The sequence below is a fragment of the Erinaceus europaeus genome, chromosome 16 (genome assembly GCF_950295315.1).
Source record: "Erinaceus europaeus chromosome 16, mEriEur2.1, whole genome shotgun sequence".
NCBI lineage: Eukaryota > Metazoa > Chordata > Mammalia > Eulipotyphla > Erinaceidae > Erinaceus > Erinaceus europaeus.
In genome coordinates, this window is record NC_080177.1 from 80,022,325 (window position 1) to 80,262,340 (window position 240,016).

At 45.6% G+C, this 240,016-nt stretch overlaps 3 protein-coding genes and 3 long non-coding RNA genes across 15 annotated transcripts; 4 read left to right on the forward strand and 2 right to left on the reverse strand.

Moving 5' to 3' along the window:
• The first annotated feature begins 1,450 nt into the window (after positions 1–1,450).
• SYNJ2BP (synaptojanin 2 binding protein) lies at positions 1,451–14,959 on the forward strand. Its single transcript, XM_007535251.3, has 3 exons — positions 1,451–1,600; positions 6,920–7,015; positions 10,130–14,959. Exons 1-3 carry the CDS (start codon positions 1,451–1,453, stop codon positions 10,268–10,270), a joined length of 387 nt encoding a protein of 128 aa, XP_007535313.1. The 3' UTR covers positions 10,271–14,959.
• Positions 14,960–20,624: 5,665 nt separating this feature from the next.
• LOC103124538 (cytochrome c oxidase assembly protein COX16 homolog, mitochondrial) lies at positions 20,625–34,618 on the forward strand. Of its 2 annotated transcripts, XM_060175561.1 has the most exons (4): positions 20,630–21,007; positions 23,927–23,998; positions 25,874–25,936; positions 34,267–34,618. In XM_060175561.1, exons 1-4 carry the CDS (start codon positions 20,939–20,941, stop codon positions 34,381–34,383), a joined length of 321 nt encoding a protein of 106 aa, XP_060031544.1. In that variant the 5' UTR covers positions 20,630–20,938; the 3' UTR covers positions 34,384–34,618. The 2 variants fall into 2 exon arrangements, with proteins under 2 accessions (XP_060031545.1, XP_060031544.1); XM_060175562.1 differs by lacking the exon at positions 23,927–23,998 and having other exon boundaries at positions 20,625–21,007.
• A 65-nt stretch (positions 34,619–34,683) lies between these two features.
• Positions 34,684–224,026, reverse strand: LOC132533504 (uncharacterized). Its single transcript, XR_009545396.1, has 2 exons — positions 223,792–224,026; positions 34,684–34,888 (listed from the first exon to the last, which is right to left on the reverse strand). It is a non-coding gene; the product is annotated as an uncharacterized LOC132533504 (long non-coding RNA).
• LOC132533374 (uncharacterized) lies at positions 39,117–42,952 on the forward strand. The gene is made up of 3 exons (XR_009545244.1): positions 39,117–39,199; positions 39,768–39,913; positions 41,917–42,952. It is a non-coding gene; the product is annotated as an uncharacterized LOC132533374 (long non-coding RNA).
• Positions 53,308–215,881, forward strand: SLC8A3 (solute carrier family 8 member A3). 9 transcript variants are annotated; one of them, XM_060175552.1, is made up of 8 exons: positions 53,308–53,458; positions 78,791–80,637; positions 196,697–196,800; positions 201,968–201,985; positions 207,218–207,342; positions 207,873–207,972; positions 209,958–210,233; positions 213,733–214,237. In XM_060175552.1, the coding sequence occupies exons 2-8, from the start codon at positions 78,854–78,856 to the stop codon at positions 214,107–214,109; spliced, it is 2,784 nt and encodes a 927-aa protein (XP_060031535.1). In that variant the 5' UTR covers positions 53,308–53,458; positions 78,791–78,853; the 3' UTR covers positions 214,110–214,237. The 9 variants fall into 9 exon arrangements, with proteins under 9 accessions (XP_060031535.1, XP_060031538.1, XP_060031531.1 ...); XM_060175555.1 differs by lacking the exons at positions 53,308–53,458; positions 196,697–196,800 and adding exons at positions 53,698–54,270; positions 194,164–194,270; XM_060175548.1 differs by lacking the exon at positions 53,308–53,458 and adding an exon at positions 53,698–54,270 and having other exon boundaries at positions 209,961–210,233.
• LOC132533502 (uncharacterized) lies at positions 174,478–177,580 on the reverse strand. The gene is made up of 2 exons (XR_009545393.1): positions 177,431–177,580; positions 174,478–174,868 (listed from the first exon to the last, which is right to left on the reverse strand). It is a non-coding gene; the product is annotated as an uncharacterized LOC132533502 (long non-coding RNA).
• Positions 224,027–240,016: the final 15,990 nt, after the last annotated feature.

The window sequence follows — 240,016 nt, forward strand, 5'->3', positions numbered from 1 at the left end:
GACAGGGGGAGAGAAAGACACCTGCAGACCTGCTTCACCACCTGTGAAGTGACTCCCCTGCAGGTGGGGCGGAGTCGGGTGCTCGAACCAGGACCCTTACATCGGTCCTGCGCTTTGCGCTACCTGCGCTTAACCCGCTGTGCTCTAGCCCGACTCCCGAGAATCGGTTTTGTACAGCAAATAGTACTTGGTAATCGTTGTACCAAACTGTACGATTGTACTAAAATAAACAAGGCAAGGACTGCAGAGAGCTCGTTGGGGAGGTTATGTGTCCTGTGCACATGGCCCAGGCTCTGGCCTTGGCAGCACGCTGGAGTTGCTGTGGCACTGGGTGGAGTTCCAGTCCTATGAATGGCTCCATTCTTCTTTCTTCCCGTCTATTGGTCTGTCTGTCTGAGTGAAAAAGCAGTGTGGGAACAATGAAATCAAACATGCACAGTGCCATGCCGTGCAGAATGAAAGAAAGAAGGGAAAAGAAAGAAAGGAAGAAAGGCAAAGATTGCGTTTTGTTATTTTGTCCCGTCATTTACATCATTCACCTGTCTAGCCCCAGGTTTCCTGCTAACACCCATAGTACTGCCGTCACCACTCAAAATAGAAAATTAAATTCCCTAGACCACTTCTTACAAAATGCCACTAAACATAAAACTCTCCTAAAAGTTGGGAGAAGAGGCCAATAGAGTAGAAGAAGGTTCGATCAGGAATCTCCCCTCCACTAAGTCAGGAGCAGTATTTTAAACTTGCAGCTTTAAAATAGACCTTCCCTGAGCACAGCTAACCTTATTATACTCATAGCAGGAAATCAAGAGTTGGATTCTTGGGAGTCGGGCGGTAGCGCAGCGGGTTAAGCGCACATGGCGTGAAGCCCAAGGACAGGCGTAAGGATCCCAGTTCGAGCCCCGGCTCCCCACCTGCAGGGGAGTCGCTTCACAGGCGGTGAAGCAGGTCTGCAGGTGTCTGTCTTTCTCTCCCCTCTTCTCTTTATTTCTCTCTGTCGTATTCAACAACAATAACAACAGCAACAATAAAAACAAGGGCAACAAAAGGGAAAATAAATACATATAAAATAAATAAATAAATAAATACCATTAAAAATTTTTTTAAAAAAATTGGGTTCTTGTAATGCCACCAACAAACAAGGTTAAAACCGGATGTGAGCAAGAGTGTGTTGTATAAACACCGGCATCTTCCCGTCGCTGAGTTGAGTTTAGGTCTTTCCCTTTCCTTGCAGCTGGCCGTGTTGATGGCTGTGTTTGTGTCTTTGTGCTGCCTGATTCCAATGTGCAAATGGGGGCCCTGCTGGTAACACTGTCACTGGCCTTGTGCACAGGACACCAGCCACACGCCACTCTGACGGGGGGCCAGTCTCCCCTCCCCACTTGAGCAAGGCCTTCCTCTTCCCTAGGTGCCTTTGTTCCTCGCTCGCTCCCGTTTGCTTCACCACTCCTTCATGGTTTTCTCAGGGCTGGGCTTCAACATCGTCGGCGGGACAGACCAGCAGTATGTCTGCAACGACAGCGGCATCTACGTCAGTCGCATCAAAGAGAACGGGGCTGCGGCCTTGGATGGGCGGCTCCAGGAGGGTGACAAGATCCTCTCGGTGAGCGAGCGAGCGCCGGCTTCGGCCTCCTTCTCTGTCCCTTGCTCCCTGGGCCCTCGTTCCTGTCCCTGGGCCCTTCCCTGGGAAGCTTCCTGCCCGCCTCCTCAAAGGGGAAATAACCTGCTTGTAGACTGGGAGGGGGTCTTCTTCAGTTTCCCTCCCCAACCCCGTCACCGTGAAAGATATTCCCTGACTTGACCAATCCGACAAATTAAGTCCAAAATGTGGAGTTGCCCAGGTCAGAAAAACCTGAAACAAGGGAAAGTAAAGCACTGATGAGAAAAAAGGGTGTTAACATTCAAAGGTCGCTGTGTCACTTAAGTCCTTCCTTTCGGCTGATGAACTCTAGTGTGTGTCTTCCTTTGCTCTAAGACACAGTGAAGGGAGATAGGAATTAAGTGCCTGTGTTTAGACTCGGTCCTTTTCCACTGTTGTCTGGCTCGAGAAACCACAGTGCAATCTGACTTGAAAAGTCTGGCAGGAGACTACATGGTAATCATACAGTGTATCATTTTCTGGAAGTTCTTCAAGGGAAGGAAGGGACCCCCCCCCCTTTTTTTCTTTTCAAGTCTCTAATATCCTAGCACCAAAAAAAAAAAAAAAAAAGCCATAATATTGCTCAGCATCACACGCACGCACAGCACAGCATGAAATACGTTTGCCTGGAACTCGAGGATGTTATGTTGAGATGCACCCCACCTTCTGTTCACGACACCCCTAGTATCCCAGTATTTGAAGGTTATTTTATTAGCCACCAGGGTTATTGCTAGGGCTTGGTGGCTTACAAGAACTCCACTGTTCCAGGTAGCCTTTGGTTTTCTTTTCTGATAGAGAAATGGCGGGGGGGGGGGGCGGTCGGTTGTGCAGTGTGTTAAGCGCACATGGCGTGAAGCGCAAGGACCGGCATAAGGATCCCCGATGGTGCCCCCAGCTCCCCACCTGCAGGGGGTCACTTCACAAGGGGATAAAGCAGGTCTGCAGGGGTCTGTCTTTCCTTCTCTCTGCCTTCCCCTCCTCTCTCCATTTCTCTCTGTCCTGGCCAACAGCAGCAATGGCAACAGTAACAATAATATCAACAAGGGCAACAATAAGAGCAATAAAATAGGAGGAAAATGGCCTCCAGGAGCAGTGGATTCAAGCCCCAGCAATAACCCTGGAGGCAAAAAAAAGAGGTGGGGAGAACTAGAGAAGGGACAGAGAAGAGAGAGCTGCCGCACTGCCGCACTGCTTGTGAAGTTTCCCTCTTTCTCTGTCCCCCTCTTGAATCCAGGTCATCACACATAGTAGCAAGTGTGTTCTGCCAGTTTCGCCAGCACCAGTCCCTTCTGCAGAGAGTAAGCACACTGACAGATCAGGAAGTCCAGGCAAACCCAGAGCAGTTGATTGATCCAGGATGCAAACATATTGTTGTGGATGGCAGTATCCTGTTTTGGTTCTTCTATTTTTGTCTCTGTCCGTTCATTAATGTTCTAGACCTTATTTAATCAACTATGAGGTAGGGCTAGGGAGAAAACACAAAGGTTATTATGCAAAAAGATTGTAATGCCTAAGGCACCGGAGGTATCAGGTTCAACCCCCAGAGCTGAGCTGTACTCTGGTTAAAAAAAAAAAAAAATCTCTCAGGTAGATATTGAGAAGGCTAACAGATTTCTCTCCCCCCCCCCCCCATCTCTCTAACATCTTACTTATTTTATCAATGAGAGGGATAGGAGGATAGAGAGAAAGAACCAGGCATCACTCTGGTACATGTGCTACCAGGAATCAAACTCAGGAACTCATGCTTGAGAGTCCAAAGCTTTATCCTCCTCCCAGACCACTAGCAGGTTATTCTTTATGTTTCCCAAAAGAAAAATTATTCTAGAAACATGAAACCAACTTGAGTGGTACATTAGAGGAAATCTGAGAATAGGTGGTTAAAATAACGGTATATCGCATGTAGTTAGAAATTAGTTGTTTATTATTACTATTTATTCATTCATTTATTCATTGTACTATATATTCTTTCACCAGAACACTGCTCAGCTCTGGCTTATTATGGGGCAGGGGATAATAATCTTCTGCATAAGCACTCTGCTTATTTCCTCTGCTGAAGTTTAATATTTTGGCATTTTATACATTCTCTCCATAACACCAAGGCTTCATGGATGGGGAGGGTCTTGGTAAGTGTCGTGGGTAAGAAGAGAGCCATATATATTATTGAAGTTTCCATCACAGGTAGGATGTTGTTGGGAAATGAAAATGCCTAGTTTTTGAACACTGTATTCCAAGAAATATGCTGAAAACTATAAACTTATTTAGTGTTACAATAACCCTCTGAGGTGGGAACGTTTGCCTTATCTCTCTTTCAGCTGAGGGTGCTGGGACTTGTTGAAGTCAAGCAGCTTGCTTTAGGAAGCTAGTCAGTGGCAGAGGACTTAAACTTTGGTCTGAACTGGGAGCCTCTGTTCTTTCCTTTACTTCATTTTGTATCCTCTGTTATATAGAGAGGGAGACAGAGACAAGAGACGAGGAGAGAGAGAGACAAGGGAGAGAGACACTGTGGTACAGCTCCATCATCTGTGGGCTTTCCCTCCGTGCCGTTCTTGTCACTCCTGTGTGGTGCAGGGCTCATGCATGGGAAGGGCGCTCCATGGGAGGAGGTGGCCGCTGGCCCCGGCCCTCCTGCTGCTCACCTGCAGATGGTGCTGTAGTCGGTAAAGAGGAGCTAGGACTAGCCACCATCAACAGAAAGCAACTGCTTTTCAAATGAATTATAGATTTTCTGTAGAGTTTTTTTTTTTTTTAATATTTATTTTATTTATTTATTCCCTTTTGTTGCCCTTGTTGTTTTATTGTTGTAGTTATTATTGTTGTTGTCATTGTTGGATAGGACAGAGAGAAATGGAGAGAGGAGGGGAAGACAGAGGGGGAGAGAAAGACAGACACCTGCAGACCTGCTTCACCGCCTGTGAAGCGACTCCCCTGCAGGTGGGGAGCCGGGGTTCGAACCGGGATCCTTATGCCGGTCCCTGCGCTTTGCGCCACCTGCGCTTAACCCACTGCGCTTTCTGTAGAGTTTTATGTGAAAACTGAGATTAGTCTCTCCATAAAAGGGTAGGATTAGAGGGAAGAAAAGGGCATGAACCTTCATGTGAGAGAGCTCGTGAGACTCACGGTTATGTGAGACACCTTCCTTCTGCCCCTCCCCACCTCCCCCCTTGCTTCCAGATGCATCTGTTAAGGGGGGAGCGAAGACCAGGGCATCCCTCTGGCATACGCAAGACTGGGGGTTGAGCTCAGGACCTAGAACGCCAGAAACCTTTCATAATGGCCTGGATACTCAGAAAAGAAACAATTGGAAAGCCACCTCTCAAGTCTTTAAAAGGAGGTATGATAGAAGATGTCAGTGAAGAAGAAAATCAAATACGTTTAAAACTCAGCTCATCTGACTTTTAAATGTATATCAGTGTTGGTCTGCTTCTAAATTCTGCTTCTGAGACCCCTTCTGTTGCACTGCTTGAGGCTGGGGTCTATTTACATCGTCACTGTTCTCACTGGTTTAGTCCCCACTGGTTCTCGGGCTAGTTGCCTTCTCCCCACCCCCATCCTACCTACTTCCTCTTCCGGACACTTCCGCCTCAGGAGATATGAAAGACAGGGCTTTCTAATGAAGAAAGATTAGATTAGAAGAGACTAGATTGTTGAACTGCATCCCCGCTCATCAATAAAAATTGAACTGCATCCCAGCTCAGCCATGAGTCCCTGGTCGTCTGCCTCCTGTCCGTGAAGCTAGGCCGGCATAGCAGAGAGGAATTTAGTTCTTCAAATTCTAAGAAATATAATGAAGATTGATGTAAGAAAGCATTGCATGCATAGATGGCACGTTACAGAGAATGGTCTAAGTTTATGTTCTGGCCAGCTATGGAAAAGGACAGGAAAGAAGAGAGGGTATGGGCTGCCAGACTTATTCCAGTGCAGTTTCCTCTCCATCTTAAACATCTAGATTCATTGTGTTGTAGATGTCTCCCCCCACCCCCACCCCCCTCTCTCTCTCTCTCTTTCAAGGTTTTTCCCCCTTCAGTCCCCCTGGGGTTATCACGGGACTCAGTGCTTGTTTGGTGAATCTACCAATTTCATCGGTCATTTGGTTTTGGATAGACATAGAAATTGAGAGTGAATGGAGTGAAAGAAAGACACCTCCAGCACTGCTTCTCTGCTAGTGAAGCTTCCTCTCCCCCCCAAAAAAGTGGGGGTTTGGGGCTTGAACCCAGCTCTCTGCACGTTGTAATGAGTACACTCTGCTAGACACTTCGTTGCCTGGCTTGGTTTGCTGTGAATTTGCAGATAGTATCTATGTAATCAAGGGGAATTGTTCATGATAGAATAAGACTAGTATAATGGATTAATCAGTTTGTACCACATCAAAATAAAATGTGAGTTACAGAGATACATATTTAGAATTAAACTGGTAGTGCTAGGGATTAAGAACATAAAAGACATAGTTATAATGTGAAAAGCATAGGTAGGATGTAAGGAAACAGAGTCACGTGCACACACACACTCACTGTCACTCATCATAGTTTACAAAATTATAAGATTCTAGGAGTATATTTTATTTTATTTTGCCTCCAGGGTTATCGCTGGGGCTCGGTGCCTACACTATAAATCCACTGCGCCTGGAGGCTGTGTTTCCCATTTTATTGTCCTTGTTGTTGCCCTTGCTGTTGTTGCTATTGTTATTGGATAGGACAGAGAGAAACTGAGAGAGGAGTGGAAGACGGGGGTGGGGGGGTGTGGGGAGAGAAAGACAGACACCTGCAGACCTGCTTCACCGCCTGTGAATCGACCTCCCTGCAGGTGGGGAGCTGGGGGCTGGAACTGGGATCCCTGTGCCGATTGCTACGCTTTGTGCCAGGTGTGCTTAACCCGCTGCACTACTGCCCAGCCCCCTCTAGGCCGTTCTCCTGAATCAACCCCAGAGGACCATCTAGGAGTATATTTTATATTCACTCGTGTGTAGTTCACCACACGCACCAACAAATGCACCCCCCCACACACACACACACACACACCTCCCATCTGATGATCAACATAGTGAGAGACAACTTGGGGAGAAAAAAAAAAAAGGCAAAAACTTAGGTCCTTTTCAAGTGGCTCGTGGAAGCTGAGCCATAAGAAAATGTGACTGGAGTCAGTTCAGCCCTGAGTACCCGCCCATTTCTTCTTGCCGTTGAAACTGGCTCTGTGGGGATTTGTTGTTTAGATGTTGTGTCACATGAAAGACCCCTGACCTGTGAGAGTTTGCATTCTGCCTCTGCTTGTCCCTGCCGTTCCTGACAGGTGAACGGGCAAGACCTCAAGAACCTGCTGCACCAGGATGCCGTCGAGCTCTTCCGCAATGCAGGCTATGCCGTGTCCCTGCGGGTGCAGCACAGGGTAGGTGTCCTGTACAGCTCGCAGCCCGGCTCCAGGCTCCGTGCCGTTCTCCTGAATCAGCCCCGAGGGCCGTCTGCAGTAGCCTGTTTGACTTGTGCCTCTTACTCTCCCACCCTTGTGAGGAGCATGTCTAGCGGCAGGGACCTCCTGAGGCCCTTGCTTGTCATGAAAGAAAGTTCCTAACAGTATGCTAATTGTCCAGCTGCTAGCATCAAGGTAATGTACCTTCCAGGTAAAGCTTGACAGCCAATCTAGTATTGTTATTTCTCAACTTTATTTATTTATTTATTTTATTTGATAGAGCAGAGAGAAATTAAATTGAGGAGGGGGGAGGGAGAGAGACAGGGAAACACCTGCAGCCCTGCTTCACCACTTGTGAAGCTTTTCCCCTGCAGGTAGGAACGGGAGCTTAAACCTGCGTCCTTGTGCATGGTAACACATGCACTTGAACGTCAAACTAATATTAATAGGAGAAGTAAAGAGCCAGGATAGGCTTTATTTTATCTTCTCTACTCATTTTTCCTTTTTTTTTTTTTTTAAGAAAACCTATTGCGGGGCTGGGCAGTAACGCAGCAGGTAAAGCCGCACATGGCGCAAAGCACAAGGACTGGCGTAGATTTCCGGTTCGAGCCCCCGGCTCCCCACCTGCAGGGTGTCTGTCTTTCTCTCCCCGTTTCTGTCTTCCCCTCCTCTCTGTATTTCTTTCTGTCCTATCCAACAACGACAGCAACAACAACAATAGCAGCAACAAAGAACAACAAGGGCAACAAAAGGGCAAAAATGGCCTCCAGGAGCGGTGGATTCATGGTGCAGGCACCGAGCCCAGTGAGAGCCCTGGAGGCAAAAAAAAAAAAAATCTATAGCCACTGGGGTTATCACTGGGACTTGGGTCCTGCATCACAAATCCACAGCTCACAGGAGTGATTTTTTTTTCTTCTTCTTACTCTTCCCTTTTTGTTTTGTTTGGTTTGTTTGTATTCTGATAGAGGCAGAGAGCAATTGAGAGCAATGGGGGAGACAGACAGGGAGAGAGCACTGCTTCACCACTTGTGAAGCTCCCCCCTCCCCTGAAGGTGGGGGCTGGGGAGTCGAACCCCGGTCCTTGTACATGGTGATCCGTGCTCTGCTGGGTGTGGCAGAGCCCAGCTTTGCTTTTTGGTAGGTAAGTAGCATATGTCTACTTTGAACTTTCTTATTCATCAAACACTCCTATTTACATGAAAATAAAATGTTTTGAACAGCAAAAGAAAATATAAGTAGAATGAAAAAGCAACCTATTGAATAGAAGATCATTGTACATTGTATTTCTGCTAAGGGGTAATGCCCAGTTTATGGGCTGAGGAAGTGGTTCATCTGGAACCCAGTGGCTGAAAGAAGAGTTAACTTAGAAAGTCAAACAAATGTTGATTAATGAACCTAAAAGCTGGAATAGTGCAGATGAAGATTTGGGGGGGTCTCCATTTTGTAGATAGTAGGCCTGAATATGGGCCCCAGATCAGATCAAATCGATGGGGTTTACAGTCAACAATATTTACATACCTTTCCCATATTTGGGAGCTACTCTCTTCCCTGATGCAGCTTTCTGGTCCTTTTTCCAGCCATGATATCATCTCCCTAGACAATAACTTGGATCCACCTGCATATCAGATGTCAGGCTCAGGAATTTTTTAAAAAATCTAGTATAGTCACAGGCCCTTTGAAATATAACTAAAATAGGTTTCATTTTTATCTGTGTCTGACATTACATGACAGACAGCTAAAGGCTTTATATCATGCAATGACTGAGTGGATGTCTCTGGGGAATTGGGAAGTGTCTCTAAATAATGGTGTCGCATCTGTGTTCACATGACTCAGATGTGCTCAGGTTGCACTCTGGTGATTGGTAATCTTTCTTTTACTTATTTATTTTAAATTTTTTATTATCTATATTTACTGGACAGAGACATTCAGAAATCAAGAGGGAAGGGAGAGAGATTGAGAGACACCTGTAGCCCTGCTTCACCACTCGTGAAGCCTTCCCCATGCAGGTGGGGACTGGGTTTTCGAACCTGGGTCCCTGTGCACTATATCCTGTGCACTTAACCAGGTGCACCACTGCCCAGCCCCGTATTTTATTTTTTTGCCTCCAGGGTTATTGCTGGGGCTCGGTGCCTGCACTACAAATCCACTGCTCCTGGAGGCCATTTTTTCCCTTTTGTTGCCCTTGTTTAACGTTGTTGTGGTTATTGATGTCGTTGTTGTTGGATAGGACAGAGAGAAATGGAGAGAGGAGGGGAAGACAGAAAGGGGGAGAGAAAGATAGGCACCTGCAGACCTGCTTCACCACCTGTGAAGTGACCCCCCTCCCCTGCAGGTGGGGAGCCGGGGACTTGAACTGGATCCTTATGCCGGTCCTTGCACTTTGCGCCACATGGGTTAAGTGCTCCACCGCCTGGCCCCGATAATCTAAGTATATATTTCTAGCAGATCTTGCAGATGACTTGCGTGCATCAGGCCCTAGGTTTAATCCCTTACACTGAATGTGACACATCAGAGTGGTGTTCTGGCCACTTTCTCACACGTGTGAAATAAATCCATCTATGTGTATGACAGCCAGGGAGCCGGTTCAGCGGGTAGTGTTGCACTCTCAAGCAGGAGGTACAGAGTTTGATCCCCGGCATCCCCTGTGTCAGCGTGAGACTTTGCTACTCTGCCCCAACCACCACCCTACCCCACCACGAATAATTACTATAGTTTGTTTCTTTTTTAAGTCTTGAAATTCTGCCCCTGCCAATAATTGTTCCTTATATTTTAGAGAGACTTTATTTCATATCTTTATTTTCCCAATGGAACTTGTTTGAAGCAGCGTAAAAACCAAAGAGAAATGATCTGACTTGCCCTTAGGGTTCCAGTTAGGTCAGGTCAGGCTGAGTGCCTTCACATTAAAATTGTGTCTAAAGGATCCTAGACAGATGTCAGCAAATACGGCCCAACAGAGAGTTTTCCAGGCAGAGTCTGGAGCTTAGAGCTTTGAAGAGTGCAGACTAGAGACCCAGGTAGTGTCAGTCAGCCGAGACGTTTTTGTTGTAATAAACATACAAGTGGCTAGAGTTAACATTTTGTTTTTCCTTCTAGTTACAGGTGCAGAATGGGCCAATAGGACATCGAGGGGAAGGAGAGCCAGCTGGTCTCCCCCTAGCTGTGGTGCTGGTGCCAGCGTTTGCCTTCACAATGGCAGTGGCCTGGGCCTTCATGAAATACCGGCAGCAGCTCTAAAAACCTTGCTTCTTCCCGTGCTCCTGATGAAGAAACATCTCTCTCTTTCTCTCACCCTCCTACCCTGCCAGTCTTCCTACATATCTCCTTTCTCTCTCTGCAAATCCCCACACATGATTTAAAGAGACTGCTACCCAACCAGAACCTTGCTGTTCAAAATTTCCACAGCTTAATGTTCATGAGAGAACAGAGGGCAGTGTCTGAAGAAACAATCAGGAGTCCTGTACTGTCCCTAGGATACCAATGAAAGTCAGCTACAATCCAAAGAAGGAAAGATCAGCCTTTTTCTTACTGTCTTTCTTAACCTGCATTCCTCCAAGGCCAGCTGTGTGGTAGAGAAGTGGCAGGAGAGGAAGAAACGAGGTTTCCTGGTAATGATCTTCCTAGGGGAGTTTTTATGACCTTCCCTTAATTTCAAGCTACATATTTCGGTGCCTATATCAAACAAAGGAGAGTGAGGAAAGTATTTCATTTTTTTTTTTTTTTAAAGCAAGTTGTGTGTGTGTGTATGTACACGGTATACAGTGATGCTTGTGGAGGTGGTTAGCTACTCTGGTTTTTAGCTTTCTGATATAAATATTCAAATATTTCTGATATTTGAATTTGGTGGGAGTGAGAGACTGAGGATTAAGTGAGAATGCCCAATCTGAGTCATTAAAAAGAAAGGGAAAGTGAAGCTTAATAATTAAAAACCTGAGAATACTATTTCTTCTCATAGCAGCAATAGGAAGTAAAACAGGAGATGAAGTCCCACACTCTAGCTTTGCACACATCAATCTGTTGCAAAAGTTGTGGGATACAAAGGTAAATCTTTCCAAGCCCTGGACTACCCTAGTGGCACGTTTAAGTACCTCACAGTCTTTTAGGAGGGTGAGTTGAGATGATGGTGATCAGAACTGTGATGGTGGTGTCAAGCCAACCCAGCAGCAAACTCAAAAAGGGAAAACGACTTCCAAGGTGGCACCTACACTTGGACTATGGACCTGAGACCTTTTGGTTTCTGGTTGCAGGCGAAATCTGAGAGACGGGTGTTTCAGAGCTGCACGGGCATGAAATCAGGTCTACTCCTGCGCCTCCTGGTTTAGATGAAGGCCTTTGAGTACTGACTAATGCTAATATCAGCCGGGGTGAGGAAGAAACTAGTTTTCCTTGCTTGAGGCAACAGGTGGCAGTTTCATGGGGAATCCTTGAGAAAGATGATAAAGATGCGTGGATTTAGGGACTAGTCAGGATATTAATGAGATACCCTAGGAGACTTGTGGAAAACTGGTTTTAAACCACTAAAGAGAGCAGAGCCAACACTAACTTTCTGACTCTTTAACAGTATTTCTGTCCTCTCGATGAGCTGGCCAGGTTGTAGATGGATAAAATTGAGGGTATGAAGACTTTTCTCTCAGGCAGCCGGTGGCATCCAATCTTTACTACAGATCTAGTGATTATTTTACAGATGTTGATTGGATACCAGCCTTGTTAAGACACATTTTCAAAGAAGTAGAATAAATAGTCTTGGTGTAGTGGTACAAGAACTTTGGTGCACAGGCCCACTGTGTTTCTACAGTCTCACGGTGCTGTGAATCAATGTTAAATCAGTCTCAGGCTTTTATTAAATAAGCAGGAAGCTAATCACAACATTAAAAAAATTAATAAGTGTGACCTCCATCTTAAAGGTTTTTTTTTTTTTTTGAGTTGGAAGGGGGTGGCTCTCAGTTGGGAGTAACACTTAACACACATAAAAAAACAATTGCCAGGTAATGTAAGTTACTGTCAAGTTCATGTCGTAGAAAGCAAAACAGTCACGGAGAATCAGGACACTTTGGAGAAAGTTCTGGGGAAGGAGGGTACAAGTTACGGATCCTTGAGAAACTCGCCTGCATGAGTAAAGAGAGTTCACATGTGGATGAGAAATTTAAAAGCAAACCATCAGGTTAAGTGACCGTTGAGAGCAACAGTAAGAGCAGTGGTCCTTTTCAGAACATGACACCTAAATTGGCTGTGCTGACAACCAGCACAAATTTTTGAGGCCCTAGAAAAACCGAAGCTGTCCCACACCGACGTGGAGCCAGAACGGGGAGGCAAGACTTGTGGGAAATAAATAAATAAAAAAAAATTCAGCCTTTGTGAATCAGCTGTTGGCACGGAGACAAGCTCACTTTAAACAAAGTTGATGTGACATGTGCCTTAGATGTAGACCAGGTAGCCCCTCTGCGACAGTAGCACTCACAGGTTCCACAGGAAAACGGGCGACAGTCAGGTTCAGCAGTCAAGCAGCCCCGTAGCGGAGGGAGCGCCCTGAGTGCCCTGTCTGGAGACACATCCAGCACCTACGATGGGCCGCTTCCCTGCCAGGAGTCACTTGGGTCTGGACACTCACTGCAGTGGCCAGCAGGAAAGAAAACTGTTTTAATGTTGCATTTAGTTACTATATTTCATTATAGAAATGAAAAGGATATGCAGTCCATCATCGGCATGTTTTTCTCTGATTGATAATAGAGATTCTGATGTGCTTTAGTTATTATTTAGGCTTTCTCTGGCATTCTCTTGTATTTAGAGATCAGAGTTGTAGGCATCTGTGCTGTTCAGTCAGTCTTGTTGCTAACCAGAGCACTGTACTCCGCTTTGGCTTATGGTGAGACCAGGGATTGAACGTGGAACCTCTTGTACCTCAGGCATAACGGTCTGTTGTGGTGTTGAGGTTGCTATTACCCTGGCCCCAGTCAAAGTCTTATTTCTGGTTCTCTGTAAAACAAGATGATAAGGGCGGTACTGGGATTCAGTATGGGTCATTAAAAATTCATGCTGTTTGCATAGATTCTAATGTTCATATCACTTTATAGATTTTTCCTTAAATTCCTGTCACTGAAACTAAGTTCTAAAAAAGCTTTTCAAGACCATCTACTTAGCACTTCTCTGTATGCGTCATTCTGTGTTAGACTTACACTTGTAATAAGGCATTGCTGGCTTAATCCTCTGTTCCTGCCAACTTTTAACCTGTGTTACTGATTTCACTTAATCACATCATCTAGTTACGTGTCATGGAAAAAGGAAATGAACACTCATTTCTGTGCCAAATCCTGTCCTATACCCTGATTGGCGCACTATTTCTTAGTGTCTCACACCTCTGACATCTTTTTAAGTATTGTCACCAGAGGAAAGATGATTCATTTTCCTAAGGTTGTATAAGCAGCCATAGAATCAGGGTTGACACTGAAGACTATAGGTGTCATTGGCGATGAGAATTCCTCATTGGCCCTAATAATAGTAATATGTTTCTGGGCAAAAACATCAGTGTTACTTGAGAACTTATTAGAAAACAACAGATTCTTGGGCTATACCCCAGAACTATGGAATTAAAAATTGAGTAATATATACCCGATAGTCTTTGTTTGAATAATCCCTTCAAGTTGTTACTTCACACTGGCATTTCAGAGTCACTGCTGTGTGCTAAGTGTCGCCTTCTTTTTCTCAGGTTAGAATCTCTGCTTATAAAATATCTTGTGCCTAGTCCATACCAGTTACAAAGAATTTCCGGGGTGGGCTCATGACAGTAGTAAAATAAAGTTTACCATGTGATTCCAGTTTGCAGTATCAATAAAAAGCCCTTTGACATTTGAAGCTAGACACTATTCACATGACTAAAGTTGTATGCTGGCCTTGGCTGCAGTCAGAGGTGAGAATTTCATGTGGGCCTAGTTTCTGGAGCCCTGCTCTCCTCAGGCTGCCTGAGGTATTGGTGTGGACTAAGACGGAGAACATCCCTTAGCTTCTGATTAGCTAAAAATTGACCCACCTTCAGCAAAACTGTGTTGGTGAGTATCTGAATTTGTGCATCTATCAGAACTAAACCCAGAGCATTGGCATGAAGAGGGAACCAGAACGATTCTAAGGTAAATCTGCTTCAGAGATGAGAACAACCGAGTAACTCATCAGACTTAGTCTGCTGCAGAGATGCCCTTTCTGTCTCCCTTCAAGCCCCCCCTCCCCCCCATGGTGATTTGACACATGTATGATTTCATTGCTCCCAGGCCAACTATGTGCTAAGTGCTGAACGTAAAGATAAAGTCGTTGAAAGTTAAAGTAACTCATCTGAGTTTGGGGGAATATCTTGGTTACGCTGATGCTATATTCTTTCCCAACAGTTCAAAGTGGAAGGTTGAGTTGGCAAGCCTTCTCTAAGAGTTTAGGATTGGTGGCTCTCCTAGAATAAGCCCCTTTTGCTGATTCTCTAAATTGTAAATCCTTTTGAGATTGGGACTCAGCCAAAGAGTATTTGTGATCAAAAGAGTTCTGTTCTTGGAACTAGATTACTAACTGCCAAAGACTCTTGCCTGATGCTAACATGTATGTAAAAACCACAGCAGACTTGATCTGCTACCCTGGTGCATTTGCTCATCTGTAATAACCTGTTTGTAAGAATTGCTGCAGAGGGAGTCAAGTTGTAGCAAATGCTGGACCCAATTTCTACATCTCTTCTTACTGTTCTTTTTTGCTTGGGGAAAGGGAGAAGGGGAGAACATCTTAAGTATGTTTTCATAAGAGTCACTCGTTAACTTATGGAGTCATTTGCAAAAGAGCTCTGTATACATTGTAATCATTCCATTTATTGATCACTCATCAGAAAGTGGGGTGATCCCTTTTCCTAATTTGCAAGTGGAGTCACAATTAAATCTCATCTGAATCCTGTACCAACAATGCTGATTTGAATATGGGTTTCTTATTGTTGGATGTGTGCATTTTACCTGTAGGCTATGTTATAAGACTTTTCCAGTTGACTGAGGTGATGGTGCCCCAGGCGGCGTGACAGGCTTACATACCTGAGGCTCCACAGGTTCAGAGCTGAGCAGTATCTCCGCTTCTCTGTCCGTCTCTCTCTCTCTCTCTCTCTCTCTCTCTCTTTCACACACACACACACACATATTAACCACAGCACTGCTCAGCTCTGGTTTATGGTGGTGTGGGGAATTGAACCTGGGGCTTTGGAGCTTCAATCCTGAGTCTGTTTCGATAACCATTATGTTATCTCCTCCACCCCAAAAGAATCTTTTTTTTTCCCAAAGACTTTTCCTTATAAACCTTGTTTTGTGTTTTCCCTTCTTTTATATTTACTTTGCATTGCATGCCTAAATAGAACAGCAGTCAGATCCTCTAATCAAATAGATGCACTCTAGCAACTGGAAGACACAAAGTCCTAGCGATTATCACTGTGGGTTAAACTTACTAGAGTCCGTCAAAGCATGATAGTCTTTCTGGAGCTTTGTTTTGTGGTAGCAGATGCAACAAAAGTGATGCCAAGCACTGCAGAAATCAGCTGAGCAGTGCTCTGTCCCCCCATAAAAATTTTAATGTTTAAAGAATTTTTCTTAATTTTTTTCTTATTATCGTATTGGATAGAGAGCCAGAAACTGAAAGGAAGGGAAGATAGGGAAGGAGACAGAGACACCTGCAACACTGCTTCACCACTCAGCAAAATTTTCCCCCTGCAGGTGGTGACGGGGGTGGGGTGGGTTGGGGGCTTGAACCCTGGTCCTTGCACACTGTTAACAAGTGCACTCAACCAGGTGCATCACCACCCAACCCCATAAATAAATATTTTTGAAAAGAATTTTAAAAAGAATGATGCCGGGGAGTCGGGCGGTAGCACAGCAGGTTAAGCGCACGTGGCGCAAAGCACAAGGACCGGCATAAAGATCCTGGTTCGAGCCCCCGGCTCCCCACCTGCAGGGGATTCGCTTCACAGGCAGTGAAGCAGGTCTGCAGGGGTCTGTCTTTCTCTCCCCGTCTTCCCCTCCTCTCTCCATTTCTCTCTGTTCTAACAACAACATCAATAACAACTACAATAACAATGAAAAACAAAAAGGGGAAAATATATGAAAGAATGATGCCAAGCTCATCACTTGCATTCAAGGAAAACGGAATTGTTGCATGTGTCCACATATATATGTCCTTAAATGGTTTTTATGTTTCTTTTCTCTGCTGGGCCTCCGGCACTTCAGACCAGCTCTTTCAGATTGAGAGAGGAAGGGGCACTACAGCGCTGAAGCTCTTTCCCCAGTGCTAGGGGAGCGGAGCCTCAAACCTGCCTTACGCTGGCCAAGCAGCCCTTGCCCCCAGGGGACTTTGAGTGACTTGAGATTCTCACTTCTCCACTGTTCTGTGGAGATTGTAGAATAAGTAGCTCCCTATTTTTCCTCTCAGTTTTTTAGAGTAGCACATCAGAGAAGAGTGGAAAAGGAAGAAGTCTATAATTGAGACAGCTGTTGACCTCATTTATTTGTCTTAGTCTCATGATTTCTTACTCTAAGACTTTTTTTGTTTTTTAGTTCTAAGCTCTCAAATTTGTTAATTTAAACCTCACAACAGCCTTGTTAGGAACTGCTGTTAACAGGTGAGAAAAACAAGGCATAGATTGTTATTTGGCTAAATGTACACTTTCTTAGGGCCAGAGCTGGGTGCTAGCTAGGGTGTGTGTACATAATCAAGACACTCACACACTGGCTCCCCCCTTTGCATCAATCGATTCTCAACAAATCTGCTGCTATTTTTTTACCAGTTCTCTTCATGTTTTCATCTGGTTCTTCTTGGAGCCCTGTTCCCTCCCTCCACCTCACCGCCACCATCAGCGTTATCACTGGGTCTTGGTATTTGCACTATTTTCTCATTCCCAGTGACCCCCCCCCCCTTTTTTTTTTATCGAAAGAGATAGAGCACTGCTTCACTATTTGTAAAGCCTGGTCCTCACCCTTGGCAGTGTGCACTCTACTGGGTGAGCTACCTCCGAGCCCCAATCTTTGTTTTTCATAAGTTTTTAAAACTTAACTATAGAGTATATTAAACATAGGGAAATCAGAATTTCATATGACCGGGGCTCGAACCTAGGTCCCTGAGCATTGTAACGTGTGTTTAACCAGATGTGCCACCACCCAGCCCCAACAGTTTTTTTTTTTTTTGTCTTTGATTTCTTAGTTTACTTATTTTACTATTTATGAGAGGAGACTATCTGTCTGTCGTGTAGCTTTTTTTTAAAAATTTTTTTATTTAAGAAAGGATTAATTAACAAAACCATAGGGTAGGTGGGGTACAATTCCCACCACCCAATCTCCATATCCCACCCCCTCCCCTGATAGCTTTCCCATTCTCTATCTCTCTGGGAGCATGGACCCAGGGTCATTGAGGGTTGCAGAAGGTAGAAGGTCTGGCTTCTGTAATTGCTTCCCCGCTGAACATGGGCGTTGACTGGTCGGTCCATACTCCCAGTCTGCCTCTCTCCCTAGTAGGGTGGGTCTCTGGGGAAGCTGAGTTCCAGGACACATTGGTGGGGTCTTCATCCAGGGAAGCCTGGCCAGCATCCTGATGGCATCTGGAACCTGGTGGCTGAAAAGAGAGTTAACATACAAAGCCAAACAAATTGTTGAGCAATCATGGACCCAAAGGTTGGAATAGTGGAGAGGAAGTGTTAGGGAGGTACTCACTGCAAACTCTAGTGTACTTCTGCTTTCAGGTGTATATTTTGTAGTAGTTTATGGATATGTGTGAACATAAGCTCTCTCTCACAGAAACTGGTGTATATCTAGGTTTTGGGACTTTGTTAGAAAGTGAATCACCTGAGATGAAATTAGAGAATACTATGAAAGGAAAGGTCTCACCCGAGTAATGAAGCCGAAGGGTTGTCATTCCACACGTGAAGTCTCTGGACACAGTGTGAAGTGAAGCATGTTGAGGTGGCCATCGTTGCGTTGGTTAGGTTGTGATCGGCGGATGCAGTATTATTTGATATGGATTGGGAGAGGCATATGGGAAAGTGGGCCCTATCCAAGGGTTCCAGGACTGGGGGAAGTAGAGGCTCTATAGTGGAGATGTGAGGTTCCTGCTGTCTTAGGGTTCAAAAAGACAATCGATAGTTAATGTTATCATCACATTATTTGGTAATTGGGTGAACTTTGAAAAGTCCTTTTGTTAGGGTTTGCTGTACAGTACCCAGTATATACTCTTGTATATAGCTGTGCTATTGGATGCTTCTAATCTACTTGGTCTAGGCTTTTGAGAGAGTCCGCATATCAAATACACAGCCTATATATTAAAAAGATTCAGTTTGTGTTTTGAAAAACTTTGAGACATACAATTATAGCTTAGATAACTGCACTGTGGATGGTCAATTTGAGAGTAACAAGATGATTTGCTTTTGTGTTTGATTTTTATATTTCACAGTGGTGGTTCACACATATGGGTGTGGCTGAAGTGACCTAAATGTACGTCAGTAGTTTCTACCACTTAGGTGTTAGTCAGGTGGGAAGATATGAGATTAAGCTAAGAACGTTTAGTGGCAACAGAGATAAATGGAAAGATGGGGAGCCAGGTGGTGGCACACCTGGTGGAGCACACATGTTACAGTGCCCAAGGACCTGAGTTCAAGTCCCCGGTTCCCACTTGCAGGGGGGAAGCTTTGTGAGTGGTGACACAGGTCTGCAGGTTATCTCTTTGTCTCTCTCCATCTCCCTTCCTGATCTCACTTTCTGGCTGTCTCTATCCAATAAATAAAGATAATAAAAAAAAGAAAGATGTCCAGGATTGTCACCTCCACTCTCGACTACTCTATCAAGTAGTATTTTGGTAGAGGAAGCTTTCCATATATATGATGGCAAATATACAGGTGAGTAAAGTGTTCTAAGCTGTCAAAGGTTTTAAGCACACATTCATTCATGTTCCCCTTCTTCTATCATGTTATTTTTAAAAATTTCTTTATGGAGGATTAATATTTTACATTGAACAGTAAATACAGTAGTTTGTACATGCATAACACCTCTCATTTTTCCACATAACAATACAACCCCCACTCTACTATCATGTTCTTTACAGCATACACCATGCTTTCACTAACATTCCTACTAAGTCATAAAAGTGGGTGCTGGACGATTGTCGAATGACTGGAAAAGTTTCAGACTGAAGTCTCAGCACCATAATAGTAAGGCTGTATCTGTATGTTGATCACCACTGAACCTAACCTTCCATGGCGACATCTCTGATTCCACCCCTCCTTTTTTTCTTTCTGATGGAGAGAAAGGGGCAAAGAGCAAGGGAAAGAAAGCACAGCAGCCTTCCCCTAAGAATAACCTGGATCCACCTGAATATCAGACGTCAGGCTCAGGGGAAAAGAAAAAACAAAAACTAGTTGGCTCCTCACCTGCAGGGAAGTCACTTAACCGGCGGTGAAGCAGGTCTGCAGGTATCTCTCTCTTCCTATCTCCCTCCTTCTCTCTCAATTTCTCTCTGTCTATCCAATAACAACAACAACAAAAAACTAGTATAGTCATGGACCCTTTGGAATATAACTAAAATAGGTCTACTAGCTATCTTGAAAATGGAGACCCTAAATTTTCATCTGCAATATTCCAGCCTTTAGGTTCATGATTAGTCAACAATTTGTTTGGCTTTATATATTAACTCTCTTCTTCAGCCATCAGGTTCTAGATGCTAACATGATGCCGGGATGCATTGGATCTTCTCGTGGTGCATCCCGTGAGTACCCATTCATTGGGGAAACTGACGATCCTTCCTAGCCGACTGAATCCACATGGATCCCAGTCACTTTCAAAGCCAGCAACAAGCAGCTCCTGACAGCTTTCAACCTGACGCTGTTGACTGGCTACGGAAGAAGGGCAAACGCTAGAAGAAGAAGAACATGATGCCAACCAGATTTCTCTGGGCAGATGACCCCACCAATGTGTGCTGGAGCCCCGCCAGACTAGGGAGAGAGACAGGCTGGGAGTATGGATCCACCTGCCAACGCCCATGTTCAGCGGGGAAGCAGTGACAGAAGCCAGACCTTCCACCTTCTGCATCCCACTGTGACCCTGGGTCCATACTCCCAGAGGGACAGAGAATAGGAAAGCTATCAGGGGAGGGGATGGGATATGGAGCTCTGGTGGTGGGAATTGTGTGGAGTCGTACCCCTCTTATCCTATGGTTTTTGTCAGTGTTTCCTTTTTATAAGTAAAAATTTAAAAAAATACAAAAAAAAAGAAGCACAGCACCCAAGCCTCCCGCCCCCACCTGTAGGGGGGACGCGTCACAGGGCTGCAGGTGTCTCCCTATCTCCCCTCTCAATTTCTCTGTCCCTATTCAATAATAAATGGAAAGATTAAAAATGCAAAAATAAGTCATGAATAAAAAGCACAGCACGCAGCTTACTGCAATGTGGAGCCGGACCGAGCACAAGGCGGAGTCCGGACACATCTATTAAGCTGTCAAGAGTATCCGCAAAGTAGCCCTAGAAGCTAGCGGATGAGTCCCAAAGTGCGTCTCCCCCAGTCCCATAGCTGATTTTTATCGAGTGTTCATTTGTCTAAAAGGCTGGCGGTCCGGGCAGTGGGAGGTTCCCGTCTCCATAACATTGAATGAAGACTCAACAGCTCAGTCATTCCCGATGACACGCCAGCACGCCGGAACTAAAATGCCGACGGTCAAGTTTCCCGGGCGGACTCGACACTCAGTTAACGACGGATCGATCGACTGCTTTGGCCTGGCGGAAACCTAGCGGGAAGGAACCGCCCCCGGAGTCAGGGGCGAAGCGGTGAGTCGAGCACGGCTTCCTGCGAGCGGGAGCTGGGGCCGCGGGGACTCGGGAAGTCGCCGGCCTGTGCAGCTGGGTGACCCAGCGGGTGGAAGGGGCTAATTATGCTTCCCCATGCCGTGAAGCGCGCCTTGCACAAGAACAAGACGCTCCGTTACGGAGTGCCCATGCTGGTGAGTTCCGCGAAGAAGTGGGGCCGGGCTTCTGGAAGGGGTGGGGCTTCGGGAAGGGGCGGGGCCTCTGATCGGGGGCGGGGTCTCGGCTGCGGGCCGCTGGGGGCGTGGTCTCAGCTCGGGGGCGGGGCCTCCTTGGAAGCTGCGGAGCCACGTGGGGACCCGCCACCTGTGTGGCGGGCGACTCGGGCCTCTCCGCTGTGGGCGCGGGGTGAGGACACCCAGACGCCGGGACTCCCCTGGTAGAGGCCAGGTTGTCACGAGTTAAATGACGTCTTGTGCAGAGTGCGATGCCTGCCGCAGTAGAGCAGCCTTCAGAAGCTCGTCTCTGTGTAGTTTTTTTTTTTTAACTTATAAAGTTTATTAGTGATTGAATAATGATGAACAGATTTTAAGGTCACAGGGGTATAAGTCCATACAGTTCCCACCACCAGAGTTCCGTGTCGCCATTCCCTCCCCTGGAAGCTGCAGTAGTTCTCCTAAGGTCACAGATACGGGTTGACTATTATTTCTCTCTGTATATATTTTGCCCCCATGGTCCTCTTCATTTCTAAGTCACACCGACACCTGTTACTACTTCCGAGTGTCCTTCATTTTTTCCTCTTCTCTCTCCGGGTCCTGATGGAGTTGGAATTCAGAGCCCTCTGGTCATCTTCCCCCTGTCATTTCTCCCCCTCTGGGAACATGGACCAAAATTCTTTATGGGGAGCAGAAGGTGGGAGCTCTGGCTTCTGTCATTGCTTCTTCGCTGAACATGGACATTGGCAGGTGGATCCTCACCCCCAGCCTGTTTCTGTCTTTCCCTAGTGGGGCAGGGCTCTGGGGAGGGGAGGTCGTCAGCCCAGGGAAGTCAGGCTGGAATCCTAGTTTTTTTTTTTTTATATTTTTTAATTTTATTTATTTATTCCCTTTTGTTGCCCTTGTTGTTTTATTGTTGTAGTTATTATTGTTGTTGTCGTTGTTGGATAGGACAGAGAGAAATGGAGAGAGGAGGGGAAGACAGAGAGAGGGAGAGAAAGACAGACACCTGCAGACCTGCTTCACCGCCTGTGAAGCGACTCCCCTGCAGGTGGGGAGCCGGGGTTCAAACCGGGATCCTTATGCCGGTCCTTGTGCTTTGCGCCACCTGCGCTTAACCCGCTGCGCTACAGCCCGACTCCCTGGAATCCTAGTTTTAAGGAGTTGAAAGTAATAGTCTCTTGAAGACTCATTCATTCATCCTGAAGATACTGGTTGAGGTTGACAATTAGAGCAAACATTTGGAACCCAGAAAAACTTCCTTTTTGTATGCTGTTTGACCTTAGCAAGTTAATTTACTTAAGCAAGACTTGCTAAAGCAATTTAAATAAAGCATATGAACAAATCCACCCTTTTCTCTTTCTTCCTTCCTGCCCCTCAGTTTTAGATGAGGTAGAATGGGAGAGAGACCATGGGGTCGAAACTTCAGATGCAGTGGGGGTCAGACTTGGGTGGGACACATGACAAAGCAGTATACTATCCAAGTGAGCTATTTGGCCAGCCCTCTCACTTTCTTAAAAAAATTTTTTTTTATTATCTTTATTTATTGATTGGATAGAGACAGAGAGGGAAGGGAGGGATAGAGAGGCTGAGAGACAGAGGGACTCCTGCAGCCCTGCTTCACCACTTGTGAAGCTTTCCCTTTGCAGGTGGGGGCCTGCGGGCTCCAACCCGGGTCCTTGAGCATTGTAACCTGTGCGCTCAGCCAGGTGCGCCACCACCCGCCCTCACTTTCTTTTAAATACAGAATGTTTGGTATGTTACGGGTGCAAGCGAAGTGACCAACTTTTGCATTTAAGAGTACTAAAGAAAAGTAGTATTTTTTTGAAACTCATCATTGTTGGTTCTGAATGTTTAAAGTCTTTGTAAACTCTGTTTTACTATCTCCTTCAAAACTGTCCTTTAGATTGCAATATCTCCAAACAGAAATTAATTCAAAACCATTGTGATTATGATCACTAGCTTGAAATTACCAGATTTTTTTTTTTTTTCAGAATCATCAAAACCGCTATCTTTGGTTTACAATACTATGTTGTTGTTTTTTTTAATTGATTATTATTATTTTTTCCAGAGCACTGTTCAGCTCTGGCTTATGGTGGTGCAAGGGATTGAACCTGGGATTTTGGAGCCTCAGGCATAAGAATCTGTTTGCACTATACTGTCTACCCACTGCCCAACTACCATGTTTTGTTTTTACCATGGGTTTTAGAAGTACGATTTCACACCTTTCCAAAATGTTAAACACACCACACCTTGCTAATGTTCTGCCACTGGAATGAACGGGACTCCGTCCAGTCTACGGCCTGCTCCTGACACCCCAGCTGAGTATACATATCCTGCCACTTTGTCTTCCAGTTCTCTATAAGTGCACATTTAAGTTAATTCGGATTAATGCCTTGTTCTCTGGATATATGCCTGGGCGTACTGTTGCTGGGCTATAGTGTTTCCCATTTTATACTGGTGAGAACTCTGTATCAGTACCGCACCAGTCTGCATTCCTACTACCCCCAGTGTAGCAGAGTTCCTTTTGCTCCCCACCTCCAGCTTTCCCTGCACACAGTTGTGTTGATCGTCTCGGCCACTCCCCCCAGCGTGAGTTGCCTGCTCCTAGTGCCGTACTTTCCTTATAACTAGTGATGCTGGACATTCCATTTGTCTTCTTTGGAGAAGTGTCTGTCCATTTCTTTTGCCGCTGCCCCCCCCCCCCCTTTTGGAGAGGATTTGCTTGGGGTTTTTTTGGGTATCAACCACTTGTTGGACTTGTGATATCTTACCTCAGGTGCTGTGGTACCTTTTACTTGTCAGTGTGGGTTTTCTCTGTGTAGAGCTTTGGAAGGCATGTATCGATGAACTGAATTCTGTCTTCTATTTTGTTTCCTTTTTTTTTTTTTTCCATTTCAGTTGCTGATTGTTGGAGGTTCTTTTGGCCTCCGTGAGTTTTCACAAATCCGTTACGACGCTGTGAGGATTAAAGTAAGAACTGTAATTGGGGCTTGGTGTATGTCTATCTGTGTATGTTCTGGTTTAGAAGACAAGTGTGCTTAGTATACTGGACAATCCAGCTTTGTTTTAGTTTTCAAGGTTGATATATATAATCTCTTGAGCTCATTCAGTGTATTGACAGTTATGAATGTTTATAATAGATGTAATATGCATGAACATATATGATCGGCTATAAGTGATTGTACTGTTTCAAGGACATTTGTTTCACACGTGTTTTATGTGTGTTCCGTGCCTGACACACACATTACCCCCCCCCCCCCAACAACCAGTGTTATCAACAAAATCTGAGTGGTGGTTTGGTTACTATTTATTTTGCAAGTTCATTTACTATGTTAAGTGGCTATGCAGAGAGACTTTCATGCCTGAGGCTCTCAAGCCCCAAATTCAACCCTCCTCAGGGCTCAGGGGGAAAGAAAGGCAGAGGACAACTACTTGATGGTTTTACTCATTGTGGAATATAACCAACTAAAACAGGCCCCCAAAAGCACATCTCTTTAGTGGGTGTCTCAACTGTTAGTGAGACATCTTTTGCCTTAAGACAGGCTGATTAACTCAGCCTAGAAACTTCTACCCTACTCTTAACATTAGGGGGTAGAGAGATGTCCTTATTACCAGAAATAAGAGATTATGGACCAGGAAACCTACGTGAACATATCGTTATTTTGTTGTTATCTTTACAGATTTGTTGTTTCTTTATCTAGAGGCTATATAAACTGACTGTGTTGGTCATTTCACAAGTTCTTTATTAGATCTTAGTGCATATGTAATAAAATTTGTTTTTCCTTTTTTAAAATTTTTTTCTTATTATTTATTTTCCCTTTTGTTGTCCTTGTTTTCTTTTCTATTCTTTCTTCTTCTTCCTCTTCTTCTTCTTCTCCTCCTCCTTCTCCCCCTCCCCCTCCACTCCCCTCCCCCTCCTCCGCATCCTCCCCCTCCTTCTCCTCCTTCTCCTTTTTTTTTTTTTTTTTTTTTAAGATTTAATTATTTATGATAAAGACAGGAGGAGAGAGAGAGAACCAGACATCACTCTGGCACATGTGCTGCTGGGGATAGAACTCAGGACCTCATGCTTGAGAGTCCAAAGCTTTACCACTGTGCCACCTCCCGGACCACCAAAATGTATCTTTTCTTGTAACAATTTAATGAATTATTTCATCAGTCAGAAGCATTTATGATTTGTCATTGCCACCAGAGATTTCTCTGGGGGCTCCCTGCCTATGACAGATCTGCCGCTCCCAGTGGCCTTTTTAAATTCTTCTTTTTTGGGGGCCGGGAGGTGGTGCACTGGGTTAAGCACACATAGTACAAAGCCCAAGACCCTGAGTGAGGGTCCGGGTTCAAGCCTCTGGCTCCCTACCCGCAGGGGGAGCCACTTCACAGATGGTGAAGCAGGTCTGCAGGGGTCTTTCTCCTTCTCTATCTCCCTTCTTCTCTCAGTTTCTCTCTGTCCTATCCAATAAAATAATAATAACAACAATAAAAGCAGGGAATAAAAAAGGCCTCCAGGAGCAGTGACTGTAGTGCAGGCACCAAGCCTCCTTGATAACCCTGGAGCCTAAATAAATAAATAAATTCTTTTTCTTTCTTTCATTTGATAGAGAGGGAAAGAAATGGAGATCAAATTTTCTCCTCCCCCTCTCTTCCATTTTTCTTTTTCTTGTTGCTAATCTCTGGTCTGTAGTGGTACAGGGAATGGAACCTGGGGCCCTGTAGCCTCAGGCATGAAAGTCTTTTTGCATAACCATTATGCAAAAAACGGCAGCTCCCCTGGCCCTTAGATAACTTTGAAATGAAAATTGAATTTAACAGTCTTAAATAATGGATGATGCCTTTTTATTTCTATAGATGGATCCAGAATTAGAGAAGAAACTGAAGATGAGCAAAGTGACACTGGAATCAGAGTATGAGGTACAATATGTTCATGGAACTCTTATAAGAACCTTCTCAGTCAGTAACTAGGCCTGTTTCCCTTAAGGTAAAGTGAAGTGATTACCAGTGTAGGAAAAACTTTTTTTTTTCTTCCTGTTTGTATATTTTGCCTTGTCCTATTTACCTGGTTAAAAACACATATACCTTGGGGAGTTGGATGGTAGCGCAGCAGGTTAAGTGCAGGTGGCGCAAAGCACAAGGACCAGCGTAAGGATCCCGGTTCGAGCCCCGGCTCCCCACCTGCAGGGGAGTCGCTTCACAGGCGGTGAAGCAGGTCTGCAGGTGTCTGTCTTTCTCTCCCCCTCTCTGTCTTCCCCTCTCCATTTCTCTCTGTCCTATCCAACTACAACGACATCAATAATAACTACAACAATAAAACAAAGACAACAAAAGGGAATAAATAAGTACATATAAAAAATTTTAAAACACAGATACCTGACTGATAACTGTGGAGTCACTTTGTTACTGGGGACCCCATGTCCCCAAATGAAAAGAATCTATTAATTAGTAGAGGATTATCAATTAGCATAGAGTCTACTAGTAGAGGACCACTGGCCGATGAACTGGAAATGGAATTGGAGTGCCTTAAACTAGACATAGGAGGCTCAGTCAGTGAAAGAGTGGCCATGGCAGCTTCTGCCTCTGCTCCAGCCCCCGCCCGTCCTGTGTCTCCAGGATTTAGTGGCCCATTGTCCAGGGCGGACTGCAGACTTCCCCTGTTGCCTAGTAAAAGCCTTGGATTCTTTTCATTTCTTTGTTTTTAGTATTGGGAATTTGGGGAAATGTCATTTTTCTATACCTCGTGACATTTTATTTTTTTAATTTGCTAGAGAGAGACTAAAATGGAAGTGGAGCTAGGGAGAGAGAAATAGACATCTACTTCACCACTAGTGAAGCTTCACCCCTGCAGGTGGAGACGGGGGCTTAAACCGGGTCCTTGTTAAGCGCACTGCAGCATGTGCTTAACTGACTGAGTCACCACCTGGCCCCTCTGGTGGCGTAGTCTTATGCTTTTGGGTTTCTTTTTTAATGTTTGTATACATGTCCACAATTTTCTTTTCTTTCTTTTTTTTTTTTTAATTTCTTTATTGGGAAATTAATGTTTTACATTCAACAGTAAATACAATGGTTTGTACATGCATAACATTCCCCAGTTTCCCATTTAACAATACAACCCCCACTATGTCCTCTGTCATCCTTCTTGGACCTTTTTTCTCCCCAGCCACCCACCCCCACCCCAGAGTCTTTTACTTTGGTGTGATACGCCAATTCCAGTTCAGGTTCTACTTGTTTTTTTTTTATCTTGTTTTTCAACTTCTGCCTGAGAGTGAGATCATCCCATAGTCATCCTTCTGTTTCTGATTTATTTTACTTAACATGAATTTTTCAAAGTCCATCCAAGATGGGCTGAAAACGGTGAAGTCACCATTTTTTATAGCTGAGTAGTATTCCATTGTGTATCTAGACCACAACTTGGTCAGCCACTCATCTGTTGTTGGACACCTGGGTTGCTTCCAGGTTTTGGCTATTACAAATTGTGCTGCTAAGAACATATGTGTACACAGATCTTTTTGGATGGATGTGTTGGGTTACTTAGGATCTATCCCCAGGAGAGGAATTGCAGGGTCATAGGGTAGGTCCATTTCTAGCCTTCTGAGAGTTCTCCAGACTGTTCTCCACAGAGGTTGGACCAATTTACATTCCCACCAGCAGTGCAGGAGGGTTCCTTTGACCTCACAACCTCTCCAGCATTTGCTGCTGTTACCTTTTCTGATGTATGACATTCTCACAGGAGTGAAGTGGTATCTCATTGTTGTCTTTATTTGCATTTCTCTGACAATCAGAGACTTGGAGCATTTTTTCATGTGTTTCTCGGCCTTTTGGATCTCTTCTGTGGTGAATATTCTGTCCATGTTTTACCCCCATTTTTGGATGGGGTTATTTGTTGTCTTGTTGTTGAGTTTGGCAAGCTCTTTATATATGTTGGTTATTAAACTCTTGTCTGATATATGGCATGTAAAGATCTTCTCCCATTCTGTGAGGGGTCTCTTGGTTTGGGTAGTGGTTTCTTTTGCTGTGAAGAAGCTTTTTAATTTGATGTTGTCCCATAGGTTTATACTTACCTTAGTCTTCTTTGTAATTGGATTCGTTTCATTGACGATGTCTTTAAAATGTATGCGGAAAAGAGTTCTGCCAATATTTTCCTCTAAGTATCTGATACTTTCTGGTCTAACATCCAAGTCCTTGATCCGCTTGGAATTTACTTTTGTATTTGGTGAAGTACAGTGGTTCAGTTTCATTCTTCTGCATGTTTCAACCCATTGTTTCCGACACCATTTGTTGAAGAGGCTCTGCTTTCCCCATTTAATAGTCTGAGCCCCTTTGTCAAAGATTAGATATCCATAGGTGTGGGGGCTCACTTCTGGGCTCTCAATTCTATTCCACTGGTCAGTGTGTCTATTCATGTTCCAGTACCAAGCAGTTTTGATGACAATGGCCCTATAATACAATTTGAGATCTGGGAGTGTGATCCCTCTAGTTCTGTTCTTTTTTCTCAATATTGTTTTGGCAATTCTGGGTCTTTTCTGGTTCCAGATAAACATTTGTAGCATTTGTTCTGTTCTCCTAAAAAAAAATGTGCTTGGGATCTTGATATGGGGATGGCATTAAATTTGTAGATGGCTCTGGGTAGTATATTCATCTTGATGATGTTAATTCTTCCAATCCATTAATATGGAATATCTTTCCACTTCTTTGTGTCTTTTTTCAATTTTCAGTATACAAGTCTTTCACTTCTTTCGTTAGGTTTATTCTTAGATATTTTATTGTTTTTGTTGCTATAGTAAAAGGAATTGATTTCTGGATTTCAATTTCTTCTAGCTTAGTGTTTGCATAGAGGAATGCCACTGACTTTTGAATGTTAATTTTTTAGCCTGACACCTTACTGTATTGCCTGATGATTTCCAAAAGGTTCTTGCTGGATTCCTTAGGTTTTTCTGTGTATACTATCATGTCATTTGCAAATAGGGAGAGTTTGACTTCTTCTCTTCCATTCGGAATCCCTTTAATTTCTTGCTCCTACCTGATTGCTATGGCAAGAACTTCCAACACTATGTTGAATAGTAATGGTGATAGTGGGCAGCCCTGTCTAGTACCTGATCTGAGGGGAAATGCTTCCAGTTTTTCACCATTGAGTATGATGTTGGCCGTAGGTTTGCTATATATATAGACTCCACTATCTTGAGGAATTTTCCATCTATTCCCATTTTTTGTAGTGTTTTGATCATAAAGGGATGTTGTATTTTGTCAAAGGCTTTCTCTGCATCTATTGATATGACCATGTGGTTTTTGGTCTTGCTTTTGTTGATGTGGTGGATCACATTGATTGATTGATTTATATTAAACCAACCTTGCATGCCTGGGATAACCCCACTTGGTCATGAGGAACAATCTTTTTAATATACTGCTGTATCCAGTTGACTAGAATTTTGTTCAGTATTTTAGTATCTATGTTCATCAGAGATATTGTTCTGTAGTTTTCTTTTTTGGTTGTGTCCCTGTCTGCTTTTGGTATCAGGGTGATGTTGGCTTCATAGAAGCTGGCAGGGAGTACTCCAGTGTCTTCAATCTTCTGGAAGACTTTTAAAAGTAGAGGTATTAGTTCTTCTTTGAAGGTTTTGTAGAATTCATTTGTAAAACCATCTGGTCCAGGACTTTTATTTTTGGGAAGATTTTTGATAACTGTTTCAATTTCATTAGTTGTGATGGGCCTGTTCATGTTATCCACTTCCTCTTTACTTAGTTTTGGAAGTTGGTAGGTGTGTAGGAAATCGTCCATTTCTTCCAGGTTCTCTAGCTTGGTGGCATGTAGTTGTTCATAGAAGCCTCGCATGATATGTTGAATTTCTGCGGTGTCTGTTGTGATATCTCGTCTTTCATTTATGATCCAATTTATTTGGGTCTTCTCCCTTTTTTCTTTTGTGAGTCTGGCTAAAGGCTTGTCGATTTTCTTCATTCTTTCGAAGAACCAACATTTACTTTCGTTGATCTTTTGTATGGTTTTCTTTTTCTCAATGTTATTTATTTCTGCCCTAACTTTAGTGATTTCTGTACTTCTGGTTGCTTTAGGGTTCCTTTGTTCTTCTTCTTCTAGGTCTTTAAGATGTGCAATCAGGCTACTTATTTGTGCTATTTCTTGGTCCTAATGTGTGCTTGTATAGCTATGAACTTCCCTCTTAGTACTGCCTTAGCTGTGTCCCAAATATTTTGATAGCTTGTGTCTTCATTTTCATTGAAGTCTCGAAACATTTTTATTTCCTCTTTGACCCAGAAGTTGTTAAGAAGTGTACTGTTGAGCTTCCACATTTTAGGACTATTACTAGTCTTCCACATCTTAGGACTATTACTAGAAGTGTACTGTTGAGCTTCCACATTTTAGGACTATTACTATTACTAGTCTTCCACATTTTAGGACTATTACTAGTCTTCTTTTAAGACTATTACTAGTCTTCTGTTGATTGTTAAGTGTTAGTTTAATTCCACTGTGGTCTGAGAAGATGCTTGGGATGATTTCAATGCTCTTGAATTGGCTGATGCTGTCTCTGTGGCCTAACATATGGTCTGTCCTTGAGAATGACCCATGTCGATATGAGTAAAATGTATATTCCAGTTTCTTGGGATGAATGACTCTGAAAATGTCCAATAGTTCTAGTTTATCTATCTATTCATTTAGCTCCCTTATGTCTTTATTGATTTTCTGCCTGGAAGATCTGTCAAGTTGAGAGAGTGGGGTGTTGAAGTCCCCTACTATGATTGTGTTACTGTTAATATATTGCTGTAGCTCTTTCAGTAGAAGTTTGATGTATTTAGATGGCTTCTCATTGGGTGCATAGATGTTAATAATTGTTAAGTCCTCTTGATTGACTGATCCTCTGAGCATTAAGTAGTGTCCATTCCTATCTTTTTTAATCTTACCTATTTTAAAGTCTGTCGTGTCAGATATGAGAATAGCTGTTCCTGCCCTTTTTTGTGGGCCATTGGCTTGTATGATAGTTTTCCATCCTTTCACTTTAAGTCTGTGTTTGTCTTGTTGAGTTAGGTGGGTTTCCTGTAGACAGCAGATTGTTGGGTTGTATTTTCTGATCCATCTTCCTACTCTGTGTTTTAATGGTGAATTCAGGCCATTGACATTGATTGATATCAAAGGTTGAAGATATTTTAACGCCATTCTTGTAGAGTTTTAGAGTCTTCTGATATATGATCTATTTATGGTGGTCTTACTGTTTATAGAAGACCTTTCAGAAGTTCTATCAGGGCAGGCTTGGTGATAGTTTATTTCTTGAACTGTTGCTTGTCTGAGAAGGTTTTGATGCCTCCATCTAGTCTGAATGACAGTCTAGCAGGACACATTAGTCCTGGTTGAAAGCCTTTCTCATTGAGCACTCGATAGATATCTTGCCATTCTCTTCTGGCCTGTAGTGTTTGTGTGGAGAAGTCTGTGCTGCTAATCTTATGGGTTTTCCTCTGTAGGTGAATCTTTGTTTTCCTCTTATAGACTTCAGGATCCTTTCTTTATCCTTATTCCTTTCCATTCTAAGTATGATGTGTCTTGGTGTCTTTAAGTCTGGGTTAATTCTGTTTGGGACCCTCTGGGCTTCTTGAATCTTTATGTCTTTGATATTGTCTAGACTAGAGACGTTTTCAGCTATTATGGCCTGAAAAATGCTTTCTTCCTCTCCCTCTCTTACTTCCTCTGGTAAGCCAATAATGCATATATTGTTTCTTTTGAAGTCATCCCATAGGACTCTGTTGTTGTTTTCAGCATCTTTTAATCTCTTTTTGAGATCTCTTACTTCATTTTTAGTTGTCTCTAATTCGTTCTCTATCTTGCTAATTCTGTCTTTAGCCTCATTGATTCTATTCTCTCTGCCCTCTACTGTTTTCTGGAGTTCATCTATTTTGTTACCCTTTTCTATACTGTTTTAGCTTGTTCAGCTAGTTGTGTTCTTAGCTCAGCTATTTCAGCTTTCAGCTCTCTAATAACCTTGAGATAATTAGTGTTTTCTTCTAGAGTCTCATTTGTTGTTCCTGTATTTCTTATTACAATTCTTTGAAACTCTTTACTCACTCCTGTGATTATTTCCTTAGCTAGTGTTTGGATGTTGAACTCGTTATTTTGTTCTTCACCCTTTGGGGGGCTTTTAGCTGGACTCTTGTCCTGGTTTGTTTCTCCATTATTTCTTCTTGTAGGCTTAACCATTTTATATATTATGTTATGAGTTTCCTCTCTCAGTACTTTTCAAATTACTAATCACTATTGCCTGGATTGACTTGTGTCTAAGTAAGGTAATTAAAGGGTTCACAGTGGTGGAAGTTAACAGTTGTTTCAATAGTATTTTAATCCCTGAGTTGGAGCTCAGTGGCTTAAAAGCCTCTTTTTCTTTTTCTTCCCTGTAGGCTATGGGAGCCTGAGGGCTTTTAAACTAAAAGTAAGCTTCTTAGCTTAATCACTGACTCCTGATCAAGAGATAAAGCAGGGTGTGGCAGAGATACTCCAGTGGTTATGCAAAGAGACTTTCACAGCCCCACTGCTATGTCACCAAGGTATAGGTCTTCTCCTGAGTTTCCTGGCTAGATCTCTGTCCACTGGTGTCCCTCCCTGCCGCTACTCCAGACTCTGAGGGCAGTAGCAATGGAGACCCGGAGTGCACTTGGTGAGTCTCTGGGGAGTCCTCTCCTCCCCTCAGCTGTTCCCTTGTTGGTGGAACAGACTGGAGGTGGTGTCTCCACTGACAAACTGCCGGACTGTTACCAGCCACTTAATCTCTCCCTAGACTCCTCTCTGTCACCAGCCACACATGTTTGCACTCACCAGTTACCTGGTGGGTTCCTGTAGTCGTTCCAGTCCTGTCTTGTTTCGGTCCCAGGTGGTCTCCTTTCCACAATTTTATTTTCTGATATTTATTTATTTATTTTTCACCACTCTTGGCCACCAAAGGTTTGTATCCACATCCTCATAGATAACCACTATAGTTCTCCCACAGTCTTGAAAATAGGTTGACATTTTTTTTCAAGTTTGTATGTTCAGTTTTCTGTATTCCGCATATGAGTGAAGCCATTCAGTAGTTGTCCTTCCCCTCCTCACTTGCTTCACTGAGGGTCATCTTCTCCAGCCCCATCCACTTTATCCCAAAGGACACAATATCATTTTTAAATTTTTATTTATCAAAAGGAAACTGACAAAACCATAGGATAAGAGGGGTACAACTCCACACAGTTCTCACCACCAGAACTCCGTACCCCATCCTCTCCCCTGATAGCTTTCCTCATTTCTTAATTTTTATTGCTGAGTAATACTCTGTTGAATATATGTTCCATAACTTTTATCCAGTCATCTGTCAAAAGGCATTTTGGTTGTCTCCAGGTTTTTGCTATTGTGAATGACGTATTTTAATTCTTTCGGATCTGAAGCAAAGATAACACGCTAGTAGTGGTCTATGGCAATTTGAAAATAAAGTAAAAGTGAATATACATTACATAGACTAGAAATGAGTAAATTCCAGATGGACTAAGAATTTAAAACTGGGGGGCCCAGCAGTAGCACACTGTTTTAAGTGCAAGGATCCCGGTTCAAATCCCCCAGCTCCCCACATGTGGGTTGGCAGTTAGTGAAGCAGGTCTACAGGTATCCCTCTGTCTCTCTCCCTCTGTATCTCCCCTTCTCTCTCAAATTCTCCATATAATATATATATATATATATATCCAATAAAAAAATAAAATGGAAAAAATGGCTTCCAGGATCAGTGGATTCATAGTGCATAGTGCTGGTACTGAGCCCCAGCAACAACTCTGGAGGCAAAAAAAAAAAAAAAAAGAATTAAAACTGAAAATACTAATTAAAATAATAGAGGAAAAATAATATACCCTTTTTCCATCTTAATAGTTTTATTTGTTTGGAGGGATAAGTAAGCAAGGGAAATTCTGATCTGATCTGCACCCAGTTATTACGCTTGATACGTAGTTGGCTAAGACTATGGTGGCACAGTAGCAGAGCATGTGGCATGCATGCCTCTGGCCCTGCGTTCCGTCCGTAGAGCCATACAAAGTGGCAGAGCAATGTTGTGGTTTCTCTCTCTTTCTCCCAATTAAAAACAGACAGACAAACAAAGAAATCTTGTCTGTCTCTATCAGTAAAACTGAGGGTATATGGGATTCCTTGCACTCACTTATTCGCATATTTCGTGGTGCCCTACTGAGAAACGCAGGACACCTGCACTAAAATCCGTACTTCGGTTTCTGTGACTGTCTAGAAAATAAAGGACTCTGCTTTTGATGACTGGAAGAATATTCGAGGACCCAGGCCTTGGGAAGATTCTGACTTCGTTCAGGGGAAGAATCCAGAAGCCCAGAAGACTACGAAACCATGACTGTGCTGATGCATTTTTAAAAAACCTCAAAACTGTTAATCTGGAATTCCCTTACAACTTCCTATCCACTAGGAGGATAATTCCAGACCTGCAGAAGAAGACTGTGTGTGAGTAGTCGGATGGTGGTAGTCCTGGTGAAGCAGATTTTCATATTTGTCAGCTCTTACGTCTGCAGATGAATCTAACAGTGCTTCCAGTGTGTATCTGTACATTCAATAAAAGTGTGACTACTACAGTGTGTCATTACCTTCTCTCCCAACTATCTAGCCCCTTCTTTTTTCCACCTTCTCTTTTGCTTTCTTTTATCTTTTTGAAAGATTCATTTACTAATGAGCTAGAGAGAGAACCAGAGTATCTCTCTGGCACATGTGATGCCAGGGATTGAATTTGGGACCTTATACTTAAGAGTCCAACACTTTGGGAGTCAGGCAGTAACGCAGTGGGTTAAGCGCAGGTGGCGCAAAGACCAGTGTAAAGATCCTGGTTCGAGCCCCCGGCTCCCCACCTGCAGGGGAGTTGCTTCACAACTCTTTCTTTCTCTCCCCCTCTCTGTCTTCCCCTCTTCTCTCCATTTCTCTCTGTTCTATCCAACAACAACGACATTAATAATAACTACAACAATAAAACAAGGGCAACAAAAGGGAATAAATATATTTTTTAATAATTTTATTTATTTATTAATGAGAAAGATAGGAGAAGAAAGAGAAAGAACCAGATATCACTCTGGTACATGTGCTGCTGGGGACTGAACTCGGGACCTCATGCTTGAGAACCCAGTGCTTTATCTACTGCGCTACCTCCCGGACCACAGAATAAATAAAAAATTTTTAAAAATCTAAAAAAAAAAAAAAAAAAAAAAAGAGTCCAACACTTTACCATTTGTGCTTCCTACCCTATTTTTCACCAGCTGTGAGGGCAACATTATATATCTATCTGATTTCTAATGAGAATAGTAGGTCTGGATTCATATTCTTACAATATCAAGCATAGATTGATAGTGTAAAATAATGTTGATTTTCTTTCTGATAAAAATATTGGCTTTACCTACTTGTGTTTCTTGATTGTTTCTTCTCTCTGACCCCTTACCCTGTTATATTGCTTCTGTGCTGCCAATGCCAATATGCCATGTTGTGCTGCCAGTGCCAATATGCCATGTTGTGCTGCTTCTGACGGAGATGTCAACCTCCCAACCTCTAAGCTGCCACCAAGTTGCAGATGCCGTGATGCCATCCTGACTTCCCTGGGCTGACAACCTCACCAGCATGTCCTGGAATCTCACCTGCCCAGAGCCCCGCCCCACTAGGAAAAGAGAAACAGGCTGGGGGTGTGGATCCACCTGCCAATGTCCGTGTCCAGCAGGGAAGCCGTTACAGAAGCCGGACCTCCCACCTTCCGCACCCCATAAAGATCTTTGGTCCACACTCCCAGAGAGATGAAGAATAGGGAAGCTTCCAATGGAGGGGATGGACTATGGAACTCTGGTGGTGGGAACTGGATGGAATTGTACCCTCGTTATCTTACAATCTTGTAAGTCAATATTAAGTCACTAATAAAACAATTAAAAAAAAGAATCTTGGTTTTATGTATAATCCCTTAGAAGGTATAGTATACTAGTTAATCAAGAAAATATCGCCTGGTGATTATATTAAAGTATGTTAAGAAAATTACGTTATTCTATCTTAAAAATTGTGAAGTATGCTATTATATGCAGGTAAAATAAACTTAGTCAGGTAATCAACAGATGTCTACAGTTAAACTATGCTTTAGGGTTTGGGGAAACAGCATAATGGTTATACAGAAAGATTTTCATGTCTGAGGCTTTAAGGTCCCAGGCTCAGTTCCCACTACCACCTTAAGCCAGAGCTAATCAGTGCTCTGGTCTTAATCTCTCTCTCTCATTCAAATACATCTTTTTAAAACAATTATTTAATAACAATTTTTTATATTTATTTTCCTTTTTGTTTTTGTAGTTATTGTTATGTCGTTGTTGGATAGGACAGAGAGAAATGGAGAGAGGAGGGGAAGACAGAGAGGGGGAGAGCAAGATAGACACCTGCAGACCTGCTTCATCGCCTGTGAAGCAACTCCCCTATAGGTGGGGAACTGGGGGCTCGAACCGAGATCCTTACACCAGTCCTTGCCCTTCGCACCACGTGCACTTAACCCACTGTGCTAACACCTGACTCCCTAATAACAAAAATTTAAAATAAAATATACTTTGTTCCTTAGCATATCTTGAATGCCTATTGACTGTAGGATTTGGTTTTTTTTTTTTTTTTTTTTGGTTTGAGTACCTTTTTTTAAAAATTTTTATTTATAAAAAGGAAACACTGACAAAACCATAGGATAAGGGGTAACTCCACACAATTCCCACCACCAGTTTTTAAGTGGGAGTTTGCTACGATCTGAGCACGAATTAAGGCAAGTTCACTGTTCTAAACTGTTTCTTTTCACCCCTGTCACAGGCAGTCTTGTTCACCACCTTCTGATATCTTCATGCTGAGTTCTAACTGCTTTAAATATTGATTGAATGGGGGTCAGGCGGGAGCGCAGTGGGTTAAGTGCATGTGGCGCAAAGCTCAAGGACCCGTAAGGATCCTGGTTCAGCCCCCGGCTCCCCAACTGCAGGGGAGTCTCTTCACAAGTGATGAAGCAGGTCTGCAGGTGTCTGTCTTTCTCTCCCCCTCTCTGTCTTCCCCTCCTCTCTCCATTTCTCTCTGTCCTATCCAACAACAACATCAATAACAAGTGATGAAGCAGGTCTGCAGGTGTCTGTCTTTCTCTCCCCCCTCTGTCTTCCCCTCCTCCCTCCATTTCTCTCTATCCTATCCAACAACAATAACAATAATAATAACCACAACAACCCTAAAACATCAAGGGCAACAAAATGGAAAAAAAAAAATAGCCTCTAGGAGTAGTGGATTTGTGGTGCAGGTACCAAGGATCTCTGGAGGCAAAAAAACCCCCTTATTTTCTGAGCGTGATGTCTAAAAGGGAATTTTACACATGTTGTTCAGCTCTTTCATTAATAGCGATTATGTGTGGGAAGATCTATCTTTTCAACAAACAGAACATTTAGGAGGAAAACAAACACCCAGACTGAAAGGTCTGAATTAGAATCTTGGCACTACTAGTTTGTAAGCTTATAAACTTTGATGTTCCATACAAGTTGTATGGCTCAGTTGAGTCATTGAGTCTTATTTACCTCATTTGTGAATTAGCGTTTTGTGTTTCTACCAACTAAGCAGAAAAGACAGGTGTTGGAGGAGTCATTGTGACTGGCCGGTAGAGGAAAAGCAGTCTGCTTGTAGGCCATAGGCATTCTGTCCTAAATCGCTGTTTCAAATAGTTCAGTTAATTTTATTTTTAATTTTTATTTATAAAAGGAAGCACTGACAAAAACCATAGTATAAGAGGGGTACAATTCCACACAATTCCCACCACCAGAACTCCGTACCCCATCCTCTCCCTTAATAGCTTTCCCACTCTCTATCCCTCTGGGAGTATGGACCCAGGGTCATTGTGGGATGCAGAAGGTGGAAGGTCTGGCTTCTGTAATTGCTTCCCCGCTGAACATGGTGTTGACAGGTGGACCCATCCTCCCAGCCTGTCTCTCTCTTTCCCTAGTGGGGCAGGGCTCTGGGGAAGCGGAGCTCCAGGGCACATGGGTGGGGTTGTCTGTCCAGGGAAGTCGGGTTGGCATCATGGTAGCATCTGGAACCTGGTGGCTGAAAGAAAACTGAGTTAACATCTAAAGCCAAACAAATTGTTGACTAATCATGAACCTAAAGGCTGGAGTTGTCACTAGGGCTGGATACGAGTACTAGGAATCCACTGCTCCTAATGGATATTTTTCTCTCTCTCCGTTTTATTTGACAAGATTAAGAGAAATTGAGAAAGGAGGGATAAAGAGAGACACCTGCAGACCTGCTTCACCACTGGTAAAGTGTCCCCCTGCAGGTGAGGAGCAGCGAGGTACTCAGACCCGGGTCCTTGCACATGGTAACGTGCTCTTAGCCAAGTGTGCCACCGCCCGGTCCCCAATAATTCGGTTTTTTGAAATTAAAAGTATCTTATTTATTAGTTATAGAGAAAAGAGATAGAATCCGAGCTTCACAATGGCACATGTGATGCTGTGGGTAGGATCTGGGAACTAATTATGTCCACTGCTCTAGCAGCAATGCCAAATATGGGTTGACTTTCCTGAAAGTGTTTGCTTTCTGCCTTTTCACCCTTAAGCTATGTTTAACATACTGGAAGCACCACCAATTGATAGGAGGGAAATGGGAGGGCGGGAATGTTCCTGACATGGGATTTTCAATTTCCTTTAGATTGGGAGAGTGAAGAATAGAGAGGAAAGCGGAGGGGAGAGGGGAGGGGAGAGGGGAGGGGAGGGGAGGGGAGGGGAGGGGAGGGGAGGGGAGAGGAGAGGAGGAGGGGAAGGGAGGGGAGAGGATAGGAGGAGGGGAGGACAGTTGAAAGTCTAATCTTTGTCATTCTCAGCAATTATTTTGACGTGGCAAGTTTTGAAGTTACTATCTGCCACCACCAGGTGGCAGACTAGGCCCACACACTCCTGAGCTTGGCCCTCCATCTTTTGTGCAGCTGTGGTACAGGTAGGGCCACGTGTCCACAGGCGTCCCAGCATGCGGACTCCCTGGGATACTATGTGGCTAGGCGGTTACAGACTGGATGGACTGCCCGACTGACTGCATCCTGTTTCCTCTGAGCTGCCTTCGTCAAGGAATAGCTAATGTCCTTAGCCCTGCGTTGCGACAAAAACACAGCCAGAAAGAGAAGACTAATGAAGACGCAAGTGAGGAAAATGTCCACATTTGGTCCTTTGAGGAGCTGCCAGCCCCTTGTGTCTGAGATGGACTTTACTTTTCTGCTATTTTCTCCTGCCTTTGTGTTAATTTTGTAATCAGCTCTCTTATCTCTGTTCACAGAAACAGCTAAGTGACTTGGTTAAGGCTTTTTTAAAAAAAATCATTTATTGATTCATGAGAAATGATAGGAGAGAACCAGATGTCACTCTGGTACATGTGCTGCCGGGGACTGAACTCAGGACCTCATGCTTGAGAATCAAATGCTTTATCCACTACGCCACCTCCCGGATCACTTTCGTCTTTTTTCCTTCCTCCAGGGTTATTGCTGGGGCTCGGTGCCTGCACTATGAATCCTGCTCCTGGAGGCCATTTCCCCCATTTTGCTGCCCTTGTTGTTGCCATTGCTGTTGTTGTTGTTGTTGGATAGGACAGAGAGAAGTGGAGAGAGGAGGGGAAGACAGAGGGGGAGAGAAAGACAGACACCTGCAGACCTGCTTCACCATTGACTCCCCTGCAGGTGGGGAGCCGGGGGCTCGAACCGGGATCCTTGTGCAGGTCCTTGTGCTTCGTGCCATGTGTGCTTAACCCGCTGCGCTACCGCCTGGGCTTCTGATTAAGTCTTTTGAACTAAGTCACGATTCCTGGAGTCCTCCCTCCTTTCTGCAAGTAAGACGTCAACAACCACCCGCAGACAGGAGCTGGTGAGTCTACTGTCTTGCCTCTGTCTAGTTTGCAAACATGACCTTTCACGCCTACATGTACCTTCGAGTGGTCAGCCACTGTGAATTGCTGCTGGAACAGATAAGAGTCTCCACCCATTACGCATGCCTTAGAGCCATCAGAAGAATGGGTTTGGGGGAACTACTTCACGATGCGATTCTGCCTTTCCAGAAGCCATTTTAGAGAAAAGCCTGGTGCTTTGGTTGTGTAGTAGTGAGCATAGCTCCCTTCCAAAAGGCTTGAATGTAGAATCACCAGCATAAATATTACTATTTATAAATTTATTTATTGGATAGAGGCAGCCAGAAATTGAGAGGGAAGGGGGTGATAGAGAGGGAGAGAGACAGAGAGACACCTACAACACTTCTTTACCACTCAAAAAAATTTCCCTCTGCAGGTAGGGACCAGGCGCTCAAACCCGGGTTCTTGAGCATTGTAACATATGCACTCAACCAGGTGCATCACTGCCTAGCCCCATGACAAATGGAGTTTGCAGCTTTAAAATAAGTTTTATTCCTGGTGCATGGCTATGTGTTAGAAGTGCTATAAAATGTTAGTCAAGACCTAGAGCTTGGGGGGTATTGGTTTCTCTGTCAGTTTGACTGTACGGCCAAATCCAGTCAAGGTTCTAAACCCCAATTGCTGTCTGTCAGAACCAAACCATTTTTTTAAAACCATTTTTCTGTCTGATTGTTAAAAATATTTAATTAGAATTTATTTATCATTTTTAATATTTTTTAATGAGAGAGAGCCAGAGAGAATGAGAGTAGGGATGGGGTATGAGTGGGGAGAGAAATACCAGAGCCCTGCTCAGCTCTGGTCATGGTGTGCTGGGGACTGAACCTGGCAGCTCAGAGCCTCAGGCAGGAAGGTCTTCTCACAACCACCATGCTGTCTCCTCAGCCCCATCTGTTTTTGAGAGAGACTATAACTTTGCTCAGATCTGGCATGGGGCAGGGCTGGGAGTCGAACCCTACCCCCACCTCTCCATTACCCTCCCCCTCACCTCAGCATGAAAGTCCGTCTCCAATTCAGAGGTGTCTTCTAGGCCCCAGAACCAAATCTTTTTAATTTTTTAGTGATTTACCAAATTACAAAGATAACAAGGGTTACCTCTTGTTATCTCTTGTTATGTTTGTAACAATCCCACTCTGTTCCCACCGCCAGAGTTCTGTGTCCCCATTCCCTCCACTGGAAACTGCAGTGGGTCTCCCGAGGTCACAGATAGCGGGTTGACTATTATTTCTGTAACTGCCTTTCTGTCTATCTATATCCATTTCCCCCATTTCCCCCCCTATGCTCCTACCTTCTCTTCCTTTCTAAGTCGCACCTACACCTATTACTACTTTCAAATATCCTTCCTTTTTTCCTCTTCTCTCTCAGGGTCCTGATGGACTTGGAGTTCATAGCCCTCTGGTCATCTTCCTCGAACATGTCTCCTTCTCTGGGAGTATGGATCATAATTCTTTTTTGGGTGCAGAAAGTGGGAGTTCTGGCTTCTGTAATGGCTTCTCTGCTGAACATGAGCGTTGGCAGGTGGATCCACACCCCTAGCTGGTTTCTATCTTTCCCTAGTGGGGCAGGGCTCTGGAGAGGGGAGGTTCTGGGACACATGGGTGAGGTTGTCTGCCCATGGAGTTCAGGATGGCATCATAGTCAGGACCAAATTTTTGACTGCAATTTCTTGGCAGGTGTGAGAGCATGTTTCAGTGGAGTGAATGCATTTGCCTGGGGGGGGGGGTGGCTATCAAGAGAGGACTGAGAATTTGGAGGGTGGAAGGAGGCTGGGAAGGAGCCTAATGGAGACCTGATCTGGGAGGGGACTTGAACTGCTGAGATTTGAGAGGCCGCCTGCAGGGGGCTCTTCAGCATGGTGGTCTAGCAGGTCAGCAGCAAGTTCAGTGGTGTTTGTGTGTGTGATGAGAGACTTGTGGACTAAAGAAGAATCCAGCCTCACTGTTGATCTAAGACGTCTTTCTTCCAGAAAACTGCTGGGCCAGTGAGTGTCGACACCTGGTGGTAGCAAAATAATTAGGCCAGTCCAGTAGTTTTGCTGTGAAGATCCCATGTACAGAGACCAGCTCCTTTTTGTCATGTTGTGAGTTGCTGGAAGAAAGAAGCAGAGAAAAGCGACATAGTCTGGCCTTCGCTTATGCAGGAGCACACTACGCCTCAGGATAAAAGAAATTGTGTGTGTGTGTGTGTGTGTGTGTGTGTGTCCTCCAAATCTACTTTGGACGTGGGTCCCTGCTGTCTCTGACTGCCAGTGGGAGCTATTCCTCTCTCTCTCTCTCTCTCTCCCTCCCTCCCTCCCTCCAGGATTAACGCTGGGGTTTGGTGCCTGCACTACAAATCCACTGCCATTTTATTGGACAGGACAGAGTGAAATCGAGAGAGGAAGGGAAGACAGAGAGAGGGGGAGAAAGACAGACACCTGCAGACCTGCTTCACCGCTTGTGAAGCGATGCCCCCCCCTGCAGGTGGGGAGCTAGAGGCTCAAACCCAGGTCCTTGTGTGGGTCTTTGCACTTAGTATTGTAGGTGCTTAACTGGGTGCACCACTGCCTGGTCCAAGCTGCTCAGCTCTCAACCAGCTATTTGTAGGGAGATACTTCCTTTCATATTCAGTAGTTTTTGGGAGAGGAATTCTTGTGCTCTGCTTGGCACAGCACTTAACTTCCCCGTAGTCTATTCTCTCTGGACGCAGATGTACTTAAGGTCTAGGGTCGCTGGGTAGAGGCGCCGTCAAGACCAAACTGATTGCCGTTGTCACTTAGGTTTCGTGCTGACTCTGCTTCCCTCATCATTTATAGGGCACCTACTTTTCCTCCCAGTGTCTTGGCCAGCCTGGCTCTATACCCGAGCCCGAACTATAAATTGCAGTAAAACTGTTCCACATAGCTCCTCACTTCACACATCAAGCCAAGAATGTGATTAGGCCAGTGCTATGCCTTCCACATCAATTCAATGACAAAGGAGGTCTTTCTTTCTTTCTTTCTTTCTTTCTTTCTTTCTTTCTTTCTTTCTTTCTTTCTTTCTCTCCTTTGTTAGCTCCAGCTTTTTTTATTTATTAGTGATCTAATAATGGTTAATAAGATTGTAAGATAACAGGGGTGCAATCCCGTACAGTTCCTACCACCAGAGTTCCGTGTCCCCTCCATTGGAAGCTTCCCTATTCTTTATCCCTCTGGGAGTATGAACCAAAATTTGTTTGGGGTTCAGAAGGTGGAAGGTCTGGCTTCTGTAGTTGCTTCTTCTCTGGACATGGGTGTTGGCAGGCTGATGTGTACCCTCAGCCTGTTTCTGTCTTTCCCTAGTGGGGCAGGACTCTGGGGAGGTGAGGTTCCTTATTTTATTTTATTTATCTTCATAGACTTGAAACTGGAGTTCACGTAGAAATGTTTCCAGATACTAGCTCTTTTCCACTTTGTTTTCTTGGAGGCCCAGAATGAGAGTGCGTTCTCTAGAGAGAAGACAAGGAACCTCGGCAGAAAAGATTGCTGAAGAGGAGAGGAGATGGCTGAAGAGGAGAGGTGATTGCTGAAGAGGAGAGGAGGTGGCTGAAGAGGAGAGGAGGTGGCTGAAGAGGAGAGGTGGGGAACAGCTGAAAGCTTCTTGCCTAGATTCCATCTCTTTGAGATGATTTCACTTCAGATTATCCCTGCAAGTTCTCTTTCTGCCCACTGCCACCATGTGGTAGAAATAACGAGGCCTTTAAAAGGCAGACTGACATCTATGGCAGACAGCAGGAGACCCTATGAGACAGAGGATGGACAAAAAGCCTTAATGTGTAACCAAGGCAACAGGACCCAACAGGCTCATCTGGGGTTGACTTAACAAGAGGAAGGTGGATAGAGTCAGAGCGCTAGGTAAAATAGAGTGTTTAGTTACAAAATGCAGGCATTCCACTTTGTAGTCGTTCATTTGCCCTCAGAGGGATGAAAATCAAAGAATTAAACATTGAGGCAATTGGACTGGGAGACAGCTCGCTCAGTAGAGTGGACATTTATCACGAGGAGAATCCCAGGTTTGAACTTCTGATACCACATGGGAGCCCCATGCATCATCGGTGGGGCAGTGCTATAGTGCTATGTCCTCTCTCTGTCTCTGTCTCTGAGGTTAACAGGAAAAATAAATTCCCTAGGTGAGGTGCAATTGTACATGTGCAAAGCCTGGGTGGACAAAAAGAGCAATTAGGAAAGGCAGGGCAGGGGAGAGAAGGGGAGCAGGTGAGAGGAATTGGGCAGGGCAGGGGAGAGAAGGGAGGAGGTGAGAGGAACTGGGCAGGGCAGGGGAGAGAAGGGAGGAGGTGAGAGGAACTGGGCAGGGCAGGGGAGAGAAGGGAGGAGGTGAGAGGAATTGGGAAGGGCAGGGGAGAGAAGGGAGGAGGTGAGAGGAATTGGGAAGGGCAGGGGAGAGAAGGGAGGAGGTGAGAGGAAGAGACAGGAAGAAGCAAGCCAGTATGATCCTTTCTTTGAAGATATGACAAAAGCTGATTAAAAGACTAGATCCCAATGGTTCTCTATGATTTCTATGGATTTCTAGAGGAATTCTTGATCTTTTGGACCTGATTGGCCCCACAATTCTATTTTCACAGAAAGCATCAGTTTATAAGCCATTTCTATAACCTGGTCACCAGCAAACCTAAATTAGAATTCTCTTTATATATGTCGTCTTATTGTATTCCTTTAAAATCCTTATTTTTATTTATTTATTTATTTATTTATTTATTTATTTATTTTTGCCTCCAGGATTATTGCTGGGTTCGGTGCCTGCACTATGAATCCACCACTCCTGGAGGCCATTTTTTCCCCTTTGTTGCCCTTGTTGTTTATTGTTGTTGTGGTTATTATTATTGTTTGTATTGCTGTCATTGTTATTGGATAGGACAGAGAGCAATCAAGAGAGGAGGGAAGACAGAGAGAGGGAGAGAAAGACAGACACCTGCAGACCTGCTTCAACGCTTGTGAAGCGACTCCCCTGCAGGTGGGGAGCTGGGGACTCGAACTGGGATCCTTACGCCGGTCCCTGCGCTTCTCACCATGTGCGCTTAACCCACTGCGCTATTGCCTGACTCCATAAAATTATTTTTTTATTATCTTTATTTATTTATTGGATAGAGATAGCCAGAAATCAAAGGGGAAGAGGGTGATAGGGAGAGAGACAGAGAGACACCTGCAGCCCTGCTTCACCAAGCTTTCCCCCTGCGGGACAGGGGCTCAAATCTGGGTCCTTGCATATTGTAACATGTGCACTCAGCCAGGTGCACCACCATCTGGCCCCCATTTAAAAATTCTTTATTTTAATTAAAAAAATTTTTTTTGCTTCCAGGGTTATTGCTGGGGGTTCAGTGCCTGCACTACGAATCCATTGCTCCTGGAGGCTATTTTTTCACTTTTGTCGCCCTTGTCGTTTTATCATTGTTGTGGTTATTATTATTGTTGTTGTTACTGATGTGGTTGTTGTTGGATAGGACAGAGAGAAATGGAGAGAGGAGGGGAAGACAGAGAGGGGGAGAGAAAGACAGACACCTGGAGACCTGCTTCACCTCCTGTGAAGCGACTCCCCTGCAGGTGGGGAGCCGGGGGGATCCTTACTCTGGTCCTTGTGCTTTGTGCCACCTGCGCTTAACCCGCTGTGCCACCACCAGCCCCCCACCCCCAAATTATTTATTTTAATGAGGGACATACCGAGAGGAAGATACGGGGGCAGGGGGAAGATGAGAGCACTGCTCAGCTCTGGTTTATGGTGGTACTGGGGATTAAACCTGGGGCCTCAGAGCCTCAGGCATGAAAGTCTTTTACAGAACCATTATGTTATCTTGCCAGCCACATATTCTTTTTTTTTTTTTAACTGAGGATATATTGTTTTATAAGACTGTTGTTACAGGGGTGCATCCCCCCCCCCCTTCTTTTGTTCCAGAGCACTGCTCAGCTCTGGTTTATGGTGGAGTTGGGACTGAACCTGGGAACTTTGGTGCCTTAGAGATGAAAGACTTTTTGCATAACCATTAGGCTATCTCTCCAGCCCTTAAGGGATACAATTTCACATTTTCCCAAAATATGTTCACTACACTTCAGCCAACACCAAAGTGCCTTCTCTCTTCATCATAGGTCATTGGGTTCCCTATCATCTAATAATTTCTCTCTCTCTCTCTCTCTCTCTCTCTCTCTCCCTCTCCTTAGTGTCCTCTGATCTACAGACGTGGGCCAAGGGTTTATCAGTGTTTCATCCTGTATCTTTTTCCTCGCTATCTTTCTTTCTTCTTTTTTTTTTTTAATTACTTTTATGTATTTTGTCAGAGTACTGCTCAGCTCTGGCTTTTAGTGATGATAGGATTTTCACTCATAAGTGGAATACAGAGAACTGAAACATGTGAGCTTGAAAGAAGAAATAAATGCAATCAATGCATAACTATGACTTTGGAAGAACTATAGTGGTTACTGTTGGTGGGGCAGGGGTGGTTTTGCACAGAAATTTGGTGGTGGGAGTGGTAATGAATTATACCCCTATGATCTTATAATGTGTGAATCACTGTTAAATCATTCATGCTTTATTTAGACAGGCCAGAGACCCCCTCTGGCAAATGCAGTTCCAGGTATTGGATCCAGCACCTCATCTTATAAGCTCAGTGCTGTGTACCACATCATTCCCTGGCTACTCTCTGATTCTTTTGATTCTGGTTTGTCAACAGTTGTTATTGTGATGGGTGCTGAATTTAATTTTTAATGTTTGATTTATTTTATTTTAGAGAGAGAGAGACCAGAGCACTGCTCAGCTCTGGCAGATGGTGGTGCTGAGGATTGAATCTGGGACCTCAGTGCCTCGAGCATGAAAATCTTTTGCAAAGCCATTATGCTGTCTCCCCAGCCCAGATTATTGGATTTATCGAGATAACTATCCCATATTTCTCTATTGAAATGTACATGTGCTGAATTACATATGCTATTTTTCTTTAATTTTTTAAAAAGATTTATTTATCAATGAAAGAGATGAGGGAGGTACAGGGAGGGAGGGAACAAACTAGAGCATTGCTCTGGTCCACGCAATACCAGGGATCAAACTTGAGAGTCCAAAGTTTCTTACACTGACCCACCTCCTGGGCCACCATAAAGTAATTTTTTAATTTATTTATTTCCAAAATAAAATATATCAAAAAGACCATAGGATAAGAAGGTTACAATTCCCACGACCAGAACTCCGTATCCCATCCCCTCCCCTGATAGCTTTCCTATTCTCTATCCCTCTGGGAGCATGGACCCAGGGTCATTGTGGGATGCAGAAGGTGGAAGGTCTGGCTTCTGTAACTGCTTCCCCGCTGAACATGGGTGTTGGCAGGTTGATCCATACCCCCAACCTGTTTCTGTCTCTTCCTAGTGGTAAGCACTATAATAATATATAATAAAGTAATTTTCATTTTTAGTATTTATTTATTTATTTTCCCTTTTGTTGCCCTTGCTTTTTATTGTTGTTGTAGTTATTATTGTTGTTGTTATTGATGTCATCGTTATTAGGTAGGACAGAGAGAAATGGAGGGAGGAGGGAAAGAGAGAAGGGGAGAGAAAGACAGACACCTGCAGACCTGCTTCACTGCCTGTGAAGTGACTCCCCTGCAGGTGGGGAGCCGGGGGCTCGAACCGGTCCTTGCTTCATGCCACGTGTGCTTACCCTGCTGTGCTACCGCCCGACTCCCATAAAGTAATTTTCTGATGTAGTCTATTCTCTGTTCTTGGTGCAAATCCAGCTTAGTTAATGTGGCAGACATTGCTGGTGTCCCAGCCAGGTCCCTCTGAGGCTTTTGACCAGTTTCTTGTGTTCCTCCTCTAGCTGTTTGCTACCAGCTCACACCTGCAGCATTTCAGGAGACTGACTTAGCCCTGCTCTGTTGAAATCACCTCACAATAAGCACTTATGCCTCGCAGTAATCGGAGATCTATATGAGATGCCGAGTGAGGTCCGTAGGAAGCGCCAGTGAGACAGCTGCAGCCATTGGTTACTACCTGGCTGAGTTAGTGAACTCGTGACTGGTGGAGTCACTATGGCAGAGAAGACTGTGCACAGGCACAAAGACATGGTGGCCCTCACTGGCACAGGTGCTGTCACCCTACCTGCCACCAACAGAGACTAACACTGAGCTTTTGACCGTGCATGCATCTCCAAGGAGACCCACTGGCCCCTTAGTGGCATTTGATTACATGAGACCTTTTCATCCTGGGAACGGAAACAGTTTATTTTGACTAAGAGTGACATGTCTTCTAAACAGAGACTTTTACCTTTCTTCCCTGCACTGGGTAGTCAGCACCGTGACTCAGGGCTGACAGGGTATTTGATTCATTAGGATTGCTCATGTAGCATCACTTTAGACTAAGGGACTCTTATTTATTTATTTTTTTTATTGCTGGGGCTCAGTGCCTGCACCATGAATCCACTGCTTCTGGAGGCCATTTTTCCCCCCCTTTTGTTGCCCTGTTGTTGTAGCCTTGTTGTGGTTATTATTGTTATTGTTGATGTCATTTGTTGTTGGATAGGACAGAGAGAAACGGAGAGAGGAGGGGAAGACAGAGAGAGGGAGAGAAAGACGGACACCTGCAGACCTGCTTCACCACCAGTGAAGCGACTCCCCTGCAGGTGGGGAGCCGGGGACTCAAACCGGGATCCTTATGCCGGTCCTTGCGCTTGGCACCATGTACGCTTACCCCACTGTGCTACCGTCCGACCCCCAGGCACTCATTTTTTTTTAAATATTACTAGTGATTTAATAATGATGAACAAGATTGTAAAATAAAAGGAGTACAATCCCATACAATTCCCACCAAGAGTTCCGTGTCCCATCCCCTCCATTGGAAGCTTCCCTATTGTTTATCTCTGGGATCATGCATCAAAATTCTTTCTGGGCTGCAGAAGGTGGGAGTTCTGGCTTTTTTCATTGCTTCTCCTCTGGACATGGGTGTTGGCAGGTGGATCCACACCCCCAGCCTATTTCTGTCTTTCTCTAGTGGGGCAGGGATCTGGGGAGGGGAGGTTCTGGGTCACATTGGTGAGGTCGTCTGCCCAGGGAAGTCAGTCTGCAGTTTGGTGGCTGAAAGGCAGTAAGATATAAAGCAGGACAAATTGTTCAATAAACAGGAACCCAAAGGTAAGAATATTGCAGATGAAACTAGGGGTCTTCAGGTGGGAAGAAGCTAGGAAGTCTATTTTAGGTCTGTTCCAAGGCGAGGGACTCAACTTATGAAAAAAGAAATTGGCAGTTGGCACATGCCTGTGTGTGAGCCATTGGTCTGATTGTAAACCTTCATCATCACTGCCAGCCAAATAGAGCTACAGAGTGAATTCTAAGAGCAGCTGAAGCGGCAGTTTGGAGATGATCTGCAAATACAGAGCATTAACTTTCAGGATGTCTATACTTATATATTAAAGCAGAGGTTGGTAAACTATGATTCACAGATCAATTACAGCTCATTACCATTTTGCAAAAAAAAATGTTATTGGAACACAACTATACCAGTGATCTACATATTGTCAATGACTTCTATCATGCTCCATCAATGGAGCTGTCAGAGACTGTGTGTTCACACAGTCTAAAGCAAAAAGTTTGACTTTAATCAGTGATTATTGTAAGGTTCTTTGTTATTGCTAGGAACCAAGGAGCAAGAAGAAATATAGTCCTATTTAGCAACCCCCATGGCAAAATTTAGATTAAAGTTTCTAAAACTTTAGGCTCTATTTTTTTCTTTCTTTTTCTTTAATCTTTCTCTTTTTTTTTTTAAATTTATTTATAAAATGGAAGCACTGACAAGACCAGAGGATAAGAAGGGTACAAATTGTCTCCCATCCCCTCCCCTGACAGCTTTCCTTTTCTTTAACTCCTTGGGAGCATGGACCCAGAGTCACCATGGGATACAGAAGGTGGGAGGTCTGGCTTCTGTAGTTGCTTCTCCACTGAACATGGGCGTTGACAGGTGGATCCGTCCTCCCAGCCTGTCTCTCTCTTTCCCTAGTGGGGCGGGGCTCTGGGGAGGCGGGGCTCCAGGACACACATTGGTGGGGCTCTTTAAGAACTATTAATCCTACCTTCTGGAAAGAGGATACTTATGCGGCTTGACACATTAAGAGTTCTACTAAACCTCTGGCTGCCCTCAGTCATTTTAGACCATTTCACCATGGGACCATCAAGAAATGGAGCTGCTGGGCCTGAAGGAGTAACTGACACTGATCCTCATGCTGAAGTTAGCCTGCTGCTGAGTGCTGGCTGAGGCTTGAGAAGAAAACAGAATGGGTGGCAGCGACAATGATCAGTATCAGTTCGGACTTCAGGACCAATTGAATCATGAAAGTCAGAGTTTTGTCCTATCTTTTTTTTTAAATATATTTATTTATTCCCTTTTGTTGCCCTTGTTTTATTGTTGTAGTTATTATTGTTGTTGTCGTTGTTGGATAGGACAGAGAGAAATGGAGAGAAGAGGGGAAGACAGAGAGGGGGAGAGAAAGACAGACACCTGCAGACCTGCTTTACCGCCTGTGAAGCGACTCCCCTGCAGGTGGGGAGCCGGGGGGCTTGAACCGGGATCCTTAATTGGGTCCTCGAGTTTTGTGCCACGTGTGCTTAACCGCTGCGCTACCACCCAGATTCCTGTCCTATCAGTCTTCTTAGAAAGAAAAGTTACAAAAGAATGTCACGGGCCTTAATGCACAAAGCAGGTGAATGTGAGTGCTACGGGGTGGAGCAGAGCAGACATGCAGACTGCTGGTTCAGATCACAGGGCCACTTTCCACTGTGCTTTGTGTCCGTTCTCCACCAGCAGTCACCTGTGATGCTGCTGATAGTTCTCGCCTGCCGCATTTTCAGGAGCCTCACCTGGCAGATTGGAACTGTAGTTTATCCTGGTTTTTTTTTTTTTTCTCCCTAATGTCTAAAGTTGAAATTCTTATTTTATTAATTTGGGGGTTTTGGGGTGCTTACTTAGGACTTTATAGCTCCACCGCCTGTGAAGCGACTCCCCTGCAGGTGGGGAGCCGGGGGCTCGAACCGGGATTCTTATGCCGGTCCTTGCGCTTGGCACCACCTGCGCTTAACCCGCTGCGCTACCGCCCGACCCCCTAATTATGACATTTTTTATGGCCATTTATAATGGGGTCAAGTCCCCAAAAACTCTCTAATGGTTGTGTCAGAGGACACCTTACCTTTGTTATCATATATGCACTTTATGTTTTGGAGTCTTGTACCCAGATCTTTAACTCACTTAGAATGCGTTTTGTTTTATATTTGAAGTTAGAGAGTAATCTCGTTTCATTCTTTTGCATGTAACCAGTTTTTTTTAAAACATCATTTGTTGGTAAGATTAATTTTTTTCTTTTTAAAAAATATTTTATTTATATATTAATGAGAAAGATAGGAGGAGAGAGAGAAAGAACCAGACATCACTCTAGCACATATACTGCCGGGGTTGAACTCAGGACCTCATGCTTGAGAGTCCAGTGCTTTATCCACTGCACCATCTCCTGGACCACACAAGATTAATTTTTTCCATCCTATTTCCAGTATACAGTATTGGATCCTTTGCCATAGAGTAAATATAAATAAATGTGTGGGCATATTTCTGGGCTTTCAGTTTTGTTTCATTGACTCATGTGTCCATATTTATTCTGACACCATGCACCTTAATTATTGTCACTGTGAGTAATATGACGCTTCTTTTCCCCTCAGGATTACTTTTCACTGATTGCATAGGTCACAATTTAGTTTTGTATTCTGCTCGTTAATATTTTTCCTAATTGGAGAAAAGTTGATTTAAAGGTATGTAGTCTCTGGGGTATGGTTTCATATCTTCCTCCATTATGTGTCACGTATTAATAAAGTGCACCTCTCTCCACCACAGCTTATTGGACTCCCATGATATGCACATCTCCTGGGGTCCCTGGTTCCCCCTGATGATCTTCTCTAGAAAAGCCTTTGGTCCAGAGGGATTAAGTGGGCATAGGCATTCAAGAGCATCTGAGTTTGTGATGGTTCTTTCCTGGTATCTTCAATGGGTGCTATGTCAGCAGATCAAGTGGTGAGTACCACACTGAAGCTGAGTCTTGGACGTGCTCCTTACTGAATCCTGTTGCCTTATATGTGTGAACCTCCCTGGGTCTTGAGTTCAGTTGAAGTTAGAACCAAGAAAGACGTGGACTCTCTAAGGTATCAATAACTTCTAAAGTTGTGGGACTTCAAAATGTGTCATTCAGTAGGATTAACCTTATTCTTGTTCTGTAGAGATTTAGGGTACTGATTTATCTACGACCAACAGATGACTGGTGAGTGCTGAAATTGTTACTGCTTTTAGGGAGGGTGATTTTGAAAGACATTAAATTCCTTTAGAGATGTGAATTCAGATTTAGTGGGGTAGTCACCACTTGATCTGCTGGCATAGCAATTCATGGGGGGGGGGGGGAACTCCAGGAATGCCACTTATCATGGTGGCTATTAGCAAAATTCCAGTTAGCTCCACTTTTTCCCAGTCATTGGTTAGGCTGCTTGTGGCCTTGGGATGGCTATTTAACTTCTCCTTAATGTCCTCAACAGGAAAATGAGTTAGTAATTGTATCCATCTCAGAGTTGTATGAGGATGCCATGAAATGATAAACTGAAATCCATCAGCAAGGTGCCTGACCTGAGGAGGTGGATATCAGCTATTGGTCCCTCAGACTCTGCTTTAGGCAACATTGGTGTGACTACAGAAACGTCTTCCCATCCTTATATCGTGTCCCACAATCTGCACTAACATCTCTGCTAACGGTCTTACCATGTTCATACCACCGTGCCATGTTCACTGTAGACCCAGTGAATGTTACCCGTGGACTAGGGACATACAACTCCATTCTTAGGCTGCTCACTCCTCCGGCCTCCAGGACCAAGCCTGACTGATATAGCAGGAATTACAGGCATCAGGTTTAAGACTACTGTATATACTCTTCGCCTGAGTTAAGTCCCAAGCCCGAGTTGTGTTGCTCCATCAAAGGACCATCTCTCTTCCAGGCTCCAGGCTCTGAATAAGCAGTAATTTGGAAGGCTGTCCCCTCTTATTTTTAGCCTAAAAAAACCCCCAAACCAACATACCAGCACTCCTCCAAGCATCTCTTACAAGTTGTTGTTTGATTTGCATCGAGAAAATGAGAGGTTGAGTTCTGGACCACGAGAAGAAACAACAAAGCCATGGTGGTGGAGTGGGGTGGGGGGTGGGAAAGGGTTTTAATTTTCTCTCTCCTGCCAAACACCACACCCCTCAACTCCTCCCCTAGGCCTGGGTGGACCCTGCCTGGGTAATAGTCCTCTGCTATTTTTAAAACCCACAGATGTGTTTGGTGGAGACTTGGTTTGGGAATTGTAGGCGGCACCTCCAGAGGACAAGGGGGGAAAGCCAGTGCCGCCTGCCCGCCCTCCCCGCCTGCTGCCCGGGGCTCGCGACTCGGCAGAATCCAGGTCAGGACGCGCGTCTTGGAGCAGCCACTGGCCAGAGGCGCCGAGCGCCAGGCTCTAGCCACTGGGTGGGTAGCCAGGGGGTAGGGGTTCACACCTGGGGGGGGGTCTCTGGAGGTGAGGGAGGTGCAGGCACCCTTTCCGCGCTGCAGGTCTAGAGGCGATCTGAAAACGAGCTCCCCCCGTCCCCGGGCGCGCCTGGAGGAATCTATGCGGCTAGTCGCTGGGTGCACCCCACGCCTCCCAGCTGATAGGGTGACGCTCGGGCTGCAGGCTTGCAGATTGGCTTTTGGATTTGGCTCTCCGCTGCTGCAGCCGAATGGGCCGGGCGCTCGGCTCGCTCGCCAGGCAGCGGCTGTGCGCGTCCCCGGGCGCGGCGAGGCCGAGTCTGCTCCCGCGGCGGCGGCGGCGGCGGCGTGCGGGGCGGGAAGCCCGGGAAAGCCCTGGCCGCGCGCCTGCAAGCCCGGGCCCCTCGGAGCCGCCCGCGCGCCCTCCCGCCCCCAGCGCCGGGATCCCCCACCCTCCCGCGCCCGGGACACCCGGCCTCCCCGGTAGCCACCCGACCTCGCGCCCAGGCTTGAGGTTCTCCGGGGCTGGGCGGGTGGGGGGTTCCCCGCTTCTCAAGTCGGCGCCGAGCCGCCCCCCCCCCACCCCCGGGCCTGGCCCCAGCCCTCGAGGTCGGGGGGCTGCAGGCTGCGAGCCCGAGTCCCTGCAGGCGGCCGGCCGACTGACATGCCCGGGACGCGGCTGCGGCCAGGCGGCTGCCCGCGGGGGCGATGAGCCAGTGCGGCCCGTGAGGTGCTGGGCGGCGGGGGTCTGGCGCACCTCGCTCCCCTTCCCCCCAACTTGTCCGCTCGGCCTGGGAGACCGAGAGGAAGCGGTGAGTAGCGGCGGGAGCCTCCTGCCCTTCCCCCCCTCAGCGGGCCACAGAGAAGGAGGGGGGTGGGGGGAGGATTGGGGTTGTCCCCAAGAGGGCTCCTGCTTGCAACCAACAGTGCTAATTAAGTTATTTCTCAAGATCATCTACATGCAGTGCTTTCCTGTGGGCTGGATGCCAGAGGAAGTGTGTGTGTGTGTGTGTGTGCGCGCGCGCGCGTGCTGGGTGTATGTGTGTGTGCTGGGTGTATGTGTGGGGGGTGCCCCTCAAAGTGTATGCAGAATCTGCGGTGGGGCGTGAGGCTGCTGGAGGGTTTCTGCAGGGTATGGGGAGGGGGGTCGGGCAGTGCCGCAGGGGAGGGGGCGCGCAGAGAGGGGATCCTGGGCATGTGTGTGTCTGGTCCCGGGTTTGCTGGGCTGGTGGCGGCAGTGCGCCGAGGAGACCGGCTGTGCTGACATGCGTGCGTGTGTGCGCCCAGGCTCTGGGGGGCCAGGAGTTGTGCGCCCAGGCTCTGGGGGGCGGCGGGGCAGGCCGTGTGCGCCTAGACTCTGGGGGGGCCAGGAGGCGTGCGCCCAGGTTCTGGGGGACCAGGAGTTGTGCGGTCAGGCTATGGGGGGCAGGCCGTGTGCGCCCAAGCTCTGGGGGGCTGGGAGCCGTGTGCCCAGGTTGGGGGGGGGGACAGGCCGTGTGCGCCCAGGCTCTGGGGGGGCCGGGAGGCGTGTGCCCAGGTTGGGGGGGCAGGCCGTGTGCGCCCAGGCTCTGGGGGGCCGGGAGGCGTGTGCCCAGGTTGGGGGGGGGCAGGCCGTGTGCGCCCAGGCTCTGGGGGACCAGGAGGCGTGCACCCAGGTTCGGGGCGGGGGGCAGGCCGTGTGCGCCCAGGCTCTGGGGGGCCGGGAGGCGTGCACCCAGGTTCTTGGGGGTCAGGCGTTGTGCGCCCAGGCTCTGGGGGAGTCAGGAGGTGTGCGCCCAGGTTGGGGGGGGCAGGCCGTGTGCGCCCAGGCTCTGGGGGACCAAGAGGCATGCACCCAGGTTCTTGGGGGTCAGGCGTTGTGCGCCCAGGCTCTGGGGGAGTCAGGAGGTGTGCGCCCAGGCTCCGGGGGCCAGGCCGGGAGTGCGTTACTCACCCTGCGCGCACCCCCACCTCTGGCCTCCAGGGTCGCGGGTGTGGGAACTGCGGCCCCAGAGCCCCCCCCCCCCCCACCGCCTCCAAGGGCGCGGGGAAAACTAGGCTCCCTCTTGTCTTAGCTTCTCCAGGGGGCGGGCATGGTCTGGTCTGGCCCTAGGTGCAGAGAAGTATGTAACTTACCCCCTCCCTTCTCAGCACCCGGGCGTGTGTACACACACATGCACGCACACATGCACGCACACGCGCGCACACACACACACACACACACACACACACACACACACACACACACACACACACACACACACACACCACCTTCCTCCTTCAGACCTGCCTGGGGGATTTGAGCTGCTGGGGGAGAGGAAAGAAGAGATTTTTTGTTGTTGTTGTTCTGGCGGAGGAGAGCAGTGGTTTTTATTCGTTATGTTTTATTTTTAACCGTGGAAGGGAGGGATGGGTTTACACCGAACAAACGCTAAATGCAGTGTCATAAATTGTTGAGGGAGACCTCTTGTTGGTCTGCTCTCTCTCTTTTTCTGCCTCCCTCCCTTCCTCTGTTCTCACTCCCTCCCCTCTCTGTCCTGGTGGTTGTTTCTTGGGGAAAGGGATTAAAACGGGGGTGGGGGAGATATATTCGACCAACCGCAGCCTGGGGCAAGGCGCTGAGTTGCTGGGTGGTCTAGAAGCCCTCAGACCCAGGCGTGGTGGGCAGTGGCGGGCACAGCCAGCTGTCCTCCGGTGCTTCCTCTGCAGGGAACCCTCTGGCCTGTGGCGACCTGGAGGCTTGCTGGGGCGGGCATGTGTGGTTAATCTGCCACAGCTGTTGTGCTCCAGCCACTTGAGCCCAGCGCTTGTTTACCTCGATTTTCAAATATAGCTGCGGTGCTCTGTTCTTCCTGAAATAGAGGCACCCGTTCACTGTCTGCCGCCTCGTATTTTTGCCAGTCCCCCCGGGTTCTCGAACTGGAACCCGAGAGAGGCATTTGCTCCGTGATGCCTTGCAGTTCTCTCCAGGAGGACGTTTGTGGCTTCCCCCTAACCCGCATGGCAGTCCTGCAAGCAAGTCCAGTGCACAGTCACCTTTTTCTTTGAATGTATGGAATGATACCCATAGCGGTTTCAGAGAAGTAGATGGAGCAGGACTGAACTTGGTCGAAGTGCCTCCTTCACTTGAGAACCATGGGAAGACATCGTTCATGCAGTTCCCTTTCCTCCTCCCTCCCTTGCTTCCTTCAGTTTCCCCTGTGGACAATGAATTATTGTTCTTTTGACACCTATGCATTCCAACCCCTTCCTTGTCTGGTGCACCCATATTCCCCCTTGACCTGTTAGTTCATTGATTACTTCTCCACGTCAGGGGAGCCTTCCACACCTTCCTGGCTACAACAGGCCCCCTTCTTTTATAATTTTTTAAATTTTATTTATATTTATTGATTGATTGATTGATTGATAGAAATCACCAGAAATCGAGAAGGGGAGCTAGAGAGGGAGAGAGACAGAGAGACATATCCAGCCCTGCTTCACCACTTATAAAGCTTTTCCTCTGCAGGTGGGGGACTGAGGGGCTCGAACCTGGGTCCTTGTGCACTGTAACATGTGCGTTCAACCAGGTGTGTCACCACCCGGCCCCCAGCCCCCTTCTTTTATACACCCATAGCCTGAACCTGTTTTTGAATCAATTTAAAGATGTCCATTCATGTATGTGGTGGAGTAATCCCAGTCACACCCCCTAGACACTAAGCTGCAGCCAGGAGGAAGGATGGTCGCTATTCCTTCACACATCCCAGGACGCTGCACTGTGTCCTGCCAAGTCAGGGCTCAGTGAAGTGCTGGCTGAATGAGTAGACCAGGAGAAGTAAGACGCTCTTCTTATCTCTATTTTGACATCTCATGTTCTGCCTCCCTTCTACGGACCTATCCCCTAGCCTTGTAGTCAGAGAAAGGAGACTAGGGTTATTAGACTGATATTGTAAAAAACAAAACAAAATAGGGGCTGGGTGGTGGCACACCTGGTTGAGTGCACATGTTACAGTGCACAAGGCCCTGGGTTTGAGCCCCTGGTCCCCACCTGCAGGGGGAAAGCTTCACAAGTGATGAAGCAGGGCTGCAGGTGTCTCTCTGTCTCTCTCCCTCTCTATCCCTCTCTTCCTCTCAATTTCTGGATGTCTCTATCAAATAAATGAAGATATTAAAAAATTGAAAACAAAGAAATCTTAAAACAACAACAACAACAGCAACAACAATAACAACACACACAGAGAACAGCATTTTTTTCCCATGTGGCCTTGTTTGGACTGGGGTCGTGGAGCTGAAGGAATGCCCTGCCCTGTCTGTGCAGGCAGTGTGCAGTTTCTGCATGCAGTCACCAACATGGCCCCTAAGCGGTTATTTTAGGTAGTATTGTTCTCTGCCTGCAGGGTTCCACTGGCACACACAGTCTGGACTGGGGGGGGGGGGGATGTGATACACATTTTCACTCCTCTCTCTCTCTCAAGATTTTTTTCATTGGTTAATGAGAAAGATAGGAAAAGAGAGACAAAGAACCAGATATCACTGTGCACATGTGCTACCAGGGATTGAACCTGGGGCCTCATGCTCAAGAGTCCAGTGCTTTGTCCATTGCGCCACCTCCCGGACCACTTGCCCTCTCTCTTTCAGCTACCTAATTGTAAGAAGAGAGGATACCTCCTCTTCCACTCAAGCTTTGCCTCCTCTTTCAAATATTTGCTGAGGCACAGGAATACATTGGACTCCAAAAAGAAAATCGTCCCCATTTATTCATTTAGTTACTTCTTTAATGATTATTCAACAACAGTTACTTGGCCAGACACTTACTAGGTACAGAAGCAAATGGAATTGTCCAGTCCCTTTCCTCATAACTGTGCTTTCTTTCCAGCAGCTATGACCAACTGGCAAATAGGCAATTACCACGTAAAATGCTTCCTTTCAGTGGAGGGTTAAGTCCCAGGAGTAAGGGAGCACTGTTCCACAGAGACATGAGGAGGGCTTCCAGGGACAGCTAATTTCAGCAAGAGAGGGTGAGGAGAAACTGGCTGGTGAGCAGAAAGGACTATTAATATAGGAGTCAGTATGCAACAACCAAGTGAAAAGGAGTTATTTCAGATGACTGGAGACAGAGGGTCGGAAGGGAAGGGACACTTCAGGAAAATGAGTTTGGAGAAGTGATAGTGGCCACACCATGAAGGAATTATACTTCTTACTAAATTTTTCCATTGAACTTTGAGTGGGGTCTTAATGAGAGCTTATTTATTTATTTATTTATTTACATATTATTAGTGATTTAATAGTGATTGACAAGATTATGGGATAAGAGGGGTACAATTCCATACAATTCAATTTCCACCACCAGAGTTCCATATCCCTCCCCCACTAGAAGTTTCCTTTTTTTTTTTCTTCTTCCAGGGTTATCTCTGGGGCTTGGTGCCTAAACTATGAATCCACTACTCCTGTGGCCATTTTTTTTTCCTTTTGTTTTTGGATAGGACACAGAAAGGAGGTGGGTAGAGACGGAGAGAGAAAGACACCTACAGTCTTACATCACTGCTTATGAAGGGACCCCCCCCCCCCGCCATTGGGGAGCTGGAGGCTTGAACCTAGATCCTTACACAGACCATTATGCTTCCTACTATGTGCACTTAACTCAGTGCACCACCCGCCCAGCCCTGGAAGCTTTTCTATCCCTCTGGGAGTGTGGATCAAAGATTTTTATGGGGTGCAGAAAGTGGGAGGTCTGGCTTCTGTAACTGCTTCTCTGTTGGACATGGGCGTTGGCAGGTGGATCCACACCCCAGCCTCTTTCTATACTCAGGTGCGTGGTTGAAATAACACTTTAGGTAGGATACTGGAAGGTAGGAAAGGACAGGGAGTTAGCTAAGAGGTTGTTGTAGAAGTCAGAGTCCTTTTTTTTTTTTGTTTTGTTTTAACATAAAACCAGAGCTCTCTGTCTAGGTGTGAATTTTGCTGTTTTCTTTAATGAAATTGGGTTTTTTGAATGAGCCCTAGACTCAACACTAGACATGGTACCTTAGAGGACAGGAAAACCAGTCCCAGCAAGATTAGGACATACTTCCTAGTCCACTAAACTGCAGAGCAAGGCAAACCCCCAAATGTGTGAGGTCTCTGGGTGCTGGGGGAGGTCCCAACAAGGAGTTTGGATTCCTAGAGACTATATATGGAACAAGGCATCTAGTTAGCAAGGACTGTATTTGTATGCATATGTCTTCATAATCTGGCTAATTCCAGAACCAAGAGCATGTGGACATGGAGTCACATGCATGTACAAAACAGCTCTCTTTCTATCATTTGGAACGGCCCAAGTAGAACGGCCGCCTTGATATTTGCAATGACCAATGGTGTTTCCCTGGTTGAATGCAGGAACACTGGGTCAAGTAGGGGACGGATCTGGCGATGGGATTGGACACTGCAATCCTGAACTGGTTTCCATGTGGTAGTTTTCGAACGCTGTGAAGGGAGATATGTTCATTCTACGGAGGGAAGTCAAGCAGTGTGATCTTGGATTTCCAAAGGTTGTTCCTCATGCTTCCCTGTCACTCGTCTCAGAGTAGAAAAAGCCCTTCCCTTCCTGCCCAGTGCCCGGGAGCCACTACCACCCTCCCTTCATAAACTTGCTGTGGGTGGCTTCTGCCTCCATTACTATCCAGCCCTCTCCCTTCAGTTGTACAGATAGTTGAGAAATCCCATCCTAAAAAAACAAAATAAAAAACTAGCAGTTGTCCAGTTCATTGCCACCACCTTCACTGCTTTCAACAAACTCTTGATAATCCTCCTTTTCCTCACTACTAGGGTATCCAATTAGGTTATTTCCCCCACTTTTTTTTAAACCACCTTTCATTTCAGTATCACCTACCAAATATACCTTATTGCACTAAACATAACAGTTTATCCTGACATGTCTCTGCTCCTTCTTTTCCTTCTCTGTCTTCTCTCTAGACACTTCTGCCTGATAGCTCCTCCTCCCCCCTACTTCTCTTCCTCTCCAGCCCTTTCAAATTAGATTGTCTGGCCTTTCATGGAATTTCCCCCATTGGGTTTCTTTCTTCTTCTTTTTAAAAATATCTTACTTATGTGGTCTGGGAGGTGGCACGGTGGATAAAGCTTTGGACTCTCAAGCATGAGATCCCGAGTTCAATCCCTGGCAGCACATGTACCAGAGTGATATCTGGTTCTTTCTCCCTCTCCTATCATTGCTCATGAATAAATAAATAAAATCTTTTAAAAAATCTTATTTATTAGATAGAGACAGAGAGAAATTTAGAGGAGGAGATAGGGAGAGAGACAGAGAGAGATACCTGCAGCCCTGCTTCACCACTTGTGAAGCTTTCCCTCTGCAGGTGGGGGGCAGGGGCTTGAACCTGGGTCCTTGCGCACTGTAACGTGAGCGCTTAACCCCCCCCCCCATTGGGTTTCTACCACATTAAACTCTCCAGGTTCCACAGGTCTAGGTTGTCCGTCTTCCACTTGCTCTCCCAGCTTTCCTCTGGCCTGCTTGCCTTGGTTGTCTTCCTCAGTGGTCAGTGCTACTCCTCTGGTGGGCAGCTCTGAGTCTGTGACTAACTCTCCAAGTCCACTGCCTTCTCTCCAGTCCCTCCATGTCCCAGCAGCTCCTCAGACGGAGTCTTTGTTAAACGTACACGGACATCATTTTTCCCCTTAGTGATGCTTTGATTTCCCACTTTTCAAGTTTCTTTCTTTTTTCTTTTTTCTTTTTTTTTTTGCCTCCTGGGTTATTGCTGGGGCTCGGTGCCTGCACTATGAATCCACTGCTCCTGGAGGCCATTTTTTTTCCCATTTTGTTGCCATTGTTGTTGTGCTTGTTGTAGTTGTTATTGTTGTCATCGCTGTTGTTGTTGTTGGATAGGACAGAGAGAAATGGAGAGAGGAGGGGAAGACAGAGAGGGGGAGAGAAAGACACCTGCAGACCTGCTTCACTGCTTGTGAAGTGACCTCCTGCAGATGGGGAGCCGGGGGCTCGAACTGGGATCCTTATGACAGGCCCTTGCGCTTTGCGCCACGTGCGCTTAACCCGCTGCGCTACTGCCCGACTCCCTCAAGTTTCAATTATTCTGACTCAGAGTCCTCCCAGCCTTATTTTTGACTTCTCTTCCTTGTTCCCCAAGTATTGCTAATGTCTGTTAAGTCCCTTTCCCTTTTTTCTTTTAAAAGATCTTTTTAATATTTATTAATTTATTCCCTTTTGTTGCCCTTGTTGTTTTATTGTTGTAGTTACTATTAATGTCGGTGTTGTTGGCTAGGACAGAGAGAAATGGGGAGAGGAGGGGAAGACAGAGAGGGAGAGAGAAAGACAGACACCTGCAGACCGCTTCACTGTCTGTGAAGCGACTCCCCTGCAGGTGGGGAGCTGGGGGCTCGAACCAGGATCTTTACACCGGTCCTTGCGCTTTAACCTGCTGTGCTACCACCCAACTCCCCCTTCCCCTTTTTTCTTTATCTACTACCATAACTACAGACTTGATAATGTCTTACCTAATGATCATGAGAATACTAATCCCCGTAATTATATTTTATTGGACATATATTACATATGTTATGTCATAATTATTTTATTTATTTTATTTTTATATTTATAAAAAGGAAGCATTGGCAAAACCATAGGTTAAGAGGGGTATAACTCCACACAGTTCCCACCACCAGAACTCCATATCCCACCCCCTCCCCTGATGCTTTCCTGTTCTTTATCCCTCTGGGAGCATGGACCCAGGGTCATTGTGGGATGCAGAAGGTGGAAGGTCTGGCTTCTGTAATTGCTTCCCCAGTGAACATGGGTGCTGACAGGTCGATCCATACTCCCAGCCTGCCTCTCTCTTTCCCTAGTAGGGTGGGGCTCTGGGGAAGCGGAGCTCCAGGACACATTGGTGGGGTTGTCTGTCCAGGGAAGTCTGGTCGGCATCATGCTAGCATCTGGAACCTAGTGGCTGAAAATAGAGTTAACATACAAAGCCAAACAAATTGTTGAACAATCATGAACCTAAAGGCTGGAATAGTGCAGATGAAGAGTTGGGGGGTCCTCCATTTTGTAGATAGCTAATAGGTATATTTTAGTTATATTCCAATGGGCCTGTGGCTATACCAGTTTTTTTTTTTTCCTTGCGCATGACATCTGATATGCAGGTGGATCCAAGTTATTGTCTGGGGAGATGATGTCATGGCTATAAAAGGAACAGAAAGCTGGATCAGGGAGAAAGTAGCTCCCTAATATGGGAAAGGGGTATAAATATTATTGACTGTAGACCCCATCGATTTGATTTGGTCTGAGGCCCATATTCAGCTTAGGAGCCTCTGCATCCCTATAGATCTGAGCTCACATTCTGTGGTCATGAGTAGGAACATTCCAAGATGCCCCAATATCAGGACCCATCTTCCCCAGGTGTAGTATATAGAGTGTGTTGTCCAGCCTCCCTTCGGAGGATGGAACATTCTCTACCATTGTTGATCCTATTTGAGGGCAAGGTCCTATGGGGGCCCACAGAGGGGTCTATTTTGTTGTTCCTGATAGAGATGACCAGTAACAATAGAGACAGGGATTTATTTGAGGTCTAGGCCCATCATGTCTGTTTGAGAATCTCAGGACTCCCTGAATAGGGCCCCAGCTGATGGGGTGGCTTGATAGTGACTAAAGAGTCATTGTTGAAGTATGCTAGTCTCTTGTCCTTATTCAGCTTTTGCAGTCCTTGCTTTGCTAAGGTTACTTTGGAGTGAGTGAGAGAACTGTTATAGGAAAGTAGGTGAGGAGGGTATCTAAGTCTAATTAGACACTATTTCATTAGGAACTTTATACTGACTCACTGCAGACTATTGTGTACATTTGCATTCAGGTATTTATTTTGCCCTAATTTATGGATACATGTGAACATATGCTTTATCTTACGGGACCTGGTCTATATCTAGGTTTTGGGACTTTGTTAGGAAGTGAACCACCTGGAATAGAATTAGAGAATCCTATGAAAGGAAAGGTCTCACCTGAGTAATGAGGGTGAAGGGTTGACATTCCATGCCTGACGTCTCTGAATACAGTCTGAAGTGAAGCATGCTGAGGTGGTACTTGTTGCGTTGATTAGGTTGGGAAGGCAGATGCAATATCATTTGGTATGAATTGAGAGAAGTGTGCAGGAAAATGAGCCCCATCGTAAAGGTTCCAGGACAGGGGAATACAGGCTCTATAGAGGAAGTGGGAGGTTCCTGCTGTCTTAGGGTTAAGAAGACAATAGATAGTTATTGCTATAATCGTATTATTTGGCAGTTGGGTTAACTTTGAAAAATCCCTTTGTTAGGATTTGCTGTATGATACCCAACATCACCATAATTTATGTCCTTTGACATTATCTGTATATAGCTGTGCCACCGGTTGCTTCTGTTCTCCCTGGTCTAGGCTTTTAAGAGAGTCAACATATCAAAGACTCAGCCTATATATTAAAAAGATTCAGTTTGTGCTTTAAAAAGATTGAGACATACAATTGATTTTTCCCCTCTCATATTAATTAAACAATGATTTATATGACTACAAATTAATAGGAGTGTACATAAAACCATTCCCACCACCAAAAGACTATGTCCTATCTCATCCCCCCCCCCCCGCCACCCCAGGAAGCTGCATAATTATTTTATTGATGTTATTATTATAGCATCAAGAGTAGTAGACGTCTTTGGGCAGAATGCATCCTGTTTGTTTCCATTTGCTCAGTATATCTATGCAGCAAACACACACACACCATTCAGAAATACTAAACAGATAGTGACTCCTAACCTCTACATACTTTGATTTTAATATTTCTGAGTATAAATATAAATAAAAAAACTCAGATAAATATCTCAGCATAATTTAGTAACAGCCTGTGACACACAGAGGAAAAGCGTTAAGTTAACCAAGCTGCACTATTGTCACGAAAAGGGAAAATATATAGAAACCCACCTTGCTGACAATGGATGAGTAGCACCCACTTCCCTTCCTTTCTCTCTCTCTCTTTTTTCCTTTTTTTGTTCTTTCTTTCACCCTTTTGCTTGTTCTTTCTTTTTTTTTTTTGTCACCATGGCACTGCTGAACTCTGGCTTGTAATGGTACTGGGGATTGAGCCTGGGACTTTGGAGCCTCAGACATGAGAGTCTGTTTGCATAACCATCATGCTATCTCCCCTGCCCAGCATCATTTTTCTATGAAGATGAGGGGATTTTGAGTCTTTTCCATTTTCTTAGTAAAAGTGTGAACCAGGCTTAGGAATAAAAGTATGACCCAGACAGCAGGCTTAGGAGAGAAAGAGGGAGAGCATTTATTGGGCAGGAAATTGATGTGGACACTCCTGGCAAGGTTTGCAACTAAGCTAGAATCCAGTAGGATGAGATGCTTGTCCAGGGCACAGAAAAAATTTTTGCTCTCTACCTTTGAGTCAGCTCTTGATACACGAAGTTCTTCTCTTGATCCAGAGGAAACCCCTAATATTTGGGGTCCCTGAGGTACTTTTTTAATAGTTGGGCTATGTTCTTTGCTCTTCCAGAACTTTCACCCTAACTGCAGGATTTTTCTTTAAAGTAAATATCTAGGTTTCATTCCCAGAAAGTCCAGGATTTAAAAAAAATTATTAGTGACCTAATAATGATTAATAAGATTGTAAGATAACAGGGGGTATAATTCCGTACAATTCCCACTACCAGAGTTCAATATCCCATCCCCTCCATTGGAAACTTCCCTATTCTTTATCCCTCTAGGAGTATGAACCAAAGATCTTTATGGGGAGCAGAAGGTAGGTGGGAGTTCTGGCTTCTGTAATTGCTTCTCTGCTGGACATGGGCGTTGGCAGGTCGATCTACACCCCCAGCCTGTTCCTTTCTTTCTTAGTGGGGTAGGGCTCTGGAGGGGTGTGATTTTAGGACACTTACTGAGGTCATCTGCCCAGGGAAGTCAGGATGGCATCATAGTAGCATCTGCAACTTAGTGGCTAAAAGGTGGTAAGATATAAAGCAGGTCAAATTGTTTAATAAACAGGAACCCAAAGGTAGGAATAGAGCAGATGAAACTAGTGGTCTTCATGTGGGAAGAAGCTAGGAAGTCTACTTAAAGTATGTTCCAGAGGGCCTCTGACTCTAGTCATTTTTGACTGAGCCTGACAAAAAGTCCAAGATGCAGTGTGTGTTTTAGAACTCCACAGTTATTCTAGTGTACAGTTCTCTCTAGCGTGTGATCATTCATCTCATCTGTCAATCAAGGGGAGTGACTGAAACGCAGATCCAGATCCAGCAGTGGAAGCACAACTAAGGTGGACACAGCTCTAGTCTTCTGTCACCTTTCTCTCCCCCTGCAGGTTATTGCTGGGGCTCAGTGCCGGCACTATGAATCCGCTGCTCCTGGTGACCACTTTTTCCATTTTATTGGACAAGACAGAGATAAACTGAGAGGGGAGGGGAACATAGAGGGGGAGAGAGAAAGACACCCGCAGACCTGCTTCACGTTTGTGATGCAGCCCCCCTGCAGGTGGGAAGCCGGGGCTTGAACTGGGATCCTTGCTTGATCCCTGTGCTTAGTACTATGTGCACCCAACCCAGTGCATCACTGCCTGACCCCCAGTCTTCTGGCTTTTTAAACCACACTCATTTGCTTTTGATTTCCCCAACATATCGAGAATATTCAGAGGACAAAAGTCTCTGGCTTCTTCTATCGTCCAGTAAACACTAAATATATTTGAATGATAGGATTGTAGAGGATATCAGAAATCAGGTCAGTTCCTCAGCTCTACCAGTAGAATTTCAGTGACTGTGACCAACCAGTGTTTAAGTAAACAAATACATCTTTTTTATATTGAGCTGAAACCCCCTGGAGAATTTCCACTGGCGTGTAGGAAATGGCTGTGCAACAACACAGCTCAGCATGACGGGTGTTTCACTCTGCCCCATTGTTGGAGGACCACTTAGGTTACAGAGGAAGAAGGCATTGTCAGGGCTGGCTTCCCAGGGCAGGCAGAGATCTCTGGGAGTCTGCCTTCTTGGATTTACAGACTCTAGATTCCTTTACTTTTCCATCACTCCTTCTATTCTCTGGGGGTTAAAAAGAAGATTTGGGCATTTGCTATACCACAGTTTATAGCCAGTTGTGCCACTGACTCTGCTAGTGAAACTTGGTTGAATTGTGAACCTTTGTACCAAAGTTTCTTTTATCTAAAACAGACAACAACACCTGTCTCATGTGGTCCTGGGTGTTAAATTGCAACTATGAAAGTACCTTATGCATTAATGGCCATAGAGTAGGTACTCAGTGAGTGGATATGACTTTTAAAAAGTCACTGGGTTATTAAAAAGGAAATAAAGACAAGTGTGAGAAGAATAAGACTTCTCATGCCTTGGATAGTAGAGGGGATTTCTTTCTTTTTTCTTTAGTGATTTAATAATGATTAATAGGATTGTAAGATCACAGGGGTATACTTCTAAACAGTTCCCACCACCAGAGTTCTGTGTCCCATCCCCTTCATTGGAAGTTTCCCTATTCTTTATTCCTCTGGCAGTATGGACCAAAATTCTTCCTGGGGTGCAGAAGGTGGGAGTTCTGGCTTCTGTAATTGCTTCTTTGCTGGACATGGATGTTGGCCGGTGGATCCATCCTCCCAGCCTGTTTCTGTCTTTCCCTAGTGGGGCAGAGCTCTGGGAAGGGGAGGTTCCAGGACACACTGGTGAGGTCGTCTGCCCAGGGAAGTCAGGATGACATCATCGTAGCATCTGCAACTTGGTGGCTGAAAGGCGGTAAGATATAAAGCAGAACAAATTGTTTAATATACAGGAACCAAATGGTAGGGACAGAGCAGATGAAACTAGGGGTCTTCGTGTGGGAAGAAGCTAGGAAGTCTATTTTAGGTATGTTCCAAGGGGCCCATGACTTTACTGATTTTTGCCTGAGCCTGATAGCTGACATGCAGGTGGTCTAAAAATATTGTCTGGGAAGTTGGTGTCAGACTTGAGAATAGGGCTAGAAAGCTGGACTAGGGAAGAGAGTAGCTCCCAAACATGAGGAAAGTATATAAATGCCACTAATTGTTAATCCCATCAGTCTGACCTCGAGCCCATATCTATTCATGTTTAGCACAGGAGCCTGTGTGACCTCTGAGTCCCTACTGGTGGGAGCTTGCAGGTAGATGGGCTTTTTCTTCTTGTGTGGTTATGCCTGGGAGAAAGTCGACAAGACTGCATATTACGGTTTGGATATCATTACGGATTGGAGGGACTTCAGGAAAGACACATTTTGACAACTGCAAGGATCAGAGTAGCAAGAACAATAAAATACTGTGTCATGTACTACTGCAAATTTCATGATATTGTAAAACCATGCTGCATTGCAGCCACTGCCCACATGGTTTGAGGCAGCTGTGCAGTGATCAGCCTGAGAGCTTAGAGCAGGATGACAGAAAGACATTTCCCATGGCAACGTTATAGTCAGTCATTTCCCATAATTACTTGCTTGTCAGTATCTCTCCCCTAGAGATAAACCACAGGGTCAGGACTGTGGTATAGCTCATGGATGTATTCATGATCACAGTGTAGGTCTTAGCTCAACTTGCAATTCAAAGATAAGTTGTTTAGAAACTGAATTTGAGGGGCTGGGCAGTGTCATACCAGGTTAAGCGCACATAGCATGAAACACAAGGACCTGAGCCAAAAATCCCGGTTTGAGCCCCCAGCTCCCCACCTACAGGGGGGTTGCTTCACAAGTGGTGAAGCAGGTCTTCAAAAATCTGTCTTTCTCTCTCCCTCTTTATCTTCCCCCTCTCCTCTCAGTTTCTCTCTGTCCTATCAAAAAATTGAAAAAAAAAAAAAAAAAAAAGGCCACAGGAGCAGTGAATTTGTAGTGCAGGCACTGAGCCCCAGTGATAACCCTGGAGGCAAAAAAAAAAAAAAAAAAAAAAAAGAAAAAAGAAAGAAAGAAAAGAAACTGAATCTGATCCAAGGTAGCTTCCATTGACTTCTTTTTTTCTTGTACCTTTCCCAACACAGTCTCTTAACTTCTCGTACTCTGAGGTGTCCTTAGGAATCTACGTTTCACACCTTACACTCTTACAGCTTGGGGTGAACATAAGTGAAATATATCCCTTCACTTCTTTACCACTTTAGAGACAAACCTGACTGCACTCAGAGTATTTTGACTCATAGGAATTATAGAGATCACCTCATAGGAGCCACTGAAGTCTAACCCCAAATGAATTTTCTTCCTTTCTTTCTTCCTTTTTCTTTCTTTCTTTCTTTCTTTCTTTCTTTCTTTCTTTCTTTCTTTCTTTCCTTCTTTCTTTCTTTCTTTCTTTCTTTCCTTCCTTTCTTCCTTCTTTCTTTCAAGTGATTTAATATTGATTTACAAAATTAAAAGATGACAGGGGTATATAACTCCATGTCTTCCCACCACCAGAGTTCTCTGTCCCCATTCCCTCCATTGGAAGCTACAGCAGTCTCCCCAAGGTCACAGGTATGGGTTAACTATTATTTCTACAACTGTCTATATTTGTATAGATTTGCCCATTTTTGTAAAGGTTCTTATTCTCTTTCTTCCTAAGTCACACATACACCTATTACTATATCTAAACGGCTCTCTGGTGGAGTTGGAGTTCAGAGCCCTCTGGTCATCTTCCCCCTATCACTTCTCCCCTACAGGGAATATGGATCAAAGTTCTTTTTGAGGTACAGAAGGTGAGAGTTCTGTCTTCTATAATTGCTTCTCCCCTGGACATGTGTGTTGGCAGGTCAGTCCATATCCCCAGCCTGTTTCTGTCTGTCCCTAGTGGGGCAGGGCTCTGGGGAGGTGAAGTTCCAGGACACATTGGTGAGGTCATGCCCAGAGAAGTCAGGATGCAATCATGATAGTGTCTGCAACTTGGTGTCTGAAATGCAGTAAGATATAAAGCAGGCGGCACACCTGGTTGCGCGGACATGTTTCAGTGAACAAGGACCCAGATTTGAGCCCCCGGTCCCCACCTGCAGTGGGAAAGCTTCACAGGTGGTGAAGCAGGGCTGCAGGTGTCTCTCTGTTTCTCTTTCTCTCTATCATCTCCTTCTCTCTCAATTTCTGACTCTCTATCCGACAGATAAATAAAGATAAAATTTAAAAAGAGATATAAGACAGGATAAAATGATGAAAATGAACAGAAACCAAAAAGTAGGAACAGGGGCTGGGTGGCAGTGCACCTGGTTGAGCATACATGTTATAGTGTTCAAGGACCCGGGTTTGAGTCCCTGGCCCCCTCCTGCAGGGGGAAAGCTTTTCAAGTGGTGAAGCAGTGCTGCAGGTAAGTGTCCCTTTGTCTCGCTGTCTATCTCCCTCTCCCCTCTCGATTTCTGGCTTTCTCTATCCAATAAATACATAGAGATAAAAAAAACCTTTAAAAAACGTAGGAACAGAACAGATGAAAATAGGGATCTTAGGGTGGAAAGAAGCTAGGAAGTCCATTTTAGGCATGTTCCTTTGGGCCCATGGCTATTGTAGTTTTTTTCTTGAGTTTGATAGCTAACATGGAGTTGGGTGAAAATATTGTCTGAGAAGATGGTGTCAGAGTAGAGAAAAGGGCTAGAAAATTAGATAGGCAGAGAGTAGCTCTCATTCTTGAAAAAAGGTCTATGGATAAAATTAACTGCTTACCACCAGACCCAGGGCCCATATCTATTCATATTCAGCACAGGGGCCCCTGTAACCTGAGTCCCTGTCAGTCTGAGCTCACAGTCCTTGGTCACAGCCCGGAACAGTCTAGGCTGCACTCATTTCAGGACCTGCACTCATTTCAGTCTTCCTCAACTGGCAGAGTAGGCTGACCAGCCTCCCTTCAGAGTGTGGGGCAGTTCTGACCACTGCTGCTTTACCCACATGAATTTTTTTCGATGGGGAGCTGAGTCCCAGAGAAGTTTCCTGACTTCCAAGTCTCGCAGCTTGTTGAGGCACAGCTGGCTTGAAAGTTCTGGTCTCTTGCTTTCATGTTTGAGGCTCTGTGACTGCTCCAGGCTGCCCGGAAGTCTGTAGAGCTTTAAGCTTCTGGTAAGGTCTCCATAACCAGAAAGACATAACCTGCTGAGTGTTTTGCTGACACCTACCAGGGGGAGGTAAGAAATTGCACCTCTGTGTCAACAACTGTATGTTAGCCATTAAGCCCCCAATAAAATGAAAAAATAAAAAACTAACCCTGGGAGTTGGGCGGTAGCACAGTGGGTTAAGTGCACATGGCGCCAAGTGCAAGGACCGGCTTAAGGACCCTGCTTCAAGCCCCCGGCTCCCCACCTGCAGGGGAGTCACTTCACAGGCGGTGAAGCAGGTCTGCAGGTGTCTGTCTTCCTCTCCCCCTCTCTGTCTTCCCCTCCTCTCTCCATTTCTCTCTGTCCTATCCAACAAAGCAACAACAGTAATAACTATAACAATAAAACAAGAGCAACAAAAGGGAATAAATAAATAAATAAATAAATAAATAAATAAAAACTAACCCTACCTTTCCTAGGGTCCTTATTCAAAGGTGTCCCCTACCCCATGGACTACACCAAGTGTGGTGGTTAACATCATGCAGTCTGGAACCAGACTACCAGAATTCAAGTGCTTACTTTCCTGCTTCCTAACTATGATCTTGGACAAGTAGCTTAGCTTTTCTGAGGAAGATAATAGGACCCCTTTCATTATGAAGACTCAGGGGTGTCGGGTGGTGGTGTACCTGTTTAGGTGCACATAGTACGAAGCACAAGGGCCCGTGCAAGAATCTGGGTTCAAGCCCTGGTATCCCCACCGGGGGGAGGGGGGCTGCTTCACAAGTGGCAAAGCAGGTCATCTGGTGTCTTATCTTTCTCCGTCTCTCTCTTCCCCTCCTCTCTTGATTTCTCTCTGTCCTATCCAATAAAAATGGAAAAAATGGCCACCAGGAGCAATGGATTCGTAATGCTGACACCCAGTCCCAGCAGCAACCCTGGAGGAAAAAAAAAAGAAAGACTCAAAGAGATAATAATACATGATAGACAGATTATTCTGTTCCTCCCCTAGCTCCCCTCCCCAAGTTTCAGTTGTGACGGTGAAGCAATTAAATTCATATCTTTCTTACACTGGAAGAGCAGAGAATTCAGACCCTGCATATTGGGGGGAGTTTTTGCCACGGAGGGGACTCTGCAGCAGTGCCCATTCCCTGTAGGCAGAAGGTGCAGTGCTCTTGGGTTTGGGTGGTAGGTCAGACCTAGTGCAGACTGGCTGCACCTAAAACCTTAATGTAAATTGGCCCTGACACACATGCAGGGCCCAGATTTAGAAGCAAAGCAGGATGACTCTACTGGGCTGGTGATAGGCCCGGAGCAGTGTTCCCATTGGAGAAAGTGGAGGGCGTAGCAGGAGGGAAATTTGCTCAGTCTGGCCTGGTGGCACTGTTTTATTAATGATCTGGAAGAGCAGTGGAACAGTGACTTTAATTAAATTTGCCAGTGATATTAAAAGATGTCAGGAGCCACTGCTGAGGACACAGACAATTCACAGATGGCCTCAGGGGCATTAGGAGAATAATCCAGGAGAGGGAGGCAGAGCTGTGGGTTAAGCATCGGTTTGGCCAAGGGAGAGGAATGTTACTTGGGGTGGGGTGGGGGGGCTGAGGTTCATTGTAGAATGTGCCCTCACAGGGCCATCCGCCCCCCACCCCACACTCATTCACTCACTTTACAACCCCTTATGTGTTCTGTTGAGAACTTTTTCTGCACCCTTTCTGTCCCTCTTACAGCCAACCTAAACCCGTTAGCCAAATTGGTTTTTCTGAAATACAGATCAGACCGTGTCATTCTCCTTTTTTCAAATGCACTCATGGACTTTTCTTTGCCCTCAGGATCAAACCGCCACCTTCTCAGGTAGGAATGTAGAGCCTGCCGTGAATTACGTCCTCCCTATGGATCTGAACTCCTTTGGTGTACGTACACTCCTGCTTCTCACTGGTTTCCTGTAACCCCAGCCCTACGCACCCAGCAGACCTTCTCCTGTCTCTCTGTATTTATGTAGGCTGTTCTCTGGGATTCCCCACTCTCCCACAGCCCATTCAGACTTGAAGGCTCATTTCAAGGCTCACTTCTTTTAGAACACCTCTCTGAATTCTCCAAGATGCAGCCATGCCTGCCTCACATTTCCTCAACAGTCTACCCAAACCTTCACTTATTATAGTAAAAATGTCTATCTGTGTGCAAAAGAGAGGGGGAGAGGGGAGGAGGGGGAGGGAGAGAGAGAGAGAGAGAGAGAAAACAACTGTCGGTCTCTGTTAGATTGCAACTTTGGAGAAAACCTTGCTTTTCTTTTCTTTCTTTTTTTTTTAATTTTAAACTTTACCTACCAACATCTAGTGTCAGACCTGGCAAATCATAGGTTTTATTTTTTTTGTTTTTTGCCTCCAGGGTTATTGCTGGGGCTTGGTGCCTGCACCACGAATCCAGTGCTCCTGGAGGCTATTTTTTTCCCCTTTTGTTGCCCTTGTTGTTTTATCGTTATTGTGGTTATTATTATTGTTGTTATTGATGTTTTTGTTGTTAGATAGGACAGAGAGGAGGGGAGACAGAGAGGGGGAGAGAAAGACAGACACCACTTGTGAAGCGACCCCCTTGCAGGTGGGGAGCCAGGGTCTCGAACCGGAATCCTTAATGCCATTCCTTGCATTTTGCGCCATATGCGCTTAACCCACTGTACTACCTACCGCCTGACCCCAAATCACAGGTTTTTTCCCCCAACATTAGTCAAAACTAAACGGATGAGAAGAATATCTGGGTGGTGACTGTGTTAGGCAGCCAGGAGTTCCTTCAGTAAGTCTGGGGACTAGAGATTTTACCAACTGCCTAGTTTCCCCTTGTAGGGTGTGTGGGGGCAGGCCTGGTGTGTCTGGGTTCACAGAGGACTGGAGGCTGACTGCAAGTCGTGGAGTCTAGACAGCAAAGTGGGGGGTTCAGCAACATGGATAAACTATAAACTTCCTATCTGTGTGAGTTCCCGCTCTGTGACTTTTTTGGAGATACATACATCTCCACGTTTTAATTGTGATTAATAATGGGTTGTAATATTTTAAGATGACAGTGTATATCTCCACACCACACCCACCACCAAAGCTCTGTGTCCTCACCCTCCCCTCTCCCAAAGATAATCACCAGAGTTCTCCGAAGTCTTAGAAACAGTCACTTGTTTCTGTCTCCCACCCCCACTCCCCTCTCTCAGTGTTTTGCAAGTTCACACATCAGTTCTCTAGATTCCACACATGAGTGAAACCATCTAGGAGTTTTCTTTCTTCTATTCATTTTGCTAAGCATAATCATCTCCATTCCATCCATTTTGTCCAAAAGGACACAATGGCATCTTTTTGATTGCAGAGTAGTATTCCATCACTTCTTTAGCCAGTCATCTGTTGATGGGCATTTAGGCAGCTTCCACTCTTTGACTAGTGTGAATAATGCAACTACGAACATAGAGGTGCATATGTCTATTTAAATTAGTGTTTGAGTGCCCACTGGATAATTTTGGGTTTATATTTTGAGTAAATGACTTAGCTAAGACTCCATTTCCTAAAATTAAAAATAGTATGATGCCATATGTAGATTAAACAAGGAAGTACGGAGTATTGTGCACACAATAAGCACTTGTAAGTGTGAATACTATTACTATTATCTTCATTACTCAAGGTGGCTTGGAGTGTCCTCCAAGCTGAGCTACATCTTTGAATATACCTTAGAGATAAAGAGCCTTCTGGAAACACAGAAGACCATTTGTGTCTCTAAGGAACTGAGGCAGAACCCCCCCCCCCCCCCAGGAGGTTGGAATTTGTCTCATTTGGTGCCTGATGCTGAGGCAATGGCACAAAAAAAGACACTAATAACCATCAGACAGAATTTCCTGGTGGGACTGGCATAACCAGGAATCCACATGCCATCCTGCCTGCAGTTCTAAAAACCTATTTAGTAGCCTTGTTTTCTTTCATTCTTCCCTTCCATCTGTCTGTTTTCTTAGGGGACACCAGTCTTTCTAAACTGACCTTTGATTCTGACCACGTGACCACATATCTACTTTAATCTCCCCATGGTTACTGTTACCTGCAAGTTCAAGGAGAAGGAAGAACAGGATTCTCTTTGATTTCTTGGTAGGTGAGAGGAAAGAGAAAGGATAACTGGACGGTCCCAGTGTCCCTGCCTTTGACTGTAACAGGCCAGCCCCTTCCTAGCCAGCAGACACCCTACTCCCTTGGGGTTGACTGGCCCAACACAGCTGCCTCTTCCTGTCACCGTGTTGGCTCTTGATTAGAGAGCTGCTCCAGCTGTGCTCATTTTCTGTCTCCTCTTGCTGGGAGCTTATCGGAATCTACAACATGTCAGGATTTCCGGAGGTCAAGGCACAAAGCCAAGATCCTTTACCATATTTCCCCAGGGTGGGTGAGTGCCAACCCTGAGAATGGGGTTTCTGGATACATCACAGATTGTGATGACCGTTTCAGCTTTTGCATATGGATGTTAAACACTGTCAGTTGTCTTACTCTGCCAGCGTCATCCAGAAGCATGGCCTTCTCTCCTCCAAGTGAGGTCAAAGCCCCAAGAACCTGCAGCAGTGGCCCCTGGAACCTGACTAACAGAGAATGTGGGTCTCAGCACTTGGCTGCCGTCCCGGAAATCTGAAACCAAGTTCACGCAGAGTCCTTTGGGAGAAATGTCTTCGTGGATATAGTGAGCACCAAAGTCTACTGTGTACTGAAGGGCGTTTCTCCCAAAGTAAAAAATCTTGAGAATTTAAAGAGGTCTTACATAGCCTCTAAAATCTCATTAGGATTTGTCTATGAGATCTGTATTTTTCCCCCCTAAGGTACTTGGCTATAATTCAGAACATAAAATGACTTTAAAAAAAATGCTGAGAATAGTGTATTAGCCAGATCAGGCTGCCATACAAAACACTGTAGGGTGTCTAAAACAAGGGAAATCTGTTTTTTCACAGTTTTGGGAGCTGCCCTAGGCAAGGTCAAGATGCCACCAGCCAACCTGGCTTCTGGTGAGAATTCTCTTCCTGGCCTATAGAGGCTTCACTTTTCTTGATTTGTCCTTGCTGGGAGAGAGAGATGGCTGTTTCTTCCTCTCTCTTAATATTTTGTTTACTTATTTATTGTCTACAGATACCAAGAAATTGAGAGAGATGGGGAAGATGGAAAAGGGAGAGAGAAAGGGAGACACCTGCAGACCTGCTTCACTTCTTTTTTTTTTTGCCTCCAGGGTTATTGCTGGGGTTTGGTGCCTGCACCATGAATCTACTGCTCCCGGAGGTCATTTTCCCCCTTTTGTTGACCTTGTTTATTGTTGTTGTTGTTATTGTTTATTATCATTGTTGGATAGGACAGAGAGAAATCAAGAGAAGAGGGGAAGACAGAGAGGGAGAGAAAGACAGACACCTGCAGACCTGCTTTACCACCCGTGAAGTGACCCCCCTGCAGGTGGGATCCTAACGCTGGTCCTTGAGCTTTGTACCCTGTGCACTTAACCCGTTGTGCTACTTACTGCTCGGCCCTCTCTTTTTCTCTTATTAGACCCTCCCAGTCATGTTGGACTAGACCCCCTTAACACTAAGTCACCTCAACGCATTGAGGTCTAGGGCTCTGATATATGAATTTAGGGAGTGAGTGTAATTCAGCCCATAGCATTGAGAAGGCTTTCTCAGCAGCTCATCTGCTTACTACAAAGACACATTTGCTTAATACTTACTGACCACAGGAGAGTGTGTCATTCACAGTTTCGTGAACAAGTTAGACATTGATGAAAAAAATCTTATCAACAAGCATGATCTCAAGATTGTATAAATGCCATGAAAGAAAAGTAAGGAGTGTGATGAAAGGATGTAACAAAGGAATCAGATGGTTTTTAGGAGGAAGGGAACATTTTCTTGAGGAAGAGACCCTTAAGCTGAGGTCTGAAAGAGTAGTATGAATGGGGGTACAAAGAAGAAATACTCATTTCAGACCTGAAAGCCATCATGTGCAAAGGCCCTGTGGTGGGAAGTCACTTAGTGTCCTGTGGGACCCGAAGTGACGGTGGTTGTTGCTGAAATGTGCTGAGAGGGAGTGGGAAGGGATGAAGGGTGAAGCAAGATGCAGCTCTTCTGAGGCTTCTCGGGTCACAGCAAGGACTCTGGCCTTTATCTTAAGAGTACAGGCAGACTGTTAAAGGACTCCAAGGTGTACTGCACCCAAGTCAAGGACTCTGGGGTAGGGAGAGGGGGAGTGTTCAGGTCTTGGAACATGATGAAGAGGAGGATCTAGGTGGGGGATTAGAGTGTTTTGCAGAAAAAACTGAGAAATGTTACACATGTACCAACTACTGTAATTTGCTGTCAGCTATAAGCCATGAATCCCCCCAATAAAGGGGAAAAAAGGAACCCTGAAAAATAAGAAAGGAACGCAAGTAGGGACGTGATAACACAATTTTTTTTTAAAGATGTACACGTTTTCCCTACCTCTCTCTGGCCCCCTTCTCCCTACCTTTCTGTAGTGCATCACTGTGGCGCATGCAATGCTGGGGATTGAACTTAGAACCCAACCCGATGATTGTAGTCCACTGCTCTAGCCACTGTGCAGCCTCCTAGATCACATTTTTGAAAACATTGTGGAGGTTTTATGAGGAAAGTGGAATAGGGAACGACACCCATTGCAATGATGAGTTCATCTAGGGGCTTACTGTGGTGAACTCCGTCAGGTGAGGAGAAATGATGAGTTGGGCTGTGTTGGTGGTGGGGGTGGGGGTGGAGGTGTAGGGCTCAGTGCCAGATTGGATGTGATGGGAGAGGAAGATTTGTGGACTGATGCCTGTTAGCTCATGTGAGGATGGAGGTGCTGTTTTCTGAGAGGGGACCCAGTCGAGAAGAAATAACAAGTGGAGAGGACAATGACTTTGAACCTTTAAGGTGTCACACAGTCGTCTGTCACTTAAAGTATCCACCTGGTTGCATAGAAATGGGAAAAGGGGCGTGTTGCTTTTTTTTTTTTTTTTCCCCTTTCTAGCTATTGCATGTGTGCCTGCAGTCTCGTTCTCTCTGAGTGAGGTGATGGATGGAAAGATGAATCCACAGTTTCCGGTGAATTTCTCCCCAGTCTTTTGAATGTGTGTCCAGCATGCAGAGGATTGAGGCCAGCAACTGAGACTGCATTTCATTCCAAAGTCTTGCCTGTATTAAGAACAAAAACAAAAACCTGAACTGGGTTTGGTGTATTGCACCAAAGCAAAGGATTCTAGGCAGACTGGGCAAGAGAGGCTGGGGTGGGGGGCGGTGGGACTTTGGGGCCCTAATGATGGTGGGGAAGGACCTAGGCTGGGGATGAGAGTGTTCTGCAGACACCCATCATGGGGAGATGAGAAATCGTACCCAGGTGTTAATAGCTGTGCTGTAAACCATTACCCCACCCCCCTAACAATAAAATGATAAGAGGAAAAAAAAAACTTGTCTGAAAGCCATTTCCAAGTCTCTTTATTTACTTATTTATTTTGCCAGAGAACTGCTCAGCTTTGGCTTATTGCAGTGGTGTGGGTGGTTGAACCTGGGGCTTTGGAGTCTCGGACATGAGAGTCCTTTTGCAGTTCCCCTACCCTCAGGTCTTATTAATGGTGATCTCTACTGCAGAGTCTGTGCTTGGACTTTGAGTGGGCAACTGATCTTCACCATCTTGTAACTGGACACTCAAACTGTTTCCTAATCGTGTTTGTTTTGCTGGATGGAGGGGGAAGGGCTACACTGGCCCAGGTCTCTAGCATAACTTAACAGGGCTTCCGCTTGCTACACTACAGGTTGGCAACAACTGCAACACTTTCCACTTCAGAAATCTCCGAATGACCTCTTGTCTTCCAAAGTGTTGTATTCGGGGAAGGAGCTTTTTCTAAATGGTTGGTCTCCAGTGGACACACTTTGGGGGGGGGGGGGAGGGAATAGTCCATGATGCCAGCTGGACTCAGTTTTGCAAAAGTTTTGCTCTGCAAGATGCTGGAGAATCAGAGCAGTGTGGGAAGACTGAAAACTCTAGAAATAGCCTGAGTGATGATGAAGACTCAAATCAGACTCGGTCTGTTGGCAGCTGCCTTTGAGAACTCTTTCCGGTGTCAGTGAGGTCAGGAGACAGGAGTAGAAGGGTGTCACTTACCTTTCCATTACTGATCCCCGCTATTTTAAACCATCCTTCAGCCAAGGCTCGACCAGATGGTCCTGAGGACAGAGCGGCGACTTGTGCCTCCCGTTGACATCGATTTTTTTCCAAGTGAGAGACCGCCCCATATGTTAGTGCAATATGTCGCCCGAGGTGAAGCATCAGTTTGTAATTTGTGGGACCTGCGGTTCGCTGTCCCCCTTAACCTCACACCTTTTCCTGCCTCTCTGGTCTTTTCTAGGTCTCTGGCCTGTCAGAAGTACCATTGGTGCTGCAGTGGAAGCCGGCGGCAAAAATCTTGTGTATGGCGTGGTTAAGGCTGCAGCCCCTCGCATCTGCCTTCCTCCATTTTGGGCTGATTACTTTTGTTCTCTTCCTGAATGGCCTTCGGGCAGAGGCTGGCGGTTCAGGGGATGTCCCCAGCGCAGGACAGAACAATGAGTCCTGTTCAGGGTCCTCAGACTGCAGGGAGGGTGTCATCCTACCCATCTGGTACCCTGAGAACCCTTCCCTTGGGGACAAGATTGCCAGGGTCATTGTTTATTTTGTGGCCCTAATATACATGTTCCTTGGGGTGTCCATCATTGCTGACCGCTTCATGGCATCTATCGAAGTCATCACGTCTCAAGAGAGAGAGGTGACTATCAAAAAACCCAATGGAGAGACCAGCACAACCACGATCCGGGTCTGGAACGAGACTGTGTCCAACCTGACCCTCATGGCCCTGGGGTCCTCTGCACCCGAGATCCTCCTCTCGCTAATCGAAGTGTGTGGTCACGGGTTCATTGCTGGCGACCTGGGACCCTCCACTATCGTCGGCAGTGCAGCTTTCAACATGTTCATCATCATTGGCATCTGTGTCTACGTGATCCCCGACGGAGAGACTCGCAAGATCAAGCACCTGCGGGTCTTCTTTGTCACGGCCGCTTGGAGCATCTTTGCCTACATCTGGCTCTATATGATCCTGGCGGTATTCTCCCCGGGTGTGGTCCAGGTCTGGGAAGGCCTCCTCACTCTCTTTTTCTTCCCAGTGTGTGTCCTTCTCGCTTGGGTGGCAGACAGGCGACTTCTCTTCTATAAATACGTGCACAAAAAGTACCGCACAGACAAACACCGCGGGATTATCATAGAGACAGAGGGGGACCACCCCAAGGGCATTGAGATGGATGGGAAAATGATGAATTCCCACTTCCTCGATGGCCACCTGGTGCCTCTGGAAGGGAAGGAAGTGGATGAGTCACGCAGGGAGATGATCAGGATTCTCAAGGAGCTGAAGCAGAAACACCCGGAGAAGGATTTGGACCAACTGGTGGAGATGGCCAACTACTACGCTCTTTCCCATCAGCAGAAGAGCCGTGCCTTCTACAGAATCCAAGCCACTCGTATGATGACCGGCGCGGGCAACATCCTCAAGAAACATGCCGCAGAACAGGCCAAGAAGACCTCCAGCATGAGTGAGGTGCACATGGAAGAGCCTGAGGACTTTGTCTCCAAGATCTTCTTTGACCCGTGTTCTTACCAGTGCCTGGAGAACTGTGGGGCTGTCCTTCTGACGGTGGTGAGGAAAGGAGGGGACACTTCCAAGACCATGTACGTGGACTACAAAACCGAGGACGGTTCTGCCAACGCGGGGGCCGACTACGAGTTCACCGAGGGCACTGTGGTTCTGAAACCGGGAGAGACGCAGAAAGAGTTCTCTGTGGGCATCATTGACGATGACATATTTGAGGAAGATGAGCATTTTTTTGTGAGGCTGAGTAATGCCCGCATAGAAGAGGAACAGCCCGAGGAGGGGGTACTCCCGACAGTGCTCAACAGTCTTCCCCCGCCTCGGGCTGTCCTGGCCTCTCCTTGTGTGGCCACAGTCACCATCTTGGATGACGACCATGCGGGCATCTTCACTTTTGAATGCGACACCATTCATGTCAGTGAAAGTATCGGTGTCGTGGAGGTCAAGGTTCTGCGGACATCAGGTGCCCGGGGTACAGTCATCGTCCCCTTTAGGACAGTAGAAGGGACAGCCAAGGGTGGTGGTGAGGACTTTGAAGACACGTACGGGGAGCTGGAATTCAAGAATGACGAGACCGTGTAAGTAACCTTTTCGTATTCTGTCCTCCCCGCCCTGCTCCCAGCCCAGGCCAATGTCTGCCAGCCCTTTGTACAACTCTTTGAAGCGTTTCCTTGTCTTGTGTTAATGCCCCGCTTTGGCTCCATCACAGGTTCTCGGGATCAGTTGACAATACTGACAGGTTTTATTTCCAAACCTTCCTTCAGGTTTCTCACTTTAAATTGTTTCTGGAAAAAAAAAAAGTCTGTGAGTGGTGGGGCATCTTGTCCACTGAAACTGGGGACATCTTGTCCACTGAAACTCACACTGGTGCCTGCAGGTGGTGTGATGGAATTCTTGATACCAGATTTTGGGAGACATTGTATGGGGGCAGGGCAGCTTTTGGCTAAGCAAGAACTAGGAGACTGCTCATGAATCTTATCTCCTTCTCTCCTCACGCCAACAGCTTCTATGAGTTTCAGAACCAGTCCCTACCATCCTGAAGTAGTGACAGTTCAGTCAGGACACCCTTAACTCAGTACGTGGTGTTAACTGTCCTTCCCGCTTCTCCAGTACCACAGAGCAGTTGTGTTGTATAACTAGATTATTTTAGGTCCCTCTCCTTCAATTTGTAAGACAGTTTTATGATGCACAACTTGCCCAGCCTAGGTGAGATGAGTCAGTAAGGCATGGGAACCGGAGGTATCTTGGAGAACCACTGCTCCCAGGGGAGTGGTCACTTGTCTACAATTGAAACTCTCAGACCTGACCAACCAAGGAAAGGGAGATCTAAGAAATGACGGGAGAAAATATATTTGTGTGATCATGTCATAGTATGAAACATAGTCTGGAATTCCCCTGAGATACTTTCTAGGTCACTGCCCCATTGAGTTCTCTGGACACTAGGTCTTACACTTGGATAGTCTCTCTCTCTCTCTCTCTCTCTCTCTTTTTCCCCTGAGAGGTGACTTTGAGGAAGAAAGCAGAATGGTTGTTGCCAGGATTTACAGTTAGGAGAGGGAAGACTTTCAAGAGTGGCTAAAAGGATGGGGATAAAAAAGAGGAATTTTTGGGCTGAGTGGGGGGTGTACCCAGTTGAGTGCACATATTACCTGGGTTCAAGCCTCCGGCCCCCACCCACAGGGGAGGAAGCTTCACAAGCGGTAAAGTAGTGTTGCAGGTGTCTGCTTTTCTCTCTTCCTCTCCCTTTCTATCTCTTTCTCTTTCTATTTCTCCCTCCTTTCTCAATTTCTCTTTGTCCTATTAAGTACAAAGATAAAATAAAGAAAAAAGGGAAAAAATGGCTACCAGAAGTAGAGAATTTATCGTGCAGGCATTGAGCCCCAGTAATAACCTTGATGATAAAATTTTTAAAAATAAATTGAAAAGAACACAGGGACTCTTGTTCCAGAATTCCTATGTACGCCCATAAGTAATAAGAAGTAGTAGGAGAAGGCGTGAGAGCATTGGCTGGGGGTAGAGGTGTCAGAAGTAAGAAGTAGTAGGAGAAGACGTGAGAGCATTGGCTGGGGGTAGAGGTGTCAGACTGCTCCAAGAAGCTGGCTAGCAACATTTTCTTTTCTTCCTTTTTTAAAAAAAATTTTCTTTATTGGGGGATTAATGGTTTATAGTTGACAGTAAAATTCAATAATTTGTATTTTATATATAATAATGATAATGCATAACATTTCCCAGTTTTCCACATAACAGTACAACCCCACTGGGTCCTCCTCTGCCATCCTATCCAGGACCTGAATCCTCCCCACCCAGCCACCCCAGAGTCTGTGACTTTGGTGCAATACACCAACTCCAGTCCAAGTTCTGCTTAGTGTTTTCCCTTCTGATCGTATTTTTCAACTTCTGTCTGTGAGTGACATCATCCCATCTTCCTCCTTCTGTTTCTGACTTATCTCACTTCACATGATTCCTTCAAGCTCCATCCAAGGTGGGGTAAAGAACGTGAAATAACCATTTTTAATAGCTGAGTAGTATTCCACTAGGCTAACATTTTCAACAGGAAACAAAAGCATAACTTTCTAGAAGAGGGAAGGAAGGAGCCTATGGAGCAGAGCCTCACAGAGCAGAGGGAGCTGCGTCAGAGATGCTCTTTTTCCTACTGAATGTTGAGTGATCCAGGGGACCCAGCTCTTGTCCTTCCTCGGCTCCCACTGACTTGGGCAAGTCGTTTTATCTCAGCTCTATAAATAGTCAAACTATTTCATCCGTAAAATGGGGATAACAACATTTCGCCTGCCCGGAGGTGCCGTGCAATCCTTCTGAAGTCCCTGTCAGCTCTCGGATGCCCCGGACCATAGATGGAGCTGCACAGTGTCGGCCATGCTCGCACTAGCTGTAGACAGGGAAGGTAGAGAATATTATCTCCTCAAGTGGAATAGTCATGGCCAAGTTTATTTATTATCCCTTATCTAGTAGCTCTCTGGGAGGGATAATAAGTTGTTAGCATAAGTAAGAACCTACCCCTTTCAGAGAATACGATCCATTTACATGGGCCCAGGGGAGACTTTGCATGCATACAAATTAAGGGCCTTGCTGCCACATAAGATGCTATTGCTGATCATTAAGTGACATCAAGATATTGGCCATAGTTTATTATTTTTTTTAGTTAGTGATTTAAAAAAATTATAAGATAGCAGGAGTATAATTCCACACCATTCCCACCACCTGAGTTCTGTATCCCCATTCCCTCAATTAGAAACAGTAGTGGTTCTCCCAAGGTCACAGATATGGGTTGGCTTTTCTTTCTTTCTTTCTTTCTTTCTTTCTTTCTTTCTTTCTTTCTTTCTTCCTTCCTTCCTTCCTTCCTTCCTTCCTTCCTTCCTTCCTTTCTTTCTTTCTTTCTTTCTTTCTTTCTTTTTTTGCCTCCAGGGTTATCGTTGAGGCTCGGTGAATCCACTGCTCCTGGAGGCCATCTTACCATTGTTGTGGTTATTATTTTCATTGTCATTGATGCTGTTGTTGTTGGATAAGACAGAGAGAAATGGAGAGAGTAGGGGAAGACAGAGAGGGGGAGAGCAAGATAGACACCTGCAGACCAGCTTCACTGCCTGCAAAGTGACGCCCCTGCAGGTGGGGAGCCGGGGTCTCGAACCGGGATCCTTACGCCGTCCCCGAGCCCTGCGCCATGTGTGCTCAAGCCACTGCGCCACCGCCCGACCCCCCGACTATTACTTCTATAATTATATCTATCTACCTATCATCTACCTACCTACCTACCTACCTACCTACCTACCTACCTACCTACCTACCTATCTATTTTGCCTATTTTTCTAGGCTCCTGCGTTCTCATCCTTTCTAAGTCACACCTATACCTATTACTACTTTCAAATGTCCTTTCTTTTATCCTCTTCTCTCCCAGGGTCCTGATGGAATTAGGGTTCAGAGCCCTCTGGTCATCTTCCCCTAACATTTCTCCCCCTCTGGGAGTATGGACCAAAATTCTTTTTGGGGTGCAGAAGGTGGGAGTTCTGGATTTTGTAGTTGGAAGTTTGATCCACATCCCCAACCTGTTTCTATCTTTTCCCAGTTGGAGCAGGAATCTGGAGGAGTGAGGTTCTGGGACACATTGGTGAGATCCTCTGCCCAGGGAAGTCAGGATGGAATCATACTAGCATCTGCAGCTTGGGGGCTGAAAGGCAGTAAGATATAAAGCAGGACAAAATGTTTAATAAACAGAAAGCAAAAAGTAGACTAGAGCAGATGAGAATAGGAATCTTAGGGTGGAAAGAAGCTCGGAAGTCTATTTTAGATATGTTCCTAGGGGCCTGTGACTTTAGTAACTTTTGCTTGAGCTTGACAGCCAACATGGAGGTGGACTAAAAGTATTATCTGGGAGGACGGCGTCAGAATTGAGTATGGAGCTGGGTTAAGGCAGGTAGTAAGTAGCTCCCAAACTTGAAGAAAATGAGCCTAATGAATTACTACTTTTTGGTGCTATTGGTTCTAAGTGTATATTAACTTTTTCACAAATGTGGGATTTTGGTCCAGGTGTTGTAGGAGTTGGTTAACAGATCTATTTCCCCTGTTTACTCCCTTGAATTATCTTTTTCTTTTTAAAAATTCTGTAACTTTCTTTTTAAATTAATTAATTAATTAATTAATTCCCTTTTTGTTGCCCTGTTGTTTTTTTGTTATAGTTATTATTATTGTCTATCTTCATTGTTGGATAGGACAGAGAGAAATGAGAGAGGAGGGGAAGACAGAGAGGGGGAGAGAAAGACAGACACCTGCAGACCTGCTTCACCGCCTGTGAAGCGACTCCCCTGCAGGTGGGGAGCCGGGGCCTAGAACCGGGATCCTTACACCGGTCCTTGTGCTTTGTGCCATGTGCGCTTAACCCGCTGCGCTACCGCCCAACTCCCCTATCTTTTTTTTTTTTTTTACTACACCATAGATATGATTCTTTTATCTTCTTTATTAAATATAATGGGCCCTAAACCTGCTAACATAGCCTCACATCTCAATCCTACCCTTGTTCTTTAAAGTATAGTCTTACATCTGGAAGCTGTATGATATGGTAGAAAAAACATGAATTCTCGGCACTCTGGATTAGGATTCTAGTTTGACTATTTACTTTACCATTAAATTTGGGAGACCACTATTGACTTTCAGATTATTTCCTAAAATGGAGATAATAATGTCTTGTGCTGGACCGATGCAAAATATTGTCTGTATTGCCCCTTCTTAGTTCATACAGTGTGCTCAGAAAATGAGCTCATTAGTTGTAGTAAAAGCAAAGGGATGATGTTCTTCAGATGATCCCACTGAAGTGATCAGTGACTTGGATGTCTGTATGGATTCTCATCAGTGAACATGCTAACACTTTGGTTACTGTGAAGATTCTTCTTTTTAAAAAATTCTGCTTAGACAGATTTAAATTTTAAAAGTCTGTCATTTATTTTTTATAATTTGCTTAGTCTTAATAATACCATTCAGATAGTCCACACAGTGAAAAAATATCATAAAAGTATATGTATATATATATACTTTAAAATATATATATATATATTTAACATGGAGAAGATTTTATTAGCGATTTATTAATGGTTTACAAGATTATAAGAGAAGTTATAGCCCCATACCAAAATTCTGTGACATCACCATGATAACCACCATAGTTTTCACACAGTCTTTTTATTTTTTTTTTAATATTTTTCCTTTATTGGGGGGATTAATGGTTTACAGAAGATAGAAAAACATGGTAGTTGGTACATGTGTAACATTTCTCAGCTTTCCACATAACCCCCTACCTAGGTTCTCTCATGTCATTCATTATGTTTCAGGGCCTGAACAACCCCCCCCCCCCCTCTGGCTCAGCGTCCTTTACTTTGGTGCAATACACCGGCAGTTTTTTAATTTTAATGAGGAGAGAGAGAGACCCTGAGACCAAAGCACTACTCAGCTCTGGCATGTGACGGTACTGGGGATCGAGTCTGGGACCTCAGAGCTCCATGAAGCTTCTTAACCTACACTCATAACATATTAGAGTCAGAAAGGTCCTTAGAATGGCTCTTTGCAGTAGCATTTTATTTTATCAGTGATTTAATATTGATTTACAAAATGAGTGGGGGTAGATGGTAATGGTTATGCAAAGGCACTCTCATGCCTGAGGCTCCAATGTCTGCTTCAATCCCCCACATCACCATAAGCAAGAGAACAGTGCTATGGTAAAAAAAAAAAAAAAAAAGAAGAAGAAGAAGGAGAAGGAGAAGGAGAAGGAGAAGGAGAAGGAGAAGAAGAAGAAAAAAGAAAATTATGAGATATGAGGGGTATAATTCCACACCGTTCCCCCACCAGAGCTCTTTGTCCCCATTCCCTTAATTGGAAACTGCAGTAGTTCTCCCAAGGTCAAAGATATGGACTGATTATTATTTCAATAGCTATCTATATTTATACATATATTTGCTCTTTTTTTTTTTAACGGTCCTATGTCTCATTCTTTCTTAGTCACAGCTGCACCTATTGCTACTTCTGAGTATCCTTCCTTTTTCTCTCTTCTCTCTCTAAGTCTTGATGGAAATGGAGTTCAGAAAGTTTAACATGCTTACAAATCCCCCCAAGAGCTTGTTAAAAATACAGATTTTGATTCAAGAAGTTTAGAACAGAGTATGTATTTAAGACACTCCTGAAGTTGCCTATTTCAACTTAAGAGTTTAAGGAGTCTGACGTTCTTAATCCAAACCCACAAAACTCACACAGGAAAATAGTTTTTCAAATGATTTGCTTAATTGAATCGTAACTGTTTGCTTTCTATCTCCAGCTTTCCACTCCAACATAGCTGGAACCCAGCTCTTACCCCGAGAGCTTGCTAATTGCAATACCAATCTGGGAACTAAAACGGCTTTCAGTTTCAGTTGCACCTTCACAGAAATTGAAACCCTTGGGGAATTTAGAAGTAGTGAGGAGCCTGGAACAATTCTGCTTTCAAATTTTTCTCTTTGTGTGGCTTCATTTACCTATGAAGCCTGGGAGTGTTGGCAGTTTTGTCCTCATCACACTCTTCTACCTTTAATTAGGTTGGAGCCAGGCCTGCGCCCTGGCATTAATGTTAGTTCTGTGCTTTCATTTTGATTTGGCATTTCACTTCTTAGCACCATGGTGGAATGGAAAAGCATTAGCCGCCTGACACATAGGAATGACTTCATCGCTGATCTGCTCTTTGACCTTGAACAAATCGCTTCTCCTGTCTGTCTCCCAGAAATCTTGTTAGAATGATAAGAATGATATCTGCTTTGTGTGTGAAAAGTGACAAAGACGACATGTGACTATGAAGGGAGCCCACCTTTCAAACAGGTAGAGCTTGTAGAAGGTGCTTAGTCATTCAACATACACTGAGGATGTGTTTCATGCTAAATATATGATTGCGTATTAAGGAAAAGTAAATAGAACAAGTTGGCATTTTCAGTTCTCAAGTATCTCATTGTCTCACATTCTTAACCTCCAGGGTTATTGCTGGGCTCAGTGCTGGCACTACAAATCCACTGCTCCTGGAAGCTATTTTTTCCATTTTTTTTAATTGGATAGGACAGACAGAAATTGAGAGAGGTGGAAGAGATGGGGGGAGAGAGACACCTGCAGACCTGCTTCACTGCTTAAGAAGTGATTCCCCCCCCCCCCCTCCTGCACTGCTGGTGGGAATGTCAATTGGTCCAACCTCTGTGGAGAGCAGTCTGGAAAACTCTCAGAAGGCTAGAAATGGACCTACCCTATGACCCTGCAATTCCTCTCCTGGGGATATATCCTAAGGAACCCAACATATCGATCCAAAAAGATCTGTGTACACATATGTTCTTAGCAGCACAATTTGTAATAGCCAAAACCTGGAAGCAACCCAGGTGTCCAACAACAGATGAATGGCTGAGCAAGTTGTGGTCTATATACACAATGGAATACTACTCAGCTGTGAAAAATGGTGATTTCACCGTTTTCAGCCGATCTTTGATGGTCCTTGAAAAATTCATGCTGAGTGAAATAGGTCAGAAACAGAAGGATGAATATGGGATGATCTCACTCTCAGGCAGAAGTTGAAAAACAAGATCAGAAGAGAAAACACAAGTAGAACCTGAACTTTAATTGGTGTATTGCACCAAAGTAAAAGACTCTGGGGTGGGTGGGTAGGGAGAATACAGATCCAAGAAGGATGACAGAGGACCTAGTGGGGGTTGTATTGTTATATGGGAAACTGGGGAATGTTATGCATGTACAAACTATTGTATTTACTGTTGAATGTAAAACATTAATTCCCCAGTAAAAAAAAAATAAAAGTGATCCCTCTGCAGGTGGGGAGCCGGGGGCTTGAACCAGGATCGTTGTGTGGGTTCTTACTTCATACTATGTGCATTTAATTCAGTGCACTACTGCCTGGCCCCCAAGGATCTCATTCTTCAATGAAGAGGATATCGATATACGGACAAATCAAAACAAATGGGAGAAGTGGTATGGTTGAAGTAAGCTCAATGAAAGAGGGATGAAAAAATATCCTTATGTGTATATATATCCACTACTAAAGTTTCATGTATTATTATTATTATTTTAATATGAGAGAGATACATATAGGAAGACAGAGGAAATGCCCTGCTCATCTCTGGCTGATGGTGGTACTGGGGATTGAACCTGGGACCTCAGAGCCTCAGGCATGAAAGTCTTTTGCACAACCATTATCTTCCCAGCTCAACCACTCAAATTTTTAAATTAACCTTATTAAGGATGTAGTAGTGAAACAGACAAGGCTCAAGGGGGTGGGGGTGGGTGGAAACACAATTAATTTTCACTCATTTTACAGAAAACTCTTGGGGTTTGATAATCTTCAAGATCTTGACATCTTCAAGATCTAGAAAAAAAACCCACCTTTTAAACTATCCACTTAGCATCTCCCAAGAGTTCTGGTCTTTTTTTTTTTTTTTTTAAAGATTTTAATTATTAATTAAAGAGAAAGATAAGAGGAGAGAGAGAAGGAACTGGACATCACTCTGGTACATGTGCTGCCGGGGATTGAATTAAGGACCTCATGCTTGAGAGTCTAGCGCTTTACCCACTGTGCCATCTCCTGGACCACGAGAGTTATGGTCTTTAATTTTTTTTTTTCCTTGTGTATAGGCAGAGAAAGGAAGAAAGAGAGTGAAAGTGACACAGCACTGAAACTTCTCTCAGTACAGCGAGGGCTGGGTTTGAACATGGGTCGCACGGCAGAACAGCACACTGGCATTCTGAGCTCACAGTCCATGGTCACAGCTAGACTCACTTATTTCAGGACCTGTCTTCCTTGAGTGGCAGCGTAGGCTGACGTGTCCTCCCTTCAGAGAGTCCCTCTCTCCCTCTTAGTCTCTCCCTCCCCTCTCAATTTCTGTCTCTATCCAAAATAAATTTAAAAAATATATATATTTTTTAAAAAGGTTGATAGGCTACTGATTTAATGTCTCCTCCTCTTGGTTTGGATTTTTCCATTTTGTTAACTTTGGAAAGAATATGGAAGTTCTCTGGTGAAAGATGTTCTGGTAGCTCAAACCTAGGAGTATTAGCTTTCTGATGTTCTAGCGAAGGATAATAATAGATTATGGACTATTTTAAATCTTCGTTCACCTTGAAACTATTCAGGAAGGAAAACAGAGTCCATGAAAGGTGGGAGAAGAGGTTGATCTCAGTGACCTCCTACTGAGAAAAGGTGATGCCTATAGTTGGGGTATCTTTTAGGCAGTGCTTACTCCAGGAAATCATGAAAAAGTTTCAAAATGACATGGGCCATTCTCTTCCTGGTATGCTTTCTCTTAGGTTTCAACTTCCAGGATCTAAAATCAGAAATGATAGAAACCAGGAGTGTGGCGGTAGCGCAGCAGGTTAAGCGCAGGCGGCGCAAAGCAAAGCGCAAGGACCGGCATAAGGATCCTGGTTCGAGTCCCTGGCTCCCCACCTGCAGGGGAGTCGCTTCACAGGCGGTGAAGCAGGTCTGCAGGTGTCTGTCTTTCTCTCCCCCTCTCTGTCTTCCCCTCCTCTCTCCATTTCTCTCTGTCCTATCCAACAACAGTGACATCAAGAACAACAATAACACAGCAAGGGTAACAAAAGGGAATAAATAAAAAAAGAAGAAGAAATGATAGAAACCTGCATTGTTGTAATGTGCGCATACTCTGATTAGACAACATTACAGTAAGCTGCTCCCTTCCTCTGTTGTTTGTTGTTTTTTTTAAATTTTTTTCTTTTTATTTATTTATTTTCCCTTTTGTTGCCCTTATTTTTTTTTATTGTTGTTGTAGTTATTATTGTTGTAGTTATTGATGTCGTCTTTGTTAGATAGGACAGAGAGAAATGGAGAGAGGAGGGGAAGACAGAGAGGGGGAGAGAAACACAGACACCTGCAGACCTGCTTCACCGCCTGTGAAGCGACTCCCCTGCAGGTGGGGCCCTGTTTTATTTTTGTTTTTTTTGTTTTGTTGTTGTTGTTGTTGTTGGCTCAACTAGGTGTTAGGTTAAGCTTTCCTGGCTACCAAGGGGGATTACTTGGCTTGAGAATGCTCTTTCCGTGTTTGAGAAAGTCATAAGCAACAAGTTCAGTGAGGATGGAGCTAGGATGGAGTTAGTGCTAGTCCTCCTCTAGCTGCCATCCCCTCTCCCTTTCTCCTTTTGTCCTGGCTACTTGCCTTCTGGTAACAAGCTCCCACAGCAGTTTTGTCATAAGGACTGCTGGCTTCATGGGACTCACAGTGGAGTTATATGCTAGGTTGCGCTGTCCTGAAGAAGAAGGTCTATATTAGAGCCCGTTGTTGAGTGGGGTTGCCTAGTAGGGTGGTGGGACATTTCACGTGGAACCGTTCAATTGCAGTTCTCTCCCTTCTGGGTCCCAAAGGGTGGTTTAAGGTTTTTAGCATAATCTTACGTCACTGTGTCCAGAAAAGCCTTCTGTCTTGATAACTTCCTTTTCATTTTTCTTTTGTGTATGTAAATATAAGTTGGGTGTAAGTAGATATATGCTAGATAAAATAGCATTACATAACACATACACATTATTTTCTGTATAAGATTTTAACTGAGCCCTGCCCCACTAGGGAAAGATAGAAACAGGATGGCTGTTGGATCCACCTACCAATGCCCATGTCCAGCAGAGAAGCAATTACAGAAGCCAGAACTTCCACCTTCTGCTCTCCATAAAGAATGCTGGTCCAAACTCCCAGGGGGATAAAGACTAGGGAAGCTTCCAGTGGAGAGGATGGGGCATGGAACTGTGGTGGTGGAATTGTACCTTTGTTATCTTACAATCTTGTTAATCATTATTAAATCATAAATTAAAAAATTAAGTAATAATAATAAAAAGAATTTAATTTCACTTTAAAGAAAGTATTTTATATACTATATGTAAACCCACAGACATGACAAGCATAAAAACAGACGTAAAGACATATATAGATATGATTATCATCATATCGATATTAAACATGAAGAGACTATATTTTTAAATCTCTTTTTTTCTTTATTGGGGGGTTAATGGTTTACAGTCAACAGTCAGATACAGTAGTTGGTATATGTGTAACATTCCACATAACACTCTAACCCCTGTTTACCTTAAGAATGATGTATTCCAACTCCAGCAGCCATTAAGCTCCCCAGACTTCAACTATAAACATTTCCTGGAAGTCTGTCCTTCCTGGGGAACCTGTTTTAGGCTCTGAGGGGAGCAGTGCCCCGGGCAGCACTGGGTTAGGCCTTCACCAGCCTGCGCTGGTTGTAGGAGAGCACCCAGTAGGCAGGCACACGCCTGCTTTTCTCACATAGGCCTGTCGCCACATGAGGAAACCCAGTGATGATGGGGACAGTGGGACAAGGAGATATTGGGGATCCCTCCAAGAAGGGTACCAGACTGGTCTGGGAAGAAAGGCACACTGTGAGAGGCTAGGAAATCTATTTTAGGTATACTCTGAGGGGCTCTGACTTTACTGATTTTTGCCTGGGCTTGACAGCTAACATGCAGGTGGGCTACAAGTTTTGTCTGGGGAGGTAGTAGTGTCAGAGTCAGGAGTAGGACTAGAAAACTGGATCAGGGCAGAGAGTAGCTCCCGAGTATGGGAAAAGTATATAAATACCATTAACTGTAACCCCCATCGATCTGACCTAGGACCCATGTTTATTCATAGTCAGCACAGGAGCCTGTGTAACCTCTGCATCCTTGTTGGTCTGAGCTCACACTCCACTGCTAACACCCATGTCCAGCGGAGAAGCAATTACAGAAGCCAGAACTCCCACCTGCACCCCATAGAGATTTTGGTCCATACTCCCAGAGGGATAAAGAATAGGGAACCTTCCAATGGAGGGGTGGGAACTCTGGTGGTGGGAATGGTGTGGAATTGCACCCTTCTTATCCCACAAACTTGTCTGTCACTATTAAATCAGTAATAAAAAGAAAAAAAAAAGAGAAAGGTACACTGTGATTGGAGATGATACATGATACAACTTGTTTGGCTTACAGTGTCCTAGTTTCCTCGTTGACTGACAAGAATGATAAAAAGAGATAGTTGGGGAGAGCCAGGCAATTAATAGGAAGGACCCTTCCTTGTCAATTTACCTGACACACTGGGGGCTCCATCTTTGACTGTGACTCTTTCAAGTCTATGAAGGAGGCCCCTAGGAGGTCCAAAGTGATGTTTAGCTTTTTGAAGGTGTTGCTGTCTTGTTATTTAAAAGAGAAATTAAGTTGTGCTTGCAGAGCCTAATCAGAAGTCCTGGCAGAGAGCCAGTAGCATATTATATTTAACTGCAGAGAGGGAATCCCTTGATCTGCAAGCAGAGCGAAGTTCTCTTCTTTTTAAATTTACTTATTTATTTTCCCTTTTGTTGCCCTTGTTGTTTTTTATTGTTGTTGTAGTCATTATTGTTGTAGTTATTATTGATGTCATCGTTGTTGGATAGGACAGAGAGAAATGGAGAGAGGAGAGGAAGACAGAGAGGGGGAGAGAAAGACAGACACCTGCAGACCTGCTTCACCGCCTGTGAAGTGACTCCCCTGCAGGTGGGGAGCCGGGTGCTCGAAATGGAATCGTTACGGATAAAAAAGGAGGTCCTGGGGAGTCAGGCGGTCTCGCAGCGCAGCGGGTTAAGTGCATGTGGCGCAAAGCGCAAGGACCGGCCTAAGGATCCCGGTTGGAGCCCCCGGCTCCCCACCTGCAGGGGAGTCGCTTCACAGGCGGTGAAGCAGGTCTGCAGGTGTCTAACTTTCTCTTCCCTTCCTCTCTCCATTTCTTTCTGTCCTATCTAATAACGACAACATCAATAACAACAACAACAATAAAAAACAAGGGCAAAAAAGGGAAAATAAATATATTTTTTTCAAAAAGGAGGTCCTTGCTCTTTGTGCCACATGCGCTTAACCCCCTGTGCTACTGCCCAAATCCCACGAAGCTCTCTTCTTTTTTAAAAACTTTTTTATATTTATTTATTTATTTTCCCTTTTGTTGCCCTTGTTTTTTTATTGTTGTAGCAATTGTTGTTGTTATTAATGTCATCATTGTTGCATAGGACAGAGAGAAATGGAGAGAGGAGGGGAAGACAGGGGGGGAGAGAAAGACAGACACCTGCAGACCTGCTTCACCGCCTGTGAAGCGACTCCCCTGCCTGTGAAGCGACTCCCCTGCAGGAATTTTAAACTTTATTCAGGAAAATTGAGAACACCCACATGTTGGAGTACACGTAAGCCAAGAGAGAAATGAGATAGACAGACAGAGAGACAAAGAGAGCCATATCACAGCTGTAGCTTTTTTTTTTTATATTTTAAAATTTTTTTATTTAAGAAAGGATTAGTGAACAAAAGCATAAGGTAGGAGGGGTACAACTCCACACAATTCCCACCACCCAATCCCCATAACCCACCCCCTCCCATGGTAGCTTTCCCATTCTCTAGCCCTCTGGGAGCATGGACCCAGGGTCGTTGAGAGTTGCAGAAGGTAGAAGGTCTGGCTTCTGTAATTGCTTCCCCGCTGAACATGGACGTTGACTGGTCGGTCCATACTCCCAGTCTGCCTCTCTCTTTCCCTAGTGGGGTGGGTCTCTGGGGAAGCTGAGCTCCAGGACACATTGGTGGGGTCTTCAATCCAGGGAAGCCTAGCCAGCATCCTGGTGGCATCTGGAACCTGGTGATTGAAAAGAGAGTTAACATATGAAGCCAAACAATTTGTTGAGCAATCATGGATCCCAAGCTTGGAATAGTGGAGAGGAAGTGTTAGGGAGGTACTCACTGCAAACTCTAGTGTAATCCTGCTTTCAGGTATATATTTTGCAGTAGTTTATGGATACGTGTGCACATAAGCTCTCTCTCACAGAAACTGGTGTATATCTAGGTTTTGGGACTTTGTTAGAAAGTGAACTACCTGAGATGAAATTAGAGTGTACTATTAAAGGAAAGGTCTCACCCGAGTAATGAAGCTGAAGGGTTGTCATTCCACACGTGAAGTCTCTGGATACAGTCTGAGGTGAAGCATGTTGAGATGGCAATCGTTGCTTTGGTTAGGTTGTGATCGGCGGATGCAATATTATTTGGTATGGATTGGGAGATGCATACGGGAAAGTGGGCCCTATCCAAGGGTGCCAGGACTGGGGGAAGTAGGGGCTCTATAGTGAAGATGTGAGGTTCCTGCTGTCTTAGGGTTCAAAAAGACAATCAATAGTTAATATTATTATCACATTATTTGTTAATTGGGTTAACTTTGAAAAGTCCCTTTGTTATGGTTTGCTGTACAGTACCCAGTATCTTGTATATAGCTGTGCTATTGGAAGCTTCTAATCTACTTGGTCTAGGCTTTTGAGAGAGTCCGCATATCAAATACGTAGCCTATATATTAAAAAGATTCAGTTTGTCTTTTGAGAAACTTTGAGACATACAATTGATTTCCCCGTCTCATATTAATTAACTACTGATTTATATGTCTACATTTTGCTAGGAGTGTACTTAAACACCATTCCCACCACCAAAGGACTGTGACCCATCCCTCCCGCCCACTCCCACCCCCCCACTGGCCCAGGAAGCTACATGTCTACCCCTCACCACTGGGTTTTTACTTTGGTGCCCTACCACAGCTGTAGCTTATAAACATCCAAGCCCCACCTTCTCCTCCTTTCTGTCTCTTTTTTTTTTTTTAATTTTTACGTTATCTTTACTTATTTATTGGATAGAGACAGCTAGAAGTCGATAGGGAAGGGGGTGATAGGGAGACAGAGAGACACCTGCAGTCCTGCTTCACTATTTGTGAAGCTTTCTCCCTGCAGGTGGGGACCAGGTGCTAGAACCTGTGTCTTTGAGAGCACTGTTATGTGTACACTTAACCAGGTACACCACTGCCTGCCCCCTCCCCACTCCCATTTCCTGTTCAACAATTTCCTTCCCCTGACACACAGGTGTGCCTGGGGAACATGTGTTCTGCTGTGGTGCAGCAGTGTTTGTGTCCCCGCAAGTACTTCCTGTCATCTCTGACCTCAGCACTAGGACCCAGAGGTAGGCTTGTACAATAGGTCCTCTTTCAGTGGTGGCTGTCCAGAGTCATCTCAGAAAGGGATTTCTGAGGTTGTATCTGGGCTTGGATATACTGGATATGAGACTTGAAAACCCACATGTCTGCTAATCTTAGACCTGGAACTGGAGATAAAAAAGAACGTCGTGGGATAAATTAACTGGAAGTCATTTCACTGACTTATCTTTGCCTGCAGGAACCACTACCTTCCCAATATTGGAACAAACTTAATGGAAAAAAAAAAAACCTCCCTGAATCATTCACTTTTTGAATCTTGGGATATACAGAACCTTCTTCTATTTCTACAGTAACCTAAGTTCATAAGTGATAGATGATTTTCTTTTTCTCCAAGAACCAGAACCCCTGCGAACCTAATGGGTTTCGTAAATTAGACCAGTGATTCCCAACTAGTTCCACATTATTTTGTTTGATATTTTTTTCCCAGAGACCAGTTTGCTTGCTTCACACCGTAGCACCCACATTTTATATTACCAATTCAAAATTAGATTTCCACTTACATAAAATATAGCACTCTGCACAATTATAATGAGTTTATATAATCCTAGCCAAAGCAGGAAAAAAATGACATTTTAATTAACCCCTGAAAACTACTGAATATATGCTTTCAGTTTGGGGACTCAGTTGAATGAATGTAGTCAAAAGCTAACTTTCAAAGAAACTAACTGATATAAAACATCTGGAAAATACTACGCTCTGGGAGTTGGGTTGTAGCGCAGCGGGTTAAGCAGCGCACGTGGAGCAAAGCGCAAGGACTGGTATAAGGATCCAGGTTCGAGCCCCCAGATCGGCTCCCCACCTGCAGGGGAGTCTCTTCACAGGCGGTGAAGCAGGTCTGCAGGTGTCTCTCTTTCTCTCCTCCTCTTGTCTTCCCCTCCTCTCTCCATATCTCTCTGTCCTATCCAACAACAATGACATCAATAACAATAACAATAAAAACAATGGCAACAAAAGGGAATAAATAAAAAAAAATTAAGCCCTAATTGTTTAACATTGTTTTGATGAGAGATCAAAATATTCTAGAGAATTTTTCAGAATATAAGACACAGGAATAGTTACCTGGTATTAGTTCAGACCACAGAGAAAGAATATTGTTGTTGTTATTGTTTTTATTACATAATAAAATGTCTAATGTTTGTGTGAAAGCATAAAAATTCACTTTTGAAAGCATGAGGAATGTGTCATACTCACAAAAGGTAACAGGCCATGCTTTCTTCAGATTAGGGAACAGAGTCTAAGAAATATTAAATCATTTATTGTAGAACACAGAAGTCTCAGGGGTAAGTCTGATTCTAAAGCACGTATTATTTCTACTATGTTATGTGATTTAGAATCCAAACAAGGTATTGAAGCTGAAAGCAGTAGGCTTTCTTCTTTGAAAGATTATTTATTTAGTTTTTTAAATGAGAGAGCTACAGTGAGAAAGATACACAGAGAGGATCAGGGTACTGCTCAGCTCTGTTTGATGGTGGTGCTAGGAACTGAACCTGGGACCTCAGAGCCTCAGGTATGAAAGTCTTTTGCAGAACCATATGCTGTTCCTCCGGCTCAGTAGGCTTTCTTCTCATATGGAAGAAGCCAAGATCATACTTTGTCTTTTCCTTAAGAGCAGTGAGTTAACTTCACTTCCTTTTAATTCATGTGTAACTGGGACAAGGGCATTTGGGAAGGGTTGAATAAACTCCTTAATGACTAACTAGTTCAGAGACCTGGATTTATCACTCTTGACTGCTGGCTCAGGTCCACCCATACCTAAGTTGGCGCACAGAGGATTCCTGTTTGTGTCACTTCACCATTAGGAACTATCAACAGGCGATGCTCTGGCCTGCTGTCTGGGGAACAGGACCAGGCTCTGGTCCAGGTAGCCTCCTTTGATACTCTATTCATGGTGTCTGAGGACATTGAAGACCTTGGGTTAGAGAGCAGTGGCTGTAACAGAGCAGGCAGATCTTGGCGGCAATTTGTGGAGAACCTGGAGGCACTGGAGAGTTGTTGGAAGCTTGGTGGCAATGAAGAGTGTGTGTGACAGTTTCTGAGGGAAAGGGGACTTCCAAGACCTGGGCCATCCAAGGACATTTCCTCTTACTTCTGTTAGAATTTGCTCTGTAGTCATGAAAACTGACTTCCACACTCCCCTCCTCTAATCAGTTCAAAAGGGCTGATTAAAAAGAAATGGCCAATTGGCTTTTTTAAAAGAAAAATATTTTCTTTATTAATAACAGGGATAGGAGGAGAGAGAGAAAGAACCAGACATCACTCTGGTGATCCAGGGATCAAACTCAGTACCTCATGCTTGAGAGTCCAACACTTTATCTACTGTGCCACTACCAGAGCACTCCAGATGGCTTTTGCCTTTGACACACACACATAAATACATAGCAGTTGGTCTCAGAACAGGCCTTTGTTGTTAAAATTTCGGATGTTCTTGCCGGCCGGGTTGGCTTGCTTCACGGTGGTGAACAGAGAGGCGGAGACAACGGCTGGGCAGGGAAGCTGTATTTCTTTATTCAGGAACAACGATTCATAAACTAAGACAAACTAATCACCAAACAGAACTCTGCTGTCTCTTTGCGGCGGCACAAGCACTCTCTTACTCTCGAACTCAGGAACTCTCCAACTCTCGTACTCGGGAACCCTCTGAAACTCTGGCACACTGGAACTCTCTCTTACTCTGTAACCCAGAAACTCTCGAACTCAGGAACCCAGGAACTCTGTCACTGGGGAACTCAGGAACTCTCGGACTCCGGAACCCTCTCCCAGGGTCCCTTGGGGCGGGGCCAAGCAGGCCCGTGAAATTAACAGGACTCATCCAATTCTCTTGGAGGGGGAGGGCTAGAACAAGCCAATGTAAAGCATACGACAATTCCCCCTTTTCTTTTTAACTAAATGACTATAGTATCAAGGGTGTGGGGTGAACAGAAACATATATAACCAAAACCAGCATGTTGCCAAGGGAAGGCCTGAGGGGGCCATATCTGAAAAAAAAAACATTTCTTGCCTCTGGGGGGCTACTTGCCTCGACGGGCATTTGCATGGGGGCGGGGAACGGCCTAGGGTCCCACAGGCAGCTGGCTGCAACTTACTTACTATGAAACAAAACTTGTTATTAGCATATCTACTGCACGATCTAACATTTCTAATAGAGAAGGAATTTGAGACTTTTACATATCAACAACGTCTTTTAACCTTTTGTTACACCCATTCAAGATGGAGACACACCCTAGGTGTGGGCCGGAGAGGAAACCTCAGGCATGAGAATAATTAGCATAGCCATTGTGCGATCTACCATTTCTAATAGAGAAGGTAGTGTTTTACATATCAACAAGTCTATTTAACCTTTTGTTTAGACCAACTTAGTTGAAATATATTGATTGTTAACTAATTTTTACCTCAGACTTTAAATGTAAGTTAATTTTTATCTTTATGAGAATTACGTTGAAAACCTTTTTCATTTATCTTTGACTAGTAAGAATTTAGCCTTAAAGCTACTGTTTACCAAACTTTAAACATACACATAAACATAGTCATTAATACACGAGGAGAGAAACCTTTGTTACGAAGACATGTCATTTTAAACACGAATTTAAGTCTGTACTGTCTTAGTTGTTGGGGGGGGGGGGTTCACCATCCGGAGGTGGCTTCCTGTGCAGCTCCATTCCCGAGCAGCTCCACTTCTAGGAATTGCAGGTTGCGATCTCTGCACAAGTCTGCGTACTCCAGCTTGTCTGCCTTCAGACCGGACCGGCGGCTGGAGATCTCGTGTGCCCAGTTTTGGCAGGGAGCCCGGGGGTCCGGGAGGCCCGGGATGGTTCCAGAATTCATAGAAAGAGGGCAGGCAGGCCATCTTTGTAGAAGGCGTGAGCCTAGGTGCCCAGGGGTGGTGGCCATGATAGAACGCTGCGGCCCTGCCCCATGGCCCTGCCATGTCTGCTGCCCTGTTCGCAGTGGCCGAGCAGTGTGGAGGGATCACGCGTCCAGTGCCCTGCGCCACGCGGTGGAGAGCCGGCTCCTGTGGGCTGGCCTCAGGCTCTTGCATGCTGGCCTCGGGCTCCAGCATGTTGGCCTCAGGCTCCAGCATGTTGGCATCGGGCTCCAGCATGTTGGCATCGGGCTCTAGCGTGCTGGCATCGGGCTCTTGCATGGTGGCGTAGGCCTCCTGCGGGCTGCGGGGCTGCGGGGCTGCGGGCGCAGTGCGCGGGGTTGTCTGGGCGCAGCCGGCTGGCTGGCTGTTTGACCAGGTGGAAACAGCAGCTCCGCGCCTTGCCTCCCGCCCGCTGGCTCTTCCCGCTGGCTGTTCTGAGTTCGCCCGAGCGAGTGGAAACCACAGAGTGGTCCAGAGATAAATGTTCCAGAAACAGCAAAACAGTCTCGTGAAGAAAGAGCAGAGGCCTTTGGAGATCTCTTCACAAGCAGAAGAGAAGGCCATCGTGCATAGGTAGCCAAATTGTCTTTACTTATCTGAGAGATGCGCAGGTCAGGTCCACGTGGGCGCCATTTGTTGTTAAAATTTCAGATGCTCTTGCCGGCCGGGTTGGCTTGCTTCACGGTGAAACCATCCCGGGCCTCCCGGAACCCCGGGCTCCCTGCCAAAACTGGGCACACGAGATCTCCAGCCGCCGGTCCGGTCTGAAGGCAGACAAGCTGGAGTACGCAGAGATTCGTGCAGAGATCGCAACCTGCAATTCCTAGAAGTGGAGCTACACGGGAAGCCACCTCCGGATGGTGAACCCCCAGCCAACAACTAAGACAGTACAGATTTAAATTCGTGTTTAAAATGACATGTCTTCGTAACAAAGGTTTCTCTCCTTGTGTATTAATGACCATGTTTATGTGTATGTTTAAAGTTTGGTAAACAGTAGCTTTAAGGCTAAATTCTTACTAGTCAAAGTTAAATGAAAAAGGTTTTCAATGTAATTCTCATAAAGATAAAATTAACTTACATTTAAAGTCTAAGGTAAAAATTAGTTAACAATCAATATATTTTAACTAAGTTGGTCTAAACAAAAGGTTAAATAGACTTGTTGATATGTAAAACACTACCTTCTCTATTAGAAATGGTAGATCGCACAATGGCTATGCTAATTATTCTCATGCCTGAGGTTTCCTCTCCGGCCCACACCTAGGGTGTGTCTCCATCTTGAATGGGTGTAACAAAAGGTTAAAAGACGTTGTTGATATGTAAAAGTCTCAAATTCCTTCTCTATTAGAAACGTTGGATCGTGCAGTAGATATGCTAATAACAAGTTTTGTTTCATAGTAAGTAAGTTGCAGCCAGCTGCCTGTGGGACTCTAGGCCGTCCCCGCCCCCATGCTAATGCCTGTCGAGGCAAGTAGCCCCCCAGAGGCAGATATGGCCCCCTCAGGCCTTCCCTTGGCAACATGCTGGTTTTGGTTATATATGTTTCTGTTCACCCCACACCCTTGATACTATAGTCATTTAGTTAAAAAGAAAAGGGGGAATTGTCGTATGCTTTACATTGGCTTGTTCTAGCCCTCCCCCTCCAAGAGAATTGGATGAGTCCTGTTAATTTCGCGGGCCTGCTTGGCCCCGCCCCAAGGGACCCTGGGAGAGGGTTCCGGAGTCCGAGAGTTCCTGAGTTCCCCAGTGACAGAGTCCTGAGTTCCGGAGTTCGAGAGTGCGAGAGTGCGAGAGTGCGAGAGTTTGAGAGTTCGAGAGTAAGAGAGAGGGTTCCTGAGTTCGAGAGTGCCAGAGTTCCTGAGTTCGAGAGTTTCAGGGTTACAGAGTAAGAGAGAGTGCCAGAGAGACAGAGTTCCTGAGTTCGAGAGAAAAGAGAGTTCCTGAGTTCGAGAGTTTCAGGGTTACAGAGTAAGAGAGAGTGCCAGAGAGACAGAGTTCCTGGGTTCCTGAGTTCCAGAGAAAAAGAGAGAGTGCTTGCGCCGCCGCAAAGAGACAGCAGAGTTCTGTTTGGTGATTAGTTTGTGTTAGTTTATGAATCGTTGTTCCTGAATAAAGAAATACAGCTGCCCTGCCCAGCCGTTGTCTCCGCGTCTCTGTTACCCACCCGTGAAGCCAGCCCGCCCGGCAAGAGCCTACGAATTTTAACAACAGGCCATATCCTAGACAAAAGCAGCACCTGACTCACTCTGCCGGGCTAGCGTGGGGGTGCCTCTTCCCAGGCGTGTATTCTCTTGGTTGGAGAGAACTTGACCAGAGCCAGCCTGGGCTGCTACTCACTCAGCGACACGAGGGAGATGACTCAGGAACCAAGCACATGGTGGCAGCGAGGCAATCAATGTCTCTTTACTGATCAGAGAGCCATGGCTTTTAAAGGGCAGAACCAGAAGTGGCAAGTCAGAAACGGAAATGGCTAGGAAAGGGGCGGAGAAAGGCAAAAGGGGCTGGGAAGGTAGAAACTTCCTTAGCAACTGTTGCGAGTGTTTTAACTGGTGGGATTAATATTACCCTGAAGGCAGGGAGGGTCTTGAGGGTAGAAAGAAGATAGATCAAAGGGATGGAATGGGTGGGGATCTTTCAGGCAAAACAATGATTATGTAGGTAGGCCATAGTATCAGGAATGCAGGGTGCTTTGTGAGCCCTCACAATTTCCCAACATCTCCCCTTTTTATCTAATGGCCATAGAATCAGGAATGTGGGGTGCTATGTGAGGCAGGGAGTCTGATAAGATGAGGCAAACTTTTGGGGTTATTCCTGTCCCTCCTTGCTCAACCTCTTGGTAGAGAGAGAGACTGACAGGATAGATGCATTCCTCCGGTCAAGCCCTGCCAGGCTCTAACATCCTCGCAATTTCCCAACATCACCTCTGTTTCTAGTAAAGTGTCTCACACAACAGAGAGACACAGTAAATGTCTACTGAATGAATGAGTGAATGTATGAGAAAAAAGAGTGAATTCTTAGCATGTCCTCTAACTCAGCACCCTCTTCCTGTGACAGCAAGTCTAGGTCATCATGAGCTAGAGCACAGCTCTCAGGGATGTTGAGGACTAGGGAGGATCCATCACCCCCTCCCCATGCCATTTTCTTCTTTTCGTTTAGTTTCAGTGAGATACCAGGGTCCTCTGGGTTTGGGCATCCTCGAGCCCCTCCCTTGCCTGACCCTTTGCCTGGCTCTAGTTCCTGAGATCTGTTTCTGGGCTGCTCAGCCACCTCTGAGTATGGACTGTCTTTGATGCTCAGGAGACATTCTGTAATTCAATTAGGGGTTCCTTCCAGGGAGCATGTAATTATGTCCTATCTGGGACTTGTAATGACAGCCCCCTGCTCGGCTGCCCAGAACCTTCTGCTGGGAGGGAACTAATCTACTTAGCCCAGATTGGATGCAGTTATGTACAGCACTTCTCTGAAGACCTCAGAAACGAGTCCTTCTAATAGAAAGGGCCACCTTGGGGGAGCCTGAGGGTTTACTTCAACTTGCTCTGCTTTTTGCCATTAGTACTTCTCTGCTCAGGATTTCTTGGCTGTGTGGGAAAAAGAGTTCCTTTATCTCCTGTGGGCAGGTCCCTTAGGAACTTCACAGCTCTTCTTGGCCTTATAAGGGAGATGACAAGCAATAGAAGGCATTTTCCTGTTTTTTTGTTATGTTAGTTTGAGGGATGAGGGTGTGAGATTGATTGAGTTTATAGGGATTTTACATGGAGAATTCAAATGTTATACTTTGGGGGGAGGGGGCACGGGGTGGGGGGTAGGTGATTATTCTGTGTTGAGCTCTGTGAGAAGTTGCCCTAGTTTTCTGAGTGTCTTTCTTTGCTTTCTGTGGGAATTTTTTAAAATAATTTTTTATCTATTTATTTTCTCTTTTGTTGCCCTTGTTTTTTTTTTATTGTTGTTGTGGTTATTATTGTTGTTGCTATTGATGTTGTCGTTGTTAGACAGGACAGAGAGAAATGGAGAGAGGAGGGGAAGGCAGCGGGGGAGAGAAAGACAGACACCTGCAGACCTGCTTCACCGCCTGTGAAGTGACTCCCCTGCAGGTGGGGAGCTGGGGGCTCGAACCTGGATCCTAATGCCGGTCCTTGTGCTTCCATGTGTTAACCCACTGAGCTAATGCCCGACTTCCAAAAAAAAAAATTTTTTTTTTGAATAGAGATGAAAAGGCAGAAATGAAAGAGAGAGAGAACACAGCACTGAAGTTTTCTTTTCTTCCTTCCTTTCATTCTTTCTTTCTGTCATTCTTCCTTTCTTTCTTTTCTTTTTTTTCCTCCAGGGTTATTGCTGGAGCTAGGTGCCATCACTACGAATCCACTGCCCCTGGAGGCCATCCCCCCCCCCCATTTTACTGGCTAGGACAGAGAGAAGGTGAAAGAGGAGGGGAGATAGAGAGGGAGAGAGAAAGAGAGACACCTGCAGACCTACTTCACCACTTGTGAAGCATTTCCCCCTGCAGGTGGGGAGTCGGGGGCTCGAACCTGGACCCTACTGCGGGTCCTTTTGCTGCATACCTTGTGGGCTTAACCTGGGCACCAATGCCCGGCCCCCACTGAAATTTCCTTTAATGTGCTTGGGACCAGACACAAGCCTGGGTCCCATGTATGGCAAAGCAGCACACCGTCCGAGTGGCTGTCTCACCAGCCCTCTGGTTTTAGAGGCAGGGGCAGTACTTCAGTCTAAAAGGCTGCTCATGGCGACTTCCCCTTTTTCCTCACACCCCTGCCTGTGTCAGGTTTACTTGAATTTGCTTCTTAAGGAACCCAGATCCTTTCCAGTGCCCCAAGTGCTGTTGGTGAGCCACTGGGTTGAGTGATGTCTCCACTCCCAGATTCCTGTTTACCCAGAACCTCAGAACATGACCTCACTTGGAAACAGTCTTTGCAGATGCCATCGATTATGGTGACATTAGGCTCTCATCTGTTGGGTCCTAGATCCTGAAAGTCTATGATCCTGAGATCCTAGATCCTAAGTTCCCAAGTCACGTGATCACAGAGATGATTCAGGTGATAACATTCTGGGATACCAAAGATGTCCAGCAAGCACCAGATGTTGGGGGTGGGGGAAATGGAATTAATTCTGTCTCAGAACCTCTGAGGTGGCAGACAAAATCAGCCCAGCTGACTGACTTTGACTTTGGACTTCGAACCCCTAGACCTGTGAGAGAATAAGTCTTTCATCTCAAGTTATTAAGTTGGTAAAAGTTTGTAGACACATAAAAGGGTAATAGGACAGGAGAATTAAGTGCACAGATCAGACATCAGACAAACTAACCTGGAATCCCAGCTCAGTAACTTATCAGTGATGTAACTGATCTAGGGAGAGGTACCTCTTCACTTTACTCATCTATGTGATATGGATAACAGTATGCCTGCCTCACTGGGTTGTTGCCAGAAGTGAATACAAGTGTGCAGTCTTTCTTTCACACAGTATGTACTACATTATATATTGGACATAGTGCTTATGGATTCAATAGGTAGCTAATTAATGGAACCTTGGCCCTTGGCCATGTCACTACACGTCTGACCTGTGTGGGCCTTTTGCTCAGGTTCTTCCATCAATAATTATATATATATATATATACCCTCCCTAAGCTCAAGGTGAGCTCTTAGGAAGAGACTGTTAATCTAAAGATAGAAAGTAAAAAGTAAAAAGAGTCTGGTCTAGAAGAAGGTGCAGGGAAATAGCGTTATCTGGGTTTCTTTTGAGGCTGTCAGGGAACATGACAGGCTGCTCTCCAAGGAGGCAGCAGCCTCAGGCTGGGGGTGGAAGGTGACCTTGGAGTGGCTTCCTCTGCATCCTGCTATGTGCTGTATTGGACTTGCTTTGGAGATGAAGGGAAAGAAAGAAGGGATGTTGAGAGGGGAGAATAAAAGGAGAGGGAGGGAGGAAGGAAGCAGGGATGGAAGGAGGCTACACAAAGTCTTGGTTATTGGGAGAAGATAATTGCAAGTGAAATCACTTGTCAGTGGGACTTCAGGGCTGGAATGACGACAATTACAGTACAGGCTCCCGAGGGTTCTCTAGAATATTTCTGAGCAGCATGTAGGCCATATCGAGGCCCCTCTCACTCAGCCTGCCTCCTGGGCCTCGTGGTATACCATTTACCCCACAGCCCCCTGTGTCTCAGAAAGCTTAAAGGAAACAATTACTGTGCCACTGTGGAGTCCCGTCTCAGGGTTGCTGTGATGAAAACCACAAGCATGTCCATCCTGAATTCCTTCAGAGAGAGAATCCTACTCTTGATGTCTAAATGATCAGGAGCAAGGGAAATAAAGAGTCCCAAGTGCTACCTGACATGCTTCCCCACAAGAGGAAATTCAGTGACTAAAGGGTTAAATAGTTCTCAGCCTGTTTTTTTTTTTTTTTTTTTTAACACATTTGGAGATGACTCACTCTTGCTTTCATCTTGCACAAAGGAGGCAGTTTGCTGTCACCTAAGGGTTGTCAATCACAATATTGTCATTTATTTAGTATGTACCATGTGCTAGGTATACTATATCAGGTATGTGACTTACGTTATTAAGGGTTCTTACACCAATCTTTTTTTCTTTTAATATTTTTTTAAATGTCCTTATTTATTTATTTATTATTGGATAGAGACAGAGAAATTAAGATGGGAAGGGGAGATAGAGAGGAAGAAAGACACAGACACCTGCAGCTCTGCTTCACCACTCCTGAAGCTTTTGCCTTGCAGATGGAGACCTGGGGCTTATAGATGACCTGAAGTAAATTGTCTAGTCTCTCTAAGATTCAGTCTCCTTAACTGGGAAAGAGACAATAACATCAGCCATGCAGGGAGTTGGGCGGTAGTGCAGTGGGTTAAGCACATGTGGCGGCTCAAAGTGCAAGGACTGTTGTAAGGATCCGGGTTCGAGTCCCCGGCTCCCCACATGTGGGGGAGTCGCTTCACAAGCAGTGAAGCAGGTCTGCAGGTGTCTATCTTTCTCTCCTCCTCTCTGTCTTTCTCTCCTCTCTCCATTTCTCTCTGTCCTATCCAGCAATGACGACGATGACATCAATAACAATGGCAATAATAACTACAAGAAAAAACAAGGGCAACAAAAGGGAATAAATAAAAAAATATATTTTTTAAAAAATCAGCCATACAGAGTTATTACAAAGACTAAGTGAGGTAGAACATGTTGAGAAGAATAACAGAGAAGGCACAACGGTACAGCTGCTTCCTACCTACCTTTTTCTTGCTCGCCTGTCCTGCATTCTCTGTGATTGGAAATAAGATAGGAAACCACTCCAGACAGTCAAAAGTTTTGCCAAAAAGCATAGTTGAGGGGGCAGCAGCCCACCCTGTTAAACACACATAGTACTAAACACAAGGACCCACACTAGGATCTGGGTTTGAACCCCCGGCTCCCCACACGCAGGAGGGACACTTCACAAGTAGTGAAGCAGGTTTGCAGCTCTCTCTCTCTCTCTCTCTCTATTTCCCCACCTTCTCTCTCAATTTCTGTCTGCCCTATCCAATAAGATGGGAAAAAATGGCTTCTAGGAGTAGTGGATTCATGGTGTTGACACCAAGCCCCAGCGATAACCCTGGAGGCAAAAAAAAAAAAAGTTGAATCTCATTATTTGTAGTAGTTGTGTTCCAGAAAGTTGCTGCAAACACTGACTGAATTCGTGAATACTGAAGCATTGCTTGTGAGGGAGATACAGACAGGTTCCTGGGAGCCTCTGGGTCACATTTTCACCCACTGATCAATACATAACCTTGTTTAATGTGTGTCGATCTTTCAGTTGCCTTATTATGTACCAGTGACTCGCTGACAGTTCACTCACTGGCTAGAGCAGCACTGCTTGTGCTTGGACAGAGCCTGTCTGACACTTGTGTTCTCTCCACTAGGCACAGTGTGGCCTTCTTGTCCTGAAAAATCCCAGGCAGCACTTTCAGAACGTTACTTGGGGGATATTTGAAACAGCAGAACCATCCAGAAAACAACACAAAATGTGTGGGAAATGTGGCACTACACAGGCCAGCGGAAGAACACCTGTGTGGGATCAGAGAGGCAGCAAGGTGGCAGCAAGCATCGGTTGTGAGACCTCACTCGGAAGCCCGCAGCTGGGGGCCCAAGTCACGTTCATATGAATTTGGATCACGTGACTATAATACAAGTTGTGTATGTAGATGACGGGCAGCTGATTCTTTCCTCAAATATTCTCCTGCTACTTTCTCGACTAAAGAGCTAGAGAAGAATCAGAACCGAGGGTCCTAGTCCCTCCCTCCTCCCCTTGTTCTTGATGGACCTCTTTGGAGAACATTCATCTCCAAAATACACTTCATAATCTCTTAAGGCCTCATTCAGAGAGAAAAACTAACTCACTATATTTATATATTTTTTAAAGTCTGCCTGTCCCTTGCTCCTAAGAGGTGAAATGTGCAGGAAAAACCTTTTGAAGACAGGAGCCCAGTCCTTCAGCCTTGGTGCAGACTTGTGTTTCTTCTAGATATAGTCTGGCTTGAAGTGCTTGGACTTGGAATTGTGGACATCATCTGCTTCCTGATGCTTAGAACAGGAGAAAGCCACAAGGCCCATTCTGCTTTCACAAAGGCAAAAATGGAATGACGGCCAAATGACCAGAGCTGGGTGTGGGTGGGCTAAGTAGAGAGCCTTTTCTCTCTCTCTCCAACACAATTTAATTATTTTATTTTTTTATCATCGGTTACTCTTTTATTTATTTTTCTTTTTGTTGCCCTTTTTGTTTCTTGTTGTTGTCATTGATGTTGTCATTGTTGGGTAAGATAGAGAGAAATGGAGAGAGGAGGGGAAGACAGAGAGGGGGAGAGAAAGATAGACACCTTCAGACCTGCTTCGTGGCCTGTGAAGCGATTCCTCTGAAGGTGGGGAGCCGGGGGCTCGAACCAGGATCCTTGTGCTTGCCACCATGTTTTTTTTTTTTTTTTTTTTATCATTTTAATGGGGGGGTGGGGGGGAGTTAGTGGTTTACAGTATAGTAGTTGACACATAGGTACAATTTCTCATCTCCCCATGATAGGTGTCTGGAAAACACACCCCCCACACCCCAACTTGGGCCCTTTCTGCCATCCTGCACCAGGATCCCAGAGCCCACCCTCCCAGCTTCCTCCCTGCCTTCCTTCCCCAGAGTATTTTGCTTCGATGCAATACACCAAACACAGTGCAAGTCTTGCTTTGTATCTCCCCTTTCTGTTCTTGTTTCTCAAGTTTTGTCTATTAACTCGTCCAGTGTTCATTCTTCTCTTTTTGGCTGTCTCACCTGATTCCTTCAGGCATTCTTTACTTCTAGCACTCCTTGTGGAATGGGTGAAGATCTTTACATGCCATACATCAGACAAAAGGCTAATAACCAAAATATGTAAACAGTTCACCAAACTCAGCAATAAAAAAGCAAATGACCCCATACCCAGTAATGGAGAGAGGATATGGACAGAATATTCACCGAAGAGGAGAGCCAACTGGCCAACAGACAGACAAACAGACATCTCTTCTGCCTCTCTTCTGCCTTTGGTGAAGGTGGCAAGCAGCCCTGGATACCAGTCACTCTGAGCGAACACTGTGCTGTTGCAGGGAACGCCTTACGCCGAATCCTTAATTCCAGCAGCGCTTTGACTTTGCCTCATGCCTTCCTTCCTTGCATCTGCTTTGTCTCTCTTTGCCACCACCTGTCTTTGGGCCTCCTTATTAATAACATCTGAATCCTTCCCTTCTTCCCAGCCTGCTAATGGCTGCAATTAAACCTCAGTTACACCAGTTGGACATGCTCTGCGAGGGGGTTGCAGCAGCTGGGAGGCCAAAAATGTAGCCAAGGCTTTGCCCAAAATGGGACTGGGGACTTTAGCTAAGTCCTGAAATTTGATGGGGGGGGGGGGGGGGGTTTGGAGAGAGGGGCAAGTGAGTTCATCTGCTGCTTTTGTCCTTCCTCTACTTTTATTGCGCTGAAGGAAAACAGAAAACAATGATCTGTTTGGTAGGGTAGCTATCTTTGGGTACCATCTGTGGGGAACCCTTCTGTATAATCTGTCAGCAAAACAGAGCAGAACCTTGTGTTTTGTAGCTGGTACAGCACCGCAGCATCTCCCTGGAGGCAGAAGGCAGGGGTATCTGTTTCCTTCATTAAAAAAAAAAAAAAGATAGCAGAGCTGATTCCATATTTAGAAATCACACTTAGGTGTAATGTGGGTATGCAGGCACCAGGCAAAACCAGCCGGCTCTCCTGTCTTTTCTCTGTGTGACTTAATTAAATTTAACAGCAGAGATATATGAAGTCCAGAGTGATTTGAACTGAAGGTTTAGGGTCTTTGCATAGGACTGATCTATACAGGATTTGGAAGTGGTTGAGGGCTCTTTCTACAAGCGAGAAAAAAAGCGAGAGAGACAGAGAGGATTTAATCTGGAAATGTCTCTGCTTCATCAAACCACATCTCATAACAAAAATTATGCTTTCTGGGGGTGGGACAGAGAGATAGCTCACTGAATCAGTTGTGTGGCTTACCCTGCAGGTAGGTGGATGAATCTCTCTCCCTCTCCTTCTCCCTCTCCCTCTCCCTCTCCCTCCCCCTCCCCCTCCCCCTCCCCTCCCCCTCTCCCCCTCCCCCTCCCTCTTCCTCTTCTTCTCAGGATAAAAAAGGACTTGAGAGCAGTGAAATGGAGAATATATGAGGCCACAGCTCTGCAAAATAAGTCAGTAAACAAAGAAAAAGAGAGAAGCAAAGAATATATATGCATATCAGTCTTTCCTTATATTTATTTACTTATTCTTACCGGAGCACTGCTCAGCTCTGGCTTGGTGTGTGGGGAATTGAACCTGGGACTTTGGAGCCTGGGGCATAAAAGTCTTTACGCATAACTGCTAGGCTACTCCTCCACCCAGGTTTCTTTCATACCCAGTCAGAACATGTGGTTAGTGAATATCTATTAGGTTCATCCAGGGCTAAAAGGGTGTAACAAATGTCTTTTTAAAAATTTTTTGTATAATTTTATTTTATTTTTTTAACCAGAGCTCTGCTCAGCTCTGGTTTATGGTGGTGTGGGAAGGGGAGTAGGGGATTGAACCTGGAACTTTGGAGCCTCAGGCATGAGAGACTCTTTGCATAACCATTAAGCTATCTACCCCCACCCTAAAGTATTTGTGTGTGAAGAAAAAAGTTTTTTGTTTTTTTCCAGAGCACTGCTCAGCTCTGATTTATCCTGGTGGTGGTGGTGGTGGTGGTGGTGGTGGTGGTGTGTGTGTGTGTGTGGGGGGGTTTGACCCTGAAACTTTGGAGCCTCAGGTATGAGAGTCTGTTTGCATAACCATTATGCTATCTACCTCTACCCCAAATGTCTTAATTTCACAAAGCTCCACCAGGTTCCTAGCAGGGGCCAGCACTTTGCCTGAAGCTCTCACAGCAGGGCCTGCCAGAGAATATCAGACCCCATGGGGCTTGCTCATTGTCAGGAGACGTCAGAGGAGTAGACCTGCACCATCTCCCAACCCAGAGGCAGTTCCTAAACCCACTGTGTTTATAGTCTTGTTGGGAAGGTAAACTCATGCCCCAGAACATTAGAAAAGACAGCCATTGAAAAGGGTAACAAGGGAGTCGGGCTGTAGTACAGTGGGCTAAGCGCAGGTGGCGCAAAGCACAAAGACTGGCATAAGGATCCCGGTTCGAGCCCCGGCTCCCCACCTGCAGGGGAGTCGCTTCACAGGCGGTGAAGCAGGTCTGCAGGTGTCTGTCTTTCTCTCCTCTCTGTCTTCCCTTCCCTCTCTCCATTTCTCTCTGTCCTATCCAACAATAAAACAACAAGGGCAACAGAAGGGAATAAAAAAAAAAGGATAACAGAAGAATACAAGTGAGAATTGAATTGTACAGACTGTAAGGACCTAAAAGAAAAAAAAATATCAGTGAAAGAGCTTCTTACAAGTTGGGGGCAATCCAAAAGACTTCCTTCTGAAAGTATATTCCTAGCCAACTCTTGAAGGGTGGAATTACTTTTTTTTCTTCTTCTTCTTCCTATAAAAAGCCTTTGTGCCACACAGAGGTTGAGTGGAAGGAGAGAGGCGGTGGCAACGGAACAAGAACGATTTCCCTCAAGATTTATCTGATAGCAGAATCCAGCTCTTGCATCCTGAACGTGTTCTTTCACCGAGTGTCCCCGGAATCCGCCCTCTGTGCCAAGTGCTCCGTCCCATGGCGGGAATATGGGGGTGATTCAGACATAGCCCCACTCCCTGTGCAGCTCACAGTTCCAGCTGGGGAGACAGACTTATAAACAGATGGTGACACTACAATAAGATAAGTACCTGAACTGGAATTGGCGTATTGCACCAAAGTAAAAGACTCTGGGTGGGGAGAATACGGGTCCAAGAAGGATGACAGAGGACTTGGTGGGGGTTGTATTGTTATGTGGGAAACTGGGAAATGTTATGCATGTACAAACTATTGTTTTACATTCAAATGTAAAACATTAATAAATTTTTTTTTAATTAAAAAAAAGATAAGTACCTGAAGATTCAAGGAGTGTGGTGTCATGGGAACTCACTGTGGAACAGAAAGGGGGCTAATTCACAGAGGCTAGGAAAGCTACTGAGTGCCGTCCATAAGCGAGGGGGACGACACACCTCATAGCCATGTGACAGCCACGTGAGGCTTCAGAGCCCAGTCTGAAGGGGCCAGAGTGGCCGGCAGGGGTGGGTTGCAGAGAGAGTTGCAGAATGCTAATGCACCAGCAACAAAAGCCACAAGTCAGGTAAGATCAAGTCTGGGTTTTAGAGTCTCAACATTCTCCTCGGTGTGAGTTTAGTCCTTCCTGTGAGTGAGAGGTTCTGAGCCTGGCTCTTCTGTTGTTAAAATTCGGCGGCTCCAGCTGTCGGGGCTAGCTTCACGGGAGGGTAACAGAGACGACCAGAGACATATGGCTGGGCAGGGAAGCTGTATTTCTTTATTCAGGAACAACGATTCATAAACTAAACCAAACTAATCACCAAACAGAACTCTGCTGCCTCTTTCCCCATGGCGGCGGCGCCAGCACTCTCTCTTACCCTCCAACTCTGGAACTCTTGAACTCTGGAACTCTGGCCCTCTCTCGGGGTTCCTAGGGGCGTGGCCAAGCGGCCCGCGAAACTAACTGGACTGATCCAATTCTCTTGGCGGGGGAGAACTAGAACAACCCAATGTAAAGCATACAACACTCTTCAGTATTCTACTGAGTTGAAACAAGTGTACAACAATTTTATAATGTCTCTGCCCTATCTCCAGAGAGTGATCTCACTGGGCTGAAGTGTGACCTGGGCATCAGTATAGTTTCAGAGGTAATGAATAACTAGCACCCGACTGCTGTACTAGAGAGAGGACCTGTCTGCACTTCATACGTGCTCAGCCCCTGCACATAGGTTTTTTTTGTTTGTTTTTTCCTTTTTTTTATTGATTTAATTATGATTGACAAGAGGGCTACGATTCCACACAATTCCCTCTATCAGAGTTCCACATCCCACCTCCTCCTTTTGGAAGCTTTCCTGTTCTTTATCCCTCTGGGAGCATGGACCTAGGATGTTGATGGGGTGCAGAAGGTGGGAGGTCTGGCTACTGTAACTGCTTTTCTGCTGGACATGGGCATTGGCAGATGGATCCATACTCTCAGCCTGTTTCTATCTTTCCCTGGTGGGGGAGGGCTCTGGGGAGGTGGGGCTCCAGGACACATTTGTGGGGTTGTCTGCCCAGGGAAGTCAGGTTGGTGTTGTGGTAGCATCTGAAACTTGTTGGCTGAAAATGCATTAGCATACAAAGCAGAACAAATTGTTTAATCATCAGGAATGGCTTTGCTTTGCCTTTGTCCTTTCAGTTCCTTCTTGCTGGTTTGTAGGTGAGTTCTAACATTTACCCGTGTTTTCTCTTTGTCCCCTCTCCTATAGTTTATCTCCTATAGGCCTGAAAATCCTGTTCCCACTTAGAATTCCCAGGATTTGAATCTTTTTTTTTTTTTTTTTTAAGAATCTGACTGGCTGCTGCCTTCAGGCCACCATCTTGACTACACCCCCTCTTTTTTAATTAGTGATTTAATAATGATCAACAAGATTGTGGGATAAGAGGGGTACAATTCCCACCACTAGAGTTCTGCATCCCATTCTCTGCATTGGAAGGTTCATTATTCTTTACCCCTCTAGGAGTATGGACCACAATTCTTTATGGGGAGCAGAAGGTGGGAGGTCTGACTTCTGTAACTGCTTCTCTACTGGACATGGGCGTTGGCAAGTGGATCCATACCCCCAGCCTGTTTCTATCTTTCTCTAGTGGGCAGGGGCCTGGGGAGGTGGGGTTCCAGTATACCATGGTGAGGGAAGTCAGGTTGGTGTCATGGCAGCATCTGCAGCTTGGTGGTTGAAAAGCACTAAGATATAATATAGCAGATGAGGTTGGGGTCTTCATGTTAGAAGAAGCTAGGAAGTCTATTTCGGGTATATTCCAAGGGGCCTATGACTTTACTAATTTCTTGTCTAAGTCCAACAACTAACATGCAGGCACATAGGTTTTCCAACAGCAGATGGAGAAAGACTCTGAAATCAACTATGCCTAGATTTAAGACTTCATGCCATCACTTAATTACTGTACTGTCTACCCTTTACAAACATGTAGCTTATAAAATGGAGGTCAATGATAGTCCCTCCTCATAGGATTACTGTGATATCACATGGAGTAATCCCAGCTCATAAACAAACCCTGGTAGTCCCTTGGGCCAGATCCTCCAAGCACATTGTTTCAGATACAGAGAGAACAACCTACACGTCTAAGAAATTGTATGCCATCTTGTCAAAATCTGTTAAAACTCTTCAGAAGTAAAGCCCTGCCTAGCACAGTTCTCACCTGGGGGCCATGTGAGTTTCAGAACCTTACAGGACTGTCAGCCCACAGACAGGAACAGCTTAGAGTTTCATGTTACTCAGACCTCTGCTCAGTGGTAGAATAAAGACATGAATTTAGCTCCTAAACCAAAATTTGGTTGCTGTAGCAAAGGCAGTGCATTAAGTTTGTATCCACTGAGAAAACATTCTGGAAATTTGTTTTCTTTCTTTCTTTTTTTTTTTTTTTTAACAGGGAAAGGTTCTAGATTATATATAACCCAAGTAACTGTGCAGGACAGTTTGCTTTCTAGGAAAATAGTCAAGTGAGAGAAAGAACAAAAGAAACCCTCACCAAAATACTACCATTTAGTTAACTGCTTTGTTCTACACAAACTCATGAGATGGTTTGTGGAATTTACCTCCTATTCCAGGGAGGCCTTTGGCCAAAGGAAGGATCTTTCAGGCAGGCAAATGATCACCTCCACCCACCTCAGCCACTCACTCCTCTCCTCCTCTGACAGGAACCTAAGTGATTACAGTCAAGTTTGTGTCTGAGGGTTTCTAGCACATTTTCTGAATTTTGCAAAACTGAATATAGCTTCTCACAAGAAAACTGAGGACTGACTGTCTAGGAGAGATTGCAAACCTACCTGCCCACAGCAGCAATGAGAGTCAGTTAAAATGTCACCTTACAGTTAGTCCTACTTCTCCTGTGGTTTTGGAGTCTGCCCAGCAGGGGTGACTTACTTTTCTCATTTCTTTCTTTCTTTCTTTCTTTCTTTCTTTCTTTCTTTCTTTCTTTCTTTCTTTTTAATTTCTTTTTTAGGGGATTAATGTTTTACATTCAACATAACAATACAAACCCACTAGGTTCTCTGTCATCCTTTCGGACCTGTACTCTCTTCCCCCCACCCCCACTCCCACCCCAGAGTCTTTTACTTTGGTGCAATACACCAATTCTAGTTCAGGTTCTACTTGTGTTTTATTTATTTTTTAAATTTCTTTATTGGGGGATTAATGTTTTACATTTGACAGTAAACACAATAGTTTGTACATGCATAACATTTTTCAGTTTTCCACATAACAATACAACCCCCACTAGGTCCTCTGTCATCCTTTTTGGACCTGTATTCTCCCCCCACCCACCCACCCAGAGTCTTTTACTTGGGTGCAATACGCCAATTCCAGTTCAGGTTCTACTTGTGTTTTCTCTTCAGATCTTGTTTTTCAACTTCTGCCTGAAAATGAGGTCATCCCATATTCATCCTTCTGTTTCTGACTTATTTCACTTAACATGATTTCTTTAAGCTCCATCCAAGATGGGCTGAAAACGGTGAAATCACCATTTTTAATAGCTGAGTAGTATTCCATTGTGTATATAGATCACAACTTGCTCAGCCACTCATCTGTTGTTGGACACCTGGGTTGCTTCTAGCTTTTAGCTATTACAGATTGTGCTGCTAAGAACATATGTGTACACAAATCTTTTTCAATGGGTATGTTGTGTTCCTTACGATATATCTCCAGGAGAGAAATTGCAGGATCATAGGGTAGGTCCATTTCTAGCCTTCTGAGAGTTCTCCAGACTGTTCTCCACAGAGGTTGGACCAATTTACATTCCCACCAGCAGTGCAGGAGGGTTCCTTTCACCTCACAACCTCTCCAGCATTTGCTGCTGTTACCTTTTCTGATGTATGACATTCTCACAGGAGTGAAGTGATATCTCATTGTTGTCTTGATTTGCATTTCTCTGACAATTATAGACTTGGAGCATTTTTTTCATGTATTTCTCAGCCTTTTGGATCTCTTCTGTGGTAAATATTCTGTTTATGTCCTCTCCCCATTTCTGGATGGGGTTATTTGTTGTCTTGTTGTTGAGTTTGGCAAGCTCTTTATATATGTTGGTTATTAAACTCTTGTCTGATGTATGGCATGTAAAGATCTTCTCCCATTCTGTGAGGGGTCTTTTTGTTTTGGTGGTAGTTTCTTTTGCTATGCGGAAGCTTTATAATTTGATGTAGCCCCATAGGTTTATACTTGTCTTAGTCTCCTTTGTAATTGGATTCGTTTCACTGAAGATGTCTTTAAAATTTATGGGGAAAAGAGTTCTGCCAATATTTTCCTCTAAGTATCTGATAGTTTGTGGTCTAACATCCAAGTCCTTGATCCACTTGGAATTTACTTTTGTGTTTGGTGAAATACAGTGATTCAGTTTCATTCTTCTGCATTTTTCAACCCATTGTTTCCAACACCATTTGTTGAAGAGACTCTGCTGTCCCCATGTAATAGTCTGGGCCCCTTTGTCAAAGATGAGATGTCCATACGTGTGGGGGCTTTTCTTTTCTCTCTTCCTTTCTTTCTTCTTTCCTTTCTTCCTTCCTTCCTTCCTTCTTTTCTTTCTCCCTTTCTTTCTTTCTTTGCCTCTAGGGTTATTGCTGGGGCTCAGTGCCTGCACTATGAATCCACTGCTCCAGGAGGCCATTTTTTCCACTTTTTTTTATTGGACAGGACAGAGAGAAATTGAGAGAGGAGGGGGAAGACAGAGAGAGGGAGAGAAATCCAGACATCTGCAGACCTGTTTCACTGCTTGTGAAACGACACCCCCCCCACAGGTGGGGAACTGGGGACTCAAACTGGAATCCTGTGTGCATCCTTATGCTTCATACTATGTGTGCTTAACCCAGTGTGCTATCGCCTGGCACCCTCTCATTTCTCTCCAGACTTATTCCAGGCAGCACCAGCCATTAAGTGCTGGAATGGGCTCTAGGGAGCTGGGTTCTGTGCAGGACTCTTGTCATTGGTGAGAAGGAGACCACTGAAGCCCACTGGGATGGATGTACCTACCCCAGGCATAGCAGCTGGATGGACACCTTTGTCAGAGTGACGAATAGACTACAAGGTGAAAGAGAAGTTGCATTGTGAGTTCAGTCAGGCAGAAAGAGTATCAGTCTGAAAAATGTACTGAGTACCTGGGAGTGTAAGAGGCAGGTATCAGGGATGGCTCTCCAGGATTCCAGTAATTTAAAAATCATAGCATTTAAACTTGCAGTAGTAGACATTAATTGATTGATGATTAATTGAAAGTAGGGGGGTATTTCCTTTGGGTTTCATCCAAAGCCACACTAGTCTTCACATGGGGGAGAGGTTGCTCTGTTAAATGCCAAGGACTAGAAGGGGAACTCATGAACTTTTTTTTCTTTTTAATTTATTCTTTATAATTATTTTTATTTTATTAGATAAATACAGTCAGAAATCAAGAGGGTAGGGGGAGAGAGAGAGGGAGAGAGACAGAGAGACACCTGCAGCCCTGCTTCACCACTCACAAAGCTTTTCCCTACGGATGGGGACCAGGGGCTCGAATCTGGGTCCATGTGCATTGTGACATATGTGCTCTACCAGATGTGCCACCACCTGTCTCCTGATTTATTTATTTATTTATTTATTCATTCATTCATTCATTTTTTTTTTTTTTTTTTTGAGAGAGAGAGGAAAGGAGGGAGAGAGATAGTGAAAGAAACCACAAGCATCAAAGCTGCCTTCAGTTTGGTGGAGGCCAGGATCAAATCTGGGTCATACAGGGGACCCATGACCTTTCTTGTTTTACTAATGAGGTTTACGGAACAAATACCACTCTTTCTCTCTCCCTGTCTGTGTACCTGAAGGAAAAATCATCAGCCCAGCAGTGGTGAAATTGTGCAGAATCCAAATGTCAATGAATAAGACAAATGACAAAATAAGCCTATGGGTTGAATGCAGGATGAAGAAAAAAGTACATGGGGGTAATGGCAAGATTTTTTACTTCAATTGTAACGGGGTGATAGGACCATTTACCTTGTTTGAAAAAACTTGGAGAAAACCGGGCTTGGGGCTGGAAGTGGTTTAGAATGGGCATCAAGAAATACTCCCTGAGGGATAAAGAGTAGGACAGCTTCCAATGGAGGGGATGACACATGGAACCCTGGTGGTAGCAACTGTGTGGAATTGGACCCCTCTTATCTACAATCCTGTTCATCATTGCTAAGTCAATAATACTGTTGTGTGTTTAACCCAGTGTGCAACCTCCCAGCATTAAGTCAGTAATAATAATAAAAAGAAATGGGGAAAATGTTGGTATGAAAATGAGAAGGACCCACCTACTTTCATTTTTTAAACCATTTATTTATTTACTTATTACTATACAGACACAGAGAGTTGAGAGGGGAGGGGGAAATAGAGAGGGAAAGAGACAGAGAGACACCTGTAGCCCTGCTTCATCACTTGTGAAGCTTTCCCTCTGCAGGTGGGGACTAGGGGCTTGAACCCAGGTCCTTGTGCACTGTAATGTGTGTGCTTAACCAGGTGCGCCAACTCCTGCCCCCACATACTTCCAATCCACCACTGTCATGCTTGTATTCAAAACCTAGTGAGTAAAAAGGCATTCTTTTATCTTGCAGACATCTCTAGCAGAACAGAGCACTTTCTTTAAAAAACAATCTTTTTATTTATTTACTACTGGATAGAGACAGACATAAATTGAGAGGGGAGGGGGAGAGAGAGAGAGAGGGAGAGAGACAGAGAGAAACCTGCAGCCCTGCTTCATGAGTGTGTGGGAACCAGGGTCTTGAACCCCGGTCCTTGCACACTGTAATGTTTGTGCTTAACCAGATGTGCTACCACCTGGCCCCCAGATCACTTTCTCCAAAGCGGCAAACAAGGCAAGCAGGTATCAGTTCACACTGCCCTGGGTACAGTACTGCTATCCCTCAGTGTGTTGGGGCATTAACCCAGGCTTCCTTGTTGTTAAAATTCGGAGGCTCCAGCTGGCCGGGCTAGCTTCACGGGCGGGTAACAGAGACGACCAGAGACATACGGCTGGGCAGGGAAGCTGTATTTTTTTATTCAGGAACAACGATTCATAAACTAAACCAAACTAATCACCAAACAGAACTCTGTTGTCTCTTTGCGGCGGTGCAAGCACTCTCGAACTCTGCAACTCTCCAACTCTCGAACTCTGGAACTCTGCAACTTTGGAACTCTCACGGGGTTCCTTGGGGCGGGGCCAAGCGGCCCATGAAACTAACTGGACTGATCCAATTCTCTTGGCGGGGGAGAACTAGAACAACTAAATGTAAAGCATACAACACTTCCTGTAGCTTTTTCTGGGTGACAGGGAAGGAAGGGGCAGCTGTAGGGTCTGTCATATTTGGATAGACCACCTCAGAGCCTGAATCACTTGTCTAGCTTGTTGAGTGGAGGTTATGCTGTCTGGGTTGGGAGCCCAAGAGAGTTTTAACATCTCCTATATCCTATTTATTGTTTGGTTTCTCTTTTGCTTCAAGGCCTAATTTTTATTTTAATTTCATATTTTAATTAGTTAATTAATTAATTAATTTTTCGCCTCCAGGGTTATCACTGGGGCACGGGTGCCTGCACTATGAATTCACTGATCCTGGAGGCTATTTTTCCCCTTTTGTTGCCCTTGCTTTTTATCATTATTGTTGTTATTATTGTTATTATTGTGTTGTTGTTGTTGGATAGGACAGAGAGAAATGGAGAGAGGTGGAGAAGACAGAGAGGGGGAGAGAAAGATAGACACCTGCAGACCTGCTTCACCGCCTGTGAGGTGACCCCTCCTGCAGGTGGGGAGCTGGGGGGACTCAAACCAGGATCCTTGTGCCCGTCTTTGTGCTTCATGCCATGTGTGTTTAACCTGCTGTGCTACTGCCTGACCCCCCAGTCTAATTTTTTAAAAACTTGCACACGTGTCAGTAGTGATTCCATTAAAGGCAACAAGCCAAACTTGCCTTTGTTTAGTTGCTGTGTTAGTCGGAGGATGCTCCTCTCTTTTCTTCTCAGTAGTCATGTTTGCTTTGGGAACTCGGAGCAGGAGAGTGTTGCTGGAGGAAGGAACGATTCTCGATTCTCAACCTCCGAATTCCTTGACTTTCATTGAGTGTCAAACCTAGTTAGAATCAGAAAACAGTGTTCAGCGATAAGCCGAGAGGCTGAGGGTATTGCCAGGGACAAGCAGAAGAGAGAGGTAGATTGCTGGCTGGCCCCGCAATAGGGATTTGAAGATCTCATTGTGTGTCACTTGGTGACTGTCCAGATAGCCAAGGTTGGGCTGTGACTGTTTGAGCTTCTGCATCCAACTCAGTGTCTTGTCTCGTCTCCCTTGGGGTTGACGCACAACTTAGATCTGCTCAGAGGTTGGCTGTTCAGCAGCAAAACAAAGAGCTGAAGTGACCTGGTTTTAGATGTCCCTCTCTGAACACCACAATGGTAGAACCACTGCTTCAAAAGGCTGCCCTGACATGCAACTGAGAGTGGGACAGAGGGCGTCCTGTTTATTGCACGTTGAATCCTCAGGCTCTGCTAGCTTGCCCACACTGCCGGTCCACAGCGGCATCCTTATGGCTGGAAGCTGGAACACCTCAGCCCTACCCTCAGCTTGGCAGCGGATTTCCTCTGTGTGTATGTGCTCATTGATTCTGGTTCTTCCACAGCTGTTTCCTTTCTTGCCTCCCCCAGCACCAAATACTAGTATCCTCACTATAAAGTCATGCAGTACAAGAGGGTCCCCCCCCCCTCAAATAACAGTGAAACCTGCAGTATTTCCTGAATATGCTAAGTCCTCTGAGCAGGAGCTCAGTAAACAGAGGAGGACAAGGGGGAATTTTCTAAAAGACAGAATGGAGGTGATAGTGAGGTGGAAAAGAGAGTGTCAAAACAAAGAAAGAATTAACTAAGCAAACTGTAGGAAGGAGCCCCAGATAACAGGAGACCTTCAGAAAGGTACCCCCCCCCAACCCCTGTGGTGTGCAGCTGGGCAGGAAAAGATAACAGTAACCATAACAGCAACTAAGGTAACAACACCCTGAGCAGTGGGCCCAGCCCCACCCCTTACCCTGCAGTCTCTGCTTCTGTGAGGATGCCTTTTGCCTCAGCCTGCAGACCCCTATAGAAGCTGGACCTTCTCTCTGTTTGGGGTGCAGAATTCTTCTTTCTTTGGCCTGTTGAGGTTCAGAAAGTTCCTCCTTGTTGACCCTATTGGTTGGCTCTCATTCTTGAACATGCAACAGTCGGGCTGGCTATACAGGGCATGTCCAGATACCAGCTTGGTCTTACTCTCAATCTGACAATCTGTACATCCATTTCTTGTCCTGAGTAGAGTGTGACAAATGACTCCTTTACCCTGGGTGGCTGACCCAAAGCCCAGAGTACAGCAGAGACTGAATGCATGTTCACAGAATACATGAGTGAGTGCACCAGGTGCAGAGCAAACCTTTGACTTAGATATTTGTCATTATTTTCTATTCTTCCTTTTAAAAAATGTATTATCTTTTTATTGCCACCAGGGTTATCGCTTGGGCTTGGTGCCTGCACAATGAATTCACTGCAGCTGGAAGCTATTTTTTTTTCCCTTTTTTCTTTTTTATCTGATAGGCTAGAGAGAAATTGAGAGGGGAGAGGGAGATAGTTATAGATAGATAGATAGATAGATGATAGATAGATTTTTCATTTCAATGGTTTGTTCCTTAGAACAATTAGATGAAGTTCTTTTATTCTTCATTTTTATCTCTTTAAATTTTATTTTATTTTATATTTTTATATTTATTGATTTATTTTACCAGAGCACTGCTGAGCTCTGGCTTATGTTGGGGATGGGGAAGGGGGATTGAACCTAGGACCTGTTGCCTCAGGCATGAAAATCTGTTTGCATAACCATTATACTGTCTCCCCCACCCCATCTCCCCTGTTTTGCAGATGAGGAAACTGAGGTACAGAGATTATGTATGAAATCCAAGGAAATATAACTAGGAAGCAGGATACATTGACAAGGATATACTTAGGTATCTTGGGACCAGTTTTGCTGGATGGCTTCTGGTGGGTGAACTAATTTCACTCCATCCAGAACGACATTGTATCTTAATAAAGGATGAAGGGGGAGACAAATGTTATAATTCATTTTTTGAGTCAAGAGCTGTCTTAGGGGTTTTGTTGTTGTTGTTTTAATAAAGCCATATTTGACTAACAGTCCAACAAGATGCATGTTCTTGTTTTACAGATGGAAAAGCATTCAGAGAAGCTAGTTGACCTGGCTGAAGTTGCCAAGTGAGAGGCAGGGTCAGGCTGGAATGCCATCTGTCCTGTCTGGCAGCATCAGCTTTGCGCCATAGTCAGGGCAGGCAAGACTGATGTATGGAGGCAGAATGAGGGCTACACTACTCAGGGCCAGGGAGCACAGTTCCAAAGAGAAGCTTTAGAGATGGCTGCTACATTGGACAAACCTGACCATGCTGCAGTAATAAAGAGACTCTGGAATCTCACATGCTTAACACAATAAAGTTTTATTTCTTGTTCACTAGAGGACAAACCTATTAGCTACTCCATCTGGACGTGATCACTCCAAGATGATTAGGGAAGAGAGAGAGGAAGGATACAGGATCTTAACTGCCGTGACCTGGATACATTTTACACTATAGTCTATGCACCAAAACTGGTCACATGACTCAATCCAACTGCAAGGAAGGATGGGAAATTTAGCCCCGAGTGTGGCTATTGAATGAACACTATCTCTGCCACTATACTTCAGTGATTTCTGCCTTTTGTCCTCAAGGGCTGGTTAGAGATGTTACTTTGCTTTGTCAAACGATGTTGACAGTGTAAACTTGGAGAGCCTTTGGTATGGCACTGTGTGTTTCCAATACAGTCCTCAGAGCCCCTTCCTCCTGTATAAAAGTGAATCACTGTGTAGAAGAGAGACCAGGAAGTTCTCAACAGAAGAAGTAACATTTGCCCTTTGATCTCTGTGCCTGTTGGGTCAGAGTCTTAGGAAATAGTTGTTTGCCTTTGCACTCTCTGGAGAGAAAAGCGAACGAAATTCAGCTGTGAAATGTGCTGCCCTATTTTCATTGTCCAGGATGCAGAGAAAGTGGACCTGGAGAGGGATGAGGAACGCATTGGGATGGGATAGAAGAAATGGAAGTGTGTGGGGGGGGTGAGGGGCAGGTTTCTGTTCACCTTCATTCCAGAGTTGAGTCCAGACTCTGCCACGGAGAGCAGCCCTCTTTTTATTAAGGTGTAGTGCCTCTTTCAAAATAATTTACAGCCCACAAGCAGGCCCGCTGTGCAGCACTACGATTTGTCATTAAAACTCCATTCCTCTTTCCGGAGTAAATGAGCCATTTACAACCAGGGCGCCAAGATGGACTGTTGTTATTTTTTCTGCCTTTGTTATTATAAATGTTGGTGTCTCTTCTCAGTCAAGCCCCTGGGGATTCCCAGAGACTTGCCTTGCCATGTAGGTCAGTTTCCCAGGCTTGGAGGTGGCTCCCTGAATCTAGGTAGCAGCACCCTTGCAAAGGACTGTGGGAAACTAGACCAGCCCAGCTTCTCTCCGTGCAGACGGTGATCCTGAAATGTGTTGCCTTATGCACACACACTCACACATGCACACTTACATGTGTACACATGTGTACAAGACAGAAATAAACTCAGGAACTCAGATTCAGCACCTCTGCCTTTGCCATCTCAGCACCTCCAATTAATGGTGGCGACCTGGGATCAGCAAGTTAACATCAGATGAACTGAGTCTCATTAAGGACGATTATCAAACTCCTCTGAAATACTTCACAGTGACCTGCCAACGTCTAAGGGTGAGAAGCTGTTTCCCCAGATCTTTCCGATCTCAGAACTCCAACCTGAGCCAGTCAAAGCAGAGTACAGTCCAATACACAAGTCAGTCAACTATCCACTAAGGGATGGAGGGAAGCGAGTCCCCAGGCAGCTAGAGGACTAGATGAGTGATTAAGGAAAAGCTTAAGTTGTCTCAGGGCAATAGCTTTGTCTTACTTATCTTTGCATCCCACCCACTCCTCACCACCTCCTACCCAGCAGGTGCATGAAAAGTAGGAGTTTCACAGTGTGAGGCCTGACCCTGACTCATTTGTTTATACAGAGAGAACATGCTTGAAGACTGCTTTATAGCCACCTTCTTCTGTTTGTTTTTTTTTTTTCCGCTTTGTTCATTCTAACATCTTCGTGGTATAGTCCTAGTGGCCAGTGACGCTTGCTGTTGATTTTAACTTTGAAGTGGCACCATTCTGGGAGAACATTGGAGTGGGAGATGACTTTGGTAAATATATGAATCCTGAGATGAAAGGAGCGTTTTGTCAAGGTAATATGGAAGGAAGGACATGTCTGACCAAGAAATGGAGTTACAGAACGTACTGAAGGAGTGGGTACGGGTAGTGAGGTGTGGCTGGAGCCGGTTGTAGAGTGGAAGAACTTTTGAGTGTGTGACCAGATCACAAAGAGCCATGGAAACAGATTCTAGGGTTTCGACATAGTTCCATAGATGATCAAGTGACCACAGACACTCATTCTGAGAACGAGAATGAATGACTTAGTAGACTTGAAAGGTTGGAGACTGAGTGACACTGTGAAAGGAAGGTGAAAAGAGTAGGGTTCAAGTTGTCCACTGTGTGTTGGCCTTTAAATCAGGTGGAGATGCTAACTGTGGGAACAGATCTGTGAGGCTGTCGGGACGCCTGAATAATCTTACTGGAAGTGCCCTGCATTTAAGGCCAATGATAAATTCCAGTTAGGCCGTGTTTTGCTGTTTGTTTTTTTCTTTCGCCTCCAGGGTTATTTCTGGAGCCTGCACAATGAATCTACTCCTTCTCCGGCCATTTTTTTTTTCCTCTTCAGACACAGAGAAATTGAGAGAAGAGGGGAGATAGAGAAAGAAAAGGTAGACACCTGCAAACCTGCTTCACTGCTTGTGAAGTGAGCCCCCCTGAGTTGGGAAGCTGGGGGCTCGAACCAGGATCCTTGTGTAGGTCCTTGCACTTCGTACTGGGGCATGTTTCTGAGTTAGCATTGGGGCATGGTGTAAAATTTCTCTAGGGAAATGGAAACATGGTATTCAGGCTAAGTTCAGGGACACAGATGAGAAGGGCCTAACTATGGAAGTGAGATTGAAGACATGGAGATAAGGGAAATCACCAAAGAGGAGAATTTAGAATGAAAAAGAAGAGATGAAGTGCTAAGTCTGTGGTGTCTTTTCTCTTTGTGGCACTCATCAGACTAACCACAAACCATCAGGGTGACAGGATGCTAACACCTACTAGTGGGGGACTGTGAAGAAGTCCATTTTCTTTTTAAATTTTATTTGATTTTTTATTAGTGATTTAATAGTGATTAAAAGTTAGGAGGATAACAGGGGTATAATTCCATATAGTTCCCATCACCAGAGTTCTGTATCTCATCCCCTCCATTGGGAGCTTTCTTATTTTTTTTTTCCTAAATTTTTATTTATAAAAAGGAAATACTGGCAAAAACCACAGGATAAGAGGGGTACAGCTCCACACAATTCCCACCACCAGAACTCTGTATCCCATCCCCTCCCCTAGTAGCTTTCCTATTTTCTATCCCTCTGGGAGCATTGACCCAGGATCATTGTGGGATGCAGAAGGTGGAAGGTCCGGCTTCTGTAATTGCTTCCCCGCTGAACATGGGCGTTGACAGGTGGCTCCATACTCCCAGCCTGTCTCTCTCTTTGGACACATTGGTGGGGTCATCTGTCCAGGGAGGTCCAGTTGACATCATGTTAGCATCTGGAATCTGGTGGCTGAAAAAAAGTTAATATGTAGAGCCAAAAAAAATTTGACTAATCATGAACCTAAAGGTTGGAAAAATTCATATGAAGAGTTGGGGGGTCTCCATTTTGTAGATAGTTAGTAGTCCTATTTTAGTTATATTTCAAAGAGCCCATGACTATACTAGTTTTTTTTTTTTTCCTGAGCCTGACATGTGATATGCAGGTGGGTCTAAGTTATTATTTGGGACTTTCCTATTCTTTATCCCTCTGGGAGTATGGACCACAATTCTTTTTTTATTATTTTTCAAATGATTTAGTTTTCTTTCTTTCTTTATTTCTTTTATATTTTATTTATTTTCCCTTTTGTTGTCCTTGTTTTTTTAATTGTTGTTGTAGTTACTATTGTAGTTGTTACTGATGCCATTGTTGTTGGATAGGACAGAGAGAAATGGAGAGAGGAGGGGAAGACAGAGAGGGGGAGAGAAAGATAGACACTTGCAGACCTGCTTCGCCACTTGTGAAGCGACTCCCCTGCAGGTGGGGAGCCGGGGGCTAGAACTGGGATCCTTCCACCGGTCCTTGCGCTTTGTGCCTCGTGCGCTTAACCCACTGTGCTACCACCTGACTCCCTATTTATTTATTTTATATAGACAGTCAGACATTGAGAGGGAAGGAGGAGACAGAGAGATATTTGCAGCACTGCTTCACCACTTGTGAAGCTTTCCTTCTGCAGGTGGGGACCAGGGGCTTGAACCTGGGTCCTTGTGCATTGTAACAAGTGTACTCAATCAGGTCCACCTGGCCCCTGGACCAAAGTTACTTATGGGGTGCAGAAGGTGGAACGTCTGGCTTTTGTAATTGCTTCTTCACTAATCATGGGTCTTTGCAGGTTGATCCACACCCCCAGCCTGTTTCTATCTTTCCTTAGGGGGCAGGGCTCTGGGGGGGGGGGAGGTTATGGGACACACTGGTGAGATCCTCTGCCCAGGGAAGTCAGGATGGTGTCATGGTAGCATCTGCAACCTGGTGGCTGAAAGGTGGTAAGATATAAAGTAGGACAAATTGTTTAATAAACAAGAACCCAAATGTAGGAATAGAGCAGATGAAACAAAGGGTTTTCATGTGGGAAGAAGCTAAGAAGTCTATTTTAGGTATCTTTCATGGGGCCCGTGACTTTAGTAATTTTTGCCTGAGCCTGACAGCTAACATGCAGGTGGGCTAGGAGTGTTGTCTGTGTTGAGAATAGGACTAGAAAGCTAGATTACGGCAGAGAGTACCTCCCAATTATGAGAAACTATATAAGTACTATTAACTGTAAACTCCATTGATCTGACCTAGTCTATTTTCTGTAATGACCACATATATAAAAATCAGGGGTTAGAATGAAACTGATCTGATTATGTTTTGAAATTTGTTCTTGGCAAATGTTATGCATGTACAAACTATTGTATTTACTGTCGAATGTAAAATATTAATTCCCCAATAAAGAAATTAAAAAAAAAAGAAATTTGTTCTGGGAAATATTTAAAACATTTGTAATAATTATTTTTTATCTTTTTTCATTAGTTATTTAATATTAATTTATAAAATTATAAGATAGGTGGAAATTCTTTATATACATTATATTGTCACTTGATTTTTTTTTCACTAAAAGAAAAAAGCAATAAATCAAATCAATTACTCATCACAAAAAAAAATTGAGGGGTTGACAGGACGGCGAATCCAGTGCAACAAGCCAGCCACTGTCCAATACCTTCTTAGGTGGAACTAAGTGAAGAAAGCCTAGCACAGGAACTAGACCTTCTGGCTGGGTGGGTCTCAGCAAGACCTGTCACTATCACTTCAGCAGTATTCATGGACCACTAGTCAAACTCTTAGGAGGAGAAGCAATCAGTGTTGAGAGTTAACCCATGGGAGATGAGCAGAGAACACTGACCTGCAAGCCCTGTCAATAAAGGACATGAGGCCAGAAAAGGCTCAGAAAACCTGCCTGATGAGCACCATGCCCAGAAGTCTGCCTTTACCAAGTCCAACATCACTACGTCTATGGACCTAGTCTCACACCCTCCAGATTTCGTGTTCACGGGACAAACCATTTGGTGTTTACTGGAGTTGCCCAGCACACCGTCATCTGTTTCTTCTTGCCCCCACCCCCCTTACTCTCTGCCACCTTCTAGTCTAATATGCATGTAAAATACTTGGGTATGGGGCCAGGTGGTGGCACACCTGGTTGAGATCACATGTTTCAGTGTGCAAGGACTCAGGTTTAAGCCTCAAGTCCCCATCTGCAGGGGGAAAGCTTTGCAAGTGGTGAAGCAAGGCTGCAGGTGTCTTGCCCCCCCCTTCCCTCTCGATTTCTGGCTGTCTCTATCCAATAAGTTGTCGGGAAATTGTTAAGCCAGCTCCCCCTGCTCCACCCTGCATTCCTGATACTATGGCCTATCTACATAATAATTGTTTTGCCTGAAAGATCCCCACCCACTCCATTCCTTTGATCTATCTTTCAAGACCCTCCCTGCCTCCAGGGTATCATTAATCCCACCAGTTAAAACCCTTGTACAGTTGCTAAGGAAGTTTCTACCTTCCCAGCACCATTTTGCCTTTCTCCACCCCTTTCCTAGCCATTTCTGACTTGTCACTTCCGGGTCTGGCCTTTAAAAGCGTTGCTCTCTGATCAATAAAGACATTGCATTGCCACTCTGCCACAAGTTCGAGTCATCTCTCTCCTGCATCGCTGAGTGAGTAGCAGCAGCCCAGGCTGGCTCTGGTCGAATTCTCTCCAACCCAAAGAGTACGTGCCAGGGAATAGGCATCCCCATGCTAGCCCAGCAATCAATAAATAGATATAGTTAAAAAAATAAAATAAAATACTTGGGAATGAATTTGAATTCAATGGGAATAAAGATCAAAGATGTTGGGAAGGCGGACAATGCTTCTTGTGACTTGAGGGAGCTATACCAGAAGCCTCTCCCCATGGGTAGGAACTCATTATAGGAAAAACAAACTTTATGGTGGTTTTGAGGTGATACCAGTACTGTAAGGCCGAGGAAACCTATCTGTGAGTAGACCTGGGTTTTTCCCTTCCCTGGTTGCTACCTGGACAGTGTTAGTGGCAGGACCCTGCATGTAGTTTGTAATTGTTTATAACTGTCTATGTTCCTCATTTTTCTTCCTCTTTCCTCTTTACTTAATTATTTATTTAAAACTTTATTTATTTATTTTGTCTTCAGGGTTATCACTCAGCTCGGTGCCATCACTATGAATCCATTGATCTTTGGGGCCATTTTTTCCAAGTTTTTTTTTTTTTTTTTTTGCTAAATTATCTCCCACTAGTGGTAAAGCAGGACTGCAGGTGTCTCTCTCCCTTTCTATATCCCCTTCCCTCTCAATTTCTCTCTGTCTCTATCCAATAATAAAAAAATAATACTTAAAAACATTACAAAATATTGGGTTGTCAGAAAAGTTATGATGCATTTTTGCATAGGAAAACAGAAAAAAGTGTCAGGACTTTTCCGACAACCCAGTATATAAATATTTATTATACATTATTTATAAAGGAGACTAAGAAAAGGAGAGTGAATAGACATTTACAAATAATTGAGAGGGCAGAGTGATAGCTCGCTGGGTAGGGCACTTGCCTTGCCACACACACAGCCCAGGTTTGAGCCTTGGCACCACATGGGAAGCGCTTTGGACTGAAAGGATGCTTCAGTTATGCTCTCTCTCTCTGTGTGTGTGTGTGTGTGTGTGTGTGTGTGTGTGTGTGTGTGTGTGTGAAAATTCAACCTGGAATGGTAGAATGCACATGTGCTATGTCCCAGCTCTGTAAAAAGAAAGGAAAGGAGGGAAGAAGGAAGGAAGGAAGGAAGGAAGGAAGGAAGGAAGGAAGGAAGGAAGGAAGGGGAAGGGAGGAGAAGGGGAAGGGGAGAGGAAAGGAGAGGAGGGGATAGTGCTGGGAGGTGGCACACATGTTACCATGTGCTCGGGTTAGGGTTCAAGCCTCCAGTCCCCACTTGCAGGGAAAAAGCTTCACGCATTGTGGAGCAATGCTGCAGGTCTCTCCCTCCCTCCCTCCCTCCCTCCCTCTGTCTTCATCATTTCTCTCCCTCTATTAAAAAAAAAAGCCCCCAATTTAAAAATGAATGGAAGAGAGAAGTTGAAGCAGCAGTGCTGACCACGGAGGGCAATCATAATCATACCTTTGCTGTTATTATTTCTTAAAGAGATGTGGGTAGAGATCAGAGATGCCATGAACAGAGAGACTATAAAGGACATTTCAAAGAGGGCTTTCCTTTGTTGCTGCTGCTAAGTCTATAGTTGCAAATCCCAAGTGTGTTTTAGGTCCTTGGCTAAATGCAGCCCGTCCCATCGTACTCCCATAATCTTGTGCATCAAGAGTGTACTGTCTGTTCTACAGTGGAGACTTGTAGACTGTCACCGCAGCTAGCTGAAGCCAAGGAGTCAGGTGTGCTTGCAAGAGAGCCCGTGCTCTTAACCCCTGTGCCAGCAGGACTCTCCTCACTATCCATGACCCAGTAAGCAGCTGGGGCAGTAGCCCAGTGGGAGCACTGGACTGAGTGCCCAAAGTTCTCTATTCGATCCCCAGTACTGCATGTGCCAGAGTTGTGCTCTGGCTTTTCACACTCTTTCATAGGCAATAAATAAAATAAATCTAAAAAGGGGGGGAGGTGGCCGAATAGGGGACATGGCCTCTGGGGGGTGTGAGTATGTCAGAAATGGACTGGATGTGGGCTGAGGACTGAGTTTTCTGAGAAGAGCAAAAGCAAAGAAAAAAAAAAAATCAGGGAGACAATCCGTATTATTATTGTTTAAACAGAGACCCCTCTTCCATAATCGCTAAGAGGGTGCCTTTAGCTTTGGCCCCTTTTCAGGCTATCTGGGCAGTGCTATAAAAATAAAGATGCCCTAGGGCAAAAGGCTGGGAAACCACTCCTACCCACCTCCCCCCATACACACAGGTCTCAGAGAGGCTAACAGGATGGCGTTTACACCAGCTTCCAGCCTCTTTGGGAAGAAAGTCCCCTCCTTAGCTCTTCTCCCAGGCCGCCTCCCACAGAGCATCTCTAGCATTGCTGAGTGGTTCCCATGGCAACAGAGGAAGGGGCTTTGGGCTTTGTGTTTGCCTCAGAAGGTTGCATCCTTCCAACCAGAAAGTGACTGTTGGCTCCCCCCCCCCCCCCCCCCCCCCCCCGTCCACATGCCTCTTCCTGCCCTTGTTGGCCTGCACGGCTAGTTTCATAGTTACACAATTTCAAACATAATCAAACAGGTTGATGTGGAAACTGAGGCTAAAAGCCCACCCCACCCCACCCCACTTTTTTTCCTCCTGAGCACTGCTCAGCTCTGATTTACAGTAGTGCCTGGGATTGAATCTGGGACCTTAGAGCCTTAGGCATGAGACTCCCTTTACGTAACCATTATGCTGTCTCCCCAGCCCTGAGGCTGAAAGTACTGGGGAGGCTGAAAGTACTGGGGAGCAATTTCTCAGCAGCTGCCTAACCAGATGTAGACCGTACATCTGGTTAGCGCTGACTCCTCAGAACCTATAGAGGAAAACCTTAAGAGGTTCCCCACCACTTCAGTAATGCCCACTAAAGGAATCCAAAGGCTTTCAAAGCAAGGACCCTGGGTGACATTGCAAGGGGAAACACTCACTTGAGCCCTCCAACCTCCCCTCCTTTCTAAGCCTAAAAGGACTAGCCTAGAGAGCCCAGACCTGAGCTCATCTTCCTGTAAATGACCGAAAGTCACCTCCGGTGAGCTATTTAATCTCTCTGAATCTTAGTTTCACTTTGAAGATGACAGAAGATGGGAAAGAGAGAGAGAAGAAAGAGAGGTGGGGGGGGGAGTGTCAGGCAATGGCACACCTGGTTAAGCGCACACGTTACAGTGCTCAAGGACCCAGGTTCAAGCTCCTGGTCCCCACCTGCAGGGAGAAAGCTTCATGAGTGGTGAAGCAGGGCTGCAGGTGTCTCTCTCTGTCTCTTTCCTGCTTTATCTTCCTCTCCACTGTCAATTTCTCTCTGTCTCTATCCAATAATATATAGATAAGAGAGGGGGAGAGGGAGCACGAGAGAGAGAGAGAGAGAGAGAGAAGAGAGACCACAGCATCAAAGGTTTCTTTAATGTGGCAGGGGCCAGACTTGAACCTGGGCATCAAATGTGGCAAAGCAGTGCACACTATCCAAGTGAGCTGTTTCACAGACTCATGCTTAACTCGAGCACAGACAAATCCCATCTAGACTGAGCATCTTGAGATCAGAGGCCATCTCTTAAGATCCTTGCTCTTCCGGCATCCAGTAGAGAACTCAGTTAATAACTGAACTTGTGAAAATCCCAAATCCTGAAAGCTGAAAGAATCTTCTGAGATCCTTTAGGTCTTTGTTTTATCACAAGTGAAGAAGCCAAGGCCCAAGGCATTATTTGGTTTGAAAAGGGTCATAGAACTTGTCTAAGCAAAAGGCAAAGGGGAGAATAAATCCCTGGCTCTTTCCAACCTGCTGCTGCTACGCCCTGTAACATTTCTATATATTTCTTTTAATCATTCTTGCAAGGGAATTTAAAGGAGCCTGTTGCCAGAGCTGAACTCATTCATCAGAAAGGTTCTCAGTGACTAGGAAGGACAGAAGTAGCCTCATTCTGCCTCCTTGTCTTCTGTTGTTTAATAACAGGAACATGTAGACCTTTGAGTGAGGAGTGTGCAAAACCCATGTCCTTTCCACCTTCAAATCCAGAAGCTATAGCCAACTGTCACCCTGGAAAACTCTCTTATTTCCCCTTTAAATTTTTTTTTCCAGAGAAGCCAGTCAGTGGCACACCAGGTTGAGTGCACATATTACAGCGCACAATGATCGGGGTTCAAGTCCCTGGTCCCCCACCTGCAAAGAGGACGCTTCTTGAGCAGCGAAGCAGTGCTGTGGGTGTAGTCTCTCTTTCTCTTCCCTCTCTATTGTCCCCTTCTTTTTAAAATTTCTCTCTGCCTCTATCCAAAATTAATTAAAAAAATTTTTTTCAGCATATGCCCTACTTAGTAATGATAGCAGTAGTATGTTAGAGCATTTCATATGAGCTGCTGTAACGACTTGCAAATCTCCTGGGCTCACACAACAAACATACATTTCTTGTTCATGCAAGTTTTAATGTCTCAGGCCCGTCTCCTCTAAGTCACTACTCAGAGGCACAGCCTGTTCCCATCCTGCAGCTCCACTGAGCACTGCAGGGTTGCTCTGGCCTACTCTCATTGGCAGAGGAGGACGCATTTCATAATACCACTTAGCCTCTGGCCTGGCAATGGTACACCTTGCTTCTGCCCATTCTCCTCTGTAAGCACCGTCCTGTGATCCTGTCCAGTTAATACAGGGACTAGGAAATGTAGTCCACATTTTTCTTCTTTTTTGGTGTGTGTGTGTGTGTGTGTCAGACTTTGTTCTACTTCAAAAATTGTAGTCATAATAACCAATATTTATTAGTGCCTTTTAAATTTTTTTTGGTGATTTACTATTGATGAACAAGGTTGTAAGGTAACGGGGGGTACAATCCCATACAGTTCCTGACAACAGAGTCCTGTGTCCCCTCCCCTCCATTGGAAGCTTCCCTATTCTTTATCCCTCTGGGAATATGGACCAAAATTCTTTATGGCGTGAAGAAGGTGGGAGTCCTGCCTTCTGTAATTGCTTCTCCTCTGGACATGAGGGTTGGCAGGTGTATCCGTATCCCCAGCCTGTTTCTATCTTTCCCTAGTGGGGTAGGATTCTGGACAAGTGAGACTGTTTCTCTCCCCCCCCCTCCCTCTCTCCCTCCCTTTCCTGGTGCTCATCATTTCTCTCCCTCCCCCTCCCCTCCCCTCCCCCTCCCCTCCCCTCCCCTCCCCCTCCCCCTCCCCCTCCCCCTCCCTCTCCCCCTCTCCCTCTCCCTCTCCCTCTCCCTCTCCCTCTCTCTTCCCCCTGTTGCTCATCATTTAGTTAGTACATGCCAAACCTATGTGGCATCAGCTTCTATTCTGGCTTTCCATGTCCTCCTCCTCTCAGGAAGACCCCAGCACTATACTGATTATACTTCCCCAGGGGCTATAATCCAATCTATGAAAAACTTCCATATCCTGTCATTTCCTGCCTAACAGTGCAGCACTGTCACTTTGTGGGGGACTTGCTTTTCTTTTTCTCCCAATCCCAGCCTCTTACAAAATTAATGAGCCTAGCAACCCTGGCAAGGAACCTGAGTCTAGAGAAGAAGGGAGTGGGAAAGGCTTCCTCACATGGCATACAACCTCTGTTTTTCTCTTTGTCAGGAGAAGGGGGGGGGTTCATAGAATGCCACAGTCAAGGAACCAGAATGTGCTGAAGACATCCTCTGATGTGGTCTCTTCCTTTACTTACCAGAGGCCCAGAGACGGGGTGACTCGCCTCAGTCTGTAGAACTGTAAATGAAAAGTTCAAGACTGAAATACACCGGTCTGTTTGCCCGCCAGCAGTGTGCACAGCAGCTAAGTCACACTCTCCCTCTGCCCTGCCTGTCACTGCACATTTCCTTACCTCATGCTTTCTCTCCTGTGGCCCTTCTAATTACTGCTCTTCCAATATCCCTTCCTCTCATGGACAGGCTTGGTAGAAATAGTAGCAGCTGAACTGACCGGTATTGATAGTTTGCCAGGAGCTGTGCTAGGTGGACTCCTTATCAGAACTTTGTAAAGAGAAAAATCTATTACTCCACCTATTAGACAGATGAGAGAGCTGAGCCACACAGCACTGGAACCCAAACTGAGAGGTATCTATCTGTTTGAGGGGGCCAGGTGGTGGCATATCCAGTAGAACCTGTGTGCTATCATGTGCAAGGACTTTGGTTCAAGTCCCCAGTCCCCACCTACAGGGGGAAGCTTCACAAATGGTGAAGCAGTGCTGCATGTCTCTCCTCTCTATCTTGCTCCTTTTATCATTTTGTTTATTTATTTGTTATTAGAGACAGAGAAATTGAGAAGGGTGGGGAAGAACTAGAGAGGGAGAGAGACAGACACCTGCACTCCTGATTCACCACTTGTGAAGCTTTCCCCTGCAGGTGGGGGCCAGGGGCTCGAACCTACACCCTTGCTCACTGTAATGTGTGTGCTTAAGCAGGTGCGCCACTGCCTGGCCCTCTATCTCTCTGTCTCTCTGTCTCCATCTCACCTTTCCTTCTCAATTTCTCTCTGTCTGTACTCAAAGTAGATAAAGTAAATCCCTGCTTTTAACCAGCTCTTTCCCTTGGCAGGTAGCCAGCAGTGAAAAGGCTGATATTTGCAAAAGATTACATTTTTTTCTTTAGCAGCTTGTCAGAGGAAGGAACTTCTTCCTCAGAATTTGGAAGAGGAGGAGTGGGGGAATAAAAGAGATCATACAACCCCAAATTCAATACAAGGAAAGCCTATGAACTCAGTGTTCAGTGCCTTTGTGTGGAAGTCTGCCTCTGGCTCTGTCTGGCTGAGTGTTTTCCTATATGTCACTCTATCTTATGGGATCTCAGTTTCTTCACTGAAGAAAAAAAAAAAGGACAGAGGGCTACAGACAAGTCCTTTGAGTGTCTGTCTTTAGAACACAAATATTTTCAGTCTCTGACTCAGTAGTTTTCAAGGGATCTCTGCGCAGGGAATTCCTGGCTACATCTTACAGGGAACCAGATACTCATCCTTCAGCTTCACCTGGAACCTATAAATTCTACTTCACAGAGGTCCTACCTCACCTTAACTCATAGGGGGGACTAAGATAAGGAAGTTACAGCTGCTAGTAGCCACTACCCCCCCCCCCCCCACATCTTTCTGCTCAGCCAAGGGGTCCCAGCAGGCATTTGGCATGCCTCTCAGTAACATTGTGGTCTGCAGGGCTTTGCTTGGTATGATGATGTTCTCAGTTGAGAGTTTATCTAGTTACAGGGCCAATTTCAAGTTCAAACTATTTTTAAATGAAATTGCTAAAGGATGGCAGGGAGAAAAGATGTTTACAGAATCCTTTTGTAAGTCAATAAATCTCTCAGACTTTTAGCCTTTGCATTTCTGAACCTGCATTTTTCGGGAGGGGATTGGTCAGAGCCAATTAAATCCAAGCAGATGTATGTGAGAGTTGAATTCTCTTTCCTACACTAACATTTTTGTTTCAGATGCTGTTGCATAGTGTATAATAGAAAGACAACTGGTATGAGAGTCAAGAGGACTGTGTCTATTCCAGGCTCAGTGAAAAAAATGTGTACTGTGTCCTTGAGCTAGTAGCTTCTCCTATCAGTTTCCTCATCTGTAAAATGAGAAGGTTAACTAAATGGTCCTCATGCCCCTCCCAACTCTAAAATCCTAGGTGATCCTCAGATGTCAACAGTGCTAAAGTCCCAGAACTAAAAGGCATGTGGTCCCCAGATGGCTAGATTTTTCCTGTTTAAAATTGTTCTGCACCTCTGAGTACAATTGCCCATCTGTCCTCCTAACTGTTGAAGAACCTAGGACTTTATTTCATAAAAATTCTTTGGGAAAATGGTAGAGGGGTTTTCTGGGTTATGAATACCATCGAAGGGCAGAGTTTAAATTATTTCCAGTGCTTAGAAGCTTATGTGACTTGTTATCAAATCTTCAGAGAAGGAATTCTATTTATTTATTTTTGCCGCCAGAGTTGTTACTGGGGCTTGATGCCTGCACAATGATTCCACCACTCCCAGAAGTTATCATTATTATTATTTTCCTTTTCTTCTATTTACTTCTAGAGAGAAATAGAGAGGGAGAGAATGGTTGGAAGAGAGAGGAAGAGAAAGACACCTACGACACCACTCCACTATTAATGAAGCTTTCTCCTACAGATGGAGACTGGGGGCTTGAATCTAGGTCTTTGAGCATGGTGACTTGTATGCTCTAGTGCATGTGCCAACATCTAGTCTCTAGAAAAAGAAAATTCTGCCAACAACTAGCAACACAAGGAATCGCTGTTTCTTCTATTAAAGCCAGATTAGGCTATTGAATTCTGACTTGACCTTGAATTTACTATACCCGAATAAAATGTAGTGACCTAGTGAAAATGTTTGAACTTTGTTGCTTTCCTTAGTACAAAGGTGAATTTATCCATCAATTTTAAGTGATTTTGGCTCTTCCCATGCAAGCTGATTTAACTTGTGGTTAATGTCTAACAATTTAGTAATTTGTCTCATTTTTACATTTTAAATATATATTTTCATGAGGGGGAGAGAGAGAGAGAGAGATAGTAAAACACTTTAATTCCGAGTGGTCCTAAGGATTGAACCTTTGGCCTCAGGCAGGCAAGTCTCCTTCACTTCCACTGTGCTGTCTTCTTAGCCTTTGCCTCATTTTCAACTCCCTTTCCTTTTAGTAGGATCATTTGCTTTGTTTTAAGGGATTTCGTGTGAGGTAAGAATAACTAACAGCCCTTTTAGATGACATATATGTAATATGTATAATAGCAAAAGAATATAAAAAGAAGCAGGAAGATTTCCTAGGTGTGCTAACTACCTGTGAGCTTGTACCAGGTGTTGGGGAATGATAGTGCAGCAGAATGGCAAAACTTGCAATCAGAGTTCCCACATAGTGAACAGGTGGAAGGAAAAAAGTTTAGGAAGTCGTAATCTCACCCAAGAGAAGAAGGGCTAAGGGCAAACACGTCAAACATCTATCAAAAAGAAGAGGGGGGGGGGGAAGAAAGGCCTTGAACTGAATGAGGAAAGTAAGTTTGTGGAAAGTAAAATAGAGAAAAACAGAGGAAGGGACCTGGCGGTTGTGCACCTGGCTGAGCGCACATGTGACAATGTGCAAGGACCCAGGTTCAAGCCCCCAGTTTCCATCTGTAGGGAGAAAACTTTGTGAGAGGTGAAGCAGGGCTGCAGGGGTCTCTCTGTCTCTGTCCTTCTCTATCTCCCCCTCCCCTCTCGGTTTCTAGCTGTCTCTATCCAATCAATAAATAAAGATAGTGGAAGGGAGCAGAGGAAGGAATCTGAGTGGTGAGATTTGTCCACTATAGTACTTCACGCATGCTAGTTCTTCTCTACCTCAGCTCTACTAGAAAGGACTGCGGGGTGCTCCTGGAGTCATAGTGGGGATAAGCGAATGTGCAGACATGAGAACAGGTGTCCTGAGTTTGCAGACATCGCCCTCATTCATTCCTATGGCAGCAAGAGGCTCATATCAAAGGCTGTGCTGTACAATAATGTTAGGACCTCACTGAATGGCATTGGCATGAATTAATATACTGCAGTATCTCTACAAATCAAGAGGTTGACTTCTGCTGGAAGTGGCCCAAGGTTCTGTGCACAGGGCAAGCCAAAAGTCTCTCCACACAGAGACTGAAATGTCTTGAGTGACCTTGCTGATAAAATCTGATGTATAGATGTGTTCTTACAATCGCCCAGTGGCTGCTGGCAACATTTATTACAACGACTGCCACCTCTCCAGATTCAAAGGAGGTCTCGAAACTTTACGTCAGGCTCAACCTGACGCTGTTGACTGGCTACGGAAGAAAGGCAAACGCTAGAAGAAGAAGAAGATTATAGCCTGAGTGTGAACTGTGCTATTCTGTTCAAGGATCCTGATAAAAATTATCAGCCGACTTCACTCTGACAGATTAGTTATTTTCAATTTCTTTTTAAAAATATTTATTTGTTTATTCCCTTTTGTTGCCCTTGTTGTTTTATTGTTGTAGTTATTATTGTTGTTATTGATGTCATAGTTGTTGGATAGGACAGAGAGAAATCAAGAGAGGAGGGGAAGACAGAGAGGGGGAGAGAAAGACAGACACCTGCAGATCTGCTTCACTACCTGTGAAGTGACTCCCCTGCAGGTGGGGATCTGGGGGCTCGAACTGGGATCATTGCGCCGGTCCTTGTGCTTTGTGCCACGTGAGCTTAACTCGCTGTGCTACAGCCCAACTCCCTTATTTTCGCTTTCTATACCGTCTTTAGTATGGAGACCAGGAGGGAAGTTGCCATCAAATACTCTTCCTTCTCAGCCACCAGGGTTTGGTTAATTGATGTTGTGTAGGAATGATATAAGACAATTGAATTTTACTAATGTGAGAACACCTAGCTGGACCTACCTTTCCAGCCTTAACTCCTACCTATTCTGTGTTAAATTTCATTCATTAATTAAAAAAATATTTAAATTTAGTTTATTGATTATTGGATACAGACAGAGAAATTGACAAGGAGGGGGAGATAGTGAGGGAGAGAGACAGAGAGACACCTGCAGCCCTGCTTCACCATGCATGAAGTTTTCCCCCTGCAGGTGGGAACCAGGGGCTTGAACCTGGGTCCCTGTGCACTATAATGTGTGTGCTTAACCAGGTGCTCCACCACCTGGCCCCTTAAATCTCATTTTTCATAATTAAATTACTTGGGGGATCACCTGCTTGGATAATCAGTACTGTTTACTGTGGCCTCACTTTTGTTAGTCTTCTCTTTCTCTCTTTCTCTCTCCCTTTCTCCTTTCCACCCTCATTCTCTTTTTTCTTTCCTTATTTCTCTCTTCCTCTCTCCTTCCTTCCTTCCTTCCTTCCTTCCTTCCTTCCTTCCTTCCTTCCTTCTTTCCTTCCTTCCTTCCTTCCTTCCTTCCTTTATTTCTTTCCTTCTTTCCTTCTTTCCTTCCTTCTAACCAGGATTGTAAAATTTCAGTATCTCTAAAAATTCCTCCTGCTCTCCTGGAGAGACTCTTCCTTCTGGGTTTCCATAGGTCAGGCCCTGTGCTTGGCAGTGGAGATACCAAGTCAGGTAACAGTCTTTGTGTCCTCAAAACCTCATAATCTGGCAGGGAGGCAGATACCGTCTGTAACTAGAACACGAGCAGCTTTCAGTAGCAAAGGTGTAAGAAGAGACAGCATAACGGATCAAATCAGAGACGACACGGGACCTCATCCCAAGATGCTCCATCTTTATGGAATTTCCATTTGGCCATGGTGCTACCTTGGTCTCCCTGGGCTCCTCTGGGCCTTGTTAGCCCCATTCCTATAGAGGTGCTTACCATTCTCAGTCTGTCAGCACCCCTACCACTGTCTTCACCATAAAATCACTAAAGTGGAGTTAGCAATAGGTGAGCTGTCCAAATCAGCAATGTCTGAGATGTCTCTTCCTATTAGGATGAGTCTTCATTTTTCAAAAGTATCTCTAAATGAAAAAAACTCCTACCACTATAAAACTTGAGTTCAATGTGCAGACACTAAGTACCGTCCATTTGTTTTTCCAAGAATATTCATATAATAAAATAAAAATGCTTGGGAAAGCGTTAGCACAAAGGAGTTGCAAAATACATTTTATTTAGTCAGATATGAAATAAGAGATATGTGTTAAGAGCAGGCCCAGCAGGGGCATGGCCATACTGCTCTAGCTCTTAAAAGGCAACTTTTCTTGGTAGTGCTAAGAGTCAGCACTAGGACCAATAGATAGCTCACCTAGGTGGGTGCCTGCACTGCCATGCGGGAGGCCCAGAGCTGAGCCCCTGGCATACCACACGAGGGGTCCTACAGCACTGAAGGAAGCTTTGGAGCTATTCTGTCTGTCTGTCTATCTGTCTGTCTCTGAAAATGTTGGACTGGAGCTCTGGTGCTGTAAGAAAAAAAGTCACAATTATATACACAGTATCAACAGTATGATTTTCGTGGCAGAAGTTTAGGAATAAATTTATCCGTTAGTGTCTCTTCAGTGGCGTCCAGAAACTTGCTGTTCTGTTGTCACCAAAGCTACACTGGTTTAATTGCCATGCCATTTTAGTAAACAGTGTGAGTCTTTCAACTTTGTGCTGCTTGTTCAAAGGTTGTTCCTTAGGTATCTTGAATCCCCATGTGAATCTTAGCATCAGCTTATCAAGTTTTTTTTAAAAACCAGTTATGATTACGATTGGAAATGTGATGTCACATGCATAGGTCACTTTGGGGAGTAATGAACTGTTAGCCGCACTGAGGCTTCCAGTCCATCCATGCTGTGCCTCTTCATCTCTTTCCATCTCTCATTTCCCTCAGAAATGCTTCACGGTTGCAAGATAATGTTCAACTTTTTTTTTGATAAATATTTTTTTGATTTTCATGCTATGTTAAGTGAACTTTTTCAGATTTGAATTTCTTCCTCAGTTGTTGACTGCTAGTGGATAGAAATAGAGCAGAAGGCCAGGGAGATAGCATAGTGGTTATGCAAATGACTTTCATGTCTATGACTCTAAAGTACCGGGTTCAATCCCCAGCACCACAGTAAGCCAGATATGAGCAGTGTTTTGGTAAACACACACACACACAATCATTGAGTTTTGTATATTTGGTTTATATCTTATGACCTTGCTAGATTCACTCATTGATAACTAATGAGTTATGTTTTCTGTTGGACTTGTAAATAGATATTTTGTCTACAAATAGTTTTACTGATTTCCTGGCTGTGTGACTTTTTACTTACCTTTTCTTATTTTCTTGCACTAGACTTTTAAAAAATGTATTTTATTTTTAATGAGAGATACAGAGGGAAATACAGATAGATGAAAGGTAGGTAGGTAGATACCAGAGCACTGTTCATCTTTGGCTTATGGTGGTGCTGGGAATTGAACCTGGGACCTCAGAGTCTTAGGCATTAAATTCTCTTGCAGAATCCTTATGCAGAATCCTTATCCTAACCCCTAGCACTGGATTTCTTTAGAACTTTTAGTAGTGTTGAATGCTAAAAATGGAATCCTTAATTTGTTCTGAATTTTCTTTTTTTAATAGGTAGGGGAGGTGAAGTCAGGATCTTGTGTTTATACAATTTGACCTCTTCCAGGTTGACTTTCTCATATATATAGAAGGAAAGAGACATCACAGCATTGGAGCTTCCTCTGGTGCCATATGACATTGTCATGTGGTGGCTGCAAGCATCGCAGTGCATATGCTCTACTGCTGAGTTATCCTTCTAGCTCCAAAATTATCTCTTTATTTACTTTTATTGATTTATTTGTTTGTATTAGTGATTTAATAATGACCTAGAAGATCATAAGATTACAGGGCTATAGCTCCACACCACACCCACCACCACAGTTCTCTGACCCCTCTCGCCACTGTCTCCCCAAGAGAACCAGCAGAGTTCTCACAAAGTCTTCGCAACAGTTTGCCTGCTTTTTTCTTTTTTAAAAGTTTATGTGTTTCAGTTCTTTATATTGCACATATGAATGGAACCATCACCCAGATGTCTTTGAGAGTAGCACAGGTTATTTGGTAAAATATATAAACTAGGGAGTCAGGTGGTGGCACAGCAGGTTGAGTGCACATGGCGCGAAGCACAAGGACTGGGACAAGGATCCTGGTTTGAGCCCCCGGCTCCCCACCTGCAGGGGAGTCACTTCACAGGTGATAAAGCAGGTCTGCAGGTGTCTTTCTCTCCTCCTCTCTGTCTTCCCCCTCTCCATTTCTCTCTGTCCCATCCAGCAACGATGACAGCAATAATAGCTACAACAATAAAACAAGGGAAACAAAAGAGAATAAATATATAAACTGTAGTAAAAGAATCCTCCCCCTTTATTTTCTTTTGCCTCCAGGGTTATTGCTGGGGCTTGGTGCCAGCACTACCAGTTCATTGCTTCTGGCAGTCATATTTTTTCCCCATTTTTATTGATAGGACAAAGAGAAATTGAGAGGAGAAGGGAAGATAGAGAGAGAGGAAGATAGACATTTGCAGACCTGCTTCACCACTTGTGAAGCTTCCCCCTTGCAAGTGGGGAGCCAGGGGCTCAAACTCAGATCCTTGTACAGATCCTTGTGCTTAGTACTGTGTGCACTTAACCAGGTGCACCCTGCAGAAAAGCCCTTACACGCAACGAATTGCAGGATGAAACCCCTTGACTTTACCTCTCCTTCTTCCTCCACAGTTCTTAAAAAAAAAAAAAAAAGAAAAAAAGAACATCCAGGGGGTGGAAGATAGCATAATCATTATGCAAAAGACTCTCATGCCCGAGGCTCTTGGATTTCAGGTTCAATGCCAGGCACTACTATAACTCAGAGCTCAAAAGTGCTTTGGTGAAAAGAAGGGAAAAAGAAAAAGAAGATATCATGGCATTAGTGTCCTTCAAACAGAGCTGTAGTCTGGACTTGGGGAGAGGAATTCCTACCCTCCTTCTCTTCCCAGACTGTTTCTTGAAAATGGGAACTGCAGTGAGATCAAAGTCACTTTTCTCATGTGTAGGGCAGTCTGACCTGCTCACCAGGGTCTCGCTGGCAGCTGGGAGATCATAGAGTTTGGTTGGCTTTCTTGATGCCTCAAAGGTACAATGTTCAGCTCCACGTGTCTCCCAGATGGCCCTCTGGGGTTCACTCAACAACCTGTGGCTTCTGAGGCTCTAAACAACAGTCCAAACTCTTTTGTTTGTTTTGTTTTTAGTCATTTTATTGGGGGCCTAGTGGTTTACAGTACAGTTGATGGATAGGTATGATTTCTCATCTCCCTGTGATAGACATCTGTAAACCCAAGCTCCTTTTTGTAAGCCATTCAGGATTTGAAGCAGTTGCAGATACGATGTCTACCAGCAATGTAGTGCCATGTTCCAGACTGAGTCTCTCTCTCCTCTCCTCTCCTCTCCTCTCCTCTCCTCTCCTCTCCTCTCCTCTCCTCTCCTCTCCTCTCCTCTCCTCTCCTCTCCTCTCCTCTCCTCTCCTCTCCTCTCCTCTCCTCTCCTCTCCCGTTTCTGCCATCCACATGCTATCACCAATCTTCAGATAGTGATGCTTTTTCCCTCTTTACCAAAACTCCCAACTGTGCTCTGATGAAATTCATCGGCATATTTCATTTTAATTTTTTTTCCCTTGGGGGAGAATCAACTTCCCTAGACTAGGTCACCATAACTTGGCCCTGGAAATCCCCAAGTTTTCTTTATTTTTAATATTTTATTTATTTATTGCATACAGACAGAGAGAAACTGAGATGAAGGGAGAGATATAAAGGGAGAAAGATAAATAACCCTCAGCATTGCTTCACTGCTTGCAGGGGGGGATCAGGGGCTTGAACCCAGGTCCTTGTGTATGGTTACATGTGCACTTAAGCAGGACCGGACTAAGGATCCCGGTTCGAGCCCCCGGCTCCCCACCTGCAGGGGAGTCGCTTCACAAGCCGTGAAGCAGGTCTGCAGGTGTCTGTCTTTCTCTCCCCCTCTGTCTTCCCCTCCTCTCTCGATTTCTCTCTGTCTTATCCAGCAACAATAACAGCAATGACAACAATAAAAAAAATTTAAAAAGAAGAAACTGAGAGGGGAAGGGGAGAGAGACAGAGAGACACCTGCAGCCTGTTTGACCACATGTGAAACATTCCTCCTGCAGTTGGGGACCAGGGGCTTGAACCTGGGTCCTCACACATGGTAATGTGTGCTCTTAGCTCTTAGGTGCATCACTGCCCAGCTGCTCTTACATTTAGTTCTTCAAATTTTTCCTTTTTCTTTCTTTTTTTTCTTTTTTTTTTTTTTAGCCTGGATTGATAAAGAAGACTTTATTTATTTTGAATAGAGGCAGAAATTGAGAGTCAAAACTGTGGTTTTGTCAGTGTTTCCTTTTTATAAATAAATAAATAATAAAAAGTCAGATTTCAAGAAAATGAAAAAAAAAAAGGGAGAGAAAGAGAGACCCCTGCAATACTCTTTCTCCACTCATGAAGCTTTCCCCCATGCAGGTAGGGCTAGAGGCTTGAGTCCAGGTCCTTGCACTGTGTGGTGTGGGCCTGAATGACTGCACCATCACTATCACTAGGTTCCCTAAGCTTCTTTTAATATCTTCATATGGCAGTTTATGTTTGCATATCTCTTAGACAATATGCCGTTTATTATCTTGATTACTTTTACATCTGACAGTTCCTGATTTTAATGAATGCTTATTAATATTGTATTTAATTCTACTTTTTCCCCGTCTTTTGTTTTTTTGTTGTTGTTTCTCGTTTATCGCCTTATTTTAACTTAAAATATTGTAGTATTTCATTTTAGCTCTTTGTTTTAGGCTTCTGTTTCCATGTAGGTTATATCACTTTGTGATGTTCCACAGGTCACTGCTTTCTTTGTGTTAATTACTTCCCACAGGTTAAACACCTTATCTCTATCTACCTTAAGTTTAGTTATGTTTCTTGTGCCATTTCCAATTTTTTATTGAAACTATCCTGATCTAGAAATTTTCTTAGGTTCTTTTTTTATATTTTCCATTTTCCTGTTAAAATGTTTCATATTTTTATCTGTTGTGATATGTTTTTCTTTAAATTCTTAAGAACAGTTGTAAAAGCTGTTTCAGGGGTTGGGCAGTAGGGCAGCAGGTTAAGCGCACATGGTGTGAAGCGCAGGGACTGGCAGTAAGAATCCTGGTTCGAGCCCCCGGCTCCCCACCTGCAGGGGAGTCACTTCACAGGCAGTGAAGCAGGTCTGCAGGTGTCTGTCTTTCTCTCCCCCTCTGTCTTCCCCTCCTCTCTCCATTTCTCTCTGTCCTATACAACAACAACAGCAATAACAATAATAGCAACAAGGGCAACAAAAATGGAAAAACATGGCCTTCAGGAGCAATGGATTCATAGTGCAGGCACCGAGCCCCAGCAATAACCCTGGAGGCAAAATAAATAAATAATAAAAGCTATTTCCAAGTTCTTGTCAGCCAGTGTCAACATCTGGGTTCTCTTAGGGTCAGTTTCTTTTTTCCTTTAAATAATGTTTTATCTTGCCTATTGGTCACATCTCCTATGTCTTCCCATATTTACTGAATGCTAGATATTGAGCTGAAATATTGTAAATACTTTGAATCGTGTCCTCTTTAAAGGTGTTGAGTATTGTTCAGATAGTAATTATATTACTCTAACTTTTGTTCTGGTTGACTTGGGCCGATTCTTTGTCAGGATGGGCCAATTTTTAATGTGCTTGTTTGTTCATTTATTTATTTTCATTACCAGCATTATTGCTGGGCCCTGGTGCCTGCACAAGTCCACTGTTCCTGTTAGCCTTTTTATTCTCTTTCTCTTTTCTAATAGAGAAAGAATGAGGGGCAGAGAGAGGGAAAGAGAAAGAGAGATGTCTGCAGCACTGTTCCACTGCTTATGAAGAGGCTCCCCCTCTGCAAGTGAGGACTGGGGACTTGAACCAGAGTCCTTGGGCATAGTAACATTACCTTCTGACACTCCACTCTCCAAGTTTTAGTTTTTTAAAAATATTTATTTATTCCCTTTTGTTGCCCTTATTGTTTTATTGTTGTTGTTATTGATGTCATCGTTGTTGGATAGGACAGAGAGGAATGGAGAGAGGAGGGGAAGACAGAGAGGGGGAGAGAAAGACAGACACCTGCAGACCTGCTTCACCGCCTGTGAAGTGACTCCCCTGCAGGTGGGGAGCCGGGGGCTTGAACCAGAATTCTGGAGCCGGTCCTTGCGCTTTGTGCCACCTGTGCTTAACCCGCTGCGCTACCGCCCGACTCCTCAAGTTTTAGTTTTAACTTAGTCCTAGAGCTTCACTGATGTTCTGTGGTTTGGTCCTTACTTCTGCTGTGTGTATTTGCAATGTCTGAGGTGCTCTGCATGGCCTCAGCATTCTGGCTGGGCTGCAACTGCAGCGGTCTGACCTCTGTTTTCCTCAGTCAGGTCTTAGGCCTGCAGGAAAAGATCTCTCCTGGGCCTTGTTGGGCTTTACCCTCATGCACACCAGTCCTCAGCCCTTCTGTAACGTTGTCTCTTTTCTGGAACTCCATGCTGAAGATTTTGGCCACCTCAGCATCCTTGAACCTCTAATCTCTGCTTCCTCAGCACAGAGCTAAATAAACAGTGACCTTGTTGGGCTCCATCTACAGTAGGAAAGTGTCTCCAGGAAGGCAGGCTGGACATCCGTGGAGTGACGATGGTACCTGCAATCATGTACTTTTTTCTTCCCTGGGCAGATGACCTCACCAATGTGTCTGTCCTGTAATTGCTTCTCTGCTGAACTTGGACATTGGCAGGTCCATCCATACCCACCAGCCTGTTTCTATCTTTCCCTAGTGGGGCAGGGTTCTGGGGAGGTGAGGTTCTAGGACACATCGGGGAGATCATCTACCCAGGGAAGTCAGGATGGCATCATGGTTGCATCTGCAACTTGGTGGCTAAAAGGTGGTAGATATAAAGCAGGACTAATTGTTTAATAAACAGGAACCCAAAGGTAAGAAGAGAGCAGATGAAACTAAGTGTCTTTGTGTGGGAAGAAGCTAGGAAATCCATTTTCAGAATGTTCCAACCACTTTTTGTACTGCACACCTGACATATACCTCAGCCATTGAAGACGTGTGGTCTCTATTGTGTCTTCTTTTTTTCTTTTGCAACACTTAAAAAAAAAAAGCCATTTTGAAATCAGGAACAACACAAAACTAGGTCATGAGCCAGATTTGGCCCAGACCTGCCCTGTGGGCTGTAGTTAGTTGACCCCTGCTGTTAATTTGTAGGCAAACTGCTTAGAGTTCCCAGTGAGAAACAGTCAGGGCCTGGGAGAGGTGACCGGATTACAGCAGGCACTGTCCCTGTGTTGGTGAGTCAAGGCAGGAGTCACCTCACAGAAACTCGGTGGCAGAGTTGGGCTTCCCTCTAAAACTCCCCAGAAGCACATCAGATCACAGTTGGGAGGGAGAGGCCTCCTGAAGGGAGAGGTATACCTGCAGGACAGAACTTGTCTTCACTTTTTGCTGGGACTTTTCCCCTCCGCATCCTCCCTGGTTCTAATGAGAGCACTTATCAGGAACCATTTTATGTTTAAATTTTATTGTTCTGCTGCCAAGCCTGACTGCTTAGGGACTGCCATGGTAAATATTTACCTCCAGCCTGGAAGAAGCAAAGGGCCTTTGCTGAGCTCACACAGGGCGACTCTAAAGAGCGTTGCTGGCCACCTCTAGCTGCATGAGCTCCTTCCAGAAAAGACTTTTGGGCCAAGAGGCTTCCTGTGACTCCCCAGTGTCCCCTTCTAATCATCATCTGGGTCTCTTTTCCACATGCTTCCCTGCCCACCTCCTTTCCTGGCACAGACACGTCTCTTCTGCCTGGCACAGGGAGCCTTGTTTCCATGGAAGCCTCATTAAATCTGCATCTCGCTCAGTTTGGGTTTGATCACGGCTGCCAGGAGTATTTTTAGCCCATGCAATTTTGTAATGAGAGACGGACTGGGGGGGGGGGGGAGGGAGGGTGGGTGACAGCAGTGTGGACAGAAGGTAGGAAATACTAACCGCAGAAAAAAGGTTTTTTCCAGGGGAAGAAGGATGCGTTACCCCTCTTGGATGACTGCAGCTGCTATTTCTTGCCAGCTCCAGCCCACTGGAAGCCTTTGGAACTCCCTGTGACAACTGTCCTGCGTTCCCTTTCCATGGCCCCAGCCAGAGAGTGTGACTCACTGACCATGCTGCTCATGGATGTCCTGTCCTGGGAGTGGAGGGGATAGGGAAGGAATAATAATGCTGTGGAGACTGGGGCTCTTGGGATCTGCATTGCGCTGGCCACAGTGATGACAGAGGAGAGATGGCATTTTAACACCCTGGAGGTGACAGAATTCAGGAGGAAGGGAGGGCATACAGTGTGACTGGCACTGGAACCTGATATCAAGTCCACCACTTGGTTGTTCAGGGTCTTGTGACATTGGTTTGTGCTCTTCAGTGTCCTTACTGTGCCTTTCTACTTGAGAGACCTCTTTTTTCCATCTTTATTTATAGAGAAGGGGGAGTTACAGAGCGAAAGACAAACACATCTGCAGCCCTGCTTCACCACTCGTGAAGTTCCCTTCCCCCTGTAGGAGGGGACCAGGGGTTTGAACCTAGGTCCTTGCGCACTGTAATGTGTGCATTCAACCAGGTGTGCCACTGCCTGACCTGGAGAGAGTGTTTGATAAGTGGGTTGGTTGTTTGCATGAAACTGTCGGAGTTTGTGTGTGCATATGAGTGTGTGTGTGTGTGTGTGTGTGTGTGTGTGTGTGTGTATTATCATATAAAGAGATTAAAACACACACACACACACACACACACGGTGGAGATGATCACTAATAGGTATGAAATCTTACTGTGGCCTCAGGATGTGTCAGTCACTGTTCATGCGGCCAATCATTTTTCCTTTCCCTAATTCTGTGGACCAGACGCTTCCCACCTCCATCCTGCAGCCTGGAAAGTTGAGGCTCCTAGAAGCTGAGACTCAAGGTCATTAAGTTCATTAGCAGTGGAGCCAGCTTCTGTACCTAAGCAGTCTGATTTGAGAGTCCCCAGACAGAAATCAGCAATGTTTCATTGGCCTGTCATAAATTTTTAAACAAGTTTCTGTGCACAGAACCATTTATAGTAACTTTGTATTGATGAGCTGAAAGGAGTCTGCAGATGTGCTCTGGGATTTCATTCATCCTCAAAGAGGCATTTTTCTCCCCAAGGTTTTCTGAGGGTGGTATCCAAATTCACAAAAAATCTCTACAACCAAGATGTTCACAAGCTTCATTCTGAGCCTCCTGCATTGCTGTTCTCACCACATTGCCAACTGCCTTTGATTGCCTCGATTCTCTCAAGCTCTCCCTGAAATTCATGGTCAAACACTGCCCTCTTTCACATCCTCTGGCACCGGGGACTTCTCTCCCTGTTCAGCCCACAATCCTGCATCCCCTTACACAGCACAGCTGCTCCTTTCCTGCTGTCCTCTCAGTTTTCCTGAGGAGTAGCTCTTAGAGCTGTTCCTCAGCTTACTTGCAAGCTGCATCACCTTTTTGCCTACCTGCCTCTGATTATTTCTTTTGCAACCTGCCCCGCTTCAAGACCGTATGTTTGCTCAGAAGTTACCAGCTTCTCTTCTCATCTCTTACAAAACCAAGGTGGAGACGATGAACCCAAAACCCATTCTCAGCCCTCTCTGCCACAGCCTCTCATCAGAATTCTTTCTCTGTTCTGCTTATTGGGATGCTAGAAAAGTCATGACGGGGGGTGGGTATGGAGGGGAGCAGGCGGTAGTGTATCTGCTTGAGTGCATGTGCTACAATGCATAAGGATCCAGGTTCAAGCTCCCGGTTCCCACCTGCAGGGGGAAAGCTTTGTGGGTGGCAGTCTTTGTGTGTGTGTGTGTGTGTGTCTAATTTAATTTAATTTATTTATTGGATAGAGACAGAGAAAAGTCAAAAGGGGTGGGGAAAATAGTGAAAAAGAGACAGAGAGACACCTGCAGCCCTACTTCACCACTCACAAAATGGGGACCAGGGACTTGAACCTGGGTCCTTGTACATTGTAACATGTGTACCACTGCCCGGCCCCAGGGGGCACTCTGTCTTCCTGGAGAGAGAGGCTGACTAAGTCAGCTCTGCCTCCTCACCTGCTGTGTCCTCCTTTAGTGCCAGGAATCACAGAACCTACAATTTGGGTTTCAGCAGGTTGAGAAGATAAGGAAATGAAACTCCACCCACCCCAACCCCCATCCAAAATACATTTCAAATACTTTTATTTGTTGATTCAGGTTTTTGTGTAAGTCTCTGCCAGAGATTTAAGATGAGCCAGTGTTGGGGACCTTGTTAGAATTGAAGGATGGAAAAGTAAATACCAGTTCCCAAGCCACTGTTAAATCCTGGCACCTGCTGTGTGACAATTGTTCATCCTTGCACTGTAATACAGGCAGCCATTACTACCCCCCCTTTTCTGTCTTGATGAATTAAAAAAAATCTAAGAGGGTCAGGTGGTGTCACACCCCATTGAAAGCACATGTTGCCATGCACAAGGACCCAAGTTCAAACCACTGGTCCTGACCTTCTCGGGGGAAGTTTCCTGAGTGGTGAAGCAATGATGCAGTCTTTCACCCTCTCTGTCTCCCCTCACTTCTCTCAATTTCTGTCTTTATCAATTAATAAATAAATACATATACTACATTCTCCAGCAAGTTTGACTTTCAAGTGTTAGTTCCCACAGGAGAGTCAGGGTGTGTATTTGAATGCAGGTCTCCAAAATGTCTTTCTACCACTGCCTCTTATAGTAAGAGAGACCATGGAAAAATAGTTGTTGGAGGTAACTCTTTCCATCACACAAACTGGGAACTGACTGGGAGCTACTTATTCAAGGGTCAGCAAGGAAGGAAGTGGAATCAGAGCTGGACTGGACCCCCAAGCAGCTTACAGGTGGTGGCAAGGAGCAGAACAAGTAGGGAAGAGATTCAGGATGTCTTCGTGATCCAGGGTCAAACTGAGAGACTTTCTAAGCAGCAGGGAAGAACAGAGTATCCAGAGTTTTCTTTTGAGCCAGAAGAAGAAAAGAGAAGTCAGATGTTGAGCATGATGTTGGCTTGATGGCAGGCTAGCTCTTGAAACAGTGACCTAGCCTCAGGCCGTGTGTTTATCAAAACAGACTGTGGTCACAGAGTGACCTCTGTGTTTAGAAAAGAGCCTGACATGATTCCACTCTAAAAAGACTTAACAACTACAAAAATGTCGCTGTGTGTGTTTTCTCATCCCATCACCCTCTCCATTGTCCAGTGACGTATGGAAGGCCAAGAGCAGGACCGAGAGAAGTGAAGTTGTAATCCAGAGGCATGGAGCTGATCGACGGTGTCCATATTCACTCTTTCCTCCCACATCCAGGCAGCTATGAAAGCAGTTAGTGGTGCATTGAGTATATCTGCGTGCTGGAGTCTCCTTACTTTGTCTTTTGGGGATAGACCCTAGAGGATCTAATTATTTCTTGCTTAAGCAAGAAATAATTAATCAGTGCTCCTGAAGGATGGTTGAGCAGATGCCAGCAGAACAGCTCAGAGCCATGTAGATGCTGAGAATGTGTGCAGAGCCGCTTCACTGGATAGCTTCGAAGGTGCGGCCCTAGACACCTGTCACAGTTTGGCATGTGCTCACTCTTAGCTCTGTCCCTGACTCCACAAGACAACAAACAAAATTTAAGACATTGAACAAATTATAGGTACGTTTACGGCACCTCGACTGAATGCCAAACCCTGTGTCTGTGACCTGACAGGGAGACGTGAAGGATGTGGTCAGCACTGCTGGCCTATCTTGGCCAAGTCGGGTTCTCAGAGAACCCAGCTGTTCTGGAGAAAGGAGGCTGTTTTGGCTCATGTAGGGAATGGACAAGCAGGTTAGCTCCATGGGTGACTGCAGTCAGGAATGCAGAGACCTCCAGGATTCCCTTTCTCTCCCCCTAACTCTTTGTCTGATTTCTTTAAGTAACCTTTTTTAATTGAACTTTTTGAGAGGCCAGAGAACTCCTTCACGCTCGCATCTGCAGAGTGGGGACTTGAATCTAATGAGCTTCCCTGTACTTATAAAACTTCAGTAAGTCCGGGAGTCGGGCTGTAGCGCAGCGGGTTAAGCGCAGGTGGCGCAAAGCACAAGGACCGGCATAAGGATCCCGGTTCGAACCCCGGCTCCCCACCTGCAGGGGAGTCACTTCACAGGCGGTGAAGCAGGTCTGCAGGTGTCTATCTTTCTCTCCTCCTCTCTGTCTTCCCCTCCTCTCTCCATTTCTCTCGGTCCTATCCAACAATGACAACGACAACAACAATAATAACTACAACAATAAAACAACAAGGGCAACAAAAGGGAATAAATAAATAAAATAAATATTAAAAAAAAACTTCAGTAAGTCTATTTAGGAGGCTGAGAGTGAGACAGACAAAATAGGTCACAGTGCAGTTTGTAATTAGTGCTTAACAAATTGGTATGTCCCTCAAGTCAGTCGTTTAAGCACAGTTTTGGAAATTAGAAGTCAGTTACATTTGAAGACTATTTTGCCGCAAGTTAAAAAGGGCACACAAGAAATGGTTGTCAAGTGGTCAACAGTGCCAAGCTGCCCCTTAGGTTTCCAGGGAATCATGTTTAACTCAGAAATCAGACATGTGCACAGACATATGGACTGAGATAAACACTAGACATTTGAAAGAATGGAATTTACACAGGATTTTCAGAATCCAGCTTCAAGAAAATGAAATAAGATTGTTGGGGGGGAATAAGACTGAGGTACCTTTTCTTTCTTTTTTTTTTTAATTTTTATTTATAAAATGGAAACACTGACAAAACCATAGGATAAGAGGGGTACAGTTCCCACCACCAGAACTCCGTATCCCGTCCCCTCCCCTGATAGCTTTCCTATTCTTTATCCCTCTGGGAGGATGGACCCAAGGTCATTATGAGAAGGCAGAGGCCTTAGAAAGTCTGTACAAGGCCCAGGCTTGGTCAGCTATTCACCATTTTGCCCAAACGATCCACACATCTCTATACATGTGTTTTCTTTTCCTAAATAAAGTTTGGTGCCAGACTAGCTTCACGGGCAGGAGACAGACGACCAGGGACTCATGGCTGAGTGGTACGCAGATCAGTCTTTATTCATGTGGAACGTAGCACAATCTAAGCCAAGCTAAGCTAAACTAAAACTAATATACTTTCCAAGTAGGGTGTAAACAGGATGTGATGTAGAGAGGGTGGACCGAAAAGTGACTGGTGGAAATCAGGGTGTACTACGAGAGGGGGCGGAGCAAAAAGACATCATGAACTAGTGAGGATTAAACCAATGCCCTGCAGGCAGGGCGGTGCTTAGTTAACTGGTTATGTAAATAGAATACAGTGTTAAGCAGGGGTGATTAAACCAATGAAACAGAAGGGGTCTTAGAAGCAGAATTAGAAGCATACCAACAGTTTGGGTCTTGTATAGACTTTTTTCTTAATTACTTATTTATTTATATATTTTCCCTTTTGTTGCCCTTTTTTTTATTGTTGTTGTAGTTCTTCTTGTTGCTGTTAATGATGTCGTTGTTGTTGGATAGGACAGAGAGAAATGGAGAGAGGAGGGGAAGACAGAGAGGGAGAGAGGAAGATAGACACCTGCAGACCTTTTCATCGCTTGTGAAGCGACTCCCCTGCAGGTGGGGAGCCGGGATGCTTAAGTCGGTCCTTGTGCTGTGGGTGGTCACGTGTGCTTAACCCGTTTGTGCTGCCGCCCCGACTCCCTTGTTTAGACTTTCTAAGACCTCTGCCTTCTCCCCCTTTCTAAGATCTGCCTACATCTGCTACTGCTTCCTCTGGTGTTCTTCATTCTGAGTAAGGGAAAACCAGAGGGACTGACTTCTTCCTCAGGTGATGGGGCCCCGAACAAACGGTCCTGGTCACAAAAGTTTCAGGTCTCAGATACTCCTGGAATTGGGTTCATGGGCCCTTTGGCACTAATCTTCCCTAATAAAGGCAAGTACAAGTCAAGGGAGTTTAAGGTATTAGAGAAAATGAGGAATGAGGGCTTTGTGGAAGGAGGGAAGGAAGGGAGGGAGGAAGGAAGGGGAGAAGGGAGGGAGGGAGAGAGGGAGGGAAGGCAAAAAGGAGCAGCTTTTTTTTTTTATTATAAAAAGGAAACACTGTCAAGAACTATAGGATGAGAGGGGCACAACTCCACACAATTCCCACCACCAGAACTCCGCATCCCATCCCCTCCCCTGATAGTCCTCTAGGAGTATGGACCCAGGGTCATTGTGGGGTGCAGAAGGTGGAAGGTCTGGCTTCTGTAATTGCTTCCCCGCTGAACCTGAGCATTAGCAGGTGGATCCATATTCCCAGCCTGTCTCTCTCTTTCCCTAGTGGGGCCGGGCCCTAGGGAAGTGGGGCTCGGAGCCTCCTCTTCGCCTCTCTTTGCTAAAAACTGTCTGTTATTTAGCTGAAGTGGTTGTAAGGCACATGCTTTCTTGAAAGAAGGAGCTATCGTATGGTGACTTCATCATAAAATTAGAGCTCTGTTCCCATTCAATAAACTCTCATAATCAAGTGAGTAGAAAACTTAATATCCTGCAGAAGGAAAGTCCACTCAGTGTCATGCTGGGTGTGACTGTACAGAAACCACACAGTGTCTTCTGATAGTTGTAGCTACTGCCTGGAAGTTCACATTTTTATTGTTTTTGCTTTCTACACATTTCAAGGTTCTTGAAATCCCTGATGCATCAGCAACTAGTGTTAAGCTCTTACACTAAGGGTGGTTAACCTGCAGCCTAGTGTCCCTTAGGGGATCAGTGATGGATCTTCATAAGGTCTGTGAATCCTATGAATTATATGCAAAATATTATGTGTACGAGTTTAAAGTTTATATATTTTTAAAGAGAGAAAGAGAAAATTACAGGGTAAGGTGGGAGAGGGAGAGAACTCTGGCTTACAGTGGTGCTGGGGATTGAACCTGGGACCTCAGAGCCTCAGGCATGGAAGTCTTTTGCATAACCATTATGCTGTGTCCTCCTCCCCCCAGCCCAAGTTTCATTTTTTTCTGTACAAGGCATCTGAATAATCTGACAAATTCATGAACTTCCAAAAAGCTAAGACCCATCCACTAGAGCAGAGAGTTATTGCTACACTTAGAGAGTTCTAGCCTGTAGTGTAGTTTCACACTTCAGCAGCACTTCTATTTCCAACTATACAAATTCAGTGGGGACATACGGTGGTAATTCTATGAGGACCAGAAAGTTAGCATACTGAATTTACTGAGAATGAGGATCACTGTATTAATTTTTTCCAAAAGACTGAACAAACATTCTCTGCTTTGCAGGAAAGAACATTATCAGATTCATGAAATGTCCTTGTATTTATATTTAACACATGAAAAATAGGAGGTGGAATCAAGATGTCCAAGTAGGGAAGAAGATCTGTGCTTTCTTTCTCCTAATAGCAGAGCTCCAATACACAGGATGTCTGCTATTAGTCAGATTTGAAGAAATGACAAAGATCTGTACAAACAAAAGCTAAAGGAATTCACTGTCACTAACCCAGTCCTATAAGAAATGCTGAAGGGATTTGAAAAAGTGAAAGTACTGAGCCATCTGACTTGTAGGGGGTATATAAAGAAACAAATCCAGGAAACAAAGTCAAATGAAAATGAATTTACAGATTTGGACCACAGAACTGAGGCTGTGAAAAGGGATGGGGAGGTGGATAGTGACAAGGGTGGAGGAGACCCAATGGGCTTTGGTAGAAGGTACTTTGTGGTGGGAATCATGTGGCAACATATTTTGAAGAGACGTGAAATTGTACCTTTAGAACATATATAGTTGGGGGGGGGGGCTGGGCAGTGGTAATGCAGCTGCTTAAGTGCACGTGTTACCATGCACAGGAACCCAGGTTCAAGTCCCTAGTCCCCACCTGCAAGGGGAAAGCTTCACAAGTGGTGAAGCAGTGCTGCAGGGATCACTCTATCTTTTCCCCTTTCTTTCTACCCTCCCATCTCAATTTCTTTCTGTACTGTTAAATTGAAAAAAAAAATTAAAAGAAAAAAAAAGAAAGAAAGAAAAACCACTGCAAATGATGGATTTGTCATACAGACATTGATCCTCAGCAGTAATCCTGGTGGGACATGAATAAACTTGTAAACCAAGTTTATCTCAAAAACAAATAGACTAAATATTTATAAGATAAAATTAACTGAGAGATGAAATAACATGCCAGAATTGGTAAGTTTGTATCTTTTAGGATAATTTTGGTTGGAGTTTTTCTTCTCTGCAATGATTAATTCCTTTAAAATCTGTTTTCTTCTAAAAATGTAAAGCCTGGGGAGATAGCTTAGCCTATTAGAGCATCGGCTTGCATGCCAAAGTCCCAGTGGCATAGGTTCAATCCCTGGCACCTCATTATGGTAGAGCTGAGCATAAAGCTCTTTCTTCCTCCTGTGTCATTTTCTCTCATATTCATTTCAATTAGATGAGAAGAAAATTAAAATCCGGAATTTCTTTTGGAAAGCCAACTTAAAGGAGATAGTACAGGAGGAAGATTATTTTTGGTAAAGAAAATCAATGAATCAGGGGGGCCAGGTGGTGGTGCACCTGGTTGAGCGTACATGTTACAATATGCAAGGACCTGAGTTCAAGCCCCTGCTCCCGGCCTGCAGGGGGAAAGCTTCAATAGTGGTGAAGCAGGGCTGCAGGTATCTCTCTGTCTCTCCCCATTCCTCTCAATTTCTGGCTACCTTACCTCTATCCAATAAATAAAGAGAAAAAAAAAGGAGGAGGTGGAGGGGTCAGGCGGTAATGCAGTGGGTAAAGTGCACATGGCACGAAGCGCAAGGACCGGCATAAGGATCCAGGTTCGAGCTCCCGGCTCCCCACCTGCAGGGATGGCCTCAGAAGCGGTGAAGCAGGTCTGCAGGTGTCTGTCTTTCACTCTCCCTCTCCCTCTCTGTCTACCCTTGCTCTCTACATTTTTCTCTGTCCTATCCAACAACAACAACAACAACAACAATGACAACAGTAATAATGACAACAACAAGGGCAACAAAATGGGGAAAATGGCCCCCGGGAGCAGTGGATTTGTAGTACAGGCACCGAGCCCCAGCGATAGCCCTGGGGAGGGATGAATCTGTAGCCATTGTGTTCATCAAAAATTTACCTGGTGAGGGGAAGGGTTGTAGAAGCCAAATTAAAAAAAAAAAATAATAATCAATGATGCCATATAAAAACTACCAAATGAAGTCACAATGATCTAGTTGTGTGATATCATTAACAGTTGGATTTAGTAAAATATTCTCAAAAGTGGGGAAAGCTGTTTAGGAGAATAAAACAACAGCGGATCTTCAAAGTCAAAAACAATGAAAACATTCATTCAGAAAATTGAATAAAGCTTCAGACCTGAATTAGATGAACAATTGGTAGATACCTTGATCTTCAGCACCTTATAAGTTCTATATTGAAAATACCATCTATGACTTCAAAAATATTTTCTTGGGGTCAGGCGATGGCACACCTGGTTAAGTGCACACATTACAGTGTGCAAGGACAAAGGTTCAAGTCCCCGGTCCCCACCTACAGGGAAAGCTTTACGAGTGTTGAAGCAGGACTGCAGGCCTCTCTCTGTCTCTTTCCCTCTCTACCTCCTCCTACCCTCTCAATTTCTCTCTGTCTCTGTCTAATAAATAATATGTGTATCTTCTTTGTGTGTAAATTCTGAATTTGTGTCATCTGGATTTATTCTCTATGTCTCACAATAACCTCCCAATCAGTATTCCCAAATGGCAAGCATTGTTTTCACTCACTAAAACCAACTCCTTGTCTCCTAGAAGGCCCTCTATTTGCCCACCTTTCCTTCACCCATATTAGGGCTCTAAATTTATACTTTGCTTTACCTCCCACTTCTTCATTCAACATGTTTTCCCCCTATATATCCATTTAACCATTTGGTTGTTTATGTCACAAACACTGATGAGCTCTGGACGCCATGCTTGGTTCTAGAGATGGCCATGTAAGCAAGACATTTCAGTGTAGAGTTTTAAATGTCATCATAGAGGCAAGACCAGGGTGCTAGGAGAGGACCTGAAACGCACCAAACCACTGTAGGGAGGTTGGAAAAAAGCTTCTTCAAGAAGGAGTAGTCTGGAATCTAAAGGATATGTATCCTCAAGAAAGAGGGCAAGGGAGAGCATTCCAGAAAAGGGCCTTTTACAGCATACTGAGAAGTCTGAGGCACAGTGAAAAAAAGCATTGAGAAGGGAGGAAGGAATCTAATGAGATTTGCAACTTGAACAGATGGCCACAACTGTGCTGGGAAAATGAAATTGGGCAGGAATCAGTTTAAAGTTAGGAAAATGTCACTGGAATCTAGGCCAGCGGTGGTAGTGGCTAGTGAATGAGAATGTTAGTGGAAAACGTAAAGAAGAGAGGCTGGGTGGTGGCGAACCCAGTTAAGCGCACGTAGCATTAAGTGCAAGGAGCTGCATAAGGATATGGGTTCGAGCCCCCATTCCCTGCCTGCATGGAGGGGGGATGCTTCACAAGCAGTGAAGCAGGTTTGCCGGTGTCTCTCTCTCTCTCCCCCCCTCTCTATTTTACTTTTTCTCTCCCTCAATTTTTCTCTGTCCTATCCAATAAAATGGAAAAAAAAAAAAAAAAAAAGGCCAGCAGAAGCAGTAGATTTGTATTGCTGGTACTGAGCCCCAGTGAAAACCCCGGAGACAAAATAAATAAATAAGTAAATAAATAAATAAAAATTTTAAAAAGAGAGAAAGTAAAGAAGAATTTCACTTGCTATCTATATGCAGAGAGGAATTATAGGGTGATGGAGCTGATTGGAAGTGGCCAGAGAAGGAACGACAATAGATACAATGATGAGTGACAGGGTCCATTGGCATTCCAGGGGGAGAAAAGCTCTGGGGAAAAAGGTGGATAAGTTCAGCTTTGGGATATTTGAATTTGATGTTTCAGGGTGGGAGCAGTTTTAGATGTTCACAGTATTGACAAGGTTCAGGCATAGGCCTGAGAATGCGTGCTGGGAATAAGGAGCAAGAGATTTTGGATTGATGCATCACTAACAACAAAGGCAACACTTTACCCCAGTAGAATATACACTTTTAAAATATTTATTTATTTATTCCCTTTTGTTGCCCTTGTTGTTTTATTGTTGCAGTTATTATTGTCGTTGTTGGATAGGACAGAGAGAAACGGAGAGAGGAGGGGAAGACAGAGAGGGGGAGAGCAAGACAGACACCTGCAGACCTGCTTCACCGCCTGTGAAGCGACTCCCCTGCAGGTGGGGAGCGGGGGGCTTGAACCGGGATCCTTAGACATGTCCTTGTGCTTCGCACCACCTGCACTTAACCCGCTGTGCTACCGCCCTATCCAGTTTCGTCTATGAGACACATATGCTGCAGCCTCTTGACAGACAGAGAATCCGGCTCATTCTGTGTTGGCTTCTTCCACATTTCCTTCCATGTATAGAGGAACCATGAATATTTAGAAGAGCAAATATTTCCTACCTGAAAATTACCTGTGTTTCCTTTCTTCTCTCTCTCTCTCTCTCTCTCTCTCTTTCTTTTTAACAAACTAGGAATGGCAGACTATACATAGAATTCAAAGTTCATGAATCAAAAACATGTAAGAGATGGTGCTGGCCCCTCTCTTCACACTCATAACAGTTATTTTGAATTTGTGTGGTTTGCTAAAGAGTTGAGATTGTGAATCTCTAAAGTAACTTTTCTGTGCATCCAGAAAATGGAATCGGGTATTTGATAGAGAGGCAAGGAGGAAGGGAACTGTAGCATTCAATACTTTTCCTGTGTCAGAGTAATAAAATAAAAAATGAAGATGAATGAAATTAGGGGGCTGAGCAGTGGCGCACCAGTTAAGGGGACCCACACAAGGCTCTGGGTTCTACCCTTCACACACACACACCTGCAGGGGAGTCACGTCACAGGCAGTGAAGTCGGTCTGCAGCTGTCTATCTTTCTCTCCCCCTCTCTCTCCATTTCTCTTTCCTATCCAATAAGTGGAAAAAGATGGCTGCTAGGAGCGGTGGATTTGTAGTGCAGAGCACTGAGCCCCAGTGATAACCCTGGAGGCAAATAAATAAATGAATAAACAAACAAACAAACGAATGAATGAATGAATGAAATTGAATAGCAAGTGTCTGAGCCTGAGGGACACAAGCCCCTGGGGTCAGTGACGGGCAGCATTCATGACTGCTGAGTCACTGACAGATCATGTGTTTCCGCAAGTGTCAGGAAGTTTAAGGAGAGTCATGAAAGATGACCGCAACCTCAGGGCTTTCTGAGGAAGATGATGCTTCCTCAGAGCCCCTCTGCCTCTTCTTTATTCCCCCATTAAGCTGAAGTTTCTTTTTTCTCTTTATCTTGATGATGATGATTCTAATAAAATTTTAATTTGGTCTTTGGCCAGGATGTCTGTATAAAAGAAAGATCTTGAATGACTCCCCCTTGGAAAAAATATAGTAATGAAAAAAAAAAAAACTTATAAGATGGCTGGCTACCCTTGAAGAATTCATGTTTTCTTAAATAATTCTCTAAAATGACAAAGACTGTGTTTTATATGGTGATATCTGTGAGAAGTGACATCATCAGTGACCTCTGATCTCCTGTCACCTAGGCCCTTTGGAACTGCAAGAGGTTCATCAACTGGTATTTTTTTTCTCAGCATGTACTGAGATAATAGTGTGGTTTTTGGCTTTGCTTTTATTGATGTGGTGGGCCATATTGATTGATTTATATATATTGTACTAGCCTTCCATTCCTGATAAATCCCACTTGGTTATAATGGTCAATCTTTTTAATATACTGCTGTATCTGGTTGGCTAGGATTTTGTTCAGTATTCTAGCATCTATGTTCACCAGAGATATTGGTTTGTAGTTTTCTTTTTTTGTTGTGTCCCTATCTGCTTTTGGGATCAGGGTGATGTTGTCTTCATAGAAGGTGGAAGGGAGTGTTCCTGTTTCTTCAATATTTTGGAAGAGCTTTATTTATTTATTTACTCACTTATTATTGGATAGAGACAGAGAGATATTGAGAGGGGAAGGGGAAGTAGAGAGGAAGAGAGACAAAGAGATATCTGAAGCACTGTTTCACCACTTGTAAAGCTTCCCCCTCAAGGTGGGGACCAGGGGCTTGAACCTGGGTTCTTGCACCACCGCCTGGCCCCTGGAAGAGCTTTAAAAGTAGAAATTTTAATGGGTACTAACTCTTTCTTGAAGGTTTTGTAGAATTCATTTGTAAAGCCATCTGGTCCTGGACTTTTATTGTTGGGAAGGTTCTTGATAACTGTTTCCACTTCTTTGGCTGTGATTGCTCTGTTTATCTGTTGTAATTCCTCCTGCTGCAGTTTTGGAAGGGTATGTGTTTCTAGACACTCGTCCATTTTATCCAGGTTCTCTAACTTGCTGGCATATACTTACTTGTTTATAGAAGCTTCTCATGGTACTTTGGATATCTAACATTTCCCCTCCAGCACATTTAACCCAACTCTGATTCAGTATAGGAAGGAGTCTGATTTTTTGGAATCTGACTCAGCTCAGACTCAGCATGGTGTATATAGGAAGACATTTCCAGAGTGGAGGCCTTGCCATAGCTTGTCTTAGACTGAGAGAGCTAGAAAGACACATCCAACTGCTCGTAGGACTCTCCAGAATTTGGAGGGGACACAAACATAACATTAGTACCTGCCTCATGGAGTTGTAATGAGAGTTCACTGGGATGTGTTGAAAGCACTTAGCACGGTGTCTGGCACATAGAGAGCACTTGACAAATGCTGGTTGTAAAGAAGCCAGAGACACTCAGAGGTGACAGTGGATGACAGACATCATTACCTCCTTCAGTTGAATTGAGCAACAATTTCTATTATATCATTGGGAAGATTGTATGCAGCAGTGTGGACTGGGAGGCTGAAACCACCTCAGTTCAAATCTCACCTCGATTATATTAGCTGTGTTGCCTTCTGCAAGGAACCTAGCCTCACTGTACATGAGTTTTGTAATCACTACAAGAAAAATGAACACAATAGTAGTTCCTACCCTGTTGGAGTTTGGAGATTTGATGAGTTAATGAGTGTCAAGTATTTGAAGCATATCAAATGACATATCAGCTGTTATTATTGTTCAATGATGTGTGGTTTAGGGCATATGGGGATTTTCGTCTTTGAGGTCCTTCTTAATTTAGGAGGGCCAGGTCGTGGCACACCTGGTTAAGTACACACACTACAGTGCAAAATCTTCACCCAGATTCAAGCCCCTGGTCCCCACCTGCAAGGAGAAAGCTTCATGAGTGGTGAAGCAAGGCTCAGGTGTCTGTCCACCCCCCCAATTTCCCTCTTGTCTCTATCTAATAATAAATACATCATGTTTTTTAAAAAGAGACCCTTCTTTTTTAAATGTTTTTATTTATTTATTATTGGAGACAGAAGGAATTGAGAAGGGAGGGAGAGACAGAGAGGGAGAGAGACAGAGAGATACCTGCAGCCCTGCTCCACTGCCCGTGAAGCTTTCCCCCTCTGTAGGTGGGGACCAGGGGCTTGGGCTTGCAACCTTGCACACTTGTGTGCACTTAACCAGGTATGCTACCGCCTGCCCCAAAAGAGATCTTTCTTAATTTCATAAATCAGACTGAGATTAAAGTAGGATTTGCTTATATGTCAGCCTTCCTTATAGGACAGTGACTTTGGAAAATGTGAAGAAGAAAAAAAACCCACCAAACTTTTATTTATCTCTGAGTAGCACAGCACCTTATTATGCTGACTGGTGTTTACTAGATGCTAAATATATGTTGTAGGGATTCAGTCAACAGGGTGGGGGGTGGGTTGGGGGGCAGTGCGGATGCAGATGTGAACGTCAAGATCTGAGAAGGAGCCTCACCTCATCAGTCACCAAGCCAAACTACAGGCGTTGTTTTCCATGAGTGACCCAGTCACTCGTTCACCTTCAGTGTCAACACCAAAAGTCCAAGGAAATGACTGGGAAGAGGAAACTGTGATCTTCTAGTGTGTTTTTAGTGACTAAAACTCCTCCTACTAACACTGACATTTTCTTACGATTTTATTTTTATGTTTTGTTGTGGTGTGCATGGAAAATAGGGTGTCGATTCATTCCTGTTTCTGAGAGTTCAGGAGATGCTGTCACAGTCAGGCATTTGTAAGCTATGAACGAGGCCATGAGAGTTTCTGTGTAATTATTTCTCAGCACAGGCGACCTGTTCTTGAGGTAAAAAATATGCATTCATTCAGGTTCATAACTCCTTCAGCCCCTAAAGCCTATCAGATACTTTGCTCATAGCAGCTCAGTTGCCATTTATAAATTTAATTGAATGCCTGGACTCCAGGAGAGCATTTGTATTTTACAATCTATATCTATTCCTCTATCACCTGACTTATACAAAGCATGTGACCTTCCCTGTATTTGTCCCCCATTCTTTTAAAAATTTATTTAATAATGATCAACAAGACTGTAGGATAAGAGGGGTAACTCCACATAATTCCCACCACCATACTTCCGTATCCCATCACTTTCATTGGAAGTTTCCCTATTCTTTATCCTTCTGGGAGCATGGACCCAAGTGTTGGGAAATTGTGCAGATGCGGTCACATCCACTATGTTGTCCCCTCAGGGTATCTTCAATTCCCGCGAGAGTTGAAACGATATTCCTGGAGTGCCTTTCCCAACCAATCCTGTCTTGACTCGTCACTTCCGGTTTTTGCCTTATAAAGCCCTCCAGCTTCCGCCTCTCTCTCTCTTGCCCACTTTTCACCTCAGTGACTGAATGCAGGGAAGGGTGCTGCCCATAGCAAAAGGAGGCCATTTTGCTAGCTCCACGTGGCCTGAACTGCTGCTCTCTCACCCAACTCTGAGGTGCCCCCGTGCATAAAGATTTGTGTTCCCTCTCCGCTCCGGATCTCCTCTCTCTCCTCCATATCGCAGCCCGACACCCAAGATCTTTATGGAGAGCAGAAAGTGGGAGGTCTGGCTTCTGTAATTGCTTCTCCAGTGAACATGGGCATTTGCAGGTCAATCCACACTCCCAGCCCATTTCTATTTTCCCCTAGTGGGGCAGGGCTTTGGGGAGGTGAGGTTCCAGGGTATATTGGTGAGGTCATCTCACCAATCAGGAAAGTCAGGATGGCATCATGGTAGCACCTGTAACTTGGTGGCTGAAAAGCATTAAGATATAAAACAGGACAAAATGTTTAATAATTAGGAACTTAAAGGCAAGAATATAGCAGGTGAAATTTGGGATCTTCACTTTGGAAAAAGCTAGGAAGTCTATTTTAGGTATATTCAAAAGGCTCAAAACTTTACTAATTTTTGCTTGAACCTGACAGCTAACATGCAAAGATATTGTCTGGACTGATGGTGTCAGAGTTGAAAATAGGACTAGAAAGCTGGATCAGGACAGAGAGTAGCTCCCACATATGGAAAAAGCATATAAATACTATTAACGGTAAGCCCGGCAAACGCTAGAAGAAGAAGAACGGTAAACCCCATTGATCTGATCTGGTGTCCATATTCAGCACAGGAGCCTGTGTAGCCTCTGCATCCCTGTAGGTCTGAGCTTGCACTCCGTGATCATAGCAAGGAACATTCTAGGCTGCACTAATTTCAGGACCCATCTTGCTCAAGTGGTAGAGTATGTTGACCCAGCCTCCCTCCAGAGAGTGGGGCAGTCCCTACTATTGTTGTTCTACATTGAGGACAAGGTCCTGGAGAGGCCCACAAGAGGGTCCACTATGTTGTTCCTGATGGAGATGACCAGTGGCAGTGGAGAGAGGGATCTGTTAGAGGTGTAGACCCAACTTGTCTATATGGGAATCCCAGGAATCCCTGACTGTGGTCCCAGATGATGAGGTGGCCTGCTAGTGACTGAAAGAGCCATCATGAAAGTATGCAGGTCTCTTGCCCTTATCCAGCTTTTGTAGTCCTTACTTTGTCTGACAAGTTAGCCTTGGAGTGATTGAGGGAAGTGAAACAGGAAGTAGATGAGGAAGGTATCCAGGTCTAAGTAGAAACTATTTGATTAAGTACTTTATGGTACTTAATTTAAAAAGTCTTTTTTTTTTTTAAGGTCTTTCTACTTGCTTGCTGCATTTATTGATTCACTGCAAACTACTGTGAACTTTTGCTTTAAGGTTTCTATTTCCCCTTAACTTATGGATACATGTGCACATGTGCTCTCTCTCATGGGCTCTGGTCTCTGTCTAGGTTCTGTGGCTTTGTTAGAAGTACACCACCCAAAATGGAATTGAGGAGTCCTATAAGCAAGCTAGGAAAGGTCTCATTAAAGTAATGGAGCTGAAGGTTGACCACCCCATGCCTGGCGTCTCTGGACACACTCCAAAGTGAAACGTGTCAAGGTGGTACTGGTTGAGATCAGCAGATGCAGTCTCAATGGGTCTGGATTGAGAGAAGCATGAAGGAAAATGAGCCACACCCCAGAGTTTCCAGGACTGGGAGAAATATGGGTTTTATAGAGAATGGGGAAGGTTCTTGCTGTCTTAAGAGTTTATGAAGGTGATAGATAGTTATTGTTATAACCAAGTTATTTGGGAACTTGGTTTACTTTTAAAATCCCATCATTAGGATTTGCTGTATCATACAAGACCTCACCATTATTTATGCCATTTAATGCTATTTACAAATGCCTGTACCTTATATACTAACAAGAGCAGATATAAAATAAATAGAATTGTAAATGATAGGGGAGACATCACAACAGACATCACAGAAACTCAAAATATTATGTGAAGCTTCTATGAACAGCTATATGCCACCAAGCTAGAGAACCTGGGAGAAATGGAAGAATTCCTAGAAACATAAAGCCGAGCCAGGAAGAACTAGAAAACCTAAAAATGGACCAATCACAGACAAAGAATAAAAGCAGTTATCAATAACCTTCCCAACAAAAGAAGCTAGGACCAGATGGCTTTACAATTGAATTCTACAAAACCTTCAGGAAACAGTTAATACCTCTACTTTTAAAATTCTCCCCAAAGACTGAAGACACAAGAATACTTCCTTCCACCTTCTATGACTCCAACGTCCCCCATTCTGGTACCTGACACCACTACAGCTCTTTGCTTCTCATTTGGAAAACAGAATTCTACAAATCCTTGACTTTGGAAGATTTAATTTTCTGGCCCAAGGTGTAGGTCCTTAATTTCTCATATAAATCTATTCCTCCTCCTCCTCCTCCTCCTCCTCCTCCTCCTCCTCCTCCTCCTCCTCCTCCTTTTCCTTTCCCTTCCCCAGGCACAGCTCAGCTCAGCTCTGGTTTATGGTAGTGCACTCGATTGAACCTGAGACTGGAGCCTCAAGCATGAGAGTCTCTTTGCATAACCATTATGCTATCCCTCCTGCCTTTCAACTCCATTTCTTCTATTCCTCATGAAATATTTTTTAAGTCCCCACTAGGCATATTGAAATTCCAGAAAATAATTTTTGTTCCTCTCTCAATTAATTTCAAGTTCCTGAACACCACATAACCTTTCTCTCTGGAGAAAAGGAGAGAGAGAGGTGGGGAGATGGAGGTGCAGGCTAACTTCTGTCTGATCACTTCGGAGACAAGTTTATTTTAGAAAATTGATTAGACAACATATGAGAAAAAATAGAAATACATTAAGCTTAACTCAATAATGACCAAAAGGATAAAAAGACATGGCAACCACCCACCCATAGGAGTGCTCTTCTCAATCCCTCATAAACTGATCACTACTCTCTTTTAAGATTTTTTTTTTTTTTGCCTCCAGAGTTATCACTGGGGCTCAGTGCCTACATGATGAATCCATTGCTCCTGTGGCCAATTAAAAAAAAATTTTTTTTTGATAGGACAGAAAGAAATTGAGAGAGGAGATGAAGATAGGGAGAGAGACAGATAAACACCTACAGACATATTTCACTGCTTGTGAAGTGTTCCCCGTGCAGGTGGGGAGCCAGGGGCTTGAACCTGGATCCTTGCGAGTCCTTGCACGAGTCCTTGCACTTTGTACTATATGCACTTAACCCAGTGTGCCACCACCTCGCCCCCAAGACGTATTTTGTATGAGAGCAAGAACTCAGCACTATTCAGCTCTGATATATAGTTGCATCAAGGGTTGGACTTGGGACCTCAAAGCCTCAGGCATGAAAGTCTGGTGCATCCAGCCATTTTACTATCTCCTACTTCTGAAACTAGTCTTAATGAAGGGTGTGAGAAAAAGCAACTCTATGGTCACTTTCAGAGAATAGAAGTGAATTTGTGAAACAGAGAGGACTCCCACCCATGTGAGATACCACATCCTTTGGAAAATATTCAGGGTAATATGATCTTATTCAGTATCATTTAATTAAAACAGATTTAGCCATTAGTGTGACTGTTACCAACAGACCCGACAATAGTAAGCATCCGTTGAGCAGTTTGTGGTAAGCAGTTTGTAGGAGAGTGTCTTACTTACTCAGAGATGAGAAAATTGTGACTTAGGAAGGTGATTCTCACAATGTTATCTGTCTTTAAGTGGGAGAGCTGTTACTCAGACATAGGGCAGTCTACCTAGAAGCTGGTTGCTTTTCTCTCCTACACTGTGATATGCTGGGTCTGTTGAAATTAATCATTTTCATATAATGCTTCTGGAATGCCTAGGTATAAATTGGTTAAATGTCACCAGCAAAAAGAACCAACTTTTGAAAGATTCCTCAGTCTAGTTGTCTGAAGATGGAAGCTTAGTCCATGTACCGTTTACCAACTACAAATACAAAGGATGGTTGATTGGGACTTCCCACCCTGCAGGCTCTACAAGTTAGTACAAGGAGAGCCTGGGAAGTGGCATAGTTAATTAAGCATTTGGCCCTCAAGATTGGAGTTCTGGGTTCGGTCCTCAATATTCCAGATGCTTTGGCTCTTTTTTATCCTCTTCTTCCTTCTCCTCCCCCCCTCCCCCACTATAAATAAATAAATCTTACAAAAAAAAAAAAAGAAGTTTGTATGAGGCATTGGGAATAGGGAAGTTACAATTTTTCTGTTGACTGGTGCTATATTAAATCTCTTACTCTTTTCTAAGACTTTAACCTTCTGCCTTCTCAATAGGATTGTATTTTCATTTGGCAGAGAAGAAAGAAATGAATATACCTCCCCCTAGTTAACCCCATAATTCCATTCTTAGCAGTAAGTAAAATAGGGCCTCTGATAACTGCCTCACCCACTACACTGAGTAGTTGGGCAGTGCTTGAACATGGAAATGCAATCCATAAACTGTAAAGGGCTATTCAGAGAGATTTCTTAACCAAAGAGTCCAATTCTTGAGGGGTAGGTTCTTAGAAAGCCAGTTCTTCTACCAGTCTGAGGGAAATGCTGGAAAAAGGGGCCTGGTCAGTCTTTGGAATGGAACGGTAGAAGCCAGCCATGTTGAATCTGAACTTACGAAGGTGTTGGAATCAGAATCAGCCAGATTCCTTTAGACCAGAAATTTGCATAATGAGTCACAGTCACGTCTCCTTCCTGTCTCTGTTCCTTCTTCCTCCTTATGTCTCCCTTTCTGACTTGTGAGAATCATACAAGGGGTGGGGGAGAGGAACATGCTCACGAATCTTTCCACCTATATTGCAGTGACACCACTGCAGACTGGTGAATAAGGCTGCCTGTTCTTTCTTCCCTGTGTACACACTTCCTTGGCTTCATTCAACTTCAGTTTGCCTTTGTGCCAACTTTGTGCATCTGTGTGGAATGTTCCATGGCTCAGGTTAACCTCACTCTGTAGAGTGCTCAAGAAACAGATTGCCTCCGTTGGGCTCACAGGACAGGGAGACTGAGAGAGGCAGAGGCCGTGAATTCTGAGCGACACTTGGTTGTTACAACTGAGAACCAGCTTCAGAGGAAAAAAAGGCCCATGGGCCAATTCACTGAGCAAGGTTTGCAGAAGAGATGGGACCTCAGCTATCTCAAGGTTTGCAGAAGAGATGGGACCTCAGCTATCTCTTGGAAATAAGACTTAAGTGACAGATATGTTGCAGTTCTGTGTTGCTGGCTTTTAAAAATTCTACTTTTTTAAATACATTCTTTAAAATTTTTCTTTATTTGATAGGACAGAGAGAAATTTAGAGGGAAGGGGCACAGAGAGGGAGAGAGACAGAGACATCTGCAGCCCTGCTTCACCACTAGTGAACCTTTCCCCCTGCAGGTGGGGACCAGGGGCTTAAATCTGGGTCCTTGTGCACTGTAATGTGAGCACTGAACTAGGTGTGCCACTGCCTGACCCCTTAAAATAAATTTAAAAAATATATTATCTTTATTTATTTATTTGATAGAGACAGCTAGAACATGAGAGGGAAGAGGGAGGTAGAGAGGGAGAGAGAGACAGAGACAGAGACGTCTACAGCCCTGCTTCAACACTCTCACAAAGCTTTACCTGCAGGTGAAAACCGAGAACTTGAACCTGGGTACTTGTGCACTGTACCATGTGTTCAACCAGGTGAGCCACCACCCGCCCCCCCAAAAAAAAAATTTTAAAGTGCAATCTGCTGAAAGGGCAAGGAGCCCTTTCAAAACTTTCTTTCTTCTCTTACCCAGTGTGGGACCATCAAAATATACTAGCTGAGTGAGGTCATCTCCAGAAAAAGACAAGAGAAAAGATGACAATAACGCTACTGTGAAAAGATATAGACAGGTCGGTGGATACTACCACACCAAAGCTCCCTTCAATGCAGAGGAGTCTGGGCTTGAACTTGCATTACGTACATAGCAAAGCGGCACACTGTATTCCAAAGCGGCATTGCACTGGCCCAAATTGATATTTTTTGAAAAAATTATTTGGTTTATGGGTTAGTTTTGGGTAGAGTATGCATTGACCTTTTTTTTTTAGCTTATTTTTTTTATTTGATAGGACAGAGAGAAATTGAGAGGGAATGAGGAAAGAGAGAGAGACAGACAGACAGACCTTCAGCCCTGCATCACCACTCATGAACCTCCCCCTCCCTACCCTGCAATTGGGGAGGGGAGGGCTTGAACCTGGTACTTGGTAGCATGTACACTTAACTGGGTGTTCTAGCTAGCCCCTGCATTGACTGACGGTATTAAATATTGGTTCTGACTCTAACTAGCTTGATACACTGAAAAGAACATTGGATTTGGAGCTCAAGTGACCTGGATTCAAATCCCTATTCTGCCATTAACCAGCTGTGTGGTGTTAGCAAATTGCTGACATCTTCATATCATTTATTCAAGTAAAGATAATCCTATTTCACCGGGCCATCTCAAGGACAGAACAATGCATAATGTGCAAGGACTAGTTTTAGGAACACTGCACCACTCTGAAGCCAAACAGGAGCCCCACTGCCTGGTGTCTCTCAGAGCTAGACTCTGCCTCACCAGCTGTTTCACAGAGGGAAAACTTGGTTATTGCTATTCTAAAGTGCATGCCTGGTGGAACATTGCTCAAGTTAACCATTCCCCCCTTTCTTTGTTTTAGACAATATTTAAGCAGGTAGGAGGCTGGACTGGAGGTGTTTCAGATTTAACAGAGTTGAAACTCCACTAGATTAAAATTCTTATCTGCTATATGCTTACCTTTCGGTTCCTGATTATTAAACAGTGTGTTCTGCTTTGTATCTTAAAGCTTTTCAGCCACCAAGTTGCAGATGCTACCATGATGCCAACCTGACTTCCCTGGACAGGTGACCTCACCAATGTGTCCAGGAACCTCACCTCTCCAGAACCCTGTCCCACTAGGGAAAGATAGAGACAGGTTGGGAGTATGGGTTGACCTGCCAACACCCATTTCCAGCAGAGAAGCAACTACAGAAGCCAGACCACCTTTTGTACCCCATAAAGATCTTGGGTTCATACTTCCAGAGGGATAAAGAATAGGGAAGCTTCCAATAACTTCAGTGGTGGGAATTAAATGGAATTGTACCCCTCTTATCTCACAATCTTGTCGATCATTATTAAATCACTAATAAAATAAATTAAAATAAAATAAACTATTGTTTGCCCTAGAGGTGAAAGACAAAGGGGAACAAGTATGAGTGTTAGTCTTCAGGCCATTATTAGTCATTTGACCTTCTGGATACAGGTCAGATTCCCATGTGAGGTAGTCCTGTCCCTTTGGGCTAAAGCTTCAGTTCTGTAGTGTAAGATCTCATGATGATCTTGGAGCCTGCCATGTGCAATTCCCAGTTCAGTGCATGCATATAGTTCTGTCCATGATGGAAGGAATGTTAGCTTCCTTCTGCCTCGGTGCAGCTTTTATTTCCCTCACTAGGCTGATTCCATGGTCACCTGGGCCAGTGATGTGTCCAGTGGAGACCGGACTCCATTGTTCCTTTCTTCAACACTCGATGAGTAAGACCAGCCCCCCCATCCCACCGCCCAACACACACATTCAGCAGCACTAAAGAAGCCATTCTTTCTGGGCTGGAGTTTGTTCTGAGCATTTTCCATATTCTTTTTTTTTTTTTTAGTGATTTAATAATGATTGACAAGAGGGGGTACAATTCCATATAATTCCCACCACCAGAGTTCCATATCCCATCCCCTCCACTGGAAGCTTCCCAATGCTTTATCCCTCTTGGAGTTTGGACCAAAATTCTTTATGGGGTGCAGAATGTTGGGAGGCCTGGCTTCTAAAATTGCTTCTCCACTGGACATGGGTGTTGACATCTTCCAAATTCCTTTTTTTTTTTTGTTCCTACCAGAGCACTGCTCATCTCCGGTTTACAGTGGTGCAGGGGATTGAACCTGAGACTTCAGAGCCTCAGACCTGAGTGTCTCTTTGCATAGTCATTATGCTATCTACCCACAGGCATCTTCCAAATTCTAACCAGCAATATGACATCCTCCAGCCAGCTCCATTTGAATCTCTTGAAGTGATTGGCTGGAAAAGCCACATGAAGAAGACTTCAGGAACGGAGGCTGTGTGTGGGACTAGGCTAGTGGGGCAAGCAAGCTATTCTGTGCGCGGCCTATTCTAATACCCCTCCTACCTCCTTATTGTATCTCCTCAGCATAGTCAAGGCTCCCCCCATGGCACCAGCTCACTGGAAACACTGCAGCCAGACCCACTAATCTTCATGGATGAGCTCCATCCTTCTTTTCAGTCTCTTCTCCCCCACTCTCTCTCTACCATCACCATCACCATAGCAACACAGCAGTATTAAAAAAAAAGAGAGAGAGAGAGAGAGAGAGAGAGAGTTAAGGCATCTAAATATAGTATGAATCTCAACCCTTCCAGCGTGGAGCCTAAAACCCAGGGAGTAACAGCTAGAAATATCCAAAGGATGAGTGGCAGCCAGAGGGAAAGATGAGCCAAGGAAGGGCCCCAGAGAAAGGAAGGGACAGGAAGAAGCCATCATTCACTGGACCTGGTGCCTGTGTCCCCACACCACCCATATAGGATGCTCCTCTTTCCATGCGACTTCTAGAGAGGTAGCTCAGGAGGTTAGGAACTTGGCCAAGGTCACACGGCTGCAGGTATTAGAGTTCACATTTTACAGACACCTCTCGGACCCCACAGTTATGTGTATATTCTGTTATAGCACACACAAAGGTGCGGATGAGAGGGTTTGCTGGAAACATTGATCATTCTGAGAAGGTCAGATAAACGGGCTGAGCCAATGTTCAGCTGAAAGTTTGCCAGTCGGGTGGGAGGCAGGGAGGAGAGGGCAATTTGATGTCTCCTCTCTCTGCCTGCAACCTCTGAGTATTCCTTCAGGGCTGAGGAGATTGAGGGACAGCGTTGGTGATAATGAATTTTTCATGGCACATGATGACACAGAGTGGTAGGGGAGGGCCCTGTGGTGCCCTAAAATGGAACATTTTGAAACCAGTGCCAAAAAGAAAAAAAAGATTAGAATCCTGGAACTAGAGGATGTTTGTGGTCCAGAACATAGTTAATAGTGATGTGCATTTTCAAGTTTGTGTTCTAAACTTAAATGTTTACTTATTTTCACTTAAAAATTTTTTTATTATCTTTATTTATTTATTGGATAAAGACAGCCAGAAATGGAGAAGGAAGGAGGAGGGAGAAAGGGAGGGAGACAGACAGAGAGACACCAGCAGCCCTGCTTCACCACTCACAAAACTTTTCCCCTTGCAGGTGAGGACCAGGGGCTTGAACCCAGGTCTTTGTGCACTGTAGCATGTGCGCTCAACCAGGTGCACCACCACCCAGTCCCCTACACTTAAATGTTTATATACTAAGCTTAGCCTTGGCCATCTGACTACGTGATCAGCACTCTTTGCAGGCCCATTCCCTACCAGATAGCTTCCTATGCAGTTGTAAAATCCATTTGGTCATTATACAAACTTTCCAAAGCCAATAAATAAGCCCAAGTGAAATCTGACAGTGAGGGAATGTACTGTCTTCTTCCTATTTTTTTAAAGTTTTTTTTTTCATCTATTTATTCCCTTTTGTTGCCTTTGTTTTATTGTTGTAGTTACTATTGTTATTGATGTCATCGTTGTTGGATAGGGCAGAGAGAAATGGAGAGAGGAGGGGAAGACAGAGAGAGGGAGAGAAAGACAGACACCTGCAGACCTGCTTCACCACTTGTGAAGTGACTCCCCTGCAGGTGGGGAGCCGGGGGCTCCAACTGGGATCTTTACGCCGGTCCTTGCGCTTTGTGCCATGTGCGCTTAACCCGCTGCGCCACCGCCCGACTCCCCTTCTTTGCATTGCCCCTGGTATCACTACAACTGCACATGTGATATGTAGACAAGGTGAATGAAATCACAGCGTTGGCACAGCCCTGGAAGCACCTGTGAATTAAGCCGAGTGTGGAGGGCGGGGGAGCATGAAAGCTGTGAATTTCTGTGAGTATAAAGCTTTTTCAAGCTACCTGCACGGCAGCAAATATGGGGCTTCTGTATGAATGAGTGGGAATTAGATAATACAGTGTATGTGGAGCCCTTTAGCTCTTTAGAGAAATGCTGTCTAAATACCCAGTGTTCGAATCAAAGATAATGATACACTACTCTATTTATAGTGGCTTTGCTACCTACCTGCCAGCTCTTTCCCAGGGATGTGGTGCAGATGAATGGGCGAGAGCTGGGGAATGAGCTTTGAAATCCTTGATTAGAGGCCCTCCAGGCAGACGTGAGGCTTAAAATGTATTATATCACCGTCACTGTCGCTGTGTTTCCTTTTATCGCCCTAGAGTGTCACTGCCTTCTGTGTAGCTGATGGAATTCACCTGTCTGTTGCATGCCCTGTCATCAGTGGCTCACAGACGTGCAGTAGAAATAAACAAACATTTTCTTTTTAATCCTTGCTGGTGCTTCCCCAGTCCCAAACTGACTTTTTCAGAGAGACCACAGCATCCAAGCTTCCCTCAGTGTCGTGGGGGCCACCGTTAAACCTGGGCTTTGCCACCTGCCAGGTGAATTCTTTTGCCAGCTCAACAGACATTGTTGTTTATTTTGTTCCTAAGTTTGATTTTTGTTTATTGTAGTTTTAAATTTTTATTAGTGATCTAATAATGATGACAAGATTGTAAGATAACAGGGGTACAATTCCACACAGTTCTCACCAGCAGGCTTCTGTGTCCCATCCCCTCCATTGGAAGCTTCCCTATTCTTTATCCCTCTGGGAGTCTGGACCTAAGATCTTTATGGGGATCAGAAGGTGGGAGTTCTGGCTTCTGTAATTGCTTCTCCATTGGATATGGGTGCTGACAGGTGGATCCATACCCCCAGCCTGTTTCTGTCTTTCACTAGTTGGGTAAGGCTCTGGAGAGGTGAAACATCGGGACACATTGGTGAGGTCGTCTGCCCGAGGAAGTCAGGATGGAATCATAGTAGCGTCTGCAACTTGGTGGCTAAAAGGCATTAGGATATAAAGCAACAAATTGTTTAATAAACAAGAACCCAAACATTAAAACATTTTTATTATCTTTATTTATTGGATAGAGACAGCCAGAAGTTGAGAGAGAAAGGAGTGGTAGAGAGGGAGAGAGACAGAGAGACACCTGCAGCATTTCTTTTCCACTCGCAAAGCTTTCCCCCTGCAAGTGGGGACCAGGGGCTCGAACCTGGGTCCTTGCACACTGTAACATGTACGCTCAACCAGGTGCGACACCACCCGGCCCCCGGACAGACATTTTTAACCGAGGGTTGCAGAGAGATTCTGGGTTCCGTCCTGTCAGCCCCATCCTAGCCTTTCTGTTAATCCAAGGTTTCCCATGGTCCCTTTATTTCTAACATGAGGACAAGCATGTGCAAATGCCATGGTGGAAATTATTATTATTGCTGCCAGTGTTATACTGGGCTTGGCACCTGCATGATGACTGTACCGCTCTTGATGGTCATTGTTGAGTAGAGACAGGAATTTCTCCCCTGCAGCCAGGGATCAGGGTCATGCATGGTAGCATATGTGCTCTACCCTCACCCAGCCCCTAGAAATGATTATTGACTGGAAAACTCTGGCCCGAAAAAGTGTTGAGAGGTGGCAGCTGGCTGAAAGGCTGGTGCAGTTGAAGGGGAAATAGTCTCTGTCCTCTTCCTTACCCAGCCCGGAGAGTAAGGGAGCACAGCTGAGAAACCATTGAAATGGGTGGGAAACTGACTGGGACTTGGGTTTAGGTCAGAAGAGTGTGTGTGGCTGGGGATTTGCCAGTCAACAGTAGTAGCCAGGGCCTGGCTAGATGGAAGTGAGTTTAAGTGCTGTCTCAGATCAAGTCTGGCAGGTGGTGCCCTAGATAAAGGGTTGGGCTCTCAACATGAGGTGCCGAGTTCGATCCCTAGAAGCACATGTACCCAGGTAAGGCTCTGGTGCTCTCTCTCTCTCTCTCCTCTCTCTCTCTCTCTCCCTCTCTCTCCTCTCTCTCTCTCTCCCTCTCTCTCTCCCTCTCTCTCCTCTCTCTCCCTCTCTCTCCTCTCTCTCTCCTCTCTCTCTCTCTCCCTCTCTCTCCTCTCTCTCTCCTCTCTCTCTCTCTCCTCTCTCTCTCTCCTCCTCTCTCTCCTCTCTCTCTCCTCCTCTCTCTCCTCTCTCTCTCCTCTCTCTCTCTCTCTCCTCTCTCTCCTCACTCTCTCCTCTCTCTCTCCTCTCTCTCTCCTCACTCTCTCCTCTCTCTCTCCTCTCTCTCTCCTCTCTCTCTCTCCTCTCTCTCTCTCTCCTCTCTCTCTCCTCTCTCTCTCCTCTCTCTCCTCTCTCTCTCCTCTCCTCTCTCTCTCTCTCTCTCCTCTTTCTCCTCTCCTCTCTCTCCTCTCTCTCTCTCCTCTCTCTCTCCTCTCTCTCCTTTCTCTCTCCTCTCTCTCTCCTCTCTCTCCTCTCTCTCTCCTCTCTCTCTCCTCTCTCTCTCTCCTCTCTCTCTCCTCTCTCTCTCCTCTCCTCTCTCTCTCTCTCCTCTTTCTCCTCTCCTCTCTCTCCTCTCTCCTCTCCTCTCTCCTCTCCTCTCTCCCTCTCCTCTCCTCTCCTCTCTCTCCTCTGTCTCTCTCTCCTCTCTCTCCTCTCCTCTCTCTCCTCTCTCCTCTCCTCTCCTCTCCTCTCCTCTCCTCTGTCTCTCTCTCCTCTCTCTCCTCTCTCTCTCTCTCCTCTCTCTCTCTCTCCTCTCTCTCTCTCTCCTCTCTCTCCTCTCTCTCTCCTCTCCTCTTCTCTTCTCTTCTCTTCTCTTCTCTTCTCTCTCTCTCTCTCCTCTCTCTCCTGTCCCTTTCATTAATAAATAAAATCTTAAATAAGTAAATAAATGCTACCTCTACCACCTTCATCTCTCCTGGAGAACTTCTGAAGCTCAGAATCTCTAGTAGGGTAAGTTGATGTCATGGCTTCTTTCACACACAGCCCCATGGAAATTAAACGGAATTTTTCAAGATTGTTCTTTGGACACTAACAAGATTAAAAGGTGTACATGAGCTGCCTCTGCAGTGCCGCCAGCACCTCACCCCTCACCTCACGTCCACACTGAGCTCCACTGAGGAGAACACTAATACTGGTAATAGGAAAGTTACTCTCTGACAGATGTGCCTGACTTTAGAGCAGCCATTCCAGGGGAAAGTTGACCCCCATTTCCACACAGACTTCCTAAGGTGGGGTAACACAGTGACATAAAAATAAAGGGAGTCGGGCGGTAGCACAGCGGGTTAAGCGCAGGTGGCGCAAAGCACAAGGACCGGCATAAGGATCCCGGTTTGAACCCCGGCTCCCCACCTGCAGGGGAGTCGCTTCACAGGCGGTGAAGCAGGTCTGCAGGTGTCTATCTTTCTCTCCCCCTCTCTGTCTTCCCCTCCTCTCTCTGTTTCTCTCTGTCCTATCCAACAGCGACGACAACAACAATAATAACTACAACAATAAAACAACAAGGGCAACAAAAGGGAATAAATAAATAAAATAAAATATTAAAAAAAATAAATAAGGAGCAATGAAGCAGCCTCTCCCGACAGACCCTTTTCCTGGTCTGCACGTCTTCCTCAAGCCAGCCCCGGCATGGAGTGCAGACGGTACCCTGCCTGCTGCCAGAGCGATGCTTGTCATGTCCCCACCTCTTCTCTTCTCCCCCAGAAACGAGGGCAAGGGTAATCATTTCATCGGTGGCAACGATAACTTCAGCAACAGGCTGTTATGAGACCAAATGGCATTTATGGCTGCTTCTTGCCTGCCAGTCACTGTGTTACAAGCTTTATCTGCACTGTTCCACTTAACCCTCTCAAGAGCCCCCAGAGGCAGTCTTATTATTGTGCTTACTTGTAGACAAGGAAACCAAGGTTCACAGAGATCTCTTTTTTAGGGCTCAGTCTCTCTCTCTCTTTTTAAATACATAGTTTTAAAATTTTTATTGATTTAATTATGAATGACAGTCCATTGGATAAGAGAGGTATTTTCCTGTTCTTTATCCCTCTGGGAATAGGACCCAGGATCTTGATGGGGTGCAGAAGGTAGGAGGTCTGCCTTCTGTAATTGCTTCTCTGTTGGACATGAACATTGGCAGATGGATCCATCCATTCCTCCAGCCTCTTTCTTCCTTTCTTTAGATTTTTTTTTAATTTTAATATTTATTTATTTTCCCTTTTGTTGCCCCTTTTTTAAAATTGTTGTTGTAGTTACTATTGTAGTTGTTATTGATGCCATCATTGTTGGGTAGGACAGAGAGAAATGGAGAGAGGAAGGGAAGACAGAGAGGGGGAGAGAAAGATAGGCACCTGCAGACCTGCTTCAACCGTTTGTGAAGCGACCCCCCCCCCCCCCCGTCAGTGGGGAGCCAGGGGCTCAAACCAGGATCCTTATACTGGTCCTTGCACTTCACACCATGTGTGCTTAACCTGCTGTGCTACCGGCTGACTCCCTTCCCCAGCCTGTTTCTGTCTTTCCCTACTGTGGCAGAGCTCTGGAGAGGTGAGTTTCCGGGACACATCACTGAAATCGTCTGACCAGGGAAGTCAGGTTGGCATCATGGTAGCATCTGCAACTTGGTGGCTGAAAAGCATTAAGATATAAAGCAGAGCAAATTGTTTAATAATCAGGAACCTAAAGGCAAGAATATTACAGATGACATTTGTGATCTCCATTTTGGAAAAAGCTAGGAAGTCTATTTTAGGTATATTTCAAGTGGGCCCATGACCTTACTAATTCTTGCTTGAGCCCAACAGCTAACATGCACGTATTGTCTGGGGAGATGATGTCAGAGTTGGACATAAGACTAGAAAGCTGGTTCAGGACAGAAAGTCCCAAATATGGGGAAAGTATATAAATGCCATTAACTGTAAACCCCATCGATCTGATCTGGGGCCCATATTCAGCACAGGTGCCGGGATAGCCTGAGGGTGCTTCTTCCCGAGCACGTGCTCTCTGGGTCGGAGAGAACTCGACTGGAGCCAACCTAGGCTGCTGCGTGGGAGAGGGATCAGGAACTCGTGTCGCAGGAGAGAGACTCTGGGACTTACAGAGCCGGAAGGCAATCCAATGTGTGTTTAATCAGAAAAGAAGATTCTTTTATACATCCCAAGAAGGAAGTGGTAGAGTGTGACTAGGAGAGGGGGTGGAGCAAAAACAGAGTGCGAACCAGTGGGATTAAACCAGTGCCCTGCAGGCAGGGCGGGTCTCAGGTAAAACAGTGATTATGTAAATAGACCACAGCATTAAGCAATGGAGCAGGGGGGAGCTAGAGTACTGCCCAACACACAGGAGCCTGTGTAACCTCTGCATCCCTGTAGGTCTGAGCTTGTATTCTGTGGTCAAAGCTAGAAACATTCTAGGCTGCACTCATTACAGGACCATCTTCCCTGATTGGCAGAGTATGTTGACCCAGCCTCACTTTGGAGAGTGGGGCAGTCCTTACTATTGTTGTTCCACATTGAAGGCAAGGTCCTGGAGAGGCTGCGTCCAGGATGTTGTTCCTGATGGAGATGACCAGTGATGGAGAGAGGGATCTGTTAGGGGTCTAGGCCCATCATATCTATGTGAGAATCCCAGGATTCCCTGAGTAGGGCCCTAGATATTATTGAATAGATACAGAGAGAGATTGAGAGAGGGAGAGAGACAGAGAGACACCTGCAGCCCTGTTTCACCACTTGTGAAGCTTTCCCCCTGCAGGTGGGGACCGGGGGCTTGAACCTGCGTCCTTGCGCACTGTAATATGAGTGCTTAACCAGGTGCGCCACCTCCTGGCCCCTAGGGCCCAGTTTCTTCACCACTAGATGATAGAATGGGTTATTGTTTTCATGGCTTCAGCCACAGATAGAGGAACATGCAACAACATGCTTAACTCAAGTCGTAACTGAATCTCTGAGTTGAAAGCAAGAGTTCTAAGCAATCAACTCCATTCATGATTTTTTTTTTGAAGACCAGAGAATGACCTTTAGATTTGTTTGCAAAAAGGCAAAAAGGAATTAAATTTTTTTAAAGATTTATTATGTTACACATGAGAAAGAGGGGGCTTGACATGAGGCCAGTGGGGGCAGGGTCAGTAGCTGGGCAGTGGAAGGAGGGGACACACCAGAGCCCCATTCCAGGCCATGCGGGGCTGGGAAGCCAGCAGGACCCCAGGCGCATAAGTCGATTCACTCCCAGTTGGGTCGCTTCCCCGAATGCATACATGATCTTCTCTTTTTCGTTTGTTTTAGTTCTTTATTTTTATTTGATTTGCTAGTGTAGAGAGAAGTTGAGTGGGGAAAGGGGAAACTGAGAGGGAAAGAGAAAGAAAGAAAGATACCTACAGCTCTGCTTCACTACTTGTGAAGCTACTACCCCTGCAGGTGGGGACTAAGGGCTGGAACCCGGGTCCTTATATATGGCGACATGTGCTCTCCAACGAACGTGTCACTGCGTGCCAGTCCCTGTAACGTGATCTTTCCAGAAAAATACCCTAACAACAGTGATCTGAAGGGAGTAAGCTGGGCAAGACTGAAGTCAGGGAAGCCAGCCTTAGGCGTGCCACCGCCTTCCTACAGTAGAATGTCCTGTTATGTGTTAAGTACGGACACTACAGTCAGCCCCCCACCCCCAGAATCACTCTGGCTCCCCTGGTAGTGCAGGCAGACCTCAGAAATATGTTGGATTCTGTTCCACACTGCCAGGGTAAGGTGAATATCACAATAAAATGAATCACAAAAAATCTGGCTTCCCACTTCACGTCGGATCACACTATCCCACAGGCTATTAAACATACAATAGCATCACGTCTGCATTGTGTTCAGACCTCAATTAAATCCGACCCAGACATGAAGCAATGAATGCTGTTACATAAACAGTGTCAATAGACTTCAATGTGCTTTTAAAAACCCCAAAACTCAATAGCCATAAGGCGCAATAAAATGAGGCCTTCATGTGCTTATTTCTCGTTCCTTCATTGAACACATGGTCTGCTAAGGTGCTCATAAACAAAGACAGTCATAGAATCCTAGTTTCTGCTCTCAGGGAAACTTGTATTCTGGTGAGGGGACAGATAAGTAAGTAAACTGGGTACAGGGCTGAGGAGGTATGCCGCTGTTATACATAGGACTTGCCTATCAGAGGCCTCTCGCTTAATCCCCCGCACCACCAAAAGTCAGAGCTGAACAGTATTCTAGTAGAATGGAAAGGATAAGGAAATGAATACAAGAAAGGAAGAAAACAGGGCGGCTCTGGGAGAGCAGCTGCAGAGCTGGCCCAGCTGGTGAGTCAGGAAGACTATACACTGAGATGTCTACCAAGGGCTTGGTCACAAGGCTCTGCAGGAGGGAAGTTCCAGGCAGGTGAAACAGCGACTGAGGTGTCTTGAAGCCTGAATGAGGATGCATGTGAGGGAAAAAGCAGAGTCAAGTCAAGCATAGCTAGTGCTGCTTGGGTGGAGGGAGAGTAGTTAAGCAGGTTGGAGGCAACCAAAATGGAGATTTGGGGCTAGGTGGCGGCACACCTGGTTGAGTACACATGTTGAGTACACATGTTGAGTACACATGTTGAGTACACCTGGTTGAGTACACCTGTTGAGTACACCTGTTCCAATGTGCAAGGACAAGGTTTCGAGCCTTCCATCCCCATCTACAGGGGGAAAGCTTCAGCGTTCCATGTCTCTCTTCCTCTCTAATGTGTGCTTAACCAGGTGTGCCACCACCTGGCCCTGTCTCTCCCTCTCGATATCTGACTATCAAATAAATAAAGATAATATATATTTTTAAAATTTTGAACTTTGCAGGTGTGAGCAGCTTCCTTTTTTAAATTTGATCATGTATATATGGAGAGAGAGGCAGAAAGAGAGCGAGAGAGAGAGAAAGATTCACCCCTCTGGTAAAAGAGAGAGAGATACCACAGCATGAAAGCTTCCTTTAGTGAGATGGGGACAAAGCTTGAGCCTGGGTTCCACGTGGCAGATCAGCTCACTACTGGGAAAAGCTTTTTGAAAAATTTCTTTATTGGGGGATTAATGTTTTACAGTCGCCAGTAGACATAATACTTTGTACATGCATAACATTTCCCAGTTTTCCACATAACAATTCAACCCCTACTAGGTCCTCTGCCATCATTTTCCAGAACCTGAACCACCCCCACACCCATCCACACCAGAATCTTTTAATTTGGTGCAATACACCAAATCCAGTCCACGTTCTCCTTAGCGTTTTCTCTTCTGATCTTGTTTTCAACTTCTATGAACATAAATATACATGAATCTTTTTGGACGGGTGTGTTGGGTTCCTTAGGATATATCCCCAGGAGGGGAATTGCAGGGTCATAGGGTAGGTCCATTTCTAGCCTTCTGAGAGTTCTCCAGACTGCTCTCCACAGAGGTTGGACCCATTGACATTCCCACCAGCAGTGCAGGAGGGTTCCTTTGACCCCACACCCTCTCCAGTATTTGCTGCTGTTACCTTTTCTGATGTATGACATTCTCACAGGAGTAAAGTGGTATCTCATTGTTGTCTTTATTTGCATTTCTCTGACAATCAGAGACTTGGAGCATTTTTTCACTTTTGTTGGCCTTTTGTTTCTTCTCTGTGGTGAATATCCTGTTTATGTCCTCTCCCCATTTTTGGATGGGGTCATTTGGCAAGCTCTTTATATATTTTGGTTATTAGCCCCTTGTCTGATGTATGGCATGTAAAGATCTTCTCCCATTCTGTGAGGGGTCTCTTGGTTTGGGTAGTGGTTTCTTTTGCTGTGCCAAGCTTTTTAATTTGATGTAGTCCCATAGGTTTATGCTTGCCTTAGTCTTCTTTGTAATCGGATTTGTTTCATTGAAGATGTCTTTAAAATTTATATGAAAAAGAGTTCTGCCAATATTTTCTTCTAAGTATTTGATAGTTTCTGGACTAACATCCAAGTCCTTGATCCACTTGGACTTTACTTTTGTTTTTGGTGAAATATAGTGGTTCAGTTTCATTCTTGTGCATGTTTCAACCCATTTTTTTCCAACACCATTTGTTGAAAAGACTCTCCTTTCCCTATTTAGTAGTCTGGGCACCTTAATCAAAGATCAGATGTCCACAGGTGTGGGGGCTTACTTCTGGCCTCTCAATTCTACTCTACTGGTCATTGTGTCTGTTCCTGTGACCAGCTTCTTAGTGAGGCTCTGGAGCCAGCAGCATCAGTGTCTCCTAGGGACTTGTGTGGAATGCGCATTCCCAGGTCCTGTTCAGACCCATAGAAGAATTTTGTCTTGCCAGTTCCTCTCCCTGATGGTGTGTATGCTCCAGTGTCAGAGCTCTTGGGCTCCATCAGATAGTTTTCTTTTTATCATTGAAATGGAAATCTCCTCAAGGGCTAAGGAAGGGAGGGGGTTCTATGTTAAGGTGTGTTTTTAAGAAAATTTACAAAGTGCAAGGCTGTGAAGAGAATGGCTGGTAACAGGGCAAGGATGGTGAGATGGGCCTTGCTGCAAGTCCTGGGGGAATGTGGCAGTGATTAAAGCAGGGTGATGTGGCAGAAAGGAGAGGTGGCCCAAGCCAGGAAGGCAGAAACTGGAACCACAGAACTGGCTGCCATCTGTCTAGAGCACAATTCAAAGCAGTGTCCTCAGAGGAGACATTCCACCCTCCCTGTTGTCTATAAATAGAGCTCAGTGGAAACCCAGCCTGGTGCAGGCCTTGGACAGGCACATAAGACTGGAGCTGATTCTCCTGGAGGGCAGAGGCTTCCGCTGGTACAGAGCCACCAGCTGGGGGAGCAGGGGGGCAGGGGTGGGTGGTAGGGAGCACAGTAAAGGAAGGGATTTGGAAAGGCTGAACAAGTTTACTGGCTTCCTGAGAGACTTAAGGGGTTAAAATAGGAGAATTGTTTACCTTGCAACACACACACACACACACACACACACACACACACACACACACACAGCTGAGTGACACCTGCCCTTTCCAAATGCATGGGTCTGTTTTGTCACTCATTTCACTACCCACAAAACTCTCAAGAGGGGCCGGGTGTTAAGCACACGTTATAATGCGCCAAGACCCCAGTCCCACCTGCAGGGCAAAAGCTCGGAGAGCGATGAAGAATATTGCAGGTATCTCTCTCTCCTATCACCCCATTCCCTCTCGATTTTTGACTTTCCCTATCCAATAAATAAATAAAGATAATAGTAAAAACGAACAAACACACACAAAAAAAAAACCTCTCAAGAGAGAAATAAAGCTTCTCGGCCTCCTCATCTAGGATCAGAGAAGGTTGCAGGTAAGTATCCACAACACTCACTTTTTTCCCCACTCCATCAAACAGCAAGACTGCAAATGGCCTCTGGGGGGAATTCGGTTGAGGGTGGGACAAGGTGGTTACTTATGCAAGTGCAGGGTGGGGTTTTGTCTTTGTTTAAAATTTAGGTATTTATCTCACACCTGAGAGAAACACAAAGCAGAACTTGCACTGGGTTTGGTGTATTGCACCAAAGTAAAGGACTTTGGGGTGGGGGGGAGCGTTCAAGTCCTGGGACATGATGGTGGAGGAGGACCTGGGTGGGTATAGAGTGTTATGTGGAAAACTGAGAAATGTTACACATGTACCAACTACTGTATTTTACTGTCAACTGTAAACCACTAACCCCCAATAAAGAAATATATATACATATATATACTAGATAATAAAAAGTAATAGTATCTCTCAAGAAATTCCATATGAAGCAGCCAGGAATTGTATCAGGCAATACACGATTAATTCAGTGCAACACTCAGAACCTAGGACACTGGCACACATTGGATGTTTCAGGTCGAGGTGACACCTCAGCTCTGTTTAATGAGGCAAGGAGGATGTGGACCTGTGGAGGAACGTCCAGGCTGCCCCCACTCCTCAGCAGGGCTTCTAGGGTCTGATGCCCTGGATCTGGCTCCTCTCAGACCCTCGTGTGTAGACCTCCACCAGTCATTCGTCTTCAGGCATGAACGTTGCTAATGCTATCCCCTTGAAGTTATTTTATTTTATTTATTTTTTGAGAGCACTGCTCAGCTCTGGCTTATGGTGGTGCTGGGGAATGTACCTGGGACCTTGGAGCTTCAGGCATGAAAGCTGTTTGCATAAGCATGATGCTTTGTATCTTCCCCAGCCCTTCCTAAAGATTTGATAGAATGAGAGAGACTACTCCAGGGAGTCCTGGGCCCTAGGCCAGAAAGCCACATCCACTGGGAGTTTACTAGGAATGCAGACTCTCAGGCACCATCCCCAAACCGCAGAATCAGAATCTATATTTTCACAAGATCTCCGGAGGGTGAGGGTGGGGAGGGGAAGGGATCTGATGCACATTGAAGGTTGAGAAGCTCTGTTTGCAGGGGACACTGACATACTTATTTTCAAGAGAATATCAGCTAGAACTTCTTAAGGCTTTTCTGGAGACAAGAAGCCTCTTCTCCAGAGGGTAGTGGGGCAAGAGGAGCATCAGGGTTGGGCCGTCAAAGGTGTGACTGATTGGAAGGTAGAAGGGGCTTTCCCACCCTTAAAAGGCGCCTGGCAGAGGCAGAGCTGGGGGGCTGCTGGCCTCCAACCAGGGAGATGAGGAAGACTGAGGGAAAAGCCCAGCAGAGACGGGAGGCTTCCAGAGCTCCCACAGAAAAGCTGTCGGCTCAGCCGTCAGCTCTGTCCTGCAGCCCCAGGTCAGAGGAGCTCTGTGAACATTCGCTGGCCTGAAGCAGCCTGGGTAAATTTAGAAATGATGAAAAGAAACTCTGCTTGCTATGATGAAGACTTTCAGTAGGGATTGGGGTGGAAGAGGTCACCCAGTCAGTGATTATTTAGAGATGATTTCTAGCAAGAAAAAGCTTGGGGGGAGCCACGCTGCCCATAAATGCAGGACAGACAGAGGCAAGTCCACTGTTACCTGCTGGGGCCCCTGAAATTTAATGGGAGAATTCCCTGGGGCCACCCCCAGTTTGAGAACAACTCAGAGTTTACCCACCTGCTTGTACAGAATAAACTGTAGGAGCGATAGGAGTGATGTGAGGCATATGATCAAACCCCAGCTCTGATGCTGGCTGACTGCAAAGCTCTGGGCCAGTTACCTGGCCTGTCTCGCTGAATGATCAGTTTCTTCTTTTCTCTTTTCTTTCTTTCTTTCCTTCTTTCTTTCTTTCTTTCTTTCTTTCTTTCTTTCTTTCTTCCTTTCTTTCTTTTCTATTTTTTTTTTCATCTTTAAAATGGTAGTAATGTCACCAATGTTACACAGCTGGAGTAAGGGTAAAAAAAAGGGGAGGGGGTCGGGCGTTGGCGCAGTGGGTTAAGCGCATGTGGCGTAAAGCGCAGGGACCAGCGTAAGGATCCCGGTTCAAGCCCCCGGCTCCCCACCTGCAGGGGAGTCGCTTCACAGGCGGTGAAGCAGGTCTGCAGGTGTCTGTCTTTCCTCCCCCTCTTTGTCTTCCCCTCCTCTCTCCATTTCTCTCTGTCCTAACGAACAACATCAACAATGGCAATAATAATAACCACAACGAGGCTACAACAACAAGGGGAAAAAATGGCCTCCAGGAGTGGTGGATTCATGGTGCAGGCACCGAGCCCAGCAATAACCCTAGAGGGGAAAAAAAGGGGGGGGGGAATCTTCTCATGGAACCGGATACTATGCAAATGTACACATTGTCTTAGAATCCTTCCTTCTTTGTAATTGCTTTTTATTTTTTATTACCTTTATTAATTGGATAGAACAGCCAGAAATCGAGAGGGAAGAGGGGAGAGAGAGCAAGAGACCTGCAACACTGTTTCACTACTCAAAAAGCTTTCCCCCAGCAGGTAGGGACCAGGGGCTTGAACCCTGGTCCTTGCACATTATAGCATATGCGCTCAACCAGGGGTGCCACCTCCCGGCCCTGAATCCTTCCTTCTTTGTATAAACTGAAACTTGCAACCCATGTGTTTGTGGGACAGAGTGCTGAACTTATAAGCATAACGTCCTTAGTTTGATCCCAGGCACTGCCTATGACAGAATGATTCTCTGGTTCTCTGAGAAATAAACAGATGAAGTGAAACTCAGAGTTCCTCTTCCAGTTTAGAACTCATCCATTCAGCCAATAAATCTCCTTCCTCCCTTTTCATCTAAAAGGAACTCAGTAGGTGAAGGGTAATTTTCCCTTTGCAGTGCACCGAGGACCAGAGGTCCAGTCGAATTGGGTAGCCTCCATGCAAAAGAATTTTCTGAGAGCCCAGCCTGGTAGCCCAGAAATGTGTTTCCTAATCCCTTCCGGGCAGCTGGTGGAAGATCTCCTAGGAGCGTCTTTTCCCAGCAGCACTGCTTGCTCTGGCTCCTCTGTATACACTCGGAGGGCAGGCAGCTGCAGGCCCTGGAGCCTCAGCATTGCTGATGGCAGGAGCAGTTGCTCAGGATAAGCTACCTTATGACCATTCTGTCACTGCCACTGGCCAGACTAGGAAGTAGACTAGGAGAGACATGGGAGCAGGGGATGGAGTTTAGAAACCCCAGCCCAGAGCCACAGGTCTGTTCATTGTTTGAGAGCTCTCCCACAAACTGGGCAAGAAGACAGATACAGAGCTTCTGGCCCCTTTGTCCCCCGAGACAAATTAGATGTTGGGTCAAAGTGTCCTTCAAAATAGTTTTTCCTTTAATAAGTTATATTTTTCCTGTGAAAGGCAAAGTCAGTTTATTTTGTGATGCCTTGGATGTGCTAGAAATTCAATGTCAGTCACTCAGGGAGCCTGTCGAAGCACCTGCTCCGCACCGGGCGTGAGGGCAGTGGAGGCAAGACAGGCCCATGTGTTCCCTGTCTGCATGCAACTGGATCTCCAGGGTGGATAGACAGACACACTATCAGCAAGTGAGTTCAGAAACCAGCCAGCTCCCTTCCAGCTGCAACTAGTCATGGAAGGAAAGAGCAGAGACAGCAGGATGGACTACTGTGAGAAGTGGCCCCTGAGGGAGAGGCAGAGATGGGCAGAGACAGAAAAGAAGCATCTGGCCATGGAAGACCTCACCAAAGAAGCAGCGTGTGTGTGGGGGGGTGGGGCGGGGGGGGGTCCTGAGGGATTAGAGTGAGCATAGACACAGGCATAGACGCAGGGATGATATCCTAAGTGGTGGTGGTGGGAAATATATATATATATATATATGTATATGTGTGTATGTATATATGTACATATATATACATACACACACACATATAAATCAGAACACTGTTCAGCTCTGGCTTAACAGAGGGAATTGAACCTGTAACTTTTGAGCTTCAGGCATGAAGGTCATTTTGCCTACCCATTATGCTGTCTCTCCCCACCTAGGAAAGGCTTTGCCTTGAATACAGCTCCCTTATCTTTCCCAGGCTCACAAGTAAAGGGAGATCATAACTGAAGTCAAGGAGGTCAGCAGTAGCTATATCATAACAGACCCTCTAGGCTGTGCTAAGACCTTTGTGTAGGTTTTAGTTGTAAAAGGTATGATAGGAGCTTCCTTGGATGCCTTGTGATAGAAAACCCTGGGTGTTATGGGGGAGGAGATCGAAGGAAGAGGATGAAATAGGCACAGGGAAGCCTCTTAAGAAGCTATTGCCAAGTTCAAGGGAGAAGATACATAATTTTTTAAAAATTTTATTCATAAAATAAAACATATAGACAAGACCATAGGATAAGAGGAGTACAATTCCCACCACCAGAGTTCTGTATCTCATCCCCTTCATTGGAAGCTTCCCTAGTCTTTATCCCTCTGGGAGTCTGGACCCAGGATCTTTACAGGGTGCAGAAGGCGGAAAGTCTGGCTTCTATAATTGATTCTCCACTGGACATGGGTATTAGCAGGTGGATCCATACCCCCAGCCTGTTTCTTTCCCTAGTGGGGCAGGGCTCTGGGGAGGTGGGATTCCAGGAGACTCTGGTGGAGTCGTCTGCCCAGGGAAGTCAGTTTGGTGTCATGGCATCATCTGCAACTTAGTGGCTGAAAAGCATTAATATATGAAGCAGAACCAATTGTTTAATAATCAGAAATCTAAAGGCAGGAATATTGCAGATAAGATTTTGTGATCTCCATTTTGGAAAAAGCTAGTAGGTCTATTTTAGGTATATTCCAAGGGGCCCATGACTTTACTAATTTTTGCCTGAGCCTGACAGCTAACATGCAGGTGGGCTAAAAGTATTGTCTGGGGGACAGGGGGTAGATAGCATAATGGTTATGCAAACAGACTCTCATGCCTGAGATTTCTAAATCCCAGGTTCAATCACCCGCACCACCACAAGCCAGAGCTGAGCAACGCTCTGGTGTTTCTCTCTCTCTCTCTCTCCCTCCCTCCCTTCCTCCCTTCACCTCTCTCAAAAATAAAATAAATAAAATATTTTTTAAAAAAGTATTGTCTGGGGAGATGGTGTCAGAGTTGAAAACAGAACTAGAAAGCTGGATCAGACCTAATGAAGATATGTAATTTGATCTGCGTTCTTGGGGCAGAAGGAGTGGTGGTGAATTAAGTGTGTTAGGTGGGGGTGTGAGGAGAGGAAGGAAAGGATCGGGTGTGATTCCAAGTTTGGGGCTTGAGCAATTATTTATTCATTTTTATCATCAGGGTTGTTACTAGGGCTCCAAAGATGCATGATTTCATCACTCCCTGTAGACGCTCACTCTCTTTCTTATTAGTCATCTAGTATTAATTTACAAAATTATAAAATAATAGGGGTGTAATTCAATACAGTTTCTACCACCAGAGTTCTGTGTCCTGTTCCCACCAGTGGAAACTGCAGTAGTTTGCCAAAGTCACCACTAATGGCTCATTCTATAACTCTCTATACCTGTATATATGTATTTCCCCCCTTTTTATGGTCCTGCCTTTTCTTCCTTTCTAGTTCATCCCTACACCTATTGCTACTTCCATGTATCTTTCCTTTTTCCCCCCTCCTTCTCTCTCAGATAGGCAAAACCATGACTGGCTTCCTTTGGTGTTGGAACCTCCCCTCCCCAGAGCCCTGCACCAACTGGGGAAAGACAGAAACAGGCTGGGGGTGAATCCACCTGCCAACACCCATGTTCAGCAGAGAAGCCATTACAGAAGCCAGAACTCCCACCTTCTGCAGCCCAGAAAGATCTTTGGTCCATATTCCCAGGGGGTAAACGATCGGGGAAGAGGACCAGAGGCTCTGTACCCACATTCCACCAGGACTCTCACTCTCTTTTTGAAGCTAGGGGTGATAGACTGAGATGGACAGAGAAGAGGAGCCACACCAGAATGACACTCTATCACGCGTGCAGCTTCCCCTTGCTCCTGTGTGGTGATCCTTGCATATTGTAAAGTATGTGCTCTAGCTGCCAGCCATCTCCCAGCCCCCTGGACTTGAACTCTTAGATAGATGAAGGCACCCTTGGCTTAAATAAAGGAACTCAGGACCTAATTGGTGACTCCTATCACCTGATTGGTGACACCTATCACTTGATGGGTAGTTCCTATCATCTGATTGGTGACTCCTCTCTCCTTATGAGTAACTCCTATCACCTGATTGGTGACTCCTCTCTCCTTATGAGTAACTCCTATCACCTGATTGGTGACTCCTCTCTCCTTATGGGTAACTCCTATCACCTGATTGGTGACTCCTCTCTCCTTATGAGTAACTCCTATCACCTGATTGCTGATTCCTCTCTCCTTATGGGTAACTCCTGTTACCTGATTGGTGACTCCTCTCTCCTTATGGGTAACTCCTGTTACCTGGTGACTCCTCTCTCTTTATGGGTAACTTCCTATCACCTGATTGGTGACTCCTGTCTCCCAATTGATTATTGTCTTCTATCTCCCAATTGGTGACTATCACCTGATTGGTGACTCCTATCTCCCAATTGATAATTCCTATCACTTAATTGGTGACTCCTAATCTCCCAGTTGATAACGCCTATCACCTGATTGGTGAGTCCTATCTATCACCAGGTTGGTAACTCTTATTACCTGATTGGTGACACTTATTACCTTCTTCTTCTAGCATTTGCCCTTCTTCCGTAGCCAGTCAACAGCATCAGGTTGAGCCTGATGTAAAGTTTTGAGACCTCCTTTGAATCTGGAGAGGTGGCAGTCGTTGACTATGTGGGTCATAGTCTGTCTGGAGCCGCAGGGGCAGTTCGGATCGTCTCTGGCTCCCCAGCGGTGGAACATAGCGGCGCACTGGCCATGGCCTGTTCAATAGCGATTGAGGAGGGCCCGATCATAACGTGCTAGGTCAAAGCCGGGTTGACGCTTGCAGGGGTCTGTGATGAGGTGTTTGTTCTTGACCTCAGCTGACTGCCAACTCTGTTTCCAAGAGTCTGGAACAGAGAAGTTCAGTGTAGGCGTAGGGGACCAGATTGGGTGACGAGACATCAAGCGTTGGACAGGGTGGGCGAAGATATCCGCGTAGATTGGCAGGTCCGGTCGAGCGTAGATGTGGGAAATGAACTTAGATGATGCCGCATCCCGACGAATATCTGGCGGGGCAATGTTGCTAAGAACTGGCGGCCTCCTTTGTGTCTTGAACACAGTTGAGAACTTTCTCGGTTTTCAAGAGCTAATGGGGATTTCTCTAACCTCCAGGCAAGGTAACACCTTAAGTCCAAACCGATGTGGTGTCTCTCCCCCAAATAGCCTTAGCAGGGGAAACCCTGCACCCTGCCTCCTCCACTCACGATCCCTTTCAGCTCATGGTTCACTCTACCTAACCCAGATTGCTCCAGATGGGCGCAAGGCCAGCTTGTGGGCAAGCACAGAGCTGCCCACCTTGTCACTACCTTTCACGTTCCAAGTCCTTTGAATAGTCCATTCAGATCTGTCACCCAATCTTCTAGGATCTGTCACCAAGTCCTTTTTCTCTTTCCTGCCAGAGCCAACTCTTGGATCCCCAGTTTTGTACTTTTTATTTATTTATTTTTGGATAGAGACAGAGAGAAATTGAAAGGGAAGGGGGAGATAGAGAGGGAGAGAGAGGCCAGGCAGTAGCGTGCCAAGTTAAGTGCACATAGAACAAAGGGCAAGCAGTGTAGCAGGTCTGTAGGTGTATATCCCTTTCTCCCTCTCTACCTCCCCCTCCTCTCTCATCCAATAAAATGGGGAAAATGGCTACAGAAGCAGTGGGTTTGTAGTGCTGGCACCGAGCCCCAGTGGTAACCCTGGAGGCAAAATAAATAAATAAAAATAAAATAAATTTTAATGAGAGAGAGAGACCCCTGCAACATTACTATACCACTTGTGAAGCTTTGCCCCTGCAGGTGGGGGCTGGGGGCTTGAACCTGGGTCCTTGCACATTGTAGAGTATGTGTTTAACCAGGTGTGTCACCACCTGGTCCTTTTATTATGCCACTTCCCAAAGGAGAGTTGGAAAGTTGCCTGTGATCACCCAGGTAGTGAGAAGTAGAGGCAGGACTTGAACCCAGGTCATCAGGCCCCAATACCCATACTGCTGCCCTGGGGGAAGACGGACCAGCGTGGAACACCCATGCTTCCCATGGTGGCCAGACATGCACCTTTGTGATGGGGATGGCTGTGGCCAGGGAGGGGGTTTGGGGTCTTGCTTTTGAAGCAGTGGGATGCTGGCTAGAGGAGAAGCCGCTGTTATATGGATGTCGGGATCTATGGGCCCGTGTCTTGCTCTACAGAATAGGCTGTGTGGGCAGCAAAAGTGCTGTAGACACCTAGAGCTAACAGTGCATTGGGGAAGCACGGGGGAACCCACAGCTTGTCCCAAGTCAGCATGTCAAGCTAGTCCTACTCTACAGAGAAATAACAAGGGGGGAGAGCTGAAGTCCTATCTCTATCTCCCCATAAAAGACAGGTGTTGGGTAGCAGATTGTAAGGAGCTGTGTGGCTTTGGACAGCAGAAACAGAGCTTCTGCCTGGCTCCCTCCTTTGTGGCTTGTTATAATCACAGGGCTAGAAGCCAAAACCTTTCACCAGAAACATTGAGCTCCTCCTGATCTGAGGGTAGTCATGCCGCAAAGCCGCGTAGAGGAGGAGCCTGCAGTTCCTCCCACTGTGGATGGAAACACAGCCCCATGCCCACTCCACATTGCAATATCTCACACTCTCTGGAAGAGACCTACACCTCTGGAGTTGGAGAGTCCCAGGTCTTCCTTCTTCTTTAAAGCTCCTAGTAATGTCAACGAAGGAAGAAAATGCAGAAGTTGGGTTACTAAATCTACACTGGTAGATTCTCCCATATTTAATTTCACAGAAGTAACACCTTTTCATCTAAAAAACCAATGTGGTTTCCTTATCACTACAGGATTTCTAAACTCATGATTTGAATCACTCTCCAGTTAACATGATCCCTGGGTCCCTGTGGTTACAGGTGTCTGTAGATTTGGGGCCCCACTGTGAGGCACCTCCCCCCAACCTCCTGGCTTCTCTGCAGGTGTCACCACCATAGAGAAAAGGAGATTCTGGGGCCCGGCAGGTTCAGCACACGTAGTACTAAGCGCTAGGACCTGTGTACAAGGATCTGAGCTTGAGCCCCCAGCTCCCCACCCGCAGCGGGGACACTTCATAAGCAGTGAAACAGGTCTGTAGGTGTCTGTCTTTCTCTCTCCCTCTCTGTCTCTCCTTTCTCTCTCAATTTCTCTCTGTCCTACCCCCCCAAAAAATGGCCGTAGGAGCAGTGGATTCGTAGTGCCGGCACAGAGCCCCAGCAACAACCCTGGAGGCAAAAAAAGAAAAAGAAAAAGGAAGGAAGGAAGGAAGGAAGGAAGGAAGGAAGGAAGGAAGAAAGAAAGAAAGAAAGAAAGAAGGAAAAATGTTCTGCTCTTTCTAGATGTGACTCCCACAGGCCCCACTTGTCTCCTTGCTCACTTTCTGACCTGTGAAATCAACATTTCAACATCAGCCGACTAAAGAAAAAAAAAAGTAAAAAGAATTATCCCTTGTCTCCAAAACAAAAGGGAGACAGTAGCAAACATAAACATAATGGGGGAGGGAGAGAGAGCTAAGCATTTGGGTTATGTGTGGTTTGATTTCCGTGTCTTCATAATTGCTCCAGGAAGTGAGATACTGTTCAGTTTGCTTTGACTATACCTTAAATTACTTCCAGAGTAATCAGAGATCCAGATTAGATCCAGAGCCTAATCATAGGTCTAGAACTCAGAATCTCTAACTGCTTCTGGTCTGAGTGTGACCATACCATGATGTTGCCTAGAGGAGCCCAGTGGAGATGAAAGAGAGACCTGGGAACCACTCTTCTCCGGGACCCTGGGGTGTTGGGGCAAAGTCTGACCTTTCTGATTTTCCTGTTGTCCTCTTCCTGCTTCTGTTCCTGGCTGGTTGGCCCTGACTCTGCTTCTTGTTTATGATACTATTTTTCCATCTACAGCAAAAGTATTCACATCAAGGTAATTGATGATGAGGCGTATGAGAAAAACAAGAATTACTTCATTGAGCTGATGGGCCCCCGCATGGTGGATATGAGTTTTCAGAAAGGTGTAGTACCCGGTCCTCCTAACTAACACTAACAACATTCTACTCTCCTGTTTGTTTTTCCCTTCTTTTTCCAAATTGTCTGTCTCCTCATCCCCTTTTCTTCCACCCCTTAGACTGACTCTCGCTTGTTTCTTGTTCTCTCTCTCCCCTTTTTATTAGTGATTTAATGATGATTAACAAGATTGGAGGATAAGAGAGGTACAATTCTGTTTGTTCTCTCTTTTCAACCCATCCTTCCTCTCACCTCTTTCTTTGTCTCTGTCTCTCTGCTCCCAGATCTGTCTTAACACCTGCCAACCTGTCACATGGTATCAATAAAAAAAGATAGTCAACAGTCAGTGAATTTTCTGGGATGGCAAAATGGAAAAGGAGGTAAACGGGAGGGGAGTCGGGGGACAGGGGTGCTAAGTGACAGACAGAACCCAGAGCGTGTGCAGGAAATAACTAGACTGGGTGGCACAGCACCAGGCAGGAAGAGAACAGCGAGAAGCCAGCCCAGGGTCTTAACACAGATTTCCCCAGGCAGCTCTTCTCAGGGCTAAACTTAGAGCCCCTGGACATTGGGAAGTCATGTGTTTGAATCTGCTTCTATTTGTGGTCCATCGCATTCCCCAAGCAGGCCTTAGAAGTCACCACATCCTTGCTGTCTAGGTGTGTTTCCTTAACCCCTGATTGAGCTGAAAGCACAGCTTTGGGTTCCCACCCAAAGACCCCTCCCAGTCATAGTCTATTTTCCCTATAAAGAGCTTCCTCAAGAGTGCATGAGACTTCTCAAACTGGCTGAACCTTTGCCTTCAACTTAAATGGGTCTGTATGCTCTAGACCTCCAACAGGCAAGTCAGAAGGACCTATCTAGGGAGACTAGGGCTATGGAGAGGAGAGCTGCCAGTGTGAGAGTGTGTGTGTGTGTGTGTGTGTGTGATGGGGGAGGTCATTTCCTTCCTGACCAAGTCACCAGTCATCCGCTCCTGGCTATGCTCATGACCACAGAGAATCTCACTCCCGCTCCATGGCATAGTCCCTGCAGTAGAAGGGGAACAGGTCCGGTTCATACCGTGTTGACTGTCCCAGTGAGACAGTCCAAGAAAGTGCTTCATGGGACTGGACAAGGTCTGGAGAGATGTGTCTGAAATGTGACCCCCAAAAGTACTTGTAAAGCACAGCAAGTTCAATCCCAGCAAGCTACTTCTAGTTCACAGAATGACTGCCTCATGGGTAGCCAAACTGGGCCTGTTTACACAACGGGGTAGGGATATTGTCAGCTCTGGTAAGACACTTTAGGCTACCATTTAGGTGTTTAATGTTATTTTCATCTGGCACCTTTTTACTCTTTAGAGAGCCTTTAGGACCCCTCCCCCAACACAAAACAAGAACACAAGTCAGGGGTCTCTACTGGGACCTGCTAACCCTCTGGTTCCTGAAGGGCCGGGGGTAGCTGCACAGGGAGCTCCATCCTGAGCCGGCCTCGTGCCAGCCTTTGGAAGTAAGCGTTTTTCAAGAAAGCTTTGCTTCTTGAATAATTCGTTTTTAAAAGACCTTGTGCTGTGTGGAGATACCAGAAATGGGAAGAATCTTCTAGTCCCTTGTCCATTGCCCTTGCTACTGAGCATTTAGGGAAGCTAGGCCTGGGACACATGACCCTTGTATACCAGAAGTCCAAAGTGGCCTTAGACCTCAGTGATGCATAGCCTTTTCTTTGCACTTTTCCAGAAGCACTTTAGTTATGAGTATTACAGAAGTCCTAGACCACAGTGGGTTTAATACATGTTGATGTTTGTTCTACAAGCTCTATGAGATGAAGAATGAGAAAGAAAATGAAGAAAATTCTGCCTCCTTTCTTTTTCTTTCATTACCCTTCCTCATAAATACCCTTCTTTTAAGACTTCTGACGCTCACCTAACAAGTGGATATAAGCAGCAGCACGAGGGGGAACAAGGACCCTAGCTAAGTTCTCTTGACGAACTTCCTACTGGAGAAGGGCCATGGGTGGCTTCCAGTGGCCTTGCAGTTTACCTGTTGCTTCAAAGCAATGCCAGTTACCATGTGACATCCACTGGAATGTGTTGTCCAACTCACTTCCTACTAACCATCAGCAGGACCTAATGCAACTCCTCCCCACCCACCATCACCCCTGTGGCCTCCCCAGCCCCCTTCTGTCCATCTGGACCCCTCCTTTGCCCACTGCTCCTGGCTCCTCTTTCCTTTCACCCATATGGATAACTGAGCGAGCTGAGGAGAAACAAACACTATGATCATTTTTTAATATAAGAACAATACAATCCACCACAGTCCCTTCAGAAGCCACCCTGGTGGGACTGGGCTGCATGTGCCAAGCGTGATGGGGAATGGTTGTAGAGACTGTACTCCATGTGACCAGCCAATCTGGCGACCCGGTCGACACACTCTCTCTCTTGTTGTCCCTACAGGAAAACCGTAAGGGTTAAAATAGTAGATGAGGAGGAATACGAAAGGCAAGAGAATTTCTTCATTGCCCTTGGTGAACCGAAATGGATGGAACGTGGAATATCAGGTGTGAGATTCTTTTTAGAACAAAAACAAAAAGTGAAATAAAAGAAAACTAGAACACCAAAAGACAATGGAAAAAAAAAAATAAATGAGCTGAAAAATCAACACCAAAAAGCAACTAAATTTGTTTTTCTCTCCCCTTTTCTTCTCTTTCTTTTCTTCCTCCCTCCTTTTGACCAGCGGACTGATTTATGCTTTTCCCTCCTGTATTCTCGCTCTCACCTGTTTCGGTATCATCTCTGCCTTTTAGCTTTAGTTTATTTCCAAATCCTCCTTTCCCACCTTCCGAGCAGCTCCACGACCTCCGCTTCTCATTTCCATGATGAGTTCCTTCTGCCTTGTGCTCCAGTTATCCAATCCCCACTGTCCCCTACGGCCTCCCCACAGCCCCGCGCGCACACACGCACATCACAACTTGCTAATGCGCAAGTTCCTTGGTGGATGGGAGGAGAAGAAAAAGAAAGGCATGTGACGCAATGCATGCCTGCACCCTCTCCTGCCCTCTCCCTCTCTCTCTCCTCATTCTCTAGCCTGGATTGAATGGGGGGAGGGCTGGGCATGGGAGGTGGGTGAGTCTGTGTGGCAACCATGCTTTGACAGATTTCTGCTGCATTTCCCAACCTCCGTTGAATACTTGCTGAGCTATTTACTTGCAGAGAGGCCCATAGGCCACTCTGTCCTTCACGAAGGTAAGTGTTTTTTTTATCTGGTTCTTTCATGGTTGGGTAGATGGTGGCACAGCTCAATCAGCCAGATTCCAAGATAACCCACACCAGAGAAGTGTTTCACCTCCTTCCCTCAGGACTCACATCTGAGACAGTTGATTGTGTTTCCCCTGTGGCAAGTGTAAGGGCAGATGTCTTCCTTTGCAGAAAGTGATTGGAGACCACTACTTTGAAAATGTTTGTTGGGATGGAAATTCTTGGAGATCATTCATACTCTCCTTCAGAAGAGATGTACCTCTAGGAGCCTCACGGCTGATGGAAGAGTGAGACCCACCTGTCTGTCACAAAGGAGTGATTTTTCACATGAACAAGAGCTACATGAAGTCTTCCACTCAAGGACAGGTGTAATAACAGATGCAGCTAATACACTTCCAAAGTCTCATCAATGGGTCTTCCTCTCAGACTCAGATAGTTGATCATTTCTCATTATTTTCCGGGAACTCTCGACAGACAGGACCAGTTCTATGCCCGCACTGGTTTCGACACCCCTAGCAGAAGAAGGCATCTTCACTCTCCAGTACTCATTCTCTCTTCTTGCCACCTAAAGCCATACGGTCACGGCCTGGCTGCCAAAGTGTTGGAAGACAAGAGGAAATCTCTGGCCCCACTGCTTCTCACACTGGATCCCTGCAGATCCTCTAGATCCTGCCACTGAGAATGTCCTCTGAAATTGGACCAACCCCTGCCCCACCTCACTGCCCTTTCTCTGCATTTGTGTACTCCACGTCTTTGTGATAGGGTGGATGCCTCAGTGACCCATGAGCATTATAAGCTAGCCTCATGAGTTTCCACAATCCCAGCTAGCAGAGCTCAAATGAAGGCAACCCAGAGGACTATGGAAAGGAACTGCAAAGAAGGAGGTGACTCCAGACAGTAAGAATGGCTTGTGGGTCCACCCGACACTTTTTTCTACCCATTAAGAGGCTTTCTTTTCTGCCTCCCCAAGATATCCTGGTCAGAATCAGGACAGACAGCGGTCTAATGTAAACCTTGGCCAAACACAAATGCCTATAACTCCTTCTCACTTGAGGACTCCTTTCTGCTCTGGATTCTTTGTTTAGAAGATATCACAAAGCCTAGGGGCCAGGTGTTGGTAGCACACCAGGTTAAATGCACATAGTTCAAAGCACAAGGACTGGCGCATGGATCCCTGTTTGAGCCCCTGGTTCTCCACCTGTGGGGGGAGGGAGGTCTCGTCACAAGCATCTATCTTACCCCTTCTCTCAATTTCTCTCTGTCCTATCCTAAATAATAATAATAATAATAATAATAATAATAATAATAATAATAATAGTAATAATAGCCTCCAGGAGCAGTAGATTCATAGTGCAGGCACTGAGCCTCAGAAATAACCCTGGAGGCAATAATAATAATAATGTCACAAGCCCTGGTGGTTCTAATCCTAGGAGGAAGTGGGTAAAGAGGCAAGGATTTCATTAATTAATCAGTCTGATCTGCTATGGGATCTTCCCACTCATCAAGATGCCAAGATAAAAGATGTCAATAGGAAATATGTCAGTTTCCTGGCCTCCTATTAAGTTGAATTTCAATTTCTTCAGTCCTTCCCATCTTTTAGCATCAGGCCATGAAGTCAAAGGTCATAAAACCTGATTGTCTAGCATCAGAATAAAATGAAAACCCATCCAGATTTCCAAAATTTCTCACTGTTCCTCTTTTGAAGCAACACAGTGGAAATTGCTTTTCATTATCACAGCTGCATGGGAGAGTTTTTGGTATTCAGTCTCTGCTTGGTCAAACTGACAATGGCATTAACAAATGAAGAAAAATATGGGCAGTGTTTAAAATAGACAATCTTTTCTCTTTTTATTTTTTGCCTCCAGGGTTATCGCTGGGGCTTGGTGCCTGCACTACAAATCCACTGCTCCTGGAAGCTGTTTTCCCCCATTTTTGTTGCCCTTGTTGTTGGATAAGATAGAGAGAAGGTGAGAAAGGAGGGGAAGACAGAGAGGGGGAGAGAAAGATAGACACCTGCAGACCTGCTTCATGGCTTGTGAAGTGGCCCCCCTCCCCAAGGTGGGGAGCCAGGAGCTTGACACGATCTTTACACTGGCCTGTGCGCTTCACAAACCAAGTGCGCTTAACCCACTGCATTACCACCTGGCCCCTGACAATCTTTTCTTTTTAATTTTTCCCCCTTTGTTAGATAGAGACAAAAACTGAGATGAAGGGGGGGGGGTTATAGAGAGGGAGGGAGAGAGAGAGAGAGAGAGATGCCTGCTACACTGCTTCCATGCTCATAAAATCCCCTCACCTCAACTACTGGTGGGGAGTGGGGCCTTGGGTATGATAGCAAGTATGCTGTCACCTGGACCTTAGTAGACTGTCTGTCCTTGCAAACAAAACATACTTGAGAGATGAGATTAAAAACTCTGAAAAAGCTGGGGAGTGTGGGGAGAGGAAAAAGGAAAAATGAATGGGAAACATGATTGTCTGAGAGCAGAGTAAATGCAGAACTCCAGAAGTGGACTTGTAAGAGCAGCACTGAGCAACACAGTCAAGGCTGTTGTAGAAAGGGAAGCTTTCTCCTTCAAGACTAGGGCCCCTGCTCCCAGTGACCTCACAGAGCTGTAATGTTTCTTGTCCCTGGGGTACGGGGGTGAGTGACTCTCATTTAACTTTGGGGATCCGTACAAGGCAGAGATCAGCTGCCAGCTTCTCTTAGCATTAACAGGAAAAGCACCTTCAAGGTATCATGCCACTGGAAGTTGGCCTACCTGGGAACCACTGACCCAACCATATCTGCTAAATGCAAAGTCTCAGCTTCATACAGACAATTACCAGAAAATGATGCAATACCAGTGGATTCCAAGCCCTCTCACTGTATACAGGGAAGGATGTGGTTGTTGAGAGTGAAACTAGAGAAGCAAGGAGCATATTGGAAGAGTTGCCCTAAAAGCTGGCCTGAGTTCATTATTTTCAAAGGTCTGATTTTCAAAGGTGGAATGTTTCCATGCGAATCTGTAGAAGGAGCAGAAGAAAAAAGCTCTCTTGCCATCTGTCTACCTACCTACCTACCTACCTACCTGCCTGCCTGCCTGCCATCTATCTACTTATTTATCATCTTAATGTAGTATGGAGTTTCAGTGATCCATGATGCCTTGGAATTCCATATGGGAGAAACCAGAAAAAAAAAAAAAATCAAATGTCCTTTTCCCTGCTTATATACTTTAAGGATCCTTGTGTTTTCAGTGGCTGTGAACATGAGATGATAGGTCCCAGATCTGAATTGTACTCGTGCAGTTTTCTTAGAAGAAACTATTTGTGACACCACTATCCTTCCCCAACTCTCTTCTTAGCATCTCCATTTCTCACTAGATGAACCAAGAGTCTGTGGCAAGACCTTCTTTCAAGGGCACACTTGGTAGCATGGCAGGTACAAGGCACCATTGAGATAAGAATGTGGTGTGTCAACACTTTTTAAGGCTTATTTGAGACCATGGAATTTATCCTAATTATGAATGCAGGAACTAGGGAAAACTTGTGTTAAATACACTGTTAACTCCACTCTCCGTTCATGTAAGAACCTTGTCTTTGCCGTTACCCGTATATGTCTAGATTTCAATATAACAGTCTCTCTGGTTCAGAATACCTGGGTTCTGACTTATCTTGTCATCTGTAACACAGAGATCACCATCTAGAGATACAGCTACCTGTCCAAAACAGAACTGCCCAAATAGGCAGCAAATAACAAACGTCCAGTGAACACACCTATCAGCTACAGCGACTTTGCTGAGCATAGGCAGCCAAGTGTTTGGCTAATATTTATAAAAAGATACTCAAGGAAAATATTCTGTAGGACTTAACTTCCCACTCAGCCATTCTTTTGGGGAACTCAGATGTCTGGCCCATAAGATAGCTAGGAAGTCGTTTGTGACAGTGGCATTGTTAGGGGCATCGAGAAGCTGATAATGGTCTGATTATGAGGTGGAGGCTAGAAGAGAGAACTGGGCACTGTGCCCACTCTTGTCTGTGTTAACCAGGCCCTCTGAGCAACTCTTCAAGCACCAGGGGCATATTCTCCAGCAGCTACTCTGACCATCTGCATAGTACCTGGGACCTTGCTCCTTCCAGAGAGGTGGAAACCCGACAACCCCTAGGAAACCACAGTTGACCGATCCATCCTCTGTTCTGCCTGCTTGGTTCCCCATCTTCACTCCTCTAGCCTCAGACCTCAGGGATGCAGGGAAATTCTTCTGGCCTTTGGGGGCTGGTGCTCAGCTACAGTGGCTCATGCCTCTTGCTGTTGCTGCTGCGGCGCATGCTCCAAATGCCGCCTCTGCATGAAGCTGGAGAGCTCTCAGCCACTAAGTGCACCGCTGATTTTGTGCTGCCAGCTACCACAAAGCCTGGAGACATTTTCACGATGGGATCTTAACGTTCTCTCCTTTTCTTTCTTCCTCTTGTCTGGTATGCATTTGGCCACAGCACTCCTGTTGTCTCCAGGTAAGAGGTATCTTTGCCACTCTTGTATACTTCTTACCAATGCCTTCATTTATTGTGCTTTTTTTTTTTAAAAAAACCTTTTTTATATTTATTTATTTATTTCCTTTTTGTTGCCTTTGTTGTTTATATTGTTGTTGTAGTTATTGTTGTTGTTGATGCCGTCGTTGTTGGATAGGACAGAGAGAAATGGAGAGAGGAGAGGAGGAGAGAAAAATAGACACCTGCAGACCTGCTTCACCATCTGTGAAGTGACTTCCCCTGCAGGTGGGGAGCTGGGGGCTCGAACCGGGATCCTTACAATGGTCCTTGTGCTTTGCACCACGTGCACTTAGCCCACTGTGCTACCGCCCAACTCCCCAAAAAACCATTTTTATTTCATTTTGATGAGAGAGATACAGAGAAAGATACCACAGCACTGCTTGGCTCCGACTTATGGTGGTGCTAGGGACTGAACTTGAGACTTTGGAGCCCCAGGCATGGAAGTCTTTTGCAGAAGCGTTATGGTGGCTGCGCAAGCCTCCATTATGTAATTTAAGAGGAATGTCCCTTGGTTTATTTAATAGGAATGAACTGTGGGCTCAAGCTAACCCGACAGGCTCTTCCCAAGGGTTGAGAGATAGACTTGCACTGATTCAGTCATCATGAACAAGGAAACAATTCCTTGAGCACCATTCCTGCCAGTCCATGCAGATAAAGGCTATAGTGGTCCTTGCTGGGTCCAAGAAGCAAAAATAAACTACCAAAGAGAAGGAGGATCACGGGCTTCTGAGCCTTCGTGCATCTATTCTCTCATGTTGTGGGGCAAGAGGTTGCAAGTCAGGACTGACTCTCCTGATGTGGCTATGATGGAACTGGAAAGAATATTTTGATCTCAAGGGATCAAATAAATCAGCTGCAGTGAGACCATCACAAGCTATTTTAAATGATGTATGTCTCTGTTACGAGAGAAAGAAAGAAAGAAAGAAAGAAAGAAAGAAAGAAAGAAAGAAAGAAAGAAGAAAGAGGGAGAGAGGCAAAGCACTGCTCAGCTCTGGTAGGAGGTGGTGCTGGCGACTAACTCTGTGCCTGTCGGGTCTCAGGCATGCAAGTTGATGCTCCAACAGACTGAGCTATCTCCCTGGCCCATAAAAAACAAAACAAAACAAAACTAAACAGTATTTGAAGAGTCTGGGAGCTTACCCATCCTGGATTTCCCATCTATTCAAAGCTGAGACCTGCTAGAATTGTTAGAATTTTGATTCATTTGTCATTGACCCTTGAAGTCAAAGTTGATAAGAATAACCAGAAAGACTGAGATATTGTTAAGGCGATTATCTGACTGGGAGTAGAAAGTTTAGAGAACTGAATGGAGATATTCTCTTGCAGAGTCTTGATCCTGTTTTAGGACATACACCAGCCTTGAAAGTGTACCTGCCTTGGTAGAACATGGTCATGAGCAACATAAACAAGATTGTGAGCAAGCCGTTGGGAAAGCGTTTCCAGCCTACTCACCGACACTACAAATTTTGGTGTTGTCTGAGTGAACCATACAAATTCTACAGAAGCTCAGTGAACTCTCAAGGCCTGTTTTACATCATCATCAGCTCTTTGAACGTGTAGAAAATGTCAGGTCATTTAATAGGCAACACATCTTATGAGATTTATTGCTGTTTAAAGTCACCTATAGGTTATACCCTGGGCTTAAGAAGGAAAAAGTGTATATAGAAAGAACATCTGGGGTCAAGGCAGTGGTTCATAGTGGCTTGGGTTCAAGTCCCCAGTCCCCTTCTGCATGAGGGAAGCTTCGTGAGGAATGGAACAGTACTGCAGGCGTCTCTCCTTCTTTCTCTCACCCTCTATCAAAATAAGAAAATGAAAAAATACATATGGCTACCAAAGCAGTGAATTTAAGCTCTGGTGATAGCCCTGGGGGTAAAAAAAAAAAAGCCTTAGAAAGTCGGGCGGTAGCACAGCGGGTTAAAAGCGCACGTCGTGCAAAGCGCAAGGACCAGCGTAAGGATCCCGGTTTGAGCCTCCGGATCCCCACCTGCAGGGGAGTCGTTTCACAGGCAGTGAAGCAGGTCTGCAGGTGTCTTTCTTTCTCTCCCCCTCTGTCTTCCCCTCCTCTCTCGATTTCTCTCTGTCCTATCCAACAACGACATCAACAACAATAACTACAACTACAAAACAACAAGGGCAGCAAAAGGGAAAATAAATAATAATTAAAAAAACTTTTAAAAAAGCCTTCTTGGAGACTTAACAAAATAGATGAACCCCTCTGTTTTCACCTTCTGGGGGAAAATTACTCCAGCTTCCTTGACGTCCTGTTTCCTTCCTCAAGCAGAATAAAGATGACCTCAAAGCACATATATTCCACATCCTCCCAGGATACTCATGTCAGCATTGGTGTTTCTTCTCCATTTCACTCACCCTCCTACCTAAGAAGGTATTTGGCCTTCTTTGTTCCAACCATCGCTTCTACCTCCCACCAACCACACACCTACACATAAAACCAAGATTGTAATTTAATTTAAGCTCCTTTATACTTCTAACAGATTTACAGAAATACCAAGAGGAGCTAAATGAGGAACAAGAAGATGTCATTTCCTATGTCTTTCAATCTTTAATTCTGGAGCGCTCATGTTGAATATAAATTCACAGGAATCTCAAATTCTTGTCAGCACTTTCCTAGGTGGACAGGCAAACATGATAAACAATGCCTGGTGGTGAAAAATGGAGACTAAACATGTTCACTGTTAGCTGTACCACCGAGCTCAAGACAGTCTTGGCGGCATTGTCCTACTTTTCCCCAGGTGGCTGTAGAGCCTTCACGGCAAGCTCATCTTACCTGGCCTGCAAAGTTCTTTGTTCTTCCAATTTTCTTCCATCCTGTTAGTATTCCTTTTCCCTCTCCTCTCACTTCCTACTCCTAGATCCGAGATATGTTCAGTTGGTCTGACTATCAAGATCACCTGTCATTTATTCTCTTACTTTGAAACTCCGCAGAGCAACATAATGAGTGAGCAGAGTCACTATGGTCTTTTAGGTTTGAGGCATACCACTTGTCTCACAAAATTAACTTAATTTTAACATAAAGAAATGAAGACTACAAGAAGGTGGGGGGAAGCAGAGATGAGTACTTAGATTGAACTTGTTTTAAAGGCATGTGAATTAATCAGTTACGAGAGCTATATGTACAGCATCTTTGTGGAGGCTGTGGGAGAGACGAAGGGAAATGATTGGCTATCTGTCAAAGATATTTTTGCAGAAAGCTTGATGGAAAAACTGACTGTCACCACAAGGGTGGACAGGTCAGTAGGTAGATCGATATTCTGCCAGATTGATACACTGCTAGATTGATGGCTAGACAAGGGGTTAGACAGGTCCATTTATGTGTCAATATTGGGTCACAGGAGAGATCATTATATGGGTATAAAGTTCTTGTGGCACATGGCAAGTATGACATGGAGATGGGGAAAGAGCAGTGGAACGGTAGTGTCACGATTAGAATAGGCATTGTGATATGGTGCCGAATTATGAATGTAGAAAAAAAAAAGTACACATAATTTGAAGGAATCTGTGTCCTTAAGCGAATGCTTCTCGGTCCTTGTAGCTTGCAGTTTAGGTTCTAGGTTGGCTGACTTTATAGCCAGGACCCTGAACATGCCCAGATTCACCTTGAGAATTAACGAATGAGAGCATCAGAATCTCTGGATCAGCTCAAGTTGGGCTGCTAGGGGGTTCTACTGATTTAGAAATAAACAGGGGGACATAGGTCCTTGATAAATAATTATCTCTGAAAGTGTTCACCAACACCAGAGGACAACAACATGGACAGCCCCCAGATATTTGGGAACTGCCTTTTATATTTGGTGTCAGAAGCACTGAGTAAAATAGCCAGTTGAGGAATTTTATATTTGGTGTCAGAAGCACTGAGTAAAACAGCCAGTTGAGGAATCTTCCACACATTCTGTTACCATCTCCATTCAAGACTACTGTCGGAAATCTATGTAAACTAGGCTCTCTGGTAACTTCCATGCTTGGCTTATATCCTTTCAGCCCTGTCCTTTCAACCTCAAGAACTCAAGTCTCACCTTTGCTTCATGCTCTGCCAATTCCCAAGATAGAGAGAAAAGAAGACTTTCTTGATCTCTGATCCATCGTGTCCTTGGGATTATCCAAGGACTGGATGATCTCCCTAGGAGAGGCACTCTGTAAAATGAAAGCAATTATGGAACTAAATAAAAGAATTAATTGCATGTAAAGATGTGGACTTGGATGGAAAGATGTTTAAACAAGCTCTGAAAGAAACAGACTGCTGAAAGCAATTTTCTAATCAAAGGGAAATAAAAAGATTCAATCACTACTTTGCGTTAATCTAGAAAACATGTCTTCATGGTGAAGTAGTCTTGAAATGGACTTACAGATGAAGTGGAAGAAAAGTCTTGCTTTTCAACATAAGAAGGGACCACTGGTGAAAGGGTCAAGATGCTGAGGGACACAAGGAATGCCTGAAAAACAAGAAAAGAAGAGCTTCCTTTCATTTTTTTTTTTAAAAACAAGTATTAAGTTTTCTATAAGGAATGTGTCTGATTCCAATAGAAATTCTGAGTCTATTTCATTGGAAAGTCATGATTTTCCTCCCTTTGGGAAATCTTCCAAGTTTCTCATTATGAAGACGGTATTCACTGTAGACACTGTAGACATTCCTGGAACATCTTCCTTTTCTCCTTTACAGGGGAGATGGTGTCAACAGTGCTGGAGACAGATGTCAATGTGAACCAGCAGATAAATGCATTAAACAGATGCTAATGTAAACCAGTAGACAACCCTTTAGGTTAATTGTGCTTCTGAACTCTAAGAAGCCTTACATAAAGTAGTGGAATAGTCAGGGTCACCGGTTCAAAGTAGAAAAAAGGTTAAGAGACTTAGTTTTTGTACCCAACTTTCCAATAGATCACCAAATGACTTGGGGACTTCACTCCGTGCTAGTTCTCAGGAGTTCTATGGGCCAATCTGCTTATCCAGACAGAACATGGACAAAGGAATGAGTAGTCTAGTTCTACAAGAAATCATCTCATGACCTGGTACTGATAAAGTTCTCAACACTTTATAGAAAAAGTTAACTGAAAATATGAACCCCCCCCAAGATTTATTTGCTTTGTGTCCATCACCCATGCCAAATGCTCCGAGCATTAAATGTCTAAGGAATGGAGAATGTGCTGAGCTAAGTCTGGTTTTGTTTTGTTGCAGAGGTAACAGACAGGAAGCTGACTATGGAGGAAGAGGAGGCCAAGAGGATAGCAGAGATGGGAAAGCCAGTGTTGGGTGAACACCCCAAACTAGAGGTCATCATTGAAGAATCCTATGAGTTCAAGGTCAGGTCATGAACAAAGGTTCACTGAATAGGAGAGCGGGAATGGAGGTTTTGTTTGTTTGTTTTCGTTTTCACCACTGAATATGTCAAGTTGAAACTAAACTATTTACATACCCAACCCTGTCTTTTTGTCCATTTGTAACATGGAGTTAATAGTATTGGCCATGAATATCCGGGGGAAAAACTGTGACATAGCTTATGCAATAAATGGACTATTGTACTTCTAGATATACCATCACTATAGTTTAGCTTTATTTTAAAGTGAGTTTTACTACTGTGAGGCATACTGACATCAACATCATTAGCACTATTCTTTATTCTATTACTCTAAATATCCAGTGTCAGGGGTTGCAGAAAAATAAAAGAGTGGGGGGGAGGGAAGTGATAGGATTGTCCCAGAAGATGTCACCTAAGTAAGGGATATCTCTCAGAATCCTCTGGAAGTCGAGGCAACTTTCCCCTAAAGTACCAGACTCCTCCTCATCCAGAACATTCTAACCTCATGGTTCCAAGTTTTTATCTTCCTGACAGAGTACAGTGGACAAACTGATCAAGAAGACAAATCTAGCCTTGGTTGTGGGGACCCATTCCTGGAGGGACCAGTTCATGGAAGCCATCACTGTCAGTGCAGGTAGGAGGCTCTTCAAATAGACAAAAGTCTTGCTGGGAGAATCAGACAACATTTGAGAAGTTAGAACTCAGCCACCTCAACAGCCCACCAATTTCTAGGAAAGTCTTTGTGTTCAGTCTTTTCAGCTCTAGTCCTCCATGGTTGCCTGTGTTAGTGGGCCACTTTGGAAAAGGATCATGATGTATTTAAAAAAGAAAATGCTATCTCTAGTTTCAAGTCTTGGATCTTCATTATGAACCAGGACATACTATCTTCTCTATCATTCAACTTCCTCATGCCAAATGAGAATTACTGCTATCTTTCTTAGAAAGATAGAAAGAGGGAGTCGGGCGGTAGTGCAGTGGGTTAAGCACATGTGGCTCAAAGCGCAAGGACTGGCGTGAGGATCCCGGTTCGAGCCCCTGCCTCACCATCTGCAGAGAAGTCGCTTCACAGGCGGTGAAGCAGGTCTGCAGGTGTCTATCTCTCTCTCCCCCTCTCTGTCTTCCACTTCTCTCTCCATTTCTCTCTGTCCTATCCAACAACGACGACAACAATAAAACAACAAGGGCAACAAAAGGGAATAAATAAATAAATACTTTTTAAAAAGGAAGATAGAAAGATACAGAGTACCAAAAATAAATGCAATAAATTGATTCCTGTCCTCCTTCCCCTTATTAATCTGACCTTCCTTTCTGCGCAATAGGGAATTATTCTGATATAGAAGCAGAGGGATTCAGGGCTTGTAGAAATCATTGCAGTGACTCTGGCAAACCTCCACCCTGGATGCTTCTGAAACTGTCTTTCAGCATTCACTGACAGGTTCCTTCCGTGGTGATCCGAGGACAGCCAGTGCCCGAGAGGCTTACAAAGGTGCTAGAATGGAAAGGGGAGGGGGCCTCACCACTCATACCAATACTGCTTTGCAGTCCACCAAGGCCTCTCTGCACAGCTGATCACTCATGGCCTTGTCTCTTTTCATGAGGCTTTGTTGTCATGGCAACCCACAGTGTCATATCCCCCGGGGGTCCCAGAGACAGAGAAGAAGTACAGCCGGCAAGAGAAGGCTGCTGCCGCCTGCCCGCCCGCCGGCTGCCCCACTTTTCGCATTGTTGGCTGCAGCTACTCCCAGGACCCCTTCTGATGACCTTCCTTTACCCCTAAAGAGACAGTAAACAAAATGCAGGCCACAGAATCTCCTCTTCTGCTTCAAATGAGGCAACTGAGATTCAGAAGCAAAAGGTGCTTTACCCCAGTTCGCAAATTCTCATGTTCAGGCAGAGGTGGAAGCTAGCGTCCTGACTCCTGCTCTTTTTGAAACCCAGCTTCCAGTGGTTGTGATAAGACATCCCAGAGGCTGATGACAAGGCACCAGCACGCCTTGGCACATCGTATCCTCCTGGACTGTTGAATGGACAGCTCTGCCCACATTTCCTGGCCAGGACAGACAGGACCCATTCCTGCTCTCTCTCCCCCCTGATATCTGGAGGGTGGCAGAGGCTCCTGGGATGCCCATGTGATCTGGAGTGACAGTCATCCCTCTGGGCGTGGGAAGTGGCTCGAGCCACAAGGTCAGTGCAGCAGTCACGTCAGGAGGATCAGAGAGGCTTCCCAGTAGAACCCCATGCAGGGTAAACACACAGCTGAGGGTGTTTTCCTCATGCAGGCAGCCCAGTGCAATCTGTTCTGTCCTTCAGCGTTGTGTCCTACTCATGTTCTCTTATCCTCCCTCTTAATTTTTTTCTCTCTCTTTGTCCTTATTTTCCTGTCCTCGCTTCCCCATGGACTGTAGGTCTGCCACATCCAGATCGGCCAATGGGACAGCCCAACTTGTCTTCCATTTGTCAGTTCATTTCTGGTGTTCGCTCCAGCGTGAACCAGAGTCTCCTTCCAAATGATGTTGCTCTTGATTGTGGGCTGGACTCGCCTTTCTCATGAACAGGGATCTGACCTTGCTGCCCTTCCCCCCCCCCCCCCCCCCCCGGGCTTGTCTGTCTTATCTCCAGCAGGAGACGAGGATGAGGATGAGTCAGGAGAGGAGAGACTGCCATCCTGCTTTGACTACGTCATGCACTTCCTGACGGTCTTCTGGAAAGTGTTGTTTGCCTGCGTGCCCCCCACAGAGTACTGTCACGGCTGGGCCTGCTTCGCTGTCTCCATCCTCATCATTGGCGTGCTCACAGCCATAATCGGGGACCTGGCCTCCCACTTTGGCTGCACCATCGGCCTCAAGGACTCAGTCACGGCTGTTGTCTTTGTGGCATTTGGCACCTCTGTGCCAGGTGAGAATGAGGTGTACTTGGGTGTGCAGTTGGTCTGAATGGCCTCTGTACTTCACCTCATTATTTCCCTCGCCGTCTCAGGAGCTTAATAGGGTCTTTGTCCTTAAGGTACCCAGAAGTCAACCAAAGGGACCGATCGATGGTGATGTAACTATAAAGTTATTTATTTATTTATTTATTTATTTATTTTACCTCCAGGGGTTATCACTGGGGCTTGGTGCCAGCATTATGAATTCACTGTTCCTGGCTGCTGTTTTTTTCCGTTTTATTGTATAAGGCAGAGAGAAATTGAGAGAGGAGGAGGAGGCAGGGGGAGAGAGGGACACCTGCAGACCTACATCCCCACTTGTGAAACTTCCTACCTGCAGGTGGGGAGCCAGGGGGCTCAAACTCAGATCCTTGCTCTGGTCCTTGTGCTTGGTACTATGTATGCTTAACTGGGTGTGCCACTGCCCGGCCCCCTACAGCTAACATTTGTTGAGCTCTTTTGATGTGTACACTAAACAATTAATATGTTTCGTCCATGCAGTGCTCACCAAAACTCTGTTCAATAGAAAATTATTAGTAGTATTATTTTATTATTATTATTATTTACCAGAGCACTGCTCAGCTCTGGTTTATGGTGGTAGGGGGGATTGAACCTGGGACTTTGGAGCCTCAGCCACTAGAGTCTATTTGCATAACCATTATGCTATCTACCCTCACCCTAATCTTTTTTTATTACTAAAAAAAAAATTAGAGACAGAGAAGTAGAGAGAGAAAGAGAGCACCGAGGCTCCCTTCATCCTGGGTCACGCGAATGGTAAAGCAGGGCGCTATCCAGGTGAGTTATTTTGCTGGTCCAAGGACAGTTCAGTATCTCACTTGACAGATGAGGAAACTGAGAATAGAAGTTAAGCACCTTGCCTAAGTAAGTAGCCCAATTCCTCCCTCCCCCATCTTTGTTTATTAGCACGAGAGAGGGAGAGAGAACCAGAGCATCACTCTGGCAGAACTCAGGACCTCCTGGGCTTCAGTCACCCAACTTCTTTTTGCTTTATTTTTTAAAAATTTTATTTATTTATTATTGGATAGAGACAGAGAGAAATTGAGAGAGGAAGGGAGGTAGAAAGGGAGAGGGACAGAGAGACACCTGCAGCCCTGCTTTACCACTCGTGAAGCTTTCCCCCTGCAGGTGGGGACCAGGGGTTTGAACCTGGGTCCTTGTGCGCTGTAGTGTATGTGCTTAACCAGGTGCGCCACCTCCTGGTCCCTGTGACCCAACTTCTTAACCTCCACATAACATGGATATATAACATAGATTCAATAATATAGATTCAAATAATATATAATTATGTATATTACATATCATATAATAAATAATATATAATTATATATCATATAATTCAAATAATATAGACAATATATTCCTTCCATTTCCCTCTGGGAGTCTCTGAGAAGCTAAAGATTGGTCTGCGGGACTATGTCCCAACAGAAACGCACACTTGACCTTCTCTGTTTTAGAATAAAGTGTCTCTCAGCAGGATGGCTGAGGGAAAATCAACAAGGTTTGGTCCTTCTGTATGATGAATTCATAGCCCTTGATAGAAGACAGTAGGAACAAACATACATTTGTTAAATTTTTTAGGCAAACACTTCCCACTCCTGATATAATTTGATACTATAATTAAAGTCACCACAATAATTTCTGTGACGAAGAAAACACAGGTGCTGTTCAAGTATCAACCAATTTCAGGGCTAGATTGGGTGGGCTAGTGTGCAGAGACTACATTCACTCAGGTCCCTTCCATGGTTCATTTGGGATCTTGGAGGTGTCCACTGTCTTAAGAAGAAATAGGGGGAGTTGGGCGGTAGTGCAGGTTAAGCGCACGCAGGTGGCTCAAAGCCCAAGGACCTGCGTAAGGATCCCGGTTCGAGCCCCCGGCTCCCCACCTGCAGGGCAGTCACTTCACGGGCAGTGAAGTAGGTCTGCAGGTGTCTGTCTTTCTGTCCCCATCTCTGTCTTCCCCTCCTCTCTCCATTTCTCTCTGTCCTATCCAACAACAATGACAGCAATAATAACTGCAACGATAGAACAACAAGGGCAACAGAAGGGAATAAATAAATAAATAAATAAATATTTAAGAAAAAGAAGAAGAAATAGGAATCCTTCAGCCCTCATAAGACAGGGTTGTCACCTGGACCAAGAGACCCTCTTCTCCTGGAGAACACCTTTCTCTCGCTCTAAAACAACCTTCCCCTGCAGACCAGTGGGATGACTGGCATATACATGGGTGCTTCAGGAAGCCAGCTTATGATGGGAATGTACTGGGTGACAGGCAATTTGATGGAAGGTCCTAGGCTTTGTGGAGGCAGATGTTCTATGAACAGTTCTCCAGGCCTTGAGAGCCCTAAACTGTCAGAAGGGAAGGGAGAGATGTGGAGAGAAGGATTGGACATTAGAAGGATCCTGGGGCGGGAGGGTGGGGGGGACTGAAGTTAGAGGGAATAAAATGCAAGAGACTTTTTCTGGGAGACCTGAGAACACTGGCAGGCCAGGAGAAGCCAGACAGATAGATAGCTTGGGGCACTTCCAAGTTCTTGCAGTCCGTCCAGAAACAGCTGGCAGCAGGGGGCACTTGAAGAAAGCTATGCCATAGTCCACTTAGCTGATTCAGTGCCTTTGGCTGAAGCTCTTTGGATGGAGGACAAGGGTACAAAAAAGGGCCTGGTGCCAGGAGGTGGCACACCTGGTTAAGCACACATGTAACAGTGTGCAGGGATCCAGGTTCAAGCCCCTAATCCCCTCCCCAGCTGCAGGAGGAAAACTTTTTAAGTGGTGAAGCAGGGCTGTAGGTGTCTCTCTCTCTCTCTCTATCTCCCCTCCCTCTCAATTTCTGTTTCTATCCAATAATAAATAAAACAAAAAGGATGAAGGCTTTTAGGGTCACATATCTTGCTAACTTCCTAGGTGAAGTTGGAGAGCATTCTTGACCTTCATTTGCTCTTACCTGTAAAATAAAAGGTTTGGGCTAGATATTGCAGACAGTCCATTTATGGTCAAAGAATTGCTTTATCCTCCAAGGCCCTGTGCTCTGTAAAGTAACTGCAGAAGCATAGCCCTCTCTTCCTTGAGCCCAGAGCTCACCATGCCTGTCCTTCTCATGTTCCCCACCATGTCCTCTGACCCTGTAAATCCAGCATTGCACTCAGCATGGAGTCCGCAGGTTAGGGTAGTAACTGTACTGTGTGAGTACACGCTTTAAGTGAGCTACACACAGGCATCTACTGGAAGCCTGCCAGGATATCCAGATTCCCCTTACCAATTAATAATAATAACCAAAAAGAGCAAACAGACCCACTCAGAAAATATCTGAACCAGAAAGGTCCTTAGGAATCTTTCAGACTCTGGCCCACGAGGAGAAGGGAGCTCAGAGACGGGACGGGACTCACCCAAGGCCACATAGCTTGTGGTGGGCAGGGGGAGGTCCAGCTCCCAACTGCCTCTATCCTCTTCCAGATACATTTGCCAGCAAAGCTGCAGCCATCCAGGACGTGTACGCAGATGCCTCCATCGGCAACGTCACCGGCAGCAACGCCGTCAATGTCTTCCTGGGCATCGGCCTGGCCTGGTCCGTGGCCGCCATCTACTGGGCCCTGCAGGGACAAGAGTTCCACGTGTCGGCCGGCACGCTGGCCTTCTCGGTCACCCTCTTCACCATCTTCGCGTTTGTCTGCATCAGCGTGCTCCTGTACCGCAGGCGGCCCCACCTGGGCGGGGAGCTGGGGGGCCCACGTGGCTGCAAGCTTGCCACGGCGTGGCTCTTCGTGAGCCTGTGGCTCCTCTATATACTCTTTGCCACTTTGGAGGCTTACTGCTACATCAAGGGGTTCTGAAGCATGGAATGGGGCCTCCACAGGGCAGGCCTGAGACTTCTCCTAAGAGACGGGCGCTACACCCACGCTGGCCTCTCTGGAGGGAGCAACCTTGGAGGGGCGGCATCAGGACCTGAGCCCCTGGAACTTCACCTCACCTCAGCCCTGATCGTGAACTCAAAGGGCAGAGTCTCGATGCAACAAAACGGAGGACACACCCACCCCACCAAGTATTTAATTCAACACAAACGACAACAGCAACAAATCCACCTCCAGCCCTCCCCCTCATCCCTGACCCCACAGCAAAGGTCACACCCTTTCGCCAGCTTCCATCTGTTTCCGACTCTTCCTTCGCTTCCCTTCCCCTGGGGGCAGAGTTTCTCCTGTCTGTCCGGCTGGTGCATCTTTGTCTCTCACTCAGCTGGTAGAGCGTGAAAATGAATGAGTCCTGTCCAAGTGGCTGGTTTGGGCTTCTCTGTCATCATGATTTTGATTGCTTTTTTTTGTGTGTGTGTGTGTGTGTGGTTTTTTTTTTTCCCCTCCCTCACCAGGTTTTGCTGTGTCTGTTGTTGTCATTCATTTTGTCTTTTCTTTTCTAAGTTAGTGACGAGGGTGCTGTGAAGGGACTCACAGTGGATTTCCAGGCACACACATGCCCACTCTCACTGCCTAGCAGCTGCTTCTTCCTTCCAAGGTCCTATCCTCTGTCTCCCTTTGCCCCTCTGAATTCTTTAGAGGGCTGACCATATCTGGGGGAAAACTAGTTTTGCAGACTCACATAGGGCACTAAATCCTGAGGCAGGCGGCTCTTTGTATGTTTCTGTTGAAAGTCGAGTTCAACATTAAAAGTCAGTGTTCTCTTCGTGCCCAAGCCTTTCGAGTCCTGGCTCATGCCAAGGTCAGTGCTGACCCTCCTGCAGGAAAACTTGCTGAGTGAGAGATAGGGGATGAAAAAGGAAGGAAGGGTACAGAGTGGCAGAGGACAACTGGGGAAATGAAAAGCAGAGGTGCCTCTCCACTGTCTTTGGCTACAAATATGAGTCTGTAAAGAGATGTGCCCCTGGTAAGATCTTTAAGGGGAAAGAGTGTATCTAAAACTTCTGAGAACTGTTAGTTCACCACGCCCTCAGCCTCCTCACGCAGCACACCATAGCCGTCTGACTCTAGTTCATGATATAATGTGAAAACAAGGGATCCCTTCCACCTCTCCTGGACCTTCAGGTCACAACTGACAGAATTTTTAACAAGACAGGAACTGAATTCCTCAATTCTCCCACATTCCTGCTTAATTCTAAACCTCAGGAGGCCATCTCTCTCTCTCTCTCTCTCTCTCTCTCTCTCTCTCTCTATCTGTGGGATAATTCTTGCCTGTAAGAGGAATCATAGTTGCCATAATCCCATGGAGCCTGGGTTTATAGAAAAAGAAATCAATGTGTTCTGCAGACTTTATCCCATCAATTTTTTGAAAGACCCTGGCTTTAAAACACACACACACACACACACACACACACACACGAAATCCCCACAAAACTGCCCACAGATCTTTAGACAGTCTGCATTAACATAAATACATTTTTTAAGGGGGAAAGAAAAAATTAAAACACCTGTAATTTAATTTTAAACACATTTTTAAGAGGAAAAAAGTAAAGAGAAGCAGTGCTCATGTCATAAGCTACATTGACAGTCACCAGTGGAAATGTTGAATTGGTTTTAAAAAAATAAATAAAATCTATACTTACATCTCTCTAAATGCAGCTTGATTCTCCCTGTAATTCTTCAGCAAAAGGTCCAGGGGGCCACGGTGGGCCTCTTCTGGAGCAGGTGTGGTTGAAGTGAAGGTGTCAGCTCCTATTTGTACCTCTTCTTTGTATCTGTCATCTCTTCAGATGCCAGTGTGCCAGGCCCAATATTTTTAAAGCAGAACAATACTTCAGGGAAATGCCATCTGTCAAAACCTGAACTTTTAAGATGCTGGAGGACATAAACCATGAAGCTATGATGATTAAAGGAAAAGGAGATTTTCGTCTGAGCAAGGCCTAGCGGGGCATGATTCCAACTAGCAAAACAGTGCCCTGTGTTTACTGCCAGTCGGATGATCATTAATTCATCTAGGCATGGGCAGGCAAAGTGGTTCACGTGGTCTGAATGTGTGACCCGGGTTCAAGCCCAACGCCTGTCACGTTGGGGGGGTCAGGTGCTGTTATATCTCTCCCTATCTCTCTCTGCTTCTATCTCTGTCTTTATACTTTATTTATTTATTGGATAGAGACAGATTAATTGAGAAGGAATGGGGAGACAGGGAGGGAGAGAGAAAGGGAGACACCTGCAGCCCTGTTTCACCACTAGTCAAGCTTCCGTCTGTAGCTTCTGTCACAAGAAACAGAAACACCTTATACAAATTCAAGAGATGGTGAGTCAGTATCGTGAAGGCTTGGAAAAGGCTCTGGTGGTAACGAGGGGAAGGGCACAGCAGGCTGTGGAGACTGAGTGCCACCAGGGTCAGAGCCACTCTCCTCTTGGCCCCCCGAACACACATAATCTCCCCAGTCCGTGCTTCTTCTTCATGGAGAGGTCTCTGTCTTGGTTGTCTTCCACTCAGTGTAGCATGGCCCCAGCACAGCTCTGACACTCATGGCCTCACAGCTCTGTTCCCAATACTGACCGAAACAGCCCTCTTGTTATCTGAGTGTAAATTCTCAGTGGAGAGAATGTGAGCAATTCTCCATCCCCAAAGGACCATCCCAGACAGAGAAGGCATACTATCATTTGAGCAGTGTGGAGACTGTAGGCTATATGGTTCTCAAGGTTCTATTAAGAATTGCAGTTGTCCAGCTGGTGGCTCTGGAGGGAACACAACTTGAATGCATGAACCTCCAGACCCCATCCCTGGCATGATATTTGCCTGAGGTGAGCGATGCTGTAGTGTCTCATAAAATAACTATTTTTATTAAAAAAAATAAAATTGGTGGCACACCTGGTTAAGTGTACACACTAGTGCACAAGCCCCAGGTCTCCACCTGCAGGGGGAAAGCTTCAGGAGTGACGAAGCGGGGCTACAGGTGTCTGTCTCTTTCCCTCTCTATCTTCCCCTCCTATCTCAATTTTTGTCTGTCTCTATCCAATAATAAATAAATAAAAATTAAAAGAGAATAAAAATATTTAAGAATAAAAGAAAAAAGGAAACCCACAGAATGGGCAAGGAAAAAACGACACAGCTGTCTTCTGTGAGTGCTCCAAGAATGGCATACAAAGAGTGCCATGGGCAGGGGCTGGGCAATGGCGCACCGAGTTAAGTGCACATAGTATGAAGTACAAGGATCCAGGTTCAAGCCCACAGCTCCCTCTTGAAGGGGGAGGGCACTTCACAAATAGTGAAGCAGGCCTGCAGGTCTTTCTCTCCTCCTCTGGCAAATTCTTTCTATCCTATCAAATAAAATGAAAAAAAAAAAAAAGGCCATCAGGAGCAGTGGCTTCATAGTGCCAGCACCAAGCCCCAGCAATAACCCTGAAGGCAAAAAAAAAAAAAAAAAAAAGAATGCCAGGGAAAATGGAAGAACACTCACTCTGCCTGGAAGAATGGGGCAGACTTCAGAGACTGACGTCCACGGAGAATCCTGAAGGAAGTATACAGTGTGCTCCACCTTAGTGAGGTGGCTTGGTATTGAAAGACAGACAAACAGAAGACAGACAAACCTGGATGAGACAGGAGACTGGGAGTCGTGGTTGGCATGGTTACAGAGTAGCATTGAAGAGGAAGGGTCACAGTGTTCTCTGCTAAGGAATTGGAGCCAGACACAGTGGCATCCTGAGAATGGTGTCAGGCCAGAGGAAGGTTATCAGGTTGTGTTGAAGCCTGCTTCTTTGTTCTCTTTCTGGCCTGTGGTGTTCTTGCCTGGGCTTAGTCAACAAGGAACTGAGAAAGCAGCATCAGGAGTCTAAGTCCTGCAATGGAAGATGATAACTGGAAAGTATGATGGTGAGAAACATACAGTGAAAGAGGAGGTGGAGAAAGGGATTGACTAGAAAGCTTGTATGGAGGTCAGGAGACGACTTACCTGGTAAAGTACATACCTCACCCAGCATGAGGTCCTGAGTTTGAGCCCTGGCACTGCATAGGAGCTCCATAGATAGCATCTGGTGTGGGGCCGGCCACTCTGGGTCCCCCCTGCCTCCCCCAGCCGTTGGGGAGATGGAGGTCAGAGCAGCCACCTGGGGGGTGGGGGGCTGGGATAGCTCTGCGTGCTGATGGCAAAGTGCACAGAGAGACAGGGCAGTCAGCTCTGGGAAAGCTTCAGTGGGACAATTTGTTTATTAAAGGAAAATGCAGGTAAATATATCCCTAACTTGGGGTGGGGGGAAGGTAGAGGTAACTATTAACCCAAACACAGAGCAATACAATGCATGGTCACATTTTGACCAACAGACTGTTTGATCACAAGTAAAAGGTTACCATACAAGGTTTGGTCACAAGCTTTACAATATCCATTTTTCCGGAGGTAGATTGCAGGCACTTGAGGGCGGGGGTGGGGGGTGGGGGCGGGGAGGGAGGCAGCTGAGCAATCAGGATGTTTGCTGGCAGTTTTAAGGTTAACCCATGGCTTTTAATTAAAGAAGGAAAGGGGGGAGTTGGCATGTGTAGAAAGGCGCCCATGTACGGGGGTCCAGCCATCATAAATTCCAGAGACCTGGGGGACCTGTCCTTGTCTTGACCAGAAGGCAGAGTTGGGGGTCAATCCACTTGGACCTCATGGAAACAATGGCCTGGACTTTTCAGGACAGTGGGCCCCCACTCTCCAACAATCTGGTAAGTTGAGAGGGGAGGGTAAGGTAGAGGGGGAAAGAGACAGATAGACAACTACAGCTCTGCTTCACTACTCATGAAACTTTCCTTCTTCTGCAGGTGGGGATTAGGGGGTTGAACCTGTGTCCTTGCACACAGTAACCAGGTGCACCACTGCCTGGCCCTGTATCCAGTAAGTTCTATGAATGGTGGAGCAGTGCTGAGGTACTTACTTCTCAATGTCTGTCTCACCCACTTTGTAATTTTTTTTTTAACTTGACCTGGGGAGTACTCTGGATGGTACTGTGCATGAGTGGGACTGTGGTCTTACTGCTTGGTGCATAAAGCAAAGCTCAATTGTTTGGTTTTTCACCAACCAACAAAGTTGGAAATTTAAAAAATGTCCTTCCTCCCAACAGATAGGAAAGGAAGAATCTTGAAACCCATGTGTAACCAGCTGGCCTCTCTTTTGAGTCATTTCTTGATTATCCTACCTGGATAAAGGTAGGGTGAGGGACAAGTTGGGATGGATCACAGGGAAGAGACAAGAGGGTTGAGAAGAGGAGTTGGGGGATCTGAAGACCTAGAGACCAGTCTAGATGCCACTGCTCAGCAGTTCTGTGGATTTACTGCATTCTGTCTCTGTCTCCTTTCTGGGTCCAATTCCTGACATACAAATAAGGCTTTAGGAACATCCTCTGAAGTATTATTTCTAGCGTTAGCACTAGGATTCTAGAGCACACACGGACAAAGTGTGTGTGTGTGTGTGTGTGTGTGTGTGTGTGTGTGTGTGTGTGTGTGATCAAACTGCCTCTCCATTTATCACTAGAGTGTTGCAGATGTCCCTTGAAACTCCCTGGCCATCTGGTCTGTGGATTCATCAGTGTAAGGACACTGCCAGACATGGTGCAAATGCTTATTTCAGAGCTTTCTACTGATCAAGCCCTGGTATCCTCCTCCCTGAACTCATGTATTACCTAGCATAATGCTAGCTGCCGTAATAAATATCCCCCAACATTTCAGTGCCTTCGCACAAGGGAAATGTCTTACACATGTAATAGGTAGTTTTCTTCCAAACAGGCTCCCCAGTTTCTTCCACTGTATGCCTCAGCCACTCTCGCTGAAGTGCCCTCTCCCTCTTGACACAGGTGGGAAGAAAATGAGAGAAGATACAGGAGTGTCTGCCTGCCTTGGCTGTGAAGTGATGCTCAACGCTTTTGCTCACAGCCCCACTGATAAAAACTAGTAACTGAACCTGTCCAAGTGCCAAGAAGTCTAGAAAGCAGGGTCCTGGCTGGGCAGTCCCTTCCCCCCAACAGCCGCTCTACAGAGTGAACTTTTTTAATGGATGCAATAATGATTGACAAGACCACAGGATAAAAGAGGTACAATTTCACACAGTTCCCATCACCAGAGTTCCATGTCCCATCCCTCCATTGGAAGCTTCCCTGTCCTTCATCCCTCTCTGGGAGTATGGACCCAGGATCATTATGGGGTGCAGAAGAGAGAAGTTCTGGTTTCTACAATTGCTTCTCCACCAAACATGGGCCTTGATAGTTTGATCCAAATCCCCAGCCTGTTTCTATCTTTCCCCTAGTGGGGCAGGGCTCTGGAGAGGTGAGTTTCCAGGACACATTGGTGAAGTCATCTGCCCAGAGAAGTCGGGATGGCATTGTGACAGCATATGCAACTTGGATTTTTAAGGGCCTTTGCCACAATCCCTTGGATTAAAGATCTTTTTGTGTCTACTACTAACTGCAACCTGATCCATGTCTATGTAAAATGTTATGGTTTACAGGAGGGGGGGGAAGACCTTTTCTTTTTTCTTTCTTTCTTTCTTCCTTCCTTCCTTCCTTCCTTCCTTCCTTCCTTCTTTCCTTCCTTTCCTTCCTTTCCTTCCTTCCTTCCTTCCTTCCTTCCTTCCTTCCTTCCTTCCTTCCTTTCTGTCTTTCTTTTTTTTTGCTTCCAGGGTTACCAATGGGGCTTGGTGCCATCACTATAAAATCACTGCCAACCATTTTTTTTCCATTTTATTGGACAGGACATAGAGACGGAGAGAGGGGAAGATAGCGACTGAGAGAGAAAGGCATACATGACTCCAGCAGACTTGCATCACCTCCTCTGAAGCACCCCTAGCAGGTGGAGAGCAGAGCCTTGAACCCAGGTCCTTCTGCTTGGTAATATGTGCGCTTAACCAGGTATAACACCACTGCCCCCCACAAGACCCTTTCATATACATGTATTTGAGTTGAATAAGGACCACAGTGGTAGATATTTTCCTTACGCTATCAATAATGTTAAATGGTTGTGAGATTAAACAGTAGCTCTGGCTACTGCACTTACAGCCAACACTAACTCTGTATCTAATGGGGGCTTTCATGATCTGATGATCAGAATGTTTCTGTAGTCCTTCTTGAACAAAGGAAAACACAATACAAAATAACATTTAAGATAGAACAACATTTATATGTGTTTCAGAAAGTGATTCCCAGCTTAAATGTATATTGTGTAGCTGGGGACTGAACTTGAGACTTTTGATCCCTCAGGCCTCAAAGTCCTTTTGCCATAACCATTGTGCTGTCTCCCGAGACCTCACTGCTTTTTAATAAAGTTGCAAATCCGTACTTGAGGTTGAGAAGTTCACATCAAAACGTGCATAATTTCCTGGGGTTTTCCTGGTGCTATCCATGGTACTGGGGCCCTCACACTTTAGCACAGAACCACTTCCAAGGACAAAAGCAACCTTGTTAGCATAACGGTGTTTGTTCCAGGCAATGTATGGAACACAGTTACCTTTGTTAAATGACTCCTTGTTAGGGCCTGGGGAAGATAGCATAATAGCTGAAGAGGACTTTAATGCCTATGGCCCACAGGCCCCATAGCTAAGCTCCAACAATAATCCTGGAGGCAAAATAATAATAATAATAATAATAATAATAATAATAATATTTTTTAAAGAGGTGGAAAATGAGGGTGAGCCACTGCTCCCTTGCCCCGTGCATGGAAATACATTGGCCTGACACCTCTGAGGCTCTCCCTCATGCAGACAGGTGTGTCCGGGTCAGCATGGCTTGGGTGATGGCAGATAAAGTGACCAGGGAACTAAGCCAGTGGCAGGGCAGTACATTCAAAAGCAGACACGCAGGGCTGCCTTAGTGAACAGAGAAGTGGGGAGCACACCTCCACTGCCCCTTCTCACCTGTGCCTCCTGCTTGGCGGGTCACCCCTGACTCTGTGGCTCTGGACACTGCCGGGGCCCATGAGGACAAGCAGCTGGAAGATTATGGTACGGACATGCTGACCATAGACTTCCTGGCCATCCTCATCACCACCACCATGGAAAGCCTGCTCATCGGGCTGCTGGGCCCCAGGCTGCTTCAGAAATCTGACCCTCCAGATGCAGATGAAGATGGTGGGGGAGATGGCACTGCAGGCACAGAGGAGAACAGATCACAGGAAGCTGCTGGCAGAGGCAGCTGGGGCAAGAGGCCTGCTGGCACATGCCATGTTGGGGAGCTGGAGACAGCTTCTGCAATGGGGGGTGGGAGAGGTATGCCTCATCATACCAGAGGCGCTGGGTTTGAGCACCATGGGAGTGCCCCGTGTAACTAGGGTGGCTCCATGGATGGTGGAGTGGTGCCATGCTCTCTGTCGCCTGCCTCTGCCACCCCTCCCCTTGTGTGTCATCTATATGGGGACACAGGCCAAAAGGCAAAGCCACCACCTGCTCAGGCTGACGCCCCACCTCCAAGTCTTGCTCCCTCCCTGGTGTCTCTGGCTCAAAACTGTTTGGGGCTCATGACAGTCTCTCTCTCTCCTCACCTCCCTGGCTCATTCACTTCTGCTGTCTCTGCCTCTTGCACTAAACTCCTATGGATTCTTTTTTAAAAAATTGCTTCCTAGTAAGGATGTGCTGCTTTGCAAGACTTAAGTCCTTGGGGTTCTGTAGCAAAGGTTGCTGGGGGAGATAGCACAGCGCTTCTGCAAAAGACGCTCCTGCCTGAGGCGCTGGGGTCCCTGGTTCAATCCCCAGCACCACCATCAGCTAGAACTCAGTAGGGCTCTGGGGAAAATGACAGTAATGTTGTTGTTGTTGATGATGATGAGGAGGAGGATGAGGATGAGGATGAGAATGAGGCTGGGATGAGACAGTATAATGGCTCTGCAAAAAGCCTCTTCTGCCTGAAGCTCTGACATCCTTGCCTTTGTCCTCAGCACCACCATCACAAGAGCTGAGCAGGGCTCTGGTCTTTCTGTCTTTCCCTCTGTGTATCTATCTCATTCTCTCTTTCATTAAAATAAAATATTTAAAAAATAGATGTAGCAGGGCCAAGTGGGGGGCACATTTGGTTGAGAGCCTGTGCTGCAGTCCACTAGGATCCAGTTTTACTTTGTTAGTGGTGAAGCAGGATTGCATGTGTATCTCTGCCTCCCCTTCTTTTTTTTTTTTTTTTTAGTTATCTTTATTTATTTATTTGATAGAGACAGCCAGAAATCAAGAGGAAAGGGGGGATAGTGAGGGAGACAGACAGAGAGACAGACACCTGCCGCTCTGCTTCACCACGCGCAAAACTTTCCCCTTGCAGGCGGGGGCATGAACATTATAACATGTCCTTGCACATTGTAACATGTGTGCTCAACCAAGTGTGCTACCACCCAGCCCCTCTCTCTGTCTCTCTCTATCTCTTCTTCCCCATCTCAATCTCTCAGTCTATAAAATAAATGAAATATTTTTAAAAACTCTGTGTGTGCACATGCATGCACAGCAAAGGCATAATTCTAGTCTGAACATCACTACCATTGATTGCTCCCACCAATAAAAAAAAAAAAGGGAGTCGGGCGGTAGCGCAGTGGGTTAAGTGCACGTGGCGCGAAGCACAAGGACTGACATAAGGATCCCGGTTCGAGCCCCCGGCTCCCCACCTGCAGGGGAGTCGCTTCACAGGCGGTGAAGCAGGTCTGCAGGTGTCTGTCTTTCTCTCCCCCTCTCTGTCTTCCCCTCCTCTCTCCATTTCTCTCTGTCCTATCCAACAACAGCAATGACAACAACGGTAGTGATAACCACAACAATGATAAAACAACAAGGGCAACAAAAGGGAAAAAATGGTCTCCAGGAGCAGTGGATTTGTGGTGCAGGCACCAAGCCCCGGCAATAACCCTGGAGGTAAAAAAAAAAAAAGTGTGTTTTGTTGAACAGAGCCTGGCTCATCTTGGGTGACTGGTGTTGCCAGCCATGGGAGCTGGGGCATCTCACATGCAGGTCCTAGCTATCCCACTCTGCAACCCCTCTGGCCCGCCCACCGCAGGCTTAATGTTCACAAAGTCTCTCTGACGTGTGTCTGCTGGCTCCCCCTGTTCTGGGTGTGTCTGAGGTGTCCATCTATGTCTGAGTCAGCCCTGGGGACATGTCACCACATCAACATAAGGGTGAGGGCAGCGGCTGTGCTGAGGAGACGGGCACTGCACCCACCTCCCTCAGGTGCCTGGCTGGCTGCAGGGTGGGTGCTGGGATGCTGGTCAAGTCCTTCAGATGCTAGCCTGTGGGAGAGTCTGCCTACCCTCACCTTAGACATGGAGCAGCTCTCCTCTTCACCCCCCTTTTAAAAACGTATTTGTTAGTGATGTAATATTGATTTACAAAATTAGATTACTGTACAGAGGTTAGACTCCACACAGTCCCCACCACCAGAGTTCTGTGTCTCCATCCCCCTCCGCTGGAAACTGTGGTGGTTCTCCCAACGTCACAGATATGGGCTGACTTTCTATCTAGAAGTGTGTGTCTATAGCTCCATCTATATGATTTTCCACCCACGTATTCTATGATATTGCCTTTCTAAATAGCACCTACACCTCTATTACTACTTCTAAATGCCTTCCTTTTTTTCCCCCTCTTCTCTCTCAGATAAGAAAAACTATGCCTGGCTTCCTCTAGTGTTTTGCTGATTCTCTTCCCTTTCAGTGATGGCATAAAAACAAGATTCCTGGTGACAAATGCTTCAGGTCCTGGTGGAATTGGAGTTCAGAGCTCTCTGATCATCATCCCCTATTGTTTACACCTCTGGGAGTATGGACCAAGATTCTTTTTGGGGTGATATCCCTTTCATTTTTTAAAATAAGTATCTTCTGGGGCCAGGCGGTGGCACAGCTAGTTAAGTACACACATTAGAGTGTGCAAGGATGCAGGTTCAAGCCCCTGGTCCTCACCTGCAGAGGGAAAGTTTCACAAGTGGTGAAGCAGGGCTGCAGGTGTCTCTCTGTCTCTCTCTCTTCCCTCTCTCTGTCTCCCCCTTCCCTCTCAATTTCTCTCTGTCTCTAACCAATAATAAGGAAATACATATTTTAAAAATAAATAAGTGTCTTCTGAGGCCACCTTAGTTTGGACTCTGTGTTTCTTGCTTCACCATGACTCCACATTCAAACACAAGGCAGGGGGTTCCGTTCTGTCCCTCTTACTCTGCAGGCCGTCCCGGCTTCTGCGTCATCCTCAGTCCCTCAGACCCTGGTGCTTTGGCCTGTGCTCCTGTCAGCTCACAACTCTGGCCACACTTCCATGTTCTGAAAGCTGGGGCTCCTGCTCAGGTCCCCTCCAGTGTGTCTCCACCAAGCTCAGATGTGATGTGCCCTTCAAACTGGACCTCATATGGGCTGGGTGCCCTGGGAGGTGGCGCCCTGAGCTGAGTGCTCTGCTGGCTTCTCAGGTTCTGCCGTAATGAGGCCCTTCATTCAGGAGACCTCTGATGCTCCAGAGAATCAGTGAGATCGGGGTCTTTCCTGTCCTGGGGACACAGTGGGGCTGGCATTGAAGCTCTATAGCAAGCTGGGTCTCCGCAGGCAGGAAGTGTGGCCTCAGCAGAGTCCCCAGTCAGTCGCAGGCCAGGCCTCAGAGAAGATGGAGAAATGGGAGGGAGCACTTAGAGCCCAGCCCACCTCTGTCCTGTGGCCTCCTCTCCATCGTTTCCCAGATCTGAGTAGAAGGCAGGTTCTGTGGACAGTGCAGGGCTCAGCATGGGGGTCTCTCCCCTCCCCTCAAGGCTCTTGAAATCTACCAGGCCTGGGGACAAAGGTGTCCTTAACTCCATAATGACTCAGGGCCTTGCCTGCCTTCCTGAAGCCCTGAGGTGATTATGCTTGGCAAACTAAGAGATGAAAGCCAACTTTGGATGGCTTCACCCATATGTGGCATCTTAGAAAATTGAAATACTTGAACTTGCAAAGAAGAGAAGAGAAAAGAAAAGAAGAAAGGAAAGACAAAACAAGAGAAGAAAAGAAGAGAAAAGAAAAACAGTTTCTTTTCTTTTTTTTCCCCTCCAGCGTTATTGCTGGGGGTCGGTGCCTGCACCAGGCATCCACTGTTCCTGGAGTCCATTTTTTCCCATTTTGTTGCCCTTGTTGTTGTCATTATTATTCTTGTCATTGCTGTTGTTATTGCTGGACATGACAGAGAGAAATAGAGGGAGGAGAGGAGACAGAGAGGAGGAGAGAAAGACAGACACCTGCAGACCTGCTTCACTGCCAGTGAAACTACCCCCTGCAGGTGGGGACCAGAGGCTGGAACCTGGGTCCTTGAGCACTGTAACATGTGCGTTAAACCAGATGCACTAATACCTGCCCCCCACAGTGAATTCCTTACAAACTTTTAAAAAATGAAGTTCCATGTAAATATATATATATTGATCTAAAGAAGATATGGACAATTAGAATTTTTCTCTTCAGATGCATTCTTCAGCATGTCCACAAGGCGGCAGCAAAGCACCGCATTCCCGGCTGTTTCTGAGCCTTCTGTGTAATGTGGCTTTTTGCACAGTGGATTTTAACGCGTGAATTGCACAAATTACTCTCAAATCAATTTTTTGATGGTTCCCTATGGTGTATTGAGTATCCGATGTTTAGAATATATTCATTTATTTTCCATGACCATCTTTCTTTAGTTAGACACCTGGTAGATCCCAGGGATCATGACTGACTTTTTCATTTTTAATTTAGAGGTGAGAGCCAGTGAGGGAGAAATGTGCACAGAGAGATATGAATGCAGAGAGGGAGAGGGGGAGGGGGACGGGAGGGGGAGGGGAGGGGGAGGGAGAGGGGGCTAAGGCAGGCTCCACCTCTTGTGAAGTTTCCCTTGTGCAGGCTTTCTGGTGTTTAAACTGGTGTCTAAAGAATTTTTACAATCTGTCTTCCTCCTTTCCTTCCTTCCTTCCTTCCTTCCTTCCTTCCTTCCTTCCTTCCTTCCTTTCTTTCTTTATGATTTGATAGGACAGTGAGAATTTGAGAAGGGACAGAACTGTATTGCTGTGTCAGCAGTTGTACTGTATCCCTAATAAAGTAGGTTTTTAAAATACCACCTAGAACTCACTAAGTTTTTCGATCAAATATCAGCAATTTTGTTCTACTGTTTCTAATTGTGTATAGAGACACTTGCTGGGTTTGTTTGCTTGGTTGGTCTTTTTGAAAATCTGTAGCTACAGAATACATTTTATTAAGGAAATATTTTCAGCATAGTTTTAGCTTGAAACATACAGTAATTTATATGTCCACAACTGTACTGTAAATGTTTGTTTTTTTTTAATACCAGAGATGAAACCATTGACTTTTCTTTCTTGGGCATGAAATTCCTGACGTTTGTAAAGAGCTTGACACCCCGCATGAGAGAGAGAGAGGATGTCATTATTACAGAGCAGGCTTGAGACACACGAGACTGGAGCTTCAGGTGAGGACAGGGCCAGTGCCTGAGCTGCTCTGGGAATCTCCCTGCCGCCGGGGGCTGCTTTTTGCAGCTTGACCCAGGTGGCTCTAGAAGCCGGTGACCCAAAGATGACCCCCGTGCATCCCCACCTGACACCTGGGTGCTGCTCCTGGGCACAGTCCCACAGGAGGGGTGCTGCTCTGTCCGGGCTGCCTTACCTTTCTTATTTCTTTATTCTTGCTTATGTGTCTCTTTACTTATGCCACCAGGGTTGTCATTGGGGATTGGTGGCATAATTGTGTGATGACTGTCACTCCCGCTGACCTCTTTCCCTTTTTCTCTGTTTAATAGGGGAGCGGGGTGGGGCGGGGCGGGAGAGAGGCTGCTGCAACACTGACCCAGTGTTCCTGAATCTTGCCCATGCGGGTAGAGACCTGGGACCTGAACCTGGGTCCAAGCACATGGTACCGTGCATACTCTGGCAGGTGTACCTCCACCTGGTCCCTCTCCCCACCTTCCGCCATCAGGGAGCATCTCTGTCTGTGTGACCCCCACCTTTGGACTTATGTCCATGCCAGAGTCACTTGCCTGGGGACGTGCTGATTGCCGGGGCCATGGCCACCTCAGGTGTGGTTAATCTCCAGGGTGGGGGTGGGCTCCACGCCCTCCACCTGCTGCCAAGTCATCTGGAAGTCCACCTGCTAGACCCCCCGAAGGGCGGGGTCTACTCCTGGTGGGCGGGATCAGCCTTTGATGGATGGGTCACACCCTGTGGGCGGGGCTGGCCTTTGGCACAGAGCAGGGACCCCGGTGGGTGGGATCAGCCTTTGGTGGGTGGAGCAGACTGGGTGGGGCTTCCTTTTGGGGCGGGGCCAGACACAGGTGGGCGGGGCCTGCATTCAGGGGCGGGAGTTAGGTTAACCTGCTGGGCGGTTCTGCATTGGTGGGATCAGCTTTGGTGGGTGGGGCTGGCATTGGGGGCGGGACCAGACCCTGGTGGGCGGGACCTATGTTCGGGGCGGAGTCAGACCCTGGGGGCGGGGCCTGGCGTGAGGACACCCCAGCACGTGTTTGCACCTGCAGCAGATGCAGCTATGGCGGCAATGCGGCCCTGTCCTTCCCACGAACTGTGCCTCAGTGTGGACACCGGGCCGTGCAGTCTGTGCTGGGGGGACAGCCTTGTCCAGTGAGGGGTCACCCCGGCCCCATGGCAGCCCCCACACCCAGAGGCGTGGTGAGTCGTTGTGCCGGGGCTGAGGCTGCGGCTGGGGCTTGGGGGGTCTTGGCATGGGTGGGAGGCCCCTGTCTGGGCTGAAGGTCAGGTCACGCATGGAGGGAAGGAGCCTCGGGTGCTGCCTGCTTATTTGAACTGAAAATGGCCTTGGGCTTAGCGGAGTGACTCACACTGGGTTGAGGTCATGTCGTGGGTAGAGCCACAGTGTTTTGTTGTTGTTGTTGGGGGGAGGGCATGAACTTGCAGCAGGGGTGGCCTGTGAGCCAGACCGAGGGGGAGTAGAAGCACAGGGGGCCCCTCAGTGTGCCCCCCACCCCACTCCAGAGTGTCTGGCGCCTGGCTCTGCAGCTGGCTTCTCTGAGGTGGGGCGGGAGGTTGGTTGGGAATCTGGGCGAGAGGAGCCAAGTGGTGGTGCACCTGGTAGAGCGCACACATTGCCCTTTGCAAAGACCCAGTTCCAAGCCCTCACTCCCCACCTGCAGAGGAGGAAGTTTTACAAGAGGTGGAGCAGGGCTGTGACATTACCTTTTGATAGGACAGAAATTGGGGGTGGGTGGGGAGAGGGCCTTCAACACTGCTGTACCAGTCGTGAAGCTTCTCCCCTGCAGTGGGGCCAGGGGCCTTGCGCATGGCAGCACACACTTCACTGGCCGCACCGCTGCCCGGCCCCCAGCCTGCCATCTCAGACAAGCCGGCACCGAGGCCAATCTCCTCCCCCCACTCATGAGTGGCTTCCAGATGGACGACACTGTCCTGGGCACGGGGTGGGGGTGGGCAGCTCTGACAAGGCCCTGCACTCTCCCGCTGAGCTCTCTCCCTGAACTGAGAGAACCCTGCGGCAGGGAGACGGGGCCACAGGCAGAGCTCCGGGCTTATGTATGTGAGGCCCAGAGTTTGATCCCAGCCACTGCCAAGGCTGCAGTGATACTCTGGCTCATTCTCTGATAAAATAAAATGAAATGAAATAAGATATCCTTCTGGACATGTTTTTCCTTTTGTCCAGAGCCGTCAGCTCTGGCTTACGGTGGGGCCTCTGGTTCCCAGGCTATGGAGGCTGCTGTGTGAATGTCCCAGACAGTAGAGGGTCAGTGGAGTGGGTGGAGGCCAGGCAGACAGTGTAACTCAGGAGCAGGGTAACAGGTGACACCACGTCCCCACAACGCAGTGCGTCCATCCCTCTCCCCAGCCCCTGGCCTGCAAACACCTTGGGCAGGGTAGGGGGGCTCCCCTCCTGTTTCCACTTGGGTCCATTCTAGCCCCTTCTCCAATCAGGGCCTGCTGTGGCAGAGCTCACCTGGAGGAAGTTGTTGAGAGTTGTGTGGGTGTGGGGGGCAGTGAGTCCGGAGCCCACCCAGGCCCCCCTTGGCTGTCACGGTGTGAAAGGGAGATTTGTCAGAAGCAGGTTACAGTGGGAGGGAGGATGAACAGCCTCTGGAGGCTGGTGTGTCTCTCATGCCCCAGGTCTGGGGTTCAGACCCCTAGGCTCCCCCCCTGCCGTGTGGGAATCATTTTCAGCTGTTCAGACCTTAGCTGCCTCCCCCCCTGTTGTCCCCCCAACCCCCGCAGCCTACAGGAGACTTGTGGGTGAATAGCCCCATAGAAGCACTGTGGTCTCTCATGCCTCAGCTCTCAGGGCTGGACGCAGGCAGGTGTTCTGAGCATTTTCTTACAGGTTTGAGCTTTAGAGAGACAAGAACTCAGTACTCCAAAGTTCTTGTAGAGTGGGCATGGAGAATGAATAGCCCAGGGAAAGTGCTCTGGTCTCCTGAGTCCCACAATTAGTTCCAATCCCTTTATTGGAAGTACTGCCCAGTGTGAAATTTTTCACACTGATTCAAGCCTTTGGGGCCCTGCTGGCCTCTGGTATCCTGCTCATGCCCCAGGACCACGGTTCAGGCCCTGCCTTGGGATTGTCCCCCCCGGCAGGCCAATAAGGTGGGAGGGTGGGATGATGGTCCCCTGGCTCAGCAAACTCGCCTCTGGCATCCTGCTCACGCCCTGGGACTGCGGTTCGGGCCCGGCCCCAGGATGATCCCGGCAGGCAGGTGAGTGTTTTCCTCTGTGGGTCCCAGTCCTGGGCTTTCCTCTTGTGGGCCAAAGACCAGGTAAGGTGGGAGGGCGGGACGATAGGCCCCTGCTTAGTGAACTCGCCTCTGGCATCCTGCTCATGCCCGAAGACTGCAGTTTGGGTCCTGGAACCTTCCCGGCAGGAAGGCGAGTGTTTTCCTCTTGTGGGCCAAAGACTGCACAGGGAGGGACGGTGGATGGGCTGAAAGGCCCCTGCTCATGCCCCAGGACCGGAATTGGGCTTCCTCCCCACCCTGGGAGACGAGTGTTTTGAGACTTGTGGGCAGAAGTCAGGTGGGACAGGGTGGTGGGGTGGGGGGCTGGTATACCTCCCAAGTCCAGTTATCAGATCCCACACCCCTGGAAAGCTTCTCACATTTGTTCAAGCCTTAGGCCCCAGCAGCCCAGAGAAGTCCTGAACTCCAAAGGCCGAGTAGGGCAGGGCTGGCTCAGCATCCCTGTGCAGGCACATTTACCTCGCAAGTTCCAGGTCCCCTGTTCTAGCCGCTGTAGGGATTGCACTGACAACGTGAAGCAGTTTACTTTTGTCGATGTGTTTTATTCTCATTAACTCTTGATAAATAAAGGTGGGGGAAGGGGCTGGGGGAGGGAGGCCCCTGGAAGCCTGTTGCTTAAACCACAGGAGAAACTTAAAAACCATTAAACCTCTCCAGGTGTGATTCCCCGAGGTGGGTCTTCATCTTTCAAGCAGCAACTGCAATGTCTACAGGGCATCCTGTCCTGTGTAGCTTGACTCCAGCCTCGTCTGCTGTGTAGAATGCTGTGAGTGACGGGAGGGGGACGTGGGGCTGAGCGACACACCTGGAAGCAGAGAGAACATAAAAGTGAGGAAGACCTTAGCCCTGCTGTTCCCTGAGTTCTCAGCAACAAACCTGCCATGAACACAACTGGAGTGATTCATGATTTTTAATTTTCAGCCCTGGAGGCGGAAGGACAGGCTGGAACAGGGCAGGAAGCGAGTCCCAGGATAAAGCCCGATGCCCTGTGTCCTGGGCCTCTGACTACCCGGCACGGCAGCTGGCACCTGGGTCCTGAGTGCAGCCAAGAAGCAGATCTTAGAGCTTTTCTCAGAAGGAAGATTTGAGGATTCAGGAGCATCAGAGGGACCAAGACCAAACTGTATTCGAGAGGGCTCATTCGACTTTTCTGGCTGATGGGGGAAGAATTCAACATTCATTGGGTCCAGGGTTGCCCCGTGGAAAGCACAGGCCATTGAGAGGCTGCTGACAACACCCCCCTGTCCCCCAACACTGGGCAGCCTCACCATCTGTTTCACTACAAAAGAGTTCAGAGACACAGGAAACAGCGCGCACTGCATTGCGCTTTGTGGAGACGCCGGCGCCCTCTTCCTTCGCTGTCTTCTGTCTGCCCTGTCCTGGCGTTTCTTAGGTGTTTTCTCCTCCTTTCACTCTGGTTAGCAGGGCTTCTCCTCCAGGTGAAATCTGTCCGGCTCACTCATTTGAAGGTCTTTGCAAACCTTAATCACTTTGCCCACGAGGCCCAGCTGAGAGCTCTGCAATGTCTGTGCAAACCGTGCGTTCGGATGCCTCACAGCCACGGGACTGGGGAACTGGCACAGTGGGCACAGGATGCGACTCTAGCATGAGGACCCAAGCTCCATGCCAGGGACCACATGTTCCAGAGTGATACAAGTGCTCTCCCTCTCACTTTCTCTCATTAAAAAAAAAAAAGTTTTTTTTTAAAGAATTTCCTACATCTGTGTAAGTAAGTGTCACATACCTATCTGCCTGCTCACCTACATCCTGCCTGTCAACATTACTTAAGATTTTTTTGAATGCTGACTTGGCAAAGCAAGAGACTATTTCAGACAAGGAAATAAAACAGAACCCCAGGATGTGGTGGGCACAGAACTAGTTTCTGACCTGTGAGAAGGTGAGATGCCTGCTGGGTGACGGCAAGACACGGCTTCCGAAGGAGGAAGCTTCAGAGCTGCGACTTCTTCCTCTCTCTCTCTTTCCATCTGAAATAAAAATCACCTGGTGGGGGGATCCCAGGTGATGGTGGTGATGAGATGAGAAAGAATGAGGCAGCTGTGGAGGTGGAGAGCCCTGGAGGCCCGAGCCTGGGGCCGGATTCAGAGTGTGTCAGCTTTGCTGGGGGGACAGGATTGGGCCTTCCATCCACTCATCTGTCCCCGCTAACCAGCACGGCACGCTCTCCACCGTGTCCCCAGAGTCCCAGGCAACTGCGTAGAGACCATCATTTTATCTGTCCCAGAACGGAAGTTAAAATAAAGACATTCCTTCAGAATGGGTCAGACAGTGCTGCACCCGGCTAAGCACACATAGCACTATGAGCAAGAAGCAGGGCTTGAGCCCTGCTCCCCACCTGCAGTGGGGACACTTCATGAGCATTGGGTGGCAGCGCAGCAGGTTAAGCGCACGTGGCGCAAAGCACAAGGACTGGTGTAAGGATCCTGGTTCAAGTCCTCGGTTCCCCACCTGCAGGGGAGTCGCTTCACAGGCGGTGAAGCAGGTCTGCAGGTGTCTGTCTTTCTCTCCCCCTCTCTGTCTTCCCCTCCTCTCTCCATTTCTCTCTGTCCTATCCAACAGCAACGACAGCAACAACAATGATAAAACAAGGGCAACCAAAGGGAAAAAAATAAAAGGGGGGAGGCCATTAGGAGCACTGGGTCACTGTGCAGGCACTGAGTCCTAGTGATAACCCTGATGGCAAATAAATAGGAAATGAAGAGAATATTTGGAGAAATATGGGAGCGCTTTGGTTGGGTGTCTCCCATGAGGTGCATTCTGCTCCGTGTCCACAAGGTGGAGACCTAAGGCATCAGGACCCTGGCGGGGCTTGCAAGACTTGGGTGCCAGCTTACCTGGCCTGGCCGGGTGGCCTCCTCTCAGAAGGGTCCTGGAGATCGGCCTTTACTCCCCCTCCCCCACTGACCTGCCTCACCTCTCCTCACCCTGCAGGTGGGGAACGGGGCCCCAAGCCAACCCAATCACAAGCACCAGCCTTGTCCTCCATTCTGACACTTCCAATGCCGGCAAGAACCTGTGAGATTTCCTGCATATGTGCTTTCCCTCCATTGTCTGTTTCTTCCTTCCTTCCTTCTGTTTTAAGTTTCTTCTTGTCTGTACTTTTTTCTATTTGTGACACTGTTTTTGATTTTTAACTAGAGCACTGACCAGCTCTGGCTTGTGGTGCTGCGGGGCATAGAACCTGGGACTTGAGAGCCTCAGGCAGGAGAGTGTGTCTGCATCACCATTTTGGCATCTTCCCCGCCCCCTTTTCCAGACTGGACACCACTAGTTTGTTTGCAGAGGCTCTGCGCCAGCACTAGCAACCCAGGGCTGCCTGCGGCTTTCCTTACCCCAGCCCCTTCCCGCTTGATCTTTTCTTTAATTTTAAAGCACACTGAGAAACTGAGAAGGGGAGGGTGAGCTAGACAGACGGAGAGAAAGAGAACCGCACAGACCTGCCTCACCTCTCCAACCTCAGGGGGAGGGTAAGTTACGGGGCTCCAAGCCTCATCCTTGTGCATGGAAGGGACCCTACTGAGTTATGTCGCCGCCTTGTGGACACGCAGCAGAGTGCACCTTACAGGAAAAAAGAGACAACCAAGACCAGATCCTGGGAACAGACTGCAAACACCCTGCCCAAAGCAACAGCTAGTCCAGAACAAGGGGCAGTGCAGCGGGAGCAAGGCCAGCCCAGGAGAGGCCCTGCTGGGTTATGTCGCCGCCTTGTGGACACGGAGCAGAATGCACCTGATGGGAGACTAGACCCAACCAGAGGGCTCCTTTATTTCTCCGAATATTGCTTCATTTTCTTTTCTTGACACAGATCCAGGGTGTAAAAGCACACAGAGAAACACCAGAACATTACTCAGTTCAAGTTTTTGGTGGTACCAGGGATTGAAACTGGGTTCTGGAAACCCTTTAAAGGCATAAAAGTTTTTGGCAGAACTCCTGGCATAGTTCCTAAGCCCAAGGTCTTCTTTTAAATATTTTATTGTACTCTAGTATTATATTTAGCTATTGAGAGACACAGACACAGAGAGAATGATGCTGGATACTAAGCTGTCTCCCAGCCCAGGACTTCATTTTAAAATATTTTTATTTGACTTTACTTTGTTAATATTTTTAGTAAGGAAACATGGGTTCAAAGACAAAAAGATGGTAAATACAGGGCAGTCACTTCGGCCCAAACCCTCCTTTTTGACTTACTATTTCATCATATTTTATTTTATTGTTATGTTTAGTGTTGAGAGCTAGAGATACAGAAAGATACAGAGAGAGGGAGATAAACAGGGGTAGATATCATAATGCTGATGCCAAGAGACTCATTCCTGAAGCTCTGAGGTTCCTGCAACAGCACGACGCAGCAAGGCTCTGGTAAAAATAAATAGATAAAGAAATAAATAAATAAATAAGTCAGAGAGTGCGAGCAGAGCACCTTCAACCAAAGCATTTAGCTGCAGTGTTTCCCTGACGTGTCTGCAGCCTTGACCAGCAGCACCAGCAGATCAGAGTTGGGCTCTGGGTGGACTTCTGGGTCTGCACAGTGCCGTGGGCATGGGGGTGTTTTTTTGCTGTGTGGCAGTCTGGAGGCCCCTGGTAGAGCAAATGGGCGGCAATTACAGCTGAGGGTCTGGCTACAGAGGTTTCTGGGCTTGGGACTCCTGTGTGTGTTGGGGCTGCTGTTGGGAGTTCCCTGTTCCTTGCTGAGTGATGTTTGCTTATTATGTTGATAGTTTTTATTGTTATTGATTTAGTGGTGGGTTACAGAATGATAAGATGTCAAGGGTATATAGTCCACCAATGTTGTGTGCCTAACCCCCCTTCTTAAAACCACAGAAGCAAACTCACAAGCTCTAAGAGACCGTCTGCTTGGCTTTTTGTGGTTGGTATGCTCTGTTGTCATAAGTTCCATATAAGGGATCCTACAGACTTACTTGCCTTTCACTTCTTATTAGCTTAGCCCAGTCATCTCCAGTTCTGTTCATTTTTATTTCAAGTTTTTCAGTCTCATCTTTTTTAACTTGCAGAGTTGTATTCCATTGTTTCTTTGCTGATTTTATTTTTATTTCACTAGAGACAGGCAGAGAGGGAGAGAAACCATAACACAGCGCTGAAGCTTTCTTCAATGTTCTGGGGTTACATACACAGCAAAGCTACATACTATCCAAGTGAGCTCTTTCACCAGCCCTCCTTGCTGATTTAATTTCTCTATTCCTAAAAAAATATTTATTTTTATTTTTAAACCATTTTGTTTTGTACTATCTATTTAGTGGGGAGAGACAGCCAGAAATCATGAATGAAAGGAGAGACAGAGAGAGTCAGATAGGCACCCAGTTTCAATACCTGGCACCCCCTTTAGCTTGAGCTGACACTGTTATGGCGTTTCTCTGATTTTCTCCCTGGATCTTTGTCGGGAAAAGAAAATGAAGAGAATATTTGGAGAAATACGGGAGCCCTTTGGTTGGCTCTAGTCTCCCATAAGGAGCATTCTGCGCCGTGTCCACAAGGCGGCGACATAACACAGCAGGGCCCCAGCTGGACAGACCTTGCTCCCGCTGCGCGGCCCCTTGGCCTTTACTAGTTGTTGCTCTGGGCAGGGTGCTTGCAGTCTGCTGACAGGATTTGTTCTTGGGAGCTTCCATCCAGGAGCTCGAAAGAGGCAGGAGACAGGCTTCACTGGGCACCAGGCTTATGAAGCTATTGCACCAGGTTTCTTGGTCTGGTGGGGTGTCCACAGAGACAGAAGCGTCCTGGAGCTCTGCCTTTGCTCCCCCTGTGTCTGTGCCATGGGTCAGTCCCCTTCGGTCTCCTGCACTGCTCCAACCACCTTCCAGGAAAAAAAAAAATCGATTTGAGCACCTGTGCTGGGCTGCCGGGCTGTGACAGATCCCTGCAGTTCCCAGACTTCCATGCAGGAAGGACCAGGGTTGGAGCCATGTTGGTTCCCCACCTGCCCAGTGATGAGAGGTGAGGCAGGTCTACATGGGTCTCTCTTTTTCTCCATCTCTCTCACACCTTCCTCTCAATTTCTCAGTGTATTTTCAAATCGAAGAGCAAAAAAAAAAAAAAAAAATCAGGAGGGGATTGGAGGAGGCTATTGCCATTGGCATGCCTGGATTCCTATGAGAATTCAAGGACTCTCCTGCCTGAGGTCTGATATCCCAGGTTCAATGCTTCCCACCACTATGAGCCAGAGCTGATCAGTGCTCTGGTGGGAAAATAAATCATATAGAAAGAGAGAAAGGAAAGAGAGAGCAGAAATGGAGAATAAAGTCCAAACAATTGTGTATTGTACCAAAACAAAAGACTCTGGGGTGGGGTGGAGGGTTCAGAACCTGGAACACGATGGCAGAAGAGGACCGAGATGGGGTTGAATTGTTACATGGAAAACTAAGAAATATACAAACTTCTGTACTTTTCCGTAGGTGCCTCTGTCTCTTCCCCTACCCTCCCTCCTGATTTCCCGGTCTTTCTCCAATAAAATGTAAAAAAAAAAAAAAAAAAAATGACAGGAACGTCAAGGTGTCTCGGGACTCCATGTACTGCGTGGGGCCGGGAGGGATGCGTGTCCCCTTGTCACGTTCAGAGCTCAGAGCAGGTGCAGGAGCCAGAGGCGAAACTGCGCCCAGCTCTCCTGGCTGACACTGTTCTCCGCAAACTTGGGGACACAGAGGACCCCGGGCAGCGCAGCCCCTGGGACCCTCCCTCCATGCCTGACCTTTGACCCGGGCAGTGACCTCCCACCCACCCCAGGGCCCCCACCCCCCCCCCCGGCCAGCACCAGCAGGACTCACCATGCCTCCAGGTGCGGGGGAGGAGGGGGGCCTGCCACGGGGCCAGCGACCCCTCACTGGTCAAGGCTGTTCCCCCAGCACAGACGGCACAGCCCTGTGTCCACCCTGAAGGCCGAGGATGGGAAAAGGGACCGGGCTGAAGCCCCGCCATAGCATCTGGGTCCCGCATCCGCACAGGTGGGTTTGCGGGCCACGCCCACACGTGCTAGGACGAATCAGGTGGTGCACCGCGGGCCCCGCCCACCAGGGTCTGCCCCGCCCACCACGGGCTGCGCTCGGGTCTGCCCATTGGCTGATCCCGCATCACGGGAGCAGGGGGAGGGTGTTGACCCGCCCCCCAGATCCTCCACACCTGCAGCCCTTGCAATCCACACGTCCGTCTCCAGGAAAGTGACTTAGGAACCGTCTGCATTGGCACAGCCATAAGTGCAGCCAAGTCAAAGGTGGGGCTGCACAGACAGGGCGCTGTGATGGTGGGAGCTGGGGGAGGGAACAGGGGGTGGTCCACCAGGCGCCATGTGCTTGGACCCAGGTTCAAGCCCCAGGTCTCCACCTGCATGGGCAACATTCAGGGACAGTGGGTCAGTGTTGCAGCTCACCCTCTCTCTTTCATTTTTCTTTTTTTTTTTAAAGAGATTTTATTTATTTATGAGAATGATAGGAGAGAGAAAGAACCAGATATCACTCTGGCACATGTGCTGCGGGGATCGAACTTGGGACCGCATGCTTGCGAGTCCAAAGCTTTGCCACTGTGCCACCTCCTGGACCACTACTCTCTCTCTCTCTCTCTCTCTATCTCTCCGTCTGCATTGCTATCTCCTATCCACATTATCTCACTGGCTCTCACCTCTAAATTAAAAAACAAAACAGCAGGGGAATCTACCAGGTGCCTAAAGAAAGATGTTCACTGAATATAAATTAATGTATTACACTTGGTCAATTCCAAATTATATTCCTCCATGAGGATCATTTCTGGAACCATCCGTTCCACCCCGGTTCCATGGCTGCCAGTTCTTAGCAACATCGTCCCGCCAGATATTCGTTGGGATGCAGCATCATCTAAGTTCATTTCCCACGTCTACGCTCCACCGGACCTGCCAATATACGCGGATATCTTCGCCCACCCTGTCCAACGCTTGACGTCTCGTCACCCAATCTGGTCCCCTACGCCTACACTGAACTTCTCTGTTCCAGACTCTTGGAAACAGAGCTGGCAGTCAGCTGAGGTCAAGAACAAACACCTCATCACAGACCCCTGCGAGCGTCAACCCGGCTTTGACCTAGCACGTTATGATTGGGCCCTCCTCAATCGCTATCGAACAGGCCATGGCCGGTGCGCCGCTATGTTCCACCGCTGGGGAGCCAGAGACGACCCGAACTGCCCCTGCGGCTCCAGACAGACTATGTATGACCCACATAGTCAACGACTGCCACCTCTCCAGATTCAAAGGAGGTCTCGAAACTTGACATCAGGCTCCACCTGACGCTGTGGACTGGCTACGGAAGAAGGGCAAACGCTAGAAGAAGAAAGTATTACAAACACCAGATACTCCACACATCATAGGAAAAAGACAAAACAGTAGTTTGAGGGTGATTGTGGCACTCACGTGTTTAAATCCACTGTACAAAAAGCCACATTACACAGAATGCTTAGAAACAACCGGGATGGTAGTGTTTTGCTGCCGCCCTGTGGACATGCTGAAGAATGCATCTGAATATAAAAGTTGTAACTCCTCTTAGCTGGGGTCTACCACCCGCTAGCCCCTGCCTTAGTTTTACAAATGGAAAAAGAAAAAAGTCAAGTGGGAAGCTTATGAGTTATATAAACTAATGAGTTTTACATGTCCATTATTTACTTAGAGTTGGCTTTGTGTTTAACAAAAAATACAAAGGAGTTACTTGTCGCTTATGGTCCGATGTTGGTTATGGTGGTATCTTACTGTATTTATCTCTTCTTAGGGTGGAATGTTCACAGATAAACTGGTAAACTGGGCTTTGCAACCACAGAGGTTTTGCTGTTCCGCTGCAATCTGTGTTTTTGCTGGAGCTCTGCTCTGCTCTGCTGGAGGTAGGCTGTTGGATCTGGGGTTTTGGAGTCTCGGGCATCAGTTTGCTGTGTGTTTTGTTTTATTTTGTTTTGAGACAAACTTTGACTTGCCTGATTCCACTGATTGTGGCAGACTTCCCATTCTTTTTCCCTTTCTTATTTTAATGTATTGTTAGTTATTTAATATTGTTTTACAAAACTGTAAGATAACGGGTCTAATTTCATACAGTTCCAACCACCAGAGTTTGGAGTCCCTACCCCTCCACTGAGAACTGCAGTGGTTCTCCCAAGTCACTGATAGGGCTG

What these genes read in the sequence shown, in the direction of transcription:
- LOC103124538 (XM_060175561.1), top strand. Translation starts at nt 20,939, where the DNA reads ATGCTTCCCCATGCCGTGAAGCGCGCCTTGCACAAGAACAAGACGCTC. An exon ending in GTTACGGAGTGCCCATGCTG is followed by an intron (nt 21,008 to 23,926) that starts GTGAGTTCCGCG and finishes TTTCCATTTCAG; the next exon opens with TTGCTGATTGTTGGAGGTTC. An exon ending in ACGACGCTGTGAGGATTAAA is followed by an intron (nt 23,999 to 25,873) that starts GTAAGAACTGTA and finishes TTATTTCTATAG; the next exon opens with ATGGATCCAGAATTAGAGAA.
- SLC8A3 (XM_060175555.1), top strand. Translation starts at nt 53,710, where the DNA reads ATGGGCCGGGCGCTCGGCTCGCTCGCCAGGCAGCGGCTGTGCGCGTCC. An exon ending in TGGGAGACCGAGAGGAAGCG is followed by an intron (nt 54,271 to 78,790) that starts GTGAGTAGCGGC and finishes GGTCTTTTCTAG; the next exon opens with GTCTCTGGCCTGTCAGAAGT. An exon ending in AGCCATCACTGTCAGTGCAG is followed by an intron (nt 207,973 to 209,957) that starts GTAGGAGGCTCT and finishes TCTTATCTCCAG; the next exon opens with CAGGAGACGAGGATGAGGAT.
- SYNJ2BP (XM_007535251.3), top strand. Translation starts at nt 1,451, where the DNA reads ATGGTTTTCTCAGGGCTGGGCTTCAACATCGTCGGCGGGACAGACCAG. An exon ending in AGGGTGACAAGATCCTCTCG is followed by an intron (nt 1,601 to 6,919) that starts GTGAGCGAGCGA and finishes CGTTCCTGACAG; the next exon opens with GTGAACGGGCAAGACCTCAA. An exon ending in CCCTGCGGGTGCAGCACAGG is followed by an intron (nt 7,016 to 10,129) that starts GTAGGTGTCCTG and finishes TTTTCCTTCTAG; the next exon opens with TTACAGGTGCAGAATGGGCC.